Below are 288,358 nucleotides of genomic sequence, written 5' to 3'. Positions count from 1 at the left end.
CCCCATCTCAGTAAACCCCAATGGCTCCCTATCACCTTCGAGATCAAGTACTAAGTGTTCCATTTGGTATTTAGAACCCTTCATAACCTCATCTCCCCCTCCCTTGACAAAGTCCCAACACCTTACACTCCCACAACACATCCTCTTTCTTTCAATGACACTGACCTCGTGGCTGTTTCAAGAATACTTGATCTCAGCTTCAGGAACTTTCTCTATCTCCCAAGCCTGGAATGCTATCTACTCTTAACTCTACCTCCTGGCTTCCCTGGGTCCTTTCTGGTCCTAACTAAAAATCCCACTTTCTACAAGAAGCCTTTCCTAAACCCTTTTTATTATAGTATATTTCTTCTCTTTTGTTTCCTATTTATCCTGTATATAGTTTGTACGGATTTGGCTTTTTGTTGTTTTCCCCATTAGATTGTGAGCTCCTTGAGGGAAGGGGCTCCCTTTGGGCTCTTTTTATATCTTCCAGCTAATTCCTGGCACATAGTAGGCACTTAAATATATGTATTGACTGAAGGAATGAATCAAGATCCCAAAATAATCATTATTATTGTTACTGATGCTATCATCACCCCTTTAAGTTTACAAAATGCTTTACATGCAGACAGACTGGGAGAGAAGAGAAGAACTTGAGGTGCCATTGTCCTTATTTCACACAAGAAGAAAGTAAGGTTCATAAAAGTTCAGTTCCTTGTTCATAGTCATCCATGTTGTGGTTCAGCAACTGTAGTTGTGTCCGACTCTTCCTGACCCCATTTGGGGTTTTCTTGGCAAAGATGCCAAAGCAGTTTGCCATCTGCTTCTCAAATTCATTTGACAGATGAGGAAACTGATTTGGCCAGGGTCACACAGCTAGTGTCTGAGATTGGGTTTAAAGTCCGGTGTTCTGACTCTAAGCCCAGCACTCTATCCAGTGAGCCACCTAGCTGGCCCAGCCACACCTGTAGATGGGATTAAATACAGGATTTAAAACCAAATCTTCTTTCTTTCTTTTCTTTTTTTTTTTTGGTGAGGCAATTGGGGTTAAGTGACTTGCCCAGGGTCACACAGCTAGTAAATGTTAAGTGTCTGAGGCAGGATTTGAACTCAGGTCCTCCTGACTCCAGGGCCAGTGCTCTATCCACTGTACCACCTAGCTGCCGCAGAACCAAATCTTCTTGTCTCTAAATCCAGCACTCTGCCATACTACACAGTTGTTTGTTTTTGTTTTGTTTTGTTTTGGACTGTGCAATGAGGGTTGAGTGACTTGCCCAGGGTCATGCAGCTAGTGTCAAGTGTCTGAGACCAAATTTGAACTCAGGTCCTCCTGAATCCAGGGCCCGTGCTTTATCCACTGCGCCACCCAGCTGCCCCCCCCCAAGCTGCCCCCCCATATTACACAGTTTTGACCAAACGATCTCAACAACCTAGAACAATGGTCCAAGTCTATGAAGATCAAACTGCTTATGGGATCAATGTGAAATTTTGATAGTATTCATAAATAATACTTCAGAAAAGGATAGTAAATAGATGCAAAATGGAAAAGATCTACCAGTGTTATGATGTTGTTGTTGTTTGTCTTTCATTCTCAAAAAGGATCAAGACATTGGATGGTGATGTCATGACTTGCAGTAAATTGGGTTTACGTGAAGGAAGGTTGTACAAGGTCACCAACCTCACTCTCTCCTCCAGAGCCATCTGGGTGGAGTGACAAGATATACATCAGGACAACTGGAGAGGGCTGAAGTACAGTGGAAGACTTTGGCCTTTTTAAGCTAAGGTCTTTCCCAGGTCTCAGTTTGCCTGAGGCAAGGCCTGTTCAGTGATTAAGGCTAGGTAAAAAGTGAGCCAAAGAATAGCCTATTTTACCTAGTCTAAATAAATGGATGAATAAACAAATGAACAAATGGATGGATGGATAGATGGATAGCTGATAGATAGATAGGTAGATATAGATGAATAAATAAAAAATAAATAGAGGAAGGAAGGAAGGAAGGAAGGAAGGAAGGAAGGAAGGAAGGAAGGAAGGAAGGAAGGAAGGAAGGAAGGAAGGAAGGAAGGAAGGAAGGAAGGAAGGAAGGAAGGAAGAGAGGGAGAGAGGAAGAGAGGGAGGGAGGAAGGGAGAAAGAAAAGAAGGAAGGAAGAGAGGGAGGGAGGGAGAGAGGGAGGGAAGAAAGGAGGGAGGAAGAAGGAAGGAAGGAAGGACCAGTGTTATTATAACAATCTGTTCTCATCATCAACACCAAAGAAGTCATCATATTTGGTTCTCTAATACCTCAATATCTGATATGCTAGGAGGCAAAACTAAAACTCAAAAACGTGATGTTGAGAAGGGCCGCTAAACTAGAACAAATATGCAAAAAAAGGAATCTATGCCTGAGGCAATATAATCTTAAAGATACTCAGAGGTCAGTTTCTAAGTTATCTCAAAGCAGATAACTTATAATTACTCCAAAAGGTAACCAAGATATACCACCAACTACAAACTTACATGCCTGCTTTCCTACTTAGTCATCTCTATACAATCTTTATGAGAATTATTTATGCTCACATGAGGTAGACAAGGTAATTGAGGAGTCACCAATAAATTTGAGGAGTTAATCAACCTGATGAGATCATGAAGTAGAAAGCCATTGTTCTGAGGCAACTAAATGGCAAATCCTCATGGAATGCAAGCATGCCCACTGATGCCACACTGATTGGGTTTCAATGCCTCTCAATGACTGGTTGACAGAGAATCAACAGCCTTTCCCTGTGATCTGTAAGTGTGAGTTGTGAAATGTAGTTCAAGCTTCTTCAGCCTGCTCTTCTACATACTTCCCCCTTCATCTTTTCCCATGTGCCTTCTTCTTTGTTGTTGTTCAGTTGTGTCCAAATGTGACCTAATGGACCATAGCATGCCAGGCCCTTTTGTCCTCCACTACCTCCTCAAGTCTGTCCAAGCTCACTGCTTCTATGACACTACCTATCCATCTCACTCTTTGCCATTCCCTTTTCCTTTTGCCATCAATCTTTTCCAACATCAGGGTCTTTTCCAAGGAGTCCCATCTTTTTCTGGAGTGCAGCAAAGGAAGGAAGGGAAGTTCTCGTTTTCCCAGATCCCTGGGGCAGTGATGGCAACATATCAGAAGCATAGCAGTGGTTAACATGTGTTTGCATGCAGTTTGAAAGGAGAGTACCTAGGATCATAGAGTTAGAAAAGACCCTAGAGACCACCTAGTCTAAGTCTAACCCCAAATTTTACAGATAAGGAAACAAAAGCCAAATGAGGCCAAGTGACTTGCGCAAGGTCACAAATGTCATCAGCATGAGAGGTGGGATTTGAACCCAGGTCCTCTGCCTCTAGGGCCTGTACTTGTTTCACCAGACCATAATGCCTTCCCAATAAATCAAGGTTAATATTTATGAACTAGCACTCTTCTGGGCATTTCCTTGAGAGGATAATTCACACAGCTCCTATGAAGCTTATGTCTTAAAGAGCAAAGTCAGGGAACTACTCATACAATGCAGATCTGATGGAAAAGGGGTTTGTTTAGCTACCCCCAAAGTATGTCTACCTTCTTGTTCAGTTGTATCAGTCCTGCCCAACCCCTTTGTGATCCCATTTGGGGTTCTCTGGTCAAAGATACTGGAGTGGTTTGCCATTGGTCTTCTGCAGTTTATAGATGATGAAGCTGAGGCAAACAGGGTGAAGTGACTTGCCCAGGGTCACACAGCTAGTAAGTGCCTGAAGCCAGATTTGAACTCAGTAAGATGAGAGTTCCTGACTCCAGACCCGGTACTCTATCCACCTAGCTTCCCATATAACTTCTGGGGGAGTCTAAACCACAGAATAAGTGATACTTCAAAGTGATACTTTTTTTGTTCGTTTGGTACTTTTGTCTCCAAATTAGTACCTCCCTCCCCCAAGGGAAAGGCCACAATCAATCCCTTACCCAGGGGGAAAAGGGATGTGTGTGGTTTATTTGGAGTTATAAACAGCTCATCTACAAACACAGGCAACTGAAAGGTGACAGTTTTTTCTTCTGTTCTACCCAATGTCTCGGGCCCATGGAGAATCCACATCAGGTGGAGCTGCTGGCTGTAGCTGCTGCTCCTTGAGTTTCCTCACAGGCTCACAAGTTTCTCATTGAGAGCAATTTGTGACTGGGTTAGATTGTCAAGGTAGGTCACCATCAGTAGGTCATTGATGTTGCTGTTCAGCACGGCCTCGAAGTCCTCAGGGGCAATTTTGGGAACTTGGTTAACCAGGCCCATCAGGAAGCGGCCCACGGTGTTGTCAGTGGACACCTTTCCAGACAGCACATCCTCAGCATACTGCAACACTGTGCTTAAAGCATCCTGTATCCGGGCTGATGCTCCGCCAGCTTGCTGCAGAACACTTGAAAGGCCAATCACAGGTTGGGGCTGAAATATGTCTTCATGGTCAAAGCAATTCCAATTCGCTCAGTATCATAGCAGACACATTTTACTGTCAAGGGAGTGAACATCGCTCCCATGGTCTTTCCAGGAAAGCCCGTGGAAGCACTGACATAGGCTTTGATGCTCATTCGTCCATTCTGGAAGCTGAGATGAATGGGGCTGTGAGCCTCCTCGGGCTGTAGTACTCATGAATGAATGCTCTGTGATGTCATGTCCTGTGGCATACCAGCCCGGAATAAGCTCACTTGGAGAGACTTTCTTGTGTAATTCATACATATTCTTAGCAAATTCTATGTCCACGGCAACCTCATCCTCAGACTCATTATGTGGCATTGAAAAGGCAGTTGGTGACTTCTACTGAGTGTTTGTCAATTGTTTCCAGCAGGGTGCCGATGACGCGGCCCGCACCTTCCTTGCGACGCTGGTAGCTGTCCACGATGGAGGCGAGGATGACCGGGTGCAGGCGGACCACGCGGCTGCCAGGGAACTGCCCGGGAAGCCTGGGCCCCAGTGGGCCGGCGCCAGGGTCCGGGCAGCCGGGGGAGGCGCCCCTGGGCCTGTGGTGGAGCCGCTGCGGGAGCTGGGGCGGAAACCGGGGCGGGATCCGGGGCAGACGCCGGGGTCGGGGTCGGGGCTGGGGTCGAGGTTGGTGAAGAACCCGATGCGGCCGTCACAGCCGCCATGTTGCCAAAGAGCGAAAGGAAGCGATACTTCAAGTTTTAGGGAGACCAATGAGTCAGTAAAAACGAGTGAGAAAGGACAGCTAGGGGGCGCAGTGCATAAAGCACCGGCCCTGAATTCGGGAGGACCTGAGTTCAAATGCGAACGCAGACACTTAACACTTGCTAACTGTGTGACCCTGGACAAGTCACTTAACCCTAATTGCCCTGCCCAAAAAAACCCACCAAAAACTACTTTGACTGATATGAATGGCCCCAACCTCCCAGAATGTATACATAATTAAGTTCAACTGACCTGAAGACCTGGCATTACCCTCCTCCCCAGATATTTGCTTACTATGGAATATTTAGAGCCAACTTTCCTGGGTTCCTAACTCTTATTCCTCACTACGCAACTTAGAAAATACCCTCATTTCAGTGGTCTAGACTGTAAAACTACCTGCCTCAAAGGTGATGAGGCAGTCTCCTATTAATGCAACATCAATGCTTTGCCTAAAACTCTGGGCGGCTTGGGGCCTTGCTTCTGAGAATCTGGCTTGTTGCATGCCTGAGTCAATAGCTTGCCCACAGGTGGGAGGAGGGCAGGAAAGGTGCCCAACTATGTCATTCTCCATTTGCATCCCTCCAACCTCCAGTGGCAGTGTTGCTCTTTAGAAACAGTTCCCTCTCCTTTTGCCCCAAAGAGACATAGGATTCTGTAGGAAAAGCAGATTTGCCAAGAAGACAAAAAGGTGCTCTAATAATAACTCCTAGTTCAACTCCCTTCCCAGAGAGCTGATGGGCTATTTGAGTGCTTTATATTTCAATAGCTGTTCCTGGATTTATATGAATCCTTCACAACCTGTGTTTGTTTTGTGGAGTGAAATAAAAACTTCCCCATGCCTCAAACCTATATTGCAAATTGTGCAATATAGGTATGGGGTATGTGTGGAAATTATGATGCTTAGACTCAAGGAAGCTGTCTTCAAGTAATTGAAAGGCTCTATAGCCCTTTAACTATATATGGAGGAGGGATTAGATTTGTTCTGTTTGGCTTCAGAAAACTAGGTTTGTGGATGGAAAAGTTGCAAAGAGGCCAATTTAGGGTTTATAATTTAACAATTTCTAAAGATTAGAGATATCCAAAAGCAGGATGAACCGTCTCAGTGAGGTGGTGGGTCTCTCCTCCTTGAAGGTCCTCAGGCGGAGAACAGATGATCACTTGGTGGGTTATGTTGTAGTAGAAATTTCTTTCACAGATGGAATGGACTAGATGAGCACTGAGGTCCCTTCCAAGTCTCACAATTCTATGATTCTGTTTCTCAATTATATGCCAGATTAACTGACCATATGTCTGACATAAGGAGTTTGGTAAGATTACATTGTGGTGAAAATAGGGATCACAATCATTTTCTAACATATGTTGAAATTTCCCAACCACATGGTGGCCTAATATTAGAAAGTCCCCAACTGCTACTGAAGGAGAGACAGAATATAACAAAGGACATGGACATGATAAATCAGACAGTCCTAAGGACAGTTGTCCGAAGGACAGTTGTCCCAAGGACAGTTGCAAGGACATGGTAAATCAGACAGTTCCATTCACTATTGTAATAACTACTCATTTGTGGATAAGAGATGCCTGCAGTCTTGTCTACTTCAACCTTGCAGGTTTATCTAAACAGACATCTTTAACAACTGAAAATCATTTGGTCATTTCCCCCTTGTCTCTTGCCCTTAAACAGGGAGTGTTTTCTTATAACAAATCTTTCCAAATGCATTCGAAATATTCCCCCTTTCTCCATTGGTTAATACTCCCCCCTCCTTTCCCTTTCCTGTGAAATATTTTTTTATTTATCTATCTTAAGTTGCTACAGAATGCTGTTGATTTGCCTGAAAAGTTATAAAAATCCAATCTGTACTCTAAGAAGCTGAAGCTACAATTCATCAAGCCTTCCTTGGCACAATAATAAATCTCTTTGCTTTCCATTTGACTTTGTATGTGACCTCCTGTGGGTCAAATAGCTAAGGTTTACTTATAAATTCAGCAACAGTTTAGACTTTTAAGCATTTATTAAAGTATGTTAGGGGTTAGCAAAGAGAGAGAGAGAGAGAGAGAGAGAGAGAGAGAGAGAGAAAGCCGCCTTCACTTAGCTATCCAAGAGAGTGAATTTCTAAAAGTTAGGAAACCTGGCTACCTTCTTCCTTCTTCTGCCACCACGAGCTCCTTTCAGAACCAAAGAGAGAGTTTCTCAGTCCCTTTCATTTGAGTGGAAGTTTCCTGCTGACCGGAAGAGGGGCTGTCCCCACACACAGCTCCAAGCTAATTGGCTGGTAGCATTGATTGACATGACTTACAGGTGGTTCTATGAATAGAGGCAACTTCCTGATGCCAGGCAACTTCCAGGACACTAGTCACATGCTTTGCATGGGGGCAGCACCCTGGTTCTTACAATGTCTTTCTCAGCAGGGGGTGGCACCCTGGTTCTCACAGGAGTTAACTGCTTTTGACTGTTCCTTTATTGATTCTACCTTAAAAAAATCCTCTCCTTGTCCCTACCTGGTTTTCTGAGTTTAATATATTTCAACAACTCCTCCTTTTCAACCCTCCTTTGTCCAGTTCAGATAAGACTTAGGTTCACAAAATGCCCTTTCCTCTTTTCTTTCTCTTCTCCAAGTCTGCATATTCTTACCCAATTATGAGGAAATAAATAGGTCCTCTGCCTCTTCCCTAGTGTATTCCTTTTTCCTTCCCTTTTCTTTCTACTCTTAAATCTTAGAGGAAAATAACTAGGCCCTGCATTTGTCTAACTTTATACTCTTTCAGTGACCTTAGAAGATAGTTAGATTCTGAAGATAACTGTCTCTTTTTCCCCTATTAGAATATAAGTAATTCAGCATCATTCAGGCTTTTCTAATGGTTCAGATATATTTGGCTTTCTGGGTTTCACTTGCCTCCTATGTTTGCATTTCAAAGATTTTGATTCTTCAAGATAAAAAATAAACATGTGTGTGTGTGTGTGTAATGTATATAATATATAAGTCATATATAGCATATATATATACACACATAAATAATATATAACTCATATTCTCTATATTGCCAACAAAGTCCAGCAATAAGAAATAGAAATAGAAATTACATTTAAAATAACTGTAGACAATATAAAATACTTGGGAATCTACTGGCCAAAATAAACTTCAGAACTATCTGAACACAAAAATACTTTTCACACAAATAAAGTCAGATCTGAACAATTGGAAAAATATTAATTGCTCATGGGAAGGTAAAGCCAATATAATAAAAATGACAATTCTATATAAATTAATTTATTTATACAGTACCATACCAAAATACAAAAAAAAAAACATTTTAGAACGCTAGAAAAAAATAATAACAAAATTCATTTGAAAGAACAAAAGGTCAAGAATATTAAAGGAATCAATTATCTCAAACTGTATTACAAAGTGGTAATGATCAAAACAATCTGGTACTGGCTAAGAGATAGAGAGGTGAGTCAGTGAAATAGATTGGGTACACAACATACACTAGGTAATGACCATAGTAACTGAGTGCTTGATAAATGCAAAAATCCCAGCTTTGGGGACAAGTACTCACTATGTGACAAAAACTTCTGGCAAAACTAGATATAGACCAACACCTCACATCATGTACCAAGATAAAATCAAAACATAATTTAGACATAAAGAGTGATACCATAGGGGCGGCTAGGTGGCGCAGTGGATAAAGCGCCGGCCCTGGATTCAGGAGTACCTGAGTTCAAATCCGGCCTCAGACACTTGACACTTACTAGCTGTGTGACCCTGGGCAAGTCGCTTAACCCCCATTGCCCTGAAAAAAAAAAAAAAAAGGAGTGATACCATAAGCAAATTAGGGGAGTATGGAATAGTTTACCTGTCAAATCTATGGATAAGGAAAGACCTTATGACCAAATGAAAGAAAGAGAGCATTGTGAATATAAAATGGATAATTTTTATTACATTAAAATTAAAAGGTTTTGTACAAACAAAATCAATGGAGCCAAAACTAGAAGGAAAACAGAAAATGGGAGAAGGGGTAGCAGAGGAAATTTCCAGCAAGTTTCTCTGATAAAGTTCTTGTTTCTCAAATATATAGGGAACTGGACCAAATTTATAAGAATACAAGTCATTCCCCAATTGATAAATGGCAAAAGATAGGAACAGACTGTTCTCAGGTGAAGAATTCAAAACTTTCTATAGTCATATGAACAAATGTTCTAAATCACTATTGATTAGAGGACTGCAAATTTAAAACCACTCTAAGGGGGCAGCTAGGTGGCACAGTGGATAAGCCGCTGGTCCTGGATTCAGGAGGACCTGAGTTCAAATCTGGCCTCGGACACTTGACACTTATTAGCTGTATGACCCTGGACAAGTCACTTGACCCTCATTGCCCCACCACAAAAAAAAAAAAAAAACACCAAAAAAACCCCTCTAAGGTACCACCTCCTACGTATCAGATTGGGTAGCATGACAGAAAATAAAAATGACAAATGTTGAAGGGAATATAGGAGAATTGGGACATGAATACACTGTTGGTTGGTTGTAAACTGATTCAACCATTCTAGAGAGCACCTTTGAACTGTGCCCCAAGAGTTATTAAAAAAAAATAGGCATACCCTTTGACCCAGAAATACCACTACTAGGTCTGTATCCCAAAGAGGTGTTTAAAAAAAACAGAAAAGGACCTAGATATACACAAATATTTAAAGCATCTTTTTATGGTGAAAAAAAAAAACTTGATATTCAAGTTGATACCCATCAATTGGGGAATGGCTGAACAAGTTGTAGTATATGATTATGATGGCATACTATTGTACTCTAAGAAATGATGAACAGGATGGTTTTGGAAAACCTGGACTTACATGAACTGATGAAAAGTAAAGTGAGCAGAACCAGGAGAACATTGTACACAGTAACAGCAATATTGTACAATGATCAACTGTGAATGACTTGGCTTGGTAAAACTATTAAAAAATGAAAAAAGGCTAGCAAAACCCACTCTTGATGAAGCTGTGCTATTTCTTTATGATCAACTCTCTTTTCAAGATGTTCACCAACAATCTCTTTAGTAATACATTTTTTAGGGGGCGGCTAAGTGGCGAAGTGGATAAAGCACTGGCCTTGGATTCAGGAGAACCTGAGTTCAAATCCAACCTCAGACACTTGACACTTACTAGCTGTGTGACCTTGGGCAAGTCACTTAACCCTCATTGCCCTACAAAAAAAAAAAAGTAATACATTTTTTTAAAATTTTGCAAGGAATTTAAGTTGTTCATAGATTTCTTCCCCTCCCCCTGTTTTTTTTTTTAAACCAAGACAATTTTTGCTCTTATTTATTACTTTGGTAACTCTCCTGTTTTCTATGCTCCTTCAAATATCACTAACCATTGTGCAGTCTTCACATCCACCAGCTCTTTCACTACTTTCAGAACATAGCATATCTGGGACAGGTGGCTTGAATTCACAAAGGGGAGCTAAGTACTTTCTTACTATTTCCTTACTTATCTTAGGTTTTAACTCCCCATTAGCCATTTTTGTCCTGTAACTCCATGTACAGAAGCCATTCTCCTTAGCAGCAAAAACAGCAGCAAAAATTGAGCAACCCTACTTTTCCCCTTTGTTGTCAGTTATCATCATCCCAACCACCCCAACTAAAAGCCTAATCCCATCCAGTTTTGAGCTTCTTTCACTGAAGACAGTTGGAAACAAAACTTTTGTTCTCCTTAGTTTTCCCCAAATACCACAAATCATTCCAAGCTTTATCATTCCTGATACCATTATTACAGTATTATGTCACACTTTGACATTCATCCCCTATTATCTGATATTGCCTCCATTGTCTATACACATCTTTTTTAATCCATAGCCATGATTTAATTGGTATTTCTAGTGAGCATATTTCTTCCATTTTAAAATCTATTTTAGCTCATGAGTTCACTGAGCATACACATCAGTCACTTCAGAATACTCTCGTTTTTTCCTCCTTATCAGAAGTGTCTCTTTGTGTCTTTAGATTGTCATTCTTGACAGGTTCCCACGTCTCTGTGGCTAATTTTCCCTGTGTCATTTTAGTCCATGAGATCCTATTTATTCTTTTTCTGATCCTTCTGCAATCCACTCTCTTAAAGCCTAGAGAGAATAGTGTACATATCAGACTATGCCCAGTTTTCCTCTCCTCTATCCCAAAGTATAAGGACTGGTCACTTCCCAATGGTCCCATCACTTCTACTACCAGGAACCAGTTTCTCCCACTGGCAAAAAATCACATCCTGAGTAGAAGTCACCATCATTGGTTCCTCCATCTTCTAAAGGATAAATTATGTTTGTCAAGTCAAGAACGTAGTACTTCTTCTACTTTGGGAGGGAGGAAGGAGACTTCCAACAGATATCTGGATAATTGAAGTCTATTATTACTACTATATCATGTATGTCTGTGTGCCTAGATTGTGCTGTTTCCCAAATTCCTTATATGTTTTCTCTTTCTATACAAGTGATTTATAGTATACCTCGATGATTTTAAAAAATTGTTTCTCTCTCCATTAATCTTATTTACCCAAATGTTCTCCACAAAGCTTCTCTGATTCCTAGATTTTTTTTTTTTTTACTGAGGCAATTGGGGTCAAGTGACTTGCCTAAGGTCACACGGCTAGTAAGTGTTAAGTGTCTGAGGCCGGATTTGAACTCAGGTACTCCTGACTCCAGGGCCGGTGCTCTATCCACTGCGCCACCTAGCTGCCTTAATTCCTAGATTTCTTCACATGATTATACTTTTTAGAGAATATAGTACCACTATAAACTTACACTTTTACATGTTCAATTTCTTTTGAATAAAGTATATCCAATCCAGATCCATATTCCACTCAAAATTTTATCCTACAATATCTCAGTAATACCTTTGAGGTCAAATTTTTCTCTTTGAATCAGGGCCTTTTAGTTCAACTTGTTTATTACTTACACTTTTGTATGAACATTTGAGGCCATGTGTGTTCATGAATTCTGCCAAGCCACAATCCTCACTAGACCCTATGTTGAGCTCTGCTCAAGGGCAGAGCAATATAGATCAGTGTAAGAACAGCACAGGCAGTGTTTGGGGCAGCTAAGTGGTGCAGTGGATAGAGCACTGGCCCTGGAGTCAGGAGGACCTGAGTTCAAATCTGGCCTCAGACACTTGACACTTACTAGCTGTGTGACCCTGGGCAAGTCACTTAACCCCAACTGCCCCCCACACACACACACAGAAAATAGCACAAGCATTGATAAATCATACCATCTCCCTGTGAATCAACATTCAGATTTGGCAGCAACACCCTAATCATGTTCCCTCCCCATTTCAGCTGTGTCACTGCCATTTGGTACCCAATAAAAGATTACAATGTCTTCCAAAATTGCCCTAAGAAATAAATATAAAAGAAGTTTATATATGGCAAACATGTAGACAAACATTTATATGTGGTGATTTAAGGAGAAAATGGGCACTAACAACCAAGGGGCACTAGCTAGGTGATCTTTTGTGCCTTGGTTTCTTCATCTGTAAAACAGGGAAGGTAGAATATGATTTTCTGCTTTAAACTGAGTTCCCTCCTGTTCTGGTGTTTGAGGATTTGGCTGGGGGGGGAGGGAGTGTCTTGTTCACCATATTCTGTTTTTCATAAATTTGCTTATTTAATCATCTCTTGTTAGTCTTCTTCTTTCTAGATTAAAGACTCCTGGTATTTTTAGTCACTTCTCTAGAAATTCTTTTATCCAGTGATAGGAATTCTGATGCTTAGACCTTGAGAACAAACATATTTCATTATTGACCAACGTTAAACAGAGAAGGAATTAATGGAATTATAAGATAAAATAATTATGAATAATCCTTGATCATAAAAACAATTCAGTCCAACTCTCTCTCACAAGTCATCCTGGGGATACAATAGTAATTCATTAGCTCAACTTAACCTCAAATAGCCCTTTTGCAATGCAGTGGAAAGATACATTTACTGCCTTATAAGGTGGTGGGGAAGGACAGGACAGTTAGTAAAGAATGTTTTCTTCATAGAATGCATAAGAGCTTTGCCCTACCTCACAGACTCACAAGCTTGTCATAAGGATTAAAGAGACAAAGAGAAAAAGATTATGAAACACTAAAGCACAACACAACTTTAAAATGAAATGCGGATGATCAACAAGGGAAGATGAAAGATCTTCCCTCCCTATGTCTAATCATTTGCCAAGTATTTTTGCTTTTATCTCCACATCTCTCACATCTGTTCCCTCCTCCCCACTCTCACTTCCCCCACCTTAGGTCAGGCCCTAATTGCCTTTTGCCTAGTCAGCTCTAATAGTCCTTTATCTAGTACCACTCCATATAAATGGCCAGCCATTTGAGTCAATTAATTTTTTAAATTTTGTAATAAACATTCCCTCTTTCCCTTCCTCCCTTACACCCTCCCTGAGGCGGCAAACAATCAGATATGGGTTATACATTATGATTATGTAAAACACTACTATGGGGCAGCTAGGTGGCGCAGTGGATAGAGCACCGGCCCTGGAGTCAGGAGTACCTGAGTTCAAATCTGGCCTCAGACACTTAACACTTACTAGCTGTGTGACCCTGGGCAAGTCACTTAACCCCAATTGCCTCAATAAAAAAAAAAAAACATTACTATATTTGTCATTTTGTACAAGAAAACCTGATTAAGAGAAAAAAAAAGAAAGTAAAAAATAGCATGCTTCAGTCTGTTCCATCAATATCAATTCTTTCTTTGGAAGTGGATAGTATGTTTCATCAATAGTCCTTTGGGATTGTCTTGGATCATTGTATTGTTGAGAATAGTTGTCATTCACAGTTCTTCATCAAATAATGTCAATTAATTTTTAAACCTATGAAATGCCTACTATGTGCAAGACACTGTGCTAGGTACTAAAGATGGATAAAACCCGAAAATCCCTTACCCTCAAGTAACTTACATTCTGCTAGATCAGGAGATATTAACATATTTTGTGTCACAGACTTCTTTGGTGCTAGGATGAAACTGATAGACACCTCAAAATAACGTTTTTGATGCATAAATTAAATAAGTGGTATTACAAAGGAAACAATCATATAAAATATAGCTATCAAAATATTTTATTTTTTTAAGAAAAGGTTATGGACCTCAAGTTAAAAATGCCTTCTCTAAGGCTATAAGTTGCAGATGGGTTACCTAATCTGCATCAGTGAAGGGAGTTTCTAAACTGGAAGTTTCTTTTTAAATTGTTTCATGGTAGTCTTTATATAGGTCTTACATATTTCTTGGTGGATTAATGCCCAAGTATTTAATATATCTTGTCATTACTATAAACTATGTTGTTCAGTCATTTTCAGTCATGTCTTACTCTTCATGATCCTATATGGGGTTTTCTTGACAGGGATACTAGAGTGGTTTGTCATTTCCTTCTCCATTTTAGAGATGAGGAAACTGAGGCAAACAGGGTCAAATGACTTGCCCAGGGTCACATAGTTAGTGTCTGAGGGTAGATTTGAACTCAAGAAGATAAGTCTTCCAGACTCTAGGCCCAACAATCAATCCAGGGCACTACCTAGCTGCTCTGCTGTAAATTATCTATCATTTTCCTCTGAATTTTGTTAGAAGAATAAATGGTGATGATTTGGGTCTATGTTACAACCTGTTATTTTAGTGAAACTGTTTATTAACTGGATTAATTTTGGAGATAAGCGTTTAAATTTTTCTAAATAAATTGTACCATATGAATTGTGGGTTTTAATCTATTCAACAACACCTTTTCATTTTTAGGGTAATTAAATCCATTTATAATCAAGGTGGTGATGTTAAGTTCAATTTGTTCTTTTATCATAATTTGTTAAATTATTTGTTGTATCAGAAAAGAATACAACCTTCCTTCTATCACTAGTACTAATCATTTCCAACCTTAATATACACAACACATGGATGCAAATACACACTACTACTGAGTGACTACCATGTGCAAGACACTGTGCCAGCTTTTGGGATATAAAGACAAAAATAAAATGGTTCCTACATTCAAGGAAATTAAATTTCACTGAGTGGGGTAATATGACACATACAGAAATAAGGAAATACAATTAGCAACTGGGGTAATCAGAAAAGACTTCATGGAGTAGGTAACATCTGAGATAAACTGTCATGGAACAATAATTATTCTGGAAGACAGAGTTTGACGGGATAGTGCCTTCTGGGAATAAAGGGTAGTTTTGGGGAATGAAAGGGGGCCACAGAGGGCATGTAAAATTTTGGGAACAGTTATTGTACAAGTTTGACTAAAACAGAATGAAAGTATAAGTTACATGCATGTGTATCCATGTAAGATCCAAATGTAGCTCTAAGAACTGGATCTCCCCTGAGGATCATGATATCTGGGGTTGGAGTAGAGAGAGAAAAGGAAAGGACTAGAAAAACAATAGTCCCTTTTTTCCTTCAAAAAGTATTACTCAGCAATTAATCAAAACAATTATTACTTTTTTAAAATGGTGATAGAAGTGAGATTAGCTAGTTGATGAGATTTAGTTAATCGTCACTGTAATTTTTCTATTTTGTATACTTGGCTTGATGACGCCATTCTGTTCCTCTTGGCTTTTCATGTCAAAATTCATTTTAAAGTTGGCCCTTCTCTGTTTTATATTTCTCAGATTCTTGTGAACTTTCAAATTACTCTCTTGCCTTCTTACAAAAATGTTTATTTTTACTGGAAAGCTAATTTTAGATGAAGTCCAGTTTAAGGTCAGGTTATGGATTTCAAGGAACAAAAAAAAAAATCCTTATAGTTGGTTGATCTAAATACAAGATTGAATAAAAACCACACAGATGTACTCATATAATCAAACAATATGTCATTCTGTTTCATTGCCATTCACGGGGTCTTCACCTAATTGCCTAGCACAGAGAAATGAAAACATGTACTTAACTTCTCCCAGAAAGTCAGCTCTTCTACACAATAACCCAATGACCATATGGCCTGAAGTTGCTAAGGGTTTTGAATATTATATTAAATTATACAAAGTAATTTTTGTGCTCCATTCTATGGTAAATAAACCCCTGCCATCTTGGAAGTCATGAATAGGTCAGAGAAGGTTAAAAACAGAGAGCGTTAAATTTCCACTAGAATGGAAGATCTTTACTCTTCAACATTCATAAGTTGCACTTCTCAGGATAAAGTTTTAAAATAATTGAAGGAAATGCTACATTTTAGTTAGAGGTTATTAAAGATAACAATGTAATTTTTCTTCCCATCCAAATTCACTGATACCTCCTCCCTGAAATCTATCCGGATTTCTTTCTTTCTTTCTTTTTTTGTGGGGCAATGAGGGTTAAGTGACTTGCCCAGGGTCACACAGCTAGTAAGTATCAAGTGTCTGAGGCCAGATTTGAACTCAGGTCCTCCTAAATCCAGGGCTGGTGCTTTATCTACTGTGCCACCTAGCTGCCCCCTCTATCCAGATTTCTTAGGAGTCTGTGGACCACAGGTTTAAAGCCTCTGTTCTGCAGGATGCTCTCAGAAAAACATGGAAATATTTACATGAACTGATGCAAAGTGAAACGAGCAGAACCAGGAGAGCATCACATATAGTAACAGCAACATATTATGATGATAAATTGTGAATGACTTAGCTATTCTCAGCAATACCATGATCCAAGAAAATTCAGAAGGACTTGTGATGAAAATGCTATCCATCTCCAGAGAAAGAACTGATGGACCCTGTATGGAAATAAAAGCATGTTTTAAAATTTATTTTCTTTATTTCTCTTGGGCTTTTTTTCTGGCTTTTCTTTCATAACATGACTAACAAGGAAATATGTCTTGCATGACTGCACATGTATAACCTATACCAAGTTGCTTGCCTTCTCAATAAGGTGGATAGGGAAGGAAAAGTAAGAATTTGGAACTCAAAAAGTTTTAAAAACAAATGTTAAAAGTTGTTTTTACATATAATTGAGGGAAAAAATAAAATATTAAATTTTTTAAAGAATCCCTAAAATAAAAATAAATATATAGATGAAAGTCTCTGCTCTGGTTTTCTATATGCATATCCCTTCTGCTCTTAAGGGGCTTGTTCTAACCAGCTGGCAGCACGTCCTATATCTCAACTTTTAGTATATGATGTTCTTTTTCATTCATGTACTTTTGTAGGAAAATATTGTGCAATTCGAATTGATTTTTTTTGATATGTGATATGAGAGGTAATCCACCTTCCCATGCAGAAGAACAATGCTTGTGCCTTGTTTTCACCTTTCAGCTCCAACCACAGACCAGGAATAATCACCCAACCATCTCAGCAACCACCTAATTGCCCACATTTTTTCCATCCTGACCACAATTAAATGAAGAGATTTCTTCAAATCTCTTATTGAAATTTTCTTATCTACAGCATTCCACTGATTTAACAGTCTAGTAATCTTAGCTCTACCCCTTACGAAAAAAAAGAAACAAGATTCAAGATAGAAAAGAAGAGACAAGATAGGGTAGGAAAGCAGTGATTAGAAGTCTGACAAAGACTGCAATTTCCCAGCGTACTGTTGTATTTTACCTACCTGGGCCCGTGTTCCTAATGTAGCGGCTGTGACACCCATACCAAATGTATAGGCAATACTAACCACATTGAGAGATCTGAACGATATTACTCTGCCAGGCTCAGAAAGGTGGAACTACCATCCCACCATAACTTTGGCATTGAGATCCAAGTCCTTACAGGAGAGTGGATACAAGTGGCCAAGATAAGGTCAATAGGTGGGAAAGGGTTGACCAACACTTTTCTAGCTCGAAAGATGCGGTATATTTGGGAATAAGGGAAGAAAAGAATTCCCATGGACAAGACTTTAAATTCAAGTCCACATAGTGAATAAATAGATATCAGCAGGAACAGAAGATAGAGGAAACCAGGCCTGGAGGATGGAGGGGAAGGGATGGGTCTCCATACTACCCAACCCTCTGAAAAGAAGGTTTAGGTGAAGGCCAATAGATAGGTCACAAAATACTAAACAATAAAAGATGACATCAGAGTCTCTTCTTATGCAGACCCACTAACCCTGTGAGAGACAGAGAAATGGCAAATGCTTTGTTCCCTTATCCACATAAGGTAAACTCCCAGGGTAGGCACTTCTGACACCCTCATGCCCAGTCTTAGGCATTCAGAAAACCAATTTCCTTCTCTCCAGGAAGAGGGTAAAGGCAGGTGATGACCGAACTATATACCACAAGGCTTAGAAGGGAAAACAGGCACAGCTACTAGCCATTTGTGTGAAAGTATCTTCTCCCTCACCTCACTCTCTTCAACTGGTAGGGTAGCTGCAGAAGGAAGCAAGTGACAGCCAATCTATGTAGGGGTATATAGGAGAATCAGGAGGTAGGTACAAAACTAGTTTATTTGTCTTTGGGAGGCCTGAGAGTCAATCAGAATGTGGCAAATATAGAAATGTGAATAGAGAAGCAGTAGTTCAGGGTAGTGTTTGGAAACCTTGGCACTGTGTTGAGGTGTAGCTTAACTAGTGAAAATGAAAAGGGATAAAGAATTGATTAGGCACTTACTATGTACCCGGCAGGGCAGTTAGGTGACCGTGGATCGTGTACTGGCTTGGAACCAAGAAGATTCAACTTCATGAGTTCAAATTCAGCCTCAGACACTTACTAGCCTTGTGACCCTACACAAGTCACTTAACACCCTGCTTGCCTAAGTCCCTCATGTAAAATGAGCTGGAAAAGGCAAAGGCAAATCACTCCAGTATCTGCTAAGAAAACCCCCAAATGGGGTCACAAAGAGTGGCAAATGGCTGAAAATGGCACAACAACAAATGTACTACGAATGTGTTAAGCACTGGGGATAGTTTCAAACGAGCTGGTGGCAAAGACATCACTGTATATACAAAAGTATTCCTGGTGACCCGATCGCTAGTCCCCCATCCCCATCCTCCAGATGTGGCACATACAGGACAGACAGAGCAATGATGATGCATGGAAATATCAGGCTCAGTCTAGTATAATTCATCTGATTCATGGACAGCTTAGGGATTTCTGTTTCAGGAAGAGATTGCCCAGGAGGAGTACTGGGCAGCCTAACAGTTATCACAGAACATTGATTAAACAGTGTCAACCTAAATAGAGGTTGCTAGTGACATAGCACAGGGCTCTAACTTCACTGCTGTCTTGTTCAGTATTTTTATCGATGACTTGAATGAAGACAAAAGAAGAATGATTATCAAGTGTGCAGATGACAAAAAACTTGGAAGGATAATTAATATACTGAATAACAAAATTAGGATCCCAAAAATGCCCCTCCCCAAACCAATCAGAATGTATTTGTCCCTAATTAAATTTCAATTCAAATTTCAATGATGTGATATAATTTTTTTAAAGTAATCTTAGCTTACTATGTAACACAATGTGATAGAGTATTGGACCTGGAGTCAGGATAGACCTGAATTCAAATCCAGCCTAAGACACTTACTAGATAGGGGACCCTAGGCAAGTCACTTAGCCTCTGCCTGCCTCAGTTTCCTCATCTGCAAAACTGGGATATCACCTCCCTCCCAGAACTGCTGTGAAACTCAAATTAGAATTTGTAAAGCTTATATAAATACTATTAGGGTTTCATTATTATTTATTTTTTTAAGTGATAAATATTTTTATTTATAGTTTTGGGTTCCAATTTGTATCTCTCCTTCCCTCCCTTCACACCCTTCCCCTCAGTGGTAAGCAGATATGGGTTATACATGTATGATTATGTAAAACATTACCATATTTGTCATTTTGTACAAATAAACTTGAATAAGAAAAAATGAAAGAGTGAAAAAGAGCATGCTTCAGACTATCAATATCAGTTCTTTCTTTGGATATGGATAGTATGTTTCATAGATAGTCCTTTGGGATTGTCTTGGATCATTGTATTGTTGAAAACAGTCAAGTCATTCACAGTTCTTCATCAAACAATATTGCTGTCTCTGTGCACAATGTTCTCTTGATTCTGCTCATTTCACTATACATTAGTTCATACATCTCTTTCCAGGCTTTTCTGAAGCCATCCTGCTTATCTATCATTTCTTATAGCACAAAATATACCATCATATACCACAGTTTGTTTAGCCATTCCCCAATTGATGGGCATTCTTTGATTCCAAGTCTTGGCCACCACAAAAAGAGCTGCTATAAATACTTTTTACAAATAGGTCTTTTTCTCTTTTGGGAGATGTCTTTGGGATAGAAACCTAGCAGTTGTATTGCTGGATCAAAGGGTATGCACAGTTCTATGGCCCTTTGGGCATAGTTCCAAATTGCTCTCCAGAATGGTTGGGTCTTTTCACACCTCCACCAACAGTGGATCAGCATCCCAGCTTTCCCACATCCCCTCCAACACTCTGATTGGTCTGAGGTGATACCTCAGAGTTGTTTCAATTTGCATTTCTCTAATCAATAGTGATCTAGAACATTTTTTCACATGATTATAGATGGCTTTGAATTCTTTGTCTGAAAACAGTCTGTTCATATCATTTGACCATTTACTGTTGCATTTAGTATTGTTCAGTAGTGTCCAACTCTCCATGACTCCATTTGGTGTGGGTATGTTTGTTTGGAGTGGTTTGCCATTTCCTTCTCCAGCTCATTTTATTGATGAGGAAACTGAAGCAAACAGGGGTGACTTGCCTAGGTTCCTATATCTAGTAAGTGTCTGAGGCTGGGATTTGAATTCAGGCCTATCCTGACTCCAGGTCCAATGCTGTATCGCACTGTGTCATCTAGTAAGCTAAAACTATGTTTTTGTTTTGTTTTTTAATTATGTCGCATTGTTGAGTGAGTCACACAGCTAGTAACTATATAAGGCCAGATTTGAACTTGGGTACTGCTGACACCAGTCATAGTCATATATATGAAACAAACACACACACACACACACACACACATATATATATATATATATATATATACATATATAGACACATACTATATATACTCATATATATGAAACAAATATATATGAAACATTTTTTAAAGGATCAATCCACATGTAATTTAGTCAGTCCGAGTTCTAACTACTTCTCCCCCCCCTCGGCCCCCTCCCCCACCCCTTTTGACAGATGAAGAAACTAAGTTCCAGTGGACCTGAGACTTGCCCAAGGTCACATATGTAGTAAGCTGCAGAGTCAGGATAGGAACCCAGGATTTCTGCCGTGAAATTCAGTGCTCTTTCCATTATGCCTAGCTACCACCACAGAGAGCTCATATTCTGGGAGACATAGATTATTAATAAAGCCTCAGTGAATCTTAATCACAGGTTTCGCTCCACCCCTTGCCCTTGACCTGAAAACGCTTCTGGTTCCGAAAGGCCGTGCACAGTCCGTTAGCAGGGTTGGGGAGATCTTCGGCCCAATGTCCACCTCCCTTTAACCGAACCGAGGTGGACCCGGGCGGCGGACGTAGAGAGAAAAGGAGAGGGGGTGAGGGAGGAGCTTCCAGGGGCGGTGAGCCAGCTGCCACTGTTCAGCGTCTCCTGGCACAGGACTGAGTCTGTTGGCGGCAAACAGCACCAAGACCCATCTCCCGGGCGGGCAGGTGCAGAAGAGAGGGAGGGGAGAACGCCAGTGGAGCCGCGTCAGGCGCGTGGGTGTGCGCCCAGGAAGAGGAGAGGTTCGGCAATCACAACATCAACAACAGCCCCCCAAAGAGGAGTCGTGCCGCCACCGGCCAGGCCATGCTGCCTCGGGCGACCGCTCCACGGGCTGGGGAGGGGACTTGGGCCGCGGTGCAGCAAAGCCGGTCAGGCGGGGTACACTGAGCTTGGGACGGACTGGCTGGAGCGAAAGGGGGCTCTGGAGAGCTAGGGTGACGGCGCTTCGCTCGCATCCTCCCAGCTGCCCTTTCCTTTCTCCTTAGTCTCCATCCTCCTTTGCTCCTCCTAGGTTCCGTCCCGAGCGCCCCGGGCGGCTTCGCACGCGGCCTCGGTGCTCCGTCTAGCCCCAGGCCTGCAGCCATGGCCTGGGCTCCCCCGGGCAGCAGGACGCGGGGCCGGCAGGTGCAGTGGCTGGGGCTGCCTTTGCTGCTCGGCGTGTGGCTGCTGGGCCAGGCAGCCGGCGGGCAGCGCTCGGCGCCGCTGGCCGAGCTGCGCTCGTCCATCTCGGGCGTGGAGGAGCTGCTGGAGGAGTTCCGCAAGCAGCTGCAGCAGGAGCCGCCGGCGCGGGACCCGGACCACGGCGGCGACGAGCACCGCGAGCGGCCCCAGCAGCGTGCCGGGACGGAAGCCGGCTGCCCCGGCGGCGGCTACACGGTCAAGCCCGACTCCATCATCCGCACCAAGGACTCGCTGGGCGCCGGGGCCACCTTCCTGACGGCGCCCGCCGCAGTACAGGACTGGCAGCAGTGCGTGGCCGCCTGCTGCGCCGAGCCCCTCTGCACCGTGGCGGTGGTGGAGCTGCCCCAGCCCCAGGCCGCCGACGACCTCAAGTGCTACCTTTTCAACTGCACCTACCGCGGCCGCAACGTCTGCAAATTCTCGCTGCACCGGGGCTATAACAGCTACACCCTGAGCCCGGTCACCGAGAGCCACCGCAACACTACCTCCCGCATGGGAGGGCCTCCGGGAGGCGGCAGAGGCAGGCCGGCTGCTCCCCCGGCGCCCCCTCGGAAAAAACCGCTGCAGAGCTCCACTCTGGCCGCCGAAGCCGCCTCATCGCCACCGCAGGGTAAGCGCTACTCTGCAAAGAGCCTCGGGCTTTGCCTTCCCTTCCCCTTCCCCCGGCCATCAGTTCTCCTTTATCGGTGGCCAAAGAAGAGCCGATACTTTTCCGCTACCTTCCTTATCAGTCGTGTCCTTTCCCTTCCTTTACCTGGAGTCTCTCTCACGCCCCTGGCTCTCAAACCAAGCGGAGACTGAATGGCCGTGGGATACTTAGCCAGCTCAGAAAGTGAGCAAAGGTGTGTGCTTTGCTTCCTCTTTGCTAGTGGTTGTTTTTTGTTTGTTTTGTTTTTGCTTTTGTTTTGTTTTGTTCTTGTTTTCCAACGAGCCTCCCTCTAAACGATTAATAGTTGACCAGTCAGGGAGAAGTTTGGGGACTGCCTATCATTTCTGTAGCTTCAGCGAGACCCTAAATATGGACTAGCAAATAGCAAACAAGTACTACTGGATAGACAGACGGTCCTGGGTTTCGAAGAGGGAAAAAATCCAAGAGAGTTTAAAGAATGAAATTGGATTTTAAAATGAAGCAGAGAAAAGTCAGGTTTAAAAACACACCCACAGTCCTGTTTTTTACAGATGGTGCCTGTGTATTAGATAGGAAATGGGTGGGATTGTTGCTAGTGCAAATGTGACTGAGCTGCCTTATGTGATTACAGCTCATTCTGATAATCATCACTGCCCTTTAAAATATGGTTCAAAAAATTAACAAAATAAAATAAAGTATGACTCTCATCATTCCACCTGAAATTGCTTCCAGCAGGGAAGAAAAACGTGTACCTCATTTTGATAATGGCCTTCCAGCTGTTATTCTTTTGTTGAAGTAAGAGGACAGTACTTCAGTAAATAACAGTAACAGAAATCGGGTGTCTGGTGTTTGGGGGTTTTTTAATGCCTTTAAAATTACTACTAATCTGTGGATTTATTTCATGGACAGTTTAGCATTCTCCGTTTTGCTGTGAATAAGCAGTAAGACACATACATGACGTCACACACTCTTGGAAGAAAAAAAATACGTTAAGACAGGAACAAACCCATGACTGTACTTTTACAAAAATATGTCACGTGTGAGTGGGTTGAATCCTGTTCTCTTCCTCTTGGGCCTCCAATAACAAAACAGAAGGCAGCCCAGGAGATCTCCTGAGAAGAGACATGAAGGCAGAAAAGAAAAATACTTTCTTAGCTTAAACAGAAATGGATTTGAGTTTCACACCAACCTTGATAATTTAAGGAGAATAAGTAGGGAAATGTATCTTAACTTATGAGGGGGATCACAATTTCAAGGAATCGTAGATCTGAAGGTACAAGGGACCCGAGTGGCCAACTAACCCACCTCCTCTAGGCCATCTAGTTCATCCTCCTCTTTTAAAGTTGAAGAAAACAAAGCCCAGAGGCAGGTTTTTGAATCCCAATAAAATGAACATACTATTTTTGTTGTTAAGTTATTGCTTTTCAGTCTTGTCCAATTCTTTGGGTTTTTTCTTGTTGTTTTGGGTTTTTTTTTGTGGGGCAGTGAAGGTTAAGTGACTTGCCCAAGGTCACGCAGCTAGTAATTGTTAAGTGTCTGAGGTCAGGTTTGAACTCAGGTCCTCCTGAATCCAGGGCTGGTGTTTTATCCACTGTGCCACCTAGCTGTCCCCTTGTCCAATTCTCTGTAATCCCATTTGAAGTGTTCTTGGTAGAGATCCTGGTTATGGTCTGCCATTTCATTCTCTGGCTCATTTTGTACATGACGAAATTGAGGCAAATAAATTTAAGTGACAGGCCTAGGATCACATGGCTAGTAAGTGTCTGAGCCTAGATTTGAACTCAGGAAGATGAGTCTTTCCGACTCTATCCACTGGGCCACCTAGCTGCCCCTCATTTCACCATGCCATATTGCTATCTCATTGCTGGAAGACACATTGAGAGATCACTTAGCCAGTCCCTCTGACTTTAGAATATACCATACTTAAAACTGTTCTTGGCAGATAAGAATCTATTCTTCATTTTGGAGAAATGTTATTCTATAACCTTCCTCTTTTATATTATAGTTCACATCATCTATTTCATTATTTTTTTCTCCCAGAACAGTCTGTGAATAATCTCATCTACTTAAAGACTTATTCTCATACTTCTTATCTGTTGTCTAGCCCCATTTAAACCCATAGTAAGCTCTCATAGGCTTTAGTTTTGTTTTATAACCCATTAAGATTCTTTTTTACTCTTTTATGAACAGTATAAAAGATGGGGGGGTTGCTATTTTTCTTTAGTTTTGGATCTTAGAATTGTACACACAATCGAAGGTCTGACTAGTAGTGCCTACTGGTAGCCATGGTTCCAATATTATATGCCCATTCTTGAATCTTAATGTTAGGCTTGCTTTTTCTTTTTTTGGCAGGGCAATGAGGGTTAAGTGACTTGCCCAGGGTCACACAGCTAATAAGTGTCAAGTGTCTGAGGTCGCATTTGAACTCAGGTCCTCCTGAATCCAAGGCCAGTGCTTTATCCACTGCACCACCTAGCTGCCCCAGGCTTGTTTTTTCTTAACTGCACAATTGATGGGTAACGTCAAATGTCTTTCTCAGCAGCCAGATTGATATTATTACTAAAGCACAGGTCTGACCACTTCACTCTCCCACTCAAGTAACTTCAATGACTCACTTTCACCAAAAGGGTAAAATGCAAACTCCTCTGTTTGGCATTTAAAGCCCTTCACCATATGGCTCCAGCCTACCTTTCCACGATTCTTACACATTGCTCTCCTTCCTGAACTGAGTTTCAGCCAAGTGACCTGCTTGCTGCTAACAGTACGTAACATTCTCTCTTTTCTCTGCCCTTTTACGCAAGCTTTCCCTTATACCTGGAATGCATGCCCTTCTCATCTCTGCTTCAAAGAATCCTTACCTTTCTTCAAGCTCAGCTCAAGTGCCACTCTCTAAAAGACGCCTGTCTTAAGTCCTACCCACTCACCCAATTGCTAATACTCTTCCCTCAGGAATTACTTTGTAAATATGTTTAGCATTAAAATTTCTACACATGTATTATTCCATATCTCCAACTGAATGTGAGATCCTCAAGTGCAAAGATCATTTCAGGGTTTCTTTGTGACTGCACTTAGTAGGTATTTAGTAAAATCTTATTCAATTGAACTGAATGACACCCCCCCCAGCTCTTTTTGGGAACACTTGCCACACTTCATCTCCCTATTTCTTATATTTATGATACTTAATTTTCTTTTCCCAGTATCCTATTTCTGTGCTTATCCCCTTTGCACTTTATTCTGTTTGTTTATGAGAACTCGTAATTTTCTCTTTGTATGATAGTTGGCCTTTCTTTTCTTGAATTTCTGAACTCCTGTCATTTTTATAATTTCTCTCCCTAAGGTCGCCTTTTTTGCTTTTGGAATTTAACTAATCCCTTCCTTTTGTAAATATTTCATCAGATTTATCTCCTACATTCTGCACAATGACCACAGGTAAGTCCCTTAACCTTCCCTGGGTCTGATCCCTGTATATGACATTTTCTCTCTTTTCTCTGCACTTTTATACAAGCTTTTCCTCATGCTTAGAATGAATGGCCTTTTCATCTCTGCTTCACAGAATAGTTACCTTTTCTCAAGCTCAGTTCAGGTGCCACCCCCTAAAAGAAGCCTGTCTTGAGTCTCACCCATCTACCCTATAAAATGATGGCATTGGACTTGATTCCTAAAGCTCAAAATCTATGAGTCTTATTCCATTTAATCTTCCATTAATGACCTGCTACTCTAATGTTCTAACTGATATCGTGGTAATTGCCACTAGGTTCTTTGCCTTGGCAGCTTTGTTAATTGCCCCAAGGTTTGGTATACCCAGCCTATGATAATCTCCTACCAAAAGGTCACTTTTCTTTTTCTGGTAAAGATTCACTCTGGCTAACCTTCCTTCCTTCCTTTCTTTCTAAACCATGGAGTAAGTATATTTATCCTTCATGTATAAAATTGACTCTTAGAGCAGGAAGGAATCTCGAGATCACCTAATCCCACTTTCTCTTTCTATATATTAATAACTTGAAGCCAAGAAACGTTAAGGCTACTTGCCCAGTCCCACACAGTTAGTGACAGAATGAGGGCTAGAATACAAATCTCTCTAGACTCCTAGTCCATTGTGGTATTACTACACACTAAGTTGCCTGTCTTTTCTAAGCCTTCTATCCCCTCTAAAAAATCTATATACCTCTAGTCTGAGGATATCATCACCTCTCAAGTAGATCAACTCCAGTTGAGCTGTCATCTTGCAGACCAGTTTACAAATACTTGACTCTGATGCCTACTATAGCCCCCATTCAGAACATCTGAGGAGTGAGTAACCAGGAGAGGTGTCAATTCTCATGCAAATGTATAAATACATAGAAGTCCTTTCCAGGGTAAGTTGTAAGGAAGTAACCAAAAATGACTTTCTGAGATAAAGCATAAGGATATAGAGCTAAAAACTGACAAGTCTAGAATTTCTAAGGTGTAAATAAACCCCTTTCAATTCGTTACCCATAACTTATGTCTCTGATCTCAATTCTGAGGAAATTGTGACCTAAAGGGACCTTTTTCTTGAGGGGAGGTGGTGTAGATGGTGTAGATACCTCAAGGAAAAACTTTTTTTCTCTGAAAAGGAATAACATTAACTCTTTGGGAACTCAGCCTCAGGGAAATAAAGAGCATTAGAAATTTTAAGGGATAGGACTGACTTTACAGAACTAAGGAGTCAATGAGAAGAATCAATGAAAGTGAAAGGTATATACATAATATATGAATTTTCACTGAAGTTGGGAGTAAGCTACTCTTATAAGCTGTTAAAAGTATACTGAAACTTTGAATCAGTCTCTTTTTCATTTGTTGTTCTTTTGTTTCCCTGTATACAATGGAAAGAATACTGGATCTGAAGTCAGAGAATCTTGATTCAAATTCCACCTGTCATTTAATATCTGTGTCATCATAAGCAAGACACTAAACCTATTTGGGCCTCTCCTCATTTGTGAAATGAGTAGGTTAGAAGAGAGAGAACCTCTAAGGTCCCCTTCATTTCCAAATCTCTGATCCCATGATCCCTCCTCATAATCAGGAAGACCAAAATTCAAGGGCCTGAATTTCCATGTCTCCTCTAACACATAATGGCTTCTTCATGACCTTGCATAAGTCACTTAGCAGGTCAATGTCCACTAGTATAAGTTGGAGAATAGACTCTGATTTGCACTGACAGAAGAAGCTTCCTCCTGAGGAACTCCCTACTCTAATGAAATCACAAGTTGGATTTTTTCTAAGTGTCCTGGTAATTACTAGTTTAAAAGCCTAAGGAAATGAATGGTCTTCCATGTTTACTCCAGAGACTGCTGGGAACCCAAGAAGCTAGAAACTCTTCATTCCCACTTTGTCCCTTTCACCTGGGAGATGAGTGAAAGGATCAGGAAAGGAAGAGTGATACTGTTAGTAAAGGGTTGGGGCGGGGAGGCAAGGGAGGCAAGACGATTCAGAAAAAGTGGAATTATGGAAAGCAGGCTGCGGTGGAGTGTTTTACGGATAAAATGTGAATGAGGGTAAGGTGAGCTGTTATGCCTATTTAGAAGAGAAACCACCCTGTTTGATCCCTAGCTACTCTGCAAGCAAAATGGGGGGAATGTGTTCCTAGTGTGCCTACAACCTAGAATGTGCCTTTGCATAGAAACAATATGTTAAAGGTAATCAAGTATCTTTGAACAAATACTACTAGTATATTAAGGTTTAAATAGACTTTGGTGGGCCAGCTTGGAAACCAATCCAACACTTAAAATCACTTGCAACCATTTGAACTAGAACCCAATTTTCTTTTGTTGTTGTTTTGTTTGTTGTTGTGTGTGTGTGTGTGTGTGTGTTTTTGCAGAACCCAGTTTTTCTGTAAAAAAAAATAATGTACTGATGTTCAGTGAATGTTATCAGCATGTTGTATCTCCATTCCTCCTTGGGTTTTATTTCATAACCTTTACCAAGATTTCTTCTTACTTCTTTCTAGAAGCTTCCCCCTTTTCAATGACATTGTACATCATTCTTCCCTAATTCGTCCCATCCCCACCCACCTTACTTTAAAACTAGTTGCTTTTATCTTTTATTTAATAGAGAAAAAAGAATAGAACCATATGAGTGAACAACCTTGAAAGCTACAAGCTGATCTTATTATATACTTTAAAAGAAAAGCCAACTGTACATAATAGACCTGAAGTTTCATGTTTGATTTTTTCTGTTTTTCCATGTATATGCAAATGCCCATTCTATTTCATGATTATTAAATTCATAATGAAAATAAAAATTAATAAAATAAAAACTAGTTAACCTCCTTTTAAAGACATTCTTTTCTGATCAGATAAACTTTATCTCTGTTCAATAATCCCTCCTTACAGAGACCAGTAGAGTGGACACATATGAAACCAGTCTCTGATACCTACAGAGGCCCTTTCCTCTAGTGCCAGGGGATCCTTACCTTTTTCATGTCATGGACCCCTTGGTAGTCTGGTGAAGCCTATGGACCCCTTCTCAGAATGATTTTAAGTGCATAAAATGAAATTCAGAGGATTGTAAAATAAAACAATTATATTAACACACAGTTATCAATTTTTTCTAAGTTCACAGACACATGGGGCAGCTAGGTACCACAGTGGATAGATCTGACCAGTCCTAGAGTCAGGAGGACCTGAGTTCAAATCCAGCCTCAGACACTTACTAGCTTAACCCTGATTCCCGCCCCCACCACACACACACACACACACAAGTTCATGGACATCCTGAAATTTATCCATGACCCTTTTGAGGGTTGGTAAGAATACCTGTTCTGTGGTCCTATGGACCCCTTTCATCTTCTCAGCATCTGATATGGCATTGTCCTCTGTGCTTAGCTGAATAAGTAATATAGAACTGAATCTTTTTTTTTCTCCTTAATCTGCATCGATAGTAGACAGGTGGTAGATACATCAAGTAATAGCTATCTGTTATATTCATTATATAAAGCGCAGGTTTTTGTTTTTATTTGTTTATTTACTTGTTACTGACACCAAGGATTAAAACTGCAGAAAGTGTGAATACCCTTTCATCTAGAAATTTATTATATTATTGTATGTGCCAGTCATTTATTAAAAAAAACAACAGATATTCTATATGTTGTACATTTCCCAGTGCATAGCAGAATGCCCTGAACATAGGAGATGTTAATAAATGGGTTTTTTTATTGAATTGATGAGGTAGAGAAGCATTGTATTCCTTGATATAAAGAATTAGGAAGAAGTGTATGTTTATCCCTTTCACATCATGAGGGTTAGAGGTGCGGCACCATTGTAATCTGAAAAGTCCACATAAAATTTTTTGGCCTTCCTTTCATACCAGAGAAGAACTCTGGATTTTTATTAGAAGATAATAAAATATTAAAATATACAATATGTTGATATTATACAATACTAAAAATATTTTTATGCATTTCTGATTTCTAAACTTTTTCTATGTCATTTGTTGGTCTTCATGTGCCATCTGTGGCTTCTGCAAAACTCCCAAAAAATTCCCATTTAATTTCTTATGCGGGGACAGCTAGTTGGCTCAGTGGATAGAGCACTGGCCCTGAATTCAGGAAGACCTAAGTTCAAATTCAGCCTCAGACACTTGACACTTACTAGCTGTGTGACCCTGGGCAAGTCACTTAACCCCAATTGCCTCCTCGCCAAAATTAAAAAAAAAAAATTTTATTCTTATGCTGACCCACAATGTATCAAACCCATGATGGGTAGAGTTGCGATATGGAAGGGATAACTATAGGGATTTTTCAAAATTTGGATTTGATTAATAGATGCCCTTCTAAAGCATCTTTCTGACCATGCCACTCCGAGTTCAGAAACCTTCACTGGCCTCCTGTTTCCCCTAGGATAAAAAAGAAATTCTTCACGTTGGCATTTAAACCCTTTCACAATCTGGCTCCAGCCTACCTTCCCAGGCTTATTTTGCATAAATCCTTTTTATACATGTTACATTTCAGCCAAACTGGCCTACTTGCTATTCCTAGAACTCGGCATCCCACCTACCTATGCCACACCTTGTCATTTGGCCTTACTTCATTCCTGGAATGCATTTTCTCCTCTTCTTCCATTCCTAGAATCCTTTGTTTCCTCTCAGTCTCAGCTAATGGAATACCTGGAGGGGGACATTTCTGGATTCCCTTCTTCCCCCTCAAATTATTTGTGTTCTCTACCTCTGAATGACCTAGTATTTCTTTACCTCTTTACTTGTTGCATCCCGCAGAAGAAAGGAAGCCCCTTGAAAGCAAGAACTGTTTTGTGGTTGTAGTTGTTGTTTCTTTGTACCACCAGAATCCAGCACAAGATCAGCATGTTAGGCACCAAAAGATTGTTTGTTGTGATTTGAGCTGAGTGTGTTAACATAATGGGAAAAGACAAATAAATATAACTGGAAATATGCTAGAGGGGAAAAGACTAAAATTGATGTACTTTGAGCATGTTTCCTCAAGGGAGGACGTAAGGAAAGCACGTTGAAGAAATTGAAATAATGTCCTTGGACAAGAAGAAATTCTAGGGAGAGAGCTAATGTCTTAAGGTGGCATGTTTTCCAAATCATTCTGGCCACATGATATTTCTGACTATAAAATATATTCATGGAACCCTAAATGCTAGCACTAGGAGTCTGGGGGCATAGAATTTTATCTCAGGATAAAAGGGGGTTGGGGTCATCATAGAGCAAAACAGAAGAAATCAAGCCTATTTTATGATTGTTGGATGCCTAATTTAATATCTAACATTTTAGAAGGTAGAGGAACTATCTTTAGCATTGCTATTTAATTCTCATGCAATGTCTCCATCTCTACCATCAACAGGGTTCCAAGTACAGCACAGGAAATAGCATAAATAACAAAGAGAAAATTTAAAGAATTCTTGAAATATCATTAATTAGAAATATAGCAAAACTCTCCTTACATCTATAAAATATCTTTGGTATCCATTAGTAGGGAAAGTACCGTTAGGACTAAATGAATAGGCAATTAGTTTATTTTTCTTAAGTGTAGGGAATTAAGGAGGTCATTAAGAAGGAATATCAATTAACATTGTCTTAAAGCTGTAAGTAGTGCCCTTTCCATAATAGGAGTTTCTAGTTTTTCCTGAAAAAAATCAGGAAGTGAATGAAAATATGATTTTTGTTGAGGGAACAAAAGCTTTTCTTCTTTTCATCTCCCACCCCCACCCCACCCCTGTAGATGAATCCTGTTTTGACACACAGTGTTCACTGTGGTTTTGCAACTTTATAACCCACCAAAAGCACATTTTACAAGTTGTTCAATAAAGCAGATTTAAGGTGACAGTGGTTTATAGCATATCTCAAGAGAGATTTTCTTTATTTCACCAGAATAGTTATAATTTATCACTCAAAACTTCCCTCAATTTCAACAACTATTTATTTTTAATGAGAATATAGTAGAAAAACAAACACTCAATTCCATTAAACTGCAGCGATATAAAATCTAAATTGAATGATATTTTTTCCTGCTCAACAGCAAGGTTAAATGCCTATGCCATAAATGATTGATCCTTCCCTAGATCTCCCTGGTAATGTTCATTCATTTTAAGCTGAATATTGTAATGCCATTCTTGTTCTGAGTAAAAAGGTTTTGATTCTTTTAAAATGATACTCTGTCATGTGTCCTACCTAAACATGAACTAAGGAACACAACTGCCTGCCTTTGCTCAATAATCAGAGCATGTAAATGAATGAATAGATGTATAAGCGTTTATTAAATGTCTGTGTGCCAGTCATTGTGGATACAAATACAATAATAAGGCTAATAGCATTTATGTAGCACCTTAAGGTTTGCAAAGTGATTTATAAATATCTCATTTTATCCTCACAACAGCCCTGGGAGGTGGATGCTATTAATAACCTTATTTTATAGAGTAAAATGCTGAGACCTGGGGCAAATGAAAGAATGACTACATCCCAGAAGCTTACGTTCTATTGAATGTCATCGAAAGAACCAGAAAACCATAGAATTTCAGAGTTGAAGAGACCTCAGAGGCTTATCTATTCCAACCCACTCCTGAACAAGACTCCTCCTAGCTACAACATAAATGAAAAGCAACCATCTAACCCTTCACTTGAAGACTTACTCTCAAGGGGAATACACTGTCTCCCAAGCTACCCAGTTACATTTTTGCACAGCTTTAATTGTTTTTCCTCCCAGCTCTGGCCAACCATCATTATACCAACACACACACACACACACACACACACACACACTCACTCTCTCTCTCTCTCTCTCTCTCTCTCTCTCTCTCTCTCTCTCTCTCTCTCTCTCTCTCTCTCCTTTCCTATGCTAAACATCCCCAATTCTTGTAGCCCTTTAAAACAGATCGTGAAGTATTCAGGCCCTAAGGGTGAAAAAAGCCAGATAGTATGGTTTTTCACCCAGGGAAAGAATTTGTTTTTGGCTTATCTCAATTCAGAGTTGCCAACTCTAATGGTACTGAATGTTCCTAAATCATAGAATGTCAGACCTAGAAGTGTCCTTAGAGCTAATCTGATCCCTTTAGAGCTAATAATCCCCTAATTTCAATTTATTGGGTTTTAGATTTTAGGAAGCATCTATCTGGCTATTTACAGATAGCATGTGTACCTACAAATGGGGATATTTCTACATATGGGATATAATATTGTTGTTAAATCCAATTCATTGCAAGTCATGACATCTGTCATGGTCCTCTTCAAGAACAAAGGACAAACAACCAACATTCTGTGAGTAATAGCTGCTCCACTGGCTGGTTCTCCTTCCTTCCTTCCTTCCTTCCTTCCTTCCTTCCTTCCTTCCTTCCTTCCTTCCTTCCTTCCTTCCTTCCTTTCTTTCTCCCTTCCCTTTCCCTTTCCCTTTCCCTTTCCCTTTCCCTTCCCTTCCTTTTTCCTTCTCTGCCTCCCTCTATATAGGAAATCATACCCTTACCTGCAGGCACTCTGCCTAAAGGAATACAAATTTATCTGCAGAAATCTCACAAGATTTCTTGGGGTTTACCTACAAGATGTCTTCTAAGGACCATTCCTTAAACCTAAATAGCTCTGACCTTCACTGATTGGCCAACAATAGGTCCCTGCCCGGGCCTCATTTTGCCATAGGATAGAATACGATAAAAAAGAAAAGAATCATCATTTTTGGGAATAATAGCATCACTCAGAAAAGAACAAGTTATATCTAAATGCCTCTTATGTAAATTGTATTGAGAATCATGCTTTCAGACTGTAGTTATTTATTTAATAAATGAATAATAATAATTTGATACCTTTTCAAAAAAGTGGTTTCCCAAGAAGCAGAGCCATACCTGGGAATTCCAGCACTTGGTACAAATTCAGGGGAGGGGAGGGAACAGATACTTTGGGATGCTCACCACTGTTACTGATTCCTCACATCCCACATAGCATGCATCCCCAGGCCAGAATATGGGCAGTCCATAACAGTCTGACTACCATATAGTCAAGCCGATAGGAGAACACAGGACCAGAAATGAAGATGACAGGAACCTTGAGGAATGGTTCAGAGGAGACAAAGAGGCATGGCAGTCCTAGGATTAGGCAGTAGTGAGGGAAGTCTCATTTCCTTCTGTGCCACACTGTTGTCCCCTGGCTCAGCACTGCCTGAAATGACTGGTCAAATAGGAAGCCCATGTCCCCACACCATTGTAAGCAACCCAAAGGCAAAACCTCACTTGTCCTGGGCTGCTCTGCCTAGAATAAAGCTTTTTTTCAGATACAATGTAAAATTTCTCACAACAGATCATGTCTAGTAGAAAAAAATCTGATTGTATTCACATCTGTGATCATTATTGCCTCTACCAATCCAGTCCAGCCTGTGTGACTTTTGTCTATGTCTTCTCATAAATTTTCCTCCTAACTTGGAGGAGGTCTTCCTAGCTTTCTTGCAACATTAGGAAGACACTAGTTGTGATAAGCTGAAAGTTGGGTTAGCAAGGCTGTATGATACAGATATAGCACAGCTAGAGTTAATAAGGAACTCCCCCCACCTCAAATAGATAATCTTGGATGTAGTACAGGTTTCTGGGTAAACAACTATCCAAGAAGAAGGGGACTCCCAAAGAGCAGATTATCAACTTCTCAGGCCTCTCAGAACCTCTGGCTCCTTATTATCTGCCTTTATTGGTAAACTGTGCTCACTCTTTATCACTGTGATACTCTTTAAGAACCATTTCTTATCCTAGTCAATCATCTGTTTAGGTACATATTCACACTCCAAGCACTCCATTGCATCAAATCAGACCCATTTCTAGAACACCAGGATTCTCAAGCTGTCTGTTATCTCTCATTCTCACCACGTTACCAATCAGTCCCTTTTGCTTTTACACTCCTCAGATGGAAACTTTTTCTCCCTTTCTCCTTCATAATTCCTTGTTTATAATGTGTCACGATGTGTTTATACCCACTAGCCTTGAGAGACCAACATGTTTCATGACACAGAGCCATATAATGCTAATGGAATGTTGTTAGAAAGATTGGACTTTGTTTCAGTAAGAATTTTGAATGTGGAGGAACTTCATAATTTCTCAAAGGCAATTCATCCCACTTGCTCTTATTCAATCCTGGGCCCATTTGCAGAATTTGTCCAAGATATTTCTAATAATGAGTTTTATGGATTGTCAACCTGATTTTATATCATGGAATAAAAATGGAGAATATTTCCTTTCACTTGGTTTTTAGTATATGATTAGTTTAAGCCACATTCTGTGGGGTAATTATGGGATATCGTCCAAAAAATTGACAGTGTTCTAGTTGATACAATCATCCCCAAAACAGAAGCAGCAAAGTAGAAGACTTCATCATCTATAGGGAATCCCTCTTTGACTTGGCCTCCAAATTGGATCTCATCCATCTCAGTGGCAAACACTTTGGCAAGCATACTTTTCCCAGTTTTATATGCTTGGTATTAGTGATTATGGAGTCATTGAAAAAAGTTACCTTTCTTGTTATATCTTGCCAGGAATCTCATACAGTTTTGATATATGAAAGGGAGAAAGCATTTTGGAGGATAGACTCTAGAACAGTGTTGGCAAATGAGATAATATTCATAAAGCACTCATCATGTCTGGCACATAGTAGGCACTTATTAAATTTTTGTTCCCTCCCCTCTACAAACTAAATTTGTTCATAGTCAATATATAATAAGCACAATATTCTTTACATCTCTTTGTCAATTTTGTGATGGCAAAGAATGATCTCATGTGGAATGATGCTTGTGAAATCCTGCCTGTTCCATTCTAATGCCCTCATGAAGAATGCCTTCAGTTTATGTATTATTATTCTCAAAGAAATTTTATATCAAGAAAGCAGGCATATGTAAGTTTTTAACTGATGTTCTCTTGGCCACATTTTTTTGGCTATAATAATGTCTTACGTTTTTCCCCTCCTCATATCTTTTTGTATCTTCTTCAATTTGAAACTTGGCCCCCTCAGGGTCCTCACAATTGTTTCACTTGCAGCACAGACCTCCTCTAAATAGGCAATCTATTCAAGGTGGTTTTTTCATCTTTGTTCTCTTTAGGTGGTTTCTAACCAACTATGATGTTACAGTACAATTATGGTTATTCCACAATCTCTGCTACTGAAAGGGATTTATTATAAAAAATCTCCACAGACACTTTTCTATCTTTCATCTGTTCATTGTCTTCTTTCCAGTTTCATCCTCAGATACCTTCAGGGTTATTTTACACAATTGAGTCTCTTGCCAAACTCTTTAAACATATTTCTTCCTCTATAGGTTCTATTTTATTTGACAGTTCTGTTCATAATCTTCTACCTTCATTTTCTATAATAATTAACAAATGTATCCACATTTTTATTGGGTATTACACACATATGGATTTGTGGAACCCAAGGCCTAGTGTTTAGTGACTAAGGAACTATTTTGGTTATCTCATTATGGAATTTGATTTACATGGGCTAAACTTCTATGAAGTTTGCATAATTAATGTTAATGTCCTTTCTTCCATCCATATCCTTTGTCTTGGCACCAAGAACTTATTTACGTAGGTTAGACTGGATTGTTTCAATTACATGCCATACCTTTTTTAAGTGTTACTCTTCTGGCTTTATATAAGTTTTGATCTTTGCTCTAAAAAGTTTGAGTTTTGATCTTTGCTCTAAAAAGTTTGAGTTTTGATGGTATATAGACAGAATACACAGGATGATCTCACCTTTGATCATAATTGCCCACAAGTGTTCTACTTCCATGATCAAGAATTCTGAAATGCTTTTATCTGACCACATCTTGAATTTCATCTCTCCTTATGCCTCATTCAGTTTAAACATATCTTCAACCTCACCCCAATTTCCAGTATTTCCATTCCCGATACTGAGGCCATCACCCTGACACTAACATTATACTCTCTCCTTCTTAATTATGACCCCAGAACTATCCAGTTCAATGTTACACTGTCCTCTACTCATGATTCTCTCGTCCTAGTGTTTCTCACAGCTTGCTAAACTCCAACCCTGAATCAGTCCCACCATCTGCTTCCTCTACTCCTACTCACATACTAAATGGTGCTGAAAAAAGTCATGCAATTGTGCTGAATGGGCCCAATAGAAATTCATGTTCTCTAATCACAACTGGGTCCTCATTACAGCAAAGTAATTCTTTTGCTCCTCCCTAATTGGTTCTTCATAATATTCTACACAGCAGCTGTTCTAAATCCTCTCTTCTCAAGCTTCCCACACCCAGCTGAAAACCTTTCTTCATGCGTTACTAAGAAAATAAAGGTCATTTGCCTTCAGCATCCTCTTCTCTCCTACTCTATATCACAAAATCCCTTGATATCCTCCCACATTCTTTACTCAAGTCACTGATTAAGAGATATCTCTTCTCCTCACTGAGACCAAACCCATTATTTGTACCCTTTCGGTCCTGTCTCTTCTAACACATTACCCTCACTATCTTCCCTTCCCTCTAGTCTTCAGTATCTCACTATGTACTGACTTGTTCCCCAGTGATTGCACACATACCTAGGTCTTCCCCATCTTTAAAAAACCTTTGACCCTACCCATCACTTAAAGCTCCCGTCCTATGTCCTAATTCCCTTGCATAGCCAGAAAAAGCTATTTATATTCGTTGCTCCTCTTTCCTTCTTTATTACTCACTTTTTAATCCTTGCAATATATATTCTAATCTTATTATTCATCAGAAACTTCTCTCTCTAAAGTTACCAATAACCTTTTGATTACCAAATCCAATGGCTTTTCTCAGTCCTCATCTCAGTCCTTGACCCATCAGCAATGTTAAACACTTGACTAGGGGGTGGCTAGGTGGTGCAGTGGATAAAGCACCGGCCCTGGATTCAGGAGTACCCGAGTTCAAATCCGGCCTCAGACACTTGACGCTTACCAGCTGTGTGATCCTGGGCAAGTCACCATTGACTGTCCTCTCCTTAATACTCTCTTCTTTCTGGGTTTTCCAGATTAGTACTTTTTCTTGTTTCTCCTACCACTTCTTAGTCTCCTTTGCTGATTAATCATCCCTATTCCACCTCCTAACTACCCAGATTCTGAGCTAAATTTTGAATTTTGAAGAAGACCGAGGATTCTACCAGGCAAAAGGGAGACAATAGTGAATTCTAGCTATGTACATGTACAGAAACATAGAGAGGGAAGATGGTATGTCAAGTAGGCCACTTTGCCTGGATAACTATATCTAATATATTACTATTCTCTCTCTCTCTCTCTCTCTCTCTCTCTCTCTCTCTCTCTCTGCTATATACTATATACTATACTTACTATATCTAATTAAATTACTATATTACTACATCTAATATATATACTAATATATTACTATTCTCTCTATATATATATGCTATATACTATACTTACTATATCTAATATATATACTAATATATTACTATTCTCTCTATATATATGCTATATACTATACTTACTATATCTAATTAAATTACTATATCTAATATATATACTAATATATTACTATTCTCTCTATATATATGCTATATACTATACTTACTATATCTAAATTACTATATTACTATATCTAATATATATACTAATATATTACTATTCTCTCTATATATATGCTATATACTGTACTTACTATATCTAAATTACTATATTACTATATCTAATATATATATATACTAATATATTACTATTCTCTCTCTATATATATATATACGCTATATACTGTACTTACCATATCTAATTAAATTACTATATCTAATATATTACTATATATAGGATTACTATATATGTGTGTGTGTGTATGTGTGTGTGTAAAAGTATGAGAAAGCCTAGGAACATAATCAGCTTAGCTGATGTGTGAAGGATGTCTTAGAGAGAGGAAAGGCTGGACATAGAGAGGCCAGTTAGGAGGCTGTTGCAGATGTTTAAGCAAAGCATGACGAAGGCCTAAACTAGAATGATGGCTGGATGTGCAGAGTAAAAGGGTCAAAAGCAAGATAGATTTTTGGAGGCCCTAGGTTCAATGTCCTCATTATGGTACTGTGAGAAATCAGTGGATTTGAAGTCGGAGGACCTAAGTTCAAATCTCATCTCTGTCACTAACTGTCAATTTGACCCTGGGTAAGTCACTTAATCTCTCTATGCCTCAGTTCTTCATCAGTTCAAAATGAAGGTGCTAGACTAACTGACCTCTACAGTCTCCTCCAGTTCTAAATCGAAAATCCTAGGAACCTGCTATAAACAAGACTTGATGATTGACTGGAAACATGAGGGGTAAGGGATAGAGAGGGCAGTGAGGTAGCACAGTAGAGAGAGGGCCTAAGTCAGGAAGACTCACCTTCCTGAGTTCAAATCTGGCCCAGAGCTGCATGGCCTTGGGCCAGTCACTTAACCCTATTTGCCTCAGTTTCTTTATCTGTAAAATGAGTTGGAGAAGGAAATGTCAAACTATTCCAATATCTTTGCCAAGAAAACTCCAAATGTGGTCACGAAGAATTGGGTATGATTGAACAAACACAAGTGATAGAGAAGAGATGAGGTTTACTCTAAGACCAAAAGTGACTGGAAAGATGGGTGTGCCCTAGAAACAGAGATGTTAAGACCAACATCATAATGCTTTCTATTTGTACCATATTTTTACATACATTATGAAACAAATGGGTTATAAATTGTTTTATTGAAACAAAACAAGCTTATGTTCTCTATTTCCTGGAAATTTGCAAAATGAGGAATTTGGAGTCAGGGGCAGAGTTCAAATCACAGTTCTGGGGGCAGCTAGGTGGTTCAGTGAATAAAGCACTGGATCTGGATTCAGAAGGACCTGAGTTTAAATCCGGCCTCAGACACTTGACACTTAAAAGCTGTGTGACCCTGGACAAGTCTCAACTTTCATTGCTCCAAGAAAGAAAGAAAGGAAGGAAGGAAGAAAAAGAAAAAAAGAAATCACAGTTCTGCTTGTATCGCCTTGGGCAAGTTATTTTTAACTTCTCTGTGCCTCAGTTTTCAAATCTGTAAAATGATGGAATTAAACTAAATGACCTCTAATGTCTCTTCCATCTCTAAATATATGATTCTTTGATCCTTAACAGTAAACACAATTATTTTAATGAAACAAGTGTATTATAGTCCATGTTAAATTATTTCAGTTATAATTTTAAAATCTGAAGTTTTTAAACAAAAGTCAAATAAACTACATCACCCAAGCCAAAAAGAGATTTAAAATATTGAGGCTTGCAGCTAACTCAGTATTCTTCCTCCTCCCCATTATTTATATCCTAGAGAAGGATGTGATTTCCTAACTTACACACTATTTTTAGAATTATTTTTTTCATTCTTTCTGTATCTGTGAAGGGAAGTTCTTATTCTTAAATTTTAACATCATCTCAATAAAGCGACACCTTGGTTAACCAAAACATTACAAAGTAGTCTAATTTAGTAAGTTAGCTAGACTGTTACAGGCGAACTTTTTAATAGTCCATATTCAAACCATTAGAAATCTTCCTCTAAAAAAAATCTGCTTGAAATATACATTATAAACTCCCTGCCTAGTAAACAGGCTATATTGAACATAATGTGAGCTCCTTGAGAGCAGGGACAGACCCATTTTTTCAGTTCATATCCCTACTTCATAGCACAATGCTAGGCACATAGTGCATGCTCAAGGCATACTTTTTCATTCATTTGTGATTTCCAGGGCAGAAGAGGTGTTAAGTAGGACTGTTGTGATAAATAACTCTCTGTAAACTTGAAGCACCATATAAGTGTGAAGTTATTATTTAATAGGGTAGACAGGTAGAACAAGCTGTTGCAGATATATCTTTTTTTTTTTTTTTAGTGAGGCAATTGGGGTTAAGTGATTTGCCCAGGGTCACACAGCTAGTAAGTATTTAAGTGTCTAAGGCCGGATTTGAACTCAGGTACTCCTGACTCCAGGGCCGGTGCTCTATCCCCTGCACCACCTAGCTGCCCCTGCAGATATATCTTAATATCTGAGAGATTTCAGGGAGGTAGCTTGTGAGTAAAAAGACCTGGTTTCTAGTCCTAGTCCTGCAATAAATTACTTTATGACCTTGAAAAAGTTAGTTGACCTCTTTAGCCTCAGTTTCCTCATTTGTAAAATGAAGGGCTTGAGTTTGATATCTTAAGGTACCACCTCAGTCCTCTATGGTACCTGCCACAGATCTCAATTAAAGCTTGTTGAATAAAGATAGAGATATATTTTTCTAAGCAATGAGTACATATCTTTATCTAGTCAGGAAAGGCTATCTAAATCAAAAGTCCCCAACCTGGAGCATACTCCAGACCCCCAGTGGGAATGACAAGCTTGTCAAGGAATATAGGGAAACCTGTGTTATCCTATTAGCAAGAATCTCTACTTCTTATGTGTATACTCATAGTAAATTCTAGAATTTCTTTCCTTTCATATTGACAATAGAATAAAGGAATGTATATGAGACATTTTTCTAGGGGCAGAAAAAGTGAGAAGCCCCTGGTCTATGCACCAGCCTTTGAAGGAGGGAAAAAACATGTTCTAAGCACAGGAAATAGCTTGAATAATGGCTTATTGCTGGATCAAATATTAATTTTAGGGGGTATTTGCACAGTCTGATTATAAGGGGAGAATGTGACCTACAGAGTAGCAGTAGGTAAGGGATATTTTTGGTCATATGGAAAAGAGTGGGAAGTCAATCAACAAGGATTTATCAAGCACCTTCTATTTGACAATCCTCTGCTAGATCCTGGAATGCGAATTCAAAAATGTCACTATTCTAAAGGAGTTTACATTGTATTGGGTCAGACACAGTGGGTGGCACAGTGCTTAGACCAATGGACTTGGGAATCAGGAAGACCTGGGATCAAGAGCTCAAATCTGATCTCATATACTTACTGGCTGTGTGACTCCAGGCAGGTCACTTAACCTCTTCTGTCTCCGTTTCCTAAACTATAAAATGGATGTAATAGCACCTACCTTCCAGGGTTGTTATAAGAATCAAATGAGGTGATATTTGTAAAGCGCTTAGCACAGTGCCTGGCTTATAATGGGAGCTTAATAAATGATTGTTTCCTTCCTTCCTAAATTTTACATAAGCTTGTTGTTGAGTTGTGTCAGACTCTTCCTGACTTCATTTGGGATTTTCTTGGCAAAGATCCTGGAGAGCTTTGCCATTTCTTTCTCCTGCTCATTTTGCGAATGAGGAACTGAGGCAGACAGGGTTAAGTGACTTGCCCAGGATCATACAGCTGGTAAGTGTCTGAAGCCATATTTGAACTCAGGAAGATGAGTCTAACTACAGCGCCACCTAACTGCCCATGGTGTTTCCACCCATGAAACAAGGTAGTTTGATTGGCCATTGAAGGGCTCAGGGAGGCTTCATGTAGAAGTGACACTTGAGTTTCATCTTGAAGGAAGTTAGGGGTTCATGAGAGAGGGGTGAGGAGGGCATGCATTTAGGCATGAGAGACTGCCAGTTAAAAGAGAGAAGTGCAGTAAGTGAGGGAGAGAGAAAGGCCCAGTGTTCCTAGACCAAAGATTGCAGAAATGACAGTAATGTATGATGAGGCAAGAAAGATAGGTTGGGGGCGAGCTGTGAAATGCCCTATAAACCAAACAGAGGAGTTTATATTTATCCTACAGTCAGGAAGGGAAGAGCCCTGGTCCAGCTGTGGAAATAGTTAGGAAGCCATTAAAGGCAATAACTGACATAGCTAGTAGTTTTAAACATTCAAACCAGAAATTCACTTTGATTCTTTGTTACAGAATAGATACCTGCAGTTTCCCTTCTGTGGAGTGTAAGGGACTGTCTGGCAGTATTTACACCTACAGAAAGAGAATGAGAAGGCAACTGATGGAAACAAATGTTCGCTCTTACTTGTTTTCCATTTCATTTTATACTTCTGTTTATAAAGACCATATAAGTGGAAAGAATGAAAAAAAGCCTGGAGTCCTGCCTCTGAGTATCTGTGTGACCATGATCATGTCACATGACCTCTCAGACCTTCAGTTTCCTCATCTGTAAAAAGGGGATAATATTTATATTTCCTACCTCACGGGGCTGCTGTGAGGAAAGAATGTTGCAAGCCTTAAGGTGCTACACAGGTAAGAGTCATTATATTCAAGATTAGTAACTGAGTTCAGCAAACAAGTAACTTAAAATTGCAGAAGTTTAACTACAGTAGTTATGAGATAGAAAGATAGATGAATATATAGATGATGGATGATAAGTAAATGGATGTATAGATAGCTAGATAGATGTAGAGATAGGTGGATGGATGGATGGATGGATAGAGAGATGGATAGATAAATATGATTATATAGATAAATGGATAGATAGACAGATACAGTATTTTATAGAGCTATCTTTGTCTCTGAAAGCTCCTGGAAGTACATCACTGCCTGAATTAATAGAGTTGGGAGGTCAGTTCCAAAAAACCCTAGTATTCTGACTTCAAAATGTGTCATGGACCTTGAAGAGGATGTTTAGGTAATGCCTATGGCATGATTAAAGAGTTTGGGGAATGGAGTGGGGTCATACCAGTGGTGAGAGAAATAACTTGAGAGCATCAAGTCAAATTAATAGAGAGTAATGAGGTGGCATGAGTCTAGACCAAAATTTGAACCATAGTTTTGTTAGTGGGAGGTGGTAAAGAAAGAGTAAATCCACAAAATGCTCTTAGAAGAAGCGTTAGCTTCTCATTAGCACCTACCTTCCAGTGTTGACGTGAGGATCAAGTGAGTTAATGTTGGTAAAGTACTCAGCACAATGCTTGGCTCAGAGTAGGTGCTATCCAAATGCTAGCTATCGTCATCATTATTTTCCTATTATATTATGTTACTTCTATTAAAATATACACTAACCCACATGTACAAAAATATTTATAGCTGCTCTTTACGTGGTAGCAAGGAATTGGAAGTTGAGGGGGTGCCCATCAATTGGGGAATGGCTGGACAAGTTGTGGTATATGAATACAATGGAATACTATTGTGCTGTAAGAAATGATGAGCAGGAAGAGTTCAGAGAAACCTGGAGGGTCTTACGTGAGCTGATGATGAGTGAGATGAGCAGAACCAGAAGAACATTGTACACAGTATCATCAACATTGAGTGTTGACCTACTGTGATGGACTATATTCTTCTCACCAATGCAATGGTACAGAAGAGTTCCAGGGAACTCATGATAGAAGAGGATCTCCAAATCCAAGAAAAAAAAAGAAAGAACGAACTGTGGAGTATAGATGCTGATTGAACCATATTATTTCTTTTGTTTTGGGTGCTGTTGTTTTTTTTTCTATTTTGAGGTCTTGCATCACTGCTCTGATTCTTTCTCTTGTAACAGGATTAATGCAGAAATAGGATTAATGTTATTATGTGTATATATATGTGTGTGTATATATATATCTATATGTATATGTATAGAGATATATAGATATAACCTATATCAGATTACCTGCTGTCTAGGGGAGGGGGGGAGGGAGGGGAGGGAGGGAGAAAAATCTGAAATTGTAAAGCATGTATAAACAAAAGTTGAGAACTATCTTTACATGTAACGGAAAAAATAAAATATCTCATAAAAAATACACTAAATTACTTATTGTGATGTTTAAAAAGTCCAAGACATAATTTCTGGGTAATTTAATCATTTTATTAGTAATGCCAGCATGTTTATTAATAAAAAAAATGGTCATTTGGCCGTCACTCCCTTAGACCAAAGATGGGCATGACATATGCCCATTGGATGAGGGGTGTCCTCAAAGGTGGCAATCAACTCTGATTGGTTAATAATTAATGAGAATGGATATTACAACAAGGAGCTGACAGTGACATTCTGTCAAAGAAAGAAATCTTTATACCCAGACCACCCCCAAGCTTAGGCAATCTATTCAAATAATTTATCCCCACTCGAACCTGAATAGAGTACAATGGCTTCCCCACCTGGGTGGGATCTGAGAAAGATTTTTAAGAAAGTAGTCCAATCTCGTTATCAGCAATGTCCTTCAAGAGACTGGACTTTTGAAATCAGAACTTTAGAAAAAGAGGGGAACTCTGGATCTCCTCAGATCATTAACTGGTTATTAATAATCATTTCTATCACTATTGAGTGTTTAGTGTGCCTTTTTGCACTTCAAGATATTTTCAACCCTAAAACAGATGACAGTATTAACATTTAAAGGAACACAATTAGTCTTAAATTTTTAAACACCACATAAAGTCACAAGAATGAACATATGTTTCGTTTGCTGTTATATTAGTTTTGCCACAAAGCGAAAATTCATATCTAATTATATTACATATTAGTTGCCTGTTAGAAAAATACAGACCTCTTTTTTTTCTAAGTAAAGATTTAGATTGTTGATATTTTTATAGACTTATCATTGTAAAAAGAATGAGGCTTGCCTTCATTTTTTTTTGAAATTGTTAAAATTTGATAATCATAAAGACAAATCATCAAAAGAATATACAAAATAGGGAGTGAAATCTTACAGAGAAGCCATAAGAAGCAGTAAACAAATTAACAGACAAAAAAAGCATTTGCTCTCTGTCCCTGCTTGAACCCATTTGAGGTTCCATTTACCTTTGCTTTGCTTTGCTTTATTTCGTTTAAAAAATATAGTTATAGTCTGTATGTATATAATTCTGGTTCTGGTGATGTGTATGCCTTTCCTTTCTTTTCTTTACGTGCCTTCTGTTTAGATGCTTTTCTATTTTATGATAACATAATACTGCATCTGTCAGTCAACGAGGATTTATGAAGCAGCTCCTTTGTGGCAGGCACAACATTAGGCACTAGAAGTACAAAGACAAAATTAAGAAAAATAGGATAAGAGCAGAGGTATGCCAGAGCCAGCTCTAACCCCTCAATTGTGAAATTTTCAGTGTGAACATTTACACCTCCTACAAATTAGGGCTTGATTTATTGCTTTGTTGATTGTCTAGATTTAACAAAGTGTTAATAGTGAAGGTTAAATTTAAAAGTGTGTATACGTTATTTTTTCCAGAAAAGCCAATTGTTGAATGTTTGCTAGCACACCCCTGAGTTGCTCTATAAATATTGCTGGAGCTCAAAAGTAGTTCAGTAGAAGGATCAGGGAATGAAGTCATCACCAGAATGGAAGGACTGGTGGCTGGAGGCATTTCTATAGGGCTTTAAGGTTTGCAAAGTGTTTTACATATATTGCTTCATTTGGGCCTCAAAATATCCCCCATGAGAGAGACTAACCATTGCAGAAATCAGAGAAGGCTTCTCAAAGGAAGTGGCACTTGAGCTGAGCTTTAAAAGGAGCTAGGAGTTCCATTATATATCTATAGATAGATATAGAATTTTTTTTTTTTTTGCAGAGCAATGAGGGGTAAGTGACTTGCCCAGGGTCACACAGCTAGTAAGTGTCAAGTGTCTGAGGCCGGATTTGAACTCAAGTCCTCCTGAATCCAGGGCTGGTGCTTTATCAACTGCACCACCTAGCTGCCCGGAGTTCCATTATATTAATATTTCATCATTTTTAAACCAACAAGTCTTCATTAATTAGAGAGATCAATTGTTTCCAGCTGTGAATTATTTTATACAAATGGACACTTTTTTCTTTTTATTATACATCTTAGAATAAACTCCTCATGCTGAAATAAAAGTGTCAGGAGGTATGATCAGTTGTGTGACTCTTAATATATATTGCCACAATGTTCCCCAAGTCGAATCAAAAAGTTATTAAGCATTCACTAGATGCCAGGTACTAATCAAATGGAGATACAAAGAAAGGCAAAGCAAAAAAGAAATCCTTGCCTATAAGAAGTTCACAATCTACTTGAGAAGACAACACGGAGACAATTATGTTCTAATATATATACAAGGTTTATATTTATATGTATGTATATATATCTTATATATATAAATTCCAATTATAATTAGAAAAATATTTTTGGAAAAGATATTTTATAATTGCACAAGTATAACCTATATATGATTGCTTACTGCCTCAGGAAGGGGTAAGGGGAGGAAGGGAAGGAGGAATAGAATTTGGAACTCAAAACTTAAAATAAAAAGGTTTATTATGAAAATTTTAAAAAGACATTATACTTACATACATACATACACACATGATAAATTGAAGCTAATCTCAAAGGTAAAGCACTAAAATTAAGGACTGGGAGAAGTGTCTTGCAGAAGATGAGATTTTAGCTGCACTGGAAAGAAACGAGGAAATCTAGGAAACAGATAAGGATAGAGAATGTTCCATACATGGAGGGGGTGGGAAGTAATTAAAAATTCCAGGTGACTAGAGAGGGAGTGTCTTGTATGAGGTACAGCAAGGAGCTCAGGGTCACTGAATCAGAATTTGTGGGAGGAGGGACGAAGTAAGGAATAAGAAGACTAGAAAGTTAAGAGATGGTCAAGTCATGAATAGCTTTCAATGCCAAACCAAGAGGTGACAAAGAGCCACTGGAGTTTATTAAATAGATAAGTGACATGATCAGAATTTTAGGAAGATCCATATGACAGCTAAATGTAGGATACACTGGAGTAGGTAGATACTTGAAGCCAGGAAACAGTAGAATCCAGCAGGCTATTGCAATAGTGTGAGATCATAATGGCCTCCACCAAGCTATCCAAAAATATCTCCAGTAGTCTATAACACCATAGTGTATCAGCATCTGTTTCTCCACAACCCCATCATTATTGAATTTCATCATTTTATGCTATATTTATTATTCTGATAAGTATCTTAGTCTGAGTCTGCACTTCTTTGATTAGTAGGGAGTTTGCACAGCTTTCCATGTAGTTATTAACAATTTGTACTGCCTCTTTCAAAAGTTGTCAGTTCATATTTTTTAACCTTTGTTTTGTTCAGGGCTATATATTCAGACCTTTATTTATTGACTGTAAATTTACTTTTCAATTCTGTTTCTTCTCTTTTCATTTTAGAAGTTTCTCTCTTTGTTGTGTAGCTTGCCTTAACCTTAAAAAATTGTATTGGTATATTTTGTTTTGACATCATCTTTATTTTCCAAAATATCCTTACCCCTTCTCTTACCCTACTCCTAACAAAATACAAATTTAGCAAAATCAATCAATGTGTCTATCAAGTCTAACAACCTATGCAGTGTTTCATATCCATAGTCACCTGTCTTTACAAAGAAGGGAGAAAACTTTCTCTTCTTTAGGGTCAGGTTTTATCATTACTGTCTTTCTGTTTCCATTTATAATGTTGGAGTAATGATTAGTATGTGTATGTTGTTTTCCCTTCTCTGCTTACTTCATTCTATAATAATTCATGTTTCTCCATTCCACTAAGTGTTTTTCATATTCATTCATTGTCCATCATATTCAATTATTACAGTTTGGGCATTTCCCAAACAGTGAGCATTAACTTTCTTTGAATTCTTTTGCTAAAATACAAAAAGTGGCCTGTGTTAATCATAACCTTGCAAGCAGATATAAGCTGTAGTAGAATTCACCAAATCACTTCCATTTGAGAATTTGGAAGGAATACTAATACATAAAGAGATATAGATATATGCAGATATGTACATACATATATCAGATTTAAAAATTATTAGGGAAAAAATTATGTACCCCTTATAGTCATATAACAAAATTTTGAACTTGAGGTATTTGTGAATTAATTTACAAGTTCACCTTAAGGAACAGTACTTTGCCAAACTTGAATAATCAGAAACAATAACGCAATGAATTTCTACTTTTGATATTGGCCTTCTGCTGACATACAAGCACCCCATACCTTCTTTAGTAGGATCCACAGCAAAACTGTGTATTAATGATCAGTATTATTTATTAGATTGAAGGATATTTAAATATTTCTGTAGAATAGGTTTTTTTTTATTTGTTTTTTTGTTGTTGTTGAGACAATTGGGGTTAAGTGACTTGCCCAGGGTCACACAGCTAGTAAGTGCCAAGTGTCTGAGGCTGGATTTGAACTCAGGTCCTCCTGACTCCAGGGCTGGTGCTCTATCCACTGTGCCACCTAGCTGCCCCAGAATACGTTTTTTTTTTTAAAGAAAAATAAATAAGGCAGTAGATTTTAATAAGCAGAAATTCTTCACCAGTAATCTTATAAGAGCACCTCCATTCTGTTAAGGAATTTGTTTAATGTTCAATGACAAATAATATTTGCAGGGAAGATGATATTCTCATCCAGCAAATATTTCCTGAGCACCTACTACATTCAAAGAATGGTGTTAAATGCCAGGAGAGTACAATTATGAACATGGTCCTTATTTCAAGAAGCTTTTTTATTTTAGTTGGTGAGAAAAGATGAGTTGACAAATAGTACATGAAATAGAATATAATAAGTGCATAGAGGACAAGTTATAGACCTTCAGAAGTAAAAATAATGTCTTCAAGTAGTACATAATCTAGCTTGGGAGATGACAGGAAAACAAATTACTTAAACACAAGGTAGAATGTGAAAAGATGCTAAGAGAGTTATAAACTAAGCTCTCTATGGGAGTTCAGACAAAGGCATTACTTTTGGCTAGAAGTAAAAGGAAAGAACAGTATATTGAGAGTCAGAAGACACAAGGTTGCATCCTGACTCCTTAATTACATCAGCAATTAGCTGTGTGACCACTGGGCATCATTTTTCTCCTCTTCAAAATCAGACCTGTAATTTTACTGGGCTAAATGATCTTTAAGGTCCCTTCTAGCTCTAAATCCGATGAGACTAGAAGGGGGACTCTAATGCTATTCCATCAGGCTCAGGACTCTTTGACATTTTTTTTAATGACTTAGATGAAGAACACAGATGGCATGCTTAGCATACTGGCAGATAAAATGAAGCTGAGATGGGGAACGACTTTGTTTCATAGAATAAGGATCCAAAAAGATTGTAATGAAGGGCCAAATCAAACAATGGGATTTTAATGGGGATAGATGTAGTGCCCTGCATTTGGACTCAAGAAAACAGTTTCATAAATACAAGATTGGGGAGATGTGGCTAAGCAGTAGGGAATAAGAGTTAGGGGTACCTGAAAGCATTCTTGGACTATATTAATAAAAATTGGTTGTTAACTCAATGGAGATAATCGTCTATTGTGCTCTGTTCTAATCTGACCTCACCTGCGATATAATGTTTAATTCTGGAAACCACATGCACTAATAATAACTGACATTTGTGTCATACTTTTAAAGTTTGCAAAGCATTTTACATAGATCATTTCAACTGAGCCTCACAATGATCCTTTAAGGCAGATACTACAAGTATTATTTTATATTCTGCATACTTCTAAATATGGAAATCCATACTAACCCAGATTAGCCAACAATCCACCTTTCCACCTTGCCACCTTAATCTTCAATTTTGAAAGGGACCCTAACAAGCCGCATTGTACATAAAAGGTGACCAGGATGGTAAGGAAATTCAAAATCATGTTATATGGAGAACTGTTTAGAAAGATGAGGCTGTTAAGCCTGCAAGGAAAACACTGAATGGCATCTGTCTTCAAATATTTGAAGGGCTGTGATTTGGAAGAAATTTTATTCTATGAAGTCCCAAAGGACAAAATTAAGTTTAGTGATAGAAAAAAAAACATGGAGGTAAACTTGGGCTTAAATATGGAAGATCTGGGGACAGCTAGGTGGCACAGTGGATAAAGCACTGGCCCTGGATTCAGGAGGATTCAGATGAGTTCAAATCCAGCCTCAAACACTTGACACTTACTAGCAGTATGACCCTGGGCAATTCACTTAACCCTCATTGCCCTGCCCCCCAAAAAATATATATGGAAGATCTTTCTAATAATTAGAGCTCTCCAAAAATAGAATGAGTTATTCTATGAGGTATCAATGTTCTACATAGATGGAGTTGTTCAAGGAAAGGCTAAATGGTATCTTTTCAGGGATATTCATGTATCAAGTAAAATATCCCCTCCACATCTCAGGGGATAGGGGCACAGCGCCCCTGCAATCTGGAAAATCCAAATAAAAATGTTTGGTCCTCCCTTTGTACCGGAGAAGAAGTCTGAATTTTTCTTTTATGAGGTGTTCACAGTACCTTATAAAATGTGTGTTAAATATTTGGTCAGAGACAATATGTAGGTCAATGTTAAATAAAAATACTATATGAAAAAGAACTTTTTCTGTGTCATCTGCCAACCTTTGCGTGTCATCCACTGCTTCTACAAAACTCCCCCCCCCCAAATTCCCATTTAATCTCTTATACCGACTCGCAATTGAAACCACAATGGGGAAAGTTGTATTGTGGAAGGGATAACTGTATAAGATTATATTATTTCTGAGGTCCCTTTGAAATCTAAGATTCAATGACTCTTAGATTAATCAAGCAGAAGAATATAGTATAGATTTTCATACTAAGATATAAACAGAAATAATCAGGGTAGTTAGAAAACTGTTGAAATGAGGACTGCTAGTAGCAGTAGCAATAGAGAAGAGACAGAGAATCTATAAGACTGATTAGACGTGGAAGATGAGAGAGGAAAGAGCCAGAGGTTTCTAAGTGATCAATCCTAGGTGACTGGAACGATGGGATGGTAGGAAGGAGGAAGAGGAAGAGTCATTGGAGGCAGCAGGGTAGAGAGTTCCGTTTGAGGTACGTTTTCGATATCCAGGTGGGTCTATCAAGCATGCAATTAGAATTGGAAGTTCTTGAATTTCAATAAAAGGTAAAAAGCTTGAGATATGGATTTGGGAATAATTGGCATAGAGATGATATGAAATTTTAGGTGTCGATGGGATTAAAAAGGGCAGGGGGGGGACAGAGTATGTAGAAGTTCTTTACCTTCTTTTGGTGTCGTCCCATTTTGAAAGTCTGGTAAAGCCTATGGGGTCCTTCTCAGAAAATGTTTTAAATTAATAAAATAAAATATATAAGATGACAAATGGTATTTTAGTGATACTGAAATACAGTTAACAAAATGTTTTTAAAACAAGTGCACAGACTCCAGATTAATAATCCCTGATGTAGAGAAAAGAGTACCCGAAACAGTTTTGAGAAAGAATGAAATTAGGTGTAGGGAGTTAGCTATGGGAAGGAGATAATCTTCTTCTGTTCTATTTCACTAATATTTTTTTTCTTTCTTAGAATATGATGAGCCTCCACATAGCAAAGCAGGACAAGATGTAGTTCTGCAGCTGCCTACAGATTGGGTGACTTTGGATGGCCGAGAAAGTACGGATGACCATGCAATCATTAAATATGAATGGACTTTGCAGCAGGGTGACTCATCATTGGATATGAAGGTAAAATAGATTATATAGATGCAGTTCCTGATGAAAACTGAATCCTGGTATTGTTTGGTCTAGTTAAGCTGCCTCTCATTGTCGTCCTACTCCTGTTCCTGTGCTGGATAAAGTCAACAAAAATGGGTATAAAATTTCATCCAGCAAAATCAGAATGTTATACACAAAATTAAGTTTTAATAATCATCAATCAATAGTATAGAAGATTTGCTTTTCTAAAAACGGGAAGATTCTCTAGCAGCTATTATAATATTCAGTCTTAAGGAATCTCAGAAAGTTTTTCACTCTGTTCTGTGTCCCAATTGAGAGACATGTTTTTCCTTTGAACTCCTTTTAAGAAAAATGTAGCCCCTCACCGATCCTATTTCTACCTTTACAGAAAAAGAGAGTATGGAGTCTCCTGCCTCGAGTCACATAGTCACTAAAGCTGAAAGCAAACTTAAAAGCAGCATCTAGTAGTGCAACTCCCTCCTTTTATTGATTGGGAAACTGAGAACCAGAACACATAAATTATTAGGATAAGGTCATTTGACCAAGTCTGTGCCTTATGCTAATTTGTATAATTACAATTCCAGCTATTGAATGATTATAATTCCAAGAAATGCAGGAGATTTCATGAGTACAAGAAAATTAGGCCTTTTCACCAGGGCTAAACCCAGCAAAATCTAAAGGATCACAGATTTAAAGCTGGAGTGGAAAGCATTTAGTTCCATCCCCTTAATTTTCAGATTAAGTAATTGAGGCCCAGAGAGAGGAAATGATTTGCTTACTCGTCACACTAGAGCCTCAACTTGAATTTGGGCTGCCTTTTTCCAAATCCAGTACTCTTTAGCTACCAGACAATCCGAAGAAGAGGTTCCTCCATTCAAGCTATATTAAATATCAGGTTTAAAAGGTAGGGCTTTATCCATTCCCTCTGATTCCGGTCAAGTTTCCTTGATAATCTAAAGGCTCCCATCCCTCCATATGTGAATGTAGTAAAGCCTTATGGGATGCTATAATGGCTCCAAGCATTGTTTCCCATAATACAGAGGATTTAAGGAGACTTTGACTAATGCAGGTTAAGGATATGTGAATACCCTTGGGGCTAAAAGGGCACCTCTTTCCCTGCTCTTCCAGTAGAACTTCTTCAGGAAATCCATTCCTCAAGGACCACTAGACTCAAAATTATAGGAATGAAAACCTCTTTTTTTTTTACCTGCTCTTTAATGATGGAGGGAGTTGGGAGCCTTTCCTCCTGAATCATTATAGATTGTGGATGAACCCTGGCAACTTCTGATCAGAGTCTAGCCACACATGCCAAAAGATGGCACCTATCCATGTAATCCTAGATAGCCTTCTATGCCAGCTTTCCCAATCCCCAGAAAGTGCCAACTGGCTAGCCATATACGGAATAAATTAGACCTAGTCCAGTCAACTGAACTTTTCTCAGCCAAACCCTTATCAGGAAGACTTCATAATTAGTGATGCTGGTAGCAATTAACTATCTACCTCCTGAGTGCCATACCTCAGGATCTAGTCTTTAAGCAATTAGATTTCTGAGCCTTATCTAGTTCATCTAGTTTCAGTGCACTCCCATCCTTCACTTTGATATTCTTGACTGAATATCACAGAGTTATATGGCTTCAACAGACTCTCCTGGAAATAACCAAGAAAACTTAGATATCTTCCTTTCATGCTGGAAGCCACCAGGAATGGCATGGACTTGGCTGGAGATATGATACCAGATACCATTCTTGTCTTCAACTACCCATAGTCCCATAGGAAACAAACACCAAACTAGAACCTCTCCATGTTAATGTGAGATATATATTTTGGAAGACTATTGAAATGATGACATTCCATGCTACTCCACTTCATATATTCCTATGTTCTTGCTAAAATTGGACTACTGATATTCTCTGATCTGGTCCTTGCTTTTCACACTTCCACATCATATCCTATGCATGTAATTCCTTTCATCCCTTTCTCATTCTCTATGCCCTTCCCCACCTCCCATCTTTACCTTACCAGTCAAAAATAATCTCTACTTTCTCAGATTTTTCATAAAACTTTGTACTTCTCTATGTGCTTATATTCTTTTCTGAATATTATTTTATTGTTATGTACAGCCTATCTTCCCAATCAGGTTATAAGCTCTTTAAAGATAAGCTCTATTTCTTACATATTTTTGCATCCCCCAGTATAGTGCCTTGAATATAGTAGTTGTCTGAATATAGTAGTTTTGCTGAACTTGTATTTTAGGAAAGGAGAGGCAGGATCACGTAGGGTACAACAAATATTCATTTGGTGTCACATGCAAAGCACTGAGCTAGGCACTTGGCAGGTACAAAGCTTAGTTAAGAAATGATAGTTTAAAAGAGGGAATAAGACACTTATACCAGTGATTGAGTCCATTTTTGCATGATAAACACTGATTTATCTCTTCTCCCTGATTCTATATTTTTACATTTATTTATTTTATTTTTAATTTATGGAATGACAATCATTTACATAACATAGTATAATTTTAAAAAGATGATTACACATGAAATTGCAAATCTATTATGTACAACTTGATATTCCTTTTAAATATATAATAAATTTATCATGCAGATTTTTTCCCTTTTTTCTTCCCTCCTCCCATCTACTCTCTAGAGATGGCTACCATTAGACACAAGTAGTATATATGTATGTTTATACATACACACACACATATATATATGTGTTATGTATGCATGTATATATGTAAAATTATTCTATACATGATTTTATTTATCAATTCTTTCTCTGGTTCCATATAGCTTCTTTCCTCATATGTTCTTTATAGTTAATTTGGAAATTTATAATAGCTTATTCACTCAAAGTTATTCTTAAAAAATTATATTGCTGTTGGTATATACAATGTTCTCTTCGTTCTGCTCTTTATCACTCCACATTATTTCATGCAAGTCTTTCCATGTTTTTCTAAAACCATTGAGCTTATCAGTTCTTAAAGCACAGTAGTATTTCATCACAGTCATATACCATAACTTGTTCAGCCATTCCCCAGTTGATAGGCATCCCTGTAATTTCTCTTTGCCACCACAAAGAGAATTGCTATAAACATTTTAGAACATATAGGTTCTTTCCTCCCCCTAATCATCCTGACAGAAAGTCAAGAATATCAAAAGAGCTAATAAAAAATGTAAAGGCAGGAGGTTTAGCAGTACCAGATCTTAAACTATATCATAAGGCAGTAATTATCAAAACTATCTTGTACTGGCTAAGAAATAGAAAAGTAAATCAATGGAACAGAGCAGATGTAATTTATGGCATAAAATAAATATAATAATCTTGTATTTGACAAGTGTAAAGACATAAGAATTTGGGATAAGAATTCATTATTTGTTAAGAAATTTGTTGGGAAAACTGGAAAACAGTATGGCAGAAACTGGTCATAGACCAGTATCTTACACCATTTGCCAAGATGAGGTCAAAATGGATATGTGACATAGATATAAAGAGAGATTACAAGAAAATTAGAAGAACATGGAACATATTATTTATCAGACTTATGGACAGGCGAACAATTCTCCCCAATTTTATTCCTCAAATCCCCTCAATGTGATTCCCCATTCTCTTCTCCTTTGCTTCAGCCTTTAAGAAAGAAGCAGTGCTATTTGCCAAAGCCAACCCTTTATTTTCTGCCCTTACTCCTATCCCTTATTGTCTCTTCTGGGAATTTGCCCTTCCCCCATTCAATCATTCTCTCTGTCTCTCTAATCCTCAATTTCTCCTTATCCATTGGCCTCTTCCTCTCAGACTACAAGCATACCTAGATTACCCCCATCCTTAGAAAACCTTCATTTGACCTTGCTAGTTCCTCACATGCTCTATCTCTCCTCCCTCCCACAACCAAACGCATGAGACAGAGATAGAGGCAGACAGAGAGACAGAGAGAGACAGAGCGAGAAAGGGCTCAAGGGAAAGAGAGAGGGGGAGGGAGTGAGAGAGTAAGAGAAATCCTTCACACTCATTGTTTCTCTTTTTTTACCTTTAACTCACACTGAGGCATAGGAGTAGGGGTTTTGTAGAAGTGAGAGATAACTGTTTACACAAAAGAAGTTGGAACCTAAGTGCAGGAAGTATCATACTCAGTTTTATCCTTTCTTCTAATTTGATGTTGATTTTTACCCCTGTTCTGATTCAGTGACAGTCTGAGAGCATACAGTAGCTGATTCAGAAATTACTGTTACATCAATAACAAGTCATTTCCTCTCCATAAAGATAGCAATAATTTCATTTTCTGTCATGTTCTTTTGGCTTTATCATATTTGTTGCTTTTCATCTCTCTTCTTAAAGAACATTATTCATTCTTCAGGTAAAAGGAATAGTCTCCAAAGGGTTAACCTCTTTGGTTGTTTTTGAGGGGCAGCTAGGTGGCACAATGGATAAAGCACTGGCCCTGGATTCAAGAGGACCCAAGTTCAAATCCGGCCTCAAACCCTTGACACTTACTAGCTGTGTTACTTTGGGCAAGTCACAACCCCAGTTGCCTCACAAAAAACCAAAACAAAACAAAAAAACCTAAGGGTTGTTTTTGATTTGTTTGTTTTATTATCATCTTCCAAGCCTTCCTTCACAATGAAATTGCCTCATAGCAAAGTATTGTTCCCTTAGTTTTGAGAGCTTTTCAAGTCTTTCACAGACTTTCCCTGCTTCTTCATCCAGTGCTATAGATGATGGCAACTGAACCGTGGTTATTCATGCTGGTCTTTTTTCTTATGCTCATTTGGACCAAGGCAAGAGGAGATAACTAAGTGCCCCATGAAAATGATGGGGTTTTTATGCTCTTGGGCACAAGGTAAAAACATCTTCATCAACTCCTTTATTCACCTCTCCATGAGAACCTTTAACTTGTCCTTCTAATTAAATGTGACTTCTTTTCATCTTTTAGCTTCATTTATAGTCGGAATGCCACACACTGGGGTTCTTAGCCTTTTTTGTGTGTCATAGACCCCTTAGTGAAGCCTATGGAGCCATTCTCAGAATGTTTTAAAGTGCATGATATAAAATGCATAAGATTACAAAGGAAACCCATTATATGTAAATACCATTATAAAAAAATATTTTAAGTTCACAGACCCTAGGTTAGAAATTCCTGATATCCTGCCATTGGTAATTAGACAGAGATTTCACATTTAGTGTACCAACAGTTAGATGAAGAAATAGAGACAGTCTAAAAATATCATTCCCAGCATCCTCTCTCTGCCCACTTTTCTGCCACTCTGCTCCCATCACTGCGGATGTGCAGAACAGAAGCACATTTTGTATTTTTATTTGTTTTATAGGATGTCATCACCTCACGGCCAACTTGCTGGCAACTAGCCTAGCCATTCTGAGCCAGAGCAGGTACAGTTTGTTACTGGGACTTCTTGTACTCAAAGTTCTTTCAGGCTGGTACAACCTGCCAGGGCTTATACCAACTGGCATAGACTTTTAGAACCCAAGACCACCTCTATACCATGTAAGGCTTCTGATCATGCCTCTTATGGAGGTAGCAAGACATGATAAGTATATCAGTGAAGATATGCCTGCTATAACACTTAAAAGTTACCAATACTGGGGCAGCTAGGTGGCTCAGTGGATAGAGCACCGGCCCTGGAGTCAGGAGTACCTGAGTTCAAATCCGGCCTCAGGCACTTAACACTTACCAGCTGTGTGACCCTGGGCAAGTCACTTAACCCCAATTGCCTCACTTAAAAAAAAAGTTACCCATACCAAGCTCAGAAGAAATATACTCTGGAAAATAAGGAGCAGCTTGTGGAAGAGTGGGGAGGGAACAAAGAAATCTTCCCCAGAGGACTTCTTCCTTCTCTTCTCTCCCCCTGCCTCCAACCTACTCCAGATACCCCCCTCCTCAATGCAATCTGATTTTTAATTTTTTTTTTTTGCAGGGCAATGAGGGTTAAGTCACTTAACCCCAATTGCCTCACAAAAAAAAAGTACTATTAAACACGTAGTAAACACATGTCTAGTTTTACAAGAAATGGTTGTATACTCTTCATTTTACCCTTCTTGATCTTCTGTTTGCAGCCCTACTCCTACCCCTGACTCAGCTTTAGGTAATTTCTGTCTTTTGGTAAAGAATGCCAACCTAACCTAAGTCCAGTGCTATAGCAGATGAAACTCTGAACTTGGAGTCAAAAGACATGGATTCAAAACCTGGCTTTGAATGACTCATCATTTAACCTCTATTAACTTCCATTCCCTTTTGTACATGAAAAGGATAGATTAGGGTCACTAGGTGGCACAATGGATAAGAATGCCAGGCCTGGAGTCAGGAATACTTGAGTTCAAATTGAGCCTCAGACATTTACTAGCCGTATGACCCTGGACAAGTCACTTAACCAGTCTGCCTCAGTTTCCTTATCTATAAAATTGGGATAATAATAATAACAGAGTTACTGTGAGAACCAAATGAGAGCCTAACTATAAAGTGCTTAGCACAGGGTGTTGCATGTAGTAAGCACTCTATAAATTTTAGCTACCATTATTTTTATTATTATTAGAATTTTAGGAGTTCTTAACCTCGGGTCCATGAAATTTGGGGGTTTTCTTATATTTTGATAACTGCATTTCAATATAATTGCTTTCCTTTGTAATGCTATAATTTATATTATGCATTTTAAAATATTATTCTGAGTCTAGTTCCATGGGTTTCACCAGACTGTCACAGGGGTCCATGACACACACACAAAAAAGAAAAGGATTGAAGTGGGCAAATAGGTGGTGCAGTAGATAGAGCACTGGCCCTGAATTCAGGAGGACCTGAGTTCACATCTGGCCTCAAACACTTGACACTTACTAGCTGTGTGACCTTGGGCAAGTCACTTAACCCTCATTGCCCACCCCCCCCAAAAGGGATTGATTAACCTCTAAACTAGATAATTTGTTTAAGATTCCTTCAAGCCATAAAGTTCTATGACCCTAAACTCTAAATGGTTATGTCATCTTAAAGTCCCTTAAAGCCTGAAGCTTGAGGCTGGTTCTGTGCTCAGAACTGACTTCCTTTCTCTTCCTTTTTGAAATTTGCCCCTACTTCTGGCGCCTTTCTCCAAGTTCTGACTCTGGGTACCTTCACCTTTAGCATTCTCACCTCTCCTGGGACTCAAACTCTCTTCACTTCCCTATGTCCCACCCCATACCCCCTCCCTATCTCAGGGCTGCAAGCTCTTTTTCAAAGAAAGATCAATTCACAAACTCCATTAACAGGAAGGGGAGAGTTATTTCATCACTCAGGAATAATATACCTCTTGAGAGAAACAGTCCAACTGATAAGTAAACTGAAGTTGAGGGTAAGCTTTGCTCCTGCCATTCTTTTATTGACTTATTTGCTGTGAATAAGCATGGAAAGAAAGAAACCATTCTTTACAGTACTTTAAATTGAACATCACCCAACACCTGGCTTTTCCACAAGATAAAAGCCTTTTTAGTGACTTCAATATAATTGAACCCCTGGATTGAGGGGCACGTTTACATAAAGAGCTCCCACACAGTTGTAGCTGGCAACCTTGGGGTAAGAAAATGTCCTCTCTTTAATGTGTATTTAGTCTATGTTGGAATGGATTCAGATAAAAATGACTGGCTTGTTAAGGTGCCGCTTACACACTGGGGTCGTTGAACTGAATGACAGGTAGCTTTTTAAAACCATGCTCTGGAATCTTACCATCCACTTTAACTTCAGTCTGAGGATAAATCTATTCAAGGAAACACTTGGATTTGAGGAGAATAGGGAAATGGGGGGGTCACTGATTTATCACCTCATATATACTTAACAAACACTCTATTTCCAAGAATTTAGCAAGGTGTTTTTTAAAAACCCTACTTTTAAATGTGTACCCAAAAATCCCATTGATTTTTAGTGTAAAATAATAATGGGGAGGGACCGGATGATTAGATCTGTGATTTCATTGGTGTAGGTAATTCAGTAAGGAAACTCTCTCTGCTAATGTATATTGGCATCTGTTCTGCAACTTCTAGCCTTAGAGCATTGCTCAGAGGTTAATGATTTGCCCTGAATCACGCAGTCGGTATGTGTCAAAGGATGCTCTTAGTTTCCTCACTTATAAAATAGTGAACATAATACCTATAGCACGTTGTGTGAATGGACTGATTTAATGCATCAGTCAATTAGCATTTATTAAGCACCTGCTAGTGCCAGGCACTATACTAAGTGCTGGGAATACAAATACAAGCTGAAAGAAAGACTACCCCCCACCCTTTGCAGGAGTTTACATTCTAAAGGGGAAGGCAACACATAAAATGAAGCTGAAGATTTGGAGGAGACTGGGGAGTGAACATCTCCATTCTAGGAGACCTGTAGAGAAAACTTGGACTGCACGGCAGCCTATAAAGGAATGAGGCATGGCTGGTTTGGGACGGGGAGAAGTCATTATATGGAAAGACCTAAGAGTGGAACGCACTTCCACTGTGTGAATTCCAGTGCTGGAGTGAGCTTCCAGGATGAAAGGATTTCTAGGGAAAGTCCACAGTGTAGTGTATCATGGAAAGGAAGGGATCAAAATCCGTTTTTCACTATGCAGCTATTTAATTTTCCCAATTGTCTTTACTAAACAAAATAATGATTGCACTATTAGTGATAATAGGGTAAAAAACTATTTTTTACCTAGAATCAAACCATCCTTGCATTCTAGTATGTGTGTGTGCGTGTATATGTATATATAAGGATTCTCTTTTGTGTTCTATTCGTCTATTTTCCTTCCCCCCGCCCCGACCCTGGACTTCAAAAAATGGTTCCATAATTATAGATTTTTAAATCTGGTAGGTTAAGTCCCCTTACCTTGTTCTTTTTTTTTCATTGTACTACTTTCTGTTTTCTATATGAACTTTGGAATTTGTTCTATAAAGTACTCTAGTGATATTTTGATTGATATTTCATTATCTATATATGAAATAGGGAAGTATTGTCATTTTTACTCTCTCTATATATATATTTTGGGGGGGACGGGGTGATGAGGGTTAAGTGACTTGCCCAGGGTCACACAGCTAGTTAAGTGTCAAGTGTCTGAAGTCAGATTTGAACTCACATCCTCCTGAATCCACTGTGCCACCTAGCTGCCCTTACTCTATATTTCTTGACTTAAACAGGCAATATTTGTCCATTTGTTGAGTTCTTCCTTGATTTCTATAAAAATCATTTTGTATTTGTCTTAATGGTTTAATGTCCCATTATTGGAGACATTTTGTCATTACTATAAATTGTCTTTATCAATTTCTTTTGGTTTTAGTTGATAGTATATGGGGAAACAGATTTTTTTTGATGGATTTATCTTATATCTTCCCATTTGTAATAAGTTAATTACAAATAAGTAAGGTAATTTGTTACTTTGAATTGTTTAAGAATCTTGGGTGTCTAGACATAAAAATCGTACCAACTGAAAATAAAAATATTTTAACTTCTAAATTGCCAATGTGCAATCCTTTTCTTTTTTCATGCCTCACAGGAATTGCTAATATTTCTAAGACTATGTCAAATAGAAGTAGTAAGAGTATACAAACCCTTGCTTACTATATTCCAAACACTGTGTTAAACACTGGGGATATCAAGAAAGACACAGTTCCTCTTGGAGCTCACATCCTAATGGGAGAAACAACATTTCAATAACTGTGTACATATAAGATATATAAAGTATAGGTGGAAAGTAATCTCAAAGGTAAGGTAGTAAAAGAGGAATTAATAGAAGAGGGATTGAAATACTCCTCATGTTACTCCACTGTACATAATATTACCTTGTAATTTTAAATATGTATTTTTATTTTCTATGTATATGTATGTATACAGTTATCCTTTCCATATCACAGGGGTTAGGGACACAGTGCCCTTGCTATCTGGAAAATCTGCATAAAATTTTTCAGCCCTCCCTTTTCTGAATTTTTTCCTTTTTCATTTATATGTGTTTATAGTACTTTATTGTAAAATTTGAGTTAAATATTTGGTCATAGTCTCTGTGTCATCTGCTGGTGTTCATGTGTTTTCTGCAGCTTCCACAAACTCCCCCCAAATTCTCATTTATTTTCTTATGCTGACCCATGAAAATGGGATGGGAAAAGTGTAATGTGAAGGGATAAGTGTGTGTGTATGTGTGTGTGTGTGTGTGTTGTTCAGCATTATAACTAGTAGGTCATTCTGTCAGTCAGTTAGCAAATAAACATTTATTAATCACTGCCAGACACTGGGGATCCAAAGAAAGGCAAAAGACACTTTGTTCTCAAGGACATAAGTCTAGTGGGGGAGACAAAATAAAAATTATCATGTACATACAAGATATATGAAGGATAAATTGGAAATAATCCTTTGCTTCTGTATGTTTGTACCTACTTTGTTTTACTGATCAACTTTTCTATTTTTCTTAACCATGATTATTGCTTTGTAGAATTATTGCTTTTGAGATCTGGTACTTCTAGATGGCTTTTCTTCCCCTTTTTTTTCTTTATTGATATTCCCTCTTTATTTTTCCTCAATATTTTTGACCTTTTGTTATTCCAGATAAATTTTGTTATTTTTTTTTCTAGCGCTATAATGTAACCTCTTAGCAGTTTGGCCACCATGGCAACGAGTAAATTGTTAGGTAGTATTGTCATTTTTTATCATTTTGGCATGGTCCAACCATAAGCAATTAATACCTTTACCACGAAGCAAATAAAACAGCTAAACTATCTGAAGGAACACAAATGGAAAAGTAAACAATTCAGGATATTCTGAAATTCCTACACTGCTTTAGAAATTAAATTTAAATAACTATTTCACACATAAGCTCCAAATCAATGCATAGTATAGATACAAAAGGTCTGATCATAAGCAAATTAGAGGACAATGAACAGAGATACCTTTAATAATTATGGGTAGGGAAAGAGTTTTTGACCGAACAAGGAATAAAGAGGATCACAGTAGACAAAATGGACAGATTTGATTATATAAAATTAAGAAGCTTTTGCCCAAGCAGAATCAATTAGTGTTAATATTAGAAGGGAAATCGTCAAAGGGGTGGGGGAAAATTGCAGGAAATTTCTCTAATAAAGGTTTGATCTCTGTCTATCAGGAATTGATTCAAATATAAAAGAACAAAAGCCATGTAAAAGGATTTTAATTGGCAGTTCTGAACAGAAAGAAGTCTAAGTTATATGAAAAAAATGGGCCAAATCACTAATAAGAAGAGAAACACAAATTAAAACAACTCTGAGTTTCCACTTCATATTCATCATATTGGCAAAGATGACAAAAAAGAAAATGACTGATGTGGAGGGCTTGTGGAAAAACCAGCAAATCAATGTACTGTCAGTGGAGCCTATGAACTGGTCTAGCCATTCTGGGAAGTAATTTGGAACTATGCCCAAAAAATCCATAAAATGTGCCTACCATTTGACCCAGCAGTACCATGACTCAGCTTTAACCTGAAAGAGATCAAAGATGAAGAAAAAAGACCCACATATACCATTATGTTTAGTGTAGCACTTTTTTTTGCTAGAAAAGAACTGGAAAATAAGAAAATGCCTATCAAATGGTAAATGGCCAAACAAATTATCTTATATTAATGTAGTAGAACATTATTTCAATATTAAAAACCTCAAAGAAACTTTAGAGAAACTAGACATGAAATTAGACATGAACTAATGTAGAATGAAATGAGCACAAGCAAAATAATTTATATATCATGTGTAAAATTATAATTTTTTAAAAAAATTAAACCACAACTTTGGAAGATTTAAAAACTGATCAATGTAATGACCACCTCATGACTCCAGAAGATGATGATTATATCCTGCTACCCACTTAGAGACAAATAATGAATGGGCTAGAGTTGTGGAATGAGACATAATGTTTCACATGTGACAATGTGTGGATTTGTTCTGTTTGATTATGATTATTTGTAACAAGAAAGGGTTTGGGGGGCAGCTAGGTGGCACAGTGGATAAAGCTCTGGCCTGGATTCAGGAGGACCTGAGTTCAACTCTGGCCTCAGACACTTGTCCCAACTGTATGACCCTGTGCAAATCACTTAACCCTCATTGCCCCAACAAAAAAGAAAAGAAAAAAAAAACAAGAAAGGGTTTGTTTTAATTTTGGAGGGGGGGGCTTGGGAACAGGAAAAAAGGTTAAGGATAGTGGTTTTTTAAAAAGGGGAAAATAAAATGCCATTAAAGCATTCACAGAAGACAAGAGAAGAAAGTTCAGAGTGAGACAAATAAACATGTTAAACATTTTGTACATATTTTAAACATAAACTGTACAAAAGAGAAATGTGCAGTTTCATATACAATCCTTTTTATATTAATTTTATGTCAAAATGTTCATCTTTGTTGATGTTCTTCAAATTTAGAGTAATAAAAATTTTTAAAGAAAATACTTTTGCAGGCAATTTTCTATAGCAGATGCCATCTATGTGGTTACTCTAGCTGACTGAGAGGTGTAGAAATTGTAGATCCCCCTGTTGTTCAGGGCTTATAAAAAAGTTTTTGACTTAGTAGAAAAAATCTCAGCCTTAAAAGATCTTCTTGAATATAATTGTATTCCTCCTCTATGTTAAACTCCAAAAATGGAGATAACTGTCTTCAATCAACTGCTGAATATAAACATCCAGCAAAGGGTGGAAGAGAGCAAAAATGTTCACCAAGGTGTCCTTTGGTGCCCTTGAGGATATCCTGTTCAGAGTCCAAAGAGAAAAGGGATTCTTTATCAATGGCAAAGCTTTCTAGATATTCTTGTTTGAGGTTGATACTACAGAGCCTCCTCATGATCTCTCGAGAAATTATCCTGGCTACCCAAAATGGAAAAGCAAAGTGGATAAAGAAGTCATATTGCCTAGATTTTATCAGGGTTAGGGAAGTAGGGTGTTGTGTCAATAGAGGGCCTGCCTTGGCATCAGAAGGAATTGGGTTCATGTTCTTCCTCTGACAGAGCAGCTAAGTGGTACAGTGAATAGAGTGTGGGGCCTGAAGTCAGAAAGACTTATCCTCCTGAGTTAAAATCTGGCCTCAGACACTTACTAGCTGTGTGACCCTGGGCAAGTCACTTCACCTTGTTTGCCTCAGTTTCCTCATCTGTAAAATGAGTTGCAGAAGGAAATGGCAAACCATTCCAGTATCTTTGGCAAGAAAACCCCAAATGGGGTCACAAAGAGTTGGACAGGACTGAAGTAACCAAAAAACAACAATCTGTCTCTGGCATATGGTGTTGTATGACACTAGGCAAGATATTTGTTATACTTGAAACAGCTATATTACAAGCATCATCACGTGATAATTTTTTGCGATGGAATAAACTTGAGAAATCATTTGGGTATCTTCATTATTAATCTTATCTGTAATCTAAAGATAGCATTTAGTAATGTCACTTATTTATCTTTTTAAATAATCTGTATCTCTAGAAAGGAAAACAGCTAACTATTTTTGTTTGAGACTTTTTTAATCATAAGAGTATTTTATTATTTTCCAGTTACGTGTAAAGATAGTTTTCAACATTTGTTTTCATTCATTCCAAATTTTTCTCCTACCCTCCCTTTCTTCCCCCCTCCCCAAGACAGAAAACAATCTGTTATAGGTTATAAATGTACAACCACATTAAACATATTTCTGCATTAGTCATGTTGTGAAAGAAGGATCAGAACACAAGGGAAAAACCTCAAAAAAGAAAAAAAAAACAGCCAAAAAGTTCAATCTGCATTCAGAATCCACAGTTCTTTTTTCTGGATGTGGAGAATATTTTCTATCATGAGTTCTTTGAAATTGTTTTGTATCATTGCACTGCTGAGAAGAGCCAAGTCTATCACAGTTGATCATTGCATAATGTCGCTGTTACTGTGTACAATGTTCTCCTGGTTCTGCTCATCTCACTCAGCATCAGTTCATGTAAGTCCTTCCAGGTTTCTCTGAAATCTTCCTGCTCACCGTTTCGTACAGCACAATAGTATTTCATTACATTCATATACCACAACATGTTTAGCCATTCCCCAATTGATGGGCATTCCCTCAATTTCCAATTCTTTGCCACTACAAAGAGCTGGTATAAATATTTTTGTACATGTGGGTCCTTTTCCCTCTTCTATGATCTCTTTGGGATACAGACCTAGTAGTGGTATTACCAAATCAAATGCTATGCACAGTCCTATAACCCTTTCGGCATAGTTCCAAACTGCTCTTGTTTGAGACTTTTAAAAACTATTTAAGTTATATGTTTTTGAGAATATATTTTTGTCCTTGGCTTTCTGCTAATTATTCCTTTGTATGTTAGAGTTGTGTATGCTATTGTGCCTTTCAGTTCAACAGATATTTATAAGTACTAACTATGGGCAAAGCACAGTAAGGAATGAGATGTATAAAACAGTCACTGCCCCCAAATCACCTTATAGGCTAGTAGAAGTGAAGGAGCTAAAAGAAATGCACAAGTTAACTAGAATAAAAGAGAATAAAATAGCCCTGAGAGACACAGAAAAAAGTACTACAATGATTCAAAAAAAGGGAGAGATTAAATGCATTTGAAAGAAAGGCCTTCGTAGACTTTGAATAAATAATGTGTCACATTTTCTAAGGGCAAAGATTTTGGGGGAAAAACATTCTAGAAGGAAGAAAGAGCATATAACTATTGGTTTGGAGGTAAGGAAATGCTAGATGTACTATGGGACAACAAATAGCCCAGTTTGACTGGAAAATAGGGTTCATATAGGGAAATGGTAGGAGATAAAATGGGAAAGACTAGAGCCACAATGTGCCCCTAGCCCATTTCTATTTGTAGTTCATTCAACACAGATACAGTAATCTGATTAAGAATGCCGACCTGGTTTCACATCACTACAATCTGTGCAGGACATCTTGCCAGATCTGATGCAGATCTTCCTTTGTGTGTGCGGGTTCGTGTGTGTGTGTGTGTGTGTGTGTGTGTGTGTCTGTTTCTGTTTTATTGTGGCTGCCCTGGTTCTCCTATCATCACTTATTATCCTCAGCTTTATTTTTACACTCATCCAAGTATATTTCCATTTTGTATCTTCAGTTACACAGCCCAAATTTCCTGTCACCACCTACATAGAAATCCTCAGCAAGTTAGACCCAAAATTACCACCTAGGGAATATCCCCCTCTATCTCACATGTACATACCAATCTACCCAACTAGGTCCAGAACCACCCAGTCTCCCACACACAACACAAACAGGTACAGTAATAGTAATAATACTCTCAATATAATTCACATGCAAAGGTTCCAAAATCAGTTTTAAGCTATTAAAAAGCTTATTTTATGGGGCAGCTAGATGGCGCAGTGGATGGAGCACCGGCCCTGGATTCAGGAGTACCTGAGTTCAAATCTGGCCTCAGACACTTAACACTTACTAGCTGTGTGACCCTGGGCAAGTCACTTAACCCCAATTGCCCTGCCAAAAAAAAAAAAAAAGCTTATTTTATGACTAATATGAAAATGTTTTACATAATTACACATGTATAGCCTATATCAGATTACTTACAATCTCAGGAAGGGGAGAAGGGAAGGATAGAATTTGGAACTCAAAACTTTAAATAAAAATGTTTAAAAATTTAAAAAAGAATTAAAAGAAGTAATTCAGCCTCCCCCCCAAAAAAAGTTTAGTTTAACCTATTAAAGCTTAAAACTACATTATGACATATGGAATTCCTTATATTTGATTCAATTCTAATCAAAATATCAATGGCTATTTTGAGTCAGTTTCTAGAACTAGATAAAATCAAAGATTTTATATATACATAGTTCGATTATAGATTATATATTCATATTATATATAAATTATATATGTGCAAATATACATATATAAATGGTGAAGATTAACAAGGGACTTTAGTATATCAGTGGATATAGAACTGATAAGCAAAACTAAAAGCTGAATTTTTTTTTTAATTGGGGGGGCAGGGCAATGAGGGCTAATGGTCACACAGCTAGTAAGTGTCAAGTGTCTGAGGCCAGATTTGAACTCAGGTTCTCCTGAATCCAGGGTTAGTGCTTTATCCACTGTGCCACCTAGCTGCTCTACTGTGCTATAATGTAAAACAGTAAATATGATGAATCCAGAGAAGCTTGGAAATACTTACATGAACTGATGCAAAAAGAAGTAAGCAGAGCCAGGAAAATCATAAATGACCACAACAATGTAAATGGGAGAAAAAACAACTATAAGAGAGTTGAAACTGAGTGCAGTTAAATTATAAAGAACAAACTTAGCCCCCATGAAAAGATATGAGAAGACACCTTCCCTCTACTCCTTTGTAGAAGTAGGGGTTCACTGGTTTGGAACATTGCATATAATATCAGATATTTTATGCATTGACTGGTTTTGCTACATTTATTTTCTCTTCTTCCTTTTTGTTCTTTAAAAAATTGTTATAAGATATTGCCTCCTAGAAGCAAGAAGAAAAAGAGATATGGAGGGGAAAATCCAAGCAATATAAAAAAGATATGATTTTTTTTTTTTGCTGGGCAATGAGGGCTTAATGACTTGCCCAGGGTCACATAGCTAGTAAATGTCAGGTGTCTGAGGTCAAATTTGAACTCAGGTCCTCCTGAATCCAGGGCCTGTGCTTTTTCCACTATGCCACCTAGCTGCTCCCAAAAGACAGAATTTTTTAAAAGATTTAGACTCTTAAAAGCATAGGCATTAAATTCCCCTTCTTTAACACCATCAAAAGTACATTTAAGGGGGCAGCTAGGTAGCACAGTGGATAGAGCACCGGCCCTGGAGTCAGGAGTACCTGAGTTCAAATCCGGCCTCAGACACTTAACACTTACTAGCTGTGTGACCTTGGGCAAGTCACTTAACCCCAATTGCCTCACTAAAAAAAAAAGAAAAAAGAAAGAAAAAAAGTACATTTAAAATCAAAAGCTAATATTATTTGCAAAAAAATTAACTCAAAGTTTTTTAATACATTAGCAAGTATATCTCTCTCCCTATTATTATTTAATATAGTTCTAAAAATGTTAGCTATGGCAATAAGACAAAAGAAAAAATGCAGATTGACTAAAGATATTTTTATGTGAAAAAATGTTGGTTAATAAATAACACCTAAAACATATGGAGAACTGTTAAAAGACAACACCCAGTTCAGAGGGACAGTTTTATAAAAATAGAAAAAGCAAATTGGTAACTTGAAAAAATTGGTCATGGGGGCAGCTGGATGGTACAGTGGATAAAGCACCAGCCCTAGATTCAGGAGGACCTGAGTTCAAATCTGGCCTCAGACACTTGACACTAGCTATGTGACCCTGGGCAAGTCACTTAACCCCCATTGCCCTGCAAAAAAAGAAAAAAAAAAAAGAAAAAACTGGTCATGTGAAAAGATTACTTAACTAATAATCAAAGTACTATAAATTTAAATAATTTTGATTTATCATGCCCATCAAATTTTTTAATTTGAAAAATTGGCTAAGACAAAAGCAATAGAATTCAATGGTGGTAAAGGTGTATGCCACCTTAGTGATCTGTCAATATAGCAAATGTTACATAAATAATAGTACATTTTGACTCAATGTTTTTATTGCTAGGAATGTATGAGGAGAGTGTCATAAGGAATGGGGAGGGCAAATAGATTTTGGTTCAAAGATTTTTTTTTCGTCATATTTGTATTATTTTAGAGACTGTTACATGTTGCATATGCCATGGAACGTAGCAGTCTGAAAAAAAACTGAAAAATAATATCAACAGTAGATGACAGTGGTGAGGGGATTCTCTTGATGTGAATAGGCTACAACGTGTAATAAGAAACTTCAAAGAACCGAAGTAAAGGATGTCACCAGGGAAACATATAATCAAAAAATAAGATGAGCTAATGAGGTGGAGGCTGACAGACAAGTGGACAGCCCAGAAGTCCCAATGGTATGTCCTCAGTGTCAGGAGAAATTGAGGGCCCCCAGATTGTTGGATTGATCCCCTGTAGCAAACTCTCGGGAGCCCATGGATGAGTCATATATATGATGAGCAGACATGGATGGGTTACAAGCTGTATGTATCGCTAGGAGGAAAGCATCCAGACTGATGAGATCATGAATCTATTTTAGTATTTGTATTTATTTGCCTTTTAGGCGCATGCAGTATTATTCATAAGTATAAAAATAAACACTGAAAACATGCAAAATGTCTAATAATAAGGGAAGGATTAAATCAATTGTGATACATTAGTAGAAGCAGCACCATTCCTAATAAGGCCTGCTGGATCTGGAATTAGAGGACAAGCCATTGTCAAACCCCAACTCTGCTAGTTGATACCTGTATGACCTGTATGACCTTGGGCAAATAATTTGACCTCACTAGGTCACAGTGTCTCATCCGAACAATGAGGGAGTTAGAGGAGATGCCTCTATAGTCCCCTCCAACTCTAAATCTATAATCCTATGAAATGAACTCCTGTAATGCAATTAAAATATATAAGCATGAGAAATATTTTAAAATCTGGAAAAACCCTCACAAAACTATGCAAAGCAAAAATAAAAATCAGAACCAGGAGAACAGCATGAATACCAATATGACCTTCTAAAAGGAAAAGCTAATAGGAATGGGCAGCTCAAGAAAAATGTAAATTTAGTTGGTTTTAGTGATGTGCAATATTATTAAGTTTCTAATAAATAACTTAATTAGTCATTTAAAATGGCAAAAAATGGCTGATGACAGTTTAGAGGCCAAAGCAAAACATTTTAATCAATCAGAGTCCAGGTTCTGATCCTGCGCTTCAGCTGTTTTGTCGTTGTTGTCATCATCATTGTTCAGTTGTGGCCAACTCTTCCTGACCCCATTTGGAGATTTCTTGGCAGAGATACTAGAATGATTTGCCATTTCCTTCTCCATCTCATTTTACACATGAGGAAACTGAGGCAAACAGGGTTAAGTGACTTGCCCAGGGTCACACAGCTATGAAGTGTCTAAGGCTGGATTTGAACTCAAAAAGATGAGTCGTCCTGTCTCCAGAGCCTGCACTCTACCCACTGTGCCACCTAGCTGCCTGTATTACCTTTCTTAGGTGGTGTAAAAGTGAATCACTTCACAATGATTTGGTGTTGACTTCTGAAAATGGTAATGGTATAAAATTCCTAAGATTAGTTTTAAAAATCAATAATAAAATGATTTACAACACACTTTGCATCATAATATGTAGTAATGACAGCATGTTCTTTCCTGAAACTGTGCAGAATATCAGCTTTTAGGGTTTTTTTGTTTTTGTTTTTGTTTTGTGTTTTTTTTGTTTTTGAGGGGCAATTGGGGTTAAGTGACTTGCCCAGGATCACACAGCTAGTAAGTGTTAAGTGTCTGAGGCCGGATTTGAACTCAGGTACTCCTGAATCCAGGGCCGGTGCTCTATCCACTGCGCCATCTAACTGCCCCAGCTTTTAGGGTTTTGCAAATAAAAACCACTGTATAATGAAAGGTAATAAGTTAAATAATAGGTCTACTTCAGGGACTTCAACAAATATGCTCTCAAATTAACATGTGATGATTATTGTAAAAGTCATGCATTTTTATCCAGGCAGACCTGTTTAAGGAAAACTCTGTGTATTTAATATATTTCCTCCATAACATATCTTTTAACAGATTGTTTAAGTGGCCAACTCTCAATGTCTTGTCCTTGGTACTTGCAGAACCGTCCTACAGAACCAAAAAAACTTCTGGGAGCACAGGCTTCATTTGGATAAAGGAGGAAAGATTGAGCAGCTAGGTTGCCCAGTGGTTAGAGCCCTGGGTCTGAAGTCAGGAAGACTCGTCTTCCTGGGTTCAAATCCAACCTGAGACACTTACTAGCTGTGTGACCCTGGGTAAGTCACTTAGCCCTTTTTTCCTTAGTTTCCTCATCTGTAAAATGAGGTGAAGAAGGAAATGACAAACTACTCTAGTATCTCTGCCAAGAAAATTCTAAATGGAGTGAGAGAGCTGGACACAACTGAACAAGAGCAGGAAAGCATAAATTGTGTTTTAAAGGTATAGTTGGGGGGCAGCTAGGTGGTACAGTGGATAGAGCACTGGCCCCGGAGTCAGGAGGACCTGAATTCAAATCCGGCCTCAGACACTTAACACTTACTAGCTGTGTGACCCTGGGCAAGTCACTTAACCCCAATTGCCTCACAAAAAAAAAGACAAGTTATTGGACTATCCCTAAGTAATTCTCAAAGGTCATCTTGATCCAGTCCCCCTCATTTTATAGATGAGGAAACTGAGGGCTAATAAAGTTAAGTAATTTGCCAGAGGTCAGAGAGGTATTAAGTACCAGAGGCAGCTGGGGTGGTCAGAAAGCCCCTAGTGGGACATCCCAAGCTCAGGGGTTCTGAGGACCCTGGCATTCTGTCTTGTGATACCAGGGCATCAGAGAGTCCTAGAGATCTAGCATTCTGAACTTCAAGTATTGGGGGGCAGGGGGAGAGGTGGAGCTAACACTGAGAATTAGAGGTCAGAACCTAGATGAAGTAGGGCAAGATCTAGCAGGGGCAATCACACAACCCCATAGGTACAGCAAGGGCTAATCTGACCCTGACACAAAACCTCAGACCAGGAACTAAGACTACACAAATGAGTAAATCAAATAAAACACTAACCAGTATGAAAAATAATTGTAAATCTGTAGATTGCCCCTAAAAGAGAGAGGGAATAATTCCATAGCAGCTGCATCAAGAGACACAAAAGGAAAGATGAATTTTCTACAAGATCAGTCAGTACTTTAAAAAAAATGAAGCATGAGATAAAAAAATTAAATAAAAGCATTATAGGACATAATTGGAAGGAGAATAAAGGACTTAAAAGAGAAAATGTTACCCAAGTAACAGACTTGCTGAAAACTAGAATTTGCCAAACAGAAGTCAACAATTCCATGAGACAGTAATAAATACTAAAATAAATTTTTAAGGTTGCAAAAATAGAAGAAAATGTAAAATATCTGATACCCCCCAAAAAAAAACTGACCTAGGAAGCAACTGTAGAAGAGATCCTTTAAGTATTAACTCACTGAAAATCAATTTATTTTTTATAAAGCCTAGACACTGTATTTCAAGAAAATATGAATAACTCCTCAGACCTGTTAGAATCAGAGGTCAGAATGAAGATAGGAAAAAAATCTGCCAATCCCATTCTGAAAGTCCCAAATGAAAAGTCCTATAATTATCATTGCCCCAAATCCAGAGCTCACACATCAAAGAAAAAAAGAAGCAGGCACAAGGAAGCAGTTCAAGTACCAAGGAACCACAGACAAGATCACACAAGACCTGGCAGCTTCCACTATAAACAAGAGATTTTAGAATACAGTATTCCAAGACAAAATATGTAGATTTATAACCAAGAATAATTCACCCTGCAAAGCTAAGTATAATCTTACAGGTAGAAAAAAATTGATTTTTTAATGGAATAGGAGACTTTCAAGCATTTCTGATAAAAAGATCAGAACTTTGAAATGTAACCATGAAAGAGCCAGCTAGGTGGCGCAGTGGATAAAGCACTGGTCCTGGATTCAGGAGAACCTGAGTTCAAATCTAACCTCAAACACTTGACACTTACTAGCTGTGTGACCCTGGGCAAGTCACTTAACCCTCATTGCCCTGCAAAGAAAAAAGAAAAAAAAGTGTAACCATGAGAGTCAAGAGAAGCCCAGAAAGATACATTTATCAGAGCAATTAGAAGGGCTTATATGATGATTTAATGCTAATTCTAATATGGGAAGAAAAAACAAATATCCCCTGAGAACCTTAATGTCTTCAAAGGGTATTTAGGATGTTAAATGAGAACAAGAGAGGTCCTGGGGGTAGATTGGTTCTGTTCTGAGGTTTTAAAAGGAGGTTAAAATGTATATTAGATAGAAAGGAAAAAGATGGAGGTGGAACTTGCTACATCTATGTGTGTGTGTGTGTGTGTGTGTGTGTGTGTGTGTGTTTCTTTGCAGGGCAATGAGAATTAAGTGACTTGCCCAGAGTCACACAGTTAGAAAGTGTCAAGTATCTGAGGGCAGATTTGAACTCAGGTCCTCCTGAATCCAAGGCCAATGCTTTATCCACTGCGCCACCTAGCTGCCCCCGGTGCTACATCTCTTTTTTTTTTTTCATAAAAGTATTTTATTATTTTCCAGTTACATGTAGAAATAGTTTTCAATATTTGTTTTAATAAGATTTCTTGTTTCAAATTTTTTTCCTCCCTCCCCCCTCCTCAAGCAAGCAATCTGATAAAGGTTATATATGTACAATCACATTAAACATATTTCTGCATTAGTCATGTTGTGAAAGAAGAATCAGAGCAAAAAGGAAAAACCTCAAAAAACAATAGAAATAGTATGGTTCAATCTGTATCTAGATTCCACAGTTCTTTTTGTTCTGGATTTGGAGAGAATTTTCCATCATGAGTCCTTTGGAACTATCTTGGACCATTGTATTGCTGAGAAGAGTCAAGTCTATCACAATTGATCAACACATAATGTTGTTGATACTGTATACAATGTTCTCCTGGTTCTGCTCATCTCACTCAGCATCAGTTCATGTAAGTCCTTCCAGGTTTCTCTGAAATCTGTCTGCTCATTGTTTCTTATAGCACAATAGTATTCCATTATATTCATATATCACAACTTGTTCAGCCATTTCCCAATTGATGGGCATCCCCTCAATTTACAATTTCTTGCCACCACAAAAAGCCTTGCTACAGCTCTCTCTTTTTTTTGACAGGTCAGTGAGGGTTAAGTGACTTGCCGAGGGTCACACAGCTAGTAAGTATCAAGTGTCTGAGGCTGGATTTGAACTCAGGTTGTCCTGAATCCATGGCTAGTCCTTTATCCACTGTGCTACGTAGCTGCCCCTGCTACATCTCTTAAAAGAAAATGTGTATACCAACACGAAGGAAGGCATAGAGAGAGACAAAATCACCCAAAGGCACTTGTCATCTGAACAAGGAGTGTTGTATGAAGAGAGGGAGAGGGAGAGGGAGAGGGAGAGGGAGAGGGAGAGGGAGAGGGAGAGGGAGAGGGAGAGGGAGAGGGAGAGAGAGAGAGAGGGAGAGGGAGAGGGAGAGGGAGAGGGAGAGGGAGAGGGAGAGGGAGAGGGAGAGGGAGAGGGAGAGAGAGAGAGAGAGAGGGAGAGGGAGAGGGAGAGGGAGAGGGAGAGGGAGAGGGAGAGGGAGAGGGAGAGGGAGAGGGAGAGGGAGAGGGAGAGAGAGAGAGAGAGAGAGAGAGAGAGAGAGAGAGAGAGAGAGAGAGAGAGAGAGGGAGGGAGGGAGGGAGAGGGAGAGGGAGGAAGGGAAGAAGGGAGGAAGGGAGGAAGGGGAAGGGAGAGGGGGAGGGAGAGAGGGAGAGGGGGAAGGAGGGGGGAGGGAGAGGGAGAGGGAAAGAAAGAAATGAGAAATTAGTTTGGTTTGGAAACTGTGCGGGGAGAGTAGAGGAAGAGAGGGAACACTAAGGAGTGAATAGGTGCAAACAGAACCAATTTCCTGATGCTGAAATGGAAGTGGAACTAAAAGGGAGAAAATCAAATAAAAGCAAAGAAATAAAATCTGAGGAGGTTGTCTATCATTGAGGAATGGCTGAAAAGATTGTGATATGTGAATGCAAGTGAATATTATTGTGCCATAAAAATGATGAAAGAGATGATTTCTGAGAATCCTGAGTATTACAAACTGAGGCCAGGCGAAGTGAGGAGCAATTTACAAGAAAGCAACATTGTTTTTTAAAAATATATGTTTTGAGAGACTTTAGAACACTGATGAGTTCAGTGATAAATCAGTCATGTCCTCAGGAAAACCTATGGTGAAGTATATTACATACCTCCTGACAGAGAGAAAGAAAATGGATTCAAGGTGCACAGAGACATAAATATTTTGGATACGCGAGGCCACTGTGGGGATTCATTTTGCTTGGCTGTTCTTGTCATAAAAGGCTTTTTTTCCTTTCAGTTTTTAAATTTGAGGGTGGTTGGGGGTGGGGGGAGAAGAGAGGTAGCAATAATAATGTCAGAGAACAGACAAAACCACTGAAACAATTTTTTTTTAATGCACAGAAGAGAATAGAAAGTTTAGAAGAAAGCACAGATGATAAGCTAGACCGTTTCGGAAATAATATGTGGAACTTATTATATGCTTTTTATAAAAGCAAATTGTAGGAAATGGTAATTTACAGTTTCATAAGCAATTCTCTTCCCTTGTTCTGCTGTGTATGTGGAAATTCTCCTTTTGGGGAATTTAAGTTTGGAATAATTTTTTTTATTCTTTCTGAATCAAAATAATCACATGGGAGCAGCTAGATGGCACAGTGGATAGAGCACCGGCCCTGGAGTCAGGAGTAACTGAGTTCAAATCCAGCCTCAGACACTTGACACTTACTAGCTGTGTGACCCTGGGCAAGTCACTTGACCCCAATTGCCTCACTTTAAAAAAAAAAAAAACTTTATTAAAAAATAATCACATCAACTTTTATTTAAGCTCAACTGCATTTTCTTCAAAGTGCTGTTTTTCATAAGAGTCAGAACTAAGAAGCATCAAAGTGAGTAGAAAAGAGTATAAAAAATTAAATTGTAGTATCTTCAATGTCTCAGAGGATTTTGTCATTTTAAAACTTGATACAAGATGAACCACAAAACTGCAATAGGCAAAATATTCCCATTCTTCTGTCTACATTATTTCATATGAGATGTGTCCCTAACTTAAAGAACTTGCACTATTAAGCATTTTTATGCTAACTTTACCAAGATCTCTTAAAGCTTCCAAAGCACTTTCATTCCTTGATAATACCTGAGTGACAAAAACCTCAGTCATAAATAAACAATTACAAGTGTAAAGATGGAGACATGATTCATTTTAGTAAATAGTAGCCCAAGATGTGTAGTCTGACATGTACAAGTTCATCTGTAAACTTACATTCTTGTAGGAATAGAACAGTTCATATTTGGTGAATGCCTCTGAGTCAAGTCCAGTATTTACCAGTTGTTATTTCTCAGTCACTGAAGTTGTATTGCCTTGAGAGGGACAACACTGTTGAAGTCCAAGAAAAAGGTACTGGGGATAATATTGTAGATTCCAGCAGGGATCTTTTCCACTTCAAGGTAACAAAATCCACATCTGTAATCACCACTGCTTTTCTTTTGAAAACCTGAAGGGCCAGGATCTCCTGCTATTGACACTGTGACAAGTTCAAACCCAACAGTATTGGAATAATTTTTTTAATTAAAATATCTGATGGGATTTGAATGTGAAGATTTCCATTTCAAGAGGGAGTACTGGTTTTCATATGGCTATTAAGTGTCCGAGGAAGGAAGGAGTCAAATCCAAGTCTTTTACACACACACACACACACACACACACACACACACACACACACCCCTCCCTCTACTTGGACATAGAAAAAAGATCCTCCAGGGGGAAGATGGGGGTGGGGACTAATGAACCAGAAACTTGCCCCATTCAAGATAGGTAGAAATAGTTTTTTCACCTCTTCCTATAGTTTGGGGCCCTACTACCCTATCCAAAATAGGGAGCATCTGGAGTTTATGGAGTGTGAGGGAGGGAGGTGATACAGTCAGACCTGCTCTGGGCAGCTGTGAAGATGAATAGAGGAGGGAGAGGCTTGGGGGAGAGGGTTGGGAGGGGTGTCAGCACAGAGAGAACAATTAAGAGGCTATTCTAAGAGTTCAGGCAAGAGGTGATGAGGGGAAGAAGTAGGAAAGTGGCTGTGTGAATGGAGAGAAAGGCTCCAAACTAGATATATAATCTCCTTACAGTAACAAATCTAGTTTAATTTCAAATCGGCAACTGAAAACATAGAACAGTGAGCACCTGAGGAAAAAAATTGCCAGTGCTAGATGCAAAAACAAGTCTATGTTGGCCTAATGCCACATGAAATTATAATATACCTTAAATTTTATTACCTAGTGCTATTTCAGCACTGGGATTGAGGGAAGGAGGATCCACAGTGAACAAAAACTACAAATCAAAGATTTAAGAAATCTTATGAATAAGTTGGTTTAGCCTGTCATATAGGCCAAAACACTGCAGTGCAAGCAAATATAAGACTCAAATAGTTTTCATCAACTGTCCACAGGCACTATAGTAGTAATCATATAGAACCAATTGAGATAAGATCTGGTCCAAACCCTTCATTTTACAAAGGGAGAAACAGACCAAAAAAAGGTTTATCGATTTGCCGAAAGTTACACAGGGAGGTAGATCTGTGATATGATTCTGACCCTCCACTCCAGGACCAGGGAGACTTCTGCAAGGCCGAGCTATTTCTCACATCCTTGTCTGCAATTTTTACAATCTTACATGAGGGTGCTGACAACTTCTTACCCCACACCCTACTGAGAAAGAGAGCAGGAACAAAAACCACAGACACATGGGAAACTATAAAATTGACACAAAAGCAAGCCATGTCTGAGAGGAAAATTAATAAATTCTGTATTTGCTCATATAGGGGCAGATAAGTGGTACAATGGATAGAGTGTCAGGCCTAGACTCAGGAAGATCCGAGTTCAAATCCAGTCTTAGACCCTTACTAGCTGTGTGACCCTGGGCAAGTCGCTTATCCCTGTTTACCTTAGTTTCTTTATCTTTTTGTTGTTGTTGTTGTTTGGTTTTTTGTTTCTTTATCTTTAAAATGAGCTGGAGAAGGAAATGGCAAAACACTCCAGTATCTTTACCAAGAAAACCCCAAACGGAATCACTACTTGGACATGACTGAAACACTGAACAACCACCACCACCAATTTCTGTTAATGCTACAGTCATCTTTTCCCAGTCATCCATTACTCAAAATTTTGATGCCATCTCTGACTGTGTCCCTTGCCCCCACCCCATCTAATTAGCCACCAAGCCCTATTGTTCCTATCTCAAAAATAGCTCCAGAATAGACATCTGTTTTATTTTTCTAGTCCCACTTCTGTCACTTTCCTTCCTCTTTCACGTGGGCTACTACAATAACCTCCTAACCTCTCTCTCTTCACTGTACCCTGTGACATTGGTGTCAGATGAGGCTTCCCAAAGCACAGATCTCAGTAACAGTTAGTCAGTCATGACCGTGGGTAAGTCACTCATCTCTGCTTGGTCTCATTTTCTTCAAATAAGGAAGTTGAACGAGATGATCCTCCTAGGGACCCTTTCCAACTCTAACACCTATATTCCTGTGATCCCTTACTTAACAAAGTAGTTATAGTTCTACAGGTCTTCCATTGACTCCTTCTGACTCCCATTACAAAAAGAGAGACATATTCTATTTGCACAAATGATGATAGGAACTGAATTTTCAGTTTTCTGAATAGACGTCTCAGCTAATGCTGTACAGACATGGGGACAGTCATCTTTTCAGGCAACTGGGTGACACAGTGAATACAGTGACGGACCTGGAATCAGGCACCCCTGACTCAAATTCTGTCTCAGAGATTGACTACCTGTGTGACCCTGGGAAAGTCACTTAACCTATCTTCCAGGGTTGTTGTAAAGATAAAAGAAGAGAATATTCGCAGAGCACTTTGCAAACTGAAAATATATATAATATATAGAGAGAGAGGGAGGGAGAGGGAGAGACAGACACATGTATAAACATATATAAGTATACATGTATATAATGTGAGGATAGATAGATAGGATATCTATTTTCCTATATCTATCTATTATTATTTTTCTGAAAATCTTGGAGGTTGGTACCACTATTTCCACAGTTCTTTTTAAATATTTTTGACTCTTGCCTCAAGTCTACCTTCTCTAACCCATCTTTCACCCAAATGCCAATGCAATTTCCCTAAAGCATAGATCTGACCCCATTGCTTCCTTACTCAATCAACTGCATAGATTCCCTATTGAAACTAGATGTAAATATGACTTCATCTTTATCTCATCATTCCCTTTTAATTTCTATTTTGTGCAAGCATTATAATGTAAGTTACTGGTACAGTAGTACTTGTATATGCATAAGTATACACAGATTGGGGATAAATACTCAAAAATGTTTTACTGATAGTGGTACATGATCAAAAAAAGCATGGAGACAACCGACCTAGAACATTGCTCATGTTCAATAAATATTAAATAGAAATAAGTTAGCTCATGACAGTTAACAGTGGTTACCAGTTCATAATTTTGATATTGAGTCTCTGCCTTAATTTTCCAAAGTGAAATGTGATGTTTCCTGTTTTTGGATCAGGTCCCTCAATCAGGAATCCTGAAGCTCTCCCACTTGCGAGAAGGAGTGTACATCTTCCAGCTGACTGTGACAGACACTGATGGTCAAAGGAGCTCTGACAATGTCTCCATCACTGTCCTCCCCAAGGCACAAACTGCAGTAGGTGAGGGGGAGAAAAATGAAAGTATCAATGGAAGATAAGTCAACCAAATGGATCTGTAGACTTCCGATGCTTATAAGTAAAAGGTCTTTTGTAGGTTGTTCCATTTTATTTTCTGAAACCCCAAATCTCATACAACTCTTCGGTATGGGCAAGATGAGACCCTCATTACTACAACTTACAATGAGATGGTTAATAGAGTGTGAGAGTTTAGGGGCATAGTAGAAGCCCCATCCCTTTTTTATTTTTCCTACTTTTCCTAAATTCTCAGTCTCTTGTTGAAAGGAATGTTACTTAGAGATTGTTAATAGATTTAGCATGTGTATGTGTAGATATAAATATGTACACATATGCTCATACATATACATGTCCATATGTGTATATATATATACACACACGTGTGTATATATGTGAGATATATGTGTGTATACACGCATACAAATACACACAGAGTGGGCCAGAAGTCATGAAGGGGTTTCAATATGTAATAACTTCTTTATTTTTTGTTTTAAATGTATAATACCATGGCATCATATGCAGTATATATAGGAAATAAAGAAAAAATAATTTTCAAAAAGTTGTTAAAACATCAGATCCCTTAGTGACTTTTGGCCCACCCTGTATATATCACAACCCATGTATATGTATACAGATACATATATGTATATGTTTGTATGTGTATTTCCTGGAAAGCCTCCACCAAGATTTCATTCTAAACAGATAAAAAGAAATAGCCAGGATTTTTTTTTTGTCTTAATTACTTAAGAATATTATATAACTATCACATTAATATATAAGCAATAATACTTGCCAGTCCTGGCTCACAATAAGCATTTAATAAATCTTGCTTGCTTGATTAATTGATTCCTTACAAACCTGTGAAATGGAAATAATAGCACATTATTATCCCCATTTTTTTTCAATTGGGAAGTTAAGGGACAGAAAGTTGAAGTGGCATGTCCACAAGTCACAGGGCTAGTTAAGTGAACTTTAGTGAACTTTAGGACTTGAATACAGGCTTCTTGTTTCCTAGGCTACCTTTACTAGGTTTCCTCTAAAGAAATATATGGGGGGAGGGGGGCAGCTAGGTGGCACAGTAGATAAAGCACTGGCCCTGGATTCAGGAAGACCTGAGTTCAAATCCGGCCTCAGACACTTGACACTTACTAGCTGTGTGACCCTGGGCAAGTCACTTAACCCTCATTGCCCTGCCAAAAAAAAAAAAAAAGTATATGGTAACTTTTTCTCAGGGATAAATGTTGTGATTCAAGCCCAGTACATACAACAAAAGTTGGGTTTGCTCTGGCTAGTCTGGACCAAGATCAGAGGGCTCTCCCAGGCACATGCCTACCCAAGCTCCAAACCCAACAGTAATTCTAGGGAACCTAGAACTGGAATTAGGCTTTGTCTCTGTCCACGTGTGAAATAATAGGTGAATATATTCCTTCCTGGCCCCTAAAAAAATAGAACAGGTTTATTTCTCTAACAACCTGGAAGTGCCCTTTTTCTCATTGGCGCGCGCGCGCGTGTGTGTGTGTGTGTGTGTGTGTGTGTGTGTGTGTGTGTGCGCGCGCGCTTTGGGGGCAGGGGGAAAATGGCCTAAGACAGACAGATGGCCAGCAAGCTGCCAAGCATTTGTTTGCCTCCATCCATTCACTTGGCCAGATTCTAGTCTCCAGTAGCAACTTGGCAATTATAAATGAGAAAAATGTCTTTGAAGTTGCCTGGGACGGAGTAAAGTGAATGTCTTTTGAAAAGCAGCTTCAGGCTCCAGATCTTTGCCTCCAATCCTCATATATACCTCTACAGAGCAAGCTAACAGTGTAGTTACTACAAATGTTCTCTTGATTCAGTCCTACAACACAGGCTTTGTCACTGCCTTATGAATAAGAAGCTATCAGGCAAATCCTGGGAGGAAAACACTCCAAGACACTGAAAACAGGAGGTGGGAACCTTTCGAACACTGCTCATCATTCTGCAACATGCAACGACCTTGTAGTTCAGGCAGAGCTGTAGTGATTCAGGGCTACTTCATTACCATATTATCCCCGTCACGCGCCAGCAGGCCCAGACTGTTGATTGTGCAATGAAATCTGGCTCAGTGGGATTAGATTTTGTGTGAAGAGCCTGTGGATTTTCCAATGAGAAAACTTGAAGTATTCAACGAAACTCTTCTAAACATGAGCTGACACTTTTGTGTGTTCTTAAAGTAGGACAAATGGCTCATTTAAATTCGCCAAATGTTTTCATTAACTCTTTGTTGCTTAGTTTTCTTGTGGCAATCTTTTAAAAATGGGTCCTAATAAGGACTTTGCTATGGCAGAATTCTTCTGCGTCCTTCCATTCCTTGTCTTGTGTTTGCAGCTGTTGCTTCTCTCCATCTTCCCTGAATTCTCTAGAATCTCGGTCCTTTTCCCCATCTTCCTTCCCTGATGACAATAACTACCACTGTTCTCTTTCCTTACCTTCTTCTTCCTAATTCCAGTTATTCCCTGACTTCCTCCAGATCAAACATCGGCATAACTTAATCATTTGTTTTTCTAGAGTAGAAATCTCTGTAGCTTTCTTGGATACGTGTACTATACCTTCTATTCCCAATCTAAATATGATATTTATGTTATAGAAAGAGCTGTTTAATCTACCTTGTTCCTAGGAACTTCTGAAACTCCTTATGATCCAGTTCTGGCCATGTAACTTTAGTCTACCAGATGGTAGATAGGTCCCCAGTTCTTCCTGTTGCTGCTAAGTTTTAATGAGACTGATTTAACTATGAGTAGATAAGTTATCCTTCAAGAAAAGGCCTTCTCACTAGAAACCCCAATTAGATAAAAGCTCTTGAGAGCCCAGGAAGGAATATGATTATCTGGAGAAAATAAAATTATCATTAGCAAAAGGCCAGAGATTCTGGCAAGGCACTGCCCTATGCCTAGGTCACTGTGACTTTCATTCAAAGGATACATACAATAGTCACAGGTTGAAGATTAATCCAAAGAAACTATTAGTGAGGAGACAAGAGTACACACGTGATATGGTGAAAGATAGTGTCTGCTTTGAAAATAATGAAGTTGTGGGTTTTTTTAAGGTTTTTTTTTTTTGGCAGGGCAATAAGGGTTAAGTGACTTGCCCAGGGTCACACAGCTAGTAAGTGTCAAGTGTCTGAGGCTGGATTTGAACTCAGGTCCTCCTGAATCCAGGGCCACTGCTTTATCCACTGTACCACCTAGCTGCCTCTGAAGTTGTGTTTTAAGATGTAGTATCACTAGTGCCAAAGGCAGCTAGGGAGCTCAGTGGATAGAGTACTGGGTTTGGAGTCAGGAAGACCTGAGTCTTCAAATCTGGCCTCAGACACTTACTAGCTGTGTGATCCTGGACTAGTCACTTAACTTCTGTTTGCCTCGATCCACTGGAAAAGAAAATGGCAAACCACTTCAGTATCTTTGTCAAGAAAACCCCAGGGATAGTTTTGGTGTACTATGTTCCATGAGGTCATGAAGAGTCAGACATGACTGAACGACTGAACAACAACAAATCAGAAGCATCATCCTAGAGATAGGTCGAAATGAGCAGCTAAGAGCCACAGCAGGGGCAGCTAGGTGGCGAAGTGGATAGAGCACTGGCCCTGGATTCAGGAGGACCTGAGTTCAAATCTGATCTCAGACACTTGACACTTACTAGCTGTGTAACCCTGGGCAAGTCACTTAACCCCAATTGCCTCACCAATAATAATAATAATAAAAAGAGCCACAGCAGATAGACTGTTGGACTTGGAGTCAGGAAGCCCTGAATTCAAATCCTGCCTCAGACACTTAATAGCCATGTGAACCGGAGCAAGTCACTTAATTTCTATCTGCCTCAGTTTCCTTATTCTGTATAAGAAGATAATAATAGCAACTACCTCCCAGGGTTGTTGTGAGAATGAAATAACATAATATTTATAAAGTGCTTTGCAAACTTTAAAGGGTTGTATCAATGGTAGTTATTATTATTATTATTATTATTTGGGGGAAAGAGGGCTTAGAGTATAATCTATACAGTGGGAAAAAATGGCAGGAGCGAGTGGTGGAAGTTATTTGCCAGCAACAGCTCAATAACATTCTAAAACATCTAATGAATGAATGAATGAGTGAGTGAGCATAGGGCTCCATCACAAAGGGAAGTATAAGGCATTGGTCACTAAAAGAGACACGGTGCCCTGGCAAGTCACCTAACCTCTGTGGGCCTCAGTTTCCTCATCCGTAAAATGAAAGGTGTGGACTAAATGATCTCTAAACCTATGATCTTTACTGGCCCAGTAGTCACCTCCTGGGGTGCCCCCACTCAAAAATGGGCTTAACGAAAATTTGTAGGAGGGAGAAGTCCATAGTAATTCATGGGTTATAGATTATCAGGGGCATGAAAAAGAAGGCCAAGGGGAGACATATTGGCCTTTTATTTATTCATTTGAAAGATTTAATTTTTGTTTTTTTTAGTGAGGCAATTGGGATTAAGTGACTTGCCCAGGGTCACACAGCTAGTAAGTGTTAAGTGTCTGAGGCCGGATTTTGAACCCAGGTACTCCTGACTCCAGGGCCGGTGCTCTATCCACTGCGCCACCTAGCTGCCCCTTATTTATTCATTTGTCTGGTTTTTTATGCCTTTTGTGTTTACATAAATCATTTCTGCGTTGTCATTTTTTAAAAATAGATATCATAGAAGCTTGCCTTGTTTGATTCTGCCCTGTTATGAAATTTTTTGTTTTCTTCTATGTATTTTTTATATCTTATTGATGCTTTGGGGGATATTTCATTGGTTGATTTCACTGGGGCTTTCATTGATCACCCCACCCCAAACTGAAACCCTCCCTTAAAATGAATAAGTATAATCTTGAATACCCCATTTCAGTCCACATCTCAACACATTAGCCGTGTCTGAAAATGCGTCTCATCAGGGCAGCTAGGTGGTACTGGCCTTGGATTCAGGAGGACCTGAGTTCAAATCTGGCCTCAGACACTTGACACTTACTAGCTGTGTGAACCTGGGCAAGTCACTTAACCCTCATTACCCCACAAAACAAACAAACCAACAAACAAAAACAAAAAAGAAAATGTGTCTCATTCTGCAGCTGGAGTCTCTAGACACACCAACTCTCCCAGAAACTGTAATTCCGACCAGCTGTTAATTCTGTCAGCAGTAGCTGCATCCCTTAGAGTTGATCTATTTCTTTTACCTGGTTTGTCCTAGATACCCCTAAAAGTCACAGCTTTTATGTACCCCCATCCCAGTTGTACCTCACCAGTGATTTCAGGTTTGCTTTATAAACAGAATGTTTGAAAGTTTGCTCCCGCTATCATTTCTTCTGTGATGACGGCTGCTGTATTGACATCACATTGGCTTGCGACGGAGTGGATCAGTGCCCTGACAGATCTGATGAAGCTTTCTGCCAAAATGGTAAGTAGCCAGGAGGGAGCACCCTTGGAGTTGGGGCTTGGCAAGTCACTTAACCTCTGTTTGCCTCGATTTCTTCATCTATAACATAGGGATGATAACAGCACCTACCTCCCAGGGTTGTTGTAAGGATCAAATGAAGTGATGGTTGTAAAGTTCTTGGCATAGTGCCTGGCATGTAGTAAGAGCTATATAAATATTAACTATTATTGTTGTTATTATTCCATTAGAGGTAAAGAAACACAGACTCAGAATTTGAGACTTGCTAGTGGTCGCACAGTAGTTAGATTCTAAGGCAATATTTGAACCCAGGTCTCACTGATTCCAAATTCAGCGTTCTATCTACTGTGTCACCCTGGCTCTCTCATATCTCCCCATAGTAAGCACTTAATAAATGTTCCCTGAATTGAATTAAAAAGGAAGGCAAATGCATAGACCCTTTGTCATTGATAAACACATTCCCCAATCTAAATTTTACATTATGTGTACAGTATAAAATATGAAATAATGATGACTGTCAGATTGTTGATCAAATTTCAAATTTCACAAAAATTTGTAGGAGGGGGAAGTCTGTAATTCAAGGATTCCCTGCTTATTTGATGCTGCACTACCAATATCATTACTTGATGTTTCAGTGCTTCCTTTCCTGATCTAAAAGTGCTCATAGCATATACTTTATTTTTTTAGTGAGGCATTTGGGGTTAAGTGACTTGCCCAGGGTCACACAGCTAGTAAGTGTTAAGTGGCTGAGGCTGGATTTGAACTCAGGAGGTCCTGACTCCAGGGCTGGTGCTCTATCCACTGCGCCACCTAGCTGCCCCTTCATAGCATATACTTTTTGAAAATTTTCAAGTATTTATTTTCTCTCTTCAGCTGCCCCCCACCAAAAAATAACTATAATAGCAATAGTCAAGCAAAACAAATGCCCCCATTGGCCATGTGCAAAAATGTATGCCTCCTCCTGCTTCAAGTCCATTCCCACTCTATCAGGAAGTGGGCAGCCTGCATCATCACTGGCCCCCTGGAATCGTGGTTGATCATTGCACTGATCCACATTCTTAAGTCTATTAAAGTTGTCTGTCTTTACAATGTTGTTATTGTACATATTGTTCTCCTAGATGTTTATTTCACTCTTGTTCATACAAATCTCTAGGTTTCTCTAGTACGATAGTATTTCATTACATTCATGTACCAAAATGTGTTCAACCATTCCCCAAATAATGGGCACTCTTAAAATTTTAATTAATATTAGTTTTGTTTTTGAAGTAATTTTTCAGGTTTTATGACCAATATAATTTATATTTTATTATTTATTTATTAGTAGTATTTACATTATATTTATATATTTGATATATTTATTTCATATAATTTATGAAAACCAAATCACATGCTAAACCACTCTTCTAGTTATAGGTACGACCAAAACACAGAAAGGTTAATAATATTCATTGATTAAGAATCTGCAGATGTTGGATTTGAGTCTTGATGCTGTCATTACTATTTCTGTCACTAAACCTTAAAAAAAGATTTTTTTAATTGCCCATTAAAAGCCAAAGATGATGGTATTTATTTTAAAATTTTGAGATATATTAATTTAGCATTTTTGCATAACTCCAAAACTTAATCATTAGAGATAGATGGATGATTTAGCGTTTTTAGTTTCTTTTTAAACCCCCCCAAAAAATCTGACAACTAATAATTAATTTCTCTCCATTCATTCAGTGAGTCCTGGCCGCAAGACAATAACCCATGCAGCTCTAAATCCAGCCCAGCAAAGAACTGTGGGATTAACTGAAGATGCAGACAGAAGTCTCCTGTCACAGAACATCCCGAAAACCACAAGGAAACAGCTGCTCTCATCAGCTAATGCAGACAAGAGTAACCATTCAGTCTCTCAGGGACCAAAGAATCAAATGAATGCTTTAATGTCAGGTAAGGACTTATAAGTGTCATTCTTTTTTTAAAAAATAAATATTTATAATCATCAGCAAACAAACTTTTCAATTTACAAAGAACAAAAAAAGAATTGTATAGGAAACTGAATTTCTGTGACCTATAGTTTTTTAGGTATATATTAAATTTAACAAGGGAATAACAAAATTATTCTATTTGTTCTGTTCCTTTCTGAGTGTCTTTTTGTTTCCTTCCCTGCATTTGCCAAAAATGTTTTATTAATGTGCCTTTTTTTGTATTTCTGTCACTATTCACCCAGTCCCAAATAGAAGCCCTCCCTTGTAACAGATAAGTTTAGTCGAGCCCAACAAACCAAGACCTTGGCTATGCCAGAGATTGTCTAATTTAGCACCACCTCAGTTCACAGGGGTCTTCTCATTTTTCTCTGAACTCATTGTATTTGCTATTTCTTATGGCACAATAAGATTCCATTGTATTCATATACCATAGCTGTGCAGCCATTCCCCAGCTGGTGGGCAATTCTTAGGTACAACAAACAGTACTTAGTACAACCAAAAATACATATAAATACTTATATGCATGAATCCTTTCTCTATAGCTTTGGCCTCCTTAAGTCATATATAAGGTATATATTAAGGCAGTGTCTCTGGATCAAAGGGTTTGTACAATTTAATTACTTTAGGGGCCCAAAATTTTTGAGTTTTTCTTCACTAAAAGCAAAAAAACTTGCTGTGGATAAATCTTGATTCACAGTTGTTTGTACTTACAAAACAGAAATCAGACTATAGTTAAGGTTGAGAGTTCAACCTAATATTTGGGGGGTTTGTTGTTCAGTTGTTTCCATTGTGTCCAACTCTTCATTGACCCCATTTGGGGTTTTCTTGGCAAAGATACTGAAGTGGTTTGCTATTTCCTTCTCCAGTTCATTTTATAAATGAGAAAACTGAGGCAAACAGGGTTAAGTGACTTGCCCAGGGTCACACAGCTAGTAAGTATCTGAGGCCACATTTGAACTCAGGAAGATGAATCTTCCTTGACTCCAGACACTCTTTCTACTGTACCACCTATCTGCCCCACAACCTAATATTAACTAGCATCTGAACAGAGTAGAATATTGGAATCTTAAGAGTTGAAGGGAATTTTAGAGGTCAATTGTTCTAAATTTCTGCTCTTTGGAACATCCAGAGTCTTGTTAAACATGTCTAGTGACAAGTTCACTTTGTTATAAGGCTATTCATTCCACTTTTTAATCCAATTCAAAAAATTAGGGGCGGCTAGGTGGCGCAGTGGGATAGAGCACTGGCCCTGGAGTCAGGAGTACCTGAGTTCAAATCTGGCCTCAGACACTTAACACTTACTAGCTGTGTGACCCTGGGCAAGTCACTTAACGCCAATTGCCTCACTAAAAAAAAAAAAAAAACACACACAATTCAAAAAATTGCTTAAAGGTATAGGTTATAGCTCATGTCTCGGTGTCCTAAAGCAGGGAATAAAAAGAAGTATTCAGTATATAATATGAATCAGGCATAGAAGTACTTTCTTTTTTGATTTTATTTAGTTTATTCTGAACTTAAGAAATAAAATGAGCATTTCCATAACATGATAGAATAGAAAAAAGATGATTCTACATAAAACTGCAAATCGATTATGTACTACTTGCTATTCCTTTTAAATATATAATGTGAATCAGGTATGCGACAATTACTTTATTCTTTTATACAGAAGAAATGCTAGAAACAGGAGACTTAGAAGCATGCATTAACAGAACAAATTAAGCAGGATTCAGATTTATTTATAGATTATATCAGTTTATAGATTAGGAAATAGGGTTAAACAAATTAAAAGGATTTTGTAACCATAATACCCAAGTAGAAGACCCAGCTTTACCCACCACCCCTCACTGGAATCACATGATGCCATTGATGATTCATTTTCAAATCCATGTTTAAGCCTCAGAAATGATTTTCTTAATAGCTTCCTCAGCTATAAAATTAGGGAGTTGTAAGGATCTCAGTGGTTTCATTCAGCTCAAAAGTTTTGTGATTTTTAAAAATATGAATGCCTATTTATATTGTTCAAATATCATGATTCTGCCCCAAAATATGTCTACCTTTTGTTATAATGCTGCAATTAACGTAATGGTTTTATCATTCAGGAATACAAAATGCCCCACTTCTGTCTATGTTTATAATGTATCATCATCATTCGTGCTACACATAAATTTTTTAAAACTGTCTATAGATATTTAAGTAACCTAGCAAATATAAACATCAAATGGGTGGCTATATTCATAGAGCCTCCTTTTTTGTTGTTGGGGTTTGGAGGAGGGGTTTTTTGTTGTTGTTTTTTATAAGCAGAGATCAGAAACTCCCTGAATGTTAGATCCAGAAGTTAATTTTGAAGACATTAAGACCAACCTCCTCATTTTACAAATGAGAAAAGTGAGACCTACAGAAATTAATCTGTTTGTGCATCCTGGCAACTGCCTGCCATGGGCAACTTTATCTGAGCAGAGGCATTCCCATAAACACTAGGGTTTATTTTCATTGGTTTTATAAATATAGAAGGGTGCACATCAAAGAAGTGAATGTGGAAAGGAATAAGAAGCAGAATCTTTTTTGATTGAGTCAGTAAAGTAAATATTTTTTAAAGTATCCATCCTATCTCTAATTCTCTACTTGGTGAAATTGGGGTAGAGGTGGGGGGGAGAGGGAAAGGGGGCCACAAAAGGTTCTATGAGTTATATATGTGTCAATTGTATGTCAAGGAATATTACCCCCCCAAAAAACCTACCAGCATGATATTAAGCTGTGTTAACATAGAATCCAGAATATGGAAGATGATAGTCCCAGTATATTCCATCCTGATTAGTTCCATTCATGTAATATTCATGTTTAGTGTTATACCACTTTTAGGAAAGGATGTTGACTAAAGTTTGCCCAGAAGAGGGTGCCCAGGATGGTGAAGGAACTAAAAATGTGCATAAGATTCACTGAAGGAACTGAAGAGCTGTTATTAAGAAAACAGTTAATCTTCCCCGCCATAGATGACCATTTATCAGAGATGTTAGGCAAGGCATCCAGCAACTCTGGTTGAGATTCCTTCCAACTCCAAGACTCTGCAATTCTGCTATATGACCTTGGTCATTCACTCTCTAACCCAATACATTCTTTTCCCCAGCAATTGCTGCCTAAACTTTTGTAAACAGAGCTTAGAGATTCTACATTTGGGTGAAAGTGTCAAGGTTTAAATTTCAAAATTCCTCTATGAAGTTAGGGAAGGGAAAAACTTGTAGACTAGAAATACTAAATCAAATTTATATAACACTATCTGCCCTGGTCATACCACATCTAAAGTGTTGTGCTAGGAACAACCACAGTCCTCTAGGACTCAGGATGAAATATGCTTCTCGCCCCCTGAGAGACTCAGACAGAGCACAGAGTACTTTTGTTTTGTTTTGGTTTTTGACCCTGCGAATGCAGGCATTTGCTTTGCATGACTATACATATTTTTAAAGGATTTTTTGTTATTCTAGCTTTCTCAATTGAAAGGTAGGAGGGGGGAAATGTGGATCTGAAAATAAAATAAAATTGAATGAGAAAAAAAGGAAGTATTGTGTTCAGTCCAGAGCACCACTTTTAGGAAGGATGGTGATATTCCGTGGAGCAACCACAAGGAAGGATTTTAAGTCAATTCCATATGAGAATGATTCGGTGAAACTGGGGGGTGTTTAAAAGATGCAATGTGTACATAATAGCTGGGTTGTCTCGTATGCAACAGATTAGACTTGTCCAGCTTGGCCTCAAGCAACAGAATTATGTTCAATGAGGGAAAATATCAAAATGACAGGTTTAACTTTGGCATAAGGAGAGATAGAAGTGGTTAACCCTTACTATAGAAGGTCTTCCTGCAAAGATTCGGCTCCATATTTTGCAGGAAGGATTTTTTTATCAGGTACATACTAGACTAAATAGTTCCCTTCCAATTCTGAAATTCTGGTTCTGATTCTGGGAGCTCAGAAGTTAACAATCCTAACCAGAAACTCCATGATAAATCTTGTATACAATAAATACAGTAAATGATCATCTGACCTCCACTCGAAGTCCTGCAAAGCCATGGAGAACCTGCGTTCTGCCTCAAGGGATTGTACTCTTATTGTACTTGTATGTACACCATAAATGTCAGAAAATCTGAGTGCATAAATTAAAAGGAGAATAGAGGCCTATTGTTGCTGGATAAAGCCCTTTGATTGTCTGGGCTGCCTTGTGTTTACCCTCTGTGAAAAGGCAAGATGTTGTTGGACTTCACTGTACAGCAGTAGATGCTACATAGTATGTGGTCTGTTCACTCATGAACACTTTTTATCTGACCTGGCCAAGGAAAAAGCTGGTCTCTGAGACAACTAGGATCTGTTTTATATACATACACAATTTGGCTCTTTTTCATATGTAACTTGATTAACTTTGTCCTTTTCAAATCCAACTCTATAACTTTATTTAAGGGATTGAGGCAAAATTTACATGGTGCCTTGCAAAGTACTGTCTAATTTTTCATGACTTCAGCAATTTAACAGCATAGGTGGAGGGTTTCTTAGCCTAGAATCTATGTTTTGCTTTGCAAACCTTAAAGTGCTATAAATTCCAGGTTAAGAACGTGTTTTGTTTTATTTTGCTGTTTGTTTTTGGTATTTTGATCATTGAATTTCAATATAACTGGTTCCCCTTGAAATCCTATATATTTTATTTTATGTATTTAGAACATTACTCTAAGAAGGGGTCACAGCTTTACCAGACTGCCAAGGGGGTCCATGGCATAAAAAAGAGTAAAAAATCCCTATACTAGAACTTGGAGGAGGTAACTGTACTAATTAGATACTAAGCACGTGGCTTGTGAGAATGGGTACTGATTAAGACAGCGTGCCCATTGCATATTTCCTTCAACGCGAGTTGCTATGAGATTTTGTACAGCCATTCTCATCCTCATAGTTTCCTGTTCTCTTGCCAAGAAATTATAGTTTAGAGAAATTAAAAGATAGTATTTCTGAGAAAGGTAGATTTAATTTATGGGAGTTTGACAAACACTGTAGCCACACAGAACTCTGTGGTACCCTTAGTTTCTTATTTAAAGTGTTGGAATTATTGTCTCTCCATCTTAGCAAAAAAAACAAAACAAAACAAAACATTTTTAGTTCTCAAGTGGATAAATTCCAAATAAAAAGCCAATTCATTTATCACTGTGAAGGAAACTGGATTTTTTGCTGATAGGAATATCTCTTTCTACAAGTTTGTTTTAAGGAAAGTAGGCATTTAGATCTAAGTGCCATAGCCTACCTCATTGATAATGGGTTGTAAACAAGTGTAATTTAATAAATCATAATCAATAGATTCCAATATCAGGCATAACTTCTGTGCGTAAACCAGCCGGGGGCTCTGAGGAATAAAAAGCAAAATTAGTTCTTGCTTTTCCCAAGTCTAAGGGCATGTAACTATTTGGGGTTTTTGAAGTCTACATGCATAATAATCACTTTTCAGGGTGACAGGTGCAAAGCCATTTTGTTTCTAGTGAAGAGATACTAAAATACACTAATTCATCCTTCCCAAATCATCCCTTGGTTTTGGACAAAATAATGCTTTTATTTTGTCAAAGAACAGAGTGTCACCAACATTCTGGTGCCATAAAAAGATTACTCTATAAACAGCCTTGCAGACAAGCACACAAAAAAATTTATCAAAACTGTTGTACTTTTATTGACTGCTCTCTTCCCCAGAATACATGTTGGTAATAAAAATTAATACCATAAATAGTTTTATTAGAAGGCAGCTAGATGTTGCAGTGGACAGTGTTAGGAAGACCCGAGTTCAAATTTGGCCTTAGATACTAGCTGTGAGAATCCTGAGCAGGTCACTTGACCTCTTCCTGTCTCCATTTCCTCATCAATAAAATTGGGGTGCTAATAGCACTTATTTCCCAGGGTGGTCGTGAAGATAAAATGAAATAATCTTTGTAAGTTACTTTGCAAACCTTAGACTGCTATAAAAATCTGAGTTATTATCATTGACTGTGCTCTGGCAAACTGGTAAACTATTTTTTAAAGCTGGATAATACCATAACATGATAACTTTTTATGATATGATTAATATGATAACAAATTATTTTGAGAGTTATTTGTTTACAGTAAAACTCAAGTGATATTTCCAGTACAATAAAACAACATGGAAGTTAAGATTACTTATACTAACTCAACAACAAAGTAATTTATATAGAGAGTTCCTTCCTCTTGATTTTATAGGTTTGAAATGTGACCTGTCAATGAATGATGACAAAACACAAAGTGCTAAAAGTCAATACCAATATTTCTTGTGTATTGTTGTTGCTTTGTCATGTCTGAGTCTTCATGACCCCATTTCTTGGCAAAGATACTGGAGTGGTTTTGCCATTTCCTTCTCCAGCTCATTTTGCAGATGAGGAAACTGGGCAAACAGGATTAAATGACTTGCCCAGGGTGATACAACTATTAAGTGTCTGAGGCCATATTTGAATTCAAGAAAATGAATCTTCTTGACTCTAGGCCCAGCATGCTATCCATTCTGCCTCTAATCATAATCACATTGCTTGAAACAGACCTGTCATTCAGATGATGGAAGGAATTTCTGATTAAGGGAAACTCCCCCTTCCCACCCCAATGCATATCATCAACTCCTCTGTAATTTAGAATCTTAGAGAGTTATCGGAGTCATTGATAAGTGATTTATCCAGGGTCACACAGCCAGCATGTGAGACTTGAACACAGGTCTTGCAGATACTGAGGCCAGCTCTAGGCACTTTACCTCACTGCCTATCAAAACTATAATAGCTAATACTTTTACAATGCTTTAAGATTTACAAAGTGCTTTACATACATTATCTCATTTAATATCTTTGGACAGCTAAGGTCCTAGAATTGCACTCAGTAATTCATCCCAGAGATCCTGTTTCAGTCAAGTACAGGTTAACACCAATTATTTTAATGGGACCTTGTAATGGTTAAGGATATTCCAGTGTTCAATCTATACTTTGCTTGAATTACTTCCCCTGTGGCTGTAATGGAAATGGAACCCCCCCCCCTTCAAGACTCCAACTTTTTCTCATCAGTGCAGATACTGTTGGAATATCTAGATTGTAAATTCCTTGAGGGCAGTGAGATTGTGCCTTATTCCTCTTGGCATCTCCCAGGAGCTAATCCACATAGCCACTGCTCAATAAACATTGATTGACTTCATTAAGGGCAGCATGTGAATAGGAAAAAGAAGGAAAGTACTTCTCTGTCTTTATTTCTTTCTAATAGAAGCACCAGGCAAGCAAATTATCTATCAGTTACAAAGGACCTTAGAATAGCCAGTGATAGAATCTGTTTTGCTTGACTATGCATATTTGTCACAAAAAGTTTTGCTTTTCTTGTTTTCTTTTCCAGTGTGGGTGATGAAGTAAGGGGAAAAGAAAATTGATTTCTGTTTACTGAAAATAAGTTTATTTCAAAAAATGAAAAATAAAAAGAATGGTCTTTTCTATATGGACTATTGTCCAACTGTGCCTCCAATATTCTCTACTTTTGCAACTCATTTTCTGGAACCAATCTCTCCAAAGTTTCCAAATGTCTTCCGAATCACCACAACTAACGGTCTTTTCTCAGTTTATATCCTTCTTGACCGATTTACTGATTTAACACTTTACCATCCTTTCTTCCTGGATAATCTTTCCTCTCTGAGGATTTTTTTTTTTTTTTTGGTGTGGGGCAATGAAGTTGCCATGGGTCACACAGCTAGTAAGTGTCAAGTGTCTGAGACTGGACTTGAACTCAAGTCCTTCTGAATCCAGGGCTGGTGCTTTATCCACTGTACCACCTAGCTGCCCTGGGGATTACTTTTTTTTTAAAGTATTCTATCTTGGTTTTCCTTCTACCTGTCTAATTACTCCTCAGTCTCCAATGCTAGTTCATCAGCCATCTCTCTCTCTCTCTCTCTCTCTCTCTCTCTCTCTCTCTCTCTCACACACACACACACACACACACCCCTCACTGTGAGAGGGGTAAAGGGGGCAGACTAGGAAGATAACTATAGTATTTGTTTTATTTTTAATCTTTCAATCCCCACCCTAACACAGTGTCCAACACAATGTAAGGGCTTAATAAATTCTTGGTGATTTATTATCTGTTTTTCTCTTGAGTGGTGTAAGGGGCTAAAATTCTAGCTATACTATCTAAAATCTAATGAGTGGTCGCCAATAAATTATAAGCTTTAGCAAGAGTATTTAAATGTTTAAGTATTTATTAAAGAGCATTAGGATCAGAGAGAAAGGTAAAAATCTAACTATTTCCAAGAGACCCTATCATCCAACCCACCATGGCAAGGTCAGGAACCAAAAGAGACAGAACCCCTCCACCAGCATCTGCTTCCTACTTCGTGTCCTCTTCCCAGAAATGGGAGGCTCCTCAAGTTGATTGGCTGGTAGCCTTGATAGACAGTACCCACAAGCAAATGTCTCTTCCTGACGCTGAGGACCTTGACCACATGGCTTGCCCTCAGAGGCCTTCACCTCATGGCGGAGCTTTTCTACAGTAAGTCTCCAGCAGGTGGTGCCATTCCAATTGTTACAGTGGGAAGATTAACTAGTTAAGCCACTTTTTAAAAAAGATAAAGGAGTTATGTATGAGAAGAAGTGCTTTGACAGATTTGGACTTTTGATTTTTATTCCTGTCTCCTTATTTGAGAAAATGGATCTTGTGTCCACAGCTGGGTGACCTCATTCACTTTGGAAAGATAAGCAAAGAGTTCCATTGCAGGGTGACTCTCAGAAGTCAGTCCAGGAGCAAGTTCCAAGGATCTACAGACAGTTCAGCAACTTTAGATGAGCCACCTGACCTTCTGGTTTATGAGCCTTCATGGTCTCTGCAGAATGTTTTGCACATCACTGATTTCCATCTCCATAAAACCAGCTCTGCTTACATGGTCCTTTTAGAAAGCTATTAATAAGATAAATGTTTAGGAAGATGCCCAAGGTGTATGAGTGTGGAAGTGAAAAGGCCCACACAGAGGCTCTCTTCTTGAGAGAACCATTTGGATTGGCAAGGATGGCCTTTCCAACATATTGTATTCAAAATGGAAAGGGAGTAGAGCTATATTAACTAACACTTTCCAAGTCATTAGCAAGTTGAAGTCTTGGGAAAATTCACAGAAGCTTCATGAGTGAGAAAGTGAAGCTATGTTGTTGTTATTGGGGTGGAGGGAACAGACAGGTGGTGCAGTGTGTGGAGCTTAGACCTGAGTTCAAATCTGGCCTCAGGTACTTACTAGTGTATGACCCTGGGCAAGTCAGTTTACCATGCAGAAGCTGCATGGGTGAAAAACTAAAACAATATGTCCAACTATAACCATACTCTGAAGCAATGAGTAAATTACTTAAATCTAAATTAGGAAATCAAGATAATCATATCTCCACCTTGGAAAACACCTGGTAAATGTTAAATAACAGAAGTCCATAAATGAGTTGGAAACATTTCACTTACCCCTATTTGTCTAAGTTTCCTCGTGTGTAAAATGAACAAGAAAAGGAAATGGCAAACCACTTCAGTATCTTTGCTAAGAAAATCCCAAATGGGGTCAGGAAGAGTCAGACCCAAGTGAAACGACTGAACAACAACAAAGTCTTTTTCAGCTCTAAATCTGTGAATCTTCTTTGCTATTTTTCTTGCATTGTTATTTTCCCTATATGGGTGCCTGAGAGGCATCTTGGTGTCATGGATAGAGAGCTGGCCTCAGAACCATGTCTGAATCCAACTTCTAACACCAACCAGGCCTCAGGGGTTTGAATCTGACCTCTCAACACATCCTGTCTCTGTGACCCTGGACAAGTCACTCAACCTTGAAGCGCTCTAAGCAACTCTCTAAGACTATAAAGACTATTGCAGAGAAAATAGAGGTGGGTCCTGTGCCAAAGAAATTGTGGTTGCAGTCCTATCCCTAGATAGATGGCTTTTTATAAAGTTAGATTAAAAACATACATAATATAATTTCATTTTTTCTAGATGAATCAGGACCAGGAATGATCCAAATATAAGAATATCTCTATAATTTGGGGAAATATTTTACAACCTTTCCTCTTTAAGGATTCTGAAAATTAGAGGACTTAGATGAAATATGTTTAGTCTACAAAGGTATTTCTTATATCCCTGCAGTTACTGTGTATTGTATCAGTGGCACTTTTGGCTTCCTGGTTGGTCTCTTAAGATCCCAAGCTGGGGGCAGCTAGGTGGTGCAGTGGTTAGAGCACTGGCACCAGAGTCAGGAGGACCCGAGTTAAGATCTAGCATCAGACACTTATTAGCTGTGTGACCCTGGGCAAGTCACTTAACCCTATTTGCCTCAAAAAAAAAAAAAAACCCAAGCCATATGTGGTTTGTTTGATCCTGCAAGTTTAGAATACTCATCCTCTAGAAGATATCATAAAATTTTACAAATTTAGTATCAGAGATCCTCTTGTTTACCAAACTCATTCTACAAATGAGGAAATGGAGGCCCAGAGACTGGGAAATTACTTTCCCAAGATCACACAGGTAGTAAAATAGAACAGCCAGGATATGAACCCAGGTCCTCTGACCCCAAATCTGGGTCTCTTTCTGCTGCAGTTTGTACCTGAATAGGAATTCCCCTCAATAGCAATTACAGTGCATTGCAATCCAACCTCCTATTAAGGACCTTCAGTAATGGAAGACCTAACTCTAGGAAGCCCATCCAACTTTTGGACACCTACAATAGTTAGAACGGTTATCCCATATCAATCCCAAACCTGCCACTCTTTAAATGTTCACTTTGTGCTCCTCTTGCTACACCCTGGGCTCAATTGCCCAAATCTAATTTATCCTATGTGTGACAGCTCTTCAGATACTTGAAGATAATTGTCGTTTACCTCCTAAATTTCCCCTTCTCCAGGCTGAACATCATGAATTCCTGCAACTTGGTATGGCTTCTGGTTACCTTCATTAGCCTGCTTAGCCTCTTTGGGAATGAATCGCTTCTAGGGGGTTCAGTAGAGTACCAGGCCTGGAGTTAGGAAGACTCATCTTCCTAAGCTCAAATCTGGTCTCAGACACGTATTAGTTGTGTGACCTTGGGCAAGTCACTTAACCCTGTTTGCCTCAATGTCCTCATCTGTAAAACGAGCTGGGGAAGAAAATGACAAACCACTCCAGTATCTTTGGCAAGAAACTCCCAAATGGGGCCATTAATAGTTGGATACACCCTGAAAACACATTTTTAAAAAACAAATTTTTTTCTCTTTGACAATTCCTCAGTCTGAAGTTTTGGGAGTTTTTTGACTGTTTTTTCTCACAACCTAGCTAATGTGGGAATGTTTTCCATGACTACTCATGTATAATTTATTTTGAAATGCTTGAGTTCTAGTGGGTGGGGGGTGGAAATAGAGGAGGAAGAGAAGTTGGAACAATTTTTTTTTAATTGATGTTAAAATTTGTTTTTACATATATTTTGGAAAATAAAATTCTATTAAAAAATAATAAAAGGGTAAAATTTAAAAAAATAGTTGGATACAACTGAAATGACTCAATAACAACAATAATTATAGATGTGGTTTGACCAGGACAAAGAACACTAGAATGGTCACCTCTTTATTCTAGATAGTATACTTCTCTCATATAAACTAAAATCACCTTTGCTTTTTTGACTGCCATGCCACACAGTTAACTGTGGAGTTTACCATCCACTAAAATCTTCAAGTCTTTTTCATAAGCTATTGTCTAGCCATGTCTCCTGTATGCTATACTTTTACAGTTGACTTTTTTGAATCACTCAACTGAAACTGTACTCTCCAAGGTGATGTTCTTTCATCAGTTGTCCTTGTTCTTTTTTCTTTTGTAAAATTTAATTTCTTTTATTTTTAATTTATTAAATAAAACAAGCATTTCCATAACATAGTAGAATTTTTAAAAGATTGCATATTTTCATATGCAGTCTATCATGTATAGCTTCCAATCCTTTTAAATAGATAATAAAAAGTTATCATGTACATTTCTTTTTTCCTTTTTTTCTTCCCTCCCCTCCTTGTTCTTGACTGAAGAGTCTAATACATGTGGCACTGTTGACCATCCTTTTCTCCAGGACACTCTTTGTTCTCTGAGTTTTAAATGATACTATGCTTTCCTGGTTCTCTTAACTACTTCCTCATCTCACTCCTCAGTTGCCTTTGCTGGCTAATCCATACCATGTCCCCTAATAATCAAACAAAATATTGACCCTCTAGAACTGACTGATCTGACTTCCTTCCAAGCCATGCATATTCAAGATTGTGAAAAGCTGTGCATAGCCATTCCACTTGTGACTAGTGACAAACGTCTGCCTAGATTCCTTAGACAATTAGATCCCTCTGCTACCAAGTCAGATATAAAAAAAGAGACCAGAAACAGACGATTGTTGTTCTAGCATACTTTTCTTAACCCACTGTTCTCTTTCGTTAAACAGGAGCAGTTTCCCAGCAGACTGCAACAGAGCCATCAACCTACTCTCACTCTGAGCCAGGTTTGATCTTTCAATTTCTTGCTATTAATGTGGCCACAAATTGATTTTGTGGGTCAGTGGGAGAAAAGGAGGGAAGTGAAGGGCAAAGATGGGTGGGGGTAGGGGGAGAGGAGGTTTGGCCTCGGGGAAGGAGAGGCCATGCCAAGGAAAATGCTTTCTTCTGCTATTTAGGGAGATAATGAGGCAGCAGCCTCCCTGGGTTTCTATTTCTATCAGAAGCAAATGAGTGAGAAACATAATCTGTAACATTGTAATGCTGGGGCCCCAGCTCTTTCTGAGATTTCAGAGTGTCAGGTTCAAGATCCACAGTGACTGGATTCAACTATGTAGAGTTTATCCAGATGACAAACTTGTCTTGCCAAGTAGGCCATGACCAGACCCTATCAGCACACTCACACAGAGGATGCCAGATTTATGCTGAGGGTGTAAGGGAGTCTGAAAATGATTCCACTGTAAATGTCCCCTTAACCCTACGGGAGGAAGTAATGAAGATTCAAAGGGGAGCCTAATTTAATTTTCATTAATAATAGGAAGTAGCCAAAATTCACCCAAGATTCAAAAGCTTGAAGCTGCAGAGGACAATTACAGGATGTTGAAGTACTAAGATCCTGATTCTAATCACTGAAAATACTCAGGCTGTTGTTCTAAGTAGAGGTGCTGCAGAAATCATTCTCTCATCTTACTTAGTACTTCCACTTTCAAAACAGGAAAATCAGGCTGTGGGCCTGAAGTTAATTATCAGTATTTCAGTGTAGGATGAAATAGTGGATAAAAAGACTAAGGGAGGGGGCAGCTAGATGACGCAGTGGATAGAATACCGGCTCTGGAGTCAGGAGTACCTGAGTTCAAATCCGGCCTCAGACACTTAACACTTACTGGCTCTGTGACCCTGGGCAAGTCACTTAACCCCAATTGCCTCACCAAAACAAAACAAAACAAAACAAAAAGACTAAGGGAGAAATAAAGGGTAAGGTACCTAGCGACACAGGACATGAAGTATAAGACAAGGTCCCTACCCTTGGGTGGTTTAGAATCAGGCTAATGATCAAGATTGGTACACACAAAACAAAGAAGTATTCAGTCAATTCTGACTCCTTGTGACCCCATTTGAGTTTTTCCTGGCAAAGATACTAGAGTGATTTGCCATTTCCTTCTCCAAATCATTTTACAGATGAGGAAACTGAAATAAATGGGGTTAAGGGACTTTCCTAGGATCATACAGCTAGTCAGTGTCTGAGGCTGGATTTGAACTCAGGTCTTCCTGACTCCAGCATCAGAGCTCTGTTCACTGAGCCATCTAACTGCCTCTTTGAAACAAATAGAGGACATCTAACAGTGCTAAACTTGTATTGTTCTGAGTCTAAATGCAAATGTGGGCTTGAGTAGCAGTGGAAGTTTTCATGGATGAGGTAGACTTTGAGATGGACCCCGAAGGGTGGACAGAATTTGGATTGTATAAAGTTTAAACTAGTTTACTTGGTGTTCAAGACCCACCCCAGTCTGGCACCACTTTATTCTGGCAATGTTTCCTCTTATTTTCTCCTCTTTCATGTGTTCTACAGTATAGAAAAATGTGATTACATAAAACACCAAACATTCCCCACACCCTCCTGTCTCTGACTTTTCTCACACTGTTCCTCGTGCCCTGAATGTCTTCCTTTCCACTCTTCACCTCTTGAATACACAACTGGCCTTTCAAGCCCAATTCAGAGGACTACCTCTGCCTTTCCTGATCCTTCTAGGTGATAGTAAACTTCCCCCGAGTCCTTACATAACACGTTTTTTGTACCTCTCCAATTCATTTATCATGAAATATTGGGTTGTATAGTTATTTGTGTGTATGTGTTTCATCCCCTTGTTAGACTCCAAGCTCCATGATGAAAGGGGCCACATTTTATCTAAGTTTTGTAAATCACCTAGTGCCCAGCATAATTTTTTTGCATATAGTGTTTTGAATTAGAAAACGGTTAAATGAATGATTAATGGGACAGCATATGGGATGAGAAAAGGCATAGAGGTAGGGATGAATATAGGGTGTATGCTGGAGATAATGAGCAGACCTGCCTGACAACAGTCAAGGATGCATGTTAAGGTACAATGTAAAATGCAGGGTCATGTTACAAAGGGACTTAAAAGCAAGTCTGAGAAATGTAGAAGGCATACATGGTAGGCTGTCCTATCTATCTTTCATTCAGTCACAGGGCTCTGGAGATAGGGTATGATGTTTAAAGAAAGTAAAAATCTGTCTACAAACCCCTTGCTCTATGTTTTCATCCATGATACACTCCATCTATGTTAGGACCATTCTTATTAAAATTTTACAAAGATGATAAATTGACTATCAATTAATAGATACGGATATCTTCTCAGTTGACTTTTTTTGATAAAAGAACAATCTTTTAGTTCCAAAGGACACATGATGGAAGATGCTTTCCAAATCCAGACAAAAAAGAACTGTGGAATCTAGATGCAGATTGAATCATGTTATTTCTATTGTTTTTGTTGTTGTTGTTTTTCTTTTTTGAGGTTTTCCCTTTTTGCTCTGATTCTTTATTCAAAACATGACTAATACAGAAATATGTTAATGTGATTGTACATATACTTGCTTACTGTCTTGGGGAGAGAGGGAGAAAAATTTGAAACTAGAAATCTTATAAAAACAAATATTGAAAACTGTTTCTACATGTAACTAGAAAATAATAAAATACTTTTACGATTAGAAAAAAAGAACAATCTTTTACATTCTCAAGTGCTTTTAAAATTGTTATTTCCAGGAGGGTGTTTTTCTTGTATGTTTTTATTATTTAGTCATTTCCGTCATGTATGACTCACTTTGGGGTTCTCTTAGGAAAGATACTTGAGCGTGTTTTGTCAAGGAAACACTACAGTGTTCCTTGAAGAAACAAAGGGATCACTTCCTGACGCCAAGGACCTGACCACATGGCTTGCCCTCAGACGCCTTCTCCTCATGGCAGAGCTTTCCTACAGTAGCTCTCCAGCAGGTGGCATCATTCCAATTGTTACAAGTGGTTTGCCATTTCATTCTCTAGCCCATTTTATAGTTGAGGAAACTGAGGTAAACAGATTTAAGTGATTTGCCCAGGGTTGCACAGTTAGTAAATGTCTGAGACTGAATTTGAACTTAGGTTCTCCCATCTCCAGGCCTGGCACTCTACTGCGCCACCTAGCAACCCAACCATATGGAGTGCCAGAGAATGTGATAGAAATGTAATGAGGCCGGGAGTGGTGACACATGCCTGTAAATCCCTGCTATAGTGGAAATTAGGGCTAGTGGATCACTTGAACTCAGGAGTTCTGAGCTGCAGTGGATTAAAGTTGATCAGGTGTCCACAATAAGTCCAACACCAATATGATGAAGCACGAGATTATCTAAGGATGGGTGAACCAGTTCTGGTTTTGATTGTTTGTTTGTTTGTTGTTTTTTACTAGGGCAATTGGGGTTAAGTGACTTGCCCAGGGTCACAGAGCTAGTAAGTGTTAAGTGTCTGAGGCCAGATTTGAACTCAGGTACTCTTGACTCCAGGGTCAGTGCTCTATCCACTGCGCCACCTAGCTGCCCCCCCCCCCAGTCCTGGTTAAAAAAGGAGTAGGTCAAAGAACCAGGCCTGTGATTAGCCACTGCACTTCCAGCTTGGTCAAGAAAGGGAGATCCAGGCTCCAAAAAAGGAGGGATGGAGGAATTGCATGGCATTCATTGGTGGCCATGGGCAAATGAAAATTTAGAGAAACAAATAGCATTTGCAAGTTGAATAAATGTTGACAACAAGGTATACAGCTGCTTTCGTGGAAAGTACCCTGTAGTTAAGTAAATTTCTTGTCCAGACATCCTTCAAGTGAAGATAGTATTTCTCTCAGAGCTACTTCTTATTTCCCAGTATTAAGCCCTAATTATTTCACAACTTAATAAATATATAACCCTGTTTCTCATCCCCAAAGAACAAAAAGACTTAAAGCTATACTTCTTGTCCCTGATTTCTCAAGGTGGGAACCTTTCTAGAGGGGTCAGTAATACTGTATTCGTTACCTTTTTCTTTTGTCAGGATTGACCATAGGTCAGGTTATTGCAAAGTTAGGAAGACATGGTTGAGAAGGAGAAGCTAGAAATTAACAGAGTGCTTGTTCAGGGTCCTTCTCTCCCTTCTTCCTCTTTTCCCATGGTATAGTTAGGGTTGAGACCTATGACAACCCCCTCTTTTTTCTTCTTAGTCCTCCCCTTCCAACAGATGCTTCAGACATAGTCACTCACAAACAGTGCAAAGTAAACATATTCTAGCTATTTCCACAGGTTAAATACTTTAACCTTTCAAAATAACTACAGTTCTTTTGTAGTCCTTTGCATTCAATGCCAATAAAACATTACCAGTGGAGAACCATTAAGACTACCATTTTTCCAGGGCCATTAGAGCAACTTTATTTAACCTTTATCATTTTCCATTCCATTGCTGACTTTATAGTGATGTTTCAAAGCAACCTCCTTTCAACAAAGTCCAAGAAACTACTCAAAGAAAGTTAGCCTTTCAAGGGTAGTGATGCACAACTATAATCCCTGCTACTGGAAAAATTGAGGCTGATGGGTCTCTTGAGCAGGAGAATTCTGAGCTATAGTGGGCTCTGAAGATTGGGTATCCAAACTAAATTTGATACTAATATAGTGAGCCCGCAGGAACAGCGGGTAGCCAGATTGCCAAAGAAGGGACAAACAAGCCCTCATCAGAAACAGAATAGATCTAAGCTCCCTTGCTAATCAGTAGTAGGACTGGACCTATAAATACTCCCTATATTTCCAACTGGGGTAACCTCCAACTGAAGAGACTCAGTCATTTAAAAGAAAAAAAAGGTTTCCTAATTGAATTACATTCTCTCCTTGACACTGGTACCTCTTCAGTTGTAGGATCTCATACATGTCTGCTGATTACAAAATATACACATGCTCTCAAGTATTAAAAATTATCACAAAAATGATTTTACCAGCTAAATTCTTTGTCAACTCCACAACTATGAAAACATTTACATAACACTCAAAATCCTATTAAAATCGCATACAAGTTAGTTTACCCACCTATGCTGTAAGTCACTGTAATACTTATTAATATTGATAATGTTCTCTTTCTGCACTCTTGGTGACCTAATCAGCTCTCACACATTTAAAAATCCCTCTGCAGATAAGAATCTCTATCTCCAGTGCTAATTTTTCTCCAAGCTATAGTCCCATATCCCCGATCGTCTATTGGATATGTCACGCTCCCGGATGTCCCAGAAACATTTTAAAAATGTCCAAAACTGAACTAATTATCTTCCCCTAAAAACCTAGCTTTCTACCAAACCAGTATCCTCTTTTGAATGTACCAGTATTCTTAAAGGTTTTCTGGTTCATAACCTCTATGTTATATTTGATTCTTCAATCTCTATCACTTCACTTTTACAACCATTTGCCAAATCTTGTCATTTATACCTCCACAACATCTCTCATATCCAACTAACTGCTCTCTACTCACACAGCTACCCCCTTCTTCGAGGACCTCATTGCTTCTTGTCCAGACTATTGCAAAAGCTTCCTAATTTGTCTCCTTGCCTCAAGTCTCTTCCCCATTCCAGTCCATCTTCTGAGAAGATGTCCGGGTGATTTTCCTTAAGCACTAATCTGAACTTTTCACTCTCGATACTCAATAAACTCCCATGGCTGCCCATTACCTCTAGGAGAAAACATTTATTCTTCTGTTTGGCTTTTAAAATCCTTCACAACTTGGACACAACCTAACTCTCCAGCCTCATTTTACATTACTTCCCTTTCTCCACTCGAGAATCCAGCCAAATGAGTTTTCTCTCTATTCCTCACACATGGCACTCCAAATCCTGTGTCCATGTGTTCACACTGACCTTATATCTTACCTCTTTCCTTATCTCTCCTTCAAAGAATCCCTCACTTTCTTCAAGATATAGCTCAGATATCACTTTCTCCCTGAAGCCTTTTCTCATTCTCCCAACTGTTGATGCCCTCCCTCCCTAACTGACTTATATTTTACTGCCTTGTATTTATTTTGTATTTGCTTTGTATACATTTATTCTGTATGTATTTATACACATGTATCTTTCCTGATAGAATATAACCTCGAGAGTAGTACTTTTCTTATTGCTTGGTCTTTGAATTGCTAGAACTTAGCACATAATGTTGTTGTTCAGTCATTTCAGCTGTGTCTGACTCTGTGACCCCATTTGGGTGTTGTTGTTTGTTTTGTTTTGTTTTGTTTTTTGGCAAGGATAGTGGAGTGGTTTGCCATTTCCTTCTCTAGCTTATTTTACAGCTGAGGAAACCAAGTGACTTGTTCAAGGTCACACAGCTAGTAAGTGTCTGAATCCAGATTTGAACTCAGGAAGATAAGTCTTCCTCATTCCAAGCTCAGCACTCAATCCTTTTGGCTGTCCCCAGCACATAATAGGTAGTTAACAAATGCTTGTTGATTGATTAATTGAAAATATGCTATATATGAAAAGAGAGATGAACATGATATAGATCAATTGTGGCCAATGCAAGTCTTGAGGGAAACCCCACCATTTTTGTTTCTATTGCACTTTGCACCTCTTTCTCTCTGTAGTTTAAAGGGTTTGCTGAGTTTATCATTTGATGAACAAATTATTAAGTTAAAAAAAAAACAATTGGAGACTTTATTCTTCACTCTCAAAAGTACCAAATCACATTAGAATTAATGGAGACTACAACAAGGAAGTCAGCAGAAAAGATTCTCTGATAAATAAAATCAAGCCCACCCAAAAAGAAAAATCCAACAAAGAAAATAACCAATTTTCTGGGCTGTCTTAATTAACTCATTAAAATAAAATCATATATATATGAAATCACTCTGAAATCTGAAAATGCCTGTGAACATTCAGGCTATTGTATTTGTGATTATAAATTATATTAACATAATAGCTGACGTTTCTATAAGGTTTAAGGTCTACAAAGTGATTTACATTTGTCAACTGTGGTGATTAAAAATATGAGAGACACAGTATGGGTAATTTAATCATTTTATTAATAGACCAGCAGGTTATTAATAAAAGGATGGTCAGTGGATGTCTCTCTCAGACTAAAGACCCATAATGGTAGTAGGATCACAGCTTAAATGCCCTTTGAAGAGGAGGTTTTCCTGAGGGATGCCTAGTCACCTCATTGGTCAACTTAATTTGTCAGGAGGCTATATTAAAATGAAGGGCTGATAACAGACCACCCCCAACCTTGGGCTAATTATTGAAAGGATGCATATCCTCTTTCAAACAGGTGAATAGCCTTTCTAGCTAAACAAAAGGTCTATCTCATTAACAGGACACAAGGGGAATTTTCACCCAAGAACAAATTTTTATCAAGAATTTAGAAGGGTCATTCTTATCTTATCAAGATTCCTAGAGTTTTATAGCCCTGACCAGGACCAAAGAAAGTTGACTTTTGGAATGGGAGAAGTCAGGATTGACTCTCCAAAATATTGGTTAAAAATAATCATTTCTCACAATGGACTGAACCTCCAAGATACTGGTTACAAGTCACCATTTCTCAAACAACTCATCTGGTCCTCTCAACTATCTCAAGAAGTAGTGTTATTATTATCCCCATTTTATAATATGAGAATGAGTCTGAAAGAGCTTAAATGACTTGCTCAGGACCACACAACTAATAAGTGTCTGAGGCAGAATTGGAACTCAGATCTTCCTTACCAAAGTCCAGTGCTCTAGCCAAAACACCACCTAAATGAATAATAAGCACAGGATGTCAATAGAACTCAAAGGCAAAAAATAAATGCCAAAAACATAAGCCTGACTTGCTTAGGTAGATTTGGAACCTGACCTCATTTTTCCATTAAAGTTTTTTTTTCCTCTTTTTCCAAAATGGAGGTTGAAAGATTGAAGGTGAGAAAGAGTGGTAATCAATCAATTTCTTGCACCATTTTGACTGAATATGTTTATGTCTTTTTTTCCCCCCAGATAATAGCTCCTCAGGGAAAGACATAGATGAGAAAAAGGGAAATTATATTCCTGAGTCAAAGAGCAATCGAATAGAACATCCAATTCCAGAAACAGGTAAGAAACATTATAATGGGGGCAGCTAGGTGGTGCAATGGATAGAGCACCGGCCCTGGATTCAGGAGGACCTGAGTTCAAATCTGGCCTCAGACACTTGACACTTACTAGCTGTGTGACCCTGGACAAGTCAGTTAACCCTCATTGCCCCGCCCCCCCAAATTATAATATCTGCATTTTAGTAGAAACAATTAATTCACACTCATATCTTAGAAACACTTTACAGGACCTAAGATCAGGAAGACCTGGGTTCAAACCCTGCTTTAGATTCTTCCTGGTTTTATGACCATGAGCAAGACCCTTAACCTCTTAGAGCTTCAGTTTCCTTACCTGTAAAACTGGGATGGCACTTATACTACCTACCTCACAGGGTTATTCTGAGTATCGAACGAGAAAATAGATGTAAACCACTATGTAAACCTTAAAGCTTTATCTAAATATTAGCTTTAAGGAAGGGGCAGCTATCAGACAGTGGATAGAGCACTGGCCCTGAAGTTAGGAAGATCTAAGTTAAAATCTGACCTCAGACACATACTAGCCTTGTGACCCTGGGCAAGTCACTTAATTCCAATTGCCTTAAACATCTAGGGCCATATCCAGTTGCCATAATTTCAATCTCTCTCTCTCTCTCTCTCTCTCTCTCTCTCTCTCTCTCTCTCTCTCTCTCTTTCTCCAGCTCTCTCTCTCCAGCTCGCTCTCTCCAGCTCTCTCTCTCCAGCTCTCTTCCCCTTCTCCACTCCACCCCACTGGACCCACATGGCTCTGGAAGAGAGATTGAACTTGGTGACTTTGTAAAGCCCTCCCTCACTTAAATCCAATTCACTTCAAGTCACAACATAACCCCAATGTCATGGTCCTCTTCAAGAACACAGGACAAACAATAGCTATGAGAAAAACATTTCACAAACAAGAAAACACTATAGAAACATGAGTTATTGTTATATAGTGAAAAGAGAACTAACCTTTCAGGAGGTTCCAATTCTAGCCCCAATTCTGTCTTTTAGTGGCTTTGTGACTTTAGGCAAGTCATTCTACTCCTCTAAGCCTCAGTTTTCTTATTTGTAAGATAGTGATCACATTCACACTACTAAATTATAAAACTGTAAAAGATTCTGGAATTACTAGTGATCATTGTTAGCATAGAGTTAGGATGCAAGAGCCACAAGGCTGGTACATTGGAAAAAAAGATTGATTTGGAGAAGAATTTGGGCTCAGCAGCAGTCCTGCTGTGGCCTCTTTGTGTGACTTTGAGCAACTCACTTCATGCCTCTGGGACTCAGTTTCCTCTTCTGTAAAATGAAGGGGTTCATTTATGTGCCCTCTGGGGTCCTTTTAAGCTCAAAATAGAGAAACACATTTTTTACAGAAGTTCAGAAAAGTTAAATGATTTGCCCAGGTTTATATAGCCCTAATATTCCATGATTCTCTAAATGAGGAGAGATTATTATTTCAGGGGTAGGGGAAAGAAGAGGAGAATGATAATATGGTGTCAAGCTTGTAGATTTATTCATTAAGAAAACATTTTACTTTAACCTTGGATTGTCAGTACTAGATTATCAATGATATGTTCATATTGGCTAAAACTAGATATGTTGGGGCTCTAGGGCTAATTGTTAATTTTTTACTATGAGCATTTACCCCTCAGAAATTGACAAAAAAGGGCATTTTGAAAAAATCCATTGACCTAGAGTAGAAGAAATGTAGGTCATGTGCAGTTGATGGCATAGTTTGAGAACAAAAAATATTTCCTCAGCTGCCATCTGATTGACAAGTAGAATTTCATTTCACAGAAGGTCACTAAAATAAATAAATAAATAAACTGGTTTGCTTTAGGAGGGAGGAGCAGGCACATTTTGGTTTTCAAGTTATGTAAGCTGATTAAAAAAAAAAAATAAACAAACTACATTCCTAGTTGGCCACCTAGGTCCTGAGAGTTCAACCCTGAAAACATTTATTAAGCACCTGTTGTATGCAACACATAAATCCCTAGGTACTAAGGATACAACAACAAAACAAAAAGTAGCCCCTGTCCTTGAGAAATTTACACTCTACTACAGAATACAATATGTCAGGGTTAAGAATTACTTTCACCCCTGAACTGAATAGAAAATGTGACTTTCAAATACAAGACCCTAGAGAAGCATAAAAAGGTAAACAGGAAAAAGAAATTATGAGGGATATTAAAAGATTAAACTGTTTACATTCCTATATGGGAAGATAATACTTCTTACTCATAAGAACTTTCTCAGTATTAGGGTAGCTGAAAGGAATACACTTAGAGGACACAGGTCTGAACTGAATAAAAAGGGATGGTATCTGTAAAGCATTTATTTTTTGTTTATCCTTGGTTTTTTGTGGGGCAGGCATGGTGGGGTGGCTTATGTCTGGGGCTGGATTTGGGCTCTGGGCCTCCTGGGTCCAGGGCTGGTGCTTTGTCCACTGTGCCACCTAGCTAACCCATGATGACATCTTTAAAATAAAGTTAAGGGGGGGGGGGCGGCTAGGTGGCGCAGTGGATAAAGCACCGGCCTTGGATTCAGGAGTACCTGAGTTCAAATCCGGCCCCAGACACTTGACTTACTAGCTGTGTGACCCTGGGCAAGTCACTTAACCCCCATTGCCCAGCAAAAAAAAATAAATAAAGTTAAGGGGTAAGAAGAATGCAGTGGAAGAAAGGGAAAGAGAAAGGTAGACTGAGGAAAAGTAGCTCACATAAAAGAAACAAGAAAAAGCTTATGGAGGGGAGGGGAAGAGGGGAAAGGAATTGGGGCGGGAGTGAAGCTTACTATCATCAGAATTGGCTCAAAGAGGGAATAACATACATATTCAAGTGGGCATAGTAATATATTTTGCCCTGAGGGAAAGTGGGAGGAGAAGGAGATAAGGAGGATGGGGAGAAGAGGGGAAGGAAGAAAGGGCAGATTGGGGGAGGGAGCAGTAAAAAGTAAAACACTTTTGAGGAAGGTGAAGATGTTCTGCATAACTGCACATGTATGACTTATATGGAATTGTTTGATTTCATAGGGAGGGTTAAGGAGGGAGGAAGAAAGAAAATTTAGAACACAGTATTAGCCCAAAGACCTTAATCTCATCAGAGTCGGCTCAAGGAGGGGATAACATACACACCCAATTGGGAGGAGTAATCTATCTAACCCTACAGGAAAGTAGGAGGGTGAAAGAAGAAAGGGCAGAGCGGGGGAGGGAGCAGTCAGAAGCAAAACACTTTTGAAGAGGAATAGGGTAAAAGAAGATAGAAAATAGAGTAAATATCATGGGAAGGGAATAGGATGGAGGGAAGTAGTTATGATGATTGATTATAATAGCAAAATATACGGTACCTACTTTGCTGGGCTATTATGAAGAAAATTCTTTGTCAAGTTTAAGGTACTATATAAAAGTTATGATGAACAGGATGCTATCAGAAAAATCTGGAAAGACCTACATGAAATGAAGCAGAGTGAAATGTACTGTATACAAAATAACAGCAATAGTGTAAGATGATCTGCTGGGAAGCATGTGGTTATTTTCAACAATGCAATGATCCAATATAACTCTAAAGGATGTATGAAAATTGCAGTCCATCTACAGAGAAAGAACTGATGGTATCTGAAAACAGATGGAAGCATAATTTTTTTGACAGTAACTTAATCTGAAGTTTTGTTTTTATCTGTTTTCTCTCACAACCTAGATAATGTGGAGATGTTTTCCATGACTACTCATGTATAACTTTTAAAAAAAAACACACCTAGGTTGAAAATACCCTGTTGACCCTCACTTGAGATCTTTGGTCTTGGAGAGAGGCCATTCACCCGATTGGTTATCACTAACCTAATAAATTGATCATGCTCTGACCCCTGGCTTTTTACTGAGATAAACAATGTGACTCACATTTACTTAACAGCTTACATGTCACTGTCAATAAACTGTTATTTTGCCCTGGGAAAAAAATCACTTTCACTGAAGCACACTTGGCACTTAGTAATAGGGACAGGATATTCTCTCCCTTGATATAAGGAACTCTCCAGTAAGGCAGCTTCCTTAGCTAATGCAAGCTGACACCCTCTCTGTACCTTGTATAGTCTTAGAGTATTGCCTAGACTACTGAAAAGGTAAGTGATCTGTCCAGGATCACATAGACAGTGTGTGACAGAAACAGGACTTAAACCCAGGTTTCTACCTCTAACCATCATTCCAAGCTTCTCTATCTACATTGAGGCAACTAGGTGGCACAGTGGATAGAGTGTTGTGCCTTTAATTAGGAAGGAAGACCTCTGTTCAAATCCAGCCTCAGACATTGACTAGCTGTGCCACCCTGTGCCTAACCTGTCTGCCTCAGTTTACTCAACTGCAAAATGGGGATAATAATGGCACCTACCTCAAAGGGTGGTTGTGAAGATGAAATGAACTAAAGTTGGTAAAAAGTACTTGTAATTGTTGAAACTGGATCAATGCAATAAATAGCATGGCTTCAGGGGCCAATTATGTAGTATTCTAACCTCCTCCTGACAGAGGGATGATGGTCACAAGACACAGAAAGATATAAATATATATTTTATATGCACACGTTATATACATGTGTACATCTATCCATATATGTTAATATATATATTCCATTATGTACATATATGCATATATAGACATATATGTATGTGTGTATATATATATTTCAACATGACCAACATGTAGATTTATTTTGCTAAACTGATTTGTCACAAAGGAAGAATTTCTACTTGTATGTGGTACTGATAAGGGTTGGAATGGCGAGGTGGCATAGTAGAGCACTGGGTTTGAAATCAAGGAGACTCATGTTCCTGAATTCAAATCCAGTCTCAGAGTTACTAGCTGTGTGACCCTGAGCAAGTCACTTAACCCTGTTTACCTCCATTTCCTCATCTGTAAAATGAGCTGGAGAAGGAAATGCCAAACCATTCCAGTATCTTTGCCAAGAAAACCCCAAATGGGGTGATGAAGAGTCAGACACACCTGAAAAAACAACAACTATAATTGATGTGGGTGTAGTAGGAATGGAGCACGTATTTTTCATGATGTCAAAAAAAAACATAGAAAGGAAAGAAAAGAGAGTAATTGACACATGTAAAAAAAAAACACAGAAGCATAAATAGAAAGAGGTTTAGAAGGAGACCCAGATAAGCAGTTTGGCTTTAAAATGATTGTGTTGAATTTGTTCTATTTTTTTTTAAAGGGCAAGTTGTCAGTAATGGAGACTACCATTCTTCAGGGCAATCTTCTTTATCTGTTCTTTGCTATAGAAATACTCGTGTTAATTCGTGTGTGTCAAATATCAAATAATAAAAATAATAATTTAAAACTTATTTAAAAAATTTTTAAATCAAAGTGTTTTTCAAGCTCTAGTTTTCTATCTCAATATCACCTTTATTATTACATACCCCACAGGATTATTAAGGAGAGTACTTTGTAAAGTGCTAAAAATATGAACTCTTGTTATTGTGATTCTAATGATACTTAAGTGTCCCAAGAAATAGAGGAACTCTTCTTGTGTTCAGTCCTCTGTACTTAATGGCTATTTTTAGCCCACTAGCTATGATGCCAGTTCAGACCTGTCCTGTAGGTTCCTCTGTTCTCTGGTTGCACTAGCTGGCAAAACCTTTGTAGCTAAAAATAACTCTTACTGTACCATCTCTAAACCAGGCCTAGCGGAAGAATTTGTAAGTTTAAAATAGCTGGTTTATTTTATAGATCTAGATTATTTTTTTAATAGCTGGCAAATTTTGACTAGAGAAAAATAAGAAGTCTATGAAACTTTATTGTTGTTCAATCATGTCTGACTCTTCATGACCCCATTTGGGGTTTTCTTGGCAAGGATACTGGAATGATTTGCCATTTCCTTCTCCAGTTCATTTTACAGATGAGGAAACTGAGTCAAACAGGGTTAATTAAGTAACTTGTTCAGGGTCACACAACTAGTAAGTTTCTGAGGCTGGATTTGAACTCAGGAAGAGGAGTTTTCCTGACTTAAGGGATAGCACTCTATACACTGCACCACTTAAGCTGAGCCACATTCAGTTTCTCCCACATCTTCCCAAACTTAAAAAGGCTTCTCCAGTCTGAGAGTCCAATTAATAGCTGATAATTTTAGCTGACATCCATAGGGTTGACATAGTGCTTTACATGTATTTGATCTTCATAGTAGCCCTATAAAGTTGAGAACAAAGGTATTATTATACCTGTTTTACAGATAGTAAAACTGGGGCTTAAGTAATTTTCCTATAGTCCTACAACTTATGTCAAGGGCAGGCTAGGAAATAAGATTTTTTCAAGCTCATCGTCTAAAACACAAGCACCAAGGGGAAGCCAGACCAGTAGCAAAGAGTAGAGATTTCCTTAATCTCAGAACCTCTACACTCAGCCAAAAATAAGCCAACATATTTTGAAGCTACAAGATCATTTTACAGGGTGTCTGATTCAAGCCTCATAACTTAAAATAGCGCTAAGATTTCTGAAACACCCTGTATATTGACTTATATGGAGAGATGTTTGTTTTTCAGTCATTTCATTCATGTCCAACTCTATGAACTCATTTGGGGTTTTCTTGGTGAAGATAGTGGAGTGCTTTGCCATTTCCTTCTCTAGCTCATTTTACAAATTAGGAAACTGAGGCAAGCAGGGTTAAGTGACTTGCCCAGAGTCACACAGCTAGTAAGTATCTGAGGTCAGACTTTAATTTAGGTCTTCCTGACTCTAGGCCCAGCACTCTATCTACTTCACCACCCAGCTGCCCCACAGAGAGAGATACAAAGACTCAAAAGGCAGTCACTGTTCTTGAAGAACATTTGATGTACTTGGGGAAGGAAGCAAGATATATAGGAATGAGAAAATAAGGCTATATGCCCTAAGTGCTGAGTGAATGGCATAGATGTTCATTTCTATATATTAGTTCAAAGGAAGAAGATTTTATTGTGAGCAGAAAGCAAGTCCCAGAGTGGTCCTTCTATAGCTTTCTGAAGTTGAGTATTGGATTTGGAAGTTGGACTGACAAAGCAAAGAATCTATGATCCCCAACTCCCTTTTCCCATTCTCACAGCTAGGGAGCTTAAGTAAATGATAAACTATTTCCTAAAAGGCTTTAACATAGGTAACTAGGTACAGACCATGTAATATGATGGACAGTATTCCATTTGATATCAGAGGAACAGGTTCAGATCCTACCTGTGTGACCTTGGACAAGTCACTTAACTTCTTTTCTCATTTGTAAAATGAAGATGTTGAACTAGATAACCCCTGATGTCCCTCCCAGCTCTAAAACTGAGACCCTATAATCCAAATATTGACTGAATGGCATTTGAATCCCTGACCACTTGGCAACAGAGATTAGGATGCCTAAAGGTGCTGACCAGAACTGGCAGAGATATCTCCCCCACCCAGGAAGAAATCATAGGTCCATTCCCTCATCCACTATAACCTTCCCAAAGCCCAAATCTGGCTAAGAATTCAAAAGTCTCTTCTATATTAAGGAAATTAGGATGACTCTGCATTGATCCATAAATGTAGTAGTACAGTCAGTATCTTATTCACAGAAGTATTCCTCTAAGTGGGTCAAAGCAAACTGGGAAGGCATCATTGTGACAAAGTACAATCAGGAAACTTGAGCAGTGAAATAGATAGAGCTCATTTTCAGTGTTCAAAAGGCTAGACTTTCCTACCTCCAAACAGGCAATCCCACGTGTCAATGACTCTCCCTCTTCTTTTCTGAACCTTAATGCAGGTGCAGTCTTACCCCTGGCACTAGGTTTGGCCATCACTGCTTTGCTCCTCCTCATGATCGCTTGCCGACTTCGATGGGTAAGACAGAAACTCAAAAAAGCCCGGCCCATAACATCTGAGGAATCTGACTACCTCATAAATGGGATGTACCTATGAGCGACATGTTTCTTAGTGGCTGAGGAGGACGTTTCCATTGATAATTTATCTAGGTGTCTGATTCTAGAAATTAACATTTTTTTGGACTTGTTCTAAGAATGCTGAGAATATTAAAAAAAATCCTCGTCAAATCCAAAAACCTTTAGTCTTATTCCTTTTAACTATAGTTAAAATCTCTTGCTCTGACAGTACTTGATAACTATTGATGTGTCTATAGTTGTTCATGGGATTAAAATAAAATATAAGTCAAAGACTGATTATAGTAAGCTGTGCCTGAAAATAGAGATATGTCATGTAAGCCGTTCTTGCAGGCAATACAGCAGCTCAGGGAGATGGCCATTGTGTGATAGTGTTAGCATTTCACCTCACCCATTGATATACACACACACATAGATATTTCATATATCTATGTATGTGTGTGTATGTATATGTATATATACACATATATAAAATTATGTGTGTATATACAATGTCTATATACATAGATATATAGTTATATTCACATATTGAAAACCAAGGCCAACTAGAAAATAAGTGAAGATTGTCTTGGGCATCGCTAGCCTTCCCTTTCTCTGCTTTTTCTGTCCCCTCCCCATTTTAGGTACTCAGTGCCTTCCCCCTCAATCCCCATCAAAACCTGCTCTCAGGAATAGATTTCATATCCGTCATTTCTACTTTCCTGTGAATTTATGTTACCTCTCCTGAAGATCTGTACTTTGATTCTTCTCTTTGTCAAAAATAAGATGCTTTATTCCCCATTAAATGAATTTCAAACATCAGCGAGCAGGTGGGGGAAATAAGGAGATGGGGCAAAATAATTGGGAATTTGGTTTGAATTTGGATCTGAAGAGGCTATAGAATGAGAGGGAAAAGGTGATGCAGGAGATTAAATTGGAGGTGGGGTGGGGGAGAGAGGTTTACAGAAGGAATTTACTCATTTTCCTTATTCTAACTTCTCATGTCATTGATTGAGTAATCAACATTTCTTAAGAGTTCCTGATATCCTCATTAGTTCTTTGTTATGTCTAACACCCAGCTCTCCTTAAGAGTACAGCCAAGCCATTTACATATTCACCACATTTCAGCAGGATTCTTTGTCTTTTCATTTGATTTCATTTTTCCTTGATGGACAAACACTTTCGGTGTACTTGCCAGCAAAATGTTGACAAAGATGCCAAGCAACTTTTGATAGCCGTAGTTCCTTGGTTTAGTAAAACATACCTGGTCTTGCAATTTAATTTTTTAATTCTCTTTTTGTCTATAAATCAACATTTAATAACTCAGTCTCAGCCACTCAACATCAAATATACACATTTTAGGACTTGCTAGCATTTTCAGATGGAGCTGTCGTCTGACTCAGCCACTCAAGCTTTTCGGTCTGTAAGGTCTTGAAAGATTTACATGATGCAGGCGCTCATTTAATAATACTAGGATGATGTAACTAGAGGCTGCCATATTGAGCAAAAATACCATTGGGGAGATAGATACACACACATTTATATCTCCTGCCATGCTACTTCCATGGACTGCAAAAACAAAAACTGTCCATGAATGCCTGTGGCAAATCTTCAAAGCCTTTTGAAAAACATCTCACAGAACTATTTATTTAGGTAACCACAAGGCAAGCTGACCCTCTACTAAAAGACTTGAATTGGCATAGAGATAAATTATGTGACTACACTATCACAATAGTAAGCAAAACACTAGTTCTGAGGTCAGTGCTGTTCCTGTAAGCATGAATCTGATTTTCTGGCCAAATTTTTGAACACATTGTACAAGTAAGAAATCATCTCAGCTTCCCAAGAAATTCCAGACATTTGCCAACTACACCTTTAGCACCCAGCAAAGCATTAAGCTTTTCCCAAGGGCAGTTTATGGAGATGTAAATATTATCTATGATGTTGTGTAGTTTATTTTCATGTGTCAGGATGTCACTCCTAGCCATAGCCAATAAAATTGAGACAGATAAGGCATGCATCTTCCTGTAGGTCATCTTTTGTACTTAAAGAATTAAAACCAACTTTAGGATTGCTGTGGTATACAAATACTTAAAATAAGCTGTCTATGTAAAATAATATTGCTCCAATAAACCCTATTTTATTCTTGTCCTTTTACATTCTTTTTTATTCAAAACAAATATGACTAAATAGTAGCATTAGAAGAGTATGTATACATGCTGATAGAGACGTTGATGGAGAAGATCAAGATGCTTGAGTGGTTAAACAAAATGTCAGGGGGGCAGCTAGGTGGCGCAGTGGATAGAGCACTGGCCCTGGAGTCAGGAGGACCTAAGTTCAAATCCGGCCTCAGACACTTAACACTTACTAACTGTGTGACCCTGGGCAAGTCACTTAACCCCAATTGCCTCACCTAAAAAAAAAAAAATGTCAGGGAAGGATCAACTCTATGTCCTCTCCCTACCTTGGCCTGCATCTATATAATTTCATTTGTCTATTTTTTTTTTTTTTTGCGGGGCAATGAGGGTTAAGTTACTTGCCCAGCTAGTAAGTGTCAAGTGTCTGAGGTCAGATTTGAACTCAGGCCTTTCTGAATCTAGGGCTGGTGCTTTATCCACTGTGCCACCTAGCTGCCCTATTCATTTTTTTTTAATGATTAAAGATATTCCACCACTTTGCAATACTTTGTGTCAAAACCCTTTCTCCATTAAAGTGTGTTTCTTCAAGCTAAGTCATACGCCTCAGCCCATCTTCTTAGTTCTCACTTCAAAAAAAGAGCCAGCTGTTCACTTTCCTGTCACTGTATTGCTACAAGCTTCAAGTTCCCTTTTGTCTCTTCCATGAGCAAAATAATCAGAATGACACAGAGAAAGGACCAAGAAGTCGCATAGCCAGAGATGGTAGTGGCAAATGAAGGCGTCAATGAAACTGATTTTTAAAATAATAATAATTTAAATTCTTTCTTCTAATGATTCTTCTAGGTCTTTAGTTACATCCAGCCTTGAAAATTATTTGAATGAATCTTTTCACACACCCCTACATTTTTATTAGAACTTCCTTCCCACACTCTCTAACAGCCAGAGCCATCCCTAGGGCATAATCAAACTAGGACAACTGCCCTCTTCCCTAGACTGCTGTGAGGACCAAAAAGCTAAAGGAGTGCAGCGATTTAATACAACAGAAGGAAAAAAGAAATGCTAGATGGTGTAAAAAGAGACCCAGATTGCTCATGTATCAGTATCTTCCAAAGCATGGCTCAGCTGCCCCTTCCTTAGAATTGTTGGTGTACTCTCTTCCTCATCAGATTATCTGGTATTTGCTTTATGTTGTATTTATGTCTCTCCACTAAGCGACTTGAGAGCAAAGACTTCTTTCTTTTTTTTTCCCTTCCTTCCTTCCTTCCTTCCTTCCTTCCTTCCTTCCTTCCTTCCTTCCTTCCTTCCTTCCTTCCTTCCTTCCTTCCTTCCTTCCTTCCTTTCTTCCTTCCTTTTGATGGTACACAAATCATTTCTTCCTTTCTTTTTCTTCTGTCCCTTTCATTTCTTTCCTTTCCTTTTTAAATTTTTTTTCTTTTCTTTTCTTTTAGTAGCCCACTACCTTGAAGGTGGCAGTCCTTAGTAAATATTTAGGAAAGGAACTGGACCTGTGATTTCATTGTTACAGTCCATTTTTATGTTTGTCAGTCAATGAGCATTTATTAAATGCCTCCTGTGTGTCAGGTACTATGGTAAGTGCTAAGGAAACAAAGAAAGGCAAAAGACAGTACCTGCCCTCTAGAAGAACATAGTCTAAGGGGGAGACAACATGCAAGCAACTATGTACAAACAAGATATATACACAATAAATTGGAGATAATCCACAGAGGGAAGGCACTAGCATTAAGAGGGGTCAAGAAAGCCTTCTTAAAAAGTGTGATTTTATCTGAGTGCTGAAAGAAGCTAAGGCACCCAAGAGATAGATACAAGAAGGGAGCATATTCCAGGCATAAGGGACAGCCACCAAGTCAGGATATGGAGTGTCATGTGTGAAGAACAAGAAGGAGAGGGGGCAAGGTATAAGAAAACTGGAAAGGTAGAAGGGGGCCAGGCTGTGAACGGCTTTGAATGCTAAAAAGAGAAAATTGGGGGACAGCTAGGTGGCGCAGTGGATAGAGTACCGGTCCTGGAGTCAGGAGGACCTGAGTTCAAATCCGGCCTCAGACACTTGACAACTTACTAGTGTGATCCTAGGCAAGTCACTTAACCCTAATTGCCTCACCAAAAAAAAAAAAAAAAAGAGGAAATTGGATCCTGGAGGTAATAGAGAGACATTGCAATTTTTTTTTTAATATGAAGGTGACACCGTGAGATTTACACTGTAGGAATATTAACTTGATGCTGGGTGGAGGCTGGACTGCAGTGGGCAGAGACTCAAAGCAAGCATCAAACTGGCAAACTAGTGCAGTAAGGTCTGCACCATAGTGGTAGCCATGTCTGAGGAGAGTAGGGGTTAAAAAGCTAAAGTAGACAGACTATGGGAACAGATTGGATATGAGTAAGAGAAAGTAAGGAGTCTAGGTTGTGAGATGGGTTAATGGGGAGGATGGTAGAGCAGTACATTGAGCTCTAGACTTGAAATCAAGAAGGGCTCAGTTCAACACTTTAGCTGTATGACCCTAAACAAGTCACTTAAATTCTGTCTGCCTCAGTTTCCTCATCTGTAAAAACGAGGATAATAATAGTACTTCCCTTACAGAGTTGTTGTTAGGATCAAATGAGATAAAATATGTATAGTCCTTTGCAAACCTTAAATAGCTCTTTATGAATGCTAGCTATTATTATTAAGGGAAACTCCCTCTGTCAATTCAGATCAGCACCTTTCCTGCAACTTACTGTCTTGGAATTCAAAACTTTAAATAAAATGTTTATTTTTTTTAAAGAAGAAAAAAAATGTAAAAATTTCATTGATATATTTTGTTCTCACATTTCCTCCTGTATTCCTCCTCTATCTAACTTCTAGTCTTAAGAGTTGCCTAGAATACTGAGAGGTTAATAAGTGACTTGCCCAGAGTCACACAGCCTCTCTTTATCAAGGTCAGAACTTAAACTTAGATCTCTGTGACAAAAGCCATCTCTCTTTCCACTGTGCTAGGCAGGGCCTCCTAATAAACACTGCTGGAATGGAATGGAATGACAGAGCATAATATAGAATGCTCCAAAGTTTCCTTTCACTAGTACCTATCTCTTAGACTGTTCCTTACCTATTCTTTTATCATAACTGTACTTTGGTTATTGCTTTTCCCTTGTGACCCATCTGCCAATGCCTTTGCCTTATGCTTAGACTCTTAGCTCTGTCAGTGTTAAGAAAAATCCTTTGATGCCAATGTTGAACAAATTTTGCCTACCAACCTTTGAGTGGGAGCATACTATGATTTCTACCTTTGGCCCCATAAGGCCCTAGAAATAACAACAGCCATTGTTAACTTTCCTTCCTCATCTCCCACCAACGTGCCTTTGCACAATCTGTCCCCCTTGCCTGGAATGAATGTACTCCCTTATCCCTCTTCCTCACAGAACCACTAACTTCCTTCAAAGTTCAGCTCAAGCCTACCTATACATTAGGTGTTTTTTTTTTAGTCCTTCCTTTCCCCTGCCTCCACTCCCACTGCTAGCAGCTCCAAGATACAAAATTCATTGTAGTTATTTTGTGGATACTTTACTTATATATGTATATGTTGTCTTCCTCCATAGAATATCAGCTCTTTGGGGGCAAATAATGTTTTACTTATGTCTTTTTATTCCCTTCACTTAGTAACTGGTGCATAGTAGACATTTAATAAATGCTTGTTGATTAACTGATCTGTATGGTGCTTTAAAACTTAGAGCAATCCTTACTATCATCATAACTGATTGACCATCTGATAGCATTGAGCAATGGCATCACCTAGCAGAATCTAAAATTGTACTTTGGGATCATGATTTCAATTTTTAAAAAATATTCTTATTTTTCAGAGCAAAATTTATTTCATATTTTGGTCTATTTGGTTTTAGGCTTATGTTTAAGTACTTGGGCACATTAATCATTTGTGTTCCTCCTCTGTGAATTTCACATCTGGGGAAGGTGGTTAGGAATTACAGTCCCTAAATTGGTGGGGAATTGTTGGTTGGGGCTTTTTGTTTGGTTGGTTTTTTTGGTTTGGGTTTTTGGTTTTGGTTTGGTTTGACTTTTTTTTTTCCATTTGTTTGGGTTTCTTTTTGCAAACTTGCTGTTTAAACAATAATGTTGTTGATTCACTCTTGGTCCCAGGCCCATGAATGTAGGCCCCATTCTTCCTGGAACACTACCCTATTATATTCTGAGAGAATATTCTAAAGATAAAATGAACATTTTAAATTACATCAGTAATCTTCCTACACAGTCAATGTTGAGTTTGTTTGGAGGAACAAGTAAAACCAGATGCTTAGAGATGAGCATTACCTTTCACTCAGATTTAGACCTCTGTCTTTACTGTAAATTGTGGGATATCACAACCTCTAAAGAATCAGAATTTTGGATCACAAAAAGACAATTGAGAAATTCATAGTGGGCATAGATTGCAGTATATTACCAATAATGAAATGGATTCACAAAACAGTGTAAAATATAATATCAGTGAGATATAGGGCTAGAAAAAGAGATGGGTCCCAATGTATATAGTATCCCCTATGGAGCCACTCCCCAAACTGGGCAACGGCATTCATTGGTTGCCATCCCCATAGGGCCACTAATGCTATTCCCATGGTTGTAGTAGTAACCTTGAGGTGCTGGATTTATAAGTCCCCATCAGGGTGATGCCCATTAACAATCAGACAGACATAATTAGCTTTTAGAAAAGGTATTTGCTGAAAACATATGCAGTGAACAGTTAATACAAAAACATTACCTCCCCAAACCTGAGGAGTATCCTCCTACAAATTCACACAGTGTTCATTGAAAGAGTGGGCTAAAGCTTAAAGTAGAGTGTTAGTGAGGCACACATGTAGAGAACATGTGTGGTAAAAGGGCACCCCAAACTCCTGGCCCAGTACTCCTTTTCTCCCCATAAGTATATCCTCTGCTGGGCTCTGAAGCTCAGTTCTTTTATAGCATCCATAGCCAGCACTTCTCTCCACAAGGGGTCCTTTTCCCAAAGCTGCTGTTTCCTAGAGTTATTGTCTTTCAGCATCCATTGAAGGTGTTCCCTTTGTCATTGGCCACTGCCACCATGATGGGCACTGCAGTTTCCATCACAATGGAACCTCTGGGATTGTTTTGTGTGTGTGTGTGAGGCAATTGGGGTTAAGTGACTTGCCCAGGGTCACACACCTAGTAAGTGTTAAGTGTCTGAGGCCAGATTTGAACTCAGGTATACTTCTGACTCCATGCCACCTAGCTGCCCTTTTCCTAGGATTTTTCTTTTCTTTTCTTTTCTTTTTCTTTTTTCTTTTCTTTTCTTTTTTTTTTTTTGATAGAACTTCTGAATCTTCTTAACTCAGAAGATTTCTTCCTGGAAATGTCTACCTACAGGCTGCTGCTCAGTTACCTACTCAGGGAAGGAAACATCAAAGGGATTGGGATGACCATGTAATGGCTACCATTGATTACTATAGGAGTCTGGGAAGCTTCCATTATCCCCACCCAACTTTGTTGGGGTAAAGAGGGGCAGCTTAAAGTAGTGCTGCTTCTTACCCAGCCACAAAGGAAAGAAAGAACATAGGGGTGAAACACTAACCCTTTTTGTATAATCACTCAGTTCCAACTTAGCAACCTTTTTCCTCATCACACAGTATAACCCCTCAGTCATACGTGGTTGGAAACATGCTTACCTGAAGGTTTGGTTTTTTTGGTTTTTTGGTTTTTTTAGTGAGGCAATTGGGATTAAGTGATTTGCCCAGGGTCACACAGCTAGTAAGTGTCAAGTGTCTGAGGCCAGATTTGAACTCAGGTCCTCCTGAATCCAGGACCGGTGCTCTATCCACTGCGCCACCTAGCTGCCCCCTGAAGTTTTCACATTGTCACCTATACTAAATCCAATCCCATCCTCCCAAGTGGGCCAGTCCTGCCATGGTACCTGTTAAAAAGTAAGGGCTAGCGGGGCAGCTAGGTGGCGCAGTGGATAGAGCACCGGCCCTGGAGTCAGGAGTACCTGAGTTCAAATCCGGCCTCAGACACTTGACACTTGCTGGCTGTGTGACCCTGGGCAAGTCACTTGACCCCAATTGCCTCACAAAAAAAAAAAAAGTAAGGGCTAGGGGGCAGCTAGGTGGCACAGAGGATAAAGCACCAGCCCTGGATTCAGGAGGACCTGAGTTCAAATCTGGCCTCAGACACTTGACACTTACTAGCTGTGTGACCCTGGGCAAGTCACTTAACCCCCATTGCCCAGCAAAAAAAAAAAAAAAAGTAAGGGCTAACAAATGGATAAACTGTTTGCTACATTGTTACCCTCATCATATCAAGAGACCCAGAAGGAAGCCTCCAGTGTGTTGGGTGGACCACTTCAGAAGACTTGTGGGAGGCCATAGACAACCTTCACACAAGATGAGAAGGCATGAATAATTTGAGATCTGTTAATACCCACACAGTGAGATCACAGATCCACTGAAATATTTGCTAAGAACAGTGGTCAAATATTCAGAGCAACATGTTTCAACTCACAAGCCCTACATCTATTTTTTTTCTCCTTGTGGGTATTATCAATCAATCAACAAGCAAATTTTAATCCCCTACATGTGCCAGGTACCAAGCTAAGTACTGGGGATAAATAGACAAGACCAGCAGTGGTCTCCAAACTTTATCGTGTGCCCTATTGGTTAAAAAATCTTTGAGCATATATCCCTAACGTGAATATTTACTTGCTTATAAATGACATATGTGTACTATTGTACTAATAATTATGTCTGTTATACAACTTTTACACAAAATAGAAAATCTCAAAGGATGAGATAAAGATGAAATAATATACACTTACTAGCTGTGTGACCCTGGGCAAATCACTTAACCCCCATTGCCCTGCAAAAAAGAAAAAGATGAAATAATATTGGATGCTAGAATAAATAGGGGATCAGTGAAGTTTTTAGTAGGGGATTGACATGGTCAGATCTATGTTTAGGATATTCCTTCTCATTCTTGTGCTTTAGGAAAATGACTTCAGCCAATGTATGGAGGATGGATTGGAGAGGGTAAGAGACTTGAAGGCAAAGATCATTTAGGAAGCTATTGAAATTGCCTAGGTGAGAGATGATAAAGGCTTGAATTTGGGCACCAACTTTTTGGGGACAGAGAAGGGAACAGATAGAAATGTGAAGGTAAAATCAGTAAGATTTAGCAACTCATTGGATATATAGGATAAAGGAAAGTAAGGAGTCAAAAATGACCCCTACTTAGTACTTAGGAGTGGTACCCTCAGCTGTAACAGGGAAGTTCAGAAGAGGGGTAGGTATGGAGAGAAAGATAACATAATCAAACTTTAGTCCATTATACATTATACCCACAAGCCTTTGTCCATCACCTTGTCTGACTAACTGTCCCACCTAAAATGAAAGAAGCCATTGGTTACCCCAACAATGTAGCCATGAGGTGACCTGTGAGGCAGTGTATGGGAGCAGAATTTTACCAATTGCACTCAAGCACCTGCTTCTGTAGGCATATAGAAGCCCTGAAGCTTAGAAGTCAAGGCTTGGGAGTTTGCCCAGCAAAAGGACAGGGAAGAGGGGCAGCTAGATGGCGCAGTGGATAGAGCACCTGAGTTCAAATCCGGCCTCAGACACTTAACACTTACTAGGTGTGTGACCCTGGGCAAGTCACTTAACCCCAATTGCCTCACTAAAAAAAAAAAAAAAAAAAAGGACAGGGAAGAGGTAGAGAGTGTTGCAGGACAAGGGTAAATAGAGTTATGTTAGAGACAGGCCCCATGATTGGCCAACACAGAGCAGGTGGGATGCTGCCTATCTTTGCACATCCCTCTTAAGGTCCATTCACAGCTCCCCTGGAGTAAGGTCTCCCAATTGCCACTTTGGAGACCTCAGAAATAAAGAACCTGTATATAGTGGACAGAAATTTAGATTAAATAAAAATAATTCAGTACTTTAACTATTTGCTATTAGGACTACTAAAGAACTCAGCCTTTCCCCATGAATTTTTCAGACATAAATATATATTGACTAAAGATGCTGATCCCTGCCTAACAGAAATAAACTATCATCACATTTTGGAAACTGCCTAATAGTTTGGCTTCAGAAGCACTTGAGAAGTGGCTAGGCCTGCTTTATGCAGGCAGCCTAATCTTGTGAACTACTTCCTGATTCTTAAATGTAGCCAAGATCCTGGGAGAGGGGAAATATCAATTCTTAAGAGCAACGAAAAGGGCAACATTTATCTAATCAAAGCAGACATTTCCTTCTGAATGTCCCCTTTAAGCATTTTGAAGCCAAAAAAAGGCATCTTTCTGAAAGAACTAGTAAGTTATCACTAAGAAAACATTAGGAGAAATAAATTGATGTGTAATTTCTCAATAGCAACCTGAGATCCAATTAAGACTTAATCAAGGGGCAGCTAGGTGGCACAGTGAATAAAGCACTGGTCCTGGATTCAGGAGGACACGAGTTCAAATCCCACCTTTGACACAACACTTACTAGCTGTGTGACCCTGGGCAAGTCACTTAACCCCAACTGCCTCACCAAAAAAAGATAATTAGAGACTTAATCAAACATTGTTTATTTTCTTCAGTAGATCTATTTAACGACACTTGACAATTTGTATAAAATGTGTTCAATTGCAATTGGCTTTTATTTTTAAAATACCAAAAATTAATAAGGTTTATTTTTTTAATTCAATTCAATCTGGACCAAGTTTCTGTTGATTTCGTTTACAATTCTAATAACCATTCAACCTGCCATTATTATAAAACATATCGGGGCAGCTAGGTGGCACAGTGGATAAAGCACCAGCCCTGAATTCAGGAGGACCTGAGTTCAAATGTGAATGCAGACACTTGACACTTACTAGCTGTGTGACCCTGGGCAAGCCACTTAACCCTCATTGCCCTGGGGAAAACAAAACAGAACATACCATGCAGTCTGAAGAATTTTTCATGTTTTGCTAAAGGAAATCTGAAATAGACATACTATTGCTACAACAGAATTTTTATGTTCTTTTCCATTTCTTTTCTGTCAGTAGCAGACCCAGAAGTTACTTTACTGCTCTTATTGCCACCATTAAATGACTTACTGTTTTTTAGAAATTATTAAGGATTTGTATCTGAAGATTGGTCCTGAGGTGGTGGAGATGCTTAACATCCTTAAGATTTTAGTAATCTTTGTCTTTTTCACTTTCTATTTCCACACATGTCTGCTTTTGCCAATAACAATAGTAATTTTTTTTTTATATCAAGGTGACAGGTCTGCATTTTGCATTGCATGGGACCAGACCTGTGATTTCATCTTGTAGGGAACTTTGAAACAATTCTCTCCATGACTGCCGATCAGCAACTCATCTGTATTGTATGCTCTTAGAAAGTTGATTAGGGGTTCTAAGAGGTTAAGTAACACGTGGTTACTAACTTAAACTAATAACTTAATACCTAGCAGAACTTAAACATAGGTCTTTCCAATTCTAAAGCTAGCTTTCTAGCCACAAAATTGGATGCTTCAGCATTAGTCATTTTAGTCATTTTTTTCAAGTGGTTCATCCCAGAATTATTCAAGAGAAGCATTTATGAATCCACCTTAAATAACCACCTTCTAGTTTAATTACCTAGAAGGGCAAATAACTGAGAATTCAAAGAGTATTATGGTCTTGTAGGAGTAATTCACAACAAAAAATCCCTAATGGCTATGAATACTAAGCACAAGAAATAGGACTATACATGGAACATTTTGTTCAGTTCTTGCAACCACATTTTTTAGACATTGCTGCAAAAACATGCAGTGGGTGGTGACCAGGATATTGGTACTACTGGAAAATGAGCCTCAACATTTTGTCTAACTCTGTCCCACCCAAAATGAAAAGAGAGGAGTTGAGGATCTTACCCACTGGTTATGACTCCAATGTTACAGCCATGAGGTGATCAATACACCAGGATTCAGCTAAAGAACTTGAAGAAGCTTAGTCTGGAGAGGGGAAAAAAAAAAGATTTACAGGGATCTGGATAACTTGTGTTGGAGTACTGTTTTGTCAATTGAAAGAGAAATTTAAGATGTCATTTCCAGAGGCCATAGGAGTAATAGATGGATTTTGGAGATGTGTTTAGACAATGTCAGGAAAAAGAAATGAGAGTTATCCCAAAGTGGAATAGGCTACCTCAGGAATAACGTAGTGGGCTCCCCCTCAGGAGGGGTTTTAAAGCAAAGCCTGAACCACCAGTGTTGATGATATTGGTAGAAGGTTCCTGTGTCAGGTCCACATTCAATTCAACAAGCATTTATTTAAATGATAGATTCAGAGCTAGAAGGAACAGTGCAGAACAGAACACAGATGCTCTGATTTTAAATGCAGAATTCCTTCCTCTGCACTGCTCTCTGCCCAGATGGCTTCTGAGGTATCTTGAGCTATTAGATTCTGTGATTCTGGTCTCAAATCGGGGTTTTATTCTGTATAATCAGTCAATAAGCATTTGTTAAGTCCTTACTTAAGTGAGATGTGCAAATTTAGAGACAATTCGACTCCAAATGTTCATATGGACTATTTGTGCCCAACCTGTGGCAGAGCCTTCCGAGTCCTTATTGGTCTGATCAGCCACAGTTGGACACACTGTACCTTGACCCCAGTGTAGTGATGTCATTTTGGTCCTCCTCTTCAAGCACAAAGGACAACAACCAACCATATGCTAGGCTTTATGCTAAGTGTTTGGGTATACAAAAGAAAAAAAAAAGGCAAAAACAGTCAATGCCCCCAAAGAGCTCAAAAATCTAATTAATACCATAATATATAATAGTTACATTTTGTGTCAAATTCTGAAAGTCTCTCAAAATCCACATTACATGGATCCAGAATCAGGATAATCAAATTTTAAGATGTGTTTTTATCATTGATCTCTATGCCCTATAAGACAAACATACTAAGGAAGAACACACTATTAATGGAGAAGAAATTACTTGAATCAAATTTGCACAAGCCTTCTCTTATCTTTCACTCTACCATATGTACATATGAAAACAACCCTGGATACAAATAACCTTCAAACATAGCTGGTATTCAATAAATGATTTGGACAAAGGAAGACAGGTGGGAGGGAAACTAATTTCCTTCTCTGTCCATTGGCTTTCATTTTCAGCTAAAGTCCCACCTTCTACAAAAAGCCTTTCCCAGTCATCCTTAATCTTAGTGCCTTCTGAAATATTATCCAATTACCCTGAATAGATACTGCTTATATATAGTTGCTTGCATATTGTCTCCCCCATTAGACTGTGAGCTCTGAGAACAAGGTCTGATTTTTGCCATTCTTTGTATTCCCAGAACTAAGCAGAGTGCCTGGTGGGGAGTATGTGCTACATAAATAAATGTTTGTTCACTTGATTTGTGTTCCTCTAAAATGTTTTTATCAAGTTATTAAAAACAACCCCATAGCCTTTTTCAAAATTTAGCTCACAAAAGAAAATCTCAATTCTTTAAGAGTGTTTCACATATAAAAAGAATGTCTCATTAATCATTTGGCAGTTAGTCTATGACATTTGGCACTATTTGTCATTTTTTAAAATTATATTTTAAAGTTATGGAATAAAACAAGCATTTCCATAACAGAGTATAATAAAAAAGATGATTGCACGTGAAACTGCAAGTCTATTGTATAATTTGCTATTCCTTTTAAATATATGTAAATTTTTTTCATCCCTGCCCCTCCCCACCCTAGAGATAGCTACCATTAGACACAAATATGGATATGTATGTAAAATCATTCTATATATACTTCTCTTTATCATTCTTTCTGTAGATAGCGTCTTCTTTCATACGTCCTTTGTAGTTAATTTGGGTATTTATAATAGCCAAAATGACTTATTTAGCTTTTAAAATGTGGCCTGTTTCCCAACATAGATTACAAGTCTCTTGGCGAAAAGGGCTCTCACACATTTTTGCATTCACAATACAGACCTTTGCATGCAAGATGTATTCAATAAAAGTCTTTTCAAAGTTGATGGGTCATTAAAATTGGATTTGTATGACTTGGTCAACTCCTGCATTTCAAAGGGCCTGAGCCCTGTATTGAGAAGCAATAAGCAAAGGGGCAGAAGGTGGAATAGCTAGAATTGAGAATGGGAATTCTTGGGTTCTAGGTGAAACAAGATGTTGATCCAGATCTAACGGAGGATACTAAAGAATCAAAAAATCTGACGTGATCTTAGAGCAGGGATTCTTAACCTGTGGTCTGTGAATTTGGCTTTTTGATATTTCAATATAATTTTTTTTCTCTATGACCCTATGCATTTAAAAATATTATTCTGAGCAGCAAGTCCATAACATAAAAAGGTTAAGAATAGACTAAGGGAGGGGCAGCTAGGTGGTGCAGTGGATAGAGCAATGGCCCTGGATTCAGGAGGACCTGAGTTCAAATCCGGCCTCAGACACTTAATACTAGCTGTGTGACCCTGGGCAAGTCACTTAACCCCAATTGCCTCAAAAAAAAAAAAAAAAAGAATAGACTAAGGAAAGCTGGAAAATAATGGGAGTACCCAGCTTTAAGAAGCCCTATGTCTGTCAAGAGTTCTACACTGCTAGCCCCCATGGCATAAGGAAGGTAGATATTGGGTTTATCCTCTTCTTTCTGAGTTGACGGTACCTTTGTTTCTGCAACTCTGATTTTTTAAAGGCCCTAACTCTAAAATGTGTGAATCTAGGACATTTAAATAAAATAGTAAAGTCTTACTCCTCCCTTGAAATCTACTTTTAAAATTAACTATATTAATAAACTTGTTCCCCATGGAGGTGTAAATCTGCTACAAATGAAGTTCTTTCCTATATCAGAGAGAGTCTCCATTAGGACAATCACCTAAGCATCTTATATGCCATAAAAATGTGATACTAATGCTAACAACCTAATATAGAAGAAATAATATGGGATCTGGAATCAGAGGATCGGAGTTCAAATCCAGCCTCTGAGACTTATCTACATGACCAACATGAGTAAGTCATAACTTCAATAGATTTGTTTCCTTAACTTTCAAATAGGGGTTTGGACTAGATGGTACCAAAGATCACTTCCAAATCTAGCTGTATCATGCTACTTTTTTTTTTTTAAGAATTGTAAAAAGCACTCCTAAAATATTTATAAACTTTTAATGTCCTTCAGAAGGTAGCAGTATTTTTTCAAGTATTTAAATCCTGATAAGCATACTCTTCTTTCATTTGAAAAGCACATAAAGGAAGAGAATTACAAAGTGTATGGGTTCCCATTAATTGGGGAAAGGCTGAACGAGTTATAGTGTATGAAGGTGATAGAATACTACGATGCTAAAAACTGATGAATGGGAATAGTTTCAGGAAAACCTGGGAAGACTAGAATGGAATGATACAAAGTAGAGTAGGCAGAACCAGAACACTTTATAAAAGTTAACAGCAATATTAGAATCAACTTTTGAAAGGCTTAGTAACTCTGATCAATACACTAAGTACAATTCCCAAGGATTCATGATGCAACATGCTACCCACTTCCAGATGAAGAGCTGATGGACTCAGAGTACAGATTGAAGCATATTTTTTTTTCCTTTTTTTCAAGGAGAAGAAAAAGATATGGCCAATTTAGCCATTTGTTTTACATGACTACACACATATTTGTAATGGGTTTTGCTTTTCTTGTCTTTGCAATAGGCAAGGAGGGGTGGGGAGGGAGGGAGAGAATTCAGAACTGAAAATAAAACAATTTTTTAAGAAAACACCAACTCTGTTTTTGCTTTTAACTTTATTTGGCAAAGCAGCACTGCATAAACTGTTCAATAACCAGGACACAGCTTACACAGCATGTTAAATTCATATACATTATCAGCCATGAATTACAAACAGGAAAAACAATACTGAGCTACAAGTCTCCGATCATTTCAAAAGAGGGGATGATCAAGGGAAAACTATGTCAGTTATGTCCAATCTGAACAGCCAAGTGTATAAGAGATATCACCTCTGATCTCTTGAAGTTTCAATATGTACAAATGCCTGGATTTAAAGGTAACAAAGCAGCTGATTGATTGTATCTACTACATGCTATTCTATGACACCACGTCAAAAGCTTTAAAAAGGAAGCTCATCTCTATTTTCTTAATAGCATCTAAGAGACATCTGAATACAGAAAACCTGATGATGTAAATGGTGTCATTAGATGCACAGAAGCAATCCGATCAACGAATATACTAGAGCTGAATTAAGGACCCAAGGAAAAAAAAAATCAACCCTCCCACCCCCAAGTCAGTATCGGAATTCACAAGCTATGTTTTTCATGATTTGCAGAAATCCCCTTCTTTAAATAGATGAACATAAAATGCAGGCATGTTAAAAGAAACAATGCACAAATGTGTACTCTGTCTCCTTCTCTACCAGATTGGCTCTGTGCTTCTTTAAAAGAACTGCAAACCCCACAAAACCACGCATTTTCATGCTGATTATAACTGTGACAAAGTCCGAAACAAGTTGTGATGCTGTTGGTTTTCAAAAAGCTTAGAACTGGAGATGAGCGATCCACTGTAATATTATATTCGGGTCAAGTTGATGTAGCTTTTACAATTCATCCCTGCAAGGGCAAAAAAAGACAAAAGACAGAGTTACTAATCCCAGAGTACATGCTCTTCTTGTATTTTAGGTGCAGTAACTAAAAGATATGCACCAGTCCCCAAGTATAGCAAAATGCATTAAAGGAAGGATAAGAAAGCCCACGTGCCTAAATTTCACTCAAGCCAAAGCAACATGAACGTCAACATCTGAAACATCTTTGTGCTACTCCAGAGTGAAATGTGAAACTCAAGCGCCCTTAAGTCCTTTGACTTTTTTTACAGATATCGTAACTTTCTTTGTTCCACTAAGACCAAGAATTCAGAGGCAAAGCGACCATTTACTACCGACTATAATCTTGTCAAGGACTTTTACTCTAAAGGCGGTAACTTGTATAACTAGAACTCAGTTAGCCTTGGGCTGTTGTTTAAAGTCCGTAAAATAAGAACTCTTTCCAAACTAAAAGTTTAATTCCGCTTTAGTTTATAGGGTACTGTGGCCAGTGCTCCTAAACCCAAACCATTTTGGAGAACATGAATTGTCAGCTGATTCCATGAAGCTGCTTTATCAGCTCAAAAAGAAACCACTCGTTCAGCCTGGTACAGCACTGTGCCTCCAACGCTGCCAGTGGAGAGGAAGGATGGAATAAAAAATGCAATCTAAAGTGGAACTATCAGAAGAGCCTCTCTCTAATGGTCTTATATTTGACAGATAGCCAAGTGACCAGAATACTAAGGTTATTATTATTTTTTAAGATTTTTAAAGTTTAAATAGGTGAGATAATATTTTTAATTCAAGTAAGTTTATTCTGCATGATGATTGTAAAATAAAAGATCAGCTGCCTCAATTTTTAAAATTTCTTAAATAATGACCAAACATATTTAAATGGAAAAAAATGCCTTTCTTTTATACATAATTTATTTTGTCTTGGAGTAAGGTTCTAATCACCTGCTCCATAACAAAATATCAGCTCCAATTTCTTTCATTTCTGTGGTTAACAATATTCCATTTTTAATGCCAGAAGCATAAGGTATTTAATTAAAAGAACTGATTATCATGATAAATAGCATGCATGCATGCATGTAAACATGAAAAAATACTTAAAACTTCAAAAATGTATTTGCAAATGCAAGGTGATAGTCATAACATGCTAGAGACATGCAAGACAAATCTGAAAATATTCACATTAAGATAAATACAAGACAAATGTTCATTTTTAGATTAACATGCACCAATATTCAAGTAAATTTTATAGCTAAAATGCTTGTCTATTAAACCTGTGGTCATACCAACAGTTACTTAGAAAAAATTAAGTAAATTCTAACTAGATATTAAAGGGTATTCATAACCACTGAAAATGTTTTAAAACTTACATGGCAAACTTGGTAAAGCAATACATCCAAATAGCTTATATTTAAAAAAAATTTTTATCAACTCATTCTAAAATGTCTCAATACTAAAATAAAGATTTCTATGGAGCTAGGTAGGTAGCAAGTTTTATTGTGATACTGGCCACTGTTTTATGTGGCTCCTATATAATCCCCTTGAAGTGATTTTGGGACAAATTTCCTGATATATTGTTGGATGTGCTTATATGCATAGTTTTTTTAAAATTTCTTCATTAATATTGTTTAAAATATTTTCTAAAATTTAAAATATTTTTTGGAACTGTCACAAATGTAAAATATATCAGGTTCATTAATTATACTTTGCATCTTTATGGGGCCCTTAAGTCCAAAAAAAAAAATAGAACACAGCATTAAATGGTTCCTATCAAGGAAAAAAAATGTAAAAGTTCCTTAACCAGAAAGTCATGGTAAAATGAATGCACATATTCTCTGGAATTCAATTAATTTTTCCAGTTGGAACAATATTTACTCAGGATCCACTCTGTAAAACACTGGATGATGCATTATGAGGAAATCCAAAAGAAACAGAAGGTCTTCCTAAATTAAGAATAAGAACAAGTGAAAAAATAACTTTTGTCTATTAACTGTAGGGTACAATGGGGAGAGAGTAAAGGTTCAGAAGAAACACTGCACTCCATGAATTTCTAATTCAGAGGCAGATCACCATGACACGCCCCTTCATTTTTCAACCCAGACATAGGTCTATATAATTAACAAAACACCCTTTTCTACTTAGTATGACATTTTATCTTAAATCTTAGTCTGAGAAAAATGTAACTACGCCTAAATGTGTTAAGGACTCTCAACTAGAAAGTCTCCTAATTTTGGCATTCCTTTCCTCTGATAATGAACCAAAAACCCAGGAGGCATCTTTCAAAATAAAGAACTCAAATCTGTGTGCTTTTTTAGCTTGTTTTTCACTATAACTGTATTCCCTAGTTAGGCGTGAGAATTTCCTTGATTTTGGCCTCTCAATGAAGTTACTAAAAGATAAGATACACTCTAGATTATCAAGAATAATAATAACTTACACTTATATAACACTTTATAATTCAAGTCCTTGACATACATTCTCATTTAAGACAAACAATCCAGTGAAGTTGACAGGGGAAAAGGGAATAAGCATTCCCTGAGTCGCTATTATCATCCTCATTTTACAGGTGAAGAAAATGAGGCAAACAGAGGTTAAGTGACTTGCCCAGGGTCCCACAACTAAGAAGTATCTCAGGCTGAATTTGAACTCAAGTCTCCCTAACTCCAGACCCAGCACTCTATGCACTGAACCACCAGCTGCCTCTATAGGTGGAGGAGAGATGGGAATAAGTATTTATTAAGCACCTACTATGTGCAAGGCACTGTGCCAAGTACTATACAGATATTATACCTCCTTATTAGATATTATGGCTACTGGGAAACAGATTTACAGATAGAGAAACTTAAGGTTATTGGGCTAAATTAGTGGTGGCTCAGGCCTCAAATTAAAACATGTAACAACAAAGCCAATATTCTCTAGCATACTCTATCTAATTCTCTACTACTAATAGGAAGAAAATTTGAAGAAGGTTCCAAAAGGGAAGGAAAGTGATTGTAACACTAAGCTTGAGAAAATTTTAAGACAGATTGGATAACCTGGAGAAGAGCATGCTAAAGGACTAGATTAATCATTTGCAGGAACACAAAGAATATTAATGACCGTTATTAACACTTTTCAATCTCCATGAAGAAAATACAAGTAACCACAGCAGAAGCGACCAAACTAATAACCTATCTTGGTCTCAGAGGAAAGGATATGCACCGCTCCCTCCCTTTGTTGGAGGGTTGGGGGGCCATGGGTACAGAATGGTGTGTACATATGTTGTCAGGCACTGTCCTGTGTGTTGGTGCTGCTTAACTGTTTTTCTTGGTTATAAATAGGGAATTCACTAGGTTAGTGGGAAGAGAGAGAATGAAAATATATAGTAATGGTTGTGATGTTTTAAAAAAAAACAAAGTAGCATTTCTTTTAAAGCCCATGAACTTTAAACCAGATAAAAAGTAAAACACATTTCACAGTAAAGGTTGCTAAGCACTACAAAAGAGGGTTAACAAGCACTCTTTCTTTGGAATATCTTTTTAAAATGGGGTAGATCCTTATCTGACAAGGATGGTTCAAATGTGGCTCTGCCTGAAGAGAGACAGGAAGGGAAAAAAAACCAGCTGGATAACCTATCTATATTTGTTCTAGACCTAGATTTTCAAAGGAAGCACAAGCTTTTAGACACAAATATAGACAACAAATTCATTGTTCTCAATACTTCTGAAGTATTTTATTTTATATTACCCCCTCAAAAATAAATAAAAGGAAACCCCTTTTTTCTTAACCCATAGAATTTGATCTGTAGCTCTAACTTTATCTTTGTAATGTACTCTAAATTTATATTTAAACTATATTGTATCTTTATCTATAGCTTTGGTTTCAAGAAAATTCACTTATCTAAACAAAAAGATCAAATACAGATCTAAAAAAATAAACTGTAATTCTTTAAAAATTATTACCCAAAATATGTTTAACATAATTGTACATGTAATAACCCTGTATCAGATTGCTTACTGTCTTGGGGAGGGCAGAGGGGATTGAGGGAGAGAAAAAGTTGGAACTCAAAATTTTATAAAAATGGATATTGAAAATTATCTTTGCATGTAATTGGAAAAAATAAAATACTCTTAAGTGGAAGTAAAATAAAATAAAACATACAGGGAGCTGAAAAATAAAATTATTCTGAAGAGATAACAGAAAAGTTTCCATAGTAAGCAAATGTAATAAAACTCCTGAAGTTTGGGATCTTTCAAAGTAGTAAAAGCTAAGAAAAGACACTAAGAAATATATGTAAAATACTTAGAAATTACTGTAACATCCTATAATTGTTATAATCTAGTACTTTCCTTTTACTTAAGTCCTTTAAAATTGGTTTAATTTGAAGGTCTTCAAAATTATATTCTCTTTTTAAAAAAAACCAATAGTACCTTCATTTAAAAATTCTAGACAGCAAAGCATTGTTTCCCCCCAAGAGAAAAAAAAAAAACCCGAAAACTCTTTTTGTGACGAATGAACACCAAAATTCTACTCATTATCATGTTTCAGTGATTTGATGAGGACAATATTTGCATGTTAGTTCTTACTGAACTCTAGAGCTACATTATACACTAGGACCAAATGAAATGGTGACAGGCTCATTTGTATAGTTATATGACATATTATTATTAGTATAACTGTCAGTAGCAGCAGGGCTACTATTAATGGGTTATTATTTTCAGGCCTGGCATTAGTTTGGGCTGTAGTTCAAGGCAAGGTTATTCTAACCACATCCAGGTGAGGAAACAGAAGCAGTTAGTTCATGGTAGGCTCTACCAGAACTAAAAACCCTGGACACAGAGAAAGATGAACTGAGCTTTGGCTCATTTCTAAGTACTTGACTCTTTTACAGGTTTTTGTAATTAGAAGATTCAGCACTGACTCAAACCACACTGATGGCTCTCTCTCTCTAAGTAAGGAGCCCTGAGAGGCAGGGCTGAGGGGACAGAGGGCTGAAAAAGGATCAAAAGGCCTGCACTCTGACCCTAATTCCAAGCCTGGGATCATGGACAAATCATCTCACCTCTCAGAACCTCCATCCTTATCTGAAAAGGAGGGGATGTCAAATTTATATGACCTACTTTTCAGGGTTGTTGTGAAGAATGTATTATGCAAACCGTAAAACACTATATAAATGAGTAGTTATTATTATTAAATTATAATCATTTTGTTTACTGATTTTGAAAACAGTTTACTATCAAAGCCAAAACAACCTAGACACAAATTTGATAAAGCCTATGATATTTGATACCAAAGCTCAACTATCCTTGTGTTTGACTCCACTATAGCATTTAACTAACTCCAAGGAAATATGGAAGATTCTAAAAGACAACTACATAAATCCCAGTATGCCGCCATGTCCCTCCCCGACTTTCCAAAACTAAAAGATAAACAAAAGAAGTGCAGACCATGCAATGATTTTTCTTCATTTTTAATGTAACACAAATTCATGATGTCATAATGAAGAGGACCACTTTTCAAAGCATGGAGTAGCAGAAAGGTGACCAAAAGTAGCCCTTGTAGTCTAACTGCTTAAAATCCACACCCTTTCACCTTGTACGTGTGGAAGAAGAAAGAGTGGAATTGATAATCACTTCCACCTGGACCACTGCTTCTCTTTATCTGTTAAAGGCACGTATATCACCCCCATCAGAGATTTCATTTTGACGCTGCCATCTTGTAGCTTATCATACTGTTCCAGCATCTGATTTCCACCTGCAGGACCAACTGGCAAAATCAATCTTCCACCAGGCTTCAACTGGTCTATTAGCTAAAATAAAGCAAAAAGAAGAAAAAAACACAAAGTTATCTATTTGATGTTAACAATAACCTTTTTTAAACTGTCCATCTACTATGCCTGTAAGCATATCACACAAACCACAGAGATTTTTTGTTGTCTTTTTTTTTTTAACTACCTTTTTTTATACATTAGGGATTTAAGTTAAATGGTTGTCATATATACCAACCAATACCCTTTAGGGAAAGCTAACTATCCTGGCATAAATGACAAAAATGTATGTCTATGAATCTCTAAGCAATGTAAACACTGGCCAGCTCACCTGAAGTACTTTGAGCCTTTAAGTATCTAAAGCAAAAAGAACAGTTTGTTTAGATATAAAACTGAGGCTGCCACAGAAATTCTAGTCCTCAAACTATAGTCTTCTAGAAAACAGAACACCCAACAGATTATGATCAGATCAGAAAGGAGCAAGCCATGAAAAGAGAGTATGAGACACTCCCAGTCTAAATTCTGCCCTTTCCTCCATTTTTACTGAAGGAAAACTCTGGAAAAGATTAGGAAAATTTGGCAGAAAGTAAATTTAGAAGAGGAATTCTTAACCTTTTCTGTCATGGATACCTTTGGCAGTTGGTAAAGACTGCAAACCCCCTTTCTCATAATAATGTTTTTAAATGTATAAAACAATACATATGGTAACTAATTATGAAGAAATACAGTTGTCAAGATAGTAAAACAGACCCCAAGTTCAGGACACCTACTTTTATACTAATGTTTTACACAATATACTTCAAATTTCAAAGGGATAAAACTAAATATAAACATCATATTAAAAACAAGCTAGAAGAACATATATTTCACAACTATGATCAGAAGAAAAATACAAAAAAGGGACAGAACCACAATTCTGATCATATCAAATGAGAAGAGGCAGCCCCACTTCAACAAACTGAGACCAGGCCTTGGGGTCACAAAGAGCTGGGAGACTGTGCAACTCCTGGACATTTCTGTAACTTTCTGATGCTCCAAGTCACTCTCTACTATGACCAGTTGGCAAACAAGTTGTAATTTGTACAGGTAGTCAGTGTTTCTTCACTGGGAGTTCCCCACTTAGATTAAATCAAATTCTGGCTGAGCCAACCCTCCTCCACAAACATACATGCAAAGCTTTTTGTTCGTGTGTTTACACAAACAAAATCTATGCAGCTAGAAGAAAAAAGTTATGGATTAGGGGAGGAAAATCTTTGCATTAAACATTCAGTAAAAGCCTAACCTCTAAGTACTACAGAGAATGAACACATGCTTGACTAAGTCATTCAATGATAGTTGAGTCATCAAAGGATATGGAGCATTTTCAAAAGAAATATTGTCAACCACCATACTGGGAGAAGAGGGAAGACTTTATAAAACACACTAATAATAAACTGTTGGCAAACTGTTCAATTGGTGAAACAACTTGGAGTTATAGAAGAAAAGTTCACTGAACTGTTCATAACCTCTGATCCAGTGACACTCCACCCCTTGTCACAGGAAGTGAATTACTAAAGGGTAACAAAATATTCATAGCAATACAATACTATGCAATAGAGAAAGAAAAAAAATCACATCCTGCACCCATTTGGGGAGGGAATGGCTGAACAAATTGTGATATGGTTACATAATGGAATATTAACCACGACCATGAAAATAATGTCAGAAAAATATGAGACTTCATGAATCAATACAGGGCAGAGGTAGCAGAACAAAAAGAACAATACACATGACTGAAAATAATGTGAATGAAGTCAACACTAGAAGACAACAAGAACTTAAGTCAAATATAAAAATAGCAAATGCTGACTCCATTACTTCATACAACCAAGCCTTCATCACCACTCACAATGGCTGCTAAAACAGCCTCTTCTTTTGGTTTCCCTGCTTCCAGGACTTCCTCTTTCTTTCTTTTCTCTTTTTTTTTTTTAGTGAGGCAATTGGGGTTAAGTGACTTGCCCAAGGTCACACAGCTAGTAAGTGTTAAGTGTCTGAGGCCGGATTTGAACTCAAGTACTCCTGAATCCAGGGCTGGTGCTCTATCCACTAGCTGCTTGGCTTTCCTCTTTCCAAACCACAATCTAGGTATCAAATTATTAATATTCCTAAAACACAAGTCTGACTGTGCCTCCAGAGCTGCATCACACTGTTTCAAATTTATTTCCCATCATCCTCCTTCACAGAGTATGTTCTAGTCAAACAGGCATATATGCTGTTCCCTGAATTTGGTACCACATTTCCTGTTCCATACACTGTCTCCTGCATTTCTGGAATAATTTCCCTCCTCAATTCTGCCTCTTGGAATCCCTAATTCTATTCAAAGGTCAGCTCAAGTACCGCCTCTTATTCAAGTACTTTCCCAGTTCCCCACTTATCATTTCTTTCCCCATGGATCCCAAATTACTTGGTATATATTTGGGGTTGGGTTTTGGGGGGGGGTTGGTTTTTTATTGGGGGGGGTAGGGGCAATGCAGGTTAAGTGACTTGCCCAGGGTCACACAGCTAGTGTCAATTGTCTGAGGCTGGATTTGAACTCAGGTGCTCCTGAATCCAGGGTCAGTGCTCTATTGACTGAGCCACCTAGCTGCCCCCATTTTGTTTTTATCTTTCTGTGCAGCCCATGTTGTTTCCCCCAAGGAGAATGTAAGCTCCTTGAGAACAGGGAATATTTTGATTTTACTTTTGGGTCCCCAGCCCTTAGACCAGTGCTCTGCACACAGTAAATACTTCATGTTAATTACTTTGAGTTGAAAAAATGAAAAGTGATCATCACCCCTTAGTATGAGGACCGCACATAAAAATACCATCCCTCTACAGAGTGCTTCCCCTCTGCTCATTATCTCCTATTTACACTGACTTTAGCTCACTTTGTATACATTTGTCTGCACGTTGCTGCCTATCTTTTGCCTCTCTGTGTGTTCCTAGCTGGGGATGTTTATGGATTGACTGATGAAGCAATCATAGAGATGAATGGACAATATGAACCAAATGGAAAAACTCTTCTGATACTTATCACTCCACCCCAGTACATTTCAATTCCTTCATCAAATACAGTATTTAAGGAGTGTATTAACTGTGAGGCAAGTGGAGTAACACAAATGAATAAAACATGGTCCCTTTCCTCAAGGAGCAACACCTATATCCAGAGAGCCTCCCATAAACCCCAAATTATCTACAAAATAACCACTGATTCTTTCATAATGTCCAAAATCCTCATTTCAAGTGGGTTCTTACCATTTTTTTCTTTACTAAACTGTTTATTTAGTGATAGTTGGTGGCATAGTGGACAGAGCATTACGCCTGGAGACAGAAAGACCCGAGTTCAAATTTGAACTCAGACATTTACTCTTTGTGACTTTGGCAACTTGTTTACCTCAGTTTTTTCAACTATAAAATGGGAATAATAATAGCACCTAGCTCCAAAGGTTGTTGTGAAGATCAAATGATATAATATTTGTAAAAAACACTTACTACATACCTGGTGCCTGGCACAGAGTAGGTGCTACATAAAGGCTTATTCCCTTCCCTCTATTTAACCTGCATTTATTATTAAGAGACACTATGAATAAAAAGGCAAAAAGGCAATCATCCCTGCCCTCAAGGAGTCTGTAATTTATTGAGGGAGGGGAATAACATGAACATAGAAAATTAAATGCAAAATATTTATAAAGTAATTTTTGGAAATCGTTCTTGCAGTTCAGTGGATGGAGTGCCAGGCCTGGGAGTGAGGAAGACTCATCATTCCAAGTTCAAATCTGACCTCAGACATTTACTAGCTGTGTGACCCAGGGCAAGTCACTTAACCCTGTTTGCCTCAGTTTACCCATTTTTAAAATGAGCTAGAGAAGAAAATGGCATACTACTCCTGTATCTTTGCCAAGAAAACCCCACATGGGGTCACAAAGAGGACGACATGATTGAAGTGACTGAACAGCAACTGGAACCAAGATAGGACTGGCCCAGCACCCTGAGGGTAGGTTTGTCTGGGACTATTCATTGGTTCTTTCTCCCCCAAAAAAGTGATTGAGAACTACATATCTAAAATCTGTCCTGGTTGAGTGAGTCTCATGACAAACCACTGAAGACATCTTAAGACCTGCACCATTCAATTTTGAAACTTATACTGATTATTAACAAAACTAAATTTATAAGGTAATTTGACTAAATATAACCTCAGTTGTAAAGGTGGATAATTTGTGGAGCTGCCTCAGAAGAGGATAAACCCAGGATATTTTTGGCACTTCTCTACAAAATCTTATCAGCTGCTCTAGGAATTCTAAAGTGTTGTTACACTGTTCAAATTCACAGACTCAGAATGTTAGAACTGGAACAAGGTTTATACATCTAATTTAATTAACCCCTTTTGTTTTTAGATAAAGAAACTGAGATGCAAAGGAAAATTACTTGCCCGAGGTTAAACAAACCTGTATAAATATAAGCAAATAAAGTAGAAGAAAACTTGAAGAAGGAGAAAAGCACTAAGAACTAGAGATGAAGGAGATCAATAAGTTGAAACTTAAAGGAGATTTCTAAAAGGCAGAGATGAGAGAGAAACATCTACTATAGGCATGGGGCATGGTACAGCATCTGAAGAATGACTCATCATTCAATTTAGTTGGAATGCAGTTTGTGAAAGGCAACAGTATGAAAAAAGGCTGGAAAAATAGGTAGGAACTAGATTGTGAAAGGCCTGAAATGCCAAGAGAAGGAGTTCATAATATTTTCTCCTATAGGCAATAGAGAAGGTCACAATCAGTCTGTCTATACATGCCTTGTCTGCCATCTAAATTGTAAATTTCTGAAGGGCAAGTGCCAAATTTTTACCTTTTCAGCAGATACTAAGATGCAGGATGACACAGCAGAAAAAGCCTAAGACCATGAGGCAGAAACTCTGGATTCAAATTCCTGTCTCTGTGGCCAGCCTCTTAAGCTTTGGTCTCAAAGCAGAGTAATAATAAGGAAAGTGTTTTGTAAATTATCAAGTACTATATATAATTATGAATCATCATTATTGCCAAAATAGTTTGTTGTGGGGAAATAGGGTAGGGGGTTTGGGGTAAGGGTCCTTAGGAATTCCTCTTTAAAGAATTACACCCTCTTGCACACAAATCCAATAGAATAAGATAATAGTTTATTTAGGGGCTGGGGAAGGGAAACCAAGAGAAATCCTTGGACTTCTTCTCATGGAGAAAAGGCATGGCAAAGAGCATGGCTCCAAGATATCTATCTCCTCGAGCAGGAGACCAGCAGATACTTTTATAGAAGACTGATGGGGGTGATCATCTGACTGTAGAAAGTTCCCCCTATTGAGGGAGGACCATCCCCCACTGGTGGTGGCTGGGGTAGTTGGGTGAGGGGTGGCTGTGGATCTCTCAAGCCACCTCTCTCCTCCTCATGCCACAAAGGCAGCAGCCACACCTAATCTTATCCTTATCTCCCCAGGGGTGGGGGAGACAGGAATGAAGGGTGATGGTCCCAGAGCTAGCTCAGTCCTGATCTGGTGCCACTTATCTCTTTAGCTGTGTCTGTCCTTTGGTTTAGTTTCTCAAGGAGAAGGTTCTTTGATTTACCCCAGAGAAGTTCTGGAGTGCTAGGCCCTATAACATAGTTTCTAACCGGCATAATCAGAAGTTCACATAGTGCCTTACAATTTACAAAATCTCCTTATGATGAATGCTAAAGATACTGTCCCAATTCCTGGGCTATGTTGAGATTTTATCAAATATTGACAAATAAAATATGCCATGTGAGGGGCAGCTAGATGGTGCAGTGGATAAAGCACCGGCCCTGGATTCAGGAGTACCTGAGTTCAAATCCGGCCTCAGACACTTAATACTTACTAGCTGTGTGACCCTGGGCAAGTCACTTAACCCCAATTGCCTCACCAAAAAAAAAAAAAAAAAAAAGCCATGTGAGAAGATTGTTAAAATAGGAGTCGATTTGTAATATTATCATTTCATGAAAAAAATATGTGAAACAGATAATTAAATGTTAAATTAACCTATAATTTAAATACTAAGAGCCACCTTTATATAAATCTACTAGCAGTGACAGCCTTCCAGAACCTGTGATTTTATGAGTGTGGATATTCCCTCCAAAGCCTCAAATCACAACCTCTGCAACAGAAAAAAATTGTCTTCAAGAGCTTCTGTGGAACAAAAATTCATCACCTACAGCAAACCTCTAAGTGATAAGCCTCTTTAAGCCCAGCTAGCCTGGTCTTCAGATGATAAACAGGACAAGAATCTAATTACAATAAAATACAACAAAACAAAAGACTTACTGCTTGAGGCACAACTGGAGCGGCAGCTCCTACATGAATAGCATCATAGGGAGCTTCTTCAGCATATCCCAATCTTCCATCCCCCACTGTAAGAAAAAAAGTTTCATTTTAAAACCTATGAAAAGAAAATAAACTATAACAATGAGCTAGATGTTTAGTATATGTGATATAATTTTTAGATAAATCAAAATTGGGGACGGGGGAAAGCTCTTCCTGTGAAATATACCTCACCCCCCACCTTTACCACAAAACGGTGTCTCCTATATTAAAACCAAATATATCAGAAGGAATTTTTTTGGGGTGGGGCAATGAGGGTTAAGTGACTTGCCCAGGGTTACACAGCTAGTAAGTGTGGAGTGTCTGAGGCTGAACTTGAACTCGGGTCCTCCCGAATCCAAGGCTGGTGCTTTATTTATCCACTGTGCCACCTAGCTGCCCCAGAAGAAATTTTAAAGTTTCAGTTCAAAGTATCTATCACCAGATCTTTTTTTTTTTCATCAAAAATGTTAACAGGAGTTAGCACATGTTGAAAATTAGCTGATCTTAAATTTACCTTAAAATGTATGTTTTGTTGACAAAAGTTACTCAATTCTCCTATAACTAAAAAACGCATATCCATTTTCATCCTCTGCTTTCTCTGCATTAATTTGGAATACCTTCCAATTTCCTTTATCACTGTCCAATTTTTTATCCTTGCCCAATCCCCCCATCCCCACCCCCAAATAAAACCAAATGTAACGACTATCTCTACAATGAATACCTATCCATTTAGGCCTTAAGTTCCTATAAATATAGTGAAGGATTCTGTTAAATAGACTGAAGGAACTGTTTTCCTTTTCTATTCTAAAAACCAAGATTTATCCACCACAGGACATAGTTTAAGATATTTTCCTGAAAAATGAGCATTGTTTATTTTGGTAATAGTGACTAACAAATGCTTGATAATGATTTGCTATCCTTTTGATTCAGCCCAACATCCTTTGTTACCCCTCCTCCCACAGTTATGTCTAATAATCATTAAACAACTTCTGAAATTCTAACTCTTCCCAAATAAGTCAGAGAAAAATGACTTCTCTACAACCTCATCATCCTGTCTCAAGAGGTAATGGTCATGGTAATAGTTTCCAGTTTCTAACCCACTGCTTTGCCCTTCCCATCCCCAAATTCAGCTGCTCTTTCTAAATTTTGATAACTACACCTTACATTTGGGTTTATGTTTGATGTTTTCATCCTATTTGCTTTCTGCCCCATACATGTGCTTTTCCACATCAGTATTTTCTGTCTTAGATTGCAAATTTCTAGTGTGGATGGGCTGCAAGAGCTACACAATTCCTTTTGTATAGCAACTATTATAGTGCATGGAGAATTAGGTGTTGAGTAAATATTTTTGATGATGATACTGGTATATGCATCAAAGGTTTTATGAGTCCATATTACTGAATAAATCTAGCAATCAAAAATCTCAAAGAATTTATAACAATGTTTTCCAAGAAAATATTTTTTCTAACAATAAACCATTTGTATCGAATGATGAAGTTAAAGACAATGCACTTCCATTTGTTCCTTGTTCCTAAACAAGGGATTTCCAATGATATATTTGTATTCATTCAATAACAAACATTAAGAATATTACAATTACCAAACAGTACCAGGCATGCACCAACTAATGCCATTAACTGGCTCCAAGAACATTTTAGACACAACATCATGGGAGTCAATTACATAGAAACAAACTAAGTGGACTGAGCCAGAACCACCCTAGCAGGGAAGACAAAGCAGGAGCCAGAGCTATCCAGGGAAAGAAGCTTAACAATGTAATATCATAAGATAATAGGATTTAGAGATGAATGGGACCCTAGACAATTGGAATTTAGGATAATGGGTGTAGTTATGTGTTAATGATGTTACTATAACAGTGTTCAGTGTTATTCAGGTTATGTTGGCAATTGTGTTCTTCTTCAAAACAAGGGTAGGACAAAAAAGCCATACAATCATAGATTTAGAGATCAAAGAACCCATAGAGATCATTGAATTCAACCCCTTCATTTTACAGATGAAAAAACTAAGGTCCAAACAAGTTAAGTGACTTGCCCGGGCTCACATAGCTAGTGTCTAAGGCAAAATTCAAACCCAGGTCTTCCTGACTTGAGTACAGCACCATATCCACTACACCAAATTGTCTTTCAAGAGTACAGTTAAGTCTTTAGGATGGACACAATCAAGGGAAACAGTGGCATATGATTATACTCTGTTAAATAACAGAACCTGAACTGACTAAACACTAGTGCTTATTCTGTCCTTAGTCTCTGCTGTCCACTGGCAAAATGGTGAAAGTTCCTAATTTTTTTTACTCTAGGAAAACATAAGCAAAACTAGACTGAAAAGACAACTAAAAGATAGTCATTATATAACTTGCCATTAAAACTAAGCTGAATGCTTTTAAATAAGGGTAAGTAAAATTTTTTCCCTCTCTAAACTTATTTATATAAACTTTTCAATCCCAAAGTAAATTTTATCTTAAAAATTCTATTTGCCCTAAATGCTAATAAATTTGGAGTTATAGTAATTACAAAAATATTTATTTATTAAAGGTGGTCTTATACTCACCAACCAGTTTGACTCGTCCAGAAGACAAAAATGTCGGATCATCTTTTTTGACATTACTTATTGAGTCATCTACTAATTCCTTGATATGATCAATTCCTATGACTTTTCCAGTAGCACCAACCTGAAAAAAGCCATTTGGTAACATTGTATTTTTTTTCTCTTGAAATGTTAGTATTTCCTTATCTAAAATTTTTCCCTGCTGTGAGAAAAATCAGTTACAGTTTTTCTAGGACAAAGAAAAACTTCACAGCATTTTTGTGCACATGATTTATCAGCTACCTGACAATCTTTTTCATGGCAATGATGATATAAAAAACAACAATGAAACAGCTTTGATTAAATCAAAACTTTCAAACATACAAGGTTATTTTCTTCTGTTTCAATTATGAGTACCACACACAATGATACTGAAAAAAATTGCACTGTCCAGCATTGAAGGGGCAAATGATTATTTACTTCAATTGCTGGACCTTGCTTCTTTTAAGAACTGAATTTAAATACTATAAGTAGTATACAAATAAATTTTAGTTATTGAAAGAAAATGCCCAGATGACCCATTAAGACTCCGAAGGGCCCAGAAGAGCAAGTAACATTTTTTTCCCAATCTTCTTTGTCTATATTCTCATGCCCATACCCTCTTCCCAGTCTAAGTATACCAAAATACTCAAATTGAACATTATTGTAAGAATAAAATAGAACTTCTACTCCATAAATGCTCCACAACAGGGGCTTCAAGTCCAATCTCTACAAGTGAGTGGGAAAAGGAACATTCATCTGGATAGAAAAGGTAAAGTAAAATCTGTCAAGGTATTTTTCTCCTGTTATTTGGCTTATTGTCAGCTAGGCTTTGCCCATCTTGTATTGCATCTAATGTTAGGCAGAGTTTTCAAGAAAATCAATAGGATTAAATATTCTAAAAGTTCTAGTTCTGAAAAATTTAAGAATATGCTATTATCAGCAAGTCAAAAAAGCAATAAACCTACTGGTCACCACACATGACTAAGAAACTTCTTTAAGATGTGGTTGACAATTAAGGCTAGAGGTAAGAAAATCCCACAAAGAGGTTTTCTCTTTATAATGCTGCCTACACTCAGATTTTGCTTTTTTGATGGCAGCTGGAGTTGAAAAAGCCAGAGAAAAATATCTGTGTGTAGGTTAACCCACTAACCCCACTTGGTCATAAGGATTGCAATTACCCAGATAACCCTATAACAGTTTTCTATACATATAAAGCACCACTGCAGAGTGAATAGAGACCACAGTGACTTGGGTCCAAATCCTGCCTGTGATGTACACTGGCTATGGGACCCAAACACAAGTCACTTTACCTCTCAAGTCTCTCAGTAATTTTCTAAGGCCATGGTGGCAGAGAAGTTCCTTGCCAGGAGCTTCCTAGTGATTCCTCACCAATGTGATTTCCTCACCAATGAAATACAGATCCAGTCCCTATTAAAGTCGTTATTAATGGGTTAACAGAGATAACATAAACCCAAAATTAAGTTAAGCCCCAAGATCTAGGAAATGAAGGTCAGAAAGAGTAGAGTTAAACACATATTACAAAGGTAAATTAAAGTGCTTCATTAGATGTTAATCAATACAATGCAAATTTACCTCTAAGCTGGTGACCATGATACAGTGACATGTATAAACATAATGTTGGTGCCCACCTCTCCAACATGTACAGAAAAAGGAAAAGGAAAGTAAGGCTTTTTCCTGCATTATCCAGAAAAGGGGGGTACCCCGAATGGCCAAGTATTCCATTCTGTTTGGCAAATATATGGTTATGTATGGCTAGAAGAAAGAGAATTCACAAAAATACAGGACCTTGATGATAATATTCCTTAAAAACCATCCATCCTTTAACTCTATATTCATTATTCATCAAGGAATATTCTGATTATAATCTAGATTTCAATGTAAAGTTCTCTGCTGATAAATAGAATGAGTGTCTGGTTGCATACCAGTCTTTCTGGCAGTTATTCCTGTGGTAATAAATTAATTGATTACAAATTAAATTTTTTGTAGTGTTGGTTAGTATGTATTCATTGACCTCTGGAACAATGAACAAAAGATTCTGGACCAGCAAGGTTAAAAGACCAAACCATCACATTATGAACATAAAGTATTCCAGCAGGCACTGATCTCAAAGAGATGACAGCTACCTTCATCCATTACCATTATATTTCTTTTTAAATTTTGTATATATTTTCATGAATTTTTGTACTACTACCCTAATTAGTGTTTAAGATCTTTGAGGATAAAAAGCACAATTTGTATAGCTCCCCCATAGTACTGTGCACATAGCAAAAACCTGAATGTATATTGAGCATAAAACTTTACAAATGCATTGTAAATTTAGTTGGATTATAAATCATATATAGAAAACTCAACACATAAATAAATTATTTCAGTTCCAGACTTTCACCAGTCTTATCTGAATGCCAACTATGAATACAGTTGATTGAATTATCAAAGGCTATGCTAACAAAGCACAAAACCCAGAAAAATAGAACCAAGTTAATAAGGTATGCTGCTATAATCCAAGGGACAGCCTAAACTCGGAGGATTATCAACAGAATTGCCACTAGGCAATGAATATTTTTGGCCAAAAGGCTTAGGAAACAGTGTCCTATGGCACTCAGAGATTGTGCTGTGCACACAGGAATACCCAAATGAAATCACTTAAGTGCCTTTATTATTAAAGTCCAGCATAAGAACAGAAACAAATTTCTTACCATACGGGCAAAGCATGCTGTAAGGATTCCACTTCCAGAGCCAACATCAAGAGCTTTGGCTCCATCATGCAACTGATCAAAAAGAAGTTCTAGAGCATATGCATGCTAACAAAGAAAAATGGAGAAAATGCTGTAAGGTAATTACAATTCATTTTATTTCTTTTTTTCCTCACAGTTCTAAACATATCATTCAAATAGATTTTAAATAAAATTGGTCAATTTTCTTATTAAGGTAATGTAATAACAATAGCATATACCCCCCTCTCTCCCCACATTTTCAGTTTTCTTGACTAGTTTTAACATTAGAAAACATCCTGAAAAAAAAAAGGGAGGGGGGCAGCTAGGTGGCACAATGGATAGAGCACCAGCCCTGGAGTCAGGAGTACCTGAGTTCAAATCTGATCTCAGACACTTAACACTGACTTGCTGTGTGACCCTGGGCAAGTCACTTAACCCCCATTGCCCCCCCCCCAAAAGAAAGAAAGAAAGAAAGAAAACATCCTGAGATTACTCCCACTTTGTGGAAGGTCTCTTACAACAAGTAAAACAGTTAAGTAAAACTAATACCATTGGGGCAGCTAGGTGGTGCAGTGGATAAAGCACTGGCCCTGGATTCAGGAGTACCTGAGTTCAAATCCAGCCTCAGACACTTGACACTAGCTGTGTGACCCCAGGCAAGTCACTTAACCCCTATTGCCCCGCAAAAAAACAAAAAACTAATACCATAGTGACCTTATCTGAAAGTCCATGCAACATTTCACTTCTGTAGTATATCCCCACCTCTCTATTTTTTAAATTAACTTAATTTTCAAAAATTAATAGAAATCTATTTTTTCATCCTTCTATCCCCAACCCATTAAAAAAATTTCTTATAATAAACATATAGCTAAGCAAAACAAATTGCACCAATGGTTGTACACAAAAGTATTTATGTCACATCCCAAATCCATCACTTCTCTATTTCATCACTTATGTTCTGGAATCATGAATTCACTGATCACAGTTCTTATAGCTTTCAAAGTTGTTTTTCTTCACAGTTTTTGTTATATAAATTATTTTTCTGGTTTTGTTCATTTCATTCTTCATTAATTTAAAAGTCCTCAAAACTGTTTATTTGTATAATATTGATGTTATATTCTCATCTTTGTACTAAGTATATAGAACATAATCCTCATTCAGTTTATTTTGATTCCTCCATTAAAACAAAGGGATTCGGTCATTTCAGTTCAGTGGTTTGTATACCACTTTTAAAATATGTGCATGAAGTAAATATGTATAGATATTACACATAAATATAAATACAATTACTGTACTGGTTTAGAATTATTCTTAAATTTTTTCCTTTTGTTAGATTCATATTAAAAGTGCTTTCTTCATGTGAAAATCTGTGACTAGAAACATCTTAGAAGTTTTCTGTAAACTATTAAACGCCTGTTATTTAAGGAAAAAAAGGATTCAAGACAACAAGGATTTATTAAGTGCTTACCACGTGCCAGGCACAATGCTGTGCACTGAATTTAAAAGAAAGACAATAACATTATCCCTGTCCATGGGGTAATAGGAAAAACAACTAAATCCATACAAGAGATATAGAGTAAATAGAAGGCAGTTGGAAAAGGGAAGACATTAACACCTAGAAAGACCTGGAAATGCATCCTAGAACAGACTGAGTTTAGAGTAAAGTACTGAAGTCAGAGAAACTAAGAGGCAGAGGTGAGGGGACAGAGGATTCCAAGAATGGGAATCAACCAGTAAAAAAATCAAAGAAATGGGATATGGATTATTATATCCAAAGAGCTGCAAGTAGACCACTGTGATGGGATTGCAGAGCATGTGGATAAAAAGTATAAGAAGGCTGGAAATGTAGGACCAGGTTACAAAACACTTTGAATTACAAAGGAATTTATATTTGATCTTGGAAGTAGTAGTAGGATGCTACCAATACTCCAGGAGCAGAAAAATGACATGATGAGACGTATGCTTTAGAAAAAAATCAGACAAGGAGAGGGAATGGACTAAAGTGAGAAGAAATACAAGTCAAGAAGCCCAATTAGAAGGCTATTGAAACTGTTAAGATAAGAAGCCTGAATTAAGGTTGTGACTGTGTGACTGGAGAGGAGAGCTGGATGATAGAAATGCCAAGATTAATGACTAGACATATGAGGTGACAGTGAGGAGCTGAAAATGCTACAGAATGTAAGCCTGGGTGACTAGGAAGATAGCAATTTCTTCAACAGTAATAGGGGAGTTCAGAAGAAAGGGAAAGATAATGAGTTCTGTTTTGGAAACACTGAGTTTGGGACATCTAAATATGAAATGTCCAGAAGGCCACTGGTGATGTGGGACTAGAGCTTAGGAGAAGGATTAAGTTTAGCTATAGAGACCAGGATTTATCTGCAGAAAGAACAAATTAACCTAATGAAATAACCAGATTAGATAGTATAGAGTGGAAAGAAAAGAGGACCTAGGACAGAGCCTTGGAGATCAAACACAATTCGCAGATGTGATATGAAGGAAGAGACAGAAAAAAAATGAACCATACTATTTCTACTTTTTTTTCCTTTTTTGAGGTTTTTCCCTTTTGTTCTGAGTCTTCTTTCACAACATGACTAATGCAGAAATATGTTTAATATAATTGTACATATAACCTATATCAGATTGTTTTCTGTTCTTGGGGAGGAAAGAGGGAGAAAAATTTGCAACTCAAAATCTTATAAAAACAAATGTTGAAAACTATCTTTACATGTAACTGGAAAAAAATACTATTAAGATTTTTAAAAAGAAATGACCAATAATTCCTAGGAATTCAATAAGAGTTGAGAAAGAAAAAAATAAGAATATGAAGGAACAGTGAGACAAATAAGAAAGCCAGAAGGGAGCAAGCAGTATCATGAAAGTCTTCAAAGGAAAACTTATCCAGGAAGAGATGGTGATCAACACTGTCAAAGGCTGCAGAGAGGTCAAGAATGTAGACTGAGAAAGTCATTAGATGCATCAATAAGACAGCATTGGTAACTTTAGAAAGGGCTATTTTAGTTGAATGATGGAGTCAGAAGCTGGACTGCTAAGGGTTTAGAAGAAAAGAAATGGAGGCACCATTTGTGAGCAGCTTTCTCAAGGAGTTTAGCTATGAAGTGGAGAAAAGATATAGGATTATAGATAATGAGAAAGGTAGCATCTAATAAGGATATTTAAGAATGGGGGAGATATATTCACTGCATCCTGACCTCCCCTATTTCCTAGGATTAGTACTTATTCAATTCATAAAAATCTAGCATTCCTAAACTGCACCCAAAAAGTCATCAACAAAACCTGTAGACCTCATTCTTCTTAGAACTTTAGAGTCATTAATGGTAGTCCAAGTCCATAATTTTCAATAAGTATAAAAAAATATGTGTGGTGACACGTGAAACACAAGTGAGCATTAGGATCTTGGGCAGCAAGTAATTAAGTTGCAGAGAAGGGGTGTCTCCTTACCCAGGAGTTCCCTATACTAACAAAATTTCAGGTCCAGTACCTATCCCTATGTCTATACAAGAGTATAAAATAATTTCAATTTCAACTCACCTAAGATTTCTCATCTTCAATATATTTATTTGATAATAACACTAGAATTTTGTGTTCATGACAGGTGTTCAATAAATATCTCTTAGCTGATTATGCCACTACCAGATGAATTCGCAACTTAACCTAATCACTATTTTGATTCACTATCTCTGTATTTTGAAGTGCCATTTAGGCATATTGTCTCAGGGTCATATTATAAGAAAATCAATGAAGTTCAAGTTAACAGATTCCAAGTGACAAAATGTCCCTCCAAAATGTAGGCTTTACAAGTAGGGACACTTTATTAGTCAACAATGCTACAGGCTTTAGAAGTACTGGGTTTTTAAAATACAACAAAGAATATAAAAAGGCATAGAAATGAAAGAAAAATTACATCTTGCTTTACTGAGGCCTCAAAAATACAGGGCTCTATTTAAGACAAGGATATGAAACAGGACTACACCAAAATCTTTCCAAAAGAAACTGTAAGAAACTCTCTCTTTTAATAAGAATGATAAACAAATGCCAAAATTTTTTATTTAATTTTAAAGCAATTCAGTGCAAAATAACTGCTAGCTGACAATTATTTTTTCCCATTAACACATCACTCAATTAGCACAAATAATTTTAAAAGACCATAAGTACCCTATATAAGCATCCAGTAGGGTGGTAAGGTCCAAGAATTAGACACTAAGCCTTTTCCTAAGGAAAATTTACAACTCTCCCATGCTGAACAGCAGGCATGTTTGGTCATTTCCTTTTACAGACTGCTTGAGTTCCTTAGCTAACTTTTTAATTTTTCCAGTACTCCTACTTATGTCTTTAAACTTAAGTGATGAGTATCTGGGCTTTATCTTTAAATGGAGGTATTGCTCTAACCTAAAATGCTGATAGGAATCAGAGTAGTTATTGTTCTAAAATATTTAAAACACAAACATAAGCAAACACACACATTTAAAAAGCAAAGACCACCACCTAAAACAAATAAGAAGTACTGAACCACTTGACAAAGGTCTTCTATGAAATTGCATTCTCTAGAACAAGGCCTGTTTTTAAAATTAACCTAATTTAAATAATTGTCTATATAACTTATATAAACATATATACAAGTGTGACATAGAAAAGGAAAAAAGTAATTTAACTCTTCCCAATTAATTTATTTTTCCATAATTAAAATATAATAAATTAAGCAGATATAAATTTTCTTCAAATTATCTGATAATTACCAAACCATTTCCTCCATATCACTTCTAATCAATCAACAAATATTTATTAAGTGCCTACTATGTGCCAGGCACCATACTAAGTGACAGGGACAGAAGCACAAAAAATGGAAGTCTCTAGTCACAAAGCACTTACATTCTAATGAGGGAGATAAGATTTATAAATAAAGAATTATACCAGAAATCTGTATACATCAAAATATAATGTGAATTAAGAAATAAACATATATATATATATATATACACATATACATATATATACAAATATATCTCTAAAGAATGAATTAAATGTTTTTACATGAGGACTAAACCCAAAAGTTCTAGTAACTACTATTTTTTTAAATGGTAATGTGATACTATTAATGTTATAACAATAAGTATATTTTTCACATAACAAAATGACAAAATAAAAATTTTTAAAGCTATTCTCCAATCATTTTTAGCAAAAATGCTAAAAACAGTAGTATTTAAGTTGGCTTGTTTGCAAAGATGATCAAATTCAAACTTACCATGTGTGGAGCACTGATTGTTGCTTGAAAACCTGTAAAACAAGGAGAAAACTACTATTTTTATGTTCATTTACAAAAAAAATAGCTTAAGGCAGGAATTTGTTTTGCTTGACTATCCATTTTTCTTACAAAGGTTGTGTTTTTTCTTTTCAATGAGGGAGATGGAAGAAAGAGAAAACAAATTTTTGTTAACTGAAAAATATTAATTTATTTTTTAAAAAGAAAATCATGCCTTGCCCATAGAATTCTTCTAGTTTCTGTAAATCGCCACTTTAATTTTGTATTTCTGTCCTTGAGAAAGAAAATTTAACAACTTACTTTGTACTGGTCCAGAGTACAACTTTGCAGAAATGAACATTAGATAATATACACACTGATTAGTTATCATACTGGTTCTGAGACAAATGAAAACAATTCCATTATTCTAAAAACTATTAGTTTTTGCAAAGCAAAAATCGATGTTATTTTTTTAGCTTACTTTCCTCTCAAAGTTATAAATACTGATTTAAATGTCTACAAATCACAGACCAACTTTTCCAAAATCAACTCGTTACTTCATATTCCATTTTTAAGGCTAAGTACACCTATAGAAGAAAGAATAATTTTAGAAAGAAAGAAATTTGAGCAACTTAAGTTATATTACCTCAAAACTGTCTAGTTCTCCGTCTTATCAACTTACACAGTCCTGTCCCTCAGCATGATTGCATTCTGTCAGTTGCTTCCTCCACAACTTATTTACCTGCTTCCTCCTCTGAAGCAGTTTTCACTGAGCTGTGGTAGCAAGTGCCTTCGGGGTTCAGAAGCTCCCCAGAATCTTCTCTGCGGGGTGTTACAGTGCTTCATAAGGAGAAAGCATGGCAGTTGGTGGACAGAATCCTGAGGCACTTCTAAGCCTCAAAGGCGCCCACTGCCAAGGCTCAGCAGTTCAGCAAAAACCTGCTTCAGAGAAGGAGGTAGGTAAGGAACTTTCTAAAAACAAACACAAGCAAAAAAAATTCAGAGTAAGTGAAGCAGAGAGGAGGATAAGAACTCTTGTTATTCTTAGGTCTTCTAAATATTTGCTAAAAACAAACAAATAAATAAATAAATAGTATAGTACTGTGTAAGAGAACTTTAAGTAATGATTAATGACACTACATTAGTGTAAATATTCAATGAAAAGTACAAAATTTTTCACATACAAAATTCCAATATTTTCAGGTTTTTAAAAATAAGATTTTTTTAAAATGTTAGACTACGAGCAAAGAAAAATTTCAAATATTTTGGCTAATGGAACCTGACCAGAAACAAAATTCAGACTACAAAAGCAACACTGGGATGAGTCACAGAGTCCTTAAAGAATCTTTTCACCTGGAAAAACTATCATATAAGAATAAATGGCTAAAGAACAACATTTTCTGATAATGCAAAGCTTACCTATTGATTGTGGAGAATCCATGTAGGGATTACATTTTGCATAGTGAGCACGGTCTGTGGCCAGCATTACATTGAATACTTTCTCTGACTTGATTATTCCATTTTCTGAAATATGTGTAAAAATATATTACAATAAAATATGAAAATGCATGTATATAAAATTCCTTTCACTGCTTTAAAGCAAAAATAATCTTTCATCAGCATTATGGGAGGAAAAATATAAGTTACCTAACTAAATCATAGCATACTTAATAAAATAGCTAACTTTTAAAATAATTTATAATTTAACTAAGTTGACTTCTTTTAAAATGTGTAAGGCATAAATTTCATGCAACCAGAGTGGTGGATGAAATCATAATAGATTTGAAGTCAAAAGAAATGGGCTTGAATTTTGGTTTGTGCTCTGTTGCCTGAACTTCTATGTAAAAATGAGGGGTTTAGACTAAATAATCTCTAAGGTTCTTTCTCTAAATCTTGTTCCCCATACTTTAATAAGCAATAATTACCCATTGCTATAATTATTCCATAAAGAGCTTTATGAATACATGCAAGTTTAATTTTTATATTGAAAATGGGATGGGAATTAAGAAGGAAAAGACCACATATGAATATACATTTGTTCTTGAAATTAAGCAGAGAAGCAACAATCTAATTAACAGAAAATTCTATATTATAATAAAAGGGTCTAAATTTTGTTCATCTACTTTTTAGGAAAAATTCTTTAATTCAACACAAATCAGTAAATACAAAGTAATTAGAGGAGATAGTACTAACAGCAGGGAGGACATCAGGAAAGACTTCAGATGGGAAATGATACCTGAGCACAGTCTCAAAGAAAGACAAGGATTCAAAGAGGTAGAGGTGAGGAGGGAGTACAATCTAGGCACAGAGAACAAATTTGCACAAAAGCATAAAAAAGGTCTAGTTTGACTGAACCATAGGAGGGGCATTAGGTGGACTAATATAAAGTAAGTCTAAAAAGATAGTGAGAGTCAGATTGTTGGAGGGCTTTGAATGCCAGGTTGAAAAGTTTATCTCACCCTACAGGGGAAAAATCCACTCAAGATTTTTGAGTAAGGAAGTAACACAGTCAAAACTAAATCTTGGGGGACAGCTAGGTAGCACAGTGAATAAAGCACTGGCCCTGGATTCAGGAGGACCTGAATTTAACCCTCTTAACCCACTTTAAAAAACAAAAAGAAAAAGATAAGAAACCTTTCCACAAAAACAAAACAAAACAAAACAACCCTATATTGGAAAATATTAATTTGGTGGCTGTGAAGAAGAAGGATTGGAAAGGAGACTAAAATCAGGGAAACTACTTAATAACTGCAATAATCCATACAAGAAAAGTGCGGAGGGCTTGAAATAAGGTAGAGGGTATATGAAGCAAAGAAAGGATGTGGATATATGACATCAATCAATCAATCAATCAACATCTATTAAGTGCTTACTATTAAGTCAACTTGGCAAGCAACTGCATGTTGGGGGCTAACAAGTGAGGAAGAGAGACTAGTCGATAACATGTGAGGTTGCAAACCTAGGTAATTAGTTACATAGTGGTACTCTCAACAGAAATAGGGAATGTTTGGAAAAAGGTGGGTTTAGAAAGGAGAACTGCTTTGGACATATTTTATTTGAGATGCCTATATCTAATAGGAAGCATCCAGTTCACAATATGGGGTTAGAGTTCAGAAGAACATTATGGCTAGACACATAGATCAGAGAAACATCTGCAGAGAGATAACAATTGAGCCGATGGGCACTGATTATATTAACAAGCAAGAGAGTCGAGAGGAAGAAGAGTCATGGACAGAGTCCTGGAGGATGCTCACAGGGAGTGAATGTGAACTGGAGGAAGATACAGCACAACAGACTGAAATGGAGTAGACAGATAGGAGGAGAACCAAAGGAGAAGAGTGTCTTGAAAATCTAGAAAAGAGATGAAGTATCCAAAAGAAGAGGATAATGGACAGAGTCAAAGGCTGCAAAGAAATCAAGGATTAGGACTGATGAAAAATTCATTAGATTTTGGCAATTGAGAGATCTCTGGTAACTTTGGAAAGAGCAAAGTAATCATATTTTAGACCTCTGCATTCCCAAAACTTATCAGTACCTTAAACATAATAAGAACTTAAGAAATAGTTAATAACAAATAAATATTGATAATATTTGATGATGGTGGTGGTTACTATGGGAAAAAGTAATGGAGGAATCTAAATTTTAGCTATTTTGACAAAAAGCACTGAGGGCATTTCAAAAAGGGAAACTAACATTTAAATAATTCTGGAAAAGGATATGTAAAGAATTAATTGTTATTTGAGGTTTTTATGCCTGGGCACGCACTGGCCTGGGGCTCCGAAAACCGCATGGTGCTCCACCCACTGGTTGTAGCTGTTGCCATGGCGCTGGCACCTCACGTCATCACCACTGGCCGATGCCTACATGGGCCTGGCAAAATTATAATGATTCGAAGCCTAGTGAGGGCAGTCATGTGACTGTCAGATCGGCCATCCCATTGGCTGGGGCTGTGTGGGGTTTTTCTGGGATTGGGGGAGGAGAATTGGGCATTCTAGGGGGACCCTGGAAAGACAGGAGGTCTGCTGCGTATTCTCAGCTGATTCCTGGGCCGTGGTATCTTTTGAGGTTGTATAATTTCCCTTTCCCCATTTTATTTCCTTTCCCTTGATCCTACTGATCCTGTTTGTGTTTTTTTTTAAAGTTCATTCTTGTTAAAATAAATCTTGTTCCGTTTTGAGGGAGGCTGCCAGTCTCCTTCCTTGCCCCAATATTGCTGCAAGCCGCTTAGCTAACACTCCCCAATTAAAAATTGGTCCCCACAGATAAAGGAAGAAATATATGGGTCCTGATGGATTTGGTCTGATCACACATGGGAGAAAGATCAAGTGGATGAAGAATGTCTATTACTCACACAACATACGTTTGGACCTATACAGCTTGCCCATCAGTATAGGATATCTCTGGGATAGAGTACATAGGGACAGTGAATTAAGCCAACAGTGGAACAGGGATGGAAGAGTAAACCTTTAAGAAATTGCAAAACTTCAATAAATGACTCTAAACATTTCCTGGAAATAAAGGCCCATTTTTTAAGGCCAACTCTCTCCTGGCATTGCTATACAACAGCAAGCTATGGATACCAGAATCTCTGAAGAACTTAAAATCAAGGGCAATAGAGAGCATGTGTGAAGCAGGTTATAATATGTAAGCGATGAGGAATTCTGAAGCAGTGAAATATTATTAGAGAAATGTATGGTAAGGTAAGATGGCCTAGTCACATGGTGAGGGATGACAGGCAGAATGCCAGTGTTCATACAGTATCCTACACTGGATATCACTAAGGAAATTAATGCATTGGAAGGGGCCCTTGTAGTAAGTGAATGGAAGGATATGGACAAGAGTTTCACAAGAGAAGCAGAAATGGATGGACTGCAATATGCATCTTTAGAGGAAACAAAATAAACCTAGAAACATTTCTATCTGAGTTACTTTTGCTCAGCTGAAACAGAAAATTCAAACTGGGGAATAAAGAGATGAAAGTAAGGTTACATGGTAAATGGGTAGTAGGAGGAGGTAATACCAAGATATGCGCAAAATGTGATTATTTACAGAAATAAAGGAAAACTTCTATAATAAGAGCTCAATATTTGTGCCTTAGTAATAAAAATGGTGACACGGAAATATTGTACAGATTTAGAGCTATGGCAAATTACCAATGGGATACTTTATGTGGCTAAAAAAGGAAGCAACAAAATTTCATTTGAGGTAATAAAAAGGCCAGGAGTTCAAGGGAAATAATTTGAAAAGGGAGAAGAAAGGAGGCATATAGCATTACCAGACCTCAAACCATATTATAAAACAGTAACCATATTAAAACTATTTAATGCTGGTTAAAAATAGAAAACTAGATCAGTGGAACAGACTTAGATAAGCAACAATCAGACAAAATTAATAGCAATAGCCTAGTTTTTTATAAATCCAATTACATAAAGTTCTAGAAGAAGGTCTCCCTAATAGAACTGCTAGGAAAACTAGCAGTTGGGGTTTAACATAATTTAGGTTTAGAAAATGAATGATTTAATATAAAAATGCAACAAATCACTAAAAATAAAAGAAATGAACATCAGAACAACTCTGAGGTTTCACTTCACATCCAGCAAATTGGCAAAGATAACCAAAGACAGAAATAGTCTATACTGAAGGATTTATGAAAAGACAAGCACATTGATAGTAGACTTAGCTCTGTGAACTAGTCCAACTGTTCTAGAAAAAAATTTGGATTTAGACAAAGAAAATAATTAAAATGTTCATAGTCTTCAACCCAGAGATTCTATTAGGTACTTACATATTTACTCCAAAGAGTTCAATAACAACAACAACAAAAAGGACCCATATTACCACAATGTTTTTAACCGCGAGTCAATCAGGGACTGACTGAATAAGTTGTGGTTCAAAAGTATTTGGATATTATTACTATGCTGTAAGAAATAAATATGAAGAACAAGAGAGAAGTATGAGAAGACACATGAACTGATACAAGTAAAAAAACTAGGAAAAACAATATACACAATGATAACAAATGTAAAGAACAACAAATTAAAAAATGAATTCTACAAAAAAATATTTTTCAAGCTTGGTCCCAAAGAATAAGTATGAGAAGGGAGCTCCACTCCTCTGTCACAACGGGAGTAGAACACTGCATATAACATAAGACTTTTCTGATATATTGCTCGGTTTTGCTGAACTGTTTTCTCCCTTCAATTCTTGGTTATAAGGAATGGCTCTCTTAGAAGGGTAGAAAAAAAGGAATACACTGAGAAATGTAGGACATATAAAAAGAAAAAAGAAAAATATTTTTTAAAAAAAGGAAATTACTATAATGCCTTGATCTTATAGCATATACTACAATAAGCCTCCAAATGGCTATAAGATCTGAACATCAAAATGTCATTTTCATTAAAAAAAAATAAAGGAGAAAAGAATCAACTCACAACTAGTGCTAGCAAGAAAATTCTTAACTAAACAAGGGATAGAGGTCATCATAAAACAAAATAGACGATTTAAAACTACATAAAATGTAAATAGGCTTTTTTACACAAGCAAAACCAGTACAAACAGAAGAAACTAATATGATAAAAAACCTATACAACAAATATCACTGATATCCAAGATATAAAGGAAATTATAAATAAATAATACTAACAACCATTCCCCATTGTTGTTATTTGTCGTTCTTTCTCAAAGAAGGCCATGACTTCAGGGTGATGTCATAACTTGCAGTGAATTGGATTTTAAGTGAGGACTACTGTGCAAGGTCACCAATATCATTCTCTCCTCCAGAGCTATCTGGGTCCAATGGCAAGATATACATCAGGACAACTGGAGATGGTCCCAGATGTTTAAGACAATTGGGGTTAAGTGACTTGCCCAGGATCACACAGCTAGTAGGTGTCTGTGATGAGATTTGAACTCAGGTCCTTCTAACTCCAGGGCCATTGCTTTATCCACTGGGCCACCTAGCTGCCCCCAAGATTTTTATGAATTAATACAGAGTGAAATAAACAAAACCAGAACAATTTATACAAGGACTATGACAATATAAATGAAAATATTACTAAAAAGGGCAAGAAACCAAATAACTGAAATCCCAAAAATGGTCCCAGACAACCAATGGAAGCAAACTTCCCTTCTTCCAAAAGAGACAAATGTAAAAAGAAGCAGCATCAGTAAAACTTATTAAAAACAAAAACAGGGCAGCTAGGTGGCGCAATGGATAGAGCACCAGCCCTGCATTCAGGAGGATCTGAGTTCAAATCGGGCCTCAGACACTTAACACTTACTAGCTGTGTGACCCTGGGCAAGTCACTTAACCCCAAATGCCTCACCAAAAAAAAACAAAAACAAAAAAAACCATCTGCCCAAGATGGCCACTTAAACATAAGCAGACAGGTCCAGTTTCCACATACTTCTAATGAGAAACTATATTAAGTGACTCCATCCATCCCATAAAAAGTCAGCCAAAGCCTACAGGGAAATAGGAAAAGGGGGAGGGGGCCTGCCAGAAAAGCCTGCAAGAGTAGAAGGTTCTCACAAGAAAGCCCCAGGGTAGTTGGAAGCCTACAGCATGAACCTTAGAAACCACCAAGAGCAACAGCAACAAGTCTGGGTCTAGCAGTGTGTAGACCAGGGCACCTCAGCTGAGATTTTTAGATCTTGAGAGACCAGAAGAAACTGAAAATTCAGCACTTTGAAACCTAAAAAGATAGGGTGGGGGGAACCTAAAAATCTAAGAGTGCTCTTATTATTTTTTTTTTAGTGAGGCAATTGGGGTTAAGTGACTTGCCCAGGGTCACACAGCTAGTAAGTGTTAAGTGTCTGAGGCCGGATTTGAACTCAAGTACTCCTGACTCCAGGGCCAGTGCTCTATCCACTGCGCCACCTAGCTGCCCCTAAGAGTGCTCTTATTAAAGACATACATAGGAGGTGGAGATCAGTGCTAGATGGTGATCCAGGTTTGAGGCTAAAAAAGGCCTTACCAACCCACCTGAAAGCACAGCATGAGGTCCTGCAGCAAATTCATATTTCAACTACTAAGGCAAAAAATATGAGTAGATACAAGACACAAACTACCATAAAGAATACACAAAAATGCAAATAAGAGATATGCAAAAATTCCAGTTTAAAAGGAGAGTAACAACAGAATTACAAAGGCTCAAAGGAAAAAACTGATTTTTCAACAAGTAGTACAGGAATACCTGGAAAAAAACGAAACAAGATGGAATAAAATTTCTGGGGTACGGAAATGAAGTAGAAAAAGTAGCTTAAAATAGAAGGTGTTATGCTTTGTCCAAAAAAAGGATTCCCTAAAAAATCAGAATAGACCAAAAGAAATCAATGACTCCATAAGACAAGAAATATTAAAATAAAATCACAAGATTAAAAAAAATAGAATAAAATATAAGGTTACCTACCAAAAATATATGACCTAAGAAAATATGGCAAAATACATCATTGGACTCCCTGAAAACAATGATCCCAAAAAAGGGTCTAGACACTCACTATGTTTCAAGAAATCATCAATGAAAACTTCCCAGATTTATTAAAACCAGAAGGCAAAGTGAAATTAGAAAGAAGCCAATGATTATTTACCAAAAGAAACCCCTAAAAGAAAAGTCCTGGAAGTATCATAGCCAAAATCCGTAAGTTACAGGTCAAAGAAAAAATATTATAAGCAATTAATTCAATAAACACTTATTAAGCACCTACTATGTGCCAGGTACTGCTAAGCTCTAGGGATACAAAAAGAGACAAAATAATAGTCCTTGCCCTCAAAGAGCTTAATATCTATCAGCCAGAAAAAAGTCCAAAGTCCAAAAAGCCAGTCAAGAATTGAGTATAATTCAAAAAAGGCAGGGGGGAAAGAATCTTCAATGGAATAGAAGATTTTCAAAAATTCACAATAAAAAGACCATCTCCCAACTCTGGGCATTTTTTATCATCTGTCTCTCTTGTCTGGAAAACCCTCCTTCCTCATCTCTACCTCCTAGCTTCCTTAAGCTTCCTTCAAGTTCCTGCTAAAATCTCACCTTCCACAGAAAGCCTTTCCCCTCTTAATTCTAATTCTTTTCCTCAGTTGAATGCTTTCAATGTATCCTGTTTGTATTCTTCTCCCTTATTAGACTGAGCTCCTTGATATCAGGGGCTGTCTTACTTTTCCTGCTGTCTTCTAGGCTTAATACAGTTATCTGGAAATAGAAGGTCCTTAACAGATGTTTATTGACTGACTGATAGGACTGAGTAAAAACTCTGAAATCCAAACACAGTTTGGTGTAGAAAAATACTAAACAGAATACATAAAAATAATGAGTGCTATCATGCCATAAGGAATGATGAAAGGGAGAAACGGAAACCTGGGAAGACTTGAATGAACTACTAATATAAAGAGTACAAACCAGAAGAACAATTTATAAAATAACAACATCAATGTAGAAACAACAAACCACAAAACTTTGATGAACAAAATAACCAATTATGATTCCTGAAGACCAGTGAAGAAACATGCTACCCAACTCCTGACAAGGGATAATAGAGTAAGACACATGTAATTGGACATGGCAAATGCAGGATTTTTCTTAACTATGTGTTATTTGTGACCAAGATTTTGTTTTTCTTCCTTCTTTTCAAAGTGGGAGAGGTGAGGTGAGAAAAGAGATCGCTGTTAATTGGGGGGAAATTTTTTTAAAACTCTACAGGGAAACAGGAGAGAACTGGTATGGTTAAGAGGAAGGGGCAGTATGGGAGAGAAGAGTAACAATGAAAACAAAATTCAACTTCACAGAATTTATCAAGAGGGGAAAAAAAGGTAAGAAACTTTGATGGAATAAGAGAAAGAGCTGATGGTGTTGATCACTTACCTTCTCTCTCACCACCTTCTTTCTAAAGGTGGGAGGAAGGACTGAAAGAGAGTAAATAGTAAAAACAAAACAAAACAAAACCAAAAAAACCACACCTTTTAACAGCAGGGCTTTTCCAAACAAGGCATTAGGAAACAGATTGAAATATTTAAGAACAAGAATCATAATAAAGAGTTCAAGGGATATGAATAGGCAAGTTCTCAAACGAATGAAAACCAAGCAATGAACAACCAGATGAAAAAAAAATATCCTGGGCACCTAGATGGCACAGTGGATAGAGCAATGGCCCTGGAGTCAGGAGTACCTGAGTTCAAATCCGGCCTCATACACTTAACATTTACTAGCTGTGTGACCCTGGGCAAGTCACTTAACCCCAATTGCCTCACTAAAAAAAAAAAATCCCAAATCACAAGGAGAAATATAAATTAAAATAACTCTGAGCTTCCATCTCACACCTATTAGACTGACAAAAAACTGACAAAAAAGGGAAAAAAATGCTAGAGGGTCACTGGGGAAAACAGGTACAATAATGCACTGCTAATGGAACTATGAAGTGAATATAGCAATTCTGCAGAGCAATTCACAACCATGCCCCCCTCCTCAAAAAGATCACAGGATAAGGACACAATCGTTAAAAACACAGATATTTATAGCACTGATCTGCATAATGGGGGGGCAACCCACAAACAAGATATTGAATCATATGCTTAAGCATTTTAATTCAATTTTTAAAAACCAAAACCTAGGTTTCATCAGTGTGAGGAATTCTTAGTGTTTCTCTCCATCAATGCAAATGGGTAACTAAGAGTCTTTTTTTGGGGGGTGGGGGTGGGGGTTGGTAACTAAGAGTCAAGGAGTTTTCTGGGGCAGCAGCAGGTTAGGTGACTTGCCTGTGGTAACACAGCTGCTTTGTCAGGAACAGGACTTAAATTTAGGCTTCTGATTCCAAGATGAGTCCATCAACTACACTCCTATATCCATATTCAACAAGGAGAAAATAAAAGCCCTCAAAATTCTGAGCAGGGAAGTAAATTGATCTTTTTTTCTTTTTCTTTTTTTAAAGTCCAGACCTGTGATTTCTGTTATCTGACAATGCCCAACCACAACTGCTCTGTAACTTTTATATTGTCTGGAACACTGAGACTTGATCATAACTTTAAAATTTTTTCTTGCCCTTTTATATAATACAGAGTAGAGCCTGGGAAAGAATGACAGAGAAAATAGGTTAGGAAGAAAAGGAGCTCAAAGGTTGTGAACATAGGTCAAACAGCCTTAAAACTGGTAGTAAAGAAGAAGTTGAAAAGTGATTTATAAAGGAGGAAAAAATTAGCTTGAATTTTGGAACATTAGGTTTTCTGTACTGGTGAAGATGGCCACATATAGATAATAGAACAAAGAAAGTATTTTTTCCACCTGAAGAAAATTAAAGCGTACAGTGAATATAGATTTGAGGCAAGCAAATTTTTTAAATTAGAAAACAAAAAAAAATTTAGAAAAGAGTTAAGTGAACATTCCACTCACATCCCCAATCTCCTTTAGAATCATTCCCTTCACTCATTTCCCACTTGTTACAGTATAAAAAAAGAACAAGTTGGATGTGGTGGCACAGTAAGTAGCACATCCCTGCTACTAAGAAGCCTGAGGCTGGTACAGTAACTGAGCCCGGGAGTTAAAGCTGGTCAGGCATTGGAAGTGTGTCCCAAACCACCAGGCTGTCTCACAACAGTTGAATCATCCCAGATCAGAAAAGGAGCAGGTCAAAGTACCCAAGCCAATCAGAAGTGGGATTAGGATCATGAATGAATTTCCAGTCTTGGTGTTGTAGGGAGAGCTAGTCTCAAAAATAAAACAAAACAAGGATCAATTAATTAGTTGGATTAGACACCAGGTATATATATCTGCTTCTTACAGCAAACAAACCATATATGTAAAGTGCTTTGTAAATTTTAAAGCACCATTTTAAATGTAGCTATTATTTTACTATACCAAAGTTTGGATATTTATCTTAAGGTGTAGAGTGTAATAACAAATTATATATGTGTATATGTGTATGTATACCTATATCTATCCATCCATCCCTATAAGCCTGCATTTAACTGCCCCTCGGCAACTTCAACCTACTAGAGAGCCTAGTAATATCCTTTAGGGAAGGGATTCTCAACTTAGAGTACTCGTACCACAACAGGGTACAAGAAGTTTGTCAAGAGTATGGGAAATATCTGGTAAACAATTATATTACCCTATCGAAATATTCCCAAAGTAATACTGTTAATGAAATGGTATATACTAAATAAAAATCTTTTATTTTATGTGCAGATGAATGGTAAACTTTATTTCCTTTCATACAAAATAGGAGATGTAGAAAGGTTTATTCAAAGCCAAGGACAAAGGAACCTTTGCTCTAGAGCAAAGAAGAACAAATCTAATCCCTCTTCCACATGAATTGTTTTCAATTACCTGAAAGGTAGATTCATACCCTGTGTCCCTAGTCTTCTCTTCTCCAGGTTCAATATACCCAAGTCCTTCAATCAATCTTCATATGGTATTATCTCAAGCCTCTTCACCATCCTGATCACCGGCACTCCAGACACCCTCTACATCAATGTCCCTCCCAAAACTATGGTGCCTAGAACCGAACACGGTATTCCAGATGTAATCCGACCAGGGAAGTAAACAGGACTACTATCACTTCCTTGGTCCTGGATACTATCCTTAGTGCAGTATAAAGTGAAATCTGTACTTTTGGCTGAAATATCACGGATATACTGAGCTTGCAAGCACACTCCAATCACCAGGCCTTTTAAGATGAAGTGCTTTTCTAGCTCTGCCACATTGTTCTTGGGATTAAAAAATAAAACAAAAACTTCAGAAGTATAAGAGTTTATACCCATCCCTACACTAAAATGGAACTAAACAGAATAAAGTATGTGGGCCAGATCATAGATGGTTAGGTTGTTTTCAGAACAATCTGAATGGCTGAAGTAATCATTAATGGTCTCATCCTACTAGGTTTAGCCTATTATTCTACACTGTCATATGTTTGAATCCTTACACTGTTATACAGTGTATTAGCTAACATTCCCAACTTTGCATTATGCAAATTTGACAAATATGCCATCTATGATACCATTACCCAAGTCATTGATAACAAAATATATTAAAGAGCACAGGACCAAGGAGAGCTCCCTAAAGCACTACAAGAGACCTTTCCAAATTGACATGGAATCATATATGTCTGTTACTGCAGTCATTCAATAAATGTTGAATCACCTAACTAGATCTAACCAGATAAAATACCAAATCACTCCCTTTTACTCACTCTATAAATTAAATTTTTTTTAAAAGGCTATGAGTGGGTGATACTAAGTTATTTATTTCTTACTTACTTATTCCTGTCACATAATAAATACTACCTCATAATTCCAAGCAAGTGATCTTTTTTACAGGCCAACATAATGCAAGTATTTTATTTTACATCATTACTCAATAAATACTTTTGTTATTTAAATGTTCTGTTGCTCAAGTGCATAACATTTTCAAATAAAATTTTTTCATTTTAAGGAAATTAAGGGGCAAAAATCAAATGAGCACCATTCAGAGTGCAGAGGAGTATGGTAGGTAATGTGCTAGCCTCAAGAAAATCATTAATCCCTTGAGCCTAAATTTGCTCTATAAAATAAAGGAATTATTTACTCTATCATATTTGGTGTTCTTGTGAAGATCAAATAAGAATATAAACAAAGCACTTTGCTAATATTAAAATATTATACAAATATAAGCTATTATGACGCTGCCAGAAACTTGGCAGCGAAGTGACATAGTGAAGAGAGTACTAGGCCTAGAGTCAGAAAGATCAGAGTTCAGTCACTTACTAGATGCAGGACCTTGGGGGCAAATCACTTTAACAACTGTCAGGGTTGTTGTAAGGATCAAATGAGATGATATTTGTAAAGTGATTAAGCATAGTGCCTGGCACATAGTAGGCACTAAATAAATAAATGCTAGCTATTACTATTATCATTAAAGTTAGGGTAGGAAATTTCTGGCTACTTCTTGGACTCCAGAATAAAATCCCAATTTCATGTAGTGTGAAAAAATAAATTCATCTTCTTCCTGAGAGATTAACGTACTCCCAGGAAGCATAAAATAGGCAGGAGGAAGAACAAATCCCATGAGTTACCCGAGTAAAATAAAAATCAAGGCTATTTGGACAGTTAAATGGGATCTCCTGTAAAGCCAATTTATCCCTCTATGTAGCCCAAACCTTTTCAGTTTAGCCATTTTGGCCAAAACCCTCTAAAAGGCATTAGGCAATCAGGAGGTTGCCTTATATGCACTGAGGAAACATTAGGGGCTTTTTCACTTTTTAAAAGTCTACTATTACATCCTATAATTCAACGAGCATTTATTAAGCATCCATGTACAAAGCACTGTGCTAGGGACACACACTAAAACAAAACAGCCTCTACCCTCAAGTAGCATGTGAGCTGAGCTCTGAAGAAAGAAAAGGTATCTAGAAAGTGGAGATAAGGAAGGAATTATTTCCAGGTATTGGAGGGTTATGGTAAGAAGCAGGGAGAGATACACAGAAAAGGCATGGAAATAAGAAATAGATGGAATGTTACATGGGAGGGAGGGGTGTACAGCTGGCAAGGCACCAGGCAAGATGGCTAAGGTAAATGAGAAATCCAGACTTGTTAAAGGCTGAAACGGAGCTTTCCTCACCCCGGTGAGGGATGCACACTTTCTCTTCCAAGTAGCTCTCCTTCCTCTGACAGGCTGTAGCTCAAATCCTGAACTCAAGAACAAGATCCCAATGTATTTGCTAGGGTTGGAAATGTCGATTTCTCAGGATTGCTGGCCTCTGGCTAGTGTCTAATACATAGCAGATGCTTAATAAATGCTTGTTGATTGCTCGACTCTGGTCAGCTTCCTCTGCACAGTTGCCTTCCTTGCTCCACAGAAGTCCAGTTAGCCCTCTTCCTGCCTGGGGACTAAGAGTCTCACCTAGCTCCCAGTCTTAAGAGTGCCAAGTAGACATTTTCTGGCCCCTCTGGGCCCTTGAATTACCTTGTCCTGGCATTCAACACAGACATTATGGGCATTTTATTGCCAGACCCTATGCTTGGCACTCGAGAAAACAAATAAAAAAAAAATAAAACAAAGAGTGCTCTCAAGAAGCCTACATTCTATGAGGGTGGTGGGGACAATACAAAGAAAAATATTATACAGATTAGCTTCTAGGATGGTGGAAGGTGTTAATGCCTGGTGAAGTAAGAAGGAGAGGAAGAATTAGGGTAGACTTCCAGAAGGAGATGACACTTATGCTGGGCTTAAAAGAAAGTTAAATTTTCTATAGGGTGGTCAAGAGAAGGAAACACATTCCAGAAATGGAGCAAATTAAGGGGAGATGGAATGCTGTATACAGGAAACAGCAAGTAAGCACTCTGTTCTGCACATATGGGCTAACTTGTACATGGTCTGAATTAAGCAAGTTCAAATTGTTTGAAATTAATGCCTGATGAGCAAACTATTTTCTTATAGTTATGGTTCTATATCTCGATGTAGATTTTCCCAACAATTTTTATTTTAAAATATATCAAGCTGGTGTAACTGAATATGTGAAATGAATAAAAGCCAAACAGTGAAGTTTCTATTTCATTCCTGAGCAGAGGTTTTTTTTTGACTCATGGACTCTTTTCCTTTGGCAATCTGTCAATGGACCCCTTTCTCAGAATTCAGCTTGTAAATGATTAAAGGGAATGCTCAATTTCAATTAGAGATTAATGAACATAATAGTGTCATTTTTTTCCCATCCAACTTCACAGACCCCCTGAAATCTCACCATGGATCCCAGATTAAAGAGTCCTGTCCTGGGGGCAAGAGAAAGCCCATGGAGCAGCCTGAGCAAAGGTGTGTTTTATGAATATCAATTTGGCAGCAGCATGAAGGGGATAGGCTGAAGAAGAAAAGAGACTAGACCAATTACTGAGTAGTCCAGACAAGAGGGGATAAGGGCTGAATTAAGGTGATGGCTATATGAGTAGACAGATATAAAATACAATGAAGGTAAAAATCAACAAAACTTGACAATTTATTTAATATGAGGATGAAGGTGAATTGAAGATGGCTCCAAAAGTTGTTAACTTGAATAACAAGGATGAAAGTGCCCTCAACAGATACAAGGCTGCTAAGATTTGGAGGGGAATAATTAATTTTTTGGATATGTTGAGTTTGAGATACCTAAGGGACATGCAGTTGAAGAGTCTAAAAAAGCTATAGGACTGAATTTCAGGAGAAAGACCGAATCTGGATATAGAGGGAGGTATCCGCTTGAAGGTGATAGCTGAACTCATGGGAACTAATGTGACCAAAATCATCTGAAAGACTAGTGGAAAAAGAGCAATGGAGGGAAGGGGAAAGCAGGGTGGGTCATGTTGAAACAAGGATGATGATACAGCAAAAGAGACTCTGGTCCAGAAGGATAAATGTGTTGCATAAGACACCTACTGACATTTATAATACTTTAAAGTTTGCAAAAGATTTTACGTACAATATCTTGACCTTCATAACATGACTATGAAATTAAATTCTATAGATACTATCCTCGTTTTACACATGAGGAAACAGAAAGAGAGGTTAAGTGACTTGTCCACTGTCACCCAACAAGAGGTGGAAGTTAAACCTAGGTTTCTTAACTCCAACATCAGCACTCATTCACCTCAAATAAATCTAGCACTCTAAACACAGTATAACTAAGGCATAGGACAATGGAGAGGGTAGACCTTATCATTTTAATTAAAGGAGCCTAAAAGGGGCAGCTAGGTGTCGCAATGGATAGAGCACCGGGCCTGGAGTCAGGAGGATCTGAGTTCAAATCCAGCCTCAGACACTTGACACTTACTAGCTGTCTGACCCTGGACAAGTCACTTAACCCCAATTGCCTCACCAAAAAAAAAAAAATTAAAGCAGCCTAAAAACTAAACACAATTTCATAACTAGAAATATTAAATTGCCAAAATTTATCTAAATTAAATATTAAAGCACTATAAGCCTGATTAACAGGCAGAATGCCCATTTCACTAGAGTTTACTAGAAATTTCACTAGAAATTAAATAAAATGGGAAGGCATTATTCTGGATTCTATATGAGACCTCAATCTATTCAATTAAAAGCTAAGTATCTCATTAGCTATTTGGCACTTGAGCACATAAAAGTAATGGAATGTTGACACTAAATACTACTTTCCATTGACTACTAGGCTCACAACCTAGGTATCATCCTCAACTCCTCACTCTCACCCACCAGAGTTCCTTCCCATCTTTTGCCAAGGCCTGTTGATATCATTTTTTCAACATCTCTCATCTCTTCTGCTACCACCCTGGTACCACCCTTATCATCTCACATTTGAACGATTTAAATAGCCTGTTGGTGGTTTTGCCTGCCTCAAGTCTCTCCCCATTGCAATCTAATTTCCACTCAGCCTCCAAAGTAATTTCCCTAAAGCACAGGTCCAACCATATCACCCTCCTACTAATAAACTCTAGTGGTTCCCCATTGCCTCCTGGATCAAATACAAAAAAAAATCCTATTTGACCTTCAAAATCCCTTCATAGCCTAGCCCTTTCTGGTCGTCTTACACCTTCTCCACCAAATACCATTTGATATAGTTGACACTGCTTAAAATGCTCCTCCTCTTCCACTCTGCCTACTGGCTTTAGTCTTTTGCCTCTTTTTTGTAACCCCAGAGCTTAGCAGAGTATCTGGCACACAGTAAGCATTTAATAAATGTTCACTGACTAACTGGTCTAGCAGCTAAAAAATAGTGCTGTCAACTGCTATCTAGACAAGGTAATAGTAATTTGGACATTATTGTTTTAAATATTAGCATTTGGCCTAATTCAATATTTCAATAGCTAATAATTGATTTTCCTTAAATCTCTTGCTTTGTAAGGCCATACTTTAAAAGGCTGCAATATTAACAAATCCCAGGCTTTTCAGAACTAGAAAAAAATCTTAGCTATCCTCTGGTTTAAATCTCTCTCATTTTATAGATAAGAAAAATGAGGCTCTAAGAATTTTAATGGTATCTCACGACTAGTTAAATGGAAGAGTCAGTGATAGCAACTAGAATTTTCTGGTTCTTAGTCCACTGTTTATTCCATTACATCTAACAGCTTAAGTTACTAAACAGTATCCCAAATTTACCATTAAAATATAAGAGTATAAGATTAACCTTCATTTGTGTATTTGTTCTACATGGTCTGATTTAAGTTCCAATTGTTTGAAATTAAACATACTCAATAAACACACTGTCTACACATATTACTGTGGTCTTCATTTCTATGCAGTCTTTTCCCAAGAAACTAATTTTAAAACATGTCAAGTTGGTTTAACAGTCACTGGCATGATTACCTAGAAACTAAAGTTGGAATACTCTGACAAGTAAAATTCCTTGCATATAGTTGGTACTTAATAAATGCTTGCTGATGTTAATTAACCTACTCTATAATGCAGTTAGACAAAGGGATGCTAACAACTACCATTCTATTTACAGTGTTTTCCAACTGCTAGACCCCCTATAATAGCCAATGGTCTTCATCTGGTTATATATATATATATCCCAAATACTAAAATGAACAAAAAAGATATGGCTATGCCAATTATGAACACGCACACAAATATTACATTTTATGTTTATACTGCAAAGCAAAAAAGATTAAGATATTTTTCAATACAAGTTTATAATGGAATTCATAACAAAGCCTAATTTTTTTTGGGGGGGGTGTTGAGGTAATTGGGGTTAAGTGACTTGCCCAGGGTCACACAGCTAGTAAGTGTTAAGTGTCTAAGGCCAAATTTGAACTCAGGTCCTCCTGAATCCAGGGCCAGTGCTCTATCAACTGCACCACCTACCTGCCCCACAAAGCCTAATTTTTTTAAAAAAATCATTAAAAGTTCTACTTTCATTTTTTTCTAACTTGGAGGTCTTTTTTCATCCCCTAACCTGTATAATCCTGTTATCAACCTCTCAAAAATAGCACTTTTAGGAGTTAAACTATTACATCAGTATGAGGTTGAAACTTAAAGTTGCACAAGTGTTACAACAGATGATAAAACAACTTATCTACTCTAATTTCCTCCTAAAGAAGTACATCACTTATTTAAAAATGAAGAATAATAAACATTAGGCCAACATTCCCTCTGTTAAATATTACCTAGCCACTAAATAGAAAACCATCTTTTAAAATTTCAGCTAAGAACCTTATTAGGAGATACATGGAGGTAATTACAAAACAACTGAAAAGAAGATCTACTCTTGGCTAACCCTAAAATTGGCCTAAAAGAAGGGACTGACTAGCCTGATTGATTACAAATTTCTGCCACAGCCAAGTATCTACAGAGATAACATACCAGTAGAAGACAATTACTTAATTACAATTCTTTTACAGCAATTAAAAAATACATTCTCCTTCATGAGCAAGCATTTAGATTATTCTTAGTAGTTATCAGAAAAAAGGCACAAACCACTAGAAATCTAAGCACATAATGAAGAAACATTTACAGGGAAAGTAGCAACTAAACCTATACACTTTCAAATGAAATACTTTGTAAGAATTTAAAAATATATTTGCATTAATTTTTATTACTATTAATAGTTTACCCTGACAGAGAACTTTACTCTGCAAAATAGTTTCAAATATTTTAAACTCATTTGGTATTACTACATCACAAGATTATTATAATAGTTTATGCATCTAAAATGCTGTCCATTTTGCAATGTGCTTTCCTCAAAATGGCTTGATTTAGGTATAAAAATTATTATTAATCCCATTATCTTCATTTACAGATAAACTTCGTCTAAGGTTAAAGGAAATGCGACTTGCACCAAAGTCACACTGGCAACTAAGCAGTGAAATCCAAACTTTAACCGGGGTCTTCTGACTATGATCCAGAGCTTTCCCTGTTTCTAGTGGGCCAAGTGCCAGACTTTAAAAGCCGTAAAAAAAAAAAGTGTTCTTGATATTTCAATCAGCAAACTTTTATTGAGCATCATAATATGTGTTCAAGGTACTTTTATTGAGGTAATGAATAAAGAATATAAAGCCATCCCCTTACCCCACGGAGTTCACAATCAAATTACAGAGCCAACGGAAAAATAAGAAAAAAGTTCAAAGCCACTGTATAAGACAGAAGATAATTAACTGCCAAATGTATACTGAGCTCTGACAGGCAAGTGGTATCAGATCACTGAACTGACCTGGGTTACAAAAACAGTCCTTCTGGCCTTGAAGAAAGATTGTAGGGCGTTTTCATGTGTTTGTTTGTTTGTTTAAGGAACCACTAATCGTGGTAGAAAACTCAAGGAGGGGAAAGGGGAAGGCACAAAAATGCACCACCCAGGTGGTCTGGAATTGTCTCCGGATCCTTGCAAGCTTTTCATCTCTGGGCCTTTCCATGAACAAGCACTGAGGTGGAACACTAGCAAGACTCACCGCTGTGAGGCTGGGGCAGCATTTCCCCAAATCGAACCTTTCCTCCCGCCCCCCATCCCCTCCCGGGAGCTCTCGGGTAGGGGCACAAGCCCGAGCATCTTCTCGCCGCTCCCTCCATCGCAGCCCACTCCCACCTCCCGCGATCTGGCTGCCTCTCCCAGCTCCTAAAGCAGAAGCATCTCCCAGCCGCCGGGGGAGGTCGAGAACAAGGTGGGGCGGGGGTGGTAAAGCCTTGGGAAAAAATGCACCGCCCAGGAGGTCCCGGGCCCCAAGGCGCCCTCCCTTCCAGCTCCCCTCCCCTCTCTCCCGACTCCGCGTGTCCCTGCACCCAGGCACGCCCCTCTGCAGCCAGAATCGAGGAGAACGCCGAACGCCGGCCCTGAATGACAGCCCCACCACCTGTGCTCGCACCTTCGCGCCCCACCCGGGCCGAGGCCAGAGGGAGTGGGGTCTGGCCCACGCTTCGCCGGCCGCCCCCGGCCCGCCTCGGGCCCGTCCCTGTCGCCCGCCAATCGCCCCCAGGTGACAGGTCTCCCGGGAGGGAATTACAAGTGCGTGTGGCCCGGCTCGGAGGGCGCCACCAACTGTCCTACCCGCCGCGGCTGCCGCCGCCTCCTTTCCAGACCACGCCGCCGGGGAAGGGCGGCTGCTGCCCCCGGGACCGGCGAGGGGCGACACGTCCCTTCCCCGGCTGCCCCCTCCCCGAGTTCCCGGCCCCCGGCGGGGAAAAGCGGCTGCGGCGGCGGCACTCACTGCGGAGATTTTGGATGAGCTCCGAGTGATTGGCCCCGCCGGACTTCCAGGCCATCGCGAGGCACGCCTGGAACACGTAGAGAACCAGCTTCAGCGCGGCGGCGGTGCCCAGCAGCTTCGCGAGGAACTCGACCACCTCCCACACCGACACCGCCCCGTCAACGTCCGCGTCCCCGGCGCTGCCGCCGCCGCCGCCGCTGCTACTGCTACTGCCCCCGGGGCCGCTGCGCGCTCCCGACATCCCCCACTGTGCGCATGCGCTCTGTGACGGGGCCGGGCCGCTCGGGTGGGGCCGGAGGCGGCGGCGGCTGCAAAAGGGAAAAAAAAAAAGCCGGGCTGAGTCAGCGGCCCCTACGCTAGCCTCCCCACTGCCGCCCTCACCCTCACCCCAGTGGCATCCCACCCTTTTGCTCTGAGCTCTCTCCCTCCGCTGTCCGTCCGGAGGCCCAAGCCTGGACAGGAAAGGGACATCTCTGTTCCGCTTCCTGGGGATTTTAAGGACGATCGAAGCGAGCCGCCGGCCTCCGAGAGCGAGGTCGTGGGCAGCCACTTGCGCGTCTCCGGGGCCGCGCTCGTCCTCTTGCGCAGCCAACTATTCCTTTAGTCGGGGGCTCCCCTGGGGTTCCAAGGGCTCTTCGGAGGCGCTCGTGCCGGGAGGGGGTGAGGGCGCCCTCGCTGCCCGCGATCTTGCCGAAGGCCAGGGAGAGTGAGTGGTGGTGTTGCTGCATTCCGGTCTAGCTTCCAAATGGCTAGGTGTCAAACCTGAGACAGACCGGGGAAAGCATCCCTGAAGGTCTCCCTTAAGCCACGTAGCCCACCACTTGCCTTTTTTTTTTTTTTTTAAGTTTAAAGTGTCCTGGCCCTTTAGTTAAAACGATAGTTTAGAGAGAAGGCGGCACAGGGCGCCTTTGTATGCAGTACACACTCCTCGCCTTTGTTACGAGCACCCCAACACCGCCTGCATGAGAAGAGGTGGGGTACATCCTTGCTCTACCTGCTCTCAAAGCCACCTGACGTTTGTCCTCTCCCAAACTCCCTTTTATGTAATGATGAATATGGCAGAAAATGTGGCGAGGGTTATATGAAATCACGCATTAACGGCAACTATGTAGAAAACAAAGCAAGGACTTGGAAGGGGACAAAGAACAAATGCTTGCCGATTTTTTTTTGTAGTTAGTTGGTAGCTGTTTCTTCAAAATTAAGCTAAATTTTATCCATGGAATTAGAGCTGGAACGGACCTTCAAAAGATCATCTAGTCCCACCCTTGCTTATTGTGTGACTGGGCAAGTCATGTAACCACCTTGGGCCTGGGTTTCTCCATCTGTAAAAATGAAGTTGAACTAGATGGTTTCAGAGGACTCTTCTAGCTCTAGATCTATGATACTGACTTGGCCAAGTGGTCACATACCACCTAGTAAATAAAAGAATTAGGAATTTGAACCTAGGTTCTCCGACCCCATTTTTTCCTCTATACCTCTATAATAAAATGACTACCTTTTGCCCTTTGATTTTGTATAGTTGACTAATCCTTCAGTTCACTCTACCCTAAATCCTAAATATGCTTCAAGGGAAGCAAGGTTTAAGGGGGTTGGAGAAGGAGGGAGAGTTGAAAGCAGATAATGGGGTAATTATGCTAGCTTGCTCAGATGCTACTGTTTGCCAATAAAAATGAATCAACTATCCTCAAAAGGATAAACACTCCGCATTATCTTGTGATGAGTGTGTTACTCTCTCCCTGACAAGCATGCAGTTTCAGCAAATTAAGAGTCGCAAATTACACAATTGGTCTAGGCTCTCGCTCTGTTGTGATCAGCTTTATTGTACAGGACCTCAGAGCAGGCATGGAAGCCTGCCCTAACCATCCTATCAACATCCAAAAGCTCTTATTAACCAGCTTTGAAGTTGGTTGCCACAGGGTGGTCTTTCAGAACTCCATCAATGAACGATTTTGAATGAAGTATAGCTGCAAGTAAGCATTTGGCAAGTCACTGTGCTGCCGCTGCACCAGCCCCAAGTTTTCTGGCTCACTTTCACAGTCACAGAAACGTGACTGGAAATCCATTTCCCAATCTGCAATACAGGGGAAACAATACCTGCTTGCAAACTTATCTTGGGGATTCTGTGACCACAAAAGAAAAAATATATATACATGATGAAGATACAAAATAAATGCACTATACTGCAGGATAAGTTATAATGACAGGAATAATTTGCCTCACTTAGAGCTTTTCAGTTGTAATCATTCCATGAATATTTGTTGACTGAATAAAGCTGCAGAAATCAGTAAATTCAATAGGATTCTACTACACCTATCTGCATCTACCAGATGTTCTTTCACCTTGAAGGGGGGAGGGGGGAGCTGGAGAGGCTCTCCAGGCTTTTCTCGAGAACCTGATAACCCTTTTCGAAGTTGACCTAGATGGATTAGATTAGCACACACTATTTTAGTAAACTGTTGCTGAAAAATAGCTGCTAGCATCATCATAGATTGAAAAAATTTCCTTTTTTTGGAATAGTGTTCTGCTAGACACTGTGAAAACCTGTTCTCAAGTAGTTTATAATCTAGTTGGTGATATAAAACATACATTACCAGAAGATGACTAATGATAAAAGCAATATATGATACATGCCAAAGGAAGAATATGGACCATAAATGCTCAGAGTGAGAAGAGACCATTGGGGTGGTTGGGAAATGATAATGTTAATCATAGCTCAATGGAGCTGAGACAAAAGGTAGGCAGTTAAATAGGCTGGAAAACAAAGTTGTCAGGAATGACACTTTAAAAATATTCCTTTGTTTAAAAATTCATGTGCTAAAAAATTTGGCTCACCATGATGCAATTTTGTGATATTTTGTAATCTCATCATGTGTGAGACACTAAAGACTCAAAGCAACCTGTGCAAAGTAACATAAGGAGAAATTTTCTTTTCTTTTTTTGCAGGACAATGAGGGTTAAGTGACTTGCCCAGGGTCACACAGCTAGTATGTGTCAAGTGTCTGAGGCTGGATTTGAACTCAGGTCCTCCTGAATCCATGGCCAGTGCTTTATCCACTGCCCCACCAAAGCTGCCCTGTAAGGAAAAATTTTCAAATGTCTTCTAGAGCACACAATTTTCTTTTTAATCAAGGCTCTAATGTCCTTGGTATAGGGAACTCCCAGAGTGAAAATTCCCTCTCTCAATGCAAATAGGCTTCTGTTCTACAACTTATATAGGATTGGGAAGTTTCTTGAAGCACTAAGGTTAAATGACTTGTCTAGCCCAACACATATAATAGGTATCTGAACTTGAACCCAAGTCTTCTGGTTTTCTATCAGTCCATGCCATGCTACCTCTCAGGGACACCTTAGTAGTAGATGTAATAGGAGTAGGAATAGCAGCAGCAGTAGGAGTAGCAGTGTTAGTGGTAGTAGGAGTAGGAATAGTAGTTCTGCTTGCTAATAATCTATTTTTATCATAGCTTAGAATGGAAATTACATATTTGACTTTTCTAAACCTCAGCACTTGATATATAATATGAAAAAAGAACTGACACTCAAAGAAATAAAGTTGAGAAATTGACCATACTAAATATATACAGAGAAAACCCATGCTGGAGGTTATATAATTTTAAGTGTGCTAAAGAATCAATTTTCGGTATATCTTAATATTTCAATAATCTAATGGATCCATGATCTCATCAATGTGGGTACTTTCAGCAACTGTGCAGATCCCAACTGATTCACACCTTTTCATTCTGTTGGGGGGGGGGTGGTAATAGGGTTTTCAAGCATTCCTAGACCACTTAAGATGTCGTTATACACATGGAAGATGCTAGGGTGCCTACTTCTGGATACTAGAACACTGGAGCACATGTAGACATTTTACATTCATTCCCCTATGCTGTGGTTCGAAAGGAATTGTTTCACTTTGTTTTCCATTGACACATAGTTGGAACTGTTGGTTTCTTTAAAAGGAGGTAAAGACAAAGGGGCCCTAAGGACTGCTTTCCACTTTAGGCTATGAAGCCCCAAGAAACAGACCTGGAGTTTGGGCCTTTCTCTTCTTCCTTCTTCTGTTCTAGGTACAGGGAGTAGAGTCTTTAGACTCAAGAGTATGAACCATGGGGTCCTGTAGTCCAGAAATCCAAGCTAGGATGTTGTTTCCAGCTTAGCAGTTAAGCTCTAAAGAGGAAGGGTCTGGGGATCAGCTGGATTTGGGAACTTAAATTTACTAGGATTAATGCTATGTAGGAACTGAAGTAACCTGTGACCCTAATTCCCCAACACATTTCCCAGAATCAAAGGTGAGGTAGGAGGAGTGGATTATGGCCCTAAAGTGTTGGAAGAAATGTTTGCATGTCTATTCTAGCTATATCTTTGAAGTAAATATCTCTTTCTAAAAGCTAATTTTGATGTTGTGATTAAATGGAACTGGGGTGATAGTCACTGGGCCCCTAAAAATGAGAACACAATTAGTGGGGGTTTGAAGCAATGACAGAGAAGAGAGACACCCTCCAACTCTTTCAGGGTACTAGAGAAGGGGTAGGGTAGAGGACTGGGGTGGAGGGGGGTGTGTGAGGGAGTATAAAATGTAACAGGCCTGACTGTGAGAGAGCAGGGCCAAAGTCAACCATTTGTAATGTTGTTGTCTTTGACTTTACATGAATAAGGCAAATGACCAACGTACCAGTATATCCATAGAGGAAATACCCAATGTACTAGGGGCCTTTTTCTAGGTCTTTTTATATATCGAATGGAAAAGTATTTTTTGTTAAGCACTTATTATTTACCAAGCACTGTGCTAAATGCTGGAGATTCAAACAGAAAAGTAATGTAGTCCCTGCACTTAAGGATTTCGAGGTCTAAAGAGGGAAGGTAAAGGAGTTTTCAGTTGCAGGGCCATTGGAAAGTTACCAAGGTCTTTAAGGTATAGCAACAGGACAAATGGCAAAGCCCAGAAACCCATATGGCAAATCGTCAGGTCAGACTGGCAATGCCTAGGGATGTGGAGATGACAGTGGTAGAACTAATAGTAAAGCCCATCTTAACTGGAAGGATGGCAGCTAGTAACTCCCTACTCATCCAACCAGTGTGAGCTTTATATGTCCCCAACCAATAACTAATGGAAAAGGGTAAAGTAGGCCCAAGAATTAAGTAGAGCTTTAGTTACCTCTGGAGGGGTATGGGAATAGGGGTAGAATCAGTATCCGACTATAAAGGACATCAGCCAGTCACCCAAGTTCTTAACTTGGGTATCATCTTTACTTTCACTGACCCTATGTTTACAATTAGTTGTCAAATCTACTTTCTATCACAACTTTTTTTCATATATATCCTCTTCCTTCCAATGATCATGCAGTTACCACTTTTATTCAGGTTTTCATCATCCCTTACCTGGACTATTGCAATAGCTTCCTATTTCAAAATCTGCTTCAAGTATTTACCCTCTCTAATCCACCCTGCACACAGCCACCAAAAGTGATTTTGTCCTAAAAACTCAGGTCTGACTATATCACCCTCCCCCCCCCCAATAAACTTCAGTAGTTCCTTATGAGCTCTAGGACCAAATATAAACTCCAAATATATCTGGAATTTAAAGTTGTTTCACCACCTGGTCTTTTTCTTTCTAGTCTTTTTATACATTATTCCCCTTAATGCATCTTATGATTTAGCCAATTGGCTTACTTGCTCCTGCTTCTTCATCTCTTATCTCTTATCTCAATGCCTTTGCCATGACTGTCCCCCAAACCAGAAATGCTTTTCCTTCTCATCTCTGCTGCTTAGAATCTCTGGTTTCCTTCAAGATTAGCCTCAAACACCACTGAAATGTATTGCAATTTATCTGTTTCTTCTTATCCCATGTTACTTATGTATGTCTCTACATAACTCTCCTTTATTCAACACATTGGAGGCCATCCTTTAGGCCAGGAGTTCTTAACCTGGGGTCCTTTTCAGAATCAAACAATATACAAGATGAACATCTCTTCTCTAAACATCTCAGTCAATTGTATGGCTGAAAATAAGTAGTCTCTGGTAGAAAATCTTACAGGACGACAACCCAGGTCTTCTGATACTAAATCCACTGTTTTATCCACCACAGCACAGTTGGGTTCTTCATTGTTGCTACAGTAGCCCTGGTAGCCCTGTTGCTCACATTGACATGGTGTGTTAAACAAAACTACAAAGACTTTATAGTCAGTACATGATTGCATTTGATCATTTATATACAGAGAAGCTTTTGTGGAGATATCAGAATTAGAATCATAGAGTTGTAAATGTTCTCAGAGACCATTGAATCCAACCTGTATCTCAATGAGAATCCAACCAGTCTTTGCTCGGGGACCTCTGATGAGAGGGATTTTCCTCTTACAGAGGTTACCTATTCCAATTTTATATAGCTCTAAGTGTTGGGAGGATTTTCCTTATATCAAGTCTAAATTTGCCTCTCTTGTATCTTCTACCCATTGCTGCAAGTTCTGCCCTCCAGGACCAAGAAGAACACATTTAAATCCTCTTCCCAATGACAGCCCTTCAAATACTTGAAGACAGTTGTATAGCCCCTCTAAATCTTTTCATCTTTAGGCTAACCATCCCCACAGTTTTTAGCTCTGGGGCATGATCTCAAGGTTTTTCACCTGTAACAATTGGAATGATGCCACCTGCTGGAGACTTACTGTAGAAAAGCTCCGCCATGAGGTGAAGGTCTCTGAGGGCAAGACCATGTGTCTTTTCTTTGGTGTCAGGAAGTGATGTTTGCTTGTGGGAGGAAGAAGGGGGAACCTGGAGCTCTGACTCGCTCTCTTTTCTGTGGACTCTGGAGGAGAGCGGAGCTAGGAATGCTTTCTCCCTTTAATAGATAGAGGAATCTAGGCCTTTCTCTCTCTCTTTACAAAATTCTTATTCTCCTTAATAAATGCTTAAAAGTTTAACTCTTGCTAAAGCTTATAATTTATTGGTGACCACTCAGATATTTTAGACAGTATAGCTAGAATTTTAGCCTTAACACACCATTCTGGCTGCTTTCCTCTGGATACTCTCCACCATATCAATGTCTACTCTGAAATGTGGCACCCAGAACTGAATGCAATACTTCAAATGTAGTATGACCAGGGCAGAGTACAGGGAGACTATTACTTTCCTAGTTCTGGATGCCGTGCCACTCTATGAAGCCTGAGATTGCATTAGCTTTCTTGGCAGCCACATCACTATTGACTCTTACTGAGCTCACAGAATACAAAACCTCCCAGATCTCTTGCAGATGGACTGATGTCTAGTTGTGCCTCCTTTGCCTTTTACTTATGGCATTGACTTCTTTAAAGATCAAGTGTCTTTACATTTATCCTATCCAATTCTATCTTATTAGATTCAGTTCAACTTTCTAGACTGTCAAAATCACTCTGAATGCTCACTCTATCATCCACAATTAGCTTTCTTTTCTAATTTTCTGCCATCTGCAAATTATATAATAAGCATGCCATCTACCTCTCTATCCAACTCAATGATAAAAATGTTAGACAGCATAGGACCAGACACTTTCCAAGTTGACATTGAACACTGGGGTTTTCTTGAGAAGCTAAACCAAAGGACAGACACATCTAAAGAGATAGGTCCAGTGGGTGCGGCTGCTGCCTTTGTGGAGTGGGGGGACTGAGATGGTTGAGAGATTGGAACCTTTTGCCCAACTTCCCCCAGCCACCACCAGTGGGGGACGGTCCTCCCCCAATGAGAAAACTTTCCACAGTCAGATGATCACCCCATCGGACCACCACTGGTCCTCTATAAAAGTATTTGCCTGTCTCCAACTTGAGGAGATAGGTATCTCAGAGAACCATGCCTCTGCGCCATGCCTTTTCCCCATGAGAAATCCAAGGACTTCTCTCTTGTTTTCCTTTCTCTAGTACCCAAATAAAATATTATTCTATTCTAATTGGATTTGTGTGCAAGAGGGTGTAAAAGAGGAATTCCTAAGAAACCCCAACACCCCTACCCAAACCCCCCACCAATTTCCCCTACAACAAACACTTTTTTGCTCTGACCAGTTCCTAATCCATATAATTTATATAATTGCCTAGCCCTCAATCTTTCGAACTCATTCACAAGATTATTATAAGCATCTTTGTTGTATGTTTTGCAGAAATCTAGGTAAAGTATATTATAGCATTCCTCTGATCTACCAGTCTGGTAACTGTCATTAATATGTAATGACCTTGATGAATCAAAGCTGTCTTTTTTAATCTCTGCTTTCTTTTCTACATGTCAACTAACCCTTCTTTCAAGAATACATTTTAGAACCGTCAGGAGTTGAAGTCACTTAGGCAGCTAGGTGGTGCAATGGATAGAACACTGGACCAAATCCAGGCTTAGAGGCTTCCTAGCTGTGTGACCCTGGGCAAGTCAAAGACCTGCCTCAGTTTCTTCAACTTTAAAATGAGAATAGTAATAGTGCCCTACTCCAGAGGGAGGTTGTTAGGATCAAATGAGAACAAAGTGTTTTGTAAACCTTAAAGCACTATGCAAATGCTACCTATTAAGTCAAGCTCCCTAGTCTCTTAGTAGATTCTATCTATCCTTTGAAGACTGAGGAACATTCATCCTGGTACCTGCAGGACTTGTTCCACAAATTACAACCCTTCAAAGGTTATTGGCTACCTCAGCAGTCACACACACCCCAGTTCTTTCAGTACCCAGATGTAGTTCATCTGGTTTTGATGCCTTAAGGGAATAAAGACAGTTTACAGGTGCTGCCTTAACATCTCTTCACTTATGTTGGGATGTAAGGTTTGCTCTGTTTTGTTCCTTAAGGGATGGAAAAGATCCCGTTTGACAGTTGTGAGGGAAAGTAGAATTTCAGGCAGAGAGAAAGACTGAGCAAAGAAAGGAGAAAGCTGCAAGGAGATATTAAGCGAACCAGTCTTTTTTTATGCAAAGGATGCTTGTAAGGGAGTCCTGACAAGAAGTTAGCTTTAGAATAGCAGTTTGAGGAAAGAGGGAGGAGGGCCAGGGCAGCTAGGTAGCACAATGGATGAAGCACTGGCTCTGGATTCAGGAGGACCTGAGTTCAAATCCGACCTCAGACACTTGACACTAGCTGTGTGACCCTGGGCAAGTCACTTAACCCTTATTGCCCGCCCCCCCCCGAAAAAAAAATTGAGGAGGGCCTTGAAGGCCACGGAAAGGAAATTTGCATTCTCTTGTAGCCAAATAGAAAGCCACTGAAGGATTAGTTTACTATATAAACAGTGCGGGATCTTTTCCCTGAGTTTTTTTTTATTTTATTTTTTTGCGGGGCAATGAGGGTTAAGTGACTTGCTCAGGGTCACACAGCTAGTGTCAAGTGTCTGAGGCTGGATTTTAACTCAGGTCCTCCTGAATCCAGGGCCGGGGCTTTATCCACTGCACCACATACTTTCAGGGGTGGGTGGGGGTGGGGGTGGTTTTTTGCAGGTGTACAGCAAAGTACCACAGCTAAAAAAAGAAACAAAAATTTATGGACGTAATTTACAGATTTCCTTTAAATGTGTATTTGCTTTCAGAAATACCCAATCGTTCCTGGATTTTAATAACCATCGCGTACTAATTAAAATGTAAATTGTTACAATCACAGATCCCAAGTGAGAAGGGGGCATGGGGGTGGGGGTGGGGAGGAGGAGACTGCTTTCTTAAATTCACCAAGAAGATCTACTAGAAGGTTGAAGAGGAAAGTGGAGAACCGAAGGTCAGCCTCGTGACCTTCAGCCACATTGTCCCCCTCCACCAAACCCTCAGGGCTTCCATCATTCCACCACGCCCCAGAAATCGCAAGCCTAACAAAGAAGTTTGTCTTTCCTCGGCCGCCGTCTCCCTGGTGTCTTCTCTTAGCCAATCAGGGTGCCGGGCAAGTGGCCGAGCAGGCCGGAAGAGGCGTGCCCAGGAATTGGGCGCGCGGTAGAGTTGCGGCCTCAGCCATGGATGAGATCTTTGCCAAGTTTGTGTCCCAGAAGATCAGCAAAACCCGCTGGCGGCCGGTGCCCCCCGGGAGTCTGCAGCCCCCCGAGACCTTCGCCACAGGCTCTTGGGACAATGAGGTATCCTGCTCTCTCGACTTACGGCCGCCCGGTTCCCGCGAGTCGTGCTTCCCCTTCCCATCCCGCCGCATCTTCCTCGTGCTCCCTTGGAGACGCGAGCGAGCCCAGCCGTCCTCCCGAGCCACCCGGCCCACGCACGGGGGCGGGGGGCCCTCCAGGAGCTTCACGCTCCCTTCTTAGGGCCCAGTCTGAAAGCATCCCCTCTTCCCGGCCATAGATAATAGAGCGAGGAGGGATGTTATATATCCTCCATTCCAATTCCGCGCTCTTTACTGATGAGGAAACTGAGGCTCTGAGACGTTGGGCTTCTAGCCCTGGGTCCCGCTGTAAGAAATTTAAACCAGGTGCTCCGACTTCAAATTTAATTGCTCTTTTCCACCCACCAAGCTTTTTCCTGCAGAGAGCTTTCGCCGCCCGGTGCTTGCTGCCTTCCTCTAGATGTTTGCTAATAGAGATATAAATTCGGGGTGGGGGGAGGGTCATGCCAGCTCCCACTCCCACTGAGTTGAATCCCCTGAGTGAGTACTCGCTAGCTACATCTTCCCCTCAGGGTTGTTTCTCTAATGCCTTCCCTTTGAGATTACTTACAGTTTACCTTTCTCATATATTACTTGTAAATAGTTGCGTGCAACCTTGAGGGCAGGGATGGATGTTGTTTGTTTTTATATTCCTAGTGCGTCGTACTGTATGTGGCATATAGTGAGCTGGGGCAGCTAGGTGACACAGTGGATAGTGGAGCACTGGCCCTGAAATCGGGAGGACCCGAGTTCAGATCTCACCTCAGACATTTACTGACTGTGTGACTCCGGGCAAGTCACAACCCCTACTGCCTTAAACATTTGGGGCCATCTCCAGTCGTCCTGATGTATATCTTGGTCTTGCCACTGGACCCAGATGGCCCTGGAGGAGAGGGTGGGGCTGGTGACTTTGCGGAGACCTTTCTCACTTAAATCCAATTCATTGCAAGCTATGACATCACTCTGATATCATGGTCCTCTTCAAGATCTAAAGTAAAACAACATCATGAGCACTTAAGATGCTTGTTGACTTGAATTCTAGGAGGAACAAGGTTCTTCTAATGCTTCTCTACCTATGTGACCTTGGGCAGGTTATTTGGATCTCAGTATCCTCAGCTGTAAAATGAAGAAAATCTCCAACCGAGGACTCCTAGTGCATTGTTCTGGACACTGAACTCTTTTTTGTTAATAAAAGTATTTTATTATTTTCCAGTTACGTGTAAGGATAGTTTTCAACATTTGTTTTCATAGGATTTAGTTCCAACTTTTTCTCCCACCTTCCCTTCCCTCCCTCCTCCCCAAGACGGAGAGCAATCTGATATAGGTTATATATGGACACTGAACTCTTGAACTAGACTGTGTCAAGCCAGTAAGTTTGTGAATGGAGATCCCCAGAGCCTTGTTCCTCTGTTTCAGAAGCTGGTGATCTCTGGGCTAGAGCATATCACTGCACAGTTTATAAATTTTTGTTAATTTCTCATTGCTGATCAGATTAAGTCCAAATTCTGTAGCTTGGTTTGACCTCCATACACCACCTCAAATTTCCAACCTTATTCCCACAATTCTCTTAACAAACTTTTCCTTGTGTATAGTTTTGTTATAGAATCGTTTTATTTGTGTCTGACAAATTTGGTGTTTTATTAACAAAGATACGGGAGGGGTTTGCCATTTCCTTCTTCTGGTGAGGAACTGAGGAATACAGGGTAAATGACTTGTCCACTGTTTGTGGCCAGATTTGAACTCTGAAAGGGGAGGCTTCCTGACTCCAGCCCTGGCACTCTTTGGGGGGGGGGGGGAGGACAAGGATTAAGTGACTTGCCCAAGGTCACACAGCTAGTAAGTGTCAAGCATCTGAAGTAGGATTTGAACTCAGGTCCTCCTGAATCCAGGGCCGGTGCTTTATCCATTGCACCACCTAGCTGTCCCCTCCTGGCACTCTTATACACTGCACCACCTACCTGCCCCATACATAGTTATTTGTGTATATGTATCCCTTATTATAAACTCCATGATAGAGGGGTTAACTTTATTTCCCTAGTGCCTAGCATGATGCCTTGTACACAGTAAGGTGTTCAGCACCCAAACATGCTGGCTCCTGCTTTAACAACCTTGTAGGGTTTGTGGAGAAAGTGTTTTGTGTAAACCAAACATTAGTTGTTTGAAGGCCCTCTCAAATGCCATCTCTTTGGCACAAATGATGCCTCTTTTTTTTTTTTTTTTGCAGGGCAATGGGGGTTAAGTGACTTGCCCAGGGTCACACAGCTAGTGAGTGTCAAGTATCTGAGGCTGGATTTGAACTCAGGTCCTCCTGAATCCAGGGCCGGTGCTCTATCCACTGCGCCACCTAGCTGCCCTGATGCCTCTTTTTAATGAATTCTCACTGCAGTTTAGTCATAACTTTTAAAAATACCTTTTTCGGGGGCTGCTAGGTGGCACAGTGGATAGAGCACCGGCCCTGGAGTCAGGAGGACCTGAGTTCAAATCCGGCTGTAGACACTTAACACTTACTAGCTGTGTGACTCTGGGCAAATCACTTAACCCCAATTGCCTCACTAAAAAAAAAATTAAATTAAAAAAAATACCTTTTTCCCATTAACAAGCATTTACTTTCTATCCCATCTCCCCCTGGGAGCACAGGAGAAGGGGGGGCGGGGGGGGGGGATGGACTTGTAACCAATATGCATTGTCAAGCAAAACAAATTTCTGTTTTGGCAATGGCCAAAAATGTGTTTCATTTTGCATATATAATCCATTACCTCAGGAGAGAAATGCATTTTTCATCATTGGTCCTTTAGAATCATGGTTGATGATTGACTTAAATAGAATTCTTATCTTTCAAATTGTTCATTTTTAGATATATTTTTTAAAAACCTGTTGTATAACTTGGCTTTTTGACTCTTTTCACTTCACGTCAATTTTATACAAGTCTTTCCAGATTTCTATGAAAGTGCCCTTTCCATCATTGGGGGGCGGGGAGGGGGTGGTGGCTGGCAATGAGAGTTAAGTGACTTTTCTAGGGTCACACAACTAGTACATGTCAAGTGTCTGAGGTCAGATTTGAACTTAGGTCCTCATGAATCCAGGGCTGGTGCTTTATCTGCTGAGCCACCTAGCTGTCCCTTCATCATTTCTTATAACCCAAGAGTATCCCATCACATTCTTATGCCATAATTTAAGTCATTTCACAATGGATGGGCACCCCTTAGTTTCCAATTTTTGGCTACCTTGAAAATAGCTGCTACAAATGTTTTCACATAAGATTAATGATGTTATTCCTAGGTAAAAGGGTATAGACAGTTTAATAACTCTGAGCATATTTCTAAATTATGTTTTGAATGGCTAGACCAGTTCATAGATCTACCAATAGCGCCTCAATGTGTTTGTTTTAATAGTAATATTGTTATGCATACTCTTTTTCTTATAGTTATTTTTCTATGTATGTCATCTCAAATGTGAATATGAAAGCAGGCATCATTTCTTATTTTCTTATCTCTATTCTGTGCTTGTTTCTAGCCTATTACAGTGCCCTCCACTTAATAAAGATGCTTAATGGTCTTCTTAAAAGAATGAGAACCCCTTTATTAATTCCAAGAATTTCATACCTTCGGGATAGCAGTTGTCCTAGTATCAGCAACTCAGACAATACAAAATGATAAGAATGAATAGTGTGCATATGTATTCATGGACCTGTTGAAATAGTTATTTGCCCCATTCCTCACCCTCTACCTCCTAGGATTCCTACAAATTGGAAACTACTTAAGTGGTTTAAACTGTTACCAAATAATTGATCATCTAAAAGTGAAACATAGTACATTAGAAGTGAATAAAGACTGTCATTTTATAAAATGGACTTAATATGTTGTAACATAAAAATGTTACTAATTTATAGGAAAACAGTGTTTCACTCTGGTGTATTGGAGATTTTGGTAACTTGAGCTCTGATGGAGGGTTTGAAGGAGATCATCAGTTATTGTGTGACATCAAACATCATGGTGATGTAATGGACTTGCAGGTAACCTAGATATTTTAAGACTTGTAAAATATAAAATATTATGTCTCTAAATATATATATTCATATGACCCACAGTTAATCTATTGTTCACTCTTCTAAGGCAGAGAATGGCTTAAGAAAACCCAAATTTATGTAAACATCCATTTATCATAATTAATATTTTTGTCTGTACAGTAACTTGCGTTCATTACCTTGAACTTACTGATAAGGAAAGGCAATGTGTGATAATTATGAACTGGAATACGCAAGAGAAGATTTTTGGTTTTGTTAATATATCTTTAAGCCTTATTCTTCTTTATAAAGTAATACTTACCATGCCTACTTCACAGAGTCACAAGGAAAGTGTTTTAGAAGTTCTAAAGCAGTACATGAGAAGCTTCAAGGCTCAATGGATGGAGAGCTGGCTTTAAAGTGGAAAGACCAGGTTCAAATCTCATCTCTAAGACTGAGTTACAGACTAGCAGATGATCTGTGTTGCCAATTTGCTTGTGTAAGAATATCCATGCTGTGATTTTCCCTCACTGATGAAATTATGGGTTCAGACTTACCTCACCCCACCCTCCCAAAAAACCACTATGTGAATATGAATTATTTATAATTGTTAATCTCTCTGAGCTTTGATTTGTTGTTTTTCAGTCTTTTAGCCATGTCCAACTCTTTGTGACCCCATGGACCATATAGCATCCATGGGGTTTTCTTGGCAATGATACTAGAGTAATTTGCTATTTCCTTCTCTAGTGCATTAAAGCAAACAAAGCTTAAGTGACTTGCCCAGGGTCCCAAAGCTAGTTAGTGTCTGAGGTCAAATTTGAATTCAGGTCTTCCAGACTCCAAGCCCAGCACTCTATCCACTGATCTACCTCATTGTCCAAGCTTCAGTTTACTTCTCTATAAATTGGAAATAAAATCTAACATCTGCCTACCCTGTCTTACTGAGTTGTGAAAATAAAATAAAACAATATGTTTGAAATTACATACTGCATAAAATGTAAAATGTTATATAACTTACCATTGTTTAAAATTGCAGTTGTGCTTATCACTTGATCAAATTGTATGATCCTTTACTAATATTTTGAATCTGTAATGAGCAGGATTTTTCTACTGCTTAGTTTTTGGACCAGGAAAGAATTGTAGCTGCTTCATCAACAGGATGTGTAACAGTTTTTCTTCACCACCCAAACAATCAGGTAAATAGCATTTTATACAAAAATTGAACTTTCAAAATTATTCTTAAGGTTTACAGGTTAATATGTAAACACTTCCTTAATGTATAAGGAATTATACATTGTAATCTTAAAGCCTGAAGGGCAAAAAAAAGGATAAAGTGTTCATATCAGTGTAGACTTTTCTCAAAAACTAATAGCTAAAACTGATTGGGTGCCCAAACTAAGTTTGGCATTAAGTAAGTGGGCTACCAAGTTGCCTAAGGAGGGGCAAACTGGCCCAGGTAGGAAACAAAGCAGATTAAAGCTCCCGTGCCAATAAAAGTGGTACTGGGCCCATGACTAGTTCTTTTACTTACAGACTAGTTGAGATAGATAGACCCAGTCTTTTTTTTTTAAGATAATATTTTTTACCCTTAAGTAGTGAAAATTTTATTAATGTAAATCTAATAATATGTCATTTTAGTCTGTAACTATAATGTTACTTTGCCTTTATAGTTCCTTTCTCTTTTTCTCAAAGAAAATAAGAGCACTTGTTATCTCACTTCCTGTAAGGGATAGAAAGATCTCTTTGGTTCTACTAATAGCACCTAGATTTTTACTTTAAGGGGTTGATGTTGAGACAGTGGCAAACCTTCATACAAAATGACCTTTTACGAAATCTAACCCAAGTTTATAGACCATCAGAAAATAATAAGGGGTACTCTGATGAGAAAAACTTGTTGCTCTGTGTAGTTGAATAGAGTCTTAACTTGTAGATAGAAAAGAAAGCCTGTTGAGATTTTTGTTCTTCCTACATAGGTCATCTTAAAGATAGTCACATTTAGTAAAGTCAAGAATGAAACTTATTTAAATCATGTAAATTATGGCTTTTATTTTCTTGATGACATTATTTGCAGGAAATCATGTCATTTCTGGCAACAACCTGATTACTCTGAGAAAATTACTTGTATTTGAACACGGTAATCCTGGATCTCTAATAACTGGTTCTTTAAGAAAAAGACAAATGAAGTAAATGGAATCATTATGTACAGTAATTTAAGACATTTTGGAAGACCTGCTTGCTTGAGGGCTTTTTAGCCACTTTAGTAATAAGGGGTATTCTAAGATGAGAAATACTTTGTCATTTAAAAACATTCCTTTAGAAATTAATCCATTGGATGAAAAGTCGGTAAAGTGCGTTTCCTAGTCATCGGCATTAGATTATCTTTGAAATGTAAAGGACAGAGAGAGGTTTTTCTGTGGAGGTGAGAAGAGAAATGGAAACAGTAAAACAAAAGCATAGTGCCTTTGATTACTTTAGGTTTATTCTAATTGACTACAAACCTGGAAGTACTATAACACTGGAAGAAAAATTTGCTACTGTTTTGTTATTTGACAACTTTTGACTTTTTGGTATCGACAGATGGCTTTAAGGTATCTTTTCTCACTATCCCCTATTCTGCATAGTCTCTTTCAGTCAACCAGGAATGGGTAGGAGCCCACTACCACATTGGCCCAGGTAGTCCTTCCTACAGGAGTGCACCATGTACTGGTGTTGTATGCAACAGTCCAGAGATTGTTAGTGTTGGAGAAGATGGCAGAATCAATCTTTTCAGAGTGGATTACAAGGAAGCTGTACGGACTATAGGTAAGAGAAGTTAGTTCCTTTTCTTTAGCCAATAAGTATTGGTTCCTTGTGTTCTATAAACCATTTTGCCACTCTGCTACGAGGAATACAAAAGATGTACAAGAAAATCTCTGCCCTTGAAGGACTCAAAGTTTAGTATGGGAGTTAAAACATGTAAACAAATAACTACATTAAGGTAATATATAAATGATACATACTAAATGCTTTAGGAATGAACAGGAAATTGGAAGTGTTTTTTGCTTGAGATGATCTAGCAAGACCTCATCTGGAATTTTAATAATGAATGGAATCTTGATAGAGATGAATGGGAGAGTTTGTGGGCAGTAAGAATAGATTGAACCAAAGAGACAGAAGCCAGAAAGCACAGTGTGTGTTTGAGAAATAATAGTTCAGACTATTGAAGATGTAGCATGAGATAAAACTAGAAGTCTGAGGTTAGATGATCTGGAAAATTGAATGCCATGCCAAAGATGAATCAGCTAGAGAAGGCTACAGAAGGATGCTTTAGAAAGTTATATTTGGCAGGAATGTTTCAAATGAATTTGAAGGGGAAGAATCTGGGGACAATAGAAAAGAAAGAACATACGCAAGAGACTTTGTGAAGTAAGACTTAACAGACTGAGAGCTTGTGGATATTGAGAATGTTGGTGGACAAGGAAGTCTAAGATCTCTTCAAAGCTTTAGGCCTGGTTGAATTGTGATGTCAGCAGAGATAGAGAAGAAATAAGGAAGCAGTAATGTGCTGTAGTGAGAAAGACCCCTTGACTTGGAGACAAAGAATCTGGTTCAGATTCTGACTGCTGCTTCAGGGCGTGGCCTTAGGCAAATCATTTCACTTTCCTTATCCATAGGGAGTGGTCTTGGAGGTTCCTTCCAGCTCTGAATCTATGCTCTTATGATCCTACAAGCCAGTTGAGAGGACTTGGTAATTATGCATGTAGTTTTAGATGTGTTACATTTGGGGTGGTTGTGACAGGTGGTAACGGAGCTTGGAATTGGAACTGGGGGTGCAGCTAGGTGGTGCAGTGGATAAAGCACTGGCCCTGGATTCAGGAGTACCTGAGTTCAAATCCGACCTCAGACACCTGACACTTACTAGCTGTGTGACCCTGAGCAAGTCACTTAACCCTCATTGCCCCACTCAAAAACAAAACAAAGCCAAAACAAAATATCTTCTGCTCTTAGCACTATTCTGGATGTTGTGAGGGACACAATTCTTGTTCTCAGAGAATTTATAATCTAGTTATACAGATGAATTATTTATCTTTAAAAATTCCTATCTGTTCATAAAATTTATTAATGAGGTACTAAATTGTGTGAAATTGTCTGTAAATAATGTAGGAGTTGAAAAGGACTAATTTGAAGACTAGAGTCATTAGGGAAAGTTTGATGGGGGAAAACTGAAATTGAACTGGACTTTAAAGAATGAGGACAATTGAATAAGTGAGGATGAAGAATATCAGGTAGAAATGAAGTTGTTGTTGTTGTTGATGAAGCAATGAGGAGAGTGACCTGACTTGAAGAGAGAGCAGTTGTTAAGAGAATAGTGTTAAGTAGGAGGAGCCAAATTCGAGAAAACCTTAAGAATCAGATTATGGCAGTCCTTGAAACCATGAACAGTTCTCAGATGTGTCCCCCCAGTTTTGGCGGGAAACTGGCTAAAATCACTGATAAATGAGTTTAGGTTTTTTAAGGGCTTATTAAAAGATATAAGATAGAAAAGAAAAAGAAAGTTTGAGAACAGATTTCTTATAGCATGGAAGTCCTAGCCTTCTTAAGCCTCCCACTTCTTAAGCCTCCCACTTCTGAAGGCCTCTGCCACCAAGCCGATGTCTGGCACCAAAAGAGGAAGAAATCCTCTGCCAGCGTCAACTTCCTCCTTCCTGTTCTCCCCCCAGAAATGGGAGGTTCTTCAAGCTGATTGGCCAGTGTCATTCGAATTCATTGGTTCACTGGACCCGAAGGTGGTCTCCATGTAAAGTTCAAAGTTTTTCTGCTTCTGAGAACAATACCCTCTTAAGGACCAGCCAGATGTGCTTACAATCTGGTTAACTGAAAGTGAGCTAGTCAGTAACTCTTACTTAATTCAGTCAGTTTAGATTAATCTCCAGGTGGGCCTTTGAGTATCTGCTAAATCCCCATATCTACCACATTCCATTATCTTGACCGGGATGTAGGACATTAGAAATATAAAAGGGATACAAGAAATTGAAAATCCATAAAAATCCAGCATCACCACTTTTAAAATAGTGCATTAGCTTTATTAAAAAGAGTATTAATAATAGATTTTAATTTTTTAAATCAGACATCATAATTTTCCTTTAGTATAGCTCTAATTTTTTGGGGAAGATTTAGCATGTTTTTCATCTTTAAATTAATGGAAGAAATGTACACTCAGGATTTGCATTTTTTTAAAAACAAGTACCAATACGCAATTTTCTTAATTTTAGATAATGCAGACAGCAGTACGCTCCATGCAGTTACCTTCCTCCGAACTCCTGAGATTCTCACAGTAAATTCAATTGGACAGTTAAAGATATGGGATTTTAGACAACAAGGAAATGAGCCCTCCCAGATTCTGTCGCTGTAAGTTTTGATTTCCATTTCCTGTGTCCCTCCACAAATGTCTTATCCTGGTGTTACTTTGTGGTAGGTGGTAACCTTGGGTTTTTGAAGGCTGTGTCAGCAGGTGACAGTCTCAGGTTCTATAAAGATGTGCCTGGCAATAGGTGTTTGTAATCAGAAAATCAGCTTAACTACACAGAAGCTCAACCAACAAGTTGTCTGCGAGATAGTAATAAATAATGGGACAACTAGGAGGCACAGTGAATGGAGCACTGGCCCTGAAGTTGAGAGGACCTGTGTTCAAATTTGACCTCAGACACCTTCTGGCTGTGTGACCCTGGGCAAGTCATTTAACCCCATGCCTTAAACATCCGGGGCCATCTCCAGTTGTCCTGATATATATATATATATATATATATATATATATATATATATATATATATATATATATATATATATATATATATATATATCTTGCCACTGGACGCAGATGATTCCGGAGGAGATAATGAGGCTGGTGCCTTTGCACATAGCCCTCCCTCATTTAATTCACTATATGTCATGACATCACCCCAATGTCACGCTCCTCTTTGAGAACAACAACAGCCATATAACAGAGTAATAAAAAATGATAATAGTTACTAAGCACTATGCTAAGCCCTTTATAATTATTATTTCATTTGATCCTCATAACAGCCCTGGAAGGTAGATGCTATTACTATCAACATTTTGCAGCTGAGAAAGCAGACAAACAGGTTAAATAACTTGTCCAGGGTCACAGAGCTAGTAAGTGTCTGAGGTTGGATTTGAACTTGGGTCTTCTGACTCAAGGCCTAGTTCTGTATCCACTGTGCCGCCTAGCCTAGCCGTAAGCACCCTAGGTAAATAATGCATGATAATATATCAGTTAGACAGCCTTTCAGTGCAGATCCTAATCCAGCCACACCTCATTCTATGCAGCTCTTTTCCATGTTCTATAAACCATCATATCTTAGAGACCTTCTATTAGGTCCCTCTGTATTTCATGGAATCTAGTATAGTTTTCAGGCATGTTTCTTATTATTCTCACTACACAAATGACTCAGCTGTTTTTCTGATTATGTTTCTTAATGGAGATCCCTTGAAACAACTTTTTGCATATACATTTTTGTTGGTCATATGTACTTTTCATCCACCAGACATCTCTCTTTTGATCTCTGGATCACCACAGTTTTGATTCTTTAGAGATTGTGGTACCCCATAGTTTGCACATATGCAGCATCATTAGAGTAACATCAGTATCAATGTAACAGTTATAAGTAATATAAAATTTAATGTTTGCAAATGCTTTGCATGCATTACTTTCCGATCTTCAACAGCCTTGTGAGGATTCTACTCTATGTATTATAATTTTGTTAATGATGACAATAAAGGTGTTCTTGACATCTCACTTCCATTTTCTGCCTAGTGTTATCTTTCTAGTTTTACTTAGAAATACTCTTGTGATGATCTGATTTTGTAGTCTCATGCCAGACTAACCTCGCTGCTTTATGCTCCTTTATTATGTGATACTGCTCATAATCTGCTCTCCTTCTGCATAATCTTTTACAAATGAGTTAAAGTTTTTAAAAGGTTATTGCCTTTAGCTGCTACTATGACTTTTTGCTTGGCTATTGTGACTTGGATGTCAAAGACAATCAGGTGATTGCTAGGTAAAGATTCCGTGTTCCTTTGCCCTCCTTATTGTGGAAACAGCTTTACGTTGGTTAGATTTCCATAGGAAATGGTATAATCAAGGCTGTTATCTGGACTTCCATTTCCCACTTTTTGTTGTCAGTAGCCTATTTATACTATACTTGTGTGCCTTATTTTCTCCTTGTTGTCTTCTAATTCATGTTATGTCAACAAGCATTTATTAAGTGCCTGCTGTGTTCCAGGCACTGTGCTTAAGCACTGGGGATTCAAAGAAAAGCAAAAATGAGCTTTGGGCAGCTAGGTGGCGCAGTGGATAGAGCACTGGCCCTGGAGTCAGGAGTACCTGAGTTCAAATCTGGCCTCACACACTTAACACTTACTAGCTGTCTGACCCTGGGCAAGTCACTTAACCCCAATTGCCTCACTAAATTAAAAAAAAAAAATGAACTTTGCCCTCAGAATTGGAAGAGGCAACATATAAGCAACTATATACCAACCAGATAGGTATCTATGTTGATAATGATGATGCTAGGAGCGGCGATAAATTGGAGTTCACCTCAAATGGGAGGAACTCACAATTAAAGTATAGGGAAAGGCTTCTTGCAGAAGTTGGAATTTTAGCTCAGACTTGAAAGAAGCCATGAGGCAGAGATGAAAAAGGAGAGCATTCTAGGCATGATGGACGGCTAGTGAAAACACTCAGAGTCAGGAGATGGAATTCATTGTTCGGGAACAGAGAGGATCCTAGTGTCACTGTATTGTAGAGTATGTTGGAAAGAGAAGGATACAAGAAGATGGGAGAAGTAAGAAGGGGCCAGCTTATAAAGGGCTTTAAATACCAAACAGGATTTTATATTTGATCATGGAGATGATAGAGTTACTGGAATTTTTTGAATGGGACAGTCTGTGCTTTAGGAAGATCACTTTGATAGTTGAATGGAGGATGGGCTAAAATGGAGCAAGACTTAAGGTTATTAGAACCATTTAGTCATGAGGTAATAAGGGACTGTACCCAGATAGTAGCAACGTCAGAAGGGAGAAGGGGTGTTGTTCGAGAAATGATATAAACATAAAATTGTCAGGACTTGGCAATAGATTGGATATAAAGGGGGAAAGAGAGTCAGGGGTGACACCTAGGTTTAGAACCAGGTTCACTAGGAGGATGGTGTTGTCACCAGTAATAAGGAAGTTAGGAAAAGGAGAAGATTTGGGGAGGAAGATCATTTGTTGCTATATCTAGTTGCTGTTCTGTTTTCTTCTTAGAAAGATGATTCTCAAGTGTGCCTCTGCATCATCCAACCTCCTGGCCGTGTTAGATAACCTGAACATGCTAGATTTACTGAACATTTACATAATTAGAAAACAAAAGTCCTGTGGATTCGAATGGTTATAATACAGCAAGAAAACCACAGGAAACTGTCTTAAAGGCCTAAAAGCAGCACATTTATTCTACTCACCAGCAGACTACCTCCTAATTATTTTGAAAAGGCATGCTCACAAAGGTTTCTCCTTTAAAGACAGCACTTAAATGGACCTTAGCCACTGTTTAAAACAACTGAAGTGCCTGACTCTGTACAGGCATACCTCATTTTATTGTGCTTCAATTTGTTGCACTTCATGGTACTGCTTTGTTGTTTTTGGTTTTTTTTTACAAATTGAAGGTTTGTGGCAACCCTGCATTCACTAAGTCCACCACCATTTTTCCAACAGCATGTGCTCACATCATGTCTCTTTGTCACATTTTAGTAATTCTCACAATTTTTCAAACTTTTTCATTATTATATCTGTTAAGGTGATATCTGATCACTGATCTTTGATGTTATTATAATTGTTTTGAGTACCACAAACTGTACCCACATAAGATGGCAAACTTAATAAATGTTGTGTGTTCTGCTTCTCTCTCCCTCCTCCTCTTAGTCACAGCAATGTTGAAATTAGGTCAATTAATAAACGCTACAGTGGCCTCTAAGTGTTCAAGTGTAAGGAAGAGTCAATCAATGCAGCAAACTTCATTGTTGTCTTATTTTAAGAAATTGCCCTAGTCACTCCAGCCTTCAGCAACCACCACCCTGATCAGTCATCAGCTATCAATATTGAGGCAGGACCCTCCACCAGCAAAAAAATTGTTGTTTAGTCCATTCTGGCTCTTCATGGATCCAGTTGGGGTTTTCTTGGCAATGATACTGGAGTAGTTTGTCAATTCCTCCAGCTCATTTTACAGTGGAGATACTTAGGCAAACAGGGTTAAGTGGCTTGCCCAGGGTCACACAACTATTAAGTGTCTGAGGCCAGATTTGAACTCAGAAAAATGAGTCTTTCTGACTTCTGGCCTAGTACTCTGTCCACAGTGCCACCTTGAACCTGAGCAAAAAAGATTACAACTCACTGAAGGCTCAGATGATGGTTACTATTTCTAAGCAATAAAGTATTTTTTAATTAAGGTATGTGCATTGGGGACAGAATACTATTGCACACTTAATAGACTACGTTATATTGTGTTTTGTTTTGTTTTGCGGGGCAATGGGGGTTAAGTGACTTGCCCAGGGTCACACAGCTAGTGTCAAGTGTCTGAGGCCGGATTTGAACTCAGGTACTCCTGAATCCAGGGCCAGTGCTTTATCCACTGTGCCACCTAGCTGCCCCGACTACGTTATATTGTAAACATGACTTCTGTATGTATTGGGAAACCAAAATATTTGTGCGATTCACTTTTTTGGGACCACAGTACCTTCAAGGTATGCCTGTATTGTTTGCCTGACAGTGGGCTGAAGTTAACTTATTCCTTTTGTTTGCCCACCAATGTGCACAGTAGCATGAGGCTACTCTCAATATCCTCTACTCTCAAGTAGTTGCCTACCTCCCCATTGTCCTTCCAGTGAGGAAGAATTTAATTGCCTTAAAGAAAAATAAATATAAAATGACACTAAAAAGAAACCAGTATACTCATGTGAGTTACCAGTCTGTTAAGATAGGAATAGTTTTATTTTTGGTCATGATGTTTTTTACTCACCTATCTAGCATCTTGTGATTCTGTCCTTAAAGGAAGAATAAGGCTTCTGTGTAGTCTACAAGCTTCTGGGACAGCTAGTTGGTACAATGGATAGAGCACTGGCCCTGGAGTCAGAAAGACTTGAGGCTCAGACCCAGTCCCTTGACCTCTGTTTGTTTGCCTCAGTCTCCTTTGAAATAGGCATAATAATAGCACTTATCTCCCAGAGTTGTCAGCATCAAATGAGATAAAGCCTTTAGCACTTAGGTGTAGTAGGTGCTATATGAATGCTTTTCCCTCCCCTCCCCACTTTTGGCCTCTGGTTTCTGAAACTTGGAACATATTCTCCATTAAAATTTTTGCCATCCTTTCCTATACCTACCCATACATTGAAGACACTAAATGTCAAAGTGTGTTAAATTGGTTAGGGGATTCTTCTCAGGGTTTTTTTTTTCCCCATAAAATTTCTGTATCTTTAGTAGATGTTAGTATATTTCTTCATAGTGTCTTCTCTTTATGCTAATCATGAGGACTATAAGAAGAGATGACCATCTCACAAAATGTTTTTAATAGACTTTGGGTATACATTGAAACTAGCTCCAGCAGCCCCTTTATCCCTTTCCAAGGATCACCTACAAGGCTTTCTTGTGTTTAGCTGCAGTTTCCATATACTTTCTGGTTTTATTTAACAATGATATCAATATTGAGTTGGTTAATTTCTCTTTAAAATGTTAATTTGTTATTAGACAGATTTCTCATTTAGAGTAAATATAGATAGTTTAAAAATTGTTATTCTTAGGGGCAGCTAGGTGGCACAGTGGATAGAGCACTGGCCCTGGAGTCAGGAGTACCTGAGTTCAAATCCAGCCTCAGACACTTAACACTTACTAGCTGTGTGACCCTGGGCAAGTCACTTAACCCCAATTGCCTCACCAAAAAAAAAAAATTGTCATTCTTAGCAAATTCTTACTACCTTTTCTGCCACTTTGTCACTGACTTTAAAGGTAAGAGAGCCAGATGGGACTAAGAAACATTTTGAATTGTTTCCTCCATGTAAGTCCTACTTTAATGCTTCGTTGTGCTGTAAGAAGACTCAAATCAAAGAAATAAAATGAAAGAAACAAAGTGAAAAATAGCATGCTTCAGTCTGCATTGAGTCAATATCAGTTCTTTCTTTAGAGGTTCATAGCATGCTTCCTCATTAGTCCTTTAAGATTGTCTTGGATCATTGTATTGCTGAGAATAGCTAAGTCATTCACAGTTCTTTATCAAACAGTATTGCTGTCACTGTGCACAATGTTCTCCTGGTTCTGCTAGTTTCACTATACATCAGTTCATTTAAGTTTTTCCAGGCTTTTCTGAAATTGTCCTGTTTGTCATTTCTCATATTACAATAATATTCCATCACAATCATATATACCACAGCTTGTTTAGGCATTCCTTTGATTTCCAGTTCTTAACTGCCACAAAAATTTTTGTACAAATAGGTCTTTTTCTCTTTGGGGGGGTGTCTTTGGGATATAAACCTAGCAGTGGTATTGCTGGATCAAAGGGTATGCATAGAAAAACCTTTTTTTAGTTAAATGAAACAGATAAGAATTAAAATGACCTCAGTTCTGTGCAAACCCCCCTTTGTAGCAATAAAAGAATACAAGAGATTTATCCAATGACCTGTGACTTGATATACTACTACAAGAAACTAAACCACAACATGGTTATACTTGTAGGTGAAACTAGGAAAAAAAACTGCAGCTGAATAAAAAGATATTTCATAGATGTGAATAAAGGAATTGCTAGAATTGTGCTCCCTAAGACAACAGTGAGTCTCATGGGTCTCTTGGTCATTTTCTCATGCACTGGTAATAATGAACATAGAAAGCCCCACGAAGATAAGTGAAGCTCAAGTACCAACATCTGCTACAGATGATGAAGTAAACAAGTTCTACAGAATTGACAAAATTTATAGTGTAATAGAAAGATCGCTGGATTGGGAGTCAGATCTGGAGTCAAATCCCGGGTCTTTTTATTGTTGTTTTACATCGGGCAAGTCAGTTACCCATTCTGTACCTCAATTTGCTAGTCTGTAATATGAAGGACTTTGAACATCCTTTCTAGCTATAAATCTTTAATCCTGTCAACAAAATCAGCATCTGTCTTGATACTCAAATAGAACTTCAAATAGAAAACACTAAATCACCAAATCACATCACAACCAATGAGGTGTGAAGTATATATTCAGGGAAAGAAAACAACTGGTTACCAAAATGGTAATCATTTCTGAATCAGGTATCTTTGTGTCGTCAGATGATCAACTTTTCTTAAAGAAAAGATGGAAGTTAGTGCCAGATTAGAAGATGAAGATGTAAAATTATTTAGCACATTTATAACAGCTCCCAGCTGATCTTTTAGCCTAATTTGTTCATTTCTTGGGGACAGAGACAGTTTTCCTCTTTTTGTATCTCCAGGACTTAGCATAGTACTTGGCATATAGTGGACGCTTAATAAATGTTGATTGATTTTGAAAAATGGGAAATGTATCAAAGTAAATAGCTCTGATTATTGTGATTTCTTATAGAAATTTACATAGTGCAAAACAATCATGAGCCACGACAGAGGACAAAAAGCCCAGAAACCTCAACCAGCAGTCTCCTGACCAAGCAAAGTAATGTGGCAGCCATGACCAATATGGACTTAGCACAACCATAATGATAACTGACATTCATATACACATATGTTTATAGCTTTTTTACTTTGCATACATGACTTTATTTGGTCCTTACAACTCTGTGAGATGGGTGCTATTATTATTATTGTCTTCTGTTATAGAAAAGAAAACTCAGATTCAGGTTAAGTCAATTACCTAGGATCACACAGCTAGTAAGTTTCTGAAGCAAGATTTGTCGTGAGTCGAACTCTGGCACTGTCTACTTTGGAGCAATCTCATTTGCAAAATCATGGATGTGTCCTGGGCCCTTTTCCGTCTCTACATGTTCTCTTTTGGTGACCTCTTCGCTTTTTATAAGTTTGATATGAAAATGGCTCAGATCTATAGTTACAGACCAAGGCTCGCCTCTGAGTATCACCAGCTGTTGGCCATTTTAGAATGAATGTCCTAAGAACATCTCAAGGTCAACATTAACAAAGGAGAACTTATTAACTTTCCCTCCAAACTGTTCTCTAATATCTCACACCAAACCCCATTCTTTCTGCTCACAAAGCCACAACCTTAGTTCAGTCCCTTATTACTTCTCATCTAGACTATTTCAGTGGCCTCTCAAGTCTCCTTACCTCTCTAATCCAACCTCTGTAAAGCAATTTTCCTTAAGTGTCACTTCCCTATTTAATAAACTCCAGTGGCTCCTTGTTGCTTTTAAGATAAAATATAACTGGGGCAGCTAGGTGGCGCAGTGGATAGAGCACCAACCCTGGAGTCTGGAGGACCTGAGTTCAAATCAGGCCTCAGACACTTGACACTAGCTGTGTGACCCTGGGCAAGTCACTTAACCCCAATTGCCTCACCAAAAAAAAAAAAGATAAAATATAACTACTATATTTGGCTCTTAAAAACCTTCACAATTGGCCCCAACCTATCCTTTTAGATTCATTACATGTTATTACCCTTCATGTACTCTACAGTCCAGCCAAACAGGATTTCTCTTCCTCTCTCAGCACTCCATTTCTTGTCAACTGGCATTTACGTTAGCTGTCTCCCATTCCTAGAATGTATTCCCTTCTCACTTCTGACTCAAAGCAGTTCTTAACTTTAAGACCCATCTCAAGCACCACTTTCTATACAAAGCCTTTTCTAATCCTTCCAATTGCTAGTGCCTTCTCTAACTACTTTGCATTTAACTACCTTATATTTCTTTTTATTTATTCTGTACATATTCTCATGTATACTTACACGAGGACTTCTCTCCCCCCAATAGACTATAAGATCCTGGAGTACAGGAATTTTTTTCTTTTGCATCTCTAATCCCCATCACATACTAGGCACTTAATAAGTGCTTTTTAATTGATTAGGAAGAAATAATGAAGAGCTGCAGAAAAGAAAATGAACCAGAGAAAGCTTAGCTTGACAGCTTAGCTAAGTCAGATCATCTCAAGGACATTTATAGCTGAAGTCTCAAGAAGAAGAAACAAGATATGACAGATTTTCCCTAATGGAGTGGAAGTTTCTTGAGGGCAGGCACTTAACTTTTTTTTTTAATCTTTGTACTCTAGTGCATTGTAAAGTTCCAGAAAGCAGATACTTAATAAATAATTTTTAACAAATGAAGTAGAACACATTTTTTTTTCAGAGTTTCCACAGTAATATTATTATTGTCATGGGAACTGCTGAATTAAACTTGTGACACCTTAGTACCTAAAACATTACCTTAGCATGTGAAAACAAGGCTTCACTTGAAGTTGAGAAGAATAGCTGGACCTGAACACAGAAGAAATCTGAGAGGAAGCCTGGGGATGTAATATTGAGCTTGAATCACTCTTTAAGATATTACAAAGGGAAATTTATTTCAACAAATATCTTTGAGAGTTGTATCATTAAATTAGGACTTGTTTCTGCAAATCACTTTGCATTAATAATGTAATACATATAGGTGTGTGTGTCTATATCTGCATACACAAACACATACACAGAGTAGTTTGCTGACTAAAACAATCCAAGTGTTTCTAGGCAAAAATCAAATACTACCTTTTTTTTTTTAACTTCACATAGCGTCTCTATTGAGAAGTGGTTTTGGTCAAAATATTTCACAAGTGGCTTGTTTTCACCTCACTTAGAAATATGAATATTCAGTATAAATATTTTCCCGTTTTAAAAAGTGTTAAAGAGAAATGAGTTGTTTTAAAGCCAGTTCAACAGATAAAAACATCTTTTGTCCAATTCACTACATGTCCATTTCTTGAATCTGATTGCAATTTCAACTCATTGTTAAGAGCAGGCATTAAAAGGCTTCTTTTTGGGGGCAGCTAGGTGGCGCAGTGGATAAAGCACCGGCCCTGGATTCAGGAGGACCTGAGTTTAAATCCGGCCTCATACACTTGACACTTACTAGCTGTGTGACCTTGGGCAAGTCACTTAACCCTCATTGCCCTGCCAAAAAAAAAAAAGTACATCAAATCAAGTTTTGAAATGACTATGGTAGACTTTGTTGTCAGGAAATCAGAAGCACATCTAGGTTTGAGGTAAGGAAAAAACTTGGTAACAATTAAAGCCATCCAAAAAAGGATCCCTCCTTACTGGAGCAAAAGCTTGCAGGTCATTTGTAAAGTATGTTTTATTAGGGTATTCTTGTTAGGTGATACAACTAGATGTCTTCTGGTTTCCCTTCCAATTCAGATTCAGTGCTGTTTATTGATCAAAGAAAATGAGGTACTACCCTTGAAAGTTAGGCATAATTTTGGTCAGTGTTTTAAAATGAAATGAAGGGGAAAAAACTCATATAAGGAAATATCTTTTTCTTTTGCATTTTCTTTCAAAGGACTGGAGACAGAGTTCCACTCCACTGTGTTGATAGACATCCCAACCAGCAACATGTTGTAGCTACAGGTGGTCAGGATGGAATGTTGAGCATTTGGGATGTTAGACAAGGTAGCATGCCAGTATCTCTGCTGAAGGCTCATGAAGCAGAAAGTAAGTATTTTTGGAGAAAGAAGTTTTTAATTAGTGACTTGCATAACAATTTTTGGTTTTTGTTTTTTGCAGGTCAATGAGGATTAAGTGACTTGTCCAAGGTCACATAGCTAGAAGTGTCAAGTGTCTGAGGTTGGATTTGAACTCAGGTCTTCCTGAATCCAAGGCCAGTGCTTTATCCACTGCGCCACCTAGCTGCCCCTGTATAACAATTTTAAGAGCAAAATTATTATGTTTTTAGATAGTGTGTGCTATTTCCCACATTTTTGCATTTGTCTTAGTACATATGTTTCAGAAACAGAACTTTTCTTAACCAGATATACAAAGGGACATGAAATATTGAAGGGTACTTTTTTCAGGAGCAGCTAAGTAGAGCAGTGGATAGAGTGCCAGGCCTGGAGTCGGGAAGACATCTGTTCAAACCTGGCCTCAGACACTGACTAGCTGTGTGACCCTGGGCAAATCACCCTGTTTACCTTAGTTTCCTCATCTGTAAAATTAACTGGAGAAGGAAATGGAAAACCACTCCAGTGTGTTTGCAGAGAAAACCTCAACTGGGGCCACAAAAAAGACAGTACTGAACCACAGCAACTTCTTTCAATGTATTTTTTATATATTTTAAAAAATTTAAATCTGACTTTATTTGTATAAAAAGTATTTTTAAAATTTCATTAAAAATTTTTTTTCCAATTACATGTAAAGATATTTTTGAGTTCCAAATTTTTTTCCTTCCCTCCCTGCTCCCAAAGCCGGCAAGCAATCTGATATAGGTTATACATTACAGTCATGTTAAACATATTTTCACATTAGTCATGTTGTAAGAAAAGAATCAGAACAAAAGGAAAAAACCACAAGAAAGAATAAACAACAAAATTGAAAATAGTATGCTTCAATCTGCATTCAGAATCCATAGTTCTTTTTCTGAATGTGGAGAGCATTTTCTACCATGAGTTTTTTGGCATTGTCTTCAGTCATTGTATTGTTGAGAAGAATTAAGTCTATCATAGTTGATCACACAGTGTTGTTGATACTGTGTACAGTGTTCTCTTGGTTCTGCTCATTTCACTCAGCATCAGTCCATGTAAGTCTTCCCAGGTTTTTCTGAAATCTGCTTATCATTTCTTACAACACAGTAGTATTCCATTAAGTTCATATACTACAATTTGTTTAGCCATTCCCCAATTGATGGGAATCCTCTCAATTTCCAGTTCTTCACCATCAATATATTTTTAGCAGTACTGCCATGGAAGAATAAATGATTTGTAGCCATCTCTTCTCATTTCCCTTTTTGTACTTGTTAATGTCTGGGTAAAGAAAACATATACATGTCATACCTTCTAAACAGAATTCAGTTAGTATTCAGCATCTAATTCCTTCTGACCCTAGGGTAGGGCAGACTGAACTGTTTTGTTTTAAATTGTGGAATGTTTGGGCTTTGGTTTTGTTCTGAGAAAATTTGGGTTTGAATATTTACTAGATCTGTATGAGAAACAGCTTATCATAGAACTGGCCCTGAAGACACAAAGACTTGGATTCAATGACTTCCTCTGGCACATACTGGCTGAGAAATCACTTACCCTTTCAGTATGCTGAGCAGTTCTCTTAAGGCAGTAAATTGCAGAGAATGCCAACCCATTCTGCCAGGTACAGGGAATTTTCTTTACCAATGAAATCAAAGGTCCATTCCCTATTCCTTTTTTTATTCCAGACCTATAGCCTTGCAATTGTGTTTTATTTTAGTACAGGTTCTTCTTTTTGCAAAAAGTAACATTTTTATTTCATCAGTGAAGCCATATGACTTCATTATAGCAAGAATGAAAGGGACAGCTAGGTGGCCCAGTAGATAAAGCACTGGCCCTGGGTTCAGGAGGACCTGAGTTCAAATGTGGCCTCAGACACTTGACACTTACTAGCTGTGTGACCCTGGCCAAGTCACTTTACCCCCTTTGCCCCAGCCCCCCCCCCAAATATGACAGAAAGGAATGAAAAATATCTAATGCTACCAGTTGTACAGCTACTCTGGTATGTGGGGTACCCTATGTAGTGTCTCACAGCCCAAGGTTTGATACAGGTACAGATTGGTTTGTTTTAACTAGTGTTACAGCTAACTTAACCACAGAGCCTCTGTTTTGTTCCTGGTTTCCAGAAAGCTACTTGTTACTTAAGATAACCTGTGAATTGAGTTCTACTTGAGGTCTCCATTCCCAGTTGGTCTCCTAATCTCCTAATAGCCCTGGACATAGACTTGGATCAGATCATCTCTGGAAAATTCCAGATATTTGAGCATTTCATAATCTTGGAACCAGCTAACTAATCCTGGAGCATTTATTAAGTGCCCCCCACACACACACACACACCCTGCCAGGCATTGTGCTAGGTGCTAGGGATAAAAATACAAAAAAAAAACAGTCCTTTTCAAGGAGTTTGTATTTTCCTGAATGATTCTGATGGATCAAGAACATAGGCAGTATGGCAATTCACACAAATGTTGTATTACATCTTACTGTACTCCAGGGCATTTTAATATGACTTTCATCATTGAACCTTCCCCAACTTGATTTTCACTTCACTAGCCTACAATAATTTATCTGTTAGCAAGAATTATTCCACAATTAGCCTTTGTTGGTATTCTGTCTAGGCCCAAGGCAAAGAATTTTTTTGACTATACTATTTGTCTCTGTTCTAACAGTTTTATATACAAATAATTAGGTGCATCGCAGTAGAGCGCCATAGGATCTTTGTTGAACTTGCCTATTCAAAAATAAAACTCTGCTCTTGTTCTGTAGTGTGGGAAGTTCACTTCCATCCATCCAACCCTGATCATCTGTTTACTTGCTCTGAAGATGGATCCCTTTGGCACTGGGATGCCTCCACAGATGTTCCTGAAAAATCATCTCTTTTTCACCAAGGTAAGAGGCCTTGGAAAAGACTTTTGTGTGCATTAATATTTCATGATCCTTTTGGGAAAATGTTTGTTGTGAAATTGATTTTTCTGTCATGAAACTGCTCCATGCCAAATGACAAAATGGGAATCTTCATTAGGGAAATCATTCTCATTCTTCTGTCACATAGAGAGATTATATGTATTCTTAGTTTTGGGGCAAAGCTAGAAATTTCTTATTTCATTGATAATGTTTATAAAAATCTATAATGCAGGTTAGACACTTCAGACTCTTTTTTTAGTGTGTCTTATTGGCTTCCTGCCTCAGTGTTGTTGGATAGGCATTGACAACCTTGCCAGGGACAGATGAAAAGGAAGAGGGAAAGAGATACAGATATATGTTAACTACTCATTTTGTTGGTTATATCTCTGTTCACATTGTTCTGCCTCCTAATTAGAGTCAAGAGTGAGTAGAGGGAGCAGATAGGTGGCAAAGTGGATAAAGCACTGGCCCTGGATTCAGGAGTACCTGAGTTCAAATCCAGCCTCAGACACTTGACACTTACTAGCTGTGTGACCCTGGGCAAGTCTCTTAACCCTCACTGCCCCACCAAAAAAAAAGTGAGTAGAGGAAAATTTAAAATTATGTTTGTGAAAAGGAGCATACATCTTCAGTTAATCATTTATTAATCACCAGCTATCTACACATCACTGTTCTAGACAACTTTAATCCAAAAATAATATGTGATAAAAGCACAAGAAAGATTTTAAGCAAAATGTTGAATACAGTCCAAGAGCAAGAAGGTCATTTCCAATGGGCAATCAAGGATAGCTTTATAAAAGAGGATGCATTTCATCTGGACTTTAAAGGAAGGGTAGGAAGAATAGGGGAGGACATTCTAGCCATAGTAAATACCCATACATAGACTTAGGAGTAGGAGGTATGTGGTAGGGGTACCAGAAAGAATCTAGATTAGCTGTGACATAGTGTACATGGAAGGGAGTAGTATGAGATAAAATAGAAAAAATAATGTATATTAGACTACAGAGAGCCTTGAATATCAAACCATCTAGTATGAATTTTAAATGGTAGTCAGTAAAGAGACATTTTAGAGTTTTTAGCTGAAAAAGGGCAGGACTAGATTTCTACATAGGGAGTATAAGTCTGGCAGCAGGGTGAAGGGTGGCTTAGAAGAGCAAGAGGAATTTAGAGAGACTATTATAGGAGCCCAGCTGAGTGGGGTTGAGTACCTTAAATAGACTGGTGAGAAGAAGAAAAGAGAGGAAAGATTTTACAGGGGTAGAATCATCAGAAATTTGTAATTGGTTATGAGAGGTGGGGCTGAGGCAGGTGGAAAGGAAACATCAAAAATAAAGCATTGGATATAGGAGAGTGGATAAATGGTGGTGCTGCTAACAGGCATAGTGAATACAGAAGGAAAAGCAGATTTGAGGTTTTGAACAGGCTGATTTTGACATATATGTTCTGTAAATGATGGGAAATAATAGATAAGATTCTGGAGAAGGCACAAAAGCATGGGAAAGCTTGGGTAAAGGAATTATGTTACCAATGAGAATAGTTTTTTCTTTGAGTTGGGAGGTGAGAAGTGAATAGGTAATGGTGCAAATTTGTTTTCTTTTGTGGGGTAGGGTGGGGGAAGCAATCGAGGTTAAGTGATTTGCCCAGGGTCACATAGCTAGTAAGCGTCAAGTGTCTGATACCAGATTTGAACTCAGGTCCTCCTGAATCCAGGGCCAGTACACTATCCACTGCACCACTTAGCTACCCCGATACAAAATTTTGAGGAGAATTAAGGGAGCACCTGTCAGATGATCTAACTTCTCTCTTGGCAATAGGAAGTTGTCATTCATTATAAAAGTTGGGATTGGGTGGTGGTAGGAAATTAATTTTTATTTGATTGATTGATTGATTGATTGATTGATTGATTGATTGAGGCAATTGGGCTTAAGTGACTTGCCCAGGGTCACACAGCTAGTAAGTGTCAAGTGTCTGAGGTCAAATTTGAACTCAGGTCAAATAGGCTGGTGCTCTATCCACTGCGCCACCTAACTGCCCCAGAAATGAATTTTTAAAACCTCAAAATTGAAGGAAGCTTGGGAGGCTGTGTTATCGCATTCCCAACAAGAAATCATTCAGCTTTCCTTGTAGACCTCTATTGAGGGGAAAAACCATTAATTCTGGAGACAACCCATAATCTTATTTTGGAAAGGACTATGTAACGATTGGAATAACGCCACCTGCTGGAGACTTACTGTAGAAGAGTTCTGCCCATGAAGGGAAGGTCTTTGAGGGCAAGACCAGGAGTCAGGAAGTGACGCGGGCTAGTGGGAGGAGGAAGGAAGAGACTGGTGCTCAGGCTCGCGCTCTTTCCTCTGGACTCTGGCGGAGAAGGGAGCTAGAAATGCGCTCTCCCTTTAATAGATAGGAATCTAGACCTTTCTCTCTCTTTACCAAATTCTTATTCTCCTTAATAAATGCCTAAAAGTCTAACTCTTGCTAAAGCTTATAATTTATTGGCGACCACTCATTAAATATTTTAGACAGACTAGCTAGAATTTTAGCCCTTAACAACTACATGTTAGGAAGTATTTGTTCCCTTACACCAAGCCAAAATCTACAGTTTCTTCCTATTGCTTCTAGTTTTACTCTCAGTCCAAGCAGAACAAATCTAATCACACTCCTATTTGAACAGTTCTTCAAATACTTAAAAACAGTTATCATGTCTCTTCATAGGCGCAGTAAAAAATAAACAGAATAAGACAAAATTTAAAGGTGAAAAATGGAAATTGATGTAAGTTGTTTACTATAAAAGGTATATGTGCATTTATATACAATTATATAGTTATAATAAATACACATACATAAATAATACTGAAATAAATTTTAGGAGCATTTTTCTTGTAAAATCAGTTACTCAGAACTGGTTATCTGGTTTGTCGATCTTTGCCCTTGTTTCTCCTTGTTTTTGACAACCTACTTTTTGGCATTTTTATTTTTCATAGACTGTATCAAGCTGGGCTGTTCTAGACTAAGGAAATTTTAAAATATAATAATCAGCAACTGGGATTTTCAGTAAAAAAAATTTGGAGTGAAGAGGTTTGAGGAGCTAGCCTCTTTATATATATCTTTTAAAAGAATGAAGAGAAAAAAAAAATAAAAGAAAAGTAGCTACAAAAGCATAGGAAAATTGGCAGTTCTGATAAAATTAAAAATACTGTAGAGCAACTGAATCAATTAAAGTACCAGAAGCAATACAAAAGATACCAATAGATGTGTCCTTGAATTTTTTATAACTTAGTCCAAGAAATTAAAATCAACATTAATATGAAAATCCTCAGACCAAATAAGAGGGGGAAGAAAATTAAAAGGAATGGTCAAAATCAAGTTAAAAGGAAAAAAGATGAAGAAGAAAAAATTTAAGAATCAAAATTATGACATATATATTTAAAAACCTGAAAGGATCAATAGAATCAACCAGCAATATAACTTTTTTTTTTTAGTGAGGCAATTGGGGTTAAGTGACTTGCCCAGGGTCACACAGCTAGTAAGTGTTAAGTGTCTGAGGCTGGATTTGAACTCGGGTACTCCTGACTCCAGGGCCAGTGCTCTATCCACTGCGCCACCTAGCTGCCCCTAGCAATATAACTTTTTTGCAGGGAGAGGGGCAACACAAATTGGCTAGAAAAATTCCAATGCGGAAAATCACTAAATTATCCAAATAAGGAAAAATTAAGAATCAGTTGAGAAGTCTATGTGATAGACATGACGTGCCAAAACATTTAGAAAGATAGAAGAATTTGAATATGATATTACCAAAAAATGTCAAGGAAAATATCTCAGGCATACGAAAAGCCTCAGGATTTAAATTAAAAAAACCTACAAGACTCCAAGGAAGAATTCAAGATTGACCACACATAAAACGAGTATAGTTAAACTTCAGCATTATAATAGAAAGGAAAATTATAAATAGCTACTGAGTACTTTAAAATAAATACAGGGGCAGCTAGGTGGAGCAGTGGATAGAGCACCGGCCCTGGATTCAGGAGGACCTGAGTTCAAATCTGGCCTCAGACACTTAACGCTTACTAGCTGTGTGACTCAGGGCAGGTCACTTAACCCCAATTGCCCAGCAAATGAATGAATAAATAAATACAAAACCTTGTCCTTTCCCTCAAGGAATTTATAGTTTAGTTAGGGAGACAAGGTATAAAATAAATAAAAAGTTAATAGAAATGCTACAAGGCAGTAGATGATTAATTGGTAAATTAGTAGTATATGTTCAGAGTAAAAAGAGAAATTACCACGGGCCAGCATGGTTTTAGACGACTTCATAGAGGAGAGACTTTTGCCAGGCTTTGAATGGCAAAATGAAACTTAAGTCTGTTATATTAGATTTACCACAACCTGAACAGTGAGGGGAGGATGTGGAGGTTAGGGGGTTTGAAGCCATTAACCAATGGAAGATTGGGGATTATCCTTGAGTTTGATTTATCCATACTGTCCCTTCTGTCACAATAGGTCAGATAATTGGAAGTTACACTTAAGTAATTTAATGAATCTGTGATCTCTTAGGTATATCCCCTCTATAGGCGGAATTTTTGACCATGTGTGAATCCTCCATAGACCATACTGCTGGAGCTGTTCCTTTCAAGACCTTATAAAATTCTGGGAAATGTCCTTTTAAGTTACAAATTGTGCCATGTCTTAAATTGGTAATATGCCATAGCTTACTTTATGTCCCTATACATTTCTCCATTGCCTTTTGGGTTACTTGTTTTGTTTGGAGAGTGTGTTGTTGCGTGATTGACAGCCATATAGCATTATTAGAAGAATATTAATGTATTAAAAGTTGGATTTTTCTGTCAGGGGGCAACTTGAGATCACTGAAAACAGGACACGAGTTCCCAAATACAAACCCAATCCATTCTCTTCCTTCTACTCAATTCTGGGCCCAGTTTTTTGCTCAATTGCAGTGCCTGTCCAAGATTGGTGTACTGATAGATTAATTCAATGGATTAGCCATCCAGTTGCAAGTTATAGCCTGGGGGATTTGAATTTTTGATCCATTTTGTTTTTCCTGTTTGAATCATTAGCCCATTCTCTCTTTTTTTTTTTTTCCCCCCTTTTCAGGGCAGTGGGGGTTAAGTGACTTGCCCAGGGTCACACAGCTAGTAAGTGTCGAGTGTCTGAGGCTAGATTTGAACTCAGGTCCTCCTGAATCCAGGGCCAGTACTCTATCCACTGCACCACCTAGTTGCCCCATATATACTCTTTTTTTCTTTTTTTTTTTTTAGTGAGGCAATTGGGGTTAAGCAACTTGCCCAGGGTCACACAGCTAGTAAGTGTTAAGTGTCTGAGGCCGGATTTGAACTCAGGTCCTCCTGAATCCAGGGCCGGTGCTCTATCCACTGCGCCATCTAGCTGCCCCCCATATATACTTTTAACTTGTGTGAAAGATGCTTTGTTGAAAAAATTCCTACATTTTACTCAAATTTTGCTTTAAAAAAAAATGATAAAGAAACACAGGAGGGGGCAGCCAGATGGCGCAGTGGTTAAGCACCGGCCCTGGATTCAGGAGTACCTGAGTTCAAATCCGGCCTCAGACACTTGACACTTACTAGCTGTGTGACCGTGGGCAAGTCACTTTACCTCTGTTGCCTGCAAAAAAAAAAAAAATTATTAAAAAAAAAAAAAGAAACACAGGAGGCTCATGTATTCTATACAGAATACAACAACACTTTTAGTGGTAGCAAATAACCGGAAATTAATTAGATGCTCATTGACGGGCAAATGGATAAACTTATTTCATTGTAGTACATTAACAAATGGGTAATTATTGTGCCATTAAAAAAAACAACAAAAAATTGGAATTCAAAAAAATATGAACTACCTTTAATAAAGTGATAGTGAGGTAAACAGAACCAGGAATACAACATACACAATAACTACAACAATGTAAATGGAAAACACATTTAAAAAAAAAAATGAAATAGCATTGTATAATTATCATGACCAAGATTTACTGAAGAAGAGCTTTTAAAAATGCTCTTCTTTCCCTGAAGGAGTGGAGAGCTACAGATGCAGACTATTGTCTACACTGTCACATAACTGATATGTTGGTTTTACTAAGCTGGGTTTTTTTATTAAATCTTGGTTTCAAGAGAAGCCTTGTTATTAATGTGATATAAAAACAAGAGGCATCAATGAAAGTAATGATAATTAAAATTCTGAATATATGCCAAGGAGATGGAGACTAAAGACTTTAAGCTTGATTCTGGAGGTCACATTGAACCAGTAGATAAAAGTGATTCTTGCAAATACCTTGATCTCCAGAAAACCATGTTGAGCATAAAGATATCAATAAGGCTGTGACTGAGTATGTAAAGTTTACTGGCATCCTGAAATCAAAGTTATGAATGGGAAGCAATTAATATCAATGCAGTATAAGTGTTTATATTTATGTATATATGTATATATGTGTGTATGTACATATGTGTGTGTGTGTATATATATATATATATAATCTCTTTAGAGTTGTTAAATATACCATAATGGATTTGGGAAGTATTTTTATAAATATAATAAATTACACTATTAACAAAACATATGGTTTACCACTCTAAGGCGGCTATCAAACATTTAGCATTTCCATGGCAAGAATTGGGGAAAAGATTGGTCGATATTCATAGATGACAAAGTGAAAATTTCAAAATTCTACAAAAATACTTTTGGAATAAACATCATCTCTTTACCAAACAAAAGGTTGATAATAAGTATACACCTGAACTTGTCAAGTATCTTCAAAAGGAATTTCCCTGTAGATGAACTTTATTAAATATTTAAAATCCAGAAGTAGAGTCAAAAGGCCCTTCACTGATAATATCTGCATGAATCCTGCCAATATATCAACATAGAAGCATAGAACAAATGGCTGAGTCATGAAGGTTTGTTTGGGAAATGGAAGGGTTTATGGAGGTTGTTCAGGATTAGATCATTGCCACTAGAAATTACAACAGGATATTCTTTAAGTAGCTGGATTTAGTCAATATAAATTATGCAAGGAAATGGTGGAAACTATGCAGAAGCTATGAGAATTTATTACCTACTGAATACTTAGCAAGAGATAATATAGTGCCTGTAATTATACACATTAAAGGCTTGCTCTCTTTGACTGAGAAATGGCAAGCACCTCTACTATAAATACAGACCTCACAATATCCTGGAGAATTCAAAATAATATACTGTATTGGAACCAGACCATTATCAGACTAAACTATTGACTACAATCACTTGGATAAAACATTGATTCATAAAAACTTAACATTTTCAACAGATGTCACTCTGCTAAATATTTAGTCCCCAAACTATGTGGAATAAAAAGATTTCAAAATATAAGGAACTAACAGTGGAGATTAAAATCATGTTAGAACAAGATGAAGTATATATGCCTGTTGTGCTTAGGATGATTTCAGAGAGTTTAAACAGGATGAGCTTATATCATAATAGTTTTATTAAATTACAAAGTCAGTTACTTCATAGTATATAGAACACTGAAAATAAAGGAATAATACTAAGATAACAATTTGTTTTAGGACCATTCTATCTTAAATCTATCAAAAAAGATGAGAATGAGATAACTCCATGGTGGATAATTTCAAGTTCTAATTTTTAAGAAATCCTACATTTTTGATTCATTATATTTCATTTTTGTTTGTTTTTTTTTACAATTTTAGTATCAGTGGATGGGCAAAAAAACAAGAGACTGATACAATCAAAAGTTTAAAATGCCTGCTCTGATAAAGTTTTATGGTTATCTTATGGATGCTTGAGATTGTCATGCTGACAAATCAATTGTTAGACAGTTGGTACATTTCCACAAGTTATTTGTTCATATTTTGGGATAACAGAATTACCAACCTAATATATTTTGAGCATTAAATAAATATAAATAGCAATTACCTTTTATTATATAAATATATGTATTATTTGAAAAGGTTACAAATTTAAGATTTATTTACAAAATTTTAACTATCTTTTTCACAGGTGGAAGAAATAGCACGTTATTAGCTCATCCTTCAAGTAACCAGCTTAATGTTAACCACTCCCTTGTAAGTTCCTGGCTCAGCACTGATCCTGCAAAAGATCGCATAGAGATCACTAGCTTATTGCCAAACAAGACACTGTCTGTCAACAGTTTGGACGTTTTAGGATCTTGTCTTCTTTGTGGAACTGATGCAGAAGCAATTTATGTTACTAGACAACTTTTCTCATGAATGTTTTGTCGGTTCTCAGTTTTGATGCCTCTATTTTAACAGTACTGGCCTTTTTGAATCCCAATTTCTATGTAAACTTCTCAATAGGAACCTTTTTTTAAAAATGTGGAATCATTAGTAAATGAACGAACAGTTTTCAGTTTTGACAGTTGGTGTAACTACTACTTAACTGTAAGACTTGGTGTCTTATGATAGAAAAGCTTGAATATTCAAAAGTATCAAAGATATCTTTGGGCTGCTATTATATGCTTTAAATTTTTTTAACTTCTAAAATTTAGCTGCAATAATCTTCACATTACAGTTATGTTACATTATAGTACATCACATCCCGTTACAGTAATGTTTAAGAAGTAGTTATGAGCAGAGATAAGCTGATTTTCTAAGATTTGTTTTGTTAAGATATTTCATTGTGAGAATAGTGATGATAATAAGATAGGGCAAAAAGGTAACTCCAGTTGTACTGTCTTTTCCCTTATCAACTGAAAAGACTTCCTGTCCTTCATTATTGATGTATATGGAACAAATATTCAGAAGGACACTATCCTAGACCCTGAAACTAATAAAACAACTCTAGTAACAAAGGAATTTTCCTTTATAACGTTGGTGAGCAGTCTGCCAGTTTCATGTTTCTTTAGGAACCACTGGCCAGTATGGTCTTGTTTTATTCTTTTATTTATTCTTAATCCTTTATTTCCATCTATTCAACATTGGTTCTTCTGTATTAAATGTGTCTGCTTTCTGAGAAGAAAAGAATATTAGTTAGAACTAATTAAATAAGTCAAAGTCAATGTCTTAGAGTCTGGAATGTTAACATTTTTAAAAGGTAAAAAAAATCTAGTTCCTTTACTAATGCTTTTGAACTAAACATCAAATATTTAAGCCAAATTGTATTTTGGTTGAACATTTAAAATTTTTTGTTAACACAGAATTTAATTTTAATTTTCAAGATTTGATTTAAGAAATCTTGGTATAATTTTGTACAAATACATATAATGCAGTTAAGAAATTTGGTGAGCTAAGTTACTTTGTCATTGGGTAACGTGCATGTGTGTGAAAAATGAATTTGGTCACATGGTGGGTTGTCTTTGCTCTTAATAGGATATTAATATGAAGCATTATAAGACTAATGAAAATTTGTGTCAAAATATATTAGGTCAAACAGTTTTCTTTAAACTTTTGAGATTTTAAATCACAGCAATGTTGACATAACAACTACATACCTTAGGATTTCATGAAAAGAAATGTTTTTATTTAGCTTTTCTAGTAAAATAAATCTTTTCATTGGATTTTTAACTGTTCCAGTATTGCCTTATATCTCATTTATTTTTTTAATAAAACTCTAAAGCTGAATGCATCTACCAATTTTTGTCTATGAAATATGGCCATTAATTTGATTAAAGACATGAACTCGGTAATTCCGATTAAGGAGAAATGTCAGATTAGAATACTAGCTAATACTGAGCAAGAAACAAGAGTTCAGTGTATGAATTACCATAGTGAATATCAGTTAATAAATACATATTTGAAAGTCTCATCTTACATTTTTTATCAGGTATCCAGTCCTGATAACGCTTCTGAGGGTATAAATTTATTTAAAGGGATAAAGGTGTGTTCTTAATCATAGTTTGTGAATTTAATATTCATTAAATTCCTATTGACATTTTCTCTCCTCTTATACTATGTGAAACCTCCTCTGGAATAGCATTTTGAGAAAACTGAGATTTTGCCATGCAGAAAAATACTACCTCCTCAGTATTTCAAGAAACAATTTCGTTGCCCAGTGAACAGATAAGATAGTCATGGATAATAGCAGTTAGAATGGAAACATTTCCAAGTGTAGCACTCAGGCCACCATCTTCCCTTGAACATGGGTCCCCTCAAAAAAGGGGTAAGTCAGATTCAGGGTACAATATGGGTCCACATCCACTCAAAATTCAGGAGCCTGCACCAACACATTTGCTTTTCTAGTAGTGGCCATGTGAGTGGACCAAACTGTCAGGTGCAAGAGCTGTTGGAAGAGGAATAACTGACAAGTTTTGGCAGTGAAGTAGATGTGGGGAAGTAAAGGAGAAGGGAAAAATCAAGAATGGAAGATTATGTACCTGAGATTCTGGAAGGATTGTCATACCCTCAAATAAGGAAATATGTAGGAAGGGTAGGTTTGGTGGTGGAAAATGAGTTCCGTTTTAGAAATGTTGATTTTGAGACAGTGATTAAAGATTTGTTTTCTGGGCATTGCTAATGTTTCAATTGCTTTAGTGATGATTTCATTTTTCAAAAGTAGAAAAATGGGGTACTGCTGTTTTGTGCATGCTTCTGACTATAAGAGAGATCACTGCTGAAGTAGAAATGATATAAACTTAGGGAAAAAATGACTGCTCCATCTCCAGAATTTATAATAGAGGAAAAAACAGGTTTAGTCAGATATGTAACTGAGATTTTGGGAGAACAAATTTCAGAATTCAGAGAAAATAGGAAGGATCTTGTAACTTAAAATTATACAGGGTAAATTAGCCTAAGAATAACAAGAAGCCTCAAGAATAAAAATGATTCTGATGACCAAGAGAACGTTGTACACATTATCAACTACTACACTGTGTGATGATCAACTGTGATGGACAACTCTTCTCAGCAATACAATGATCCAAGACAATGCCAAAAGACTCATGGTGGAAAATACTTGCCGCATTGAGAAAAAGAACTATGGAGTCTGAATGTAAATTGAAGCATACTATTTTCACTTTTGTTGTTGCTTTTTTTGTTTATTCATGTGGGTTTTTTTTCCTTTTCTTATGACTCTTCCCTTACAACTTGACTAATGTAGAAATATGTTTAGCATGATTGTAATGTATAACCTTTATCAGATTGCTTGCTGGCTTTGGGAGGGGAGAGGGAAGGGAGAGAGAAAAATCTGGAACTCAAAAAATGTATTTACGTGTAATTGGAAAAGGAAAAGTTAAGTACAATTTTTAAAAACTGATTCTGTGGGCAGCTAGGTTGCGCAGTGGATAAAGCATTGGCCCTGGATTCAGAGGACCTGAGTTCAAATCCAGCCTCAGACACTTGACACTTACTAGCTCTGTGACCTTGGGCAAGTCACTTAACCCTCATTGCCCTACAAAAAAAGGAGGAAAAAATTGATTCTGATGAATTAAAGCTATCTATAGTCATGAAAAAAGTGCTCTAAATCTTTTTTTTTAAGTGAGGCAATTGGGGTTAAGTGACTTGCCCAGGGTCACATAGCTAGTAAGTGTTAAGTGTCTGAGGGCAGATTTGAACTCAGGTCCTCCTGACTCCAGGGCCAGCCAGTGCTCTATCCACTGCGCCACCTAGCTGCCCCTTCTAAATCATTGATCAAATGAAAATTAAAACAACTCTGAAGTGTTATCTCATACCTATCAGATTGACTTAATATGGCAAAAAAAAGAAAATGATAAAATGTCGAAAATGTGGGAAAATTGGAACACTAATACATTGTTAGTGGAGTTGTAAACTGATCCAGCCATTCTGGAGAACAATTTGGAACTGCTCAAAGGTATAAAACTCTGCACACCCTTTGACCCGGAAATACCACTGCTGGATCTGTATTGCAAAGAGATCATGGAAAAGGACCCACATGTACAAAAATATTTATAGCAACTCTTTTTGTGGTGGCAAAGAATTGGAAATTGAAGGGATATCTATCAATTGGGGAATGGCTGAACAAGTTGCGGTTTATGAATGTGATGGAATACTATTGCCATAAGAAATGATGAGCAGGCAGATTTCAGAAAAACCTGGGAAGACTTAAGTGGACTGATGCTGAGTCAAGTGAGCAGAACCAGGAGAACATTGTACACAGTAACAGCAACATTGTGTAATGATCAACTTTAAAGGACTTGGCTCTTCTCAGTAATGTAAATATCCAGGGCAATTCCAAAAGACATGATAGGAAATGCTCTCCACATAAAGAAAAAGAACTTATGGAGTCTGAATGCAGATCAAAGTTTATTACTTTCACTTTTTGTTATTTTTTCTTGTTTTTCTCTTTTGTTCTGATTCTTTTACAACATGGCTAATATGGAAATGTGTATAACTTGATTGTACATATATAACCTATATCAGATTGCTTTTCTGTCTTGAGGAGGGGGAGGAAAGGAAGGGAGAAAAATTTGGAACTCAAAATCTTACAAAAATGAATGTTGAAAACAATCTACATGTAATTGGAAAATAGAATACTACCCCCAAAAAGGAAAATTATTCTGATGAAGAAAAGGGTGAACTATATAACGAAGATTATGTAGACCCACAGGGAACTCAATGAAACAAGAGTATAGGAGATAAAAGCATGGGCAGAGAGTAGAGGACAATTAGTCCTAAAATGTGACAAAGTCCGGTAAGAAGTATTACTTAAGGTAACTAAAACCCAGAATGAGCTGAGGCTAGTGATGGATTAATCAAGCAAGTATTTGAATATATTTATATATGCCAAACACTGGAGATACATAGGACAAAATGAGTGATTCCCTTCCATCAAGAGGCTTATGCTGAGGGAGACAGCATATTCACATGTAAGTACATATAAAATACTCTCTCTCAAATATGTGATTTCATTGATTCAGGAGTTCCCTCAAACACCAATCAAGAGTCCAATCCTTCCCTCTTTAACTCTTGTCCTTTGTTTTCTTAAAAGTTCGTCACTGGGGGGGCAGCTAGGTGGTGCACTGGCCCTGGATTCAGGAGGACCTGAGTTCAAATCCAGCCTCAGACACTTGACACTAGCTGTGTGACCCATGGCAAGTCACTTAACCCTCATTGCCCCACCAAAAAAAAAAAGTTCATCACTGGGTCTACTTAATGAACTTGAGCTCTTACTTGATTTTTTTCTCTTTTGTGTGGGTATCTATTTATTTCTGGGAGTAGGGAGAGACTGCAGCTGAGGTCTCAAGAAAGAAAACAGCTGTTTTAAAGGAAGTTGGCAATTCTAAGAGATGGCAGTAAGGAGAAACTATGCCCCAGGCTTGTAGTACTATGCAAATATGCAAAGATTGGAATTGAGTATCAGCAAGTGAATAATACAGACTAAGCCTAGAAAGGTAGATTGATGTCAGATTTTGAAGTGCTTTTAAATGCTCTAGGGAGAAATGTGTATTTGATTCTAATGGTAATAAGCAACCAGAGTTTATTGTGCAGTAGCCTAATGTGGTCTAACCTGTGCTTTAGAAAAATCACTTTGGCAGGTGTGTAGAGGATACATTGGAAAGAAGAGATGCTTGAAGCTGGGAGAACAATTAGGAGGCTAATGACCTAGCAAAGACTGAGGAGAGGCAGTCAGAGGAGAAACAGAATAGTGTCATTAATACTTAGAGGGGAAAAAAAAATATCCAGAAAGGGGGGGGGGGCAGCCCGCAATAGTGTCATTGCTGCAGACAGGTTGAGGATTGAGCAATGGATATTAGGTTTGGCTATTAAGAGATCACTGATAATTTAGGGAGAATAGTTTTAGTTGAGTAATGAAGTCAGATTTCAAGGAGCTGAGAACAGAATTAAAGTGGCAGCAAGTAACAACTTTTTCTAGAAGTTTATGAAAAGAAAGATTTAGGACATTAGCCTAAGGGGGTGGCAGAATTAAGTGAGGGTTTGGTTTTTGTTTTGTTTTGAGAAAGGGAAAGACCTAAGCATGTTTGTAAGCGCAGCAAATGGGTCAGTAGAGATTGAAAATTAAAGGAAGCAAGGGTGATTGTGGGAATATAGGATCAACAGTATAGAGTGGTTGATTTTCTTGATAACTGCTGTCTTCATAAGAAATTAAAGGAGGGGGGCAGCTAGGTGGCGCAGTGGATAGAGCACTGACCCTGGATTCAGGAGCACCTAAGTTCAAATCCAGCCTCAGACACTTGACACTTCCTAGCTGTATGACCCTGGGCAAGTCACTTAACCCTCATTGCCCCACCCAAAATAAAGAAAAAGAGAGAGAGGTATGGTGTAGGAGGCTTGAGAGAAAAAGGTTTGGATGCCAGGTCCTCTGCTGAAAGAGGATCAGAGGTATGGGGTAGAAGGCTTGAGAGAAAAAGATTTGGAATAGCTGCAGTGGGGAGTGAGATAGGGAATCAATTAGGAAAGAGTAAAGGGATTTCCTTGTTGCAGCAAGTACTTGGGAGATTAGATGATAAATTTGTCGTGGAATCTACACAGTCCTGTTATTTCTTCCAGCACAAGTCAGCAGCAGATAGTGGGAGTAATCCAGGGCTGGGGTGATGAATGAAAAGAACAACAAATAGGGACTTTTTGAATCTTGAGTTATGAGTGAGGGGGGAAACAAAGAAGAGATAGCACTTTTGCTCAGAATGTATAAGGATAATAGATACTAGAAAGAAGTGAGAACTATTCAACTGTTATTTTGCTTCTATATTCTTTAACTGGTTTTATCCTCCACCACTACTTACTGCTTCATGAGACAGTACTGCTGACAATTGTGCATCATAAGATTATTTTTTTTTTTGGCGGGGCCATGAAGGTTAAGTGACTTGCCCAGGGTCACACAGCTAGTAAGTGTCAAGTGTCTGAGGCCAGATTTGAACTCAGGTACTCCTGAATCCAGGGCCCGTGCTTTATCCACTGGGCCACCTAGCTGCCCCCATAAGATTATTTTTTAAAATTAAAAACAACAAACAATTTGGTCTCCCAATCTCAAAGTATGGAGGCTACTCATATGTCTAATTCCATGAATGATTAGCACAGAAACTTCGACCTGCTCCTTTTCAGACATGGGCCAGTTTTACTTTCCTTAGGCAACCTTGCACATACCTCTTCCCTTCCCAAGGACTTAGCAAACTGATCCCAAACTTGGTGTAGACACCTGACATGGCCCACTGTAGTTCCAAACTACTAAACTCAAAAGATTCACTAGCCTCAACCTCTTTGGTAATTTGTATTAGAGACATGTGCCACCATGCCTAGCCTTCATAAGTTTTTGTTTTGTTTTGTTTTTGTTTTTTTGCAGGGCAATGGGGGTTAAGTGACTTGCCCAGGGTCACACAGCTAGTAAGTGTCAAGTGTCTGAGGCTGGATTTGAACTCAGGTACTCCTGAATCCAGGGCTGGTGCTTTATCCATTGCGCCATCTAGCTGCCCCATAAGATTTTTATAATGATTTTATATTCTACTCTGATTGTTGCCTTTGGCAGCCAAACAAAGCTTGGCAAGATAGCCAACTGAGCAAAGTCACCATTACAGAATACAAGGATGAAATAGGAAAAGTGTTGTAAAGAAGAAAAATGGAAAAGATTTGCAAAAATGATTTCAACAAATTGTTCACCATACTTGGACCCCCAACATCACAATCCTTGAGATGCTTAGAGAAAAGGAAGAAATGGTACTAAAAAGAATTAAGTTAAGAAAAGCAGGGGGTGGCTAGGTGGCGCAGTGGACAAAGCACCAGCCCTGGATTCAGGAGTACCTGAGTTCAAATCCAGCCTCAGACACTTAATACTTACTAGCTGTGTGACCCTGGGCAAAACAATTAACCCCCATTGCCCTGCAAAGAAAAAAGAAAGAAAAGCAACTGGTTTGGATCAAGGATAGATAGAGGAGATCCGTGCTAAAGGTGATACAACTGTGAAGGCATTGAGGGACAAAAGAGGAAATGATGAGGGGATGATACCAAAGGTATGGGGAAAAACATCTCAAACGTTGTTTATAACTAAATAAGGTAACCAAGAGAATTCACTAATTACAAACCTATATGCTTACTCTCCCATCTAAAACATTTATGAGGGACAGCTAGGTGGCACAGTGGATAAAGCATTGGCCCTGTATTCAAGAGGACCCAAGTTCAAATCCAGCCTCGGACACTTGACACTTATTAGCTGTGTGACCCTGGGCAAGTCACTTAACCCTCATTGCCCCGCAAAAAAAAAAAAGAATAAATAAAGAATAATAATAAATTGAAAATATCCTCAACGAGATTATTAGAGATATCTATCTGTGGGCCACATCTTTAATATTTCATAATTGACTGAAGTATATAGGGAACATAAGATCTTTTTTTTATTTACTTGTTGATTGTGAAAAAGCATTTGACTCAGTAAAAACAATAACATCTTTAATAGGCTCTTTTACAATAAGGTATATCACATTCACATATAAAAATAATTCAAAATTCCTTAGCAGATATAACAACAAATAGCATTGTCCAACGACTCTCTGATAATAAACAAGCCATAAAATGGAGATAGATGCTTACCAAAAGTATTTGATTCTGTGATACAAGAGATCCATGGCAAAATCTACAGAAGGAGTCTTTCTAAATGGTGAGATTCTACAGATGGTCTTGTTTGAGAATAATAGGATGAATGCATCAAGCCCTGAGACACTGTAAAGCCTCCTGGAAGAGCATCTGTAATGACCCAATTTGGCCTGTTCACCCACACATAAAGAGCAAATAAATGAAGAATATCTATCTCCTGGATTTCCCCATGCATCTAAATGAACACCCTATAGAGCTTGTCTAGAACAGACAGTATAGAGCAATAAGTATTTATTAAGTACTTACCATTCTCCAAGCACTGGAGATACAAGTACAAAGAATGAAGCAACTCCTGCTTACAAAGAGCTTCTAGACTATGGGGTGAGGGGAGACGACAAGTATATAAAAAACAGAATAACTATGAAGTTAATAAAGATAAGTATTTTCCAAGTAGTAAAATACAAAGTAGTTTGGGAAAGAAGGCACAGTGCTTGTTATGTTATTAGTTATAGCCTGGAGGAAGTGATGTCCATGTTGGCAATAATCCCCAAACAGTCACAGAAAATCCCCTGCACCAGCTTGCATTGGCTGGAGTGGACACTTGGTTCCCTAACATAATTCACCTGGTGATGGTCCATTAAGTCTGATTTATCTTTTCAAGTTCTGTGATAATCTGATTTTACATTCTTCTCAACCCACACCTTCACCAACTCCTGACCCCAGAACTTGGACCACCAATTTCCCATTTCAGGCTCATGGTCAATGCATACTAGATGACTGTGCCTGCTAGATCTACTCACTTCACCTTGCTTCATGCACAGCTATGCTTCTTTGCCTGCATTCCAAATAGGTTTCACAATAGAATGGTCTTTGTCTTCTTTAAGAACTGAAAGTGGAAAGGGAATTAATTCTTTGCCAGGTACTTCAGAGATGCCTGTGTTTAGGTCTAGTCACCAGAGTTTAGTGAGTACTTAAGTGCTTTGTCATCTTCATCGTTCTCTTTAGGACAGATGATTTTGAAAGCCTGCATCTTTGCTGTGCTAGACACACTGAACATTGATTTAAATTTATCTCTTACCTTGCTCTCTCCCCACCTTATCTGAGCTGAAACTGATGGAACCTTTTAATTTGAGAAAAAAAATGTAAATGTACAAGAGAAAGGAAGAGTTGGAAGATTTGATTGAGCTTTTTAGTGGACTAAAAGTACAATCTTGAATGAGCAGTGCAACATGGTAACCAAAAAAGTGACTGATTATTAAGGAATTTTCATTCAAATTTGTTGTCATTCATGTTGTGTCTGCATCCCTTTTGTGTCTCAGTCTCCAAGTTTACTGTAGGAGAGACTCCAAGGACCTCAGAAACATCCACCAGATATGTATGCAATATAGAATGAATAAGGGGCAGCTAGGATAGAGCACCGGCCCTGGAATCAGGAGGACCTGAGTTCAAATCCAGCCTCAGACACTTAATACTTACTAGCTGTGTGACCCTGGGCAAGTCGCTTAACCCCAATTGCCTCACCAAAAAAAAAAATATAGAATGAATAAGCCTAGGCTTTTCATCACAGCTCCCCAATGTTGCAATCACTACAGAGTGAAGGCACAAGGTTGCAGAACAGCCCAACCCACTGCCACACATGATCTCACTGATACCCTGTACCTTCTCAGACAGAAAATCTCAATCTGTTATGGCACTCAAATTAATCTCCAACCATTTGTCAATCTCTGGATTTGATGAGATTTCCCTGGATGTGCTCCCTTCCTGTAAGAAAAAAGTGGATTGAATAGAGCTTCTGCTAGAGCCATCTTTTCATTGCTTCTCAAATGCTACAGAATCACTGCTAAGAAGGCTACTAGGACCCAGTTCCAGGGCATAAAACATCAGTGAAGCACACTAGTCTAAACCTAGCCCTAGAAGGAAGTGTCCTTTCATGAATCAAGACAAATGCTAGTAGAAAACTCTACTACCTAGAAATCTGAAACTAGACAAAAAACACTCATAAACTACTGAGGATCCTCACTCGGGCAAGCCCACAAATCAATGACAAAGTTATCCATTCTCCTTTCTTTACACTGTACTCCACTTAGTACTAACTTTTCACAAACACCCAGTAAAAATCTCTAGCCCGTGTCAAAAAATGATCACTAATGTCAAGACAGTATCTTGGTCATCTTATAGCACAGTAATGACCAATTATAGGAAGTTGCGATTCCCCTTTCACTTTCACGCTCCGCGGTCTGCCTCTTAAATCATCTGTTCCCAGGACTTTAACATAGGTTTAACTCACATAGAAGTCAGGTTCCTCCTCTGACTCACTTAAGTCACTCTCTCTCTCCTCTATACAGACTCACTCCTCCACACTACTTTCTCGAAACTCCTGTGCACCCAAGTGTTTGTTTCTCTCCCAAACTCGGGCACACAGCTGTTTCCCCTTGGCAAGCATTCTCATTTTTATGAATATTCCCCCTCTTCCTTCTTTTCTCTTGCTCTCTGGGACCGAGGGGTGAGTATACATTTATAACACTTCCTTGACAATTTTCAGAATATTCAAATAACATTTTATTCCAGCTAAAAGTTTTCCCTTATTCATTATCTTTATAAAGTCCCTCTTCTTCCTTGGCGTCATAGAGCTGCTTTCTCAATTCTTTCTCTCTCTGCAAGTGTTTTTAGCATCTTAATTCTTTTTGCTACAGGCTTTTTTCTCCTCCAGCTCTTCTCCTCTTCACATTTCATCTGCAATCTGCGCTTCCTTCTGCAGCTACTGTTTGGCTAGACAAAGTTGCTTCTTCCTTACTACTTCTGCAGCCGCTCCTTGCTCTCTCCTCCAAATCCCCTTGTACTCCTTTTCAGGTTAATTTCTACCACATGATTTTCCATTTCAGTCTCTTACTGTTTATCTGAATCAATCTCCACCCCTAGAAGACTTATGCTCTGATTTTACGTTTAGTATTTAAAGATCTCTGAAATCTATCGCGGATCAGTGCAATCCATACTTGCTCCGAGAGTTCACAGGATTTTTATCATTTTAAAAAATTTGTAATTCAACTTTTCCGACCAAAACTAACAAGGGCCATTTCAGAAGCATTGGTTGTTTCGCAAGGGAACGAAGCCTGGATCTGGCTTAAGATTCCACACATCTGTACCTTACAACCTGTTGTGTGCTACTTTGGGGCTCGGATTCTTCATTTTTAAAATGACGTACTTAACCAGACGACTTCCCAAAGCGACCACCCTGTGTCTGGGTTCAGGCTCCAAAAAGGCAGGACGAAGTCTTTCTCCTTGGGCATCTGTGCTGTGTAGCCCCTAGCAGAGTGAGAGGCGCTAACAGCAGCTTAACGAAGAGGTGTTCAAAGTGACCCGAGCTGGGGGGCAGGGGGCGTGGGGAGGGGGGTACGCCTGCGAAAGATCGACGAGGTCTGTGAAACTTAGCTCAGATTGCAAAGGACTCGAGCGAGGTAGTGACAGCCCCGGAGGAAGCCATCCCTCTGCATTAAAGCGGAGAAGCGAGTGCCGCAGGCTCCTTTCCCCACCCCGCGGGCGACCAGAAAGCCGAAGGTCAACGGCTGGCTGAGCCTCTCCCTCCGGCCTACGGAGGAGGTGGACGGCGCACACCGGGACTAGCGGAGACAAAGTCCTAAATCCCAAATCCTCCGTCCCCCGCCCTCTCCTTCTGCAAGCCCTCTCCTCTCTTTCCCCCGCCCCCGTCACCCCGCGCGCAAGCGACGCCGGGAAATGCCCACATCCGGGAAACCTGGAGCGGAGTGCGGCCGCAGCTGCGGCGGCGGCGACACGGAGCGAAAGACAAAATGGCGGCGGCGCCGGTGGCGGCCCGGCGCTGAGGGGAGAGTCCGGTCCTCGCGGCCCCTCCCTCCCCCGGCTACGTGCCGCGGTGGCCGGCGACGCCCCCTTCCGCTCTCGGACCCGGCGCAGCTCGGATCCTGTGGGGCCCCCGGCACGGGTTCAAGTCTCAGCCCGAGCCGGGCCTCCAGCCCGCGGACGTCGCCGCCTTGGAGTCCGGCTCTCCTGCAGGTAGGTCTGGCGGGGCGGCCGGGCGGGTGAGGCCTGCTTTTTTTCTCCTCCTGAGGCCCCGGGCCGGCCGGCGGCGGCTGCGGCGGCCCACGCCCATCGGGGCTGGCCGGGGTCCAGGGGCCACAGCCGCCGGCGGGAGGGCAAGGCAAGGCTGCCCGCTCCGGGCCTGGCGTAGCCGGGGTCCGTTGACCCGAGCTGTGCTCTGCCCGAGAGAAGATGCGAGTTTGGGTCGCGCTGGGTGCCTTCGGGAGAGCCCCCGGGCGGGCCGGGAAGACGGCTTCACGCCAGAGCGTCCCGCTAGTTGTGCACAGAGAGAATGAATAGTGCTGATGGGAGGCTGTCCATGTGTGCGTGCCCGAGGATCCGGTGGCCCGGGGACCCGGGACCGACTGCATCTTCTGGAGCATCCTCGTCACCCGGGCTTGGGCCCGTTATCACCTCCTGAGGCCAGCTTTCCTGGCCCAGCCACCCAGGACCTCCCCCTAGGAAAGCACCCTGGATAAGAATCGCTGGACTCCATATGCCAGGGACACCACCGCGAATTCTTTCATCCCCCTACCCCAGTAAACAATCTTCTGAACTTAATGAAGTTTGCCTCCCTATCCCAAACTGACCTCCGGTCTTTCAGGAGATCATTTCCTATTGCAAATGGTATCCTAAGAACCACTTCACCTTAACGAATCTCTGGAAATCTATATGCATAAAACTTTTTGGAAGCTTCTGTAGTGTTGAGTGACTTTCAACATCTGGGAACTGATGGTAGAACAAGTGAATAAAAGAAAGGTGAATATATGATGGAGGTGAAGGAAGGAGGGCTAAAAGAATATTGAATAATCCTTTTTTTTTTATGGTAGGTGCCAAACACTGCATTTCAGGAGAAGTGCAATTGCAATAACTTGATTCCATCCCCTTCTGTAGGCGTCTCCAGTTAAGGACTCAAATACATATTTAATTCTGTTGGGAATAAACAGAGGGAAATTGTATACACATATTCAGTATGGCTTTTTTGTGCATATGTAAACGTGAAGTGGTCTACCTTTCTGGAGAAATTGGTGGTTCCTACAGATTTTGAGAGCTGCAAGGAACTTTATTTTATTGCGGGGCAATGAGGGTTAAGTGACTTGCCCAGGTTCACACAGCTAGTAAGTGTCAAGTGTCTGAGTCACATTTGAACTCAGGTCCTCCTGAATCCTAGGCCAGTATTCTCTATCCACTGCGCCACCTAGCTGTCCCACTGGAAGGAACTTTAAACAAAACTACCTTGTGCAAGAATCCTTCTGTAAACTGATTTTTAATGTTTTATTAGCTGTATTCTCAGTATAATATATTTTTTATTTCATGCATTTAAAAATATTCTGAAAAGGGTCCTGGAGGCATCACTGTACTAACACACACAAAAAAGCTTAAGAACCTCTGCTCTATGGCATTCCTTTTAGGTGGTCAGTCCGGGCTCTGCTTGAACACTTTGAATGATGAGGCAGTGTAGTGCAAAGAATATATGGAACTTTGAAGTCAGAAAACCTAGGTTTGATTCCTAGTTTTGCATCTTACTATGTGAGCATGAACAAGTCATTTCATTTCTGTGAGTTTCAGTTTCTCCTGTCTGTAAAATGGAAATAAAATTATACTAACTTAACAGTTTTGTGAAGAGGATTTGTACACTATAGAGTGCATTGTTAGTTATTTGTTATAGATTTGCCATGCCAGCCCATTTCATTGGTGAACAGATCTAATTATTACACTGTTCTTTATTTTGACCTAACATCTACCTCCCTAAAACTCCTACTCATTTAAACTCAGGCTTGATTGCTTCTAAAGATCATTTGGGAATGTGTCTCTACCTAATACCTTCTTTAGTAAATAGCAAAATAAATATTTTACAACATACACCTGTGACCTTTTAAAAAAAATCCTTTAGTGTATCAGTATTATCATAGTTTTCAAGTCGACTTAGTCCTCCTAATTTTGGTTGATGTCCCTAGCTTAGGTCCCCAGTCACCCAAGAATGCATCTTTATAAAGTTTAACAGATTAGTGTTTGATTTGGATGTTTTGGTGGGGTGATGAAACTTGATCGAATCTCCAAAATTATTCATTTTGATAGGATGTTTTTACACTGAAAGTTAGATTTCAAAGTATTTCTCACTTCTTTCAGGGTAAAGTAGAAGACAGGAAGTTGTAATTTGAGTACCTGTTTTTATACTAAAATGCCCACATTTGTAGTTTCTATCAAGCAGGCTTATTTTTTTCCTTTAAAAATTTGACAGACAGGTAAATAGACTGCCTGATTCCCCAAGGCAATGATGGAATTTGACTGGCTTAACAGTAAAGGAAGTGGCATTGTACTCCTCTGCTCAGCAACTGCTGCAGGAAACTAGGTCATGGCACATGCTGGGTAAGGCACATTCTTTCTGATGGGTGAATGTTGATTGAACATGCCTTGCCATTGTTCATAATCTCATGGACAAGCTTCTACCACATGTGTATGTGGGATTTTTGGATTCTCTTCTGTGGGTTTAATTTACCCATGCCTTTTCTTCTAGTTCTAATATTTTATGATTATATTCTTGGAGCAAAGCCAGCTTTGGCTACTTAACTAGTTATTTACCTACTTTGGATATCCTTTGCTTCCCTACTGAGAATTTTTTCAGAATATAGAAATGTGTTTAGTTAACGTTTTTATCAACAAAAATGCAATCTTATTTCATTTTCAGCATGAGAATAATATGTAGTGATTTGTCTGTGCTTCTTGTGGTCTCTAGAGGTTCTATTTATATCCAATATAATAAAATTAAAATACAGTTAATTATTTGAAAGGTAATAGAAAGAAAGCTTATGAATATTGTGTAGACTCTTGTAATATTGTAATTGAAACAATTATACCATGAAGCTTTTTGTTTCTTTGAAAAGAATGATCATGACTTCCCCTGCAAAACTAAAGATGAACATCACACAGAGTGTGATGGAAAGATGCATGATGAGTTTGAAGGGGTGACAACATATAACTAAAGAGGAACTCTGAAGAACAAGATTAAAGGATTTAATAAAAGAATTGTATGACAGAAAGAAAAGATGGGGTGAACAAGTGATGAAAGTGAGGTTTTTACTCTAAAAAGAAATTGAAAGACTTGCCATTCAAGTTTTAATTAAAAATAAGCTCAGCACGGGGGCAACTAGGTGGTACAGTAGATAAAGCACCAGCCCTGGATTCAGGAGTACCTGAATTCAAATTCGGCCTCAGACACTTGGCACTTAAACTAGCCATGTGACCCTGGGCAAGCCACTTAACCCCACCAAAAACAAAAAAAAAGAATAAGCTCAGCACAAAGCTTGACAAAACCCAAGAGAGAGGTCTCTGTAGCTCTTGGAAATTTCCTTGTGTAATGTAGTACCTGTGACAGTACTACTGATTTTTTTTCAGTTATCATATTACTGATAATCTTTTATAATGCTTTATGGTTTACAAAGTATTTTTCTTAGAACTTCATGAGGTAGGTACTATAAGTTATCATCATTATTGTCATTTTCATTTTATACATGAGAAAACGGGACAGCCAGGGAATGTTCATAGAACTGAAAGATGTAGTGGTTTTGTTTTTGTTTTTGTTTTTGTTTTTGGTGAGGCAGTTGGGGTTAAGTGACTTGCCCAGCGTCACACAGCTAGTAAGTGTCAATTGTCTGAGGCCGGATTTGAACTCAGGGCCTCCTGACTCCAGGGCCTGTGCTCTATCCATTGCACCACCTAGCTGCCCCAGATATAGTGTTTTGTTCATGGACAGCAAGGAGGTCAATATCACTGGATCAAAGAATACATTTTCAGTGGGAGGGAGTAAGGTATAAGAAAACTGAAAATGTAGGAGGGAGCTAAGTTATGAAGGGCTTTGAATGCCAAACAGAGCATTTTGTATTTAATCTGGGAGGTGATAAAGAGTAGGTTATTGAGTAGTGAGTTGACAAAGTCAGTCCTGTGCTTTAGGAAAGTCACTTTGATGGCTGAATGGAGAGAGTCTTAGGGAAGGCAGACCAACAGGCTATTGCGGTAGTCCAGTTGTGAGGTGATGAGGGCTTTCACCAGTTAGTGGTAGCGTCAGAGGGAAAAAAAGGGGAGTTTTGGAGAATATTGCAAAGGTGATATTGACAGACCTTGGCAGCAGATTGGATATGGGCGGAGGAGGGGTGAGAGATAGCGAGGAGTCAGTGATAAGACCTAGGTTGCATCCCTGGGAAACTCATGATAGTATAACCCTCTGTTGTTGTTTTGTTGTTGTTGTTGTTGTTTGTCCTTTGTTTTGGAAGAGGACCAATGAAACTGCAGGACAGTGCTGTGATCTTCTGTTCATTCTCTGTTACATAGTCTTACATCTTTCTCCCTTTTTTACATTACTGTTAAGTAGAGTGTTGGCTCAGTGGAATAGATTAGGTACACAATACATAGTAGCAAATAACAACAATAATTTGATAAATGCCAAGATCCACGCTTTGGGGACAAGAACTCAATATTTGACAAAAACTCCTGGGAAAACTGGAAAGCAGCTTAGCAGAAACTAGGTATAGACCAACATCTCACACACCATATAGCAAGATAAGGTCAAAATCAATACATGATTTAGACATAAAGGGTGATACCATAACCAAATTAGGGGAGTATGCAATAGTTTACCTGTCAGATCTATGGATAAGGGAAGAATTTATGACCAAATGAGACAAATAATATTACAGGATATAAAATGGATAATTTTAATTACATTAAATTTTTTAAATTGTGTACAAACAATATAATTGTAGCCAAGATTAGAAGGAAAGCAGAAAATTGGGGAAGGGGGGATTTTTACAGTAGGTCTCACTATTAAAGGCTTCATTTCTCAAATTTATAGAGAACTGAGTCAAATTCATAAGAATATAAGTCATTTTCCAATTGATAAATGGTCAAAAGATGAAAAGGCAATTTTCAGAAGAAGAAATTAAAGCTGTCTATAGACATATTTTAAACTCCTAAATCACTATTGATTAGAGAAAGCAAATTAAAACAATCCTGAGGTACTACTTCACTTATCAGATTGTCTAATATTACAGAAAAGGAAAATGATGTATTGGAAGGGATGTGGGAAAATTGGGACACTAATGCACTACTGGTGGAGTTTGTGAACTGATTTAGCCATTCTGGAGAGCAGTTTGAGACTACCTAAAGAGCTATAAAACTGTACATACCCTTTGACCCAGCAATATCACTACTTGGTCCGAATCCGAAAAGATTTTTTTTTAAAAGGGTAAGGGGAGGGGGGAAAAATCTGTATTCATAGTAGCATTTTTTTGTGTGGTGACAAAGAATTAGATATTATGGGGATGCCCATTAATTAGGGAATGGCTAAACAAGTTGTGGAATATGATTGTGATGGAATACTATTATGCTATAAGAAATGACGGAAGAAAAAAAGAAATGACGGGAAGGATGCTTTCAGAAAAAAACTGTAGGGGGCAGCTAGGTGGCCCAGTGGATAAAGGACTGGCCCTGGATTCAGAAGGACACGAGTTCAGATCTGGCCTCAGACACTTATCAGCTGTGTGACTCTGAGCAAGTTGCTTAACTCCAATTGCCTCACCAAAATAACCAACCAAACCAACAAACAAAAAAAACCAACCTGGAAAGATTTATATGAATTGATACAAAGCGGAGTGAGCAGAACCAGAAGAACATTTGTACATAGTAACAGCAGCATTGTACAGTGATCACTTGTGGATGACTTAGCTATTCTCAGCAATATAATGATCAAGACAATTCCAAAGGACTCATGATGAAAAATAATATCCACCTCTAGAGAAAGTAATGGAGTCTGAATGCATATCAAAGAATATTTTTTTTTTAACTTTATTTTTCTTGGGGTTGTTGAGGGTTTTTTGTTTTGGTTTGGTTTTTGGTCTGTGTTTTCTTTAACAACATGACTAATATGGAAATGTTTTGTATGAATACACACATATAACAAAATCAAATTGCTTGTTTTCTCACTGAGGGGGGACAAGAGGGAGAGAGAGAATTTGGAACTCAAAATTTTAAGAAACATGTTAAAAATTGTTTTTACATTTAATTGGAAAAAAATTAAATATTTGGGGCAAAAAAAAAGACGGTGGCTTTTGTCTATAGACTTCCAAGACACTCTTTTCCCTTCTTATTTAGTGCCTGGCTCACAGTCTTGCTTTCCTTTCAGTTTTCCCCCTTAGTAGGGGACTTCTATGTACATATTACTTTCCCATCAAATATCTTAACCTTCTAATTCCTCAGTTTACTAATTTCCCATGATGCACTCCTCTGCCTCACCACACCTACACTTAGAGTTGGTCAAGTCTTTGATCTTACTATCACCCACAAGTAATCCTATATCTATTTTCATGAACTCTGAAATTCCTTTATCAAATCATAATCTGTTGTCATGCCACCACACCCTTGGGCCTTAGAGCTCCAAACTTTTCTTTTTTCTTACCATGATATGTAGTCCCTCAGTTTTTATGCCATCACCTCTGCACTGGCTACACTCTCTTCCCTTCTTTATCTTGACCCTTAGAGAACCAGTTCTCTTTATTTATTTTTGGGCAGGGCAATGACGGCTAAGTGACTTGCCCAGCGTCACACAGCTAGTAAGCATCAAGTGTCTGAGGCCAGATTTGAACTCCTGTACTCCTGAATCCAAGGCCGGTGCTTTATCCACTGTGCCACCTAGCTGCCCCCTCATTATATTTTCTTTATCTTGAGTCCCTTATCTCTTTATCCTGTTGAAAGATTTTGCCTTTGTAACCTAACCTTTCACTACTTCCGCCAATCACTATCTTCACTCCTACTCATGCTGCTGAACAAAGCTAGAGAATATCATGAAACTCTGCAGACCAGGTCCACTACATATTTATGTTACATAATCTCAGCTGGGCCCTCGCTGTGGCACTGCAATTCTTGTACGCTTCCCTAGACAATTCACTATCTCACCCCAGCAATTTTTCCCAAACCTTTTCAAACCTCCTATAACCTCTCATAACTCCCTCTTCACTCATCCTCTCAGCTGAAAACCTTACCTCATATTTCTTTTTTTTTCTTTTTTCTTTTTTTTTGTTGGGCGGGGCAATGGGGATTAAGTGACTTGCCCAGGGTCACACAGATAGTAAGTGTCAAGTGTCTGAGGCTGGATTTGAACTCAGGTACTCCTGAGTCCAGGGCCAGTGCTTTAACCACTGCGCCATCTAGCTGCCCCCTCATATTTCACTGAAAAAAATATGAGGCCAATCAAAAAGATCTCTCTCTTCTGCTCCTCATCTGACATCACTGGGATGCCTGGAAAGATGGCCCTTCTCCTGGCCAAGACAAGCTCCTACATGCACAAATAATGGCACTTCATCCTTATCTTCTCTGACAGCCTGCCCCCTCTGTCATCCTTATTGTTAATCTCATTAATTTCTCCTTGTCTACTGGCTGTTTTCCTACTACCTACAAACATAATAATGTATCCTTCATCCTCAAAAAACTCTGTCAACATATTTTTCTATTCCCTTTTGTAGCTAAACTTCTTGAAAAGGCCATCTACACTTCTTTCCTCTCAGTCTCTTAACTCTGCAGTATGGTTTCCAGCCTTGTCCTTCAAATAAAATTATGTATCTAAACTTACCAATGATCTCCTCAATTGCCAAATCTAATGACCTTTTCTCATTCCTCATCCTTCTTTGGGGGAGGAAGGGGGCAATAAGGGTTAAGTGACTTGCCCAGGATCACAAGCTAGTAAGTGTTAACTGTCTGAGGCCGGATTTGAACTCAGGTCCTCCTGAATCCAGGGCCGGTGCTTTATCTACTGTGCCATCTAGCTGCCCCCATTCTTCATCCTTCTTGATCTCTCTCTTCAATCTTTGACACAGTCAATCACCCTGTTCTCCTTGCTAGTCTCTTCCCTCCAGGTTTTCATGACACTTTTCTCCTGGCTCTCTTCCTACTAGTGTGATCATTTCTCTGTCTCCTTTGCCAGATCTTCATCCAGCTTGCATAATCTAATCATTATTGTCCTGTGGCGCTCTGTCCTTTGTATTTTTCTTCCTTTATACCATTTCACTTCACCTCATCAGCTATCACAGTTTAAATGATTATCTCTGTGAAGATGAGTCTTAGATCTGTTTTTCCAGTCCTAACCTTTCCCTCAGCCTCCATTCTTGCAAATCCTTGTTAGACATCTTGAACTGAATACCCTATAGACATCTTAAATCCCAACATGTCCAAAAGAGGACTCATTATCTTTCCTTCTGTAACGATTGGAATGATGCCACCTGCTGGAGACTTACTGTAGAAAAGTTCTGCCCATGAAGCGAAGGTCTTTGAGGGCAAGACCAGGAATCTTTTCTTTGGCATAAGGAAGTGACGCGGGCAAGTGGGAGGAGGAAGGAAGAGACTGGCGCTGAGTCTCGCTCTCTTTCCTGAGGACGCTGGTGGAGAGGGGAGCTAGAAATGTGCTCTCCCTTTAATAGATAGGAATCTAGGCCTTTTCTTCTCTCTTTACCAAACTCTTATTCTCCTTAATAAATGCTTAAAAGTCTAACTCTTGCTAAAGCTTATAATTTATTGGCAACCACTCATTAGATATTTTAGCTAGAATTTTAGCCCTTAACACTTCCAAACTTCTTTATTATTGTAGAGGGTGCCACCATCCTCCCAATCAACCAGGCTCACAACCGTAGGTGTCATCCTCAACTCCTCATTCTCACCCCCCATATACAATAACTTTTCAAGTCCTGTTGTTTCTACCTTTTAACATCTTTCAAGTATATCCTCTTCTTTCTTCTGACACTGCTATCATCCTGGCATAGGCCCTCATCCTCTCATGCCTAAACTATTGCAATAGCCTGATGATTAACCTCCCTGTCACAAATCTCTCCTCACTCCAGCCTGTCCTTTACTCAGCTATTAAATTGATCTTCCTAAAAATATGTCTAACCATATCACTCCTATTCCATAAATTCCAGGGACTCCCTATTACCTCCAGGATCAAATATAAAATACCCATAACCTGAGCCCTTCCTATGTTTACAGTCTTTTTATACTTTATTTCCTCCACATACTCCACAATCCAGTGTTACTGGCCTCCACAGATTTTCTTTAAACAAGGAGCTCCATCTCTCAACTCTTAAACATTTTCACTGGCCATCCCCTGTGCCGGGAATACTTCCTTCAAGTGTCAGCTAAAGTTCTAACTTCTGCAGCAAGTACTTCCCAGTCCTTAATTTTAGTATGTTCCTTAAGAAACTGGCCTCAATGTACCCTGCATGTATCTTTTTGGTATATGGCTATTTGCATGTTATTTCCTTCCATTAGACTCTTTGAGAACAGGGATCGTCTTTTGCCTTTCTTTGTGCCTTCATTGCATAACACAGTTCCTGGCATATAAAATGTGCTTAATAAATGCTAGTTGACTGATTTTCCTCATCTAATTTGTTTAATGACCCTTTAATATGTGTATATATATATATATACATATATATATACACACACACACACACACACACATATATGATATTAAATATCTCTTTGTTTTTGTTTGTTTTTTGTCTTTTGGGGTTTTTTTGTTTGTTTGGTTTTGTTTTGTTTGTTTTTTTGTTGGGCAATGAGGGTTGAGTGACTTGCCCAAGGTCACACAGCTAGTAAGTGTCAAATGTCTGAGGTCCAGATTTGAACTCAGGTCCTCCTGAATCCAGGGCCAGTACTTTATCCACTGCATCACCTAGCTGCCCCTAAATATCTCTTTGGAATTTATTTTGGTATATATAGTGTGAGATGCTGGTCTAATTTATGTTGGGGGGCAGCTAGGTGGCACAGCGGATAGAGCATGGGCCCTGGATTCAGGAGGACCTCAGTTCAAATTCGGCCTCAGACACTTAGCACTTACTAGCTGTGCAACCCTGGGCAAATCACTTAACTCCAATTGCCTCACCAAAAAAAAAAATCTATTCAGAAATGAAGTTCTATAAATATATATATAGCAATAATTTATGTTAGTGAACTGATGATGAGTGAGATGAGCAGAACCAGGAGAACGTTGTACACAGTATCAACAACATCGTGTGTTGATCAACTGTGACAGACTTGATCCTTCTCAGCAATACAACAGTACAAGATAGTTCCAAAGGACTCATGATGGAAAAGACTCTCCAAATCCAGGGAAAAAAAAACAAACTGTGGAATATGGATGCAGATTGAACCATGCTATTTCTTTTGTTTTTGGTGCTGTTGTTTTTCTTTTTTGAAGTTTTTCCTTTTTGCTCTCTTTCTTCTCTTATAATATGACTAATGCAGAAATATGTTTAATGCTATTGTACATATATAGCCTTTATCAGATTACTTGCTGTCTTGGGGAGGGAAGGGAGGGTGGGAGAAAAATTTGAAACTAGAAATCTTATAGAAACTAATGTTGAAAACGATCTCTACATGTAACTGGAAAATAATAAAATATGTTAATAATAATAATAATTTATGTTAGGACATTTTCCCAACTTTCCAAGCAGTTTTTGTTGAATAGTGAGACCTTACTTTGTTCCCTCTGCTTCTGAAATCAAAGGTATATAGCTCCTGTTTGCTTCTGATCTTGTTCCTTATTCAGTACACAGCCAAAGACCCCTACTGCAACCACCCCTCTCTGCCATTCCTAGATTCAGATGCCCCTCAGTTTGACCCAGTGGCCACCAAGCTTCCAGATGGCACTCATTGCCACACTCTACTCATGTATCTACTTTTGCTTCCTGATCTGATACCCAGTCTAATTTTATCTAACCTTAATTTTGTCTTATCTCCATTTTTCTTTCAATCCTTCAGTGCTTGAATGTTCAGCATACAGTGAGTTTTTGGCCAAATCCTGTTCCCAGTGGCTGTAAAACTTTATTTGATAGAATTATTTACTGAGACTTTTCCTTAGATTTCCCAATCAGAATTCAGTCTGGTACATTTTGGGGGGGGGCGGGGTTTAAGCAGTTGGGGTTAAGTGACTTGCCCAGGGTCACACAGCTAGTGAGTGTCAAGTGTCTGAGGCCGGATTTGAACTCAGGGCCTCCTGACTCCAGGGCCGGTGCTCTATACACTGTGCCACCTAGCTGCCCCAGTCTGGTACATTTTCTAGATCTTTCTGGAGGAAGTTTGGTGTTCTTCCTGTTACTATGCCATCTTGATTCCACCTTCATATGCCATTTTTTGATACCAATAACTTGTTTTAAAGCCAGGTTGGAGTTGTTGTAATTTTATACCATTTCTTTTCATTTTTGTTCTTCTAATTTTATATTCTGATCTTGGTTCTAATAAGTTAATGATCACATTGTACACAGATAGCTGATCAGGAACGATTGTCTATACCATTAAGCCATCTCCAGTTGTCCTGGTGTATACTTTGCCACTGGACTCAGATGGCTCTGGAGGAGAGAGTGAAGCTGGCGACTTTGCATAGCTCTCCCTCATTTAAATCCAATTCACTGTAAGTCATGACATCACCTCCTGATGTCATGGTCTTCTTCAAGAACAAAGGACAAAACAACAAGAGTTATAGAATCATAGTATCATACGTCTAGAGCTAAATGAGACATCAGTTTAACCCCCTGTTTTGGAGAAGAGAAAACATTCACTTAGAGGTAGAATGTGTGGGTGTAGATTAACCTTCTTTCACCCACAACTCCTACCTACTGCACTAGAAGATAAACAATAAATATAGAACTTTACCTTGACAAAGACTTGAAGTTGAAAGTGGGTATGGTCCCAAGGGAAGCCACCACAGCTGGGACACACTATGGGATGTGAGCCACTGACAGGGAGCCCTGTAAGGGGCATAGGTTGAATTACCTTATAATGGGGAATGGGAGACCTTTGGTTCATGCTCTTCCATAAAGTGCCCTGTGGGACCACACCTTCCCTTCCACCACCACCATCCCCCACACACAGGGGGAGAGAGAGAGATCTCTATATCTGCACTGAGTCTATCACTTCTCTAACAGGAGGCGGGTAGCATGTTTCATAATTAGTCCTTTCAAATCATGCTCACTGATCATAGTTTTTAAGTCTTTCAAAGTCGTCTTTATATTGAGTGTTGTTATTCTATAAATAGTTCTCTTTCTGCTTCATTTTGGATCAGTTCATACATGTATTCCTAGATTTCTTGATTGTTCTTAGAGTATAATAGTATTTCATCATGCTCATATATTATCATTTGTTAAACCATTCCAATTAATGGACACCCTCTTAGTTCCCATTTTTGTTATTACCACAAAAAGAGCTGCTATAAATATTTTTTTACATATGTCATTCTTGTACATAGGTCATTTTCCTCTTTATTTGATCTCTTTGACATGTAGCCCTAGTTAGTGGTATTGCTGGGTCAAAGGGTATACACAATTTAGTAACTTCTTGAGCATAGTTTGCCAAGAAAACCCCAAATAGAGGACATTGTGTATAGTGACAGCAGTATTGTTCAATGAGCAAATGTAAATGACTTCACTACTCTCAGCAATGCAATGATCCAAGACAATCCCAAGGAACTAATGAGGAAGTTTACTATTCACCCCCATAGAAAGAACTGATAAAAAGAACACTTGTGGATTGTTCATATATAACCTGGTTGCGAACTTGTGGAGGGGGGAGGAAAGGAGAAAAATTTGGAACTCTAAATCTTATGAAAATGAATGTTGAAAACTACCCTAACATGTAACTGAAAAAAATAAAATAAATGTTTGTTGCTAAAAAAAAAAAGAAAAAAGAAAAAAAAAACCAAATAGGCTCATAAAGAGTCAGACACAACCGAAAATAACTGAACAAAAATCGTGTACCTAAGCTGATGAACATCCTACAATTTGACTTTGACCTTATCATTCCACCAAAACTATTCTCTCCAAAGTTACTAATGATTTCTTAGTTGCCAAATCCATTGGCCATTTTTCAGTCTCATTCTCCTTCACCTTCTCTTTAACCTTTGACACTTGATCACTCTCTCCTAATTAAGACTCTCTTTTCTCTGGGTTTTTAGAACACCACTCTCTTCTGGTTTTCCTCCTACCTGTCTGATCACTCATTGTGTCTCATTTGCTGGATCCTCATCCAGATCACACCCTGTAACCTAATGTCCCATGAAACTCTACCCTAGGTCCTCTTCTCTTCTCCCTCAATACTACTTGATGATCTCATCAGCTCCCATAGATTTAAGTATGATTTCTATGCTGATGATTCTCAAACCTATCTTTCCTGCTCCAGTCTCACTGCTTACCTCCAACCTCGCATCTCCAACTGCCTTTCAGACATCTTGAACTAGGTGTCCAGTAGACAACTTAATATATCCAAAACCAAACTTGATCTTTCCTTCTAAACCCAGCCCCCTTTCTACCTTCCCTATTACTACAAAGGGCAACACCATCCTTCAGGTCCTTCATGTCTCAACCTAGGATCATCCTGGATTTCTTATTATCTCTCACACACACACCCCCCTCCATCCAAGCTATTGCCAAGGCTTGTTGATTTCAACTTTGTAACATCTCTCAAATATGCCCCCTTCCAAAGGTTTGGGGAGTGGGGATAAGCTCCCATTCTATAAAATGCTCCAATGGCATGCATCTCAAATAGCCTCTGACAACTGAAGCCCAACTCCTGGCCTTCTTGTGGTGGAACTGTTTCCACTAACAGGAGAAGGAGTGAAGGTGAGTCACTGGTGCCTTAAAACCAGTCCTAGCAGGCAACCCGCCTAGGGGAAGGAACCCTGATTTTAAACCTCCGCTGCCTTGCGGCTATACCCATATATGGGAAAGGCTTCGGGAGTGAACCCTGAGGAAAAATCAGGAGCAGGAGTCCCTTAGGCAGTTGGATGTTGGACATCACATCCCTCTGGCAACTCCTGCAGCGGCACTGGTGCCAAACTGTACTGGCTCTGCCTCTCCTTTGGATCCACCAATGTCGCAGAGAGGGAAAACCTGCTGCATGGGCAACAGCTTGTTTTCCATATTGATTCACCCAGGCCAGCGCCCTGGAGAGGGCACTCCAGCTATTCCTCATGGGGTAGATAACAACACGGGATGCGGCAGTTACTGGTTATAAGTCACTCAGGAGCTTCGGCTCCCATATCGGACTGCACAGCCACACTGTGGCCTGTGGCTCTTCAAGGCACTGATACATGGTCGTCCGAGACTGGTACTACTATTCTGGTACAGGCCTTCATCACCTCACGCCTGGACTATTGTAATAGTTTGCTCATAGGTGCCCCTGCCTCATGTCTATCCCCATTCCAATCTATTCTCCCTAGAGGTACTAAAGTGATTTTCTTAAAAATGCTGGTCATGTTACCCCCTCCCCCTCCTACTCAGTAAACTCCAGTGTCTTCCTGTTGTCTCCAGGATTAAATACCAAATGCTCTATTTAGTATTCAAAGCCCTTCATAACCTAGTTCCCTTCTACCTTTCTAGTCTTCTTACACCTTAGTCTCCAACACATACTCTTCCTTTTTTTTTTGGTGGGACAATGAGGGTTAAGTGACTTGCCCAGGGTCACACAGCTAGCAAGTGCCAAGTGTCTGAGGCTGGATTTGAACTCAGGTCCTCCTGAATCCAGGGCCAGTGCTTTATCTACTGCACCACCTAGCTGCTCCCCCAACACATACTCTTGTATCCAGTGACACTAGCCTCCTGACTTTTCCACAAATAAGACTTTCCATCTCTGGGTTCCTGTCATTTTCTCTGGCTGTCCTCCATGCCCAGGATGCTCCTCCTCTTCCTCAACTGACCTTCTTGGCTTCCTTTAAGTCCCAACTAAAACCCCAAACTTATAGAAGTCTTCCCCAACCCTTCTTAATTCCAGTGCCTTCTTTCTGTTAATTATTTCCTATTTATCCTATATATAGCTTGCTTTGTAGATCTTTGTTTTTGTGTTGTTTCCCCCTTAGATTGTAAATTCCTTGAGGGCCGGGACTGTCTTTTGCCTCTTTTATTATCTCCAGTACTTAGCAAAGTCCCTGGTACATAGTGGATGCTTAATAAATGTTTATTGATTGGTTGATTACCTTATTTGTATATTTCTTGTATTACTTTATTATTAACCTGTAGTCTCCTCCATTAGAATGTGAACTTCTTGAAGGCAGGGAATATTTTTGCCTCTATAATTATTTCCACTGCTCAGCACTGTACCTGATACATAGTAAGTGCTTTTAATAATCATTTGTTGGCTATATTATTCTACTGCAAACTTATTGTTAGTCCCTGGTATTTATATAATATCTTATATTTTTCAAAGTTCTTTTACTCATTGATCCTTGTAACATTTCTGAACATTTAAAGTAAGAAAAATGAAGTACAGAGAGCTTGTGATTTTTTTCAGCCACACAGTAATTCATTAGTAGAATGGAGATTCCTGACTAGATTCAATGCTCTTTTTGCTTTAATCAATTATAACTTTATTTTTCTGTCATTTTCAGAGTTAAACTATTTCAGCAATAAAGAATCCAGCAGACCTCAATGCTTTGTGATGTACCATTTTCACCTTTGCTTGAGAGAATTCTGAAACTACCAAGTAGCTTTGACAGATATTTGTGTAAGTGAAACCTTTGTGAAGGTTATACAGATAGATGTTTTCATGAAGAGAGGTGAAAAGCCGGAAGGGTATAGACAGATGAGGCCTAAGACCTTTCCTGCCAGTAACTACACTGGCAGTAGCAGGCAAATGTTGCAAGAAATACGGGAGTCTCTTAGAAATTTACCTAAACCATCAGATGCTGCAAAAGCTGAGCACAGTATGAGCAAAATGACAACTGAAGATCCTCGACAAGGCCGAAATCCACCCAAATTTGTGACATATCATAAAGCTTTGCAAGAAATACGAAACTCTCTACTCCCGTTTGCAAATGAAGCCAGTTCATCCACCAGAAGTGCTTCAGAAGTTAATCGACAAATGATACAACATATGCAAATTGCTGGACTTGATGAGGTAAGAACCTTTAAAGACACTATAAAGTATTTCATTTATATAGACCCAAGATTTACTATAAAATAAGGCTAAGGACTAGATGTATGATTTCATTAATATGGGGAAATTCCAGGTAGGAAAAGTCCTTCTGTCATTAAGGTTGGTATATTCTCTGCAACTTACAGTCTTAGAGTAGAAGATGGCAAAATGCAGTACACATTCCAAATCTGGCCCCCTTCCTATGGCCAGTTGTTTGTTGACTCCTGGCCCCTAGAACACTGAGAGGTTGAGTGCCTGACCAGGGTCAAATAGCCAGTATGTCAGAGGCAGGATTCGAAGCTGAATTTGAGATCAGCTTTTTACAAGATTAACTATAGGGTTATGCTAAATGCTGCATTTTGGATTGCTTTATTTTCCAAACAAAGGATCTACCAACATGTGATAGAGAAATGATTTGACTCTGAAGCAGGAAAATTGATTGAGATATGTGTGTATATACATACATACACACACACACACACACACACACATGTCATCCACCAGAATTGTTTGTAGTCCTGTCATTTATTCATTTACATGAACCTACCACCTTAGTATCTAAGTACAATAAAAAACACACTAAATTCACAGACTTGTTCTAGTGTTTCTAGAGTGGCCTGGGTATCCAAAGGACAGAGTCTGGATTTAGGGAAATTCAGTATAGCCACAGGTGCAAGGAGAAGGAGAGTTGAGGGAGGAGAGTTGATTGTGTGAACATGTAGGAAGATGAGCTAGGTAACCAGTATAGAAGTAAAAATAACTGTATAAGGGAGAGATTACAGTAATATCTGATTTTTTTGTTTTTGTTATTTTAGTGAGGCAGTTGGGGTTAAGTGACTTGCTCAGGGTCACACAGCTAGTAAGTGTTAAGTGTCTGAGGCTGGATTTTAACTCAGGTCCTCCTGACTCCAGGGCCAGCCAGTGCTCCATCCACTGCGCCACATAGCTGCCCCTACAATGATATCTGAAGAAACCAGCTGGTATGCTCAGTACTAGGGGATTATAAATTTTTGTTGGTGGACAGCTTTCAGTCTTGTCATTATTAAAAAAAAATTCAAATGTTACATGAAAGTCTCTATTATTAATACTGAGAATCTATTTTGTGGCTTTTCCTTGATAGACCTAGATATCTTTTCTTTTAGGCTAATATTAAATTTTCTTCTAGTTCCTGATAACACATTTTATGATTGGAAACTTTTGGGGTGAAATAGAGGTTATATTAAATTTGACCATGGATAGTCCCCACAATAGACTATAAAAGAAGTCAAGATTTGATTTTAACTTTTAAAAACAAAATCATTTAATATTCATGAATTGGGGGGGAGGAAAAGAGGTAGGGAGACAGCATTAGTAGAAGGCTTATGAGGTGTATAACCAAACTATAGAGGAGAAACAGTTTATCCTACTTGTTATTTATCCAGTTATTATTGCTTTTTCATATACATTTCATAACTCATAGTTTTTGAAGTATTAAAAATTAAAACAAAAAGAGATGTAGGAGAGGTTCAGGGGTAAGTATGGTTTTTTCATATGAATTTTATGAATTAATTTATGTAATAGGCACCCCCAGAATAGCACATTTTTAATCCCATAATGATGGGCCAAAGGGAAAAAAAAAGCAACAAAAAGACCTTATTGGTCTCAGATTCTCCCTTTTGAATGCTGCTGGGGAAAAGATAATATGTATTGTTAAGGGCTAAAATTATAGCTATTCTGTCTAAAATATCTAATGAGTGGTCGCCAATAAATTATAAACTTTAGCAAGAGTTAGGCTTTTAAGCATTTATTAAGGAGAATAAGAATTTGGTAAAGAGAGAGAGAAAGGCCTACATTCATATCTATTAAAGGGAGAGCACATTTCTAGCTCCCTTCTCCATTGGAGTCCTCAGGAAAGAGAGCGAGAGAGAGTGCCAGGCTCCCCCCTTCTTCCTCCCACCAGCAAACATCACTTCCTGACGCCAAAGAAAAAACACATGTTCTTGCCCTCAAAGACCTTCCTTTCATGGCAGAACTTTTCTACAGTAAGTCTCCAGCAGATGGCGTCATTCCAATCGTTACAGTGTATAGAATCACATGACTAGTCAAAGTATTTAAAGGAAAATTTGATTAAAGTACATGGGGAAAATATAGCAAAACCAAGTAGTTGGGGCAGCTAGGTGGTGCAGTGGATAGAGCACCAGCCTTGGATTCAGGAGGACCTGAGTTCAAATTTGACCTCAGACACTTGACACTTACTAGCTGTGTGACCCTGGGAAAGTCACTTAACCCTCATTGCCCTGCAAAAACCAAAACAAAACAACTAAATAGTTGAGGACTTCAATGTACTACCCCTTTCAGAATTAGACAAATCTAACCAAAAAGATAAGCAGAAAGAAGTTAAGAACTGAATAGAATTTTAGAAAATTAGATAAGATAGATTTCTGGCAGTTACTGACTAGGAATCAGAAAGATTATACGTATGTCTTAGCTATATGTGATAACTTTACAAAATTTTCCATGTACTAGGGGATGGTTCAGCAAACTATGACATACAAGCCAAAGTTAACCCAAGAATGATTTTACATTTTAAAATATAAAGTTTTATTATATTTAAGAGGATAAAAGCCATTCTTAGCTGGGGGAGAATGCAGATTTGATCCTCTACCTATATATAATTTTCCAACCCCTTGCTAGGGCATAAAAATCTCAAAGCACAATGGAAAATTGGAAATATGAAACACATGCTTTATGGGTCCTAATTAAAAAATTTTCTATCAGCAAAGGTCCTTTGAAGAAAGGGGTCAAATGTAAATGATATAAAATAATTTAATCTTAAAGAATTGGTAGGTCAAAAAACAAATAATTGAACTAATAAACACTTTTTAATCAAAGAAAGCACTGGAATCAGACCTAGATTTAAGACCCAGCTCTACCATTTACTTGGGCAAGTCACCTAATGAATGAATATTTAAATGAATGAATAAGCAAATGTAAAAGTACTTATTTGTTAAGTGCTTAAAGTGCTGTGGCACAATAAGAAGCCATGGAGAAGAGAAAGGGGAAGGAAGTAAAAAAAGGAAACAGTCATTGATGAAGAGCCTACTATGTGCCAAGCACTATGCTAAGTGTTTTATAATATCATCTTATTTGATCTTCATGACAACATCTAAAGGAGGATTCAACTACTGGTAGATGGCCCAGAATTTCTAAAAGTTCAGTAGTAAAGTACATGGCAAGGCCCAGGGGTCCTTAGGGTCTATCAGCAAGTCAGATGGCAGTGACCACATTTCTGGAGGGTGTACTGGCAGGGCATATGTTGAGGCCTAGCAGTCTTCAAATGAAATAATATTTATAGGGTGCTAAGCACAGTGCTTGACACATAGTAGGTACTATATAAATGTTTATTCTTTTTCCCCTTCTTCCACCGAAAGGAAATGAGGAATGGGCCAGACTATCTGAGTTAGAACAGGAATTCTTCATTCTCTCCCACAGAGATTAGGAACAGGACACTAATTTCTCTGATCTTCATTTTCTCCATATGTGAAACAGATCTGGATACCTCCATTAACTGTCTCCATAGGTTATGAGGTTCAAATGAAATAATATATGCAAAGCACTTTGCAATTGTAAAGTACCATAAAAATTGAGCATCTTTGTGCCTAACACTATGCTTGCTACTGCTAGTAATACAAGAAAAGCATAAAATATGCTTCCTACACTCAAGAAGCTTAGTCTATAGTCCATGTATATAGAATAATATGTACTTCACTGCTCTTAACAGATCCATAATCTCATCAGCATGGATATTCCTTCCAATGATGCTGATTGCAAACCATCCGTGCCTACCCATACTTTGTGACTCTTGTCCATGTCCTCCCATAGAAATTCATCATAGGGACTCACCCAATATACCTGATACCTTCCTGGTGTTTTAATATTGCATGGATACCAGTGAAATATAAATAAAGGCTGTTCACTGATTATCCCTCATCCTTGTAACCAACCCAGTTTTTTTCCACTCATGCATTTCTTTGATAACATCCCTCATTTTAGAAACAATTTGAAAAAGATAAGATACTGTTTGCTACCACATGCTATACATATGTGAATTTTTGTAGCCATTGTCATCATAACAATATTAATAAGATTACATTGCATAAGTATAGTGCTTTGAATTATGAAAACTCATTAACTCTATTAATACCTTGCCCTTCAAAAATTGACCACTCATATCCTGTCAGTTGCCAAGTCATGTTGATTTTTACCTTGGCAACATCTATTGCATTCACCCCCTTCTCACCAGTCACATAACTACTCCTTGTTGGAGGCAATTATTATTTCTTATCTGGAAATTCCAAGCAAGAAAGACTTCCTAATCAGTTTAACTTATAAAACTTCATAATTGTCTCTCCACTTGCATTCTGTCCCTTCTCAAATTACTCTTCCTAAAGCACAGATTGGATCATGCCATTCCACCCCTCAAGAAGCTTCTGTGGCTCCTTATTGCCTCAGGGATAAAATACTTCTGACTCCAACAGGACTCAGCCCAGATTACTACTTTCCTCTGGTCTCGTTATTATCCTCCATACATTCTCCATTTCAAACAAACTGGACTACTAGATTTTCCTTCTATATGCCTTTTTATCTCTCATTTTCATCCCTTTTCATAAGCTATTCACCTTCCCTTTTTACCTCTACTTCATAGATCCCTGGCTCCCTTTACAGGTCTACCTAAATGCTACCTATTCATATATGGCCTTTTCATTTCTTCCTAGTGGTTGATACCCTTTAGTTTTTCCCCAAATTGCTTTATACCTTCTGGATTTCCTTTTATAATTTCTTGTGCTATAATACTCACCCATTCCTTCTGCAGAAGGACATAGCTATTCTAAGTCTCCTTTAGTAGCAGTCTTTACATATTAGTCTAGGTATTTTCTCATAATTAAAAGAGCTCCTGAAACAATGTCTCCAATATGAAGCCATTCCAGATAAAAACAGAGAAGAGCTGACTGAGGCATCTTGATATAGAGAACTTTAGATTAAGGGTCAGGAGATCTAAAGTTCCATTCTGGTCTACTACTTAATTAGCTTCTGTGGCATTAAAGAGGGCCCTAGCCTTGTTGGTCCTCAAATATTTTTCAGAATTCAATCATATGTCCTAGTCTTACACCGTTTAACTTAAATATGAAAATTCCATGACTAAACTCCTTAATCTCAGCCATCCAGAATGTATTTTTTCAACTACCCCTAAATTGCTTATCAGTGCACCTCACTGCATCATCTTCTACTGTCTTTTATATATTTTGTAGGGGGCAGCTAGATGGCGCAGTGGTTAAGCACCAGCCCTGGATTCAGGAGTACCTGAGTTCAAATCCGGCCTCAGACACTTGACACTTACTAGCTGTGTGACCGTGGGCAAGTCACTTTACCTCCGTTGCCTGCAAAAAAAAAAAAATTATATATTTTGTAGATAGCTACATCAGGCACTTAATAAATTTTCTTGATGGTGAAGGTTCTTAATAAAAATGCCTTACTTCTCTGAAAACACTTGAGCAGGTTGAATAATCAAATCAAAATCCTATTATTAATGACATTTAGTTTTTATATGAATATGAAATAGCATAACAAAGTGAATAGAATGCTGGAAGATTAGAGCTAAAATCCAACATTTGATACCTATACAATATTCTGCCCTGGCCAATTTACTATTTAACCTCTGTTTGTTTCAGTCAAATCCAGTCTGGCAATGTGGAAGAGGAGGAAATCACCATACCATAAGTTTACCAAATTGATGAAATCACAGATCTTGCATCTTTTTTTTTTTTTTTTTTGCAGGACAATTGGGGTTAAGTGACTTGCCCGGGGTCACACAGCTAGTAAGTATTAAGTGTCTGAGGTCACATTTGAACTCAGGTCCTCCTGAATCCAGGGCCGGTGCTCTATCCACGGCGCCACCTAGCTGCCCCCTGCTTTCTATCTTAATTACAATATTATTATTGCTTTTATTTCACATTCAAAGATGCAAGATCTGGGGCAGCTAGGTGGCGCCGTGGATAGAGCACCGGCCCTGGATTCAGGAGGACCTGGGTTCAAATGTGGCCTCAGACCCTTGACACTTACTAGCTGTGTGACCCTGGGTGAGTCACTTAACCCCAATTGCCTCACTAAAAAAAAAAAAAAAGATAGAAAGCAGTTCATTTCATGATAATTAACAAGTGATATTAAAAACCTCAAATATGGTTAGAAATTGTTTTGGATTATGAGATTCTGTAGTTTTTTTAATAGGCCATTTTCTGTGATTAGGTCCTTATGTTTGAAATTATGGTCATGTATAAGAAATCCCAGACAATACATTTATTCTTAACAGTTTAGAAGAATTCAGGTTTTTCCCTTTTTTTAAACTTCCTTATAGGATATGGTTATACGAGCACTTCGACAAACTAACAATAAAAATATAGAAGCAACAATTGAATTCATTAGTAAAATGAGTTGCCAAGATCCTCGAAGAGAACAGATGGCTGCAGCTGCTGCTAGACCCGTTAATGGAGGCCCAAAGCCACCAGGTATTTTCATCCAAATGGTTTTCTCCGTTAATCAAGTAGTTTCCATTATCACATAAGTGTTTAGGTTTTTTCTTTGCTTTTAGAAAATAAATTACTTTTTATAATTCTAGAAATTGATATGGATGATTTAGAATAATTTTGTTATCATTTTGCCCTTTAAATTCTACTCTAATTTCTCGTCATGGCATGGAAATGGCCTTGAGTTCTCAAAGGCAATGCCAATGGAATTTAAGTTGTGAGTATGGATGGGCCTGGCATTGGTATTGTATGTCTTTCATCTGAGCAGCCAGAGAGGCTCATTACCATAATGTTGACCACCTAAGTGATAAATTGTTTTCAGGCACAGCAATTTTTAAGGACCATCTACCAAAGCCTAGAAGAATTGTGATCTGTTCTGATGTCAGTAATACTCAAATAAAATGATAGGTTCTTAAAGAGCTGAAGTGCAGTTTGTGCCAAAATTACTACTACTGGGTTATGCTGTGGTTGACTTACAGGCTTTTTTCCCTGTCCCCAGGTCCCTTTACAAACTATTTCATAAATGTTTTGTTTTTTGTTTATTTTATTAATTTGTAATTGCAAATTTCCGATTTTATTTGGTGCTTGGCTATTACCATTTGTTCTAGCCTTTTCTTTAAGTATAAATCATATTGATATTTTAAAGTCACTAATGTTTTCAATCATAACTTTAAGAAAAAAGTACATGTTTTAGTTAATAATAGTCACAGTATTCTGGACCAAAATTTATAAAAATTCTATGGTTTTATCTCTTTTGTTTTTTGACATCAGGGAACGTACAGCAATCAGTTAACCGAAAACAAAGCTGGAAAGGTTCTAAAGAATCTTTGGTCCCTCAAAGACATGGTCCACCACTTGGAGAAAGTGTAGTTTTTCGCTCTGAAAGTCCTAACTCTCAGACAGATGTAGGAAGACCTTTATCAGGATCTGGTATAGCAGCATTTTCTCAGGGTCATCCTGGCAATGGACAGAGGGTGAACCCACCACCACCTCCGCAAGTAAGGAGTATTACCCCTCCTCCACCACCTCCAAGGGGACAGACTCCCCCTCCAAAAGGTACACCACCCTCGTCATGGGAACCAAATTCTCAAACAAAACGTTATTCTGGGAACATGGACTATATGATTTCTCGTATTTCTCCTGTGCCACCTGGGACATGGCAAGATAGCTACCCTCCACCACCTCTAAACACTTCCCCATTGAATCCTTCTAATCAGGGACAAAGAGGCATTAATTCTGTCCCTGTTGGCAGGCAACCAATCATCATGCAAAGTTCTAACAACAAATTTAACTTTCCATCAGGAAGACCTGGAATTCAGAATGGCAGTGGTCAGAATGATTTTATGATGCATCAGAATGTCCCTGGTGGCTCTGTGAATCGTCAGCCACCCCCTCCATATCCTTTATCTCCAACCAATGGTCAGAGTCCTTGTACTTTACAGATACAAACTGGGGGACCTGCTACTTCTTCACCATACACAAATGGAAACATTCCTACATCTATGATGGTGCCAAATAGAAACAGTCACAATATGGAACTTTATAACATAACTGTACCTGGATTACAAACATCCTGGCCTCAGTCATCATCTGCTCCACCCCAGTCATCACCTGGTAGTGGACATGAGATCCCTGCATGGCAGCCTAACATTCCGGTGAGATCAAATTCTTTCAATAACCCATTAGGAAATAGACCAAGTCACTCTGCTAATTCTCAGCCTTCAGCCACAACAGTAACTGCTATTACACCAGCCCCTATTCAACAGCCAGTGAAAAGCATGCGTGTTTTAAAACCAGAACTCCAGACTGCTTTAGCACCTACCCATCCTTCTTGGATTCCACAGCCAATTCAAACCACACAGTCAATCCCCTTCTCTGAGGGGCCATCCTCAACCATGGCAGTTATGCCACCTGTTGCTGAGGCTCCAAATTATCAAGGTCCTCCACCACCGTATCCAAAACATTTGCTACATCAGAATTCATCTGTTCCTACATATGAATCAGTTCCCAAACCTAGCAAAGAGGATCAACCTTCTTCACCTAAGGAAGATGAGGGGGAAAAGAATTATGAAAATATTGAAAATGGAGATAAAGAAAAGAAACAGATTACAACTTCACCTGTCCCTGTTAGGAAAAACAAGAGAGATGAAGAGAGAAGGGAATCTCGTATTCAGAGTTACTCCCCTCAGGCATTTAAATTCTTCATGGAGCAGCATGTGGAAAACATACTCAAGTCTCATCACCAACGTCTTCATCGTAAGAAACAACTAGAGAATGAAATGATGCGGGTAAAACATTTTTTTAAATCTCCTTAGAAATTGTGTGAACATCTGAATACATGTTTATTTAAAGATGATATTGCCCAACGCATTTAACATTTCAAATTATTGGCTAATATAAAATAACATCAGTTGATTTTGATTAATTTTAATCTTCTTTTAAACTTCATAGCATTTCATTTTGTATTTATTAGTTACTTTGTGCATTCCTTCATGAATTTTGGCTTGCATCAAGCTAAATGTCATTACACTATGTAGTTTTGTTTTGGTGGGCAATGAAGGTTAAGTGACTTGCCCAAGGTCACACAGCTAGTAAGTGTCAAGTGTCTGAGGCCAGATTTGAACTCAGGTACTCCTGACTCCAGGGCTGGTGCTTTATCCAATGCGCCACCTAGCTGCCCTACACTATGTAGTTTTTGCATGATATTATGCTGTATTTAAAAATAACAGAAACATGAGTCCTTTTTTAAATTATTAAGCATTTAGTTGAATTAGCAAAATTCTGAAATTGACATTTTATTCATTGTTAGAACCTATTAAATTTATTTGAAAGTTTGCCAAAGCAAGTCCTTTCATTTATTTTTCCATCTAACATTCAATTTATTAGAAAGATTCAATGTATATATTTAATTTATTAATTATAAAAAAATTAAACAGCTGCATTTCTAGTACCAGTAACTTTGTTTTCTTATGAAGATATATCACTCAGTCTAAAGATGTAGTTTATGGTTTTCTACTTTTAATTTAGTTGGTTTCCTCATTTGTATATGTGTTTGTAGTTTTAGTAGCTTGTGTACAGAATTAAATTTCTCTGTCTCAATTATAGTCCTTTTAATATTGAGAATCTATAATGTATTTTGAATTTATTGAAATATCCCCATAATGAGTTATTATGTCTTCAAATTACTGCTTTTAAAACATGTGGAAAGGAACACTTTGACTTGATCAAGCCATTCGCTTTAAGTTGTATTTTTAAATCTGTGAATTTCACAATATTTTTATTTAGCAACTGAATTTTGTTTTGATAAGTGCCTTTTAAATGTGTTTGACCTTTTTGTATTTTAGCAAGTAAGATTTCTTACTAAAGTCTGTCTAGGTTTATTTTCTTAGTTTATTTTTCCTTTTTCCTCTTCACTTTCACTAATAGCTGATTTAAACTATTAAGGTGTTGGAAGCTTTGCTGACTTCTGTAGCCTCCATTACTGTGTAGGCAAGTAAGATTTCAGAGCAAAAGTTCTATATTAAGACTAGCATGACACCCTTTTAAAAACTGCATGAAAATGTGCATCATAACAGAAGCATGAGGTTGCTACATTTTAACTAGTCTTTAGTCTTAAATTTTCTTAATTCTAATTTTTAAAGTTGAATTCCATTTCTGTATAGAGCTTTTAGTTATTTTTTATGTATTAGCAGAGAAGGAAGTTGTCATTCCCGCTTAAGTTTCTACCTACTAAGTTCTTTTTTTGGGGGGGGGGGGAAGCAATAAGGGTTATATGACTTGCCCAGGGTCACGCAGCTAGTAAGTGTCAAGTGTCTGAGGCCAAATTTGAACTCAGGTCCTCCTGAATCCAGGGCCTGTGCTTTATCCACTGTGCCATCTACCTGCCCTTGCTAAGTTCTTTTTTTAAAAGTTTTAAAGCTGATCTTTTCTTGTTCCCCTTCCTATATTATCTTGCATTGGACTGAATATTGTTTTACAATATTTGTTAATGAATGAGCCTAAAATATGTGTAGTGACCAGAAACCCCCCAAACATCCTTTTTAATCAGGAAAGAAGCATTCTTCCTGTTATACTTTAACATAGAACCTTCAAGAACATCCTTATTTTAGTTCCCTAAAAAGTTAAAGGGGAAACCTGATTATTAAAAACTGCTGTCTTGCTTCTCTTTGAAAGTGGTGATTAAAAGATGGTTAGGCTGGGAGGAGCTGCCTACTTTCATTCTTCTTTTTTTGTTTTCTTTTCTTTTTTTTTTTTTTTGTGAGGCAATTGGGATTAAGTGACTTGCCCAGGGTCACACAGCTAGTAAGTGTCAAGTGTCTAAGGCTGGATTTGAACTCAGGTCCTCCTGAATCCAGGGTCAGTGCTCTATCCACTATGCCACCTAGCTGCCCCCTAGTCTCTGATTCTTTTTTTTTGTTTTTGTGTTTTTTTAGTGAGGCAATTGGGGTTAAGTGACTTGCCCAGGGTCACACAGCTAGTAAGTGTTAAGTGTCTGAGGCCGGATTTGAACTCAGGTACTCCTGACTCCAGGGCCGGCGCTTTATCCACTGCGCCACCTAGCTGCCCCTGCCTACTTTCATTCTTAATACATTAGTTGCAGAAGAAGCAACCAAGCTGGGGTGAAACTTTTTCTCTTCATGGGAGAAGGAGAACATGGGAGAAGCAGCAATCACCACCTGTTTCACAGCATTGGATAGAAAGACAAAGTGGGCCACCTCGAATAAGAGAGAGGGGTATTTGAGGGCTTGGGCACACCACAAAGAGAGGGCATTTTATGGACGGTGAGTGTCTCTCACAGTTTAGTCATGATTTGGGATGGAATATGCATGGAGGGGCAGATGAGAATGCATGTTGAAAGATGTCTCTTGTGGGGCTTAGCAATGGGAACCTTTTCTTTGGGCAAGTAACTTAGGGAGGGTAAGAAAGCTGATCATCATTACCCTGTCCTTGTTCCTAATAGCAGAACCCTGTCAGCACACTCACCTTGTAAATCATGTTTTAATTATTTCTTGAAATGCACATCTGACATTTAATTTTCTCTTGTGTCTTATAGATTTCTAACATGCTTTATTAAAAATTTCTCCACATTTAACCTTCAAGTTACATGCCTGATTTTTCTGTATATTTCTAAATGTATAATAAATACAGTAGGGGGAAGTCTCTCAGTTTCAGGATCTAATACTTTGTTTGTTTGTTTAGGTTGGGTTATCCCAAGACGCCCAGGATCAAATGAGAAAGATGCTTTGCCAGAAGGAGTCTAATTACATCCGCCTTAAAAGGGCTAAAATGGACAAATCCATGTTTGTGAAGATAAAGACACTAGGAATAGGTGCATTCGGTGAAGTTTGTCTAGCAAGAAAAGTGGATACTAATGCTTTATATGCAACAAAAACTCTTCGGAAGAAAGATGTGCTGCTTCGAAATCAAGTTGCTCATGTCAAAGCTGAGCGAGATATTCTTGCAGAGGCTGACAACGAATGGGTAGTTCGCCTGTACTATTCATTCCAAGATAAAGACAATTTGTACTTTGTAATGGACTACATTCCTGGGGGTGATATGATGAGCCTGCTAATTAGAATGGGTATCTTTCCAGAAAATTTGGCAAGGTTCTACATAGCAGAACTCACCTGTGCTGTTGAAAGTGTTCACAAAATGGGTTTCATTCATAGGGACATTAAACCTGATAACATTTTGATTGATCGTGATGGTCATATCAAACTGACTGACTTTGGCCTCTGTACAGGCTTTCGATGGACGCATGATTCTAAATACTATCAGAGTGGTAAGTAAAAATCATAAAAACTATTTTCATTCATCAGTACTAATATACTAATATGGACTGGTGAATCAGGGTGATATAGTGGAGAGGTTAAAAAAGTAGAAGTTAAGAACCCTGGCTTCCAGTTCTCTCTCTGCCTTATAAACTTTGGATAATAGTAGTAACTGTCTTCATAGTAACTACTCAAATTTACCTAGTGCTCACAACAACATTGTGAGATAGGTAATATACAAGTATCATTTTCCTCATTTTACAGATAGGAAAGCCAAGGCAGCAAAAAATAAAAGATCTAGCATAAAAGCGCTAGTGAATGGGTCTTAAATATATATCGTCTCACAAGTTCATTGTTAATCACTTAACTCCTCTAGTTTTTAGTTCCTCATCTAGGCCAGTAAAAAGTTTGAATTCTACTGGAGGATCCTTCTTTTATCAAAATTATATTTTTATGACTATGGGTAAATGAAATGAAGACAGTTTAATTGGTGCAACAGATGCTTGAACTTGTATCAGCATTCTCCATCATCATAGTTTTAGTTTTAAGCTTGTTTAAAATAGTAAGAAGTCTCCTGAAAAAGTTTATCTTGCCTATAAGTCTATATTTACTGATCACTTAATATTAGAGAGATTATTTAATTTTTTACCTTACTAAATGGTACTAACACTTGATACATGTCTCATGCTGAATCTTTTGGCTTTCAGATTTTTTCAGTACTTTGAGCTTAATTTATTCATTCAGCAAGCATTAAATTGCCTGCTTTGTGCCTAATACTGAGCTAGACTTTGAGGATACAAAGACAAATAAAAAACCATTTCTGCATTCAAGTAGCCTTTTTTTTCCAAAGTAGATAAGAATGGAACTTGTGTTTGTTTTTTTTTTTAGTGAGGCAATTGGGGTTAAGTGACTTGCCTAGGGTCACACAGCTAGTAAGTGTCAAGTGTCTGAGGCCGGATTTGAACTCAGGTACTCCTGACTCCAGGGCCGGTGCTCTATCCACTGCACCACCTAGCTGCCCCAGAATGGAACTTGTGAACGGAAAATTAAATACAAAATAAACATAAAGTTATTTCCTAGGGTTAGGACATTAGCAACTGGAGGGATCAGTATAGGCTTTCTGTAAAAGGTGGTACTTTAGCTGAGCTTTGGAGGGATGTAGGGATTCACTGAGGTGAAGTTGAGGAAATATATCAGAAATAGCCTGTATAAAAATAAGGAAATGGTTTGAGGTGGAGAGTCACATTGGGGGGACCACAAAGTTTGTCTGTAATGCACAATTTAATTTGTGAAGTAGAATATTGTGAAATAACACTGGCAAGTAGGAGCCAGAAAGTGAAAGGTTCAAAGACCAAAATAAGAATTTGTATTTTCCTAGAGGCAAGAGTCAGCCACTGCATCTTCTTGAGCAATAAAAGATCCTCAGACCTATATTTTAGAAATGTCACTTTGACAACTGTGCCGAAAGAGTTCTTATAGAAGGGACAGAGACTAAGAGATTAATTAGGACACTGTTGTGACAGGTTCAGGTGATAGGTGATGTGGGCCTAATCTTAGATGATAGCCATGTAAGTGGAGAGATCTATAAGATCTGTAGAGGGTCTAAACTGTTGACCCCTGACAGTTAATTGAATAGGAGAGACTGGGAATAGTTGAGACTGCAAACCTGAGTAACTGGAAGGATGGTAGTGGGAAGTTGGCAGTGCCTCAGCAGAAATAAAATCAGGAAGAGAGTTTGAGGGAAAAATGATTTTTTTGCTTTGGACACAGAAAGTTTGAAATGCATAGGGGACACCTGCTTGTAGATATGCTATTGACATTTGGTGTTCCCGGTCTAGAGTTCACAAGAAAGATGAATTTTAGATCTATAGATAGGGGAGTCATTTGCAGAGAGCATAGTTGAACTCATGGTTGTTGATGAGATCACTGAGAGACTATATAGAAAAGAGCCCTTGCCTAAGTGGGATGGAACATGGATAATAATTAGCTAGAGGATGACCACAGGGCCATTGCTGTCCATTCTTTGTGGATGAGTTTCTTGCTGTCCTCTTTATCCAACCTCCAGATTTGCCCTGTAACTTTATCTCAGACAGCCATAACATCATTAAAGAGTATAGTTAATATCTAGCTGTCACCTTTGAAGTGGCAAACATTGTGTCTCCTGTTAAACTGATACATGAAGAGAATAATATTGTTGATCAGAGGTTCATAAACCCCATACTAGAAGAGCCTTCATAGACCATATAATCTATTTGTTCTTTTTTTTTTTTTTTTTTTGGTGAGGCAGTTGGGGTTAAGTGACTTGCCCAGAGTCACACAGCTAGTAAGTGTTAAGTGTCTGAGGTCAGATTTGAACTCAGGTCCTCCTGAATCCAGGGCCGGTGCTCTATCCACTGTGCCACCTAGCAGCCCCAGACCATATAGTCTAAACTTATCATTTCAGAGTTGAGGAAAGTGGGGCCTAAGAAGGATAAGTGATTTGCCATAGATCACCTAGCTTGTAAGAATCAGAGGTGGGATTAGAACCCTGAATTTTTCAAAAAGTTTAGTTCAATTCATTCATTTAATTCTTTTTTTTTTTGGTGAGGCAATTGGGGTTAAGTCACTTACCCAGGGTCACACAGCTAGTAAGTGTTAAGTGTCTGAGGCCGGATTTGAACTCAGGTCCTCCTGAATCCAGGGCTGGTGCTCTATCCACTGTACCACCTAGCTGCCCCATTAATTAAGTCTTACCCTTATTACCAAGTAGCTTCCTGAATGTTTTTCATCTTATACAGGTGACCATCCACGTCAAGATAGCATGGATTTCAGTAATGAATGGGGTGACCCAGCCAACTGTCGATGTGGTGACAGACTGAAACCTCTAGAGAGAAGAGCAGCACGCCAGCACCAACGTTGCCTGGCACATTCATTGGTTGGGACTCCCAATTATATCGCTCCAGAAGTGTTGCTACGAACAGGTACCATACCTTTTGCTATTGATTTATAAGAGCTATATTAATATAGAATAAAGAGAACCTGTTTTAGAACATAACTTACTTTATCAGATTTGTAATAAAAATGTTCATGTTATTGAAATCTATGCGACAAAACAAAGCATTTTTATAACTTACTATTCTTGTGCTTAATGATATTTATTTCTCAATTATTATTGTAATTGGATCTGTATATGTATAACCTTCCTTTAATGTAGTATACTGGCATTTTATTTTAGGCTATACACAGTTGTGTGATTGGTGGAGTGTTGGTGTAATTCTTTTTGAAATGTTGGTGGGGCAACCTCCCTTCCTGGCACAGACACCATTAGAAACACAAATGAAGGTAAGTAAAGGCCTATATAATATTATCTTATTGCATGTCAACTTGTATGCCCAGTCATAAATCTTATTTAATATTTCCTAACATTTATTTTTTTGGTTTCCTAGTGTATAATTTATTAATAGCAACAAATTGGTCAGGAGGAGGAGGAAGAGATTATTAAAAGCACACACAATGATGGCAGATGTACAAAAGAGCCATAAAAAAAAGTAAAAACAGCACCATAACTATTATTACTACATAGTACTACAATAATGGATTTTCAAAATAACAATCAAGTCATCAAAGAAAAGGTTGAATGATAAAAAGTTTTCATTATCTAGGAGGTTACTTAAGGTCTACTTCATCATGGAATGGTGGTTACCACTAAGGGTTCTGAAAAACTATGCTAATGGAGTACAATTACTGGCAGGTCTTAGTAAGCTAGAAAGGCTTCAAGTACTTACTGGGTTTTATGTCTGTTGTCTGGGGCTTAGCCTAGCTGAGTTCAGATCGGGCGTATCACAAAGTTGGACTTTTGGTATTGGGGTTTTGAGCCAAAGGAAACCTTAAAAGCCATCTTTTGAATTATAGATGGATTATAATGAACATCAAGTAGAAAGTGGCACCATATTGACCAATTCATACATTCTTGAAATACTGAAATATTCTCTATAAACCAACAGTTACTTCCCCCAATGTCCTATTCTGATGCTTCACCATGGCAGAAGATATCAATTAGATCTCAGAGACCACGCCAGCAGACTTCAGCCTCTGGCAGATAACTACCATGTCAGCCTCTGAGTTAGAGTCTGTTTAACTGACTATAGTTATTTGTCCAAGGACCAGTGTAAAATAACAAATAACTGGCATTTGTATAGCAATTTAAGGTTTTCAAGGCACTTTACAAATATTATATCATTTGATCCTCACAACAACCCTGGAAGATAAAGTTATTATCCCATTTTACAGTTGAAGAATCAGAGGTAGACAAAAGTTAAGTGACTTGCCCGGAGTCACACAGCTAGTAAGTGCCTGAAGTTCTTCCTGACCCCAGGTTCATTGCTCTATCCACTGCTCCAAGTAGCCACCTCACCTAGCTGTTGGTTAGCTAATTATGGAAAGGATCATTATTAGAAGTTTGGCCCTAACCCACATATACAAAAATATTTATAGCTGCTCTTTTTGTGGTGGCAAGGAATTGGAAACTGAGAGGTTGCCCATCAATTGGGGAATGGCTGAACAATTGTGGCATATGAATATAATAGAATACTATTGTGCTGTAAGGAACTATGAGCAGGCAGATTTCAGAGAAATCTGGAAGGACTTGCATGAACTGATGAGTGAAATTAGCAGAACCAGGAGAGCATTGTACACAGTATCAACAACATTATGTGTTGATCAACTATGATAGAATTGATTCTTCAGTTCCAAAGGACTCATGATGGAAAATGCTCTCCAAATCCAAAAAAAACCCCCCCAAACTGTGGAATATGGATGCAGATTGAATCATACTATTTCTATTGTTTTTTGTTGTTTTTCTTTTTTGAGGTTTTTCCTTTTTGCTCTGTTTCTTCTCTCATAACATGACTAATGCAGAAGTATGTTTAATGTGATTGTACATACATAACCTATATTAGATTACTTGCTGTCTTGGGGAGGGGGGAGGGAGAAAATTTTGAAAACAAATGTTGAAAACTATCTCTAAATGTAACTGGAAAATAATAAAATGTTTATATGGGGAAAAAAGACGTTTTGCCCCAGCTTTTGAATGATTGAAAACTATTTAAAATAAAACCTACATACAACTTTGTATTAGAGTATAAAGGAGCAGGACTAAGAAGGGTTAAAAACATCTTTCTGTCTAAAATTTCACTACTGTTGAATTTTGTTACATAGAAAATGTATCATATTTTACTCCCTTAGTAAAGATAGTTTTCAACATTTGTTTGTATAAGATTTCTAGTTCCAAATTTTTCTCCCTCCCTCCCTTCCCTCCCACTTTCCCAAGACAGAAACCAATCTGATATAGGTGTTTTTTATATATATATATATATATATATACACACACACACACACACATACACATATACATACATACATGCATACATGCATACATGCATACATACATACACAATCAAATTAGTCTCCATTAGATTTTCATAGCATTTTTTCTCCAGGGAGTTCAGCTGATGTGTTTATTAACTGCTGTATTTCATGTTTTGGGGGTAAAAATTTTATTAGTTGTCTAAAGTAGCTTCTTTTTTTCTTTATATTTCAAGGTTATCAACTGGCAAACAGCTCTTCACATTCCACAGCAAGCTAAACTGAGTCCAGAAGCCTCTGACCTAATTATTAAACTTTGTCGAGGACCAGAAGACCGCTTAGGGAAGAATGGTGCTGATGAAATAAAAGCTCATCCATTTTTTAAAGCAATTGATTTCTCTAGTGATCTGAGACAGCAGTCTGCTTCATACATTCCGAAAATCACACACCCAACAGATACATCTAACTTTGACCCAGTTGATCCAGATAAATTATGGAGTGAGGATAATGATGAAGGGAATATAAATGACACTCTTAATGGATGGTATAAGAATGGAAAGCATCCTGAACATGCTTTCTATGAATTTACTTTTCGAAGATTTTTTGATGATAATGGCTATCCATATAATTATCCCAAGCCTATTGAATATGAGTACAATAATTTACAAGGCTCAGAGCAACAGTCAGATGAAGATGATCAACACACAGGCACAGGGGTAAAAAATGGTGATTTAGTTTATGTTTAGCGCACTGGAAAGTAATTGAACTACATTTCTATGGCTGTAATTTTGCAAAAAGACCTCAACTATATTATGAGGCTTCAAGAGAAAAATTATGCAAACATAACAGAGCTATTTATTTTTGCTCTGTGTACATTATTTTATTTCCCCAGATTGTAGGGAATTTATTTCAACTATTAATTTATTCCATCATTATTAATCAGTAATTTAGGAAAAATGTTATAAGGAAAATTAAATTATGAACTGCATTTTGTGATCACTTCTTGGTACTTTAAGTACTTAAAACAAGAAAATAGTGATTTGTTTAAAAGGAGAAGTCTGTTATCTATTTGTACATATACTAAGTAATTTTAAAATAAAAAAAAACCTTGGAATTTTGGAAAGACAGTTTAACCTTGCTTTTAACCAAATATGAAATATATCCCACATTTACAGAGTTCTTTTCATAACCTTGGTTTTGATACAAAGCTAGGTGTTGCTGGCTCTTTGCTACAATATAAGCTAGAAAAATTAAGCCATCTGGTCAGTGTGTGTTCCCAGGGTTGATGATAATCTGGATAATTCACATCCTGGAACTAGGAAATACAGGGTTGCAACAATGTCATTGTTTATCAGACAGGGGTGAAAATAATAGGGGTTTTTTTTGTAATTGTAGTCCATCTATCTAATAGTATATTCAAAATATTTTTAAAGCTTAGAAACTTTAGAAAGCTATAGCACTATACCAATTTTTCTCTCCATATTACTGTATGTTTTTATATATTTCCATGTTTAAAAGGAAACAGCTGCCATACAAAAGACCTTTTAGACTAGTATTTTTATCATTTTGTTCATATTTTATTTCTTTTGTAGCGTTGAGCAAAATTGCAAACATTTTCAAGTTTCTGTGATTTCTATGAAACTACTATCTTGAATATCCTGTTCAGCAAGCATTTACCAAGTGCCTACTATGTGCAGAGCATTGAAAGAAATAGAAAGTTTAGAGGAGACTGTCCCCTCTTGCCACGGAGCTTACAGTCTTAGTAGGAGAAATAAAAGACATACAAAGACATACAAAGATAACTATAATATATAATAAGTGCATTTGAAGTACAAAATGGTGTACAATATATAATGTCCAAAGGGGAAGATCACTGCTGACGGGAATGAGGGAAGGCTTCATGGAGGAGAAAGTATTTGTGTTGGACTTAAAAGGCAGAAAAGCCAGGAAATCCTCCTTTCCATGTATAGCAGCAGATTATTTGATTTAGGAAATTTCAGGAGTATCTTAAGGTTTATTTGTCAGACTAGAATTCATTCAGAATAGTACTGCATTAGGAAAACATAATCTATGAAAGAAAAATGTATTTGACTCTATTAATCCTTTAAGACCTACTTAACTTTGGTGAAAGGATATGAATGCTTGTAGTTCTTTGGGGTGGGATGGGGAGTTAATTGCTAAGAAATTATTTTATACTTTGTGTAAAATGAATTCCCACTAACTTATTTAATTTTCATTAATATATAACTTATTTCCGCATCCTTATCGTGTGTAATGGTTAGGTTTCAAGGAAAACCTAGTGGTTAATTCTGCCGAAAACACATTTATCTTAGCTCTGGAGGTTAGGGGCAGATGGAGAGTACTAGCAGGGTGGCCAGTTAAAGTTGCCATTTTTATTTACCTTTCTTAAGCACCAATAAAGTAGAATTATATTATGTTCAAGCTTAATTTAAAATTTAGTTCATATGCATAAATATGAAGAAGCTCAAAATTCTCTTTGTGATAGAATAACACTCGTTTTAAGTTGTTCCACCAAGATTTAGCTTAAGACATTTCTATTATTGTATGATAGAAAAGGTCTATAAGATACATTCTGCTGTCCTCATACTTGCCTCTCTGCTGATTCAAGTTTTAAAACTCCCACCACTTTGTTTTGTTGAGGTTTGGTGTAGGGAGAGGTTGCCTGAAAAATGCTTTAATTGTATTTTGTAGGCTGTTGATGGGATTCTTTCTAAGGCACATTTGCTTAGAGAGGTGTATGAAAATTTTAATGGGATAACATTGTTCACTTAATGGAACAGTTATTCCCATAAAACTCTATGCAAAACAAATTAGCTGGTTAAAGAATTTCCAGTTCAACTCTTGCTTCTTCATATAAGCAAATCTCTGCAGTTCTTAATTTACAGTCTGGGTTGTTTAGTTCTCTTTACAGCTCTTTTGCTTCTGGATCTCTGGTGCAATACGGGGCAGAACTAGCTTTGTTAAATTTCTCACAGAAACAGATACCTCCCTTCTTTTCCTTTGCCCCTACCCACCAGTCCCAACCTCCCCCACAAGAAAGAAAACATTTATAAAGCTTATTTCCCAATTTGGGGAATTGTGCAACCCTTGTTTTCTAGGAATTCCCTCTCATAGCAGTATACATTCCATATTTGGGTGATTGAAAGTTTTTAGACTTTTATTATCTACAATTTAATACTTTATATGTACAGATTAATTCTTAAGTCTTATGCCAAATTCAGTTCATATTGATTCATTCTAGACACTGGCACATCTCGGGGTAGGGTGGGGGGAGGGGGTACAAAGATGTTCACAAATAGCAACTGAGAAACTATTAAAATTTTTCCAGTTGTTAGGAAAAAATCCTTACTGTCTTTCTTTAACTTGCCCATTTATCATATAAATTGTATTTATAAAATGTGTTCTATAATCATGTAATTGTAAATATTATTGTTATGTATTATTCAGTGACATTCTATCCAAGGCAGGCCCTCTTGCTGTATCTTTTCTATCTTCATGTTTGTAATAGAAACTAGAGAATGTATGACTAGAAAGTCACTTTGAGACTGACTTTAAAAACAAGTTACCTTCTACTGTTGCAAAGTGCAAAACTGTGAGTGGAAATGGTTTTTTTCTGATTTCATTAATAATGTTTAAGATGTTAGAAAATGCAGTAGATGGATTAATGGACAATGCTGCTGCTGTTATCCCAAGGTACCATTAAACACTCTTCCTCCCTCCCTTCCTTCCTTTCTTCCCTCTCAATCCCTCCTTCCTTCCTGAGAAAAACTACGTCTTTGGTGTTTAAAGTAAAACATTTAATTTGTTTGCTTTAGTTCATCCAAAGCAAAGAATAATTTGGGTCAACATTAGTTTAATATTTGTGAAGCGCCTTAAAAGAAGTTCCTGTGTGGAAGGCACTATTACCAGTTTACTTTTATATTGTATTGTGTATATATGTATTTTGTATTAAAAATGTTCCTCTTATAACACTACAGTTTTATAAAATTATACTTTGTTAGAAGGAATTGCAGCCTTGCAATACCGAATTCTTTGAATATTTCTGAATGTAATAGTTACCAGTAATCAGTGACATTTTTTGACTGTTTTATGAATCTCTTTGTATTTTCTCAATCATTTTCTCTAGTGTAACATCTACTGGGATAATAAAAACAATATGAAAATCTTTTCCTCTGTAATATGTTTGGAAATTAACTATTATGCTGCTATATAAATATAATGCAGAACTTTGTTCTAAAGTTTTCATTTTTTCTTAGTAAAATAAATTTATAGTGACAAAGTTACATTTTGTATAGCTAAGTATTTAGTATGTATACAACTCATTCATTACACAAATTAGTTCTGGTTTGAATTCTTTTTACTTTTTAAAACATGCATATTATGTTATTTCTTTCTGGTTTCTCATCTTTCAGTGTAAAATTGTCTTAAATCATTTTGCATCCTTTCAGTCTGTCATCATCCTTTAATTACTCAGCAAAGTCTTCCAAATAGCCATTATTTAACAATTCTCTTTTAAAATATTCTTTTCACTAGTGAATATATTTGATTACTGTATGGTTAAATTTATTCCTCAAAGAAAGTCCTACTTACATGCCTCATTGTGACATGAAGGTGAAAAGCCTTGGGGTTTTCAAATTTTGTACTAGTGGAGGGAAAGCAGGTTCTACTAAACTAAAAAAGTTTGAAATATGGCTTAGCAATGTAGTGCGTCTCTTATTCAAGAAGCAACTGTCTTTCCCCAAGATTCAAAGTAGTGAATTTTTGCTTGAAGTACAAATGATGGTTCTTTTGTTGCAATGGGTTATATCATCTCTAGTCCATCCATATTACTACATGAGTCCAATAAAGAATTCTTCAGGGTGGTAAGCATGTGATAGTCCTATCAAATTTGAGCCTTAACACCACCAAGAGAAAAACACTAACATTGTCTTCTATAGAAGTTCTAATACTTGAATCTGTGATTTTACTGGTGTGGACATTCCGTCTAATGATGTAGATAATAACCCTTTCATAACTTCTCATTCTTTATGATGTTTTTTTCTGAACCTTTCCATAAATTCTCCATAGAAAACTCACTTGATATACTGAAGCTATTTCTCTGACTTTTTTAAACTGTTGGTGCTGCAGATGACACCTTTTGGCTATCTGTCTATTGACTCTGATTCTGGTTATCTTATATTTCTAGTCATATATGTCAATTATGCCTTTTATTCTACTTTTCATGTACAAGTAAGGTCTGCTTATAAGCACATATATTTTCATTGTCTTTTGGGTTATTGTAATTTTACTCCTGCTAAGATCATGGGTGTCCCATGTTGAAAAGCAACGTGAAGTCCTACCAAATTCCTTTTATGAAATATAAAAGTGTTGATACCTAATATGAAAGTGCTGATACCTAAACCACAAAGAGCAAAAACAGAAAGAAAAGTATAGACCAATTCCATTAATGAATCTGGATGTAAAAATTCTAAATAAAATTACTAACCTGGAGACTACAATAGTATATCATAAAGGTTTATATCATAAACGTGAACAAGTGGGAGTTATACCAGGAATGTGGGGATACTTTAACATAAGGAAAACTATTAACATAAGTGATTATATCAATAACAAAAGTTACAAAAATTGTGATTATGTTAATAAATGCAGAAAAAGCTTTTGGCAAAATGCAACACTCATTCCTATTAGAAAACACTTGAAAGTATATTATGATAAGAAGCATCTACCTAAGCCATCAGCAAGCATTATTTGTAATGGGAATAAGCTAGAAGCTTTGCCAATAAGATCAGGTATGAAACAAGGATGCCCATTATCAGCAATGTTATTCAATGTTATATTAGAAATGTTAGCAATAACAAGAGAAGAAAAAGAAGTTGAAGGGATCAGAATCAGCAACAAGGTAATAAAACTTTCTTTTTGCAGATAATATAATGATATACTTAGAAAATCCTAGCGATTGAACAAAAAACAGGATATAAAATAAACCCACATAAATCATTATTAGTATTTCTGTGTCTTATCAACAAAACACTACCAGAAGAGATATTAAGAGATACCCTATTTAGAATAACTGTAGACTATATAAAATTCGTGGAGTATATCTGCAAAGAAAAACACAGGAAATATGTTAATATAATTATAAAACACTTTATACAAGTAAAGTCAAAAATATGAATTGTTCATGGATCAGCAGAACCAATATAATAAAAATTACAATTCTACTTAAACTAATTGTTCAATGCCATCCCAATTAAATTACAAAAAAAAATTATTAAGCTGGAAAAAATTCATTTGGGACAACAAAAGGTCAAGAGTATCAAAGCAATAAATGGAAAAATATATAAGGATCAGCAGTATTATAAGGCAGGAATTATCAAAACTCTGGTACTTGCTAAGAAGTAGATGGAGCGGTGGAACAGATTAGACTTAATACACAATAGTAAAGTATTATAGTAACCGACAAAGGTAAACATTTAAGCTTTTGGAATAAGAATATACTGTTTGGTAAAAAATTGTTGGGAAAGGTAGAAAGCAGTCTGACAGAAATTGGGTATAGACCAGTATCATACCATTTACCAGGATAAAGCTCAAAATGGATCCATGACCGAGATACAAGAAAACTAGAACATGGAACTAATTACCAATCAAACTTATGGTTAGAAGAATTTATGAATAAACAAAAGATAGCATTGTGAGATGTAAAATGGATAATTCTTATTACATTAAATTTTTTAGTGTTGTACAAATAAAACCAACGTGGCCAAGATTAGAAGGAAAGTAGAAAATGGGTAGGGGAGATTTCAGATATGTAGGGAATTTTGTCAATTTTATAAGTCATCCCTCAATTGGTAGTGGTCAGGATATAAACAGGCCATTTTTCTTTTTTTTCCATAAAAGTATTTTATTATTTTCCAGTTACATGTAGAAATAGTTTTCAACGTTTGTTTTTATAAGATTTTTAGTTTAAAATTTTTCTGGGGGCAGCTAAGTGGCACAGTGGATAGAGCACCGGCCCTGGAGTCAGGAGTACCTGAGTTCAAATCTGGCCTCAGACACTTAACACTTACTAGCTGTGTGACCCTGGGCAAGTCACAACCCCAATTGCCTCACCAAAAAAAAAAATTTTTCTGCCTCCCTCCCCCTTCCTCAAGACAGCAATCAGTCTGATATAGGTTATATATGTACAATCACATTAAATACATTTCTGCATCAGTCATGCTGTGAAAGAATCAGAGCAAAAAGAAAAACCTCAAAAAAGTAAAAAAAAAAAAATAGAAATAGTATGGTTCAATCTGAATCCAGATTCCACCCACAGTTCTTTTTCTCTGGATTTGGAGAGCATTTTCCATCATGAGTCCTTTGGAGCTATCTTGGACCATTGCTGAGAAGAATCAAGTCTATCACAGTTAATCAACACACAATGTTGTTGATACTGTATACAATGTTCTCTTGGTTCTGCTCATCTTAGCATCAGTTCATGTAAGTCCTTCCAGGTTTCTCTGAAATCTGACCAGGCAATTTTTCAATGAAGAAATCAAAACTATATGTAGTCATGAAAAAAATTATCTTACCTCATTATTGATTAGAGAAATGCAAATTAAAACAACTTTGAGATATTATGTCATGCCTATCAGATCAGCTAAAATGATAGAAAATGACAAATGTTGGAGGGGCAGTGAAAAGATTGGTACATTGATACATTCTTGATGAAACTGAACTGATTTAACTATTTTAGAGAGCAATCTGGAATTATGCCCAGAATTATAAAACTGTATACCCTTTGACCCAACAATTAAGTCTGTTTCCCAAGGTGATCATGGAAAAAGGAAAAGAATCTATACATTCTAAAATATTTATAGCAGCTCTGCTTGTGGTGGCAGAGAACTGAAAGTAGAGGAAATGCCCATCAGTTAGGGAATAGCTAAGGAAGTTGTAAATGATTGTGAAGTAATACTTCTGTGCTATAAGAAATGATGAGCTGGTTGATTTTAGAAAAACATGGAATGACTTCCGTGAGATAATGAAATAATGAAAAGTGGAGTAGAACCAAAAGAATATTGTGTACATCAACAGCAATGTTGTTTGAAGAATAATTGTGAACAATTAATTCTGAATATTATAAATACTCAAATCATCTACAGAGGTCCTATGAAGGCAGGTGCTATCCACCTCCAAAGAAAGAACTGATAAACAGAAATATGCATAATATGGTTTTACATAGATTTATAAATCTATGTCAAATGATAGCCTTCTCTAGTGTGGGGTGGGGAGGGGGAAAGACAGTTCAGAACTTAAAATGTAACCAAAAAATTAATTTTTTTAAAAAGAAAAGGAATGTGCAATTTTACAAATGTGCTTCAGCCCAATCAAGAAATTCTAGGATTCTAGTTTATTACTCACCTTTACCTATCATATCACACACACACACACTTCTATATAAGTTAAAAACGAATTGCTCTTCCACTGCATTTGAAAAGCTAATGAGTATTTTTCATCCATGTTGTTTTTTCAGTATAGATAATCATACCTTTTTTCAATTACTATGACACACACTGAAAGGATTTGGATTATTATGGGGCTCAGTGGTATTGATACAATGCTTTCTGCAAATACCATTCTGAAAAGCTCTCCAACAATAGGGAATAATTTGGACTATGTAAAGCAATGGTGTCAAACCCAAATAGAAATAAGGACCCCTAAACCATACAAAAGGATCCCTACAGGCCACATACTGACTTAATGTTAAAATGCAGTATCTGAGGGGCAGCTAGGTGGCGCAGTGGATAGAGCACCGGCCCTGGATTCAGGAGGACCTGAGTTCAAATCTGGCCTCAGACCCTTGACACTTACTAGCTGTGTGACCCTGGGCGAGTCATTTAACCCCAATTGCCTCACCAAAAAAAAAGTAATATCGGTGTTTTATTGCACTTTTTTTGTTAAATATTTCCTAATTACATTTTAATCTGGTTCAAGTTCCAGTGGGGCAGTATTGTGGGCCAGTGTTTGATACCTCTGGCATAAAGGATACATTTCATTAAACTTTAAAACATTAGGGGAGGCAGCTAGATGGCGCAGTGGATAGAGCACCGGCCCTGGAGTCAGGAGTACCTGAGTTCAAATGCGGCTTCAGACACTTAACACTTACTAGCTGTGTGACCCTGGGCAAGTCACTTCACCCCAATTGCCTCACGAAACAAACAAAAAAACATTAGGGGTGAGACTTTGCGTCCCTGTTTTATGCCTCATTTAACATAACTATTCAGTGTTATGATTTGTTACAGAATCGTATATAATTTTAATTTGAATGAAAAACATTGTTGGAGGAAAGCATTTGAGGCTTTTACATCTCTGTTCTACAGAATTGAATGCCCTTAAAAAAACATGAATAAACAATGGATATAACAGATTATTTGTTCTCTATACCTAATAGATCTTGTCTACTGCAGAAAATCATCTAAGAAAGCATACCTGATCATTTTTTAAAAATCTGAATATCTTTCATAGAATATGATAAAGATTTTATAAGCATAAGAAAGGAGCCATATGAATTATGAGTCAAGATGTTGATTTCTGTTGTTTAATTGTACTTCTTTGTTCAGGTGTATGTATATATTATATGTATACTTGTATTTGACACACACATATTTGATGTGGGGAACAATTTTTTTAAGCATGTGGGTTACTTTTTTTGGACCAGTAACTAAAAGCAACTTTGTGCTTAATCATGTAATAAGCATTTATTAAACACCTACTAAATGCAGGCACTGCTTCTCAATTAAACACGTGGTTCATTTGTTTTCCAGTTTCTTCTAAGGCTAATTGAACCCTCCAGCTCCATTCTTTTTTTTTTTTTTGATGGGGTAATGAGGGTTAAGTGACTTGCCCAAAGTCACACAGCTGGTAAGTGTCATATGTGTCTGAGGTCAGATTTGAAATCAGGTACTACTGAATCCAGGGCCAGTGCTTTATCCACTGCACCACCTAGCTGCCCCCCAGCTCCATTCTGAATGCCCCCCCAATAACTGTTATCCAAACATTCCTTTAGGCTAACCTAGTCCTACTATTTCCACACCCAAATACTGCAATCCCTTTTCAACTCAGTTTTGTTCAATCTCCGTCTTTTATTCTTCCCTACTCATTCATTGCTAATGAGTTCTTGCCCTACTTTGCTGAGATTAAGGCCTTCCTTGCAAAGGGGGTAAACAAATGATGATTTGTAAATATAAAGGAATATTTTTGTGTTATATAAGAAATTTTAAAAAACAGATAGTGTCAGAGAAATCTGGGAAGACTGAAAATGAAATGAGCAGAGCCTGAAGAACATTTTATAGAATAATAACACCACTGTAAAGACAATTTTGAAAGACTGATGAATTCTGATCAATGTAATGAGCAACTATCATTTCCATGAAGTATGTTATTCACCTGCTGACAGAAAGTTGACGGATTCAAGATGTAGAATAAGACATACATTTTGGAAAACAGACGTGGGAATTTGTTTCACTTGACTATTCATATTTGTTGTAAAGCTTTTATTCCTCTCCCTCAAGTGGGAGAGGAAGAGTGGAAAAGGAAAGGGAATTTAGGGATAGACGTACCAAAAAAACCCCCAACAAACCCAAACAAACAAAAAACTGAAGAAAGAGGATTATTGAAAGATTTTTGAAATGCACAAAATCAAACAAAAGGAATGCCAGAAGGAATTTCAAGACAAGCAAGACAATTCTGAAAGTGACATGTTGAATTTATTATATACTTAAAAATAAAAATCGACTTACATAATGGAGATGTGGTTGCGTGTACCTCCTGCCGTACTATGTTTATGGAAGTACTTATTTTAGTTGATGTTAAGTTCAGAATTTTTAAAAAATGGGAAAAGATCAAGGCTTTCCACTATGGTCTCCTTCAAATATCTCACCATCCCTAGCCCTCTTAATGTCCTTATTCATACTTTTCTTCTTCTCAGAACAGCTCTGAGAAAGACCTCAGCTTTAAATCTATATTTCCCTATAATATCTTTCTTACCAAAAATGAATTATTTTTTCTTTTCCTTTTTTTTTTTTGTGGGGCAAAGAGGGTTAAGTGACTTGCCCAGGGTCACACAGCTAGTAAGTGTCAAGTGTCTGAGGTCCTCCTGAATCGAGGGCCGGTGGTGCTTTATCCGCTGCACCACCTAGTTGCCCCTAGGCTTGTTCTTTATAATTTTGCAACATTCACCTTTGATTTTTTTGTGTGTTTGGTTGTTTTCTACATTTACATTGTTATAGTCATTAATGCAAATTATTTTCTTGACCCTGCTTACTTCACTCTGAATCAGTTCAGGTGGATCTTTCTATGTGTCTCTGTATTCATTACATGCATTGTTTCTTACGGTACTGTAATATTCCATTACATTCGCATACCACAATTTATGTAGCCATTCTCCAATCAATGGGCATCGATTGTGTTTCTAGTTCTTTGCTAGCATTAAATCTCCTGCTATATATATTTTGGTCTATATGGAGACTTTCTTACCTATGGCTTCCTTGGGATATAAGCTCAGTAACGAAATTTCTATGTCAGAGAACATGGACATTTTAGTGAATTTATTTACATAATTCCAAATTGTTTTCCAGAATGGTTGTGCCAATTCATAGCTCCACTGGTAATGGAAAAGTGTGCCTATCTTCACACAACCCCTCTAGTATTTTGTTTACATATCTTATATACCAAACCCATATCAGATAATTTTGTTTTATTTATATATATACACACACACACACATATATATATTCCCATTTAATTCTTCCCTTCTTATTCTAGGCATATTAATTTTGTCAGTTCAGAAGCTTTTCTATTTCCTATAATCAAGACCATTTTATCTTTTGTAAGTGACTCTGACTCTTGTTTGGTTAAAAATACATTTCCGGGGCAGCTAGATGGCGCAGTGGTTAAGCACCGGCCCTGGATTCAGGAGTACCTGAGTTCAAATCCGGCCTCAGACACTTGACACTTACTAGCTGTGTGACCGTGGGCAAGTCACTTTACCCCCGTTGCCTGCAAAAAAAAAAAAATTAAAAAAAAATACATTTCCTACCCATAGCTGTGAGAAGCATATGATCTAATTTCTTTTAGTATAAGAGTTAAAAGCCACGTATCTATTTAGAACGTATTGTGGAATGAAGTGTAAATTATTGGTGTAAGTCTAATTTCTGGCAGACTGTTTTCCAACTTTCCCAGCCTATCAATTCTTTCCTAGGTAATTTATATTGTTCATATGAATGTATAGATCCCCTAGATTTGATGGAGCTGCCTTATTATCCAAATGGATTTTATGAGGACCTGGATTAATTGGAGCAAAATGCCTTTTGCTCAAATACTTAGAATTGATACCAGACAGTCCCTATTTACTTTCCCCAAGAGAATAAACAAATTCAAATGCCCCTTTGAAATTCTTATTCACTATCTTCTTTCCCAAGAAAGTGAATAGATCTTATTGTTCTCCTGATCAACTATCTGGACCTCTTTGTCTTTGATAATACCCTTCCTGTCTCCACAAAATCTAACCATAGCTTCTGCTTTAAGTTGAGCTGTTAGACTGATTTGTATTGTTTAACTGATTACATTTGTAGTATTGGCTTTGGGTTGATTTGCATCACGCTAATGAAGTTATTCCGTAAGCTGTGAGCAAAGAAACCCGTAAAAAACCCTTAGAAAGAGGGAGTCTTTGAGCTCCTATGGAAAGGGTCTCCAACACAATCGTGTTTTCTATTTTCTTGGGATAAATTTAATTGGTATTATGTTTTTTCCGTCTATCTCTGAGCTGGTTTATTCTGTAGGAGACATTATGTTCTCTGATCTGGTGTTTTGGGGTTTTTTTGTTTTGTTTTGTTTTTTGGTAGGAGGACAGGTATGGAAACAAATTGTAGGAGATATTATAAAGTTAATTTCTCTGATCTGTTTATTATTAGTATTATTTGGTAGGAGACTGGCAGATTAAACTATATTTAATTTTCTACAATATTTTCCACTTTATTAAACACTGGGTAAATGAATTTCATTGTTCCTGCTTCTCTCTTGTCTAATCTATTCCTCTGATCTGCCTATTTAAAAAAAACCAAAACAAAACAAATAGGGCAGCTAGGTGGTGCAATGGATAGAGCATCGGCCCTGGATTCAGGAGGACCTGAGTTCAAATGCAGCCTCAGACACTTAACACTTACTAGCTGTGTGACACTGGGCAAGTCACTTAACCCCAATTGCCTCACCAAAATAAAAAACAAACAAACAGAAAACCAAAAAAGCCCCAAATACCTGATAGTTTTGATGACTGCTGCTTTGTAATATAGTTTCAGGTTGGGAAGTGCTATTCCCCTTTTGTCCTTCCTTTTCATTATTTCCCTTGATATTCTAGCTCTTTTGTTTTTTCAAATAAATTTCATTATTATTTTATTAAGTTCTATAAAGTATCCCTTTGATAATTTCATTGCTATGACATCAAAAGTATAAATTAATTTTGGTAGTATTGTCATTTTTATTACATTGGCCCAGCCCATGCATGAACACAGAATGTTCCTGCAGCAATTTAATGTTTAATGTTCCTTCAGCTGTTTGTTACATCTTGAACATGCAGTTCATAGTCTGAAGTGATTATTAGTTTAAAAAATTAGAGAAAGAGGAAAGGCAACAGGCTAAAGCAAATGAAATTATTTCCCCCAAGATAATTAAAATTAGTTTTGATAGGGGCAGCTAGGTGATAGAGCACTGGCCCTGGATTCAGGAGGACCTGCGTTCAAATCTGGCCTCAGACACTTGACACTTACTAGCTGTGTGACCCTTGGCAAGTCACTTAACCCCAATTGCCTCAGTCGAAAAAAAAAAAAAAAGAACAAGCCTAGCTTGAAAGAAAATCTACATCTAAGCAAGGATACTCCCAACTCATACCTTTGAGGAGGTGAGAGGGTCTACGTGTATTGCACATTACAAGTATTTTTGGACTTTTTTAATGTGTTGATTAGTTGTATTGATTTTTCCCCTCTTTTTTTGTCCTTAAAATATTATTTGTTATATGAAATGGCTTTCTGGAAGGGGAGCGATATTAGGGGAAACTAAGATAATATAAAAAACAAAAAGACATCAATAAAAACTTTTTAAAAAAAAAAGCACAAGAGGCTTAAATTAGATGGCTTCTGTGGTTGCGGCCACCTCTAAATCTTTGAAATTACATGTTTAACTATGTTCCATTTTAGTTCAAGAAGCTTCCTCATTGCCTTTAGGATAAAATGTAAACTCCTTTGTTATTTCAAGTGTTTCATGGTCTAGTTCTAGCCTGTATTTCCAGGATGATTACACATCATTACAACTCAAATACTCTATGCTGCATCCTCATTAGCCTACTTGCTATACCCCATCTGTGGTTTTGCCTTGACTTGAATCCTTTTCCTCTTCACTTCCACCTTTGGGAACCCTTGGCTCCCTTCAAGACTCAGCTCAAGTGCCACCTCCTTCAGGACGCCTTGCCTAATGTTTCAGCTGTCACTATGCCCTTTCTTCCAAACCATTGTGTATTTTGTATATGGCCTAGACTGACTTTTCTGCGAATAGGTTGAACCGCCCTAGTAGAATAGAAGATCCTTGAAAGCAAGGACTGTCTTATTTTGTATTCGTGTCCCCAGTGCTTGGCACATAGTAGGTACTGCTTAATAAATTTTTACTAATGGATTAAAGTCACTCCTTTTAAAGCCCACCTCAGGGGCTGTCTCTTCCATGAAGTCATACCTAGCTCCTCATGCCAAAGCCATCTCTCCCCCATATCATTATTGTGTTTGTCTCTGTCTTCTTTCAGTTGTAAGCTTGAGCTCCATTTGTTCCCTGTATGGGATAGGTGGACTTGAGTCAGTTTAGACACTGAGGATGGTGTCTGGAAAGTACCCAGCCCCCAGTCTCTGTTATAGTCAGTTCCACTTGTCTCTGTTTAGTTTTATTGCTTGTAATAGAAAGCATGTATTTTGTTTCGCTGAACCTGATGCACCCTGGTACCCCTTTCCCCATCCCTTGCATACATTCCAAACCCCCAGTCCTTGTTATGGATTAATTAGGCTGTTGCTATGACCAGACAGGAAGACGTTTCCTGTTAGTACAGATACTCCCAGATATTCCCTTTTACATTCCTAAGCCCTAACTGATACCGGCTCCTGGTACCATCCCTCCCTTCTTCCCCCTTCCCTCAGTTCAACCTTGTTCCCCCTCCCCTTTCCCCCTTGTTCCTGGAACACGTATACATGTATCTATACCTTGATCACAAGCTAAACACGCATCCTGGGTGAGACAGGATTGAATGTTAGATTGTGAGCTCACCCTATGCACGAGGAGACCCCCCCCTTAAAATCCCTATAAAAACCCAAAGCATGAGCCCCTTATTGCGGACTTCATCTCAGGCATAGGTTCTCCCGTTCTCATGAGAATGCAATAAATCTGTCTCTGCTTGACTTGGTGGTCTCTTCAAGTTATTTGGGTAAACTGAGGCAGTTTGTCCCAAACATTCCCTGTCTTTGCATCCCTTTTTCCTAGCATGGTGTCTTGCACATCGTGTGTATTTGATAATGTTTCTTGAATGAATTTCTCTTTTGGGGATGTTTTAAAAACATTGCTGAAACTACATTGCTTCCAGCACAGCTTTCTCTTTATCTATATTTATAAGGTCCAATTGTTCTTCACAATTTATCTGTCACACAGTACCCATGGTATTAAAGTAGGTAGAGTTTAAATATGGTAATTCCACTATCATTGCTGATTATCATAAATTATTATAAAAATGTCATTATATGGGTTCCACTCACTTGTGTTGTCCTTCTGGTTTAATCTTGTAATAGCCTTTTCATTTTTCTGGAGGCAACATTGCTCATAATCTTCCGTCCCTCTTCTCTTCCTGGTCCATATAATACTTTGCAAATGATATTGATTTTTATTGACATATGTTCAGCTATGGAAGATTAAGAATTTGCTGCCTTAGATGATTTCTGTTCTCTTGGCCTTCTTGTTATGACATCTACTTGGCATTCTATAATATTTAACTAAGAAATGCTGATGGAGTTAATGGGTTTACTCTTGTCTCTTTTCCATTTTTCAGAGTCTATCTCACATTTAACAAAGTCAGAGTGAAGCTACTCTAATCATACAAGGTCTTTTCATTTTATTATTCCTTTTAAGTTGTTCTAGGTATTTGTTCAGGGTATTACTTTCATTTACTCATTGATCTGATTGCATAAAGACATGATTCCGAAATGACTGGGTGGTCATCAAGTCTTTTCTATCCATGAAGATACAGTCAATTTCATTTTATGTGATATTGTTCAAGACTAACTATATCCAATGCCTTCTTACTCTCTTTTTCAAGAAAGCATTTGTGGTAACCTGGTGTTTCTAAAGTAATCTAAAACAAACCCTTGACTTCTCAGTTCCCCAAATTGTTAAAAAAGGATTTGTTAAGTGTCTTCTGTGTGCTGAGTACTGAGCTAATATCTAGGGGATAGAAAGAAAGGTTAAAGACAGTCATTGCTCTCAAGGAGCTCATAATCTAATGTGAGAAGCAACAATGGTAAACAACTGTGTAAAAGAAGATATATACAGGATAAATTGGAGGTGATCTCAGAGGGAAGTCACTAAGATTAAGGACTATGAAAGTTTTTTTGCATAAGGAAGGATTTTAGTCAATACTTGACACTTATAGCTGTATGACCCTGGGCAAGTCACACAGCAAAAAAAAAAAAAAAAAAAAGATTTGAAGGGAGCCAGGGAAGTCAGGAGGTAGAGAAGAGAGAATTCTCTGGCATAAGAGACAGCCAGTGAGTACACATGGAATCAAGAGATTTGAGAGTCTTGTGAGGAACAGCAAGGAGTCCAGTTTCACTGGTTTGCAGAATATGTGGATAAAAGTAAAGTATAAGAAGTCTGGAAGGATAGAAAGGGGGCAGGTTATAAAAAGGTCTTTAAAATTCAAATGGAGTGTTTTATATTTGATCCTGGAATTTATTGAATAGAAGGGATAGATATATGTGAAATGACAGATGTGTTTTAAAGATTAATTTGATAGTTGAGTGGTGGATAGATTGGAGTGGGGAGAGAGTTGAGGCAGAGAGACCTATCAGCAGATTGTTGCAATAGTTCAGGATGAGGGCCTGCATCAGTGTAGTAACAGTGTCAGAGAAGAGAAGGGGGCATATATTCAAGATGTTACAAAGGGAGAATTGGCAGAATTTGGAAATTGATTGCATATGGGAGGTAAGAGAAAATAAGGAGTCTAGGGTGACCCAGGTTCCTTGCCTGGTGACTAGGAGGATGGTAGCACCCTCAACAATAATAGGGAAGTTGGGAAAATAGGAGGGTTTGTAAGGAAAGATTATCAGTTCTGTTTTGGACATGTTGCATTCACAATATCTATAAGATATCAAATGTGACATATTCAATGTGAGCTATTCAATAGGCAATTGGAGATGTGAAGCTAAAGGTCAGGAGAGAGGTTAGGGCTGGATAAATGGCTCTGAGAATCATCTGCACAGAGATGATAATTGAATCCATAGAAGCTGGTGAGATCATCAAGAGAAATAGAATGGTGGGAGCCTTGGGAGATACCCATGATTATCAGGTACAACATGGATAAAGAGCCAGCAAAGTATGTTGCAAAGGAGCATTTCAGACAGGTAGGAAGAGAAACAGAATAGATTAGTATTATGAAAACCTAGAGAGAAGAGATTATCTAGGAGAAGAGGGCAATAGTGTCAAAGGCTGAAGAGATGTCAAAAAGGATTAGAACTGAAAACACTTTGTTAAATTTGGTAGTTAAGAGATCACTGGTAACTTTAGAAAGTGCAATTTCAGTTGCATGATGAGGTCAGAAGCCAGATTGCAGAGTTAAGAAGAAAGTAAGAAGAGAAGAAGTGGAAGTACCTAAGATAGACAGTATTCTTTTTCAAGGGGTTTAACTATAAAAGGGAGGAAAGAATTGGATGATAACTAGCAGGGATGGATGGATCAAGTGTGAGTTTTTTTGAGGATGGTGGAAACATGGGCATGTTTGTAGACAGTAGGGAAGCTATGTTTTCTTTCTTTTTGTTTTTTTTTTTTTTCAGGGCAATGAGGGTTAAATGACTTGTCCAGGGTCACACAGCTAGTAAGTGTCAAGTGTCTGAGGCCGGATTTGAACTCAGGTCCTCCTGAATCCAGGGCTAGTGCTTTATCCACTGCGCCACCTAGCTGCTCTGGAAGCTATATTTTCAACATGGTTTTCACCATCCTCAATTAAGACCACTTCAGCAATGAATTCACCAAGTACCAAAGTGCAGATTAATGGTGTCTAAGCTCAGCAGCGCTCTTGCTGGATCATGTGGAAGAGAGACTCTGCTCTCTTAAAACTACCGTTATAAGGTCATTCCAAGAATGAAACCTTGTGATGTTCTGTAGTAACTGTTGCACCAATCAGCAAATGCACTTGACAGTCAGCTGTGAGCCTAATATGAACTATATATGTATGTATGTATGTATGTATATATATATATATATATATAAAATGAAACATTATCATTGCATTTAGAATAGAGGAACAAATGAAATGCATTTTGAGGGCAAGAAAGAAGTTATCATTGAAGATGCTCATTGGATTTTATGAACTGATAGTAATATACATTTCAGAACATTTTTGAAAAGGAGTAAACCTTCAAGCTAAAAATATAAGTATTTAGAACTACATATTTTTCAAATTGGAAAGGAGCAGGGACCTCAGATACTGTTAATCCAACTAATATTTAAAAAAGAATCTCTACTATGACAACTGATAAAGTCATTCAGCTCATCCTTAAAGACCTCCCATGAGTGGGAATCCACTATCTTTTCAGGTAGTCCATTCTGTTTTTGCATAGCTCTAATTGTTAATATTTTTTCCTTTAATCAAATAAGTTTTCTTATTTCTACCCATCGTTACTAATTCTGTCACTCTGGGGCCAAAAAGAGAAAAAAAAAAACACCCAAATCCTTCATCCACATGACAGCCCTTCAAATCCTTCGTCAACTATCATGTTCCCCCAAACCTCTTCTTTCTCTCTCTCTCTCTCTCTCTCTCTCTCTCTCTCTCTCTCTCTCTCTCTCTCTCTCTCTCTCTCAGCAATAAGGTCACACAGGGTCACACAGCTAGTGTAAAGTGTCTGAGGGCACATTTGAACTCAGGTCCTCCTGAAGCCAGGGCTAGTGCTTTATCCACTGTGCTACCTAGCTGCCCCGCCCCCACCCAAATCTCTTCTCTATGCTAAACATCCTTAATTCCTTCAGCCAATCCTCATACAGTATGGACTTGAAGCCTTTCACCTTCTGGACACTTTCTAGCTTATCAATATCCTTCTTAAGCTGTGATACCTAGAACTGTACACCATGCTCTAGACGTAGTCTGACCAAGACAGAGTACATTGGTTCTATCTCCTTATTTCTGTAATCTATGTATCTCAGTACAGACAAAGATTCACTGTTCGGGTTGCCATATTACCTTGTTATATTGAGCTTGCTGTAATCCACGAATATTTGCAGATCTTTCTCAGACACACTGATGACTAACCTTGCTTACGCAGGCAAGGTTACAGTTGTGAAATTGATTTTTGAATCAATATTAGATTTTAAATTGATCCCTAATTAATCTTTAGTAGATTCAGTCAAATGTTCTAGATGGTAAAGTTATTTTTTGTATCTTGAATGTCATCCAATATCTGCCTGGCTTAGTGTCAACTTGAAATGTGATTAACATATTTTATCCAGTCACTCATAAAAATGCTTAATAATCAAGATCTTTAGGTCACTTTACAAGATGTCCTCTTTCTGGTTGACATGGAACCATCAATGACTATTCTTTAAATTTGCCTCATCTGTCTTTTCTAAAGCCATCTATCATCTAGTCCTGTCTCTTCATCTTTTCCACAAGATAGCATGAGATACTTGATCAAATGCCTGGCTAAAATCTAGGCAAACTATGTTTCTAACATTCCCTTTATTTACTAGTTTAATAACTATCAAAAATAAACTTAGCAAGTTTTATTGTCATTAATATTCTTCACCAACTTCAACTCATTCTGAGATTTAGCACCTTGGATACTACACTTATGAGACTGCTCAGAATGGACTCCCTCTTCATCACTGCCTCTTAGAATTGATAGCTTACTTCAAAGCTTAATTCATGTATTATTTTATATGGAAAGTCTTTCCTGAATCCCCTTAGTTATTAATTATCTCCTCAAATTATTTTGTTTATATATCTATACATTTATTCATATAGATGTGTATATATGTGTGCATATATACATATGGATATATATATATATGTTTACATGTTGTATCCCCTATAATGAAGATGAAAATTCCTTGAAGGGAGCCCCTACTTTTTGTTTTATTTTCATATCTCCAGCATCTAGTATAGTGTCTTGCCTATAGAAGGTACTTAATAAATGTTTGTCAAGGAGGTAGTCAACACTATCAAATACTAAAGAAAATCGAAGGAAGTAATGTGAGAAAAAGATGTCATTGGATAATTTGAAGAGCAGTGGTATAGAAGCCAAATTGTATAAGTTATGTATGGTATCATCCCTGTGACTCCTGGATCCCAATGCCCATTGACATTTCTCATTTCATTAAAAAAAATAAGTTTTCCCCAATTACATGTAAAAATTTCAACACTCACATTTCAAGTTCTAAGTTCCAAACTCTATCCCTTCCTCCTGTCCGCATAGCAGTAAGCATCTGACATAGGTTATACATGTGTAATCATGTGAAACGTATTTCTATAAGAATCATTTTGTAGAAGAAAACTGGACCCAAAAAAAGAGGGAAAGGAAGGAAGAAGAAAGGAAGGAAGGAAAGAAGATAATCAGTATGCTTTAGTTTGTATTCACACTCCAACAGTTCTTTCTCTGGAAGTGGATGGCATTTTTTTTTATCATGAATCCTTTGAAATTGTCTTAAATCACTGTATTTCTGAGGATAGCTAAATCATTCATAGTTACTGATCATATAATATTGCAGTTACTGTGTGCAATGTTCACCTGGTTCTGCTCACTTTGCATCAGTTCATGTTAAAGTCTTTCTAGGTTTTTCTGAAATCGTCCTGCTCATCATTTCTTATAACACAATAATATTCCATTACAATCATATATCACAACTTGTTCAGCCATTTCTCAATTGATGGGCATGCCCAAAATTTCCCATTCTTAGCCACCACAAAAAGAGCTACTATATATAAATATTTTTGTACAAATAAGTCCTTAACACCCCCCCACACACACTTTTTTTTTTTTTTGCTGGGCAATGGGGATTAAGTGACTTGCCCAGGGTCACATAGCTAGTAAGTGTCAAGTGTCTGAGGCTGGATTTGAACTCAGGTCCTCCTGAATCCAGGGCCTGTGCTTTATCCACTGTGCCACCTAACTGCCCCCCCCCCACTTTTAAATCTCTTTATGATACAGACCTAGTAGTAGTATTGCTGGGTGAAAGAGTATGCACAGTTTTTTAGCCCTTTGGGCATGGCTCCAACAACTTCTCATGCTTTTCTACTGCATTCAGGACAATCTTTTCTCATTAAGAAAATAACACTAACTAAGAGCTGACTACAGTTGAAGCTTATTCAGCTGTACAAGGGGGTACAGGGCTTAAAAATAAATCATATGCCAAGACTTTAAAGGATGCTGATTTGCTTAGCTCCTTAAATGAACAATTGTGTCCAAACCCTTTCTTCAAGCTCAGATCAAGTTGGACATACAGTTTCTCTGAAAGTAGGCTGACCTTGGACTGTTTTTACTGTATACACCTTGGATCTCTTTGACTTTGATGTATTTTTTGGGGAGGTGGGGCACACAGCTAGTAAGTGTCAAGTGTCTGAGGCTGGATTTGAGCTCAGGTCTTCCTGAATCCAGGGCCAATGCTTTATCCACTGCACTGCCTAGCTGCCCTCATCTCTCTTTGACTTTACATTGTCCACTTACTCTTCAGACACAGTTCTGCCTCAGACCCTCATTTGATTTGTATTTCATACTTATAATTCCAGCAACAGACTTTTCTGCTCTATATGTACCACCTCTTGCTTCTGGTTTTCATGCCAGAGCCTTACTGCCATAAGAACTTTTCCTTATCATAAAACTCCAAAATCATGGGGCTTTAGCCAACACTATGGCAAAGTTTTGGCCTCAAGATCTGTGGCCACGTCCCATTTTGGGACAAGGAGAATCAACATAATCTTTACATTGTAAGGGGGTAGATGTTCTAGCTAATGCTTGACAACCTCTACCTTCAGTTCAAGTGTCCTGATAGGAACATAGTGACCCTTATTATCCATCACTAATTTGGGACTTGCCACCCACTTTTTGGACCTTAGTTTTGCCAGAGCTAGAGGCATACTGGCAAGACTAAAGCAAATTACATAGTGCTTGAAAGGATCAATATTCCAGCAGCCAAATCTATTATCTATTTAATCATAACACTGTGTGTTTATATGTGGCAGAATCTAAGTCAGCAAATTTATGATAGGCAGATTGTCCTAGGTGATACTAATGACCTAAATCTGTGTGATAACTGCTTTTGCAGTCCAATATAGCTAAGACAAGTGGCGAATGCTTCCCTGTGGAGAACAAAGAATGAATGAATGAACATTTAACTATTTACCATGTGGCAGGAATTTTGCAGAGTACTGGGGATACAAATACAGGCAAGCAAAACAGTCCTGATACTCAAAAGAGTTTACATTCCACCAGAAGACAATACATATAAAGGAGTCTGCCAGGGAGGAGTGTTTTCTATGTCTTTCCTATAATTCACTTGGTTTTTCCTTTAAGTCTTTGGATATAATGCTGTTCTGTGCATATGTTAAGTATTAATAGTAATTTCTTGTATATGATACCTTTCAGAATGATGTCATTTCCCTGTTAATCTCTTTTAATCAATTCTGTTTGTTCTTGCTTTGCCCACAATTACTACCCCTTCTTTTTTTGTTCATCTGAAGCATAATAGATTTTTCTTTAGCTCCTTATTTAAATTCTATATAACTTTGTGTTTCAAGTGAGTTTCTTGTAAACAATTTGCTGTTGGATTCTATTTTTGAATCCATCTACTATCCTTTTCCATTTTATGAGTGAATTCATGGAGAAGAGGGTTTTGGACAAGGAATGCAGAGGGAATAGTGATTTGAGTCACAGGGCCATTGATTGGCATGTCCTTTTCCAGAAATGGTAGAGCTGATTTAAATTACTGTTGTCAGACCTAGAGTTGAAAGAAACAGGTCAGAAAGGGAGGGGAAGGGTTTTCTTTCATCACTGTGACATATAGGTGGTAGGGAAGTAGAATGGTGGGTCTGGGTCCAGGCACTCCCTGGTTCAAGCAAGTTGATAACCTTCAATAATAATTCAATAATGGGGAATCTTGAACTTTCCAAGATACTGTGGACACATCTAGTCCCTCTCCTCTCTTATGTTCAGCTTGATGAATTCCATACCTTGTTGGTTATATAGAATAATAGAGAACTAATTTACTTCACCAGCAACTGTCTGCTGCCAGGACTTCTATTAGATATTGTACCTTCTAAGCATCCTCCATCACTATGAAATGAAATTGGTCTCTCTCGAGTGCCCACATCTATGTAGACTATGTAGTGTGAGCCCTTTGTATGGTGACTTAAAACTTTTTAGTGCTTTGTAAAGGTCTTGGCCTGGGGGTTGAGTTAATGTCTGTATTTGAAATCAGTGAATATATTTTATAAGAAGGAAATATTGTATATGCTAGGTATATATTAAAGCCAATTTTCTCCTTGTCAATGTATTTTGTTGTAGTCGACTAAGATCAGAAAAAACATTTGATCATCTAATTATATGGTCTTATAATGAATTTCAGTGAAAGTTTTCTCTATATATGTTTAGTTTCCATGGAATGCTACATTTATTTCTTAGATGGATGGAGGAATTAAACTACCCCCCTTTATACTGACTATCCCCATGCTCCTACTTGGGAAGCTGCTCACATCCAATGGCTTCAACTTTCACTTCTTTGTAATAAATTCTGAAATCCATGATCTGTGTACTAAGTTCCACATCTACCTTTGTGGTCATCTGCTACAAACAAAAGGTGAAGGCTTCATAGACAAGGTAGTATTTGAAGTTGCCTTGCCTTTCTTTGTATACCCAGTGAGAACAACTATTTAAAAGCAAGATAGAGCACCGGCCCTGGAGTCAGGAGGACCTGAGTTCAAATCCGCCTCAGACACATAACATTTACTAGCTGTGTGACCCTGGGCAAGTCACTTAACCCCAATTGCCTCACTAAAAAAAATAAATAAAAATTTAAAAAATAAAAGCAAGATAGACAAGATAAATTGTACATAATCAATAGAAAGGGAAAAAAATCAGTATTAAGGGGAGTCAGGAAAGGCTTGTCAAAGAAGGTAGGATTTTAGCT

At 38.1% G+C, this 288,358-nt stretch overlaps 4 protein-coding genes and 1 pseudogene across 6 annotated transcripts; 3 read left to right on the top strand and 2 right to left on the bottom strand.

The window, feature by feature from the left end:
- Nucleotides 1-4,064: 4,064 nt before the first annotated feature.
- LOC122754131 lies at nucleotides 4,065-5,087 on the bottom strand (annotated as a pseudogene).
- Nucleotides 5,088-21,929: 16,842 nt separating this feature from the next.
- Nucleotides 21,930-118,918, top strand: LRP11 (LDL receptor related protein 11). Of its 2 annotated transcripts, XM_044002200.1 has the most exons (8): nucleotides 21,930-22,798; nucleotides 52,325-52,482; nucleotides 80,615-80,756; nucleotides 86,055-86,180; nucleotides 87,900-88,109; nucleotides 100,601-100,657; nucleotides 108,653-108,748; nucleotides 116,493-118,916. In XM_044002200.1, exons 1-8 carry the CDS (start codon nucleotides 22,090-22,092, stop codon nucleotides 116,645-116,647), a joined length of 1,653 nt encoding a protein of 550 aa, XP_043858135.1. In that variant the 5' UTR covers nucleotides 21,930-22,089; the 3' UTR covers nucleotides 116,648-118,916. The 2 variants fall into 2 exon arrangements, with proteins under 2 accessions (XP_043858135.1, XP_043858136.1); XM_044002201.1 differs by lacking the exon at nucleotides 108,653-108,748 and having other exon boundaries at nucleotides 116,493-118,918.
- A 13,557-nt stretch (nucleotides 118,919-132,475) lies between these two features.
- Nucleotides 132,476-177,338, bottom strand: PCMT1 (protein-L-isoaspartate (D-aspartate) O-methyltransferase). 2 transcript variants are annotated; one of them, XM_044004471.1, is made up of 8 exons: nucleotides 177,083-177,338; nucleotides 157,399-157,503; nucleotides 155,983-156,014; nucleotides 150,705-150,809; nucleotides 147,970-148,090; nucleotides 145,363-145,448; nucleotides 138,866-139,082; nucleotides 132,476-133,313 (listed from the first exon to the last, which is right to left on the bottom strand). In XM_044004471.1, the coding sequence occupies exons 1-7, from the start codon at nucleotides 177,321-177,323 to the stop codon at nucleotides 138,903-138,905; spliced, it is 870 nt and encodes a 289-aa protein (XP_043860406.1). In that variant the 5' UTR covers nucleotides 177,324-177,338; the 3' UTR covers nucleotides 132,476-133,313; nucleotides 138,866-138,902. The 2 variants fall into 2 exon arrangements, with proteins under 2 accessions (XP_043860406.1, XP_043860405.1); XM_044004470.1 differs by having other exon boundaries at nucleotides 138,913-139,082.
- A 9,639-nt stretch (nucleotides 177,339-186,977) lies between these two features.
- NUP43 (nucleoporin 43) lies at nucleotides 186,978-219,493 on the top strand. Its single transcript, XM_043999500.1, has 8 exons — nucleotides 186,978-187,128; nucleotides 191,035-191,157; nucleotides 192,267-192,344; nucleotides 193,770-193,950; nucleotides 196,401-196,536; nucleotides 206,665-206,816; nucleotides 209,603-209,725; nucleotides 217,763-219,493. The coding sequence occupies exons 1-8, from the start codon at nucleotides 187,009-187,011 to the stop codon at nucleotides 217,990-217,992; spliced, it is 1,143 nt and encodes a 380-aa protein (XP_043855435.1). The 5' UTR covers nucleotides 186,978-187,008; the 3' UTR covers nucleotides 217,993-219,493.
- A 10,514-nt stretch (nucleotides 219,494-230,007) lies between these two features.
- On the top strand, nucleotides 230,008-265,673 carry LATS1 (large tumor suppressor kinase 1). The gene is made up of 8 exons (XM_044004268.1): nucleotides 230,008-230,247; nucleotides 245,690-246,198; nucleotides 252,608-252,758; nucleotides 253,548-255,064; nucleotides 257,976-258,558; nucleotides 261,325-261,507; nucleotides 261,762-261,868; nucleotides 264,127-265,673. The coding sequence occupies exons 2-8, from the start codon at nucleotides 245,848-245,850 to the stop codon at nucleotides 264,634-264,636; spliced, it is 3,402 nt and encodes a 1,133-aa protein (XP_043860203.1). The 5' UTR covers nucleotides 230,008-230,247; nucleotides 245,690-245,847; the 3' UTR covers nucleotides 264,637-265,673.
- The last annotated feature ends 22,685 nt before the right edge of the window (nucleotides 265,674-288,358 follow it).

Source organism: Dromiciops gliroides, chromosome 4 (assembly GCF_019393635.1).
Source record: "Dromiciops gliroides isolate mDroGli1 chromosome 4, mDroGli1.pri, whole genome shotgun sequence".
NCBI lineage: Eukaryota > Metazoa > Chordata > Mammalia > Microbiotheria > Microbiotheriidae > Dromiciops > Dromiciops gliroides.
This window is presented reverse-complemented; position numbering and strand designations above follow the sequence as displayed.

Bases quoted from the DNA above. Each gene is read 5' to 3' on its own strand.
- LRP11 (XM_044002200.1), top strand. From the start codon at position 22,090: ATGGCCTGGGCTCCCCCGGGCAGCAGGACGCGGGGCCGGCAGGTGCAG. The intron at 86,181-87,899 runs GTAAGTAGCCAG...CCATTCATTCAG, and splicing joins TGAAGCTTTCTGCCAAAATG to TGAGTCCTGGCCGCAAGACA. The intron at 88,110-100,600 runs GTAAGGACTTAT...TTCGTTAAACAG, and splicing joins AATGAATGCTTTAATGTCAG to GAGCAGTTTCCCAGCAGACT.
- PCMT1 (XM_044004470.1), bottom strand. From the start codon at position 177,323: ATGTCGGGAGCGCGCAGCGGCCCCGGGGGCAGTAGCAGTAGCAGCGGC. The intron at 157,504-177,082 runs GTGAGTGCCGCC...CACATATTTCAG, and splicing joins GCTCATCCAAAATCTCCGCA to AAAATGGAATAATCAAGTCA. The intron at 145,449-147,969 runs GTGAGTATAAGA...TTTTTCTTACAG, and splicing joins TGGACGAGTCAAACTGGTTG to TGGGGGATGGAAGATTGGGA.
- NUP43 (XM_043999500.1), top strand. From the start codon at position 187,009: ATGGATGAGATCTTTGCCAAGTTTGTGTCCCAGAAGATCAGCAAAACC. The intron at 187,129-191,034 runs GTATCCTGCTCT...ACTAATTTATAG, and splicing joins CAGGCTCTTGGGACAATGAG to GAAAACAGTGTTTCACTCTG. The intron at 206,817-209,602 runs GTAAGTATTTTT...CTTGTTCTGTAG, and splicing joins GAAGGCTCATGAAGCAGAAA to TGTGGGAAGTTCACTTCCAT.
- LATS1 (XM_044004268.1), top strand. From the start codon at position 245,848: ATGAAGAGAGGTGAAAAGCCGGAAGGGTATAGACAGATGAGGCCTAAG. The intron at 258,559-261,324 runs GTAAGTAAAAAT...CATCTTATACAG, and splicing joins TTCTAAATACTATCAGAGTG to GTGACCATCCACGTCAAGAT. The intron at 261,869-264,126 runs GTAAGTAAAGGC...TTATATTTCAAG, and splicing joins CATTAGAAACACAAATGAAG to GTTATCAACTGGCAAACAGC.